At 41.5% G+C, this 287,120-nt stretch overlaps 15 protein-coding genes across 31 annotated transcripts in view; 6 read left to right on the top strand and 9 right to left on the bottom strand.

The window, feature by feature from the left end:
- Positions 1-18,732: 18,732 nt before the first annotated feature.
- On the bottom strand, positions 18,733-33,172 carry marc1 (mitochondrial amidoxime reducing component 1). 2 transcript variants are annotated; one of them, XM_060934284.1, is made up of 7 exons: positions 32,769-33,172; positions 26,388-26,558; positions 24,379-24,538; positions 20,434-20,574; positions 20,175-20,236; positions 19,549-19,620; positions 18,733-19,212 (listed from the first exon to the last, which is right to left on the bottom strand). In XM_060934284.1, the coding sequence occupies exons 1-7, from the start codon at positions 33,008-33,010 to the stop codon at positions 19,098-19,100; spliced, it is 963 nt and encodes a 320-aa protein (XP_060790267.1). In that variant the 5' UTR covers positions 33,011-33,172; the 3' UTR covers positions 18,733-19,097. The 2 variants fall into 2 exon arrangements, with proteins under 2 accessions (XP_060790267.1, XP_060790268.1); XM_060934285.1 differs by lacking the exon at positions 26,388-26,558 and having other exon boundaries at positions 32,769-33,123.
- A 23,469-nt stretch (positions 33,173-56,641) lies between these two features.
- On the bottom strand, positions 56,642-60,537 carry kcnk3b (potassium channel, subfamily K, member 3b). Its single transcript, XM_060933077.1, has 2 exons — positions 59,925-60,537; positions 56,642-57,824 (listed from the first exon to the last, which is right to left on the bottom strand). Exons 1-2 carry the CDS (start codon positions 60,208-60,210, stop codon positions 56,968-56,970), a joined length of 1,143 nt encoding a protein of 380 aa, XP_060789060.1. The 5' UTR covers positions 60,211-60,537; the 3' UTR covers positions 56,642-56,967.
- A 1,416-nt stretch (positions 60,538-61,953) lies between these two features.
- On the bottom strand, positions 61,954-75,050 carry ezra (ezrin a). 2 transcript variants are annotated; one of them, XM_060934279.1, is made up of 13 exons: positions 74,670-75,050; positions 72,059-72,142; positions 71,197-71,292; positions 67,230-67,504; positions 66,888-66,971; positions 66,627-66,773; positions 66,231-66,327; positions 65,415-65,578; positions 65,052-65,182; positions 64,775-64,935; positions 64,327-64,419; positions 63,864-64,127; positions 61,954-63,099 (listed from the first exon to the last, which is right to left on the bottom strand). In XM_060934279.1, exons 1-13 carry the CDS (start codon positions 74,679-74,681, stop codon positions 62,935-62,937), a joined length of 1,773 nt encoding a protein of 590 aa, XP_060790262.1. In that variant the 5' UTR covers positions 74,682-75,050; the 3' UTR covers positions 61,954-62,934. The 2 variants fall into 2 exon arrangements, with proteins under 2 accessions (XP_060790262.1, XP_060790263.1); XM_060934280.1 differs by lacking the exons at positions 67,230-67,504; positions 71,197-71,292; positions 74,670-75,050 and having other exon boundaries at positions 72,059-72,117.
- A 2,780-nt stretch (positions 75,051-77,830) lies between these two features.
- Positions 77,831-82,514, bottom strand: tagapa (T cell activation RhoGTPase activating protein a). 2 transcript variants are annotated; one of them, XM_060934276.1, is made up of 10 exons: positions 81,675-82,514; positions 81,180-81,256; positions 80,991-81,044; positions 80,601-80,673; positions 80,264-80,421; positions 79,962-80,123; positions 79,722-79,831; positions 79,454-79,622; positions 79,208-79,316; positions 77,831-79,094 (listed from the first exon to the last, which is right to left on the bottom strand). In XM_060934276.1, exons 2-10 carry the CDS (start codon positions 81,204-81,206, stop codon positions 77,968-77,970), a joined length of 1,989 nt encoding a protein of 662 aa, XP_060790259.1. In that variant the 5' UTR covers positions 81,207-81,256; positions 81,675-82,514; the 3' UTR covers positions 77,831-77,967. The 2 variants fall into 2 exon arrangements, with proteins under 2 accessions (XP_060790259.1, XP_060790258.1); XM_060934275.1 differs by having other exon boundaries at positions 81,180-82,514.
- Positions 82,515-82,602: 88 nt separating this feature from the next.
- Positions 82,603-88,339, bottom strand: nenf (neudesin neurotrophic factor). The gene is made up of 4 exons (XM_060934278.1): positions 88,014-88,339; positions 87,848-87,908; positions 85,464-85,567; positions 82,603-85,373 (listed from the first exon to the last, which is right to left on the bottom strand). Exons 1-4 carry the CDS (start codon positions 88,149-88,151, stop codon positions 85,197-85,199), a joined length of 480 nt encoding a protein of 159 aa, XP_060790261.1. The 5' UTR covers positions 88,152-88,339; the 3' UTR covers positions 82,603-85,196.
- Position 88,340: 1 nt separating this feature from the next.
- pacc1 (proton activated chloride channel 1) lies at positions 88,341-96,520 on the top strand. Its single transcript, XM_060934277.1, has 8 exons — positions 88,341-89,142; positions 92,557-92,653; positions 92,793-93,005; positions 93,136-93,290; positions 94,007-94,146; positions 94,261-94,402; positions 94,503-94,610; positions 94,782-96,520. The coding sequence occupies exons 1-8, from the start codon at positions 89,107-89,109 to the stop codon at positions 94,941-94,943; spliced, it is 1,053 nt and encodes a 350-aa protein (XP_060790260.1). The 5' UTR covers positions 88,341-89,106; the 3' UTR covers positions 94,944-96,520.
- Positions 96,521-96,971: 451 nt separating this feature from the next.
- Positions 96,972-144,647, top strand: znf106a (zinc finger protein 106a). Of its 5 annotated transcripts, none has more exons than XM_060934271.1 (22): positions 96,972-97,030; positions 101,654-101,756; positions 102,476-102,537; positions 122,432-122,626; positions 124,563-126,395; positions 126,491-126,932; positions 127,217-127,286; positions 127,376-127,530; positions 127,630-127,690; positions 127,773-128,087; positions 128,174-128,879; positions 129,140-129,189; positions 130,263-130,408; positions 130,569-130,703; positions 132,781-132,897; positions 136,521-136,712; positions 137,053-137,115; positions 137,233-137,352; positions 137,482-137,553; positions 137,747-137,818; positions 137,930-138,076; positions 142,522-144,647. In XM_060934271.1, the coding sequence occupies exons 2-22, from the start codon at positions 101,703-101,705 to the stop codon at positions 142,576-142,578; spliced, it is 5,064 nt and encodes a 1,687-aa protein (XP_060790254.1). In that variant the 5' UTR covers positions 96,972-97,030; positions 101,654-101,702; the 3' UTR covers positions 142,579-144,647. The 5 variants fall into 5 exon arrangements, with proteins under 5 accessions (XP_060790254.1, XP_060790257.1, XP_060790252.1 ...); XM_060934274.1 differs by lacking the exon at positions 96,972-97,030 and adding an exon at positions 97,196-97,294 and having other exon boundaries at positions 128,174-128,870; XM_060934269.1 differs by lacking the exon at positions 96,972-97,030 and adding an exon at positions 97,196-97,294.
- Positions 144,648-145,502: 855 nt separating this feature from the next.
- On the bottom strand, positions 145,503-168,796 carry capn3a (calpain 3a, (p94)). Of its 2 annotated transcripts, none has more exons than XM_060934267.1 (21): positions 168,545-168,796; positions 167,763-167,832; positions 165,867-165,985; positions 165,632-165,765; positions 165,297-165,465; positions 163,656-163,739; positions 163,414-163,508; positions 163,240-163,317; positions 162,957-163,117; positions 159,604-159,773; positions 159,366-159,377; positions 158,897-159,105; positions 157,213-157,249; positions 156,719-156,841; positions 156,172-156,226; positions 156,024-156,088; positions 153,317-153,385; positions 153,156-153,234; positions 146,785-146,901; positions 146,627-146,685; positions 145,503-145,682 (listed from the first exon to the last, which is right to left on the bottom strand). In XM_060934267.1, the coding sequence occupies exons 1-21, from the start codon at positions 168,794-168,796 to the stop codon at positions 145,656-145,658; spliced, it is 2,184 nt and encodes a 727-aa protein (XP_060790250.1). In that variant the 3' UTR covers positions 145,503-145,655. The 2 variants fall into 2 exon arrangements, with proteins under 2 accessions (XP_060790250.1, XP_060790251.1); XM_060934268.1 differs by having other exon boundaries at positions 156,172-156,229; positions 156,764-156,841.
- Positions 168,797-170,733: 1,937 nt separating this feature from the next.
- ganc (glucosidase, alpha; neutral C) lies at positions 170,734-191,167 on the bottom strand. Of its 2 annotated transcripts, none has more exons than XM_060934265.1 (24): positions 191,095-191,167; positions 190,692-190,754; positions 188,565-188,667; positions 185,890-186,017; positions 185,572-185,748; positions 185,446-185,467; positions 184,652-184,715; positions 184,464-184,560; positions 184,117-184,300; positions 183,616-183,760; positions 178,757-178,992; positions 178,540-178,666; positions 178,282-178,361; positions 178,026-178,169; positions 177,843-177,939; positions 176,274-176,375; positions 175,894-176,137; positions 175,306-175,370; positions 175,021-175,097; positions 174,858-174,932; positions 174,614-174,727; positions 173,991-174,103; positions 171,732-171,832; positions 170,734-171,491 (listed from the first exon to the last, which is right to left on the bottom strand). In XM_060934265.1, exons 1-24 carry the CDS (start codon positions 191,142-191,144, stop codon positions 171,385-171,387), a joined length of 2,715 nt encoding a protein of 904 aa, XP_060790248.1. In that variant the 5' UTR covers positions 191,145-191,167; the 3' UTR covers positions 170,734-171,384. The 2 variants fall into 2 exon arrangements, with proteins under 2 accessions (XP_060790248.1, XP_060790249.1); XM_060934266.1 differs by having other exon boundaries at positions 170,734-171,485.
- A 3,110-nt stretch (positions 191,168-194,277) lies between these two features.
- Positions 194,278-200,449, bottom strand: LOC132894442 (THAP domain-containing protein 6-like). 2 transcript variants are annotated; one of them, XM_060934264.1, is made up of 4 exons: positions 200,284-200,449; positions 195,151-195,343; positions 194,922-195,041; positions 194,278-194,833 (listed from the first exon to the last, which is right to left on the bottom strand). In XM_060934264.1, the coding sequence occupies exons 1-4, from the start codon at positions 200,361-200,363 to the stop codon at positions 194,615-194,617; spliced, it is 612 nt and encodes a 203-aa protein (XP_060790247.1). In that variant the 5' UTR covers positions 200,364-200,449; the 3' UTR covers positions 194,278-194,614. The 2 variants fall into 2 exon arrangements, with proteins under 2 accessions (XP_060790247.1, XP_060790246.1); XM_060934263.1 differs by lacking the exon at positions 200,284-200,449 and adding an exon at positions 199,383-200,253.
- A 6,133-nt stretch (positions 200,450-206,582) lies between these two features.
- On the top strand, positions 206,583-227,854 carry ttbk2a (tau tubulin kinase 2a). Of its 2 annotated transcripts, none has more exons than XM_060934262.1 (16): positions 206,583-206,752; positions 210,543-210,690; positions 212,486-212,633; positions 213,568-213,641; positions 213,820-213,960; positions 214,194-214,298; positions 214,443-214,508; positions 214,757-214,849; positions 214,928-215,053; positions 216,279-216,436; positions 216,592-216,799; positions 216,886-217,097; positions 217,178-217,697; positions 221,851-222,138; positions 223,157-224,025; positions 224,879-227,854. In XM_060934262.1, exons 2-16 carry the CDS (start codon positions 210,622-210,624, stop codon positions 225,303-225,305), a joined length of 3,504 nt encoding a protein of 1,167 aa, XP_060790245.1. In that variant the 5' UTR covers positions 206,583-206,752; positions 210,543-210,621; the 3' UTR covers positions 225,306-227,854. The 2 variants fall into 2 exon arrangements, with proteins under 2 accessions (XP_060790245.1, XP_060790243.1); XM_060934260.1 differs by having other exon boundaries at positions 206,583-206,826.
- A 3,587-nt stretch (positions 227,855-231,441) lies between these two features.
- noxred1 (NADP-dependent oxidoreductase domain containing 1) lies at positions 231,442-239,905 on the top strand. Its single transcript, XM_060933076.1, has 6 exons — positions 231,442-231,672; positions 233,733-233,896; positions 234,673-234,853; positions 238,248-238,402; positions 238,523-238,721; positions 239,453-239,905. Exons 1-6 carry the CDS (start codon positions 231,512-231,514, stop codon positions 239,577-239,579), a joined length of 987 nt encoding a protein of 328 aa, XP_060789059.1. The 5' UTR covers positions 231,442-231,511; the 3' UTR covers positions 239,580-239,905.
- Positions 239,906-243,703: 3,798 nt separating this feature from the next.
- Positions 243,704-267,066, top strand: tmed8 (transmembrane p24 trafficking protein 8). The gene is made up of 6 exons (XM_060933075.1): positions 243,704-243,887; positions 244,329-244,438; positions 256,611-256,710; positions 256,815-256,890; positions 260,809-261,099; positions 265,476-267,066. Exons 2-6 carry the CDS (start codon positions 244,329-244,331, stop codon positions 265,694-265,696), a joined length of 798 nt encoding a protein of 265 aa, XP_060789058.1. The 5' UTR covers positions 243,704-243,887; the 3' UTR covers positions 265,697-267,066.
- A 5,691-nt stretch (positions 267,067-272,757) lies between these two features.
- zgc:163014 (uncharacterized protein LOC100038766 homolog) lies at positions 272,758-285,222 on the top strand. 3 transcript variants are annotated; one of them, XM_060934251.1, is made up of 13 exons: positions 272,759-272,894; positions 272,974-273,150; positions 275,146-275,251; positions 277,658-277,768; positions 277,971-278,081; positions 278,531-278,708; positions 280,814-280,936; positions 281,951-282,138; positions 282,262-282,458; positions 282,564-282,655; positions 282,742-282,796; positions 283,024-283,121; positions 284,673-285,222. In XM_060934251.1, exons 1-13 carry the CDS (start codon positions 272,761-272,763, stop codon positions 284,936-284,938), a joined length of 1,836 nt encoding a protein of 611 aa, XP_060790234.1. In that variant the 5' UTR covers positions 272,759-272,760; the 3' UTR covers positions 284,939-285,222. The 3 variants fall into 3 exon arrangements, with proteins under 3 accessions (XP_060790233.1, XP_060790234.1, XP_060790232.1); XM_060934250.1 differs by having other exon boundaries at positions 272,758-272,894; positions 280,868-280,936; positions 282,262-282,655; XM_060934249.1 differs by having other exon boundaries at positions 282,262-282,655.
- A 187-nt stretch (positions 285,223-285,409) lies between these two features.
- gstz1 (glutathione S-transferase zeta 1) overlaps positions 285,410-287,120 on the bottom strand; it is a 22,248-nt gene continuing 20,537 nt past the window's right edge. For all 4 annotated transcript variants that reach the window (XM_060934258.1, XM_060934255.1, XM_060934256.1 and 1 more), the window contains exons 8-9: positions 285,727-285,776; positions 285,410-285,617 (exon numbers count right to left, since the gene is read on the bottom strand). In XM_060934258.1, the coding sequence (XP_060790241.1) occupies positions 285,491-285,617; positions 285,727-285,776 (177 nt within the window). In that variant the 3' untranslated portion in view covers positions 285,410-285,490. The remainder of the gene's footprint in view (positions 285,618-285,726; positions 285,777-287,120) is intronic.

The raw sequence follows: 287,120 nt of genomic DNA, 5'->3' as shown, positions 1-287,120 counted from the left end.
CTTTAGCCAAGCACAGCACCGACCTTCCCCTATTTTGTCTTTATTAAAGATAGATTGTACCGAGTGACGCAGGACGCTCAAACTAAGGAACGAATAACCCAGTTGTTAATCCCAAAGAGCCGTAGGGAACTCATACTCCATGCGGCTCACTTTAATCCCATGGCTGGACACTTGGGGCAAGACAAAACACTAGCCCGAATAATGGCCTGGATCTATTGGCCAGGGATTCGCGGGGATGTCCTTCGGTGGTGTGCAGCATGCCGTGAATGCCAATTAGTAAATCCTGCAGCCACTTCAAAAGCACCGTTGCACCCTCTTCCTCTAATCGAGACCCCATTTGAGCGAATTGGGATGGATCTTGTCAGGCCATTAGATCGGTCAGCACTGGAATATCGCTTTATTTTAGTTCTAGTGGACTATGCAACGCGATATCCGGAAGCAGTACCTCTCCGCAATATCTCAGCACACAGTATTGCAGAAGCACTCTTCCGCTTTATTTCCCGGGTCGGGATTCCGAAAGAAATCCTGACAGACCAGGGCACTTTGTTTACGTCACGCACACTGTGTGAGCTATATGGATTACTAGGGATTAAGTCTATCCACACCAGCGTCTATCACCCACAAACGGATGGCTTAGTAGAGTGATTTAACCAAACACTCAAAAACATAATCCGGAAATTTGTAAGTGAAGATGCGCGTAATTGGGATAAGTGGCTCGAGCCCCTCTTGTTCACAGTACGAGAGGTTCCGCAAGCCTCCACGGGGTTTTCTCCCTTCGAATTATTATATGGGCATAAGCCGTGTGGCATTCTGGACGTGCTACAGGAAAATTGGGAGGAGGGACCTTCACCAAGTAAAAATGAAATTCAGTATGTTCTTGACCTGCGTGCAAAACTCCACACCCTCACGCACCTAACCCAGGAGAATTTACGGCAGGCACAAGAACATCAAAGCCAGCTGTATGACAGGGGCACACACCTTAGAGAGTTCACGCCGGGAGACAAAGTGCTCGTATTATTGCCCATGTCAAGTTCTAAACTAGTCACCAAGTGGCAAGGGCCCTTTGAGGTCACATGGCGAGTCGGGGAGGTCGACTATGAGGTGAAGTGAACGGATAGGGGCGGGGCACTGCAAATCTACTACCTCAACCTTTTAAAACACTGGAATGAGGGGGTCCCCATGGCGTTGGCATCGGTAGTTCCAGAGAAGGCGGAGCTGGGGCCAGAGGTAAAAAAGATAACATCTTGGACCACTCCGGTCCCTTGTGGAGACCACCTCTCACCGGCCCAACTCACGGAGATAGCCAAGTTGCAGAAGGAATTTTCTGACATGTTCTCGCCCCTTCCTGGTCGTACCCACCTCATAGAACACCACATCGAAACGCCCCCAGGGGTGGTAGTGCGTAGAGGCCCAAGACCAAAAAGGAGGTGACACGGTTCTTGGGGCTGGCTGGCTATTATCGTAGGTTTACACCTAATTATTTGGACGTCACCAGCCTGCTAACCGATCTCACTAAAAAGGGGGCTCCAGATCCAGTCCAGTGGACGGAGCAGTGCCAACAGGCCTTCTCTGAGGTAAAAGCTGCACTGTGTGAGGGGCCACTTTTACACTCCCCTGACTTCTCTCTCCCCTTTATTTTGGAGACTGATCCATCAGACAGAGGGCTGGGGGCCATTTTGTCCCAGGAGGTGGAGGGCAAGGAGCACCTTGTGCTGTACATCAGCCGGAAACTCTCGATGTGTGAAAGCAGGTACAGCACAATTGAGAAGGAGAGTCTCGCCATCAAGTGGGCAGTCCTCGCCCTTCGATACTACCTGCTGGGGCGCCCTTTTACTCTCAGGGTGTGATATATATATATATATATATATATATATATATATATATATATATATATATATATACACACATATATACACACACACACACACACACACACACAGAGTTGTGGTCAGAAGTTTACATACAGTGACATGAATGTCATGGCAATATTTGGGCTTTCAGTAATTTCTTTGAACTGTTCTTTTTCTGTGGCAGAATGATTGTACAGCATACATCTTTAATTAAACAAAAACACTAGAATTGTGCACAAGTTTTAATTTTCTTTGGGTTTTCTGAAATCAACACCGGGTCAAAATTATACATACAGGGTCAAAAATGTACATACGCTCACTTATATTATTAATTCAGAGGTGCTGAAACTTCCAAAACATGTCTTATCTTGCCAAGGCTGAGGTTTCTTAACTTCCTGTTAGTGATCATGATTGGCTACAACTGGTAACTTCTCTGTGCCTTCATAAAAAGGGTTTGTTTACAGCACCCATTGGATTGACCAGCACACAGTAAAATGGGAAAGTCAAAGGAGCTCTGCAGATCTGAGAAAGAGGATCGCAGATGTTCGCAACTCTGGAATGTCTCTTAGAGCCATTTCTAAACAACTGCAAATTCCAAGACCAGTTCAAACAATTTTATCCAAGTTATTGTGACATGTAGTCACTTTGCCAAGCCACTTTGCTTCAAGAAAACCCAAACTGTCACCCTCAGCTGAAAGGAAATTGGTTTGGATGGTCAGGAACAACCTGGGAACCACCATGGTACAGCCCTGCCATGAACTGGAAGCTGATGGATCACTGTCTACAGTTCAGATGCCCATGGACTAAGAGGCTGCTATCCAAGAAATAACCCCCTGCTCCAAAACTGACACCTTCAAGCTTAACTAAAGTTTGAAGCTTACCACACGGACAAAGAAAAAGCCTTCTGGAGGATAGATGTATGGTCAGATGAGGCAAAGATTGAGTTGTTTGGCCACAATGACCACCATGTACAGAGGGACACTGTGGTGGTGGTAGGATCATCATGCTCTGGGGCTGTTTTGCTGCCAGTGGAACTGGTTCATTGCACAAAGTGAATGGAATAATGAAGAAGGAGGACTACCTCAGAATTCTTAAGCATAAACTATCAGAAACCTAAACACGACTTGGAACTTACAACAGGACAATGAACCCAAACACGCATCAGAGTTGGTTGTGGAGGATAAAGCAGGCTAACATCAAGTTTAAAACAAGTCCTGACTTCAACCCTATTGAAAATATATAGACCATGCTTATAAGTCGAGTTCATGCCAAGAAAAAAAAAAAAAGATTTAATTGAACTCTACCAATTCTATGTTGAAGAGTCATGAATTATCCAACCAGAATTCTGCCAGAGGCTTGTTCATGGTAAACAAAAATGTTTGGTCAAGGTGAATCTTGCAAAGAGACATTTTACCCAAATATTAGGTGTGCTGTATTTATATTTTTGACACTGTATGTGTAATTTTGACCCTGTGTTGATTTCAGAAAACCCAGAGAAAATTAAAACTTCTGCACCAAATTCTAGTTTTTTTTTAAGATGTATGCTGAACATTCTGCCACAGAAAAACAGTTCAAATAAATTACTGAAAGCCCAAATATTGCCAAGATATTCATATCCAAGATGACATTCATGTCACTGTATGTAAACTTCTGACCACAACTATATATATTATATATATCCCATACAATTCTACCTTCAAATCCAGGCCTCACACTTAAGTGATACCAAAGTATTTGCTGAGAAAGAAGGCAAGTATGGCTTTATGTGAGGAGGCCTGTATTCCTAAAAGAACTATTCTGTAATTGTGAACCACCAGTTTAATAAAAACAAACTTTGCTTCAGACACTGTGTTGATCTGCTGTTTCTCACCTTTGCTGAACTCTTTCACCAGTTTCTAAGAAGCAGTTTCCTGCCTAAACAATTACAGACTGGTTGCCTTAATCTCTTTCATGAAATATGACGTACATTGCAACAAAATGACAATCATTGCTCTCCAGGATTGACATAAAAGACTAATAGGTCTATAAACAACGCTATTAATATGGCTCTACTCTACATCCTGCAGCATCTAGAAAATCTTCACTCATATTCCTGTATACTGTTTGTAGACTTAAGCTCTACTTTTAATACCATCATGTCTGATGTCCTGGACAGCAGTGTTTCTGTTCCCATCTGCCACTGGACCAATTCATTTCCTTATTAATAGGAAATCTAAGGTCAGGGTGGTGGCCAGAATTTGGATCCTTCCTTCCTCAGAACTGGAGCCCCACATGGCAATGTGCTCTACTGACCAATGCTCTACTCATGCTATTCCAATGACTGTAGTTCTCTAAATGAATAGCTTTTGTAATTTCCTGTAAGCTTTTGTAATTCCTTAACGTCTCAACTGGTGATGTCAAATGGTAATGAGACGTCAGCCATATTGTGTAACCTGGAGATGAATGTCCAGAAAACTAAACTATGAAGATGGTAAATGATTACTGGTTAAAGCACACCCCATCCTTTCCTTTGGAAATACATAACTCAGGAGTCAATCCCTGAGCACTCATCCAACAGGACTTCAAATGGAGGAAAAAAAATAAAATACCACAATTAACAGTGCAGGCAGTTTCCAGGACAGCTCAAGAAATTTGGCTTGTCACAAGCTCTGCTAGTTCAATTTTAATCAGCCATAAAAAGAAAAAAGTCATCACATCTTCCATATGTATCTGGAACAGCTCTACATCTGCTCACTCCAAGCAAAAAGTCCCACAGATCTGGAGAGAAAATCCTTGGGTGCATGTCTCCAAGATAACTCTGCTCAAAAATCAACTAAAGGACGTAACACATAAGATATGATTAGTGTCCTTATACATTTCATTTTTCAATTATGTTCTTTTCCTTACAGGTCTTTTGATCTGTGATATGAACACGTATACCCACATAAAGAAATGCAAGTCTCATCTCATCTCATTATCTCTAGCTGCTTTATCCTGTTCTACAGGGTCGCAGGCAAGCTGGAGCCCATCTCAGCTGACTACGGGCGAAAGGCGGGGTACACCCTGGACAAGTTAGAAATGCAAGTGAATACAGTAATTTCATTTAATAGTTAATAATGATTCTAATAGTGACACCCAGAGGAGGTTTCCCCTGTACCAGAAAAACAAGAATGAAAAAAGAAAACACTGGCCTCTGTCCAAATGCTCATTTGCAATATTGAAGTTATTCTGCATTTCTTAATGTATTTACTGTACATGTTTAAAATGCATTATTTATACAAACACACTTTCTAGTGACTGAGTTTATATTTAGATTTCTGCTATGTAGATGTTAAAAGTTAGTTGTTGGTTTGTTGAAGTCTGAAATGTTGCTTCAAAATCTGAAATAAAACTTCACATTAAATTATGTTAGTACCATACAGGCTTTATCAGCTTGACAGATTTTCACTGTGCGATATTATAAACCAAGAATTTTTTTTTTAATATCTAGCCATGCTAGAACCTGTTTAGGTCACATAGTTACTAGACATCATTGAAATCACATGCTTTGCTTCATGGTGTGCAAAATATTTATTGCGATAAGGTAGGTTGTAAAAACTTGATGACTCCCAAGGACTTAAGAGACAGAGAAATGCACACCAAAAGGTCACAGTTCTTTGCAACAGTAATAAACTAATGGCACATATTTTATAAGCTTCCTGAAGACAGCTTTCCCCTCTAGGCTAGTGACCTGAATACACAGGATATACACATTATTTCAGAGATAAAGGGAAAGGAATTAAAAATCTTGCGCAACAAATCAAAATATTGTTTTTAACCATGATTCCAGGAACGGTGGGCTGGATTTACTGGTTGGTAAGAATTCACACAGCAGCACTGGCATTTGCTTGAGACAAAACTGAATGAACTCCATCTCCTAGAAACTGCATTACTTTGTAGAAAGTGCATTTACTCAGTCCAAATAAGTGAAAAACATGCCAGCTGTAGTCATCTGCCCAGAAATCAACGAATGCACCACTGTACAACAATCACTAAGGTATTTCTAAATTTATTGTGAATGCTTTGATATTTTGCAAAAATTACCACTTTTAAGGTATTTTATTCTGCATTTGTGTTTATTTTGCATTCAGTAAAGAAGAGTGAGTACAATGCAATCTAAATGAAGTGCAATTAGCCAGCATTAACAGGTTTTGTGGACCTGTTTAAAACATCACTTTATATGAATATATTTTTCAGAATGAATCAAGGTACACAACTGCTGACTGTAGTCCATCTGATAATATGCGCAGTTAGTCAACTTCCCTTAATACTGCACGCAAGTAGAAAGGGACCACCACAGGTCCACCACTGACCAGATATTATATGGAAGGTGGATCATTCTGAGTTGCAGTGACACTAATATTGTAGCATGTCTGGCATTGGGGCTTTAACAAGTACACCAACTGAATGTTGTTACTGGACTACGAACAAACAGTACCTAAAAATATCCAGTAAACAACAGTACTATGGTCAGGAAATTACATTTATGGATTAACATAAAATAATGCTGGGGGGGGATAAATAATAATAATAATAATAATAATAATAATAATAAAGGCATAGTCCAGAGGTGGGCAAACTACGGCCCGCGGGCCACATCCGGCCCGTTGACGTTTTTAATCCGGCCCACGGAAGACAATCATATACACACAACTGAGCAGATCTATAAACTATAAGCGTCAGTGTTATCACGTAGACAGGTGTTCTAGAGATTAGAGCCCTGCACTCCCGCGGGAGTCCCGTGGGACTCGCGGGACCCGCCGCAAAGCAGTGCGGCCCGGGACAAATTTTGAAAGCTCATTGCGGGCGCGGGCGGGACCGGAAGTGCACATAGGCGCGCGCGGGCGGGAGCGGGAGTGCACATATGCAGCGCGGGCGGTAGCGGTGATAAGCTGCAGTCCCGCTAACTAAAAACGTGTTTGAAATAAAATTTATAAATTATTAATTTATGTCTATCATATATAATTTGTGCTGGATATTTTATTTGGCATTAATAAAAACATTTTAAGATACCTAAATTTGCAGAGAGAGTCAGATTGCCAGATTGAGTGAGGAATGACATCTTAAATTTGCCATTGATCACCCTAATGGGAAATCCTTTGATCACTCTAATGACTCGCCGTTCACACCCACCCTCCAGTGACCCACACTAATATGATGCCTCAATGACACCTTAGATGAGCTAGTCATCAGAATTCTGATTCTGATCCAGGAGAGGATAAATATCTCTCATTTGTTTCTCGATTCCTTTCCTCTTCCGTGTTTGAGATCTCCGATCATGGCAGAAGAGCAGAGCTCCTTTACTGAAGCTCACAGTGCTTTCAAAAGTAAGTGCTGCTTTAAAAAGAGGTACATTTACCGTTAAAAAGTCAAGAGTCCTGAAATCTTAGGATGATCAATGCAAATGAAAGACAATACGTGACGGAAGCTGTGAAAGAGATGACCGAGGAGTTGGGGTTTGATGTCCAAACTGATGAAAGCGCGGAGCCACCTCCACCTAAAAAGGTCACTTTTCGTGAGTTTGAGGAATGGGAGGATGTCAGTGCTACGGGTGCTGAATCGAAGTCTTTAAACTCCGAGATTGATGATTATCTGAAAGTGAAACTCATTGGATCCGAATCACACCAATCTAAAGATATCCTGCTGTGGTGGAAAAATCACTGCTATTACTTTCCCACAGTTGCCAAACTGGCACGGCATGTACTGGCCATTCCAGGTTCCAACGCACCATCTGAGCGCGCGTTCAGCATATGTGGTCGCATACTGGAGGAAAGGCGCAGTATGTTGAAGCCCTCAACAGTGAACAATTTGCTGTTTCTCCATAGCTGTTCAAAGAACCCGATAGCCTAAGCCAGGGGTGGGCAAATTTTTTGGCTCAGGGGCCACAGTGACTTTTGAAATTTGCCAGGCGGGCCGGGCCAACACCAAATTCATACATATCGAACATAAAACGGAAAAGCTTTAGTGTTATTATAAGGCCTTCACTGACAGAGACCCAAATGCAGATCAGATTGACATATATGGCCCTTTTCCACTACCCTTTTTCAGCTCACTTCAACTCGCTTCAGCTCACTTCAGCCCGACACGGCTCGCGTTTCGACTACCAAAAACCAGCACGACTCAGCTCGCTTCAGCCCTGCTTAGCCCCTAAAACTCGCACCGTTTTGGAGTGGGGCTGAAGCGAGCCAAACCGTGCCGAGTGAGGCTGGGGGCGTGAGCAGACACTCCCCTGTGCACTGATTGGTGAGGAGGCGTGTCCTCACATGCCCACACACGCCCCGCGAGCGCGCTGGGATCTGTAAACACCGCAAACCCGGAAGGAGAAGAATTACGAGAATTTCTGAAGCCTTATGCGCCTCGCCTCATCTATACGCTCTTGCCAGTATCTGTTGGCGTTGTCGGTGACAACAAGCCACAGCACCAAGACCAGCAACACTAATGACTCCATGTCCTCCATGTTTATTGTTTACTATTCGGGTCGTGAGACTACCGCTTAAAAGCTCACTGATGTCACTGTTTGCGCTGCTTAACGACATCACCTGACGTCCACCCACTTTCGCTAACTCCACCCAATGTGTCCACCCACTTCCAGCCAGCACGGTTCAGCGCGGTTGTAGTCGAAATGCAACTCCAACAGCCCCGCTCAGCTCGACTCAGCACGGCACGGCTCAGCCCGACTCAGCCGCGTTTGTAGTGGAAAAGCGGCATTACTTTAGTTCTCAGTCAACAAAGGCAGAGCAGAAAAATGCTTGCAGTTCAATAGATTGGCACTGGATCCATCCAGAAAAGTAATACACACACACACACACACACACACACACGTGATAGTAAGAAAAGTAGCACACTTAATTCTTAAATTACATCTTTGAGCTGCCAGGATGAGTAGGATGCCAGTGTATTTGTATATTTGTATCATTTTATACATACAACTAAATTGCATATCATTAAATTGAACTTAATTACATATCAGTACATATCATTTTTGTACATTTCACTGAACTCATAGATTTACACCTGAGTGTTTTTTTTTTTAACCATCCACTTCCAGCCTGCCAGTCCAACCAACCACCATTAGTAGGAGAGGCACCACACCATTCCAAAATGTTTGCAGTTCAACAGTTTGGGTACCACACCATGCCAACATGTTTGCAGTTCAGTGGTTTGGCACTGGATCCATCCAGCCCACAAAATCAAACAAAACGGCTCAAGAAAGCAAAAAACTCCAAACTGGTTTTCAGGTTCAAAGTCACTCACTGAAATATTTCCAGTCCTCAAAAAATCAAAACACAGGTTCCAAAACAGGTTTTCTTATTCCAGATCAGAATAACCTCCACAGGCAAAAGTCCAGGAACAGATATAAGCAGAAGCAAGGTCAGCTGCTCATAATACACCTATAATAGCAGACAGGGACATAAATGAGTTAATACTCACATTCACTCCGCAACCACTGAGCTGTATTCGTCCGTTCTTGCGCTGACTGGTTGTTAGCATAATTAGCATGCTTGGAGGAAAAGTGCCGTTTGATGTTATATTCCTTTAAAACTGCAACGGTTTCTTTGCAAATAAGGCATACAGCCTTTGATCGGACTTCAGCAAAAAAATATTTAGTTGTCCATTCTTTATTGAACACCCTGCACTCACTGTCCACTTTTCTTTTTTTAGGACCACTCATTGTAAAGTTTTATCCTGTGTTCTCGAGATCACCAGTGGCACGGGCGCCAGAATGATTTCCATGGCACGCGCTGCACCACTCTGCAAATGTAATCTCACGTGAATACGACTGACTGGAAAGACGGATCTCTAGAACACCTGTCTATGTGATAACACTGACGCTTATAGTTTATAGATCTGCTCAATCGCGTTTATATGATTGTCTTCCGCGGGCCGGATTAAAAACGCCAACGGGCCAGATGTGGCCTGCGGGCCGTAGTTTGCCCACCTCTGGCCTAAGCAATAGGCTTGGTTGTTTCGTTTACCTGCGTTTGATTTTCTCGTTTTTCTTATTCATATTCAAACAAGGTCAGCTATGTTATATTGAGTTTAACACTTGCATGGAGGCTCAAGCCCAAATAGTTTTAGAAATGTGCAACCATAGCCCTATAATGGCTACAGTAGCCTATACTGCCGATTTTTTGTTGTTGTAGGCTAGGACTGTGTTTTGTTATAACATTTATATATGCTATGCTTATAGGGTATTCTATAGGATATTCTAGTTAGAAATGCTTTACAAATGTAAACTGGGTTAGCCTAATGTTTTGTATGGCTGAACAATAAATATACCAAATTTCCACTTGGAATTACGTGCTTGCCTGTTTTTTATTATTATTATTAGTGCTGTAAAAAATGTCGCGTTATCATCACGTTAACTTGACTCAATTTTAATGGCGATAATTTTTTTTATTGCGAGATTAATGCTCTGTGACATGATGTAGGTTTTTCATAAGATTTTGAAACTAGTAGAGATGGGATTTATGACTCTTTGATGGGATCCGCATCTTTGTGATCCGTTCTTTGAAAAGAGCCGTTCAAAAGACTGGCTCATTTGGCTCTTTTTAAATATTTATTCAGTTTTAAGAAGACAGCATCTGTAAACTCAATGCTATCCCAGAAATCCTTCCTGTAATATGCAAATTTGGCCGCCTCTGATTGGACAGCGCGATGCATCAACAGGCAGAAAGTGTAAAAGTACAAAATGTGTTAAGTGAGCTGAAACAGTAAAGATCAGATTCAATGCAATATTTATCAACGAACAACTTAAAGTTAATATAATAGTGTACTTTATATTATAATCAAGCATGTCAAGCCTACCGTCACTGTGTAACCTGTCTCTCTGATTAGAGTTGTAGACTAACTCAAGCAGTAAATCACTTCACTCATGGTTCTCTTGCTAGCTCTGCTTTGCAATAAAAATAAAAAAAAAACACTGGTACAAAGCAAGCCCATTCACTTTTTTATGCTGATCACAGAGTTACAATGGTTTCTCATGTGACAAAAATGTGTGATTCGCGATTAAATATTTTAATTGCTTGACAGCACTAATTATTATTATTAGACACTACATGCTGAATTCAGAAACAAGGTAAATAATAACAAACGTGAACGTGAGCTGTAGATATTTATGCTCAAATCCACTCAAAGTAGGGGGCGGGGCACCATCACGCTGTGTCAAGACAAGAATTTCCTGAGAAATAACGCGAACGTCTGCATCATGTGGGATTTGCGGGCAGGAGCGGGACAAAATATGGCAGGCGCGGGCGGGACTGAAAATCATAATTCTTTGTGGGTGCGGGCGGGAGCGGGACTGAAAATCATAATTCTTTGCAGGCGCGGGCGGGAGTCGGACTGCACAATGCGGGCGCGGGACTGAAAAATCCGACCCGCGCAGACCTCTACTAGAGATCCATCTTTCCAGTCAGTCATATTCACGTGAGATTACATTTGCAGAGTGGTGCAGCACGTGCCATGGAAATCATTCTGGCGCCCGTGCCACTGGTGATCTCGAGAACACAGGATAAAACTTTACAATGAGTGGTCCTAAAAAAAGACAAGTGGACAGTGAGTTCAGGGTGTTCAATAAAGAATGGACAACTAAATATTTTTTTGCTGAAGTCCGATCAAAGGCTGTATGCCTTATTTGCAAAGAAACCGTTGCAGTTTTAAAGGAATATAACATCAAACGGCACTTTTCCTCCAAGCATGCTAATTATGCTAACAACCAGTCAGCGCAAGAACGGACGAATACAGCTCAGCGGTTGCGGAGTGAATGGGAGTATTAACACTTTCTCTTTTTAAAACTATGTTGGAGCTGTAATAAGATGGTAGTCACATGTTTACAGACATAATATAAAAAGTATAACTCTTAGTAATTTTGGTTGTCGTGGGTGGCTGCTGTAGTGCTGGTGTTTGTTTTTAAGTACCATGTGCTTTTGGGTGTCTGCTCCGCCCCTCATTTATGTCCCTGTCTGCTATTATAGGTGTATTATGAGCAGCTGACCTTGCTTCTGCTTATATCTGTTCCTGGACTTTTGCCTGTGGAGGTTATTCTGATCTATGAGTGGCCTTTTGGAATATGAAAACCTGTTTGGAACCTGTGTTTTGATTTTTTGAGGACTGGAAATATTTCAGTGAGTGACTTTGAACCTGAAAACCAGTTTGGAGTTTTTTGCTTTCTTGAGCAGTTTTGTTTGATTTTGTGGGCTGGATGGATCCAGTGCCAAACCACTGAACTGCAAACATGTTGGCATGGTGTGGTACCCAAACTGTTGAACTGCAAACATTTTGGAATGGTGTGGTACCTCTCCTACTAATGGTGGTTGGTTGTACTGGCAGGCTGGAAGTTGACGGTTAAAAAAAAACAAAAAAAAACAAAAAAAAAAAACTCAGGTGTAAATCTACGAGTTCAGTGAAATGTACAAAAATGATATGTACTGATATGTAATTTAGTTCAATTTAATGATATGCAATTTAGTTGTATGTATAAAATGATACAAATATACAAATACACTGGCATCCTACTCATCCTGGCAGCTCAAAGATGTAATTTAAGAATTAAGTGTGCTACTTTTCTTACTGTCACGCGTGTGTGTGGATTACTTTTCTGGATGGATCCAGTGCCAATCTATTGAACTGCAAGCATTTTTCTGCTCTGCCTTTGTTGACTGAGAACTAAAATAAATGTCAATCTGATCTGCATTTGGGTCTCTGTCAGTGAAGGCCTTACAATAACACTAAAGCTTTTCCGGTTTATGTTCGATATGTATGAATTTGGTGTTGGCCCGGCCCGCCTGGCAAATTTCAAAAGTCAATGTGGCCTCTGAGCCAAAAATTTTGCCCACCCCTGGCATAGTCTCTAACTGTAGACCTAACAAGGTCTCAACAAAGAAGGAGTGCCTAATAAAGGTTCAGTAAATGTACACAGTGTAAGTATAAGGTACAGTACCAGTCAAAAGTTTGGACACACGTACTCGTTCATAGGTTTTTCGACTTTTTCCTACATCTTATAACAAAATACTGAAGACAACAAAACTATTAAATAATATATGGAATTATGTGACAAAAGTTAAAAAAAAAAAGTTTCATATTTTAGATTCTTCAGCGTAGCCAGCTTTTACCTTGATGACACTCTGCACACTATTGGCATTATCATAACCAGCTTCATGAGGTAATCACTTGGAATGCTTTTCAATTAGTAGGTGTGCCTCGTCAAAACTTAATTAGTACAAATTCTTGCCTTCTTAATACATTGGAGATCAAACATTAAATAATACTACAGTAACTAGTCCTATTCCACAACTGTAGTAACCCATATTATGTCAAGTACCACTCAACTAAGTAAAGAGAAACAGCATCCATCATTAACATGTGAAGTGTCTTAATTAATAAAGAAAAACCACTGAATTAGAAGATGTCCCCAAACATTTGAGCGGTACTGTAGGTGTAAAATTATTGTAAACTAGTGCTTACATTGATCTTATGGCACCTCCTATTGGAAGTACAACAAAATAGCATACCTAACCCCCCACCACCCCCTACACATGGGCACTCTCGCTCTCACACACGTCTTTGTTTACTACGAATTCCATAAAGTGCAAAAATTCTTCTTTATTACCAGTCACAGCACACATCAGAAGTAATATTCCTGAAATTTTATTTTGACATTTATCTAAAATTCAGTTTTTTAATTAGGAGTTGTACTGGCTTAAATAATATCACCTATAGTTAACGCAATATTTCTACAACCCTGATTAAAAAAAAAGGTGGGACAAAGTACAAATTGTAAATAAAAACAGAGTGCAATAATTTACAAATCTCAAAAACTTCTATTGTATTCACAATAGAACATAGACAACATATCAAATGTCGAAAGTGAGACATTTTGAAATTTCATGACAAATATTGGCTCATTTGAAATTTCATGACAGCAACACATCTCAAAAAAGTTGGGACAGGAGCAATAAGAGGCTGGAAAAGTTAAAGGTACAAAAAAGGAACAGCTGGAGGACCAAATTGCAACTCATTAGGTCAATTGGCAATAGGTCATTAACATGACTGGGTATAAAAAGAGCATCTTGGAGTGGCAGCGGCTCTCAGACGTAAAGATGGGAAGAGGATCACCAATCCCCCCCAATTCTGCGCCGACAAATAGTGGAGCAATATCAGAAAGGAGTTCGACAGTGTAAAATTGCAGAGTTTGAACATATCATCATCTACAGTGCATAATAGCATCAAAAGATTCAGAGAATCTGGAAGAATCTCTGTGCGTAAGGGTCAAGGCTGGAAAACCATACTGGGTGCCCATGATCGTCGGGCCCTTAGACGGCACTGCATCACATACAGGCATGCTTCTGTATTGGAAATCACAAAATGGGCTCAGGAATATTTCCAGAGAACATTATCTGTGAACACAATTCACCGTGCCATCTGCCGTTGCCAGCTAAAATGCTATAGTTCAAAGAAGAAGCCATATCTAAACATGATCCAGAAGCGCAGACGTCTTCTCTGGGCCAAGGCTCATTTAAAATGGACTGTGGCAAAGTGGAAAACTGTTCTGTGGTCAGACGAATCAAAATTTGAAGTTCTTTATGGAAATCAGGGATGCCAGGTCATTCGGACTAAAGAGAAGAAGGACGATCCAAGTTGTTATCAGCACTCAGTTCAGAAGCCTGCATCTCTGATGGTATGGGATTGCATTATTGCGTGTGGCATGGGCAGCTTACACATCTGGAAAGACACCATCAATGCTGAAAGGTATATCCAGGTTCTAGAGCAACATATGCTCCCATCCAGACGACGTCTCTTTCAGGGAAGACCTTGCATTTTCCAACATGACAATGCCAAACCACATACTGCATACTGAACCACATACTGAACTAATGGAGGCCATCCACATCGGATCTGCTTTAATATCAACAGATCTTCATTTAAGGTACGTGAATCTTTTCATCATGGCACACCTTCAGCCTGTTCAGTGTGCTGAGTGCAGGATGTTTAGTCATTCTTCCTCCGTCGCTAGCGATAGCTTTATTAGCTTTATTTGTGATAAGTGCAGATTAGTTAGCTCTCTGACGGAGAAGATTACAGTGCTAGACGCGCGTGTCCAGGCTTTAGAGCAGGTTAGTGAGCGTGAGAACAGTGTAGTTTCTGTAGGGGAAAGTCTGGATGCCCTAGGTGGAGTTAGTAATCCCCCAACTCCGGCATTAGAGCCCTTACAGCGGGGCGAATGGGTGACGACTCGGTGGCATAAGCGTAGAGCCAAAGCTACCACTGAGGCTCGCCCACGGGAGCACCACTCCTCTCCGCATCACGTGCCGAACAGGTTTGCTCTCCTTAGTGATGCACCCACTGAGAAACCTGAAAGGGCTCTGCTTATAGGGGACTCTATCATACGGCATGTGAAATTAGCTCAGCCTTTAGGGGCACCAGCAGCTTTAGTCAGGTGTATACCGGGAGCCAGGGTGCCAGACATAGCAGGTAATCTTAGGGTCCTAGGCAAGCACAGGTTCTCAAAGATAGTTATCCATGCAGGAGCTAATGATATACGCCTTCGTCAGTCTGAGGTTACTAAGAGTAACTTTGTAGAGGTGTTTAAATTAGCGAAGGCGATGTCCGATGCTGTAGTATGCTCTGGCCCCATCCCAATGTGGCGTGGCGATGTAGCTTACAGCAGGTTATGGTCGCTGAACTGCTGGTTGTCCAGGTGGTGCTCTGAAAACAGTGTGGGCTTTATAGATAATTGGGCTAATTTTGAGGGCACTGCTGGCCTGTTAGGGCGGGACGGTATCCATCCCACTCGGGAAGGTGCTGCTCTCATTTCCTGCAGCATAGGTCATAGTCTCAGAACAGGCCTAGTTAATTTCTGACAATCCAGAGCCAAGGCCAGGGAGCAGACGAACAGGCTAAACCGACTGTCTGCTAGCTGCACAGAGTCGTCACTCAGGGTCCACTACATCGAGACTGTGTCTGTTCCCCGAGCTCAACAAAAAGGTAGAAATTTTCAGAGAGTTTGTTCCAGTAACCACCTAATCAATATAAAATTAGATCATACTGACTGTACAGCTGCTGCCAGCACCTTTGATCTAAAGGTGGGGCTATTAAATATTAGATCTCTTACATCTAAAGCGCTAATGGTTAATGAACTCATTACTGATCAGGAGTTTAATGTACTTTGTTTAACTGAAACATGGATTAAGCCAAATGAATATATAGCATTAAATGAAGCGAGTCCTCCTGGATACAGTTATATACACCAGCCTCGTCTAACTGGCAGAGGAGGAGGCGTTGCGGTTATTCATAATGATTATCTAAGTGTAACACAAAAACCTGGTTATAAATTTAATACATTTGAAGTTCTTCATACTCAATGTATGTAGCCTCGAAAAATAAGTCTACCCAGTTAATTCCATTGCTTATTATTTACAGGCCCCCGGGGCCATATTCTGAGTTTCTTTCTGAATTTGCAGATTTTATCTCAGATCTGGTTATTTCCTTAGACAAAGCTTTAGTTGTCGGAGATTTTAATATTCACTTCGATAACCCAGAAGACCCTTTAAAAACAGCGTTTGTGTCCATCTTAGATTCAGTCGGGATTAAGCAGAATGTCATAGGACCGACCCATAATGGTGGTCACACCCTTGATCTAATACTAACATTCAGATTAAACGTAGACAATATAGTCACACTTCCACAGTCTGAAGTTATCTCAGATCATTATCTCATCTCATTCAAACTATGTCTGAGTAATAATATATGCTCCTCACCATGCTACTGTATTAAACGTACTTTCACGTCAACTACTGCACAGAGCTTTATAAATGATCTCCCAGAGTTGTCAACTTTGATTGGGTCACTGTCAGCCCCTGCAGAACTTGATCAGGCAACTGAATGCTTAGAGTCAACATTCCGCCATACTTTAGATAATGTAGCTCCTCTAAAAAGGAAAATGGTCAGAGACAAAAAATTAGCACTCTGGTATAATGATGACACTCGCACATTAAAACAGACCACTCGAAAATTGGAACGTAAATGGCGTCAAACAAAATTCGTAGTGTTCAAATTAGCTTGGAAGGAGAGCTTCCTGAAGTATAGAAAAGCTCTTAGTGCTGCGAGATCAACATATTTCTCCTCCCTAATAGAAGATAACAAAAATAATCCTAGATTCCTATTTAATACTGTAGCAAAATTAACCAGGAATAAGTCCACTATCGACACATGCACACCTGCAGTATGTAGTAGCAACGACTTCATGAATTTTTTTAATGACAAAATTGAGAATATCTGACAAAAAATTCAAACTACTAATTTAAGGTTAGACAGTGAAAGTAACCTTGTAGTTAACTATATAACTGTATCAGATCATCAGTTAGAATGTTTTACTCCCCTTAAAGAAACTGAATTACTTTCATTAATCTACATCAAAAGCCTCAACTTGCGTACTAGATCCCTTAACTACACATCTATTCAAACAGATAATGCCTGGAGTAATTGAACCGCTTCTAAAAATAATAAAAATTCTTCTCTTACGATTGGCCATGTACCCAAATCCTTTAAACTAGCAGTTATCAAACCCCTGATTAAAAAACCTGACCTTGATCCCTGTCAGCTGTCCAATTATCGGCCAATATCAAACCTCCCCTTTATCTCCAAGATCCTTGAAAAAGCTGTGGCACAGCAGTTATGCTCATATTTATATAGGAATAACATCCATGAAATGTATCAGTCAGGATTTAGACCTCATCATAGCACAGAGACAGCACTGGTTAAAGTAGTAAACGACCTACTGTTGGCGTCTGATCAGGGCTGTGTCTCGCTACTTGTGTTGCTTGACCTTAGTGCAGCATTTGATACCATTGATCATTCCATTCTTCTGGATAGACTAGAAAATGTTGTGGGAGTTAAGGGAATGGCCCTCTCCTGGCTCAGGTCTTCTGCCCCTCGGACCTGCTTGGTCCATCCTGGTGCCCTGTGTCTGGTCGGAGTTTTATCGCACCGCTCCTGTGAAGGACGGCCCCATGAGGACAGTTGAGGGTTATACCTGGAGGATGCTCTGGACTCTTACAGTAATGCTTTTATGGCTGAGGACTACAGTTGTCTTGCTAACTTTAGGACTGCAGTTGTCATGAACAGTTTTGCACTCAATTTTCCATCAATGAAGAGTTATAACATCAACGAAACTGTCCTCATGTTAAAACTGTTAATATTATAGTCAGGCTGTCTGTTGTTGCCCAAATGAGGATGGGTTCCCTTTTGAGTCTGGTTCCTCTCGAGGTTTCTTCCTCATGTCGTCTGAGGGAGTTTTTCCTTGCCACCGTCGCCACAGGCTTGCTCATTGGGGATAGATTAGGGATAAAATTAGCTCATGCTTTAAGTCGTTCAAATTCTGTAAAGCTGCTTTGCGACAATGTTTATTGTTAAAAGCGCTATACAAATAGACTTGACTTGCATCAATTACAGCATCATGGCTGCGTAGAAGAAGGGTCCAGGTACTGAACTGGCCAGCCTGCAGTCCAGATCTTTCACCCATAGAAAACATTTGGCGCATCATAAAACCGAAGATACGACAAAAAAGACCCAAGACAGTTGAGCAACTAGAATCCTACATTAGACAAGAATGGGTTAACATTCCTATCCCTAAACTTGAGCAACTTGTCTCCTCAGTCCCCAGACGTTTACAGACTGTTGTAAAGAGAAAAGGGGATGTCTCACAGTGGTAAACATGGCCTTGTCCCAACTTTTTTGAGATGTGCTGTTGACAAGAAATTTAAAATTACCTAATTTTTCTCTTTAAATGATGCATTTTCTCAGTTTAAACGTTTGATATGTCATCTATGTTCTATTCTGAATAAAATATGGAATTTTGAAACTTCCACATTATTGCATTCCGTTTTTATTTACAATTTGTACTTTGTCCCAACTTTTTTGGAATCGGGGTTGTAGAAAGAAAGTACTGTAATGTGTATCACAGCATTAATAGCATGTGTGAGGCCAACACTAATTATAGCTAAGTAGCTAACTGGCCAGCTAATAAATTTTATTTTTAAAAAATCTCAAACACGTTTAATTCTATTCAAAGTTTTCATTTAAACTTTTTAAGGAGCATCTATGAATATCTACACATGCACATAAAAAGTGTTGGTTGTAAGCACTAATGTCATGCAAATTTGCATATTACATCAACAAATTATACATTTGTTCTAAGATTTAAACTTCATGTTAGATTCATTGTGTTCCGCTTCAGTAACTAATTCTGTATATGGGATCACCAACGTGGAGGATCCCCATTTTCTTGATGGTGTAGTATTGGCCAAATATTGGTGCAGTTTTCTGGGCAGGGTCAGTTAGCCGATAACTAGAAAGTGATGAGACAAAAAGAAAAAAAATTGGAAACTGGAAGACTAGAATGCAAAACTCAAATATAAGGTTGATAATAGAAACAGTTGCAAATGGTGTGTACTAGGACAGAGAATAAGCAAGGCTTTTAAAAGTTTTATGGCTATGTCAATAGACAATTAAAACCAAAAGTGTCATCATGTGTCACTTATTATCACAGAGAAAATGCGCCAGCAATATCATAAAAGTTGCTCATCATCTCCAAAAATGTACGTATTAAAAAAAAATTATATAAGTGTATGTTTATATATCATGAACCTATCGTGTATGTATTGTGAATGGAGAGTTTACATACGTTTTGAGAGTGGCCAGTGGCTCTTTTCTAGTGATTATTCCAGTTTCAGGATCAACAGTGGTGAAAATACACCTGGACAAGAAATACACACCAGAGAGAGTGGTCAGAAAACATGCTGCTAGTTCAAAATACATAAGAGATGAGTGGATTGCAATGGGATCCCACAGGGCAAGGGGGGGAGGATGAGCAAGCAGATCAGATATGAACCAAGCATGAAGCTATGTCTTTGATAAAGACTACAAATCACTTCTGCAAGTCCCTTTGGTTAAGGACATCTGATAAAGGCCGTAAACATACCAAATGACTGGACAGAAAAAGGCTACAGTGATTAACATGGGAGGGTATTGGTGCTCATGTGGTGCTGCATGACATTTACTCATTTATTTCTTACAAATTGGTCTTTACTCACTCACTCAGTCACCTTCAGTAAATGTTTTATCCTGTTCAGGGCCACTGCAGTTGAAATTACCATTTTATTTTTTTTTAAATAATTGGGAAATAGATCGAGCCAAGTTGATTGGCAAATAAATCAACATGCATGTGTTAATGGACAGATTTTCTGTGCAAGCAAACAAGAGTGGGATTTTTTTTTAATAAGTTTATGCGTGTCTAACTTATATGAGTACCTTCCACAGCCCATAACTCTCTGCATCTCCACTTGACCAATCTGGACATGGTCCCACAAGTCCTATGCATAAAACAAATAATTAGTAAAGCTAGATAAACTTAGTCTCACTGTACAGTAAATCTCTTTTATAAGAAAGAGAGGGAAAGCTCTTGAAACTAACCATCCTAGAAAAGGAAAGACAATTTCTCTAATAACACTGCACTGAAAATCTGCAACACAAACCACTTTTAGTTTAAATGAAAGTACTGGCTTCATACTTCACTGAAAGGCTCACAGTCACTGGCCACAATGTTTGGCCGGAATCGACAGATAGAGACGTCACTATCTAGCTTGCTGCTCAAGTCGTTCAGAGAGGCCACCGACATCAACATGACAGGAGCAGCATCTGGATAAGCCACCTAGACAACCACAATACAACTAAAGTTCTCATAATGTGACACACTAGTTCACATAGTGTCTTGCAAAAGTATTCATCCACCTTGATGTTTGTCCTGGGTGTGTTTTTTTTTTTTGCATTATAAGTTGAAATTAAATTGGAGGGTTAGCACCATTTGATTTACACATGTTTACCACTTTAAATGTGCAAATTGCTTTTTTTGACACAAACAATAAGACAAAAAAAAAACAGAAATCTGAAGTGCGTCTAGGTATTCACCCCCAAAGTCAATACTTTGTAGAGCCACCTTTTGCTGTAATTACGGCTGCAAGTCTCTTGGGGTATGTCTCTATTAGCTTAGCACATCTAGCCAGTGGGATTTTTGCCCATTCCTCAAGGCAAAACTGTTCCAGCTCCTTCATGTTAGATGGGTTGTGTTGGTGTACAGAAATCTTCAAGTTACGCCACAGATTCTCAATTGGATTGAGGTCTGGGCTTTGATTAGACCATTCCAAGACATTTAAATGTTTCCCTTTAAACCACTCCAGTGAAACTTTAGCAGTATTTTTAGGGTTCTTGTCCTGCTGGAACGTGAACCTTTGTCCCAGTCTCAAACAGATTTTCCTGCAGAATTGCCCTGTATTTAGTTCCATCCACCTTTCCTTCAGTCCTGACCAGCTTCCTGTCCCTGCAGATGAAAAACATCCCTGCAGCATGATGCTGCCACTATCATGCTTCACTGTAGGAACGGTGTTCTCAGGGTGTTAGGTTTGTGCCACACATGGTGTGTCCCATGATGGCCAAAAAGATCAATTTTAGTCTCACTGGTCCAGAGAATATTCTTCCATGTGTTCGAGGAGTCTGCCACATGCTGTTGGGCAAACTCCAAACTTTTTTTTTTTACTTTAAGCAATGACTTTTTTCTGGCCACTCTTCCATAAAGCAGAAGAGTGGCTCCTTAGTTTTCATGTTGCTTGCTTAATAGGGTTACAGAGTCAGGGTCCTTCCAGAACAGGCTGATTTATAAAGACATCATATGACAGATCATGTGACATTTTGATTGCCTTCTCTGCGGAATGTATGGCTTAATGTGGTCCTATGGACAGATACTCCCATCTCTGCTGTGGATCTTTGCAGCTCCTTCAGTGTTCTCTTTGGTGTCTTTGTTGCATCTCTGATTAATGCCCTCCTTGCCCGGTCTGTGAGTTTTGGTGGACGGCCTTCTCTTTTCAGGTTTGTAGTGGTGCCCTATTCTTTCCATTTTGCTGTAATGGATTTAACGGTGCTCTGTGGGTTATTCAAAGTTGGAGATTTTTTTTTTTAAACAACCCAACCCTGATCTATACTTCTCCACAACTTTACAATGGTGCTTGAAAGTTTGTGAACCCTTTAGAATTATTTATATTTCTGCATAAATATGACCTAAAACATCATCAGGTTTTCACACAAGTCCTAAAAGTAGATAAAGAGAACCCAGTTAAACAAGTGAGACAAAAATATTATACTTGGTCATTTATTTATTGAGGAAAATGATCCAATATTACATATCTGTGAGTGTCAAAAATATGTGAACCTCTAGGATTAGCAGTTAATTTGAAGGTGAAATTAGAGTCAGGTGTTTTCAATCAATGGGATGACAATCAGGTGTGAGTGGGCACACTGTTTTATTTAAAGAACAGGGAGCTATCAAAGTCTGATCTTCACAACACGTTTGTGGAAGTGTATCATGGCACAAACAAAGGAGATTTCTGAGGACCTCAGAAAAAGCGTTGTTGATGCTCATCAGGCTGGAAAAGGTTACAAAACCATCTCTGAAGAGTTTGGACTCCACCAATCCACAGTCAGACAGATTGTGTACAAATGGAGGAAATTCAAGACCATTGTTACCCTCCCCAGGAGTGGCCGACCAACAAAGATCACTCCAAGAGCAAGGCATATAATAGTCAGCAAGGTCACAAAGGACCCCAAGGTAACTTCTAAGCAACTGAAGACCTCTCTCACATTGGCTAATGTTAATGTTCATGAGTCCACCATCAGGAGAACACTGAACAACAATGTTGTGCATGGCAGGGTTGCAAGGAGAAAGCCACTGCTCTCCAAAAAGAACATTGCTGCTTGTCTGCAGTTTACTAAAGATCACGTGGACAAGCCAGAAGGCTATTAGAAAAATGTTTTGTGGACGGCTGAGACCAAAATAGAACTTTTTGGTTTAAATGAGAAATGTTATGTTTGGAGAAAGGAAAACACTGCATTCCAGCATAAGAACCTTATCCCATCTGTGAAACATGGTGGTGGTAGTATCATGGCTTGGGACTGTTTTGCTGCATCTGGGCCAGGACGGCTTGCCATCATTGATGGAACAATGAATTCTGAATTATACCAGTGAATTCTAAAGGAAAATGTCAGGACATCTGTCCATGAACTGAATCTCAAGAGACAGTGGGTCATGCAGCAAGACAACGACCCTAAGGACACAAGTCATTCTACCAAAGAATGGTTAAAGAAGAATAAAGTTAATGTTTTGGAATGGACAAGTCAAAGTCCTGACCTTAATCCAATCAAAATGTTGTGGAAGGTCCTGAAGCGAGCAGTTCATGTGAGGAAACCCATCAACATCAACATCCCAGAGTTGAAGCTGTTCTGTACGGAGGAATGGGCTAAAATTCCTCCAAGCCGGTGTGCAGGACTGATCAACAGTTACCGGAAACGTTTAGTTGCAGTTATTGCTGCACAAGGGGGTCACAGCAGATACTGAAAGCAAAGGTTCACATACTTTTGCCACTCACAGATATGTAATATTGGATCATTTTCCTCAATAAATAAATGACCAAGTATAATATTTTTGTTTCATTTGTTTAACTGGGTTCTCTTTATATACTTTTAGGACTTGTGTGAAAATCTGATGATGTTTTAGGTCATATTTATGCAGAAATATAGAAAATTCTATAGGGTTCACAAACTTTCAAGCACCACTGTATCTCTGACCTGTTTGGAGCGCTCCTTAGTTTTCATGTTGCTTGCTTAATAGGGTTACAGAGTCAGGGTCCTTCCAGAACAGGTTGATTTATAAAGACATCATATAACAGATCATGGGACACTTTGCACACAGTTGGAGCTTAATCAACTAATTATGTGACTTACAAAGTGAAATGATTGGACCAGCTCTTATTTAGGGGTTTCATACAAAAGGGGGTGAATACCTATGCACACTCCAAATTTCTGTTTTTTTCCATCTTGTTTGTGTCAAAAATAAATAAATAAAAAATTTGCACCTTTCAAGTTGTAGGCATATTGTATAAATCAAATGATGCTAAACCCCAAAAATCCATTTTAATTCCAGCTTGTAATAGAAAAACCAGGACAAACACCAAGGGGGATGAATGCTTTTTGCAAGACACTGTAAATAAAGCAAGAGTAAATAAAGGCATCAATAAATTAATCAATCAATCAATCAATCAATCATTTCAAAATCAGAAGTCTGTTTTTGCGAGTCACTTTAAATCATGAAAATAAAGGAGGCTTCAAAAGTTGTGAGGTAACTTACAATTATTAATGGCTTAAAATACAAATTTAAAATGCATTTAAAGAAACAAAAAATTACATAATATACTACATTAAACATGGGCAAGAATCACATTATTAATACTGCACATAAAATAAATACTCATTCACAAATATTGCTCCTTTAATAAACTTTCTCTATGCCTATAATCCTGAGGTCAGTGGAAAAAACATTCATTAAAATTTAGTTTTACAATAACAGGTACAGGTCAATAACCATGAATAATGTCTTGCTAGCTCCAAAATATACATTTCTAGACCAAACCTTTTCATCCTGGGGAAAGCCTTTCTCAGGTGGTGTTCGGGCCTTTAAATGGGGTTCGTAGTGCACCAAGCGAAAGGTCTTGTCTGCTGCCAGATATCGAGTGAGCCAGTCAGATACTTCATTCCCACAGTCTCTGCCTTCAGTGTCTGAACTAAACACCCTACAAGCAGGAAGTTCATTGTTCTGTGATTCCTTGGAAGCAAAACACCTACATACAGTGGCATGCAAAAGTTTGGGCACCCTTACTGAAAATGTCTGTTACTGTGAATAGTTAAGTGAGCAGAAGATGAACTGATCACCAAAAGGCATAAAGGTAAAGACGACATTTATTTTCAGCGTTTTCTGCAAGATTTGTGTATTATTTTTGTTTTGTACAATTGGAGAGTGAAAAAAGAAAAGGAAAGCCATACGAAAGTTTGGGCACCCCAAAACATTTGAGTTCTCAGGTAACTTTTATCAAGGTTCCAGACCTTAATTAGCTTATTGAGCTGTGGCTTGTTCAAATTCTTCATTAGGAAAGGTCAGATGATGCAGATTTCAAAGCTGTATAAATTCTCTGACTCCTCAAACTTGTCCCTAAAATCAACAGCCATGGGCTCCTCTAAACAACTCCCTCGCATTCTGAATAATAAAATAATTGATGCTCACAAAGCAGGAGAAGGCTGCAAGAATGTAGTAAAGTGATTTCAGGTAGCTGTTTCCTCAGATCATAATGTTATTAAGAAATGGCAGTTAACAGAAACAGCAGAGATCAAGGTGAGGTCTGGAAGATGAAGAAAACTTTCTGAAAGAACTGTCCGTTGGATTGCTAGAAAAGCAAATAAAAACTCCTGTTTGACTGCAAAAGACCTTTAGAAAGATTTAGCAGACCCTGGAGTGGTGGTGCACTGTTCTACTATGCAGCGACACCTGAACAAACATGACCTTCATGGGAGAGTCATCAGAAGAAAACTTTTCCTGCATCCTAGCCACGAAATTCAGCGTCTGAAGTTTGCAAATGAACATCTAAATAAGCCTAATGCATTTTGGAAACAAGTCCTGTGGACTGATGAAATCAAAATAGAACTTTTTGACCACAATGTGCAAAGGTATGTTTGGAGAAAAAAGGGTGCCAAATTCCAGGAAAAGAACACCTCTCCAACTCTGAAGCATGGGTGTGGATCGATCATGCTTTGGGGTTGTGTTGCAACCAGTGGCACAGGGCACATTTCACTGGTCGAGGGAAGCATGGATTCGAATAAATACCAGCAAATTCTGGAAGCAAACATCACACCATCTGTAAAAAAGTTGAAGTTAAAAAGAGGATGGGTCCTACAATAAGACGATGATCCAAAACACACCTCAAAATCTACAATGGAATACCTCAAGAGGCACAAGCTGAAGGTTTTGCCCTGGCCCTCACAGTCCCCTGACCTAAACATCATTGAAAATCTGTGGATAGATCTCAAAAGAGCAGTGCATGCAAGACAGCCCAAGAAACTTGTAGAACTGGAAGCCTTTTGCAAGGACGAATGTGCGAAAATCCCCCAGGGAAGAACTGAAAGATTATTAGCTGGCTACAAAAAGTGTTTACAACCTGTGATACTTGCCAAAGGGGGTGTTACTAGGTACTAACCAAGCAGGGTGCCCAAACTTTTGCTTCAGGCCCCTTTCCTTTTTTTGCCATTTTGAAAATGTAAAAGATGAAAATAGAAAATTGTTTTTGCTAAAAATATAAAGGGAATGAGTCATCTTTAACTTCCTGCCTTTTGGAGATCATTTCATCTTCAACTTGCTTAACTGTTCACAGTAACAGCAATTTTGACCAGGGGTGCCCAAACTTTTGCATACTACTGTATATGAACACCCTCAAGATAATAAAAAAAATATAAATAAAATAATTTATGACCAAACCCATGCTTAGCGAATACAATTTGAAGTTCCTGTTTATCTCTTGAATACTGAAAATGTGTAAATTAACACAGTATATAAAATAGTTTCACTTTGCAACATCCACACTTCTAGCTAACCTGCACTGAAAGATGCGATTGGTGGACTGGTGAAGGGGAAACCTGAGCTCCTCCATCTCAGGAGCATTAAGACAAATCTGGCCTCCCTCACAAGTCAGAGACACCAGGACCAAGCGAGGCTGCTGTCTCCCCGTCACCATGTGGCCATCTTCTGTAATGACCAGCCAGTGACTGCAATGACACATACAGGATGCCAGACAGTTATGACGTGATGCAGCAACAAATCCAAATGATTTCTGATGATTGTATGAAATAAACAACACACACAATCATTTTTTGTTTTTAATTGAGGGTGCCAGTAATTCTGCAGCACATCTGTATATGGAGGAATTTACTGGTCTTTATCATTTGAATTTGTTGCTTTTTCCATATACAGTGCCCTCCAGAATTACTGGCAAGGTTTGTCTCTGAAAGATTTGTGCCAGAATTAAACAAACAATATTTTAAATGAATGCAAACGAATTCCTTGTTCTGTAAAAATTTCAGTCCCTGGCTAAACTGCAGTTTAACCATGTCCAGTTTCCCTGTGGTATAAATACTCATTATGCAAATGCCTCATTACCTGATAGTAGCCATAATTACACTGGTAGCACCTAGTGTAATGCAAACATCAAATACATGCTTTTTTCCTGCAGTTCGGTGTGTTTGAAGTGTTATTTAACCACAGCTTTGATCCACATATGATCAAAACACAATACTGATAAGCAAGCCAAGTTTGCTAGGCTATGTGGGTTTGTTGATAACATTCAGCGAGACCTTATCATTTCACTATAGTACTCTGTACACACTGATAGCACCATGATGCAACAAAGCAGCGAGAAATCATTTACACTGCCGACAAGACAAAGTCATCAGGTTAGTGATGCCATGATGATGAGCAAAGTTAACTTTATGCAGTGCTGCAACTCCACATGGAAACTAATAGTAGCCAGACTGTATTTCATGTCCAAAGTTGAGGTGAAGAGGTATACAGTACATCCAAATATCTTACCAAATCTCACCCACTAGCTCTAACTGTTTGTGCCAACTAAGCAAGGTAGGCCATGTTCACACTGCAAACCTTCACGCTCAATTCAAATTTATTGCTCATATCCAATTTTTTGTTTGGCTGCTCATATTATTTTTAAAATATGGCCAGTATCAGATTCCTGTGTGAACTAGTCACGGCCCTGAACTGACCCACATGCACAAAAGAACAATAAAGACATTGCACACCGCCGTATGGAAGTAAACATGGAGGCCAATAAAGTCAGTGGTTACGGTTTCATTTTTACGTTGATGTGTAGGGGGAGCCAGCAAATTTGCGAGAAGATAATGAAGACAATGATGAGGAGGTGAGCCGAATCTTTATGGCTTTTTGTGGAGTAATGGCTGCTACAAAGAGGGGTGTGTGTGTGTGTGTGTGTGTGTGTGTGTGTGTGTGTGCGCGTGTGCATGGTCAGTGCCAGGAGTGGTGGGATTGTGACTTGAATGGCTTTACTGAAATAGATTTCATCCAAAATTTCAGGATATCATTGGCTACTTTGAACTACAGTGGATATAAAAAAGCATACACACACACCGTTAAAATGATAGGTTTTTCTGATGTAAAAAAATGAGATCACAATAAATCATTTCAAAACTTTTCCCATCTTTAATGTGACCTATAAGAGTGGGCAAATATTGCCAAGTCTAGATGTGGCAGGCTGATAGACTCCTACCCAAAAAGACTGAATGCTGTAACTAAATCAAAACATGCTTCAACAAAGTTTAAGGGTGTGTACACTTGTGCAACCAGCTTATTGTACATTTATTCCCCCCCAACAGATTTATTTGCTTTTCAATTGAATTGTACAGGTTATAGGTCACAATAAAGGTGGGAAAAGTTTTGAAATTATTTATTGTGGTCTCATTTTTTTTTACATGAGAAAAGCCTATCATTTTAACAGCGTGTGTACACTTTTTATATTCACTGTACATCTGTCAGCACCAGTGCAGAATTGTGACGAATATCAATATAGAATTACAAGTGTCACATGAATGGTATGACTATTCAGACTGAGGGGACAATGTGAGAGAGAGAGAGAGAGAGAGAGAGAGAGAGAGAGAGAGAGAGGGAGGTATCTGATTTAGGACAACATGTGAAAGCTGACTAATTCAGAACCAAAAGGATCAGATTCCATGTGATTTGTGCTGTTCACACGGTTATGGGGGGGGGGCGGCCAGATCTGGGTCACATATGAGCACCCCCCAAAAACAAACAAATAAAATCAGATTTGGGCTACTTTTGCCTGCAGTCTGAATGCAACCTTTTTAGACCCCTTTAGGTATTTTGGACAAACTGAGTTATGAGAGTTGAGAGAGCAAACCAAGTGAACTGTTCACCTGTTGCTCATGACATCCTTAGTCCAAAAGGTCGTTCAGTTTGAAACGCTCATTGCTACACAAGATTATATAACAATATCAGAACAAGGTGAGCAAATCTGCTCTACAGTGGTGCCTGAAAGTTTGTGAACCCTTTAGAATTAGATATTTCTACATAAATATGACCTAAAACATCATCAGATTTTCACACAAGTCCTAAAAGTACAACCCGATTCCAAAAAAGTTGGGACAAAGTACAAATTGTAAATAAAAACGGAATGCAATGATGTGGAAGTTTCAAAATTCCATATTTTATTCAGAATAGAACATGGATGACATATCAAATGTTTAAACTGAGAAAATGTATCATTTAAGGAGAAAAATTAGGTGATTTTAAATTTCATGACAACAACACATCTCAAAAAAGTTGGGACAAGGCCATGTTTACCACTGTGAGACATCCCCTTTTCTCTTTACAACAGTCTGTAAACGTCTAGGGACTAAGGAGACAAGTTGCTCAAGTTTAGGGATAGGAATGTTAACCCATTCTTGTCTAATATAGGATTCTAGTTGCTCAACTGTTTTAGGTCTTTTTTGTTGCATCTTCCGTTTTATGATGCACCAAATGTTTTCTATGGGTAAAAGATCTGGACTGCAGGCTGGCCGGTTCAGTACCCAGACCCTTCTTCTATTTATTTATTTATTTAAAGGTTTAGTTATCAGGGACAATGCACATTAATAAAACATTTAAATGTAAATATGCCAGAATTAGCCAGAAGGCTATTTTGCATCTGCTGTCCCTGGATCTACGCATCTACGCAGCCATGATGCTGTAATTGATGCAGTATGTGGTTTGGCATTGTCATGTTGGAAAATGCAAGGTCTTCTCTGAAAGAGACGTCGTCTGGATGGGAGCATATGTTGATCTAGAACCTGGATATACCTTTCAGCATTGATGGTGTCTTTCCAGATGTGTAAGCTACCCATGCCACACGCACTAATGCAACCCCATACCATCAGAGATGCAGGCTTCTGAACTGAGCGCTGATAACAACTTGGGTCGTCCTTCTCCTCTTTAGTCCGAATGACACGGTGTCCCTGATTTCCATAAAGAACTTCAAATTTTGATTCGTCTGACCACAGAACAGTTTTCCACTTTGCCACAGTCCATTTTAAATGAGCCTTGGCCCAGAGAAGACGTCTGCGCTTCTGGATCATGTTTAGATACGGCTTATTCTTTGAACTATAGAGTTTTAGCTGGCAACGGCGGATGGCACGGTGAATTGTGTTCACAGATAATGTCCTCTGGAAATATTCCTGAGCCCATTTTGTGATTTCCAATAGAGAAGCATGCCTGTATGTGATGCAGTGCCGTCTAAGGGCCCAAAGATCACGGGCACCCAGTATGGTTTTCCAGCCTTGACCCTTACGCACAGAGATTCTTCCAGATTCTCTGAATCTTTTGATGATATTATGCACTGTAGATGATATGTTCAAACTCTTTGCAATTTTACACTGTCGAACTCCTTTCTAATATTGCTCCACTATTTGTCGGTGCAGAATTAGGGGGATTGGTGATCCTCTTCCCATCTTTACTTCTGAGAGCCGCTGCCACTCCAAGATGCTCTTTTTATACCCAGTCATGTTAATGACCTATTGCCAATTGACCTAATGAGTTGCAATTTGGTCCTCCAGCTGTTCCTTTTTTGTACCTTTAACTTTTCCAGCCTCTTATTGCCCCTGTCCCAACTTTTTTGAGATGTGTTGCTGTCATGAAATTTCAAATGAGCCAATATTTGGCATGAAATTTCAAAATGTCTCACTTTTGACATTTGATATGTTGTCTATGTTCTATTGTGAATACAATAGAAGTTTTTGAGATTTGTAAATTATTGCATTCTGTTTTTATTTACAATTTGTACTTTGTCCCAACTTTTTTGGAATCAGGGTTGTAGATCAAGAGAACCCAGTTAAACAAATGAGACAAAAATATTATACTTGGCCATTTATTTATTGAGGAAAATCATCCAATATTACATATCTGTGAGTGGCAAAAGTATGTGAACCTCTAAGATTAGCAGTTAATTTGGAGGTGGAATTAGAGTCAGGTGTTTTCAATCAATGGGATGACAATCAGGTGTGACTGGGCACCCTGTTTTATTTAAAGAACAGGGATCTAGCAAAGTCTGATCTTCACAACACATGTTTGTGGAAGTGTATCATGGCACGAACAAAGGAGATTTCTGAGGACCTCACAAAAAGCACTGTTGATACTCATCAGGCTGGAAAAGGTTACAAAATCATCTCTAAAGACTTTGGACTCCACCAATTAACAGTCACACAGATTGTGTACAAATGGAGGAAATTCAAGACCACTGTTGCCCTCCCCAGGAGTGGTCGACCAACAAAGATCACTCCAAGAGCAAGGCGTGTGTAATAGTCAGCGAGGTCACAAAGGACCCCAGGGTAACTTCTAAGCAACTGAAGGCCTTGCTCACATTGGCTAATGTTAATGTTCATGAGTCCACCATCAGGAGAACATTGAACAACAATGGTGTGCATGGCAGGGCTGCAAGGAGAAAGCCACTGCTCTCCAAAAAGAACGTTGCTGCTCGTCTGCAGTTTACTAAAGATTACATGGACAAGCCAGAAGGCTATTGGAAAAATGTTCTGTGGACGGATGAGACCAAAATGGAACTTTTTGGTTTAAATGAGAAGCGTTATGTTTGGAGAAAGGAAAACACTGCATTCCAGCATAAGAACCTTAGGACAGCTTGCCATCATTGATGGAACAATGAATTCTGAATTATACCAACGAATTCTAAAGGAAAACGTCAGGACATCTGTCCATGAACTGAATCTCAAGAGAAGGTGGATCATGCAGCAGGACAACGACCCTAAGCACACAAGTCGTTCTACCAAAGAATGGTTAGCGAAGAATAAAGTTAATGTTTTGGAATGGCCGAGTCAAAGTCCTGACTTTAATCCAATCGAAATGTTGTGGAAGGACCTGAAGCGAGCAGTTCATGTGAGGAAACCCACCGACATCCCAGAGTTGAAGCTGTTCTGTATGGAGGAATGGGCTAAAATTCCTCCAAGCCGGTGTGCAGGACTGATCAACAGTTACCGGAAACGTTTAGTTGCAGTTATTGCTGCACAAGGGGGTCACACCAGATACTGAAAGCAAAGGTTCATGTACTTTTGCCACTCACAGATATGTAATATTGGATCATTTTCCTCAATAAATAAAATGACCAAGTATAATATTTTTCGTCTCATTTGTTTAACTGATTTCTTTTGATCTACTTTTAGGACTTGTGTGAAAATCTGATAATGTTTTAGGTCATATTTATGCAGAAATATAGAACATTCTAAAGGGTTCACAAACTTTCAAGCACCACTGTATAATACTCTCTACTTTCCCACAGCAGCTGCATAGCTGTTTTTGCTAAACGGTCATGAAGAGGCAGCGGACTGGAATAAAGCGCCCAAAAAACAAACAAACAAACAAACAAACCCGACATTGTTTAGGAGTCTCGTTTTCTTTCGAACCTTGTCTTTTGCAGCGATCTACCTGACAAAACCGTTCACCTCAAGACATGGCATGTAACAGTAGGACAGGAAATAACAACTCTATGTGGGTTTATTTTGTTCCCCATGTTAACTACTTCCCTCAGTGATTCACAGCAGCTCAGAAACACCATCATGTCGGACAGCAGGCTGTTTTTCCTGACGCAGTCACACAGCTGGATTTATTTTTAACAAATAACGGAAATCACTGCTGAACAGGACATACGGAGATAAAACTTTAGCAAATATTTGTTGATGTGCGGAAAAAAATGACACATTGCAACAAAACAAAAACTGTTCTGGATATATTTCCAAAGAGTATTTTATTTTAATTCCTACACGTAAATGAGACCTAAAAAAATATTTAAATAAGGTGGGCAGGTTTGTTTGTTTGTTTATGCTGTCTTTTGCACACCGACATCTTTGGCATTAGTGATAACAGATGCACACTATTGCTCTAAACCTCACCGATCACGAAGATCTCCACATTTAAGGCCCATTCTCAGACACTCGGCTGCAGGGACACACACCGCTTTCCCAGACTTCATAGGATGAAGAAACAGTTGCAACACAACTCCGACTCGAGTGAACTTTTTCTGCCTGCGCGTGTATTTGTAGCTGAACGCGAGTCCGAGCAAAACCGCTGCCGCTCCTGTTATGCAAAAAGCTATTTTCCTGTTCTGGGAAAATAATTTAACCAAAAAATCCATCTTCAACTTTCAAAGTAAGCACTTAATATAAAACAGTCTACTGAAATATATTATAAATTCCGCAGCTGTGTGAGTGGAACAGCCAATGAAAACCTGCATACACTAAGCTCCGCCTACATTTAAAGACGCAGTCCGTTTATTTACTTTAACGCACCGTTTAGGGTTATTTTACAATCAGGGTACAAAGTTTGTGTCACGGGTCCAAAATTCGAATTGATTCAAACTGGTTCTTGTACCAGTTTTTAAGTGAAGGACAAGTTAAAGAACAGATTTCAGGTAATTTTTTGACAGATGTGTATGGTAGTTTTGTGTAATCTGTAGCTTTAAGCAGGGCTGGGAGAAACAAATGAAGTGATTCTCGGAGAGGACTTTTTTTTTTTTTTTTTGACAATTCAGGATCCACTACTTCCATAGTGCTTTTAAATATAAGGCTGTAAGCTTTGTGTTAGTTGTCTCTAATATTTATGTCCCAATATCTTGACCACATTTTAGGATTAAAATAATCATTTTAGATATGTTATTTTATATTGAAAAATTAGCTGTCTCGGAGAGGACATTTTTTGGACACAATTACATACTAATTTGATCAAAATAGTCTGAAAACTTACTGCCATTCAACATTAAAACTTAACTATGTTTCCAATGATATGGAACCAAATATTTGTTTTATGGTATAAAGAATGATGTAAGTGCATCCCTTTTGGAGCTACCTGGTCAAAAAAGCACTTTTTCTAAATGACACGAGTAATTTTGCTAAATATGACATATATTGCCATACATTCACCAAAAATAACGTTATCACCAATTTTTTTTGCATGGTAAATAGAGCTATCACAGGGCTACAATAAACGACCAAGTTTATTTAGTCAGGCCTTTTGATATTGAAGATAATAAGTGTTAAATGTGATTTTTAGCTTGCGTGCCCTGATTGTAAAAACAACCCTTTAGTGAAGCCTGCTTTTCTGGTTGGTCATGCAGCGACAGAGGCGTAGCCATCATTTTAGAAGTGAGGGGAACAAATTGTTCAGAGATCTGTTGAGTGATTTATCATCCTCTCACATTCAATTGCACCTCTCCTTAGCAGCTAAAGAACCACATAACCACACAGCACCAGGGAACCTGATACCATTGTCTCTGAAATCTTAGAGTTTTGTCTGCTAACTTCTGAGACACAATGGTCTTAGGACCTGGCTGATGTGGTTTTAAAGTGGTCACAGAAGATCCATCCTCTGCTGTATCTCTATCTGAAGTAGGGTTGCCACCCGTCCCGTAAAATACGGAATCGTCCTTTATTTGGCAATTAAATCTTGTGTCCCGTATTGAACCGAGACGGGACGCGATTTGTTCCGTATTTTCATAAATGTCCAATATACATGTCTGTCTCACACATATCAACACTAAATCTAACAATAATGAACAAAATAAAACAGGAAATACTCCGTTGCGGGATCTACCCAGGACACAAACCCTCCATTCTAGTGTCCCGCTCTGCGCGTCTGCGCCTGGCTGCCTGCGTCACTGCGTGTGGCGCTGTCACGGTTGCCTAGAGACAGACAACACACACCGGCGCTGCTCAAAAAACCCGGGCCTTTTAAAAATGTCTGCTGCACCCGGGACTCCACCACGTCCTCAAAAGCGTCAACGCTTACAAAAATACAGACGTGAGTGGGAAGAGGCAAAGCCCATTCTGAAGAGGCTCAAAGAAGATGCTGAGGATGAATGGAAGTCCAAAGGTGTGGCTGCCAGGTGGGTGGCTCTCTTTCAAGTAGCTGACCTGCCTCACATGCTGTCTGTCATCAGCCACATCTTGAGCATCCCAGCATCCACTGGATATGTGGAAAGGGTATTTTCAAGAATGGCCAACAAATGGAGTGACTGCAGGAACAGGTGCTTCATGGAGCTCATAAGGGGTGAGCTCCTGATCAATCTAAACTTTGAGCAGTCCTGTTCAGAGTTTTACAACAGCGCTTTGAAAGACAAAGAGTTACTCAGTGCAGCAAGGAGTAACAAGAAGTACACTTGGAAAAAGAAGTGAGGGAAATCTGTTGACTGTTTGAAACACAACAGTTCCTGATGAACTCAGGACTGTTGAGGGAAGGAGTAATGTTTTGCACTTTCTTGTTTTCTGCATTCTTGAATAAGCAGACATACATGTTTGTTGTGTTTTTGTTGTTTTTTGTTCTCTTTTTTCCTCTCTAAGTAAAAATGTCCCCAAGGTTCACAAAGAGAGTCCCTACACCAAGAACAGTTATGCACTTACATTTACAGTGATATTAAGTTCTCAATATATTTAGATTATATTTTAAAAGTTCATTATTGCCCACTTGTACATTATACATTTTTACAGCATTGGCAATAAAGCATTTCAAGCTTTAAGTATGAGTAATTGCTTTCTTGATCACCCCTTTACTAAAAACACCTACAAAATAAAACATACCACTGCTGCGGGCACCCCACCCCATGTGAGTCATGCCCGTGGTGGTCATGGCCCCAAGGAGCCGTGGTGGGCATCCCTTATTTTTATTTCTGAATGGTGGCAACCCTAATCTGAAGCCTCTCCCTGCCTGTCAATGCTGCAGCCTGGTCTCTCCCCTGACACATGACCTTCTCCCTGTGCTGCCTATTGCGACACAGACAAAAAACATTTAGTATAAATAAGACTAGTTCTGAAATAGCAGTGGAAATGCTAATATTAGACTCACTCTTATCCTATATACATTTCTTTAGCCAGTTACAATTTCTCCTACAATTTCTCCTGCAATAATATAGATAGTAAATGTGCAAAGTAAAATTTCTAAATAGAATTAAGAATAGTAGTAATGACATAGCTAGTTATATTCTCTTCTCATCTGTGACCCTGCATAATCATTCCTGTTGGCCTCTGGTCCACTGTCTCCTCGCTCACCCTGCTCTTTCTATTGTGGCAATAAAGATTAAAAAATATGTGGAAAGCAACATTTTGAAATAGAATTAGGAATACAGTAATAATAATCAGCACATTCATGTACTTTAAACTTTAACTACCACAAAAATAAATTAAATCTTTACAAAAATAACAGTCAAAGGAACACAAATACATTTATATTCTTATTTTCTACCCAGAAGTGAGTAATCTTAGGGTAGCCAAAATAGTAACGTTACTCAAGTAAGAGCCCCTCCTAGAACTGCCACCTTATTGTGGTGGAGGGGTTTGTGTGCTTGAATGATCCTAGGAGCTATGTTGTCGGGGGCATTATGCCCCTGTTAGGGTTTCCCAAGGCAGACAGGTCCTAGGTGACAGGCCAGACCAAGAGCAGTTCACCAAAAACCCCTATGGAGAAAAAATCCAGGACCGTGACGTCGCCCGGTATGACGCAGCTGGGGCCCCACCCTGGAGCCAGGCCCGGGGTTGGGGCTCGTATGCGAGCGCTTGGTGGCCAGGCCTTTGCCCATGGGGCCCGGCCGGGCTCAGCCCGAAGAGGTGACGTGGGCCCGACCTCCTGTGGGTTCACCACCCACAGAGGTAGCAGTAGGGGTTTGGTGCAGTGTGGATTGGGTGGCAGTCGAAGGCAGGGGCCTCGACGACCTGATCCCAGGACACAGCGGCTGGCTGTTGGGACATGGAATGTCACTTCTCTGGGGGGGAAAGAGCCTGAGCTTGTGCGGGAGGTTGAGAGGTACCGGCTAGAGATAGTCGGGCTCACCTCCACGCACAGCTTGGGCTCTGGAACCCAGCTCCTCGAGAGGAGCTGGACTTTCCACTTCTCTGGAGTCGCCCATGGTGAGCGGCGGCGGGCTGGTGTGGGCTTGCTTATAGCTCCCCAGCTCAGCCGCCATGTGTTGGAGTTTACCCCAGTGAACGAGAGGGTCGCCTCTCTGCGCCTTCGGATTGGAGAGAGGGCTCTTGCTGTTGTTTGTGCCTACGGGCCAAATAGCAGTATAGAGTATCCGGCCTTCTTGGAGTCCCTGGGAGAGGTACTGAGGGGTGCTCAGACTGGGGACTCCATTGTGCTACTGGGGGACTTCAATGCTCATGTGGGCGATGACAGTGACACCTGGAGGGGCGTGGTTGGGAGGAACGGCCTCCCCGATCTGAACCCGAGTGGTGTTTTGTTATTGGACTTCTGTGCTAGTCACGGTTTGTCCATAACGAACACCATGTTCGAGCATAGGGGTGTCCATAAGTGCATGTGGCACCAGGACACCTTAGGTCGGCGGTCGATGATCGACTTTGTAGTCGTTTCATCTGATCTCCGGCCCTATGTCTTGGACACTCGGGTGAAGAGAGGGGCTGAGCTGTCAACTGATCACCACCTGGTGATGAGTTGGATCCGCTGGCGGAGGAGGAAGCTGGACAGACCTGGCAGGCCCAAACGTATGGTGAGGGTCTGCTGGGAACGTCTGGCCGAGCACTCTGTTGGGGAGGTCTTTAACTCCCACCTCCGGGAGAGCTTTTCCCAGCTTCCGAGGGAGGCGGGGGACATTGAGTCTGAGTAGACCATGTTCTCTACCTCCATTGTGGACACGGCTGTTCGGAGCTGTGGCCGCAAGGTCTCCGGTGCCTGTCGTGGCGGCAATCCCCAAACCCGGTGGTGGACACCGGAAGTAAGGGATGCCGTCAAGCTGAAGAAGGAGTCCTATCGGGCCATGTTGACCTCCGGGACTCCTGAGGCAGCCGACGGGTATCGGCAGGCCAGGCGTGCTGCAGCTCGGGCAGTTGCGGAGGCAAAAACTCGGAACTGGGAGGAGTTCGGGGAGGCCATGGAGAAGGACTATCGGTCGGCCTCGAAGAAATTCTGGCAAACCATCCGGCGCCTCAGGAGGGGGAAGCAGTACTCTGCCAACACTGTTTACAGTGCGGGTGGGGAGCTGTTGACCTCGACTGGGGACACTGTCGGGCGGCGGAAGGAATACTTTGAGGATCTCCTCAATCCCACTGTCATGTCTTCCACTGAGGAGACTGAGGCTGATGACTCAGAGGTGGACTCGTCCATTACCCAAGCCGAAGTCACTGAGGTGGTTTGCAAGCTCCTCGGTGGCAAGGCACCGGGGGTGGATGAGATCCGCCCTGAGTATCTCAAGTCTCTGGATGTTGTGGGGCTGTCTTGGTTGACACGCCTCTGCAACATCGCATGGCGGTCAGGGACAGTGCCTCTGGAGTGGCAGACTGGGGTGGTGGTCCCTCTTTTTAAGAAAGGGGACCGGAGAGTGTGCTCCAATTATAGGGGAATCACACTTCTCAGCCTCCCAGGGAAAGTTTACTCCAGGGTACTGGAGAGGAGAATTCGACCAATAGTCGAACCTCGGATCCAGGAGGAACAATGCGGTTTTCGTCCTGGTCGCGGAACACTGGACCAGCTCTATACCCTTCATAGGGTGCTCGAGGGTTCATGGGAGTTTAACCAGTCCACATGTGCTTTGTGGATCTGGAGAAGGCATTCAACCATGTCCCTTGTGGTATTCTGTGGGGGGTGCTTTGGGAGTATGGGGTTCGGGGCTCTTTGCTAAGGGCTGTCCGGTCCCTGTACAAACGGAGCAGGAGTCTGGTTCGCATTGCCGGCAGTAAGTCAGACCTGTTCCCAGTGCATGTTGGACTCCGGCAGGGCTGCCCTTTGTCACCGGTTCTGTTCATAATTTTTATGGACAGAATTTCTAGGCGCAGCCAGGGGCCGGAAGGAATCCTGTTTGGGAACCACAGGATTTCATCTCTGCTTTTTGCGGATGATGTTGTCCTGTTGGCTTCTTCAAACCAGGACCTTCAGCATGCACTGGGGCGGTTTGCAGTCGAGTGTGAAGCGACTGGGATGAGAATCAGCACCTCCAAGTCCGAGGCCATGGTTCTCGACCGGAAAAGGGTGGCTTGCCCTCTCCAGGTTGGTGGAGAAGTCCTGCCTCAAGTGGAGGAATTTAAGTATCTCGGGATCTTGTTCACGAGTGAGGGAAGGATGGAGCATGAGATTGACAGGCGGATCGGTGCAGACTCCGCAGTAATGCGGTCGCTTTACCGGTCCGTCGTGGTGAAGAAGGAGCTGAGCCAAAAGGCGAAGCTCTCAATTTACCGGTCGATCTACGTTCCGACTCTCACCTATGGTCATGAGCTTTGGGTAATGACAGAAAGAACAAGATCGCGGATACAAGCGGCTGAAATGAGTTTCCTTCGCAGGGTGGCTGGGCGCTCCCTTAGAGATAGGGTGAGAAGCACAGTCACTCGGGAGGAGCTCGGAGTAGAGCCAATGCTCCTCCACATCGAGAGGAACCAGCTGAGGTGGCTCGGGCATCTTTTTCGGATGCCTCCTGGACGTCTCCCTGGGGAGATGTTCCAGGCATGTCCCCCCGGGAGGAGGCCCCGGGGAAGACCCAGGACACGCTGGAGGGACTATGTCTCTCGGCTGGCCTGGGAACGCCTCGGTGTTCTTCCCGAGGAGCTGGCCGAGGTGTCTGGGGAAAGGGAAGTTTGGGCTTCCATGCTTAGACTGCTGCCTCCGCGACCCGGTCCCGGATAAGCGGAAGAAGACGAGACGAGACGAGATGAGACTCAAGTAAGAGTATTGTTACTTTAGAATAATATTACTCAAGTAAAAGTAAAACGCATTTTGCAACAAAACAACTCTTAAGAGCACAATTTATCCAAAAGGTTACTCAAGTAAATGTAACGGAGTAAATGTAACTAGTTACTACTGTACCGCCTCTAAGTTAGCTAGCTAGCTTAACTAACTAAATTGACATCTATTTGTCATCTTTTAGCTAAACATTATCTACATTCAACAGTATTACTCAACTTACACGGTTTGGAAAAAACTGTCTAAAGTCTTTAGCCTCTTGGCTGGTTTGCTGAACATACGGAAGCGCTGCCCAGATCTGAATCATACGGAAGTGTATTGCTGCCACACTCAAAAAAAAATTGGCTTAGTGTCAAGTAATTACGTGAAAACTTTATTGTTATAACAATATCTTATCAAGTTTTTACAATATATTTATAATGTAATAACATGATATTATCACATAATTTCATGATATGAAATTATCATGCTATTTCATGATAAATTATCACGTTATTTCATTATATGAAATTATCACGTTATTTCATGATAAATTATCACGTTATTTCATGATATTTTCATGTAATAACGTGAAAACAACTTATCAAGAAATAAATTGAAAGTGTGGTTTAACATCATAACATCTAGCCAAGCCAGTCCACTGACACTCCACGCTTCCCAACAAACCAAGCTTAAAGTAGAATCGAATTAAATCATGTACACGAACCATAGCTTGTTCTCAGTAGGCTAGGCTAAGCCGTCTGCTTTTAATGGAAGTAGCCTAGCCTATGACGTTAAACCATACTTTCACGTTAGTTCTTGATAAGGTGTTTTCACGTTATTACATGAAAATATCATGAAATAATGTGATAATTTATCATGAAATAACGTGATAATTTCATGTTATAACATTGTGGCAGCGGGGGCGTTGTCTAGCATCGGTCTGTGACAGGAGGGCGGAGTCGGGGAAGTTAAGTGGCAGAATCATTTCACCTGTTGTTAATTGATGTTTGTGTGTCTTCCCAGGGACCGCGCCCTTCTTAAGGAGAGAGAGTGAGAACAGAGGGACTCTCTCGATAACCAGACAGCTAATGTGTGTGCGTGTGTCTGTGTGTGCGTATTTACAGCTGAAAAGCTGAATAAAGAGAGTTTTGTATGCTCAGTTCTGTCCTGCCGTCCTTCTGTGCTCCACCCCTTTACACGAACTGCCACAGTGGTGCCGAAACCCGGGAATGAGCACAGAAGACAACAGCCCCATGGAGTCCTCCACCTTCGCCGACCTGATCCACGCCTTCGCCACGGCCCAACAGAGCCAGCACCAGGGGCTGCTCGCCCTCCGAAAGGAGCAAGAACAACGGTTCGAGGCCCTGGTGCTGGCGCAACAGGAAGATCGTCGGGCGTTCCGGCACCTCCTCGCGTCGGCGGGGTCCACCAACTCCACCGCCGCGGGCCCTTCCCCCCTCACCCTCACGAAGATGGGCCCGCAGGACGACCCCGAGGCATTCTTCACGCTCTTTGAGCAGGTAGCAGAGACCTCGGGGTGGCCGGTGGAACAGCGCGCCGCGCGCCTCCTTCCCCTGCTAACAGGAGAGGCGCAGCTGGCCGCGCTACAGCTCCCCGCCGACCGCCGGCTGGCCTACGCGGACCTTCGCCGGGCCGTCCTCCAGCGGGTGGGACGCACCCCAGAGCAACATCATCAGCGTTTCCGCGCTCTGCGCTTGGAGGAAGTCGGCCGGCCGTTCGCGTTTGGCCAGCAACTCCGGGACGCCTGCTGGCAGTGGTTGAGGGCCGACAGCTGCGACGCCGAGGGACTCATCGACCAGGTGGTACTGGAACAGTTCGTCGCGCGTCTACCAGCGGGAACCGCAGAGTGGGTCCAGTGCCACCGCCCGGCGTTGCTGGATCAGGCAATCGAGCTGGCGGAGGATCATCTGGCGGCTGTCCCGACGGCAGGACAGCAGACGACCTCTTCTCTTCTCTCCTCTCTCTCTCTCTCTCTTCCTCCTGTGTCTTCTCCTCGCCCCATTCCCCCACCGCGGAGACGGGGGCCGGCGCCACCTCAGCCGGCCCGCCGCACCCGCGGTGCCCTTCTGTGTCTCCCTTCTGTGTCTGTCTCTCCCCCCCCTCAGGTGAGTGAGCCCCAGAGCACTAGTGCAGAGAGGAAGCCTGGGCCGGTTTGCTGGCGCTGCGGGGAACCGGGCCACCTCCAACAGCAGTGCTCGATAATGGAGGTGGGCGCGGTGGTTCGGATCCCCAACGCGCCAGGAGCCGCCCTCGATCGGGCCGGAGCGTATCGCATACCGGTGAGTATCCAAGGGGATACATATCAGGCGTTGGTGGATTCTGGCTGTAATCAGACCTCAATCCACCAAAACCTGGTGCAAGACGAGGCATTGGGGGGAGCACAATTGGTGAAGGTGTTATGTGTGCACGGGGATGTTCACAACTACCCTTTAGTGTCAGTCCACATTATTTTCAGAGGGGAAAAATTTATAGTGAAGGCGGCGGTTAATCCTCGCCTTACCCACTCTTTAATTTTGGGGACTGATTGGCCGGGATTTCGGGGTTTAATGACGCACTTGGTCAAGAGTGGGTCCTGCCATTTGACAGGGGGAGGTCCCAGTGTCGCTTTGGCGGGAGCAGCTGTCACAGAGCCGTCTACGTCATCTCCGCGCCAGAGTGAGGAGCCGCCGGCTCCTCCTCTCTCTATTGGGGAATCCCTCGCGGATTTCCCGTTAGAGCAATCGCGAGACGAGACTCTGCGGCATGCTTTTGACCAAGTGAGAGTAATCGATGGTCAAACGCTCCAGCCGAACGCCACCCCGTCCTTCCCCTACTTCGCGATTATGAAGGATAGATTATACCGAGTGACGCAGGACACTCAAACTAAAGAGCGAGTCACGCAGCTGTTAATTCCGAAGAGCCGCCGGGAATTGGTATTCCAGGCGGCTCACTTTAATCCCATGGCTGGACACTTAGGGCAGGATAAAACACTAGCCCGAATAATGGCCCGATTCTATTGGCCGGGGATTCGCGGCGATGTCCGTAGGTGGTGTACGGCATGCCGCGAATGCCAGTTAGTAAACCCAGCGGCCATTCCAAAAGCGCCTTTGCGCCCTCTACCGTTAATCGAGACCCCGTTCGAAAGAATTGGCATGGATCTCGTCGGGCCATTAGATCGGTCAACACGAGGGTACCGCTTTATATTGGTTCTGGTGGACTATGCAACGCGATACCCAGAAGCAGTGCCTCTTCGCAATATCTCAGCACGCAGTATTGCGGAGGCACTCTTCCGCGTCATCTCCCGAGTTGGAATCCCGAAGGAGATTCTGACTGATCAAGGCACCTCGTTTATGTCACGAACACTGAAGGAACTGTATGGGTTATTAGGTATTAAGCCGATCCGCACCAGCGTTTATCACCCACAAACGGACGGCTTAGTGGAACGGTTTAATCGCACCCTTAAAAACATAATTAAGAAATTTGTAAGTGAGGACGCGCGTAACTGGGATAAATGGCTCGAACCCTTGCTCTTTGCAGTGCGAGAAGTCCCCCAAGCCTCCACGGGGTTCTCCCCGTTTGAATTATTATATGGGCGTAAGCCGCGCGGCATTTTAGATGTGCTGCGAGAAAATTGGGAGGAGGGACTTTCACCAAGCAAAAATGAAATTCAGTACGTTATTGACCTGCGCGCAAAACTCCACACACTCACACAACTAACCCAGGAGAATTTGCGGCAGGCCCAAGAACGGCAAACCCGCCTGTACGACAAGGGTACGCGCCTTAGAGAGTTTGCACCGGGAGAGAAAGTACTCGTACTGTTGCCCACATCGAGCTCTAAATTAGTCGCCAAGTGGCAAGGACCCTTTGAGGTCACACGGCGAGTCGGGGACGTCGACTATGAGGTGAAACGAACGGACAGGGGTGGGGCGCTACAGATTTACCACCTCAACCTACTCAAACTCTGGAACGAGGAGGTCCCCGTGGCGTTGGTGTCGGTGGTTCCAGAGAAGGCGGAGCTGGGGCCGGAGGTTCAAAAAGGAACATTAGCATCACGTCCCTCTCCGGTCCCCTGTGGAGACCACCTCTCCCCGACCCAACTCGCGGAGGTTGCCCAGTTGCAGACCGAGTTTTCGGATGTGTTCTCACCCCTGCCCGGCCGCACTAACCTCATAGAGCACCACATTGAGACGCCCCCGGGGGTGGTAGTGCGTAGCCGCCCTTACAGGTTACCCGAACACAAGAAAAAGGTGGTTCGGGAAGAACTCGAGGCCATGCTCGAAATGGGCATCGTCGAGGAGTCCCACAGTGACTGGAGCAGCCCGGTGGTCTTGGTACCCAAGGCCGACGGGTCGGTCCGGTTCTGTGTGGACTATAGAAAAGTCAACGCGGTGTCTAAATTCGATGCGTACCCAATGCCTCGTATTGATGAGTTGCTCGATCGGCTAGGCACGGCTCGTTTTTACTCGACACTGGATTTAACAAAGGGTTATTGGCAGATCCCCTTGACTCCATTATCCCGTGAAAAAACGGCCTTTTCCACACCGTTCGGCTTACACCAATTCGTCACACTTCCTTTTGGGCTGTTTGGGGCGCCTGCTACGTTTCAGCGGCTGATGGACAGGGTCCTCCGCCCCCACGCCACCTATGCGGCCGCGTACTTGGATGATATCATTATTTATAGTAATGACTGGCCGCGGCACCTACAACACCTGAGGGCCGTCCTTAGGTCGCTGAGGCGGGCGGGTCTCACGGCCAACCCGAAGAAGTGTGCGATTGGGCGGGTGGAAGTACGGTATCTGGGCTTCCACTTGGGCAACGGGCAGGTGCGTCCCCAAATTAACAAGACTGCAGCAATTGCGGCCTGCCCGAGGCCCAAGACCAAAAAGGGGGTGAGACAGTTCCTGGGGCTGGCTGGCTATTATCATAGGTTTATACCTAATTATTCGGACGTCACCAGCCCGCTGACTGATCTGACTAAAAAGGGGGCACCAGATCCGGTCCAGTGGACGGAGCAATGCCAGCGGGCTTTTTCTAAGGTTAAGGCTGCACTGTGTGGGGGGCCACTTTTACACTCCCCTGACTTTTCTCTCCCTTTTATGTTGCAGACGGATGCGTCGGACAGAGGGCTGGGGGCCGTTTTGTCCCAGCAGGTGGAGGGGGAGGATCGCCCTGTCTTGTACATTAGCCGCAAGCTGTCGGTGCGTGAGGGGCGCTACAGTACCATCGAAAAGGAGTGCCTGGCAATCAAGTGGGCGGTCCTCACCCTCCGGTACTACCTGCTGGGACGCCCTTTCACCCTCTGTTCGGACCACGCGCCCCTCCAGTGGCTCCACCGCATGAAGGATGCCAATGCGCGGATCACCCGTTGGTATCTGGCACTCCAACCCTTTAACTTCAAGGTGATCCACAGGCCGGGGGCGCAGATGGTCGTGGCGGACTTCCTCTCCCGTCAAGGGAGGGGGGAGTCGGCTGCGGGCCGGACGGCTGCCCGGCCTGAGTCGGGCGGTGGGGGTATGTGGCAGCGGGGGCGTGGTCTAGCATCGGTCTGTGACAGGAGGGCGGAGTCGGGGAAGTTAAGTGGCAGAATCATTTCACCTGTTGTTAATTGATGTTTGTGTGTCTTCCCAGGGACCGCGCCCTTCTTAAGGAGAGAGAGTGAGAACAGAGGGACTCTCTCGATAACCAGACAGCTAATGTGTGTGCGTGTGTCTGTGTGTGCGTATTTACAGCTGAAAAGCTGAATAAAGAGAGTTTTGTATGCTCAGTTCTGTCCTGCCATCCTTCTGTGCTCCACCCCTTTACACGAACTGCCACAAACATGATAATTTCGTATCATGAAATAACATCACCCACGTGCAATGAACCGGTGCTACAGGTGCTCTAGCCCTTGCCCCTTTTCTGTTTGCTGTCCAAAGTGCCCTTTTCATAGGGACTGTTTTGTTGTTGTTTTTTTTATATTTGTAAAAGATAAGTTAGCTCCAACATCAATATTCTCTACAATTTGACAATAATATATGAAATTATAGATTTATAAAATAACGTTTTTCTATGTAAATGCGGGCATCAATCCATGACGTCATGCATTCAGTGAACCTCCGTGCAGAAAGCGCATGCAGGCGGTTGACAGTGGGAGACAGTGCGAGGAACGGCATGGTAAGGTCACACTGAAAGTCTCCTTTCATTTCTTATCTGAACATGCAATATTGTGCAGCTTAGAACACAACAGTAAATGCGTAGGGTTGTTTATCATTTAATGAAGCCGCCTAGGCTATATTTAAACCGTTTGCTCCATCCATTTCATTAACGTGGCAGAGTCGGAAACTTTAGTTTGAACGACAGCGTTAATAACATATTCTAGCAGCTTCGAAAACTTAAAGCTGAATGACATCGTCCACAACATATTCTATCAAGACACACAGAATGTTCAGTTGCAATTGAAATTTAGTTTTGAATAAAGTTAACTTGTGTGAAAAATTTGTTCCAAGTGCCCTTTTTTGAATGTTGAGCCCCTGCCCCTCCAAAGGTCTTTGCATGGCCCTGAATAACATGATAATTTCGTACCATGAAATTACGTGATAATTTCATATCATGAAATTACGTGATAATATCATGTTATTACATGATAAATTTATTGTAAAAACATGATAAGATATTGTTATAACAATAAAGTTTTCACGTAATTACTTGATACTAAGCCAATTTTTTTTGAGTGTGGCAGCAATACACTTCCGTAGAATCACACCAAAGACACTCATACAATATTTTCTAAAGCGTCTCTGATCACACACAACAGCAGTGTTTGTTTGCCGCCTTAGCTCCGCCTGCTCATGATGCATTTAGAGGCGGCTCGGAAAAATGCGTTTCCACATGTTAAAAATGAATTGAGTGGTTGTAATGGCTGTAAAAAGTGCGGGGGACAGAGGGCACAAATACGGGAAGTACAGGAATACCCCGCGTACCCCACGTCTGCTACGCCCATGTGCAGCGGTATGAATAACGTTTCTGAATAACATACCACTAAATACTGTATGTGAAATTCACAGTAGCTACTTTTACTGACCAGGTTAAAGTTTATTATTCTGTCCACATTCACTGGAGATGAGTAATCGCGCGCTCTGATTGGCTACTCTACTACTCGGCTATCAGCTCATATACCATGAGTAGAGAAAAACAAAATGGCGGAGCGTGTTGCTGAACCAACTGAGGATGAAATAAAAACTCTACTTGAAAACAAAAACCCCCAAAATACAAAAAAAGCAACAAAATATGGAATAAAAGTATTTCATGGTAAGAATGTATCTTTTTTTATTTTTTGTTATTATTATTATTATTATTATTATTATTATTATTGCATTTTTCACAAATTGCTACGGTCATTTCGCCAGTTTGTTTACATTCTAAGCAGAAATTTTGTCAGACGTTCTGTAATAAAGTTTTTATTTATCAAATTTGCAAAAAATAAAAATGCTTTTTTCTTAAAATCCAGTGAATGTGGAGAGAATAAAACAGTTAAATAAAACTCAATCTCTTTGGCTTATAGCCAATTCGGTGCTATGCGCCTCGTCAGCTATCAGCTCATGTACGACTCGATTACATGGAATAACTGTTAAATACTCAACATTAATTTGACATTCAAAGTTCAACCCTTTAAGTGGATGATGTCAAACCTACTGTGCCACGAGACCTTATATATGAAACACAGGGTTAGTCAAAATTATATTAACACTTAAACGGTAGAAACCATTTATTCACAAGACATACATCATATGTGCAAGATGATTTACAGGACGGCCTCACCCTGTTTGCCATCATGTTCAACACACAAAAAACAGTGAGCAACAGTACTATTTAATCTGTCACCCATGGTGTACGTCTAGCTGCAGGAGAAAAATAATCCATTAGTGTTAACATAATTTTGACTAACACACTCTCTCTCATTCATATATAAAATGTATGTATGTATGTTCAACCCAATTCCAAAAAAGTTGGGACAAATAAAACGGAATGCAATAATTTACAAATCTCAAAAACTGATATTGTATTCACAATAGAACATAGACAACATATCAAATGTCGAAAGTGAGACATTTTGAAATTTCATGCCAAATATTGGCTCATTTGAAATTTCATGACAGCAACACATCTCAAAAAAGTTAGGACGGGGCAATAAGAGGCTGGAAAAGTTAAAGGTACAAAAAAAGGAACAGCTGGAGGACCAAATTGCAACTCATTAGGTCAACTGGCAATAGGTCATTAACATGACTGGGTATAAAAAGAGCATCTTGGAGTGGCAGCGGCTCTCAGAAGTAAAGATGGGAAGAGGATCACCAATCCCCCTAATTCTGCGCCGACAAATAGTGGAGCAATATCAGAAAGGAGTTCGACAGTGTAAAATTGCAAAGAGTTTGAACATATCATCATCTACAGTGCATAATATCATCAAAAGATTCAGAGAATCTGGAAGAATCTCTGTGCATAAGGGTCAAGGCCGGAAAACCATACTGGGTGCCCATGATCTTCGGGCCATTAGACGGCACTGCATCACATACAGGCATGCTTCTGTATTGGAAATCACAAAATGGGATCAGGAATATTTCCAGAGAACATTATCTGTGAACACAATTCACCGTGCCATCCGCCGTTGCCAGCTAAAACTCTATAGTTCAAAGAAGAAGCCATATCTAAACATGATCCAGAAGCGCAGACGTCTTCTCTGGGCCAAGGCTCATTTAAAATGGACTGTGGCAAAGTGGAAAACTGTTCTGTGGTCAGACGAATCAAAATTTGAAGTTCTTTATGGAAATCGGGGACGCCGGGTCATTCAGACTAAAGAGGAGAAGGACGACCCAAGTTATCATCAGCGCTCAGTTCAGAAGCCTGCATCCCTGATGGTATGGGGTTGCATTAGTGCATGTGGCATGGGCAGCTTACACATCTGGAAAGACACCATCAATGCTGAAAGGTATATCCAGGTTCTAGAGCAACATATGCTCCCATCCAGACGACGTCTCTTTCAGGGAAGACCTTGCATTTTCCAACATGACAATGCCGAACCACATACTGCATCAATTACAGCATCATGGCTGCGTAGAAGAAGGGTCCGGGTACTGAACTGGCCAGCCTGCAGTCCAGATCTTTCACCCATAGAAAACATTTGGCGCATCATAAAACGGAAGATACAACAAAAAAAGACCTAAGACAGTTGAGCAACTAGAATCCTACATTAAACAAGAATGGGTTAATATTCCTATCCCTAAACTTGAGCAACTTGTCTCCTCAGTCCCCAGACATTTACAGACTGTTGTAAAGAGAAAAGGGGATGTCTCACAGTAGTAAACATGGCCTTGTCCCAACTTTTTTGAGATGTGTTGTTGTCATGAAATTTAAAATCACCTAATTTTTCTCTTTAAATGATACATTTTCACAGTTTAAACATTTGATATGTCATCTATGTTCTATTCTGAATAAAATATGGAATTTTGAAACTTCCACATCATTGCATTCCGTTTTTATTTACAATTTGTACTTTGTCCCAACTTTTTTGGAATCAGGGTTGTGTATATATATATATATATATATATATATATATATATATATATATATATATATATATATGTATGTGCACGCACCGTGGTGTAGTGGTTAGCACTGTTGCCTCACAGCAAGAAGGTTCTGGGTTTGAGCCCAGTGGCCAACAAGGGCATTTCTGTGTGGAGTTTGCATGTTCTCCCTGTGTCTGTGTGGATTTCCTCCAAGTGCTCCGGTTTCCCCTAAAGATATGCAGGTTAGGTTAATTGGTGGCTCTAAATTGACCGTGAGTGTGAATGGTTGTTTGTCTCTATGTGTCAGTCCTGCGATGACCTGGCGACTTGTCCAGGGTGTACCCCACCTCTCGCCCATAGTTAGCTGGGATAGGCTCCAGCTTGCCTGCGACCCTGAACAGGATAAGTGGCTACAGATAATGGATGGATGGACATTATCAAGTCAGTACAAAAACATTTTAGAGTTCCGAACGTTCGTTTTCCAGCACAAAATTAAATGTGACAGAAAAAAAATGTTTGTATCTGAGCAGCATATTACATTAGAGACCACTTTTCAGATTAAAAAAAGAAAACATAATGAAGGCTACTGGGTTTTGCTGCAAAATTAAGAAGCAAGTGTGCCAAAGTGTCCAGAAGAACTGTGGCTGGTTCTGCAAGATGCTTCGTAAAACCTGCAGCTCATTTCCTCATAAAACTGCACTCATTGTACCTGAGACTACTATTTTTTTTAAAGCAAAGGGTTGTCTCACACCATATATTGACATTGTTTCATTTATTCTGGCTCATTACTGTTCATAGTATTTTTTTAAATGTTGAAACATTTAATTCCATTATGTTTTAAGCCATTCTACAGCATTTCTTTACATGTGCCTCAGACTTTTGCACAGTATTGTGTGTGTGTGTGTGTGTGTGTGTGTGTGTGTGTGTGTGTGTGTGTGTGTGTGTGTGTGTGTGTGCACCAGGACATAAGGACAGTGGTAGAGAAAGGAGTATGGAGCACGGTTGGTTTCACACCATGAGGTCAACTGGTCAGGGAATATAATGGCTTTGTATTTAAAAATAAATAAATCTTTAAAAAAATTATGCCATCGGTATTTTTCAAAAACAGGCCTCGTGGCATGTGGGGGCCATTATCTGTATGTTGCACAGTAGGTTTGACATCATCCACTCAAATGGTTTGTGTGTAATAGGTTTGAATTTTGAATGTCAAATGAATGTTGAATATTAAACTAACTTTATTCCAGTCTTTTACCATTTCACTTGTCTCGTATCATTACAGAAGATCCCTTTAACTGCTAGTGTTTACTTTTATATTTAGTTTCAGAGGACTAATTAGAGGAATCCAGTAACACACAGGCCATTTTAAAGAGGAGCAGTCATACTGTTTGGATTAAAACTTTTTTTGTTTTGTTTGTTTGTTTGTTTGTTTGTTTGTTTGTTTGTTTGTTTGTTTGTTTTATCACTTTTTCTGGCCTGCCATCTTTCTTGTTTGGGCTCAGTGGTTAAGGCATGACCTCTTAAGACTCCCAAGTCATGTCTCATTTATAAGTCACTGTGGAGTAAAATTGTAAAATGAATGACAATTTAATTTAATATTTAGGTCTAGCTAATAGAACAAAAAAAAAATCTGCATTAATTCATTAGTCCCAAAGTAAAGCTTGGGAATTAATTGCATATTAATTAATATTAAAAACTCTTTAATTAGCTATCACAGCTTTTCTAATACACAAATAACATAAATAGATGGATTGTAAATCTCCCTCTTACTCCATAACCCCTCTTGGGAAAGTGATATGTCACCTACTACAGTGGTGCTTGAAAGTTTGTGAACCCTTTAGAATGTTCTATATTTCTGCACAAATATGACCTAAAACATCACCAGATTTTCACACAAGTCCTAAAATTAGATAAAGAGAACCCAGTTAAACAAATGAGACAAAAATATTATACTTGGTCATTTATTTATTGAGGAAAATGATCCAATATTACATATCTGTGAGTGGCAAAAGTATGTGAACCTTTGCTTTCAGTGTCTGGTGTGACCCCCTTGTGCAGCAATAACTGCAACTAAACGTTTCCGGTAACTGTTGATCAGTCCTGCACACCGGCTTGGAGGAATTTTAGCCCATTCCTCCGTACAGAACAGCTTCAACTCTGGGATGTTGGTGGGTTTCCTCAGATGAACTGCTCGCTTCAGGTCCTTCCACAACATTTCGATTGGATTAAGGTCAGGACTTTGACTTGGCCCTTCCAAAACATTAACTTTATTCTTCTCTAACCATTCTTTGGTAGAACGACTTGTGTGCTTAGGGTTGTTGTCTTGCTGCATGACCCACCTTCTCTTGAGATTCAGTTCATGGATAGATGTCCTAACATTTTCCTTTAGAATTCGTTGGTATAATTCAGAATTCATTGTTCCATCAATGATGGCAAGTCGCCCTGGCCCAGATGCAGCAAAACAGGCCCAAACCATGATACTACCACCACCATGTTTCACAGATGGGATAAAGTTCTTAAGCTGGAATGGAATATTTTTCTTTCTCCATATGTAACGCTTCTCATTTAAACCATAAAGTTCTATTTTGGTCTCATCTGTCCACAAAACATTTTTCCAATAGCCTTCTGGCTTGTCCACGTGGTCTTTAGTAAACTGCAGATGAGCAACAATGTTCTTTTTGGAGAGCAGTAGCTTTCTCCTTGCAACACTGCCATGCACACCATTGTTGTTCAGTGTTCTCCTGATGGTGGACTCATGAATATTAACATTAGCCAATGTGAGAGAGGCCTTCAGTTGCTTAGAAGTTACCCCGGGGTCCTTTGTGATCTTGCCGACTATTACACGCCTTGCTCTTGGAGTGATCTTTGTTGGTCGACCACTCCTGGGGAGGGTAACAATGGTCTTGAATTTCCTCCATTTGTACACAATCTGTCTGACTGTGGATTGGTGGAGTCCAAACTCTTTAGAGATGGTTTTGTAACCTTTTCCAGCCTGATGAGCATCAACAACACTTTTTCTGAGATCCTCAGAAACCTCCTTTGTTCGTGCCATGATACACTTCCACAAACATGTGTTGTGAAGATCAGACTTTGATAGATCCCTGTTCTTTAAATAAAATAGGGTGCCCACTCACACCTGATTGTCATCCCATTGATTGAAAACACCTGACTCTAATTTCACCTTCAAATTAACTGCTAATCCTAGAGGTTCACATATTTTTGCCACTCACAGATATGTAATATTGGATCATTTTCCTCAATAAATAAATGACCAAGTATAATATTTTTGTCTCACTTGTTTAACTGGGTTCTCTTTATCTACTTTTAGGACTTGTGTGAAAATCTGATCATGTTTTAGGTCATATTTATGCAAAAATATAGAAAATTCTAAAAGGTTCACAAACTTTCAAGCACCACTGTTTGTTGCAACTGGTAATAAAGAATTTAAAACTAATCGGGTCTAACCCTACATGAAGAGAAAAAAACTTGGAGTTTACTGGTTTTACATCATTTCCTACAGCTTTCACAGTAACTGGTAAACATAAAACAGTCTCTTTTAGAATTTTCTAAATAGTACACCAATGCAAGGGCAATCCTAAAATGATTAGGATAATTCACTCTACCAAGCTTTAGGACTCTCTGGATTCTTTAGTGGGATGAAGGTTAAATGCAATGAGCGGGAACTGTTAGAGGCGAAAAAAGGCTTGGGGGTAACATGCGAGAAGGGATTGTCATAATTCTAAATAGTTTTGTTTGACCTAAATCATTTTCTATATATTTATTCATATTATTAATATATCAATATATAAAATATATAAATGTAATGCAGATGGGGTTTGAAGCTAATGGGAATTTGAGTCAGTAGAAATAGCAAAAAGCATGGTGGTCAGATTTTTAGCCTTGAGTGTCAAATAAAGAACCTTAGATTTTTGTCTTATTTGCTTGGTAGCAAAACAAAAGGCACAACTGAGATGTACATCATGTTCTGCCCCCAGTGACCTACTGGTCAGAGCTATTTTTACTTTTTCCATGAATGTGAATATCTATAGCCATGATAAGGAATATTGTAACAGATGCTGCCACCATGGGGAGGCGATACAGGCATTTGTTGCAGTGGCACTCCTTCTGCCTTCTGTTGCACTGTCACGCAGACCTAATAGCTCAAGGCAAAGTCTCAAGCACAAAGCACTTTCTCCTTGGCAGCATCTGAGGATGGCACACTTGCCCGTATGGGCCAAACATAGCCTGATCAGCAAGCAGTTTATGAGTCAGAGGGGAATACACAAGGTACTATGACCAGATCAGTGAGAAAAATGAGAGACCTAATGCAAAGCAGCTGTATTTTTTTTATAACCACTGATCTAAAAAAGGTCAAATTTGCATTTTAGTCATTCTGATAAAGTACATAGATAGAAAAAGTAGTGTCTTTCATGTATGTATTATTCTGAGCTGTGAATAGGCCATGGAATGTATTAATAGGATGTGTGTGTGATTTGTGTAACTGCTATTCCTGAGGCTAACCTTATCCTACTCATCATCACTACAACAGACAGAACAGAATGCTTGTAGACATTCCTCATCTTGCGTCATCTTCAATTCTTGTAGCTCATGCCATGCAACTCTTATGAGGTTAATATACTGTAACTGTCTTCAGAGGGGGAGAATATTCTTGTCTGAGGCTGGACAGAGCCAGGCAAAGAAGAGGAGTCATGTTGGCATGCCATCTGGATCAGGGGTTGTAGGTGTTTCATTTTCATGGTCCTGGTCCAGTGTTGTGCAGTATTACAGTTTTTTTTTTTTTAAATCTGCAGTACATTTAATCTACAGTACATAAAATGTTCTTTATTTTTTAATTAGTCATACAAATTGACCCATTTTAAACAGAATGTTGGTGCAAAGTTAATTATAGCACATTGTGCAGCATAGAATTTTCAAATGAATGTGATTAAATCATGACATAAATCACACAACAGTAAGAACTTGACTGATATAATATGTGATAATGAGTAATAAAGTCTGAGGTTTGAAGAGTAATTTGAGGAGATAATAAGGTATGCTACTGGTATTGTCTTAAAGGGAAACTCTGGCATTTTTTAACCTAGGCCCTATTTTCCCATCTTTTTCGGTCCAAATTTTTACAAGGGACAAAAATGAGCAAAATTGGTCCAGTATTGAGTTAGAACACTATAACTGGCAATTGCAAAATGGCTCTACAAGCCTATGTAGCAAACATCCATGTCAAAGTAAACTGTTTGCTTTCACCACTGACAGAGTCATTTTCTATAAGTGTTAATATAAGTGTCTGGAAACATGGAAAGTATCCTTACAGAGATACACCTGTGTCTGTTTACTCAATAATTGTAAAGAAGCTACTGTATAGACAATGACTGTTTCTACAGTCATTGTTTTACCTTTCTCTTCTTCCCGTCTCTGGCGCAGCACTCTATTCAGTGCCTATTGCTGGGTTTCACATGACATCACATCCGCCTCATTAGTTATTCAAAACTTTAGCTGGTGGTCTACCAAAGCTCAGTTGACAAAGCGTTTGTAGGGAGAAGGTGCATTGCTCGCATGAAAAATGCCTACGCTTACGTTGTTTTAGGTTGTTTGAATCGATCAAACCATGAAACTGATAAAAGTTTCTTCAGGGTTCCCCATTAAGTAATTTAAAAAAGGTGAATGAACACAGGATTTCACAAAAAGGCATTAAGAAAAGTGGCTTTTGAACCCCTCACTGAAATCGAAGGGAGCCGAGTTGAAGCATGCTTGAGTTTGCAGTGATCACTTGGTGAAAGGTTTGTATATCCCTCTCAGCTATGTCCTTAGTGTTTTCCAAGTACTTTTCTTGCTATGTGTCATTATTTTACAGTACTTGTTTCAGTCACAAAGCGCTAAAGTCCCCAGCTGTTTCTTTGTTTACTTCTTACAAAGTCCATATGCATGAAGGTCGCGACAAAATTCTTACCCAGCCATACAGTTACAATGCACCGTGATCACTTTTCTGTCTTGTTTAACTAAGATCCAGGTCTTTAAAGAGGTTTCTGATGATCTTTGTGAATGAGTTACCTGAGAGAGAAGAGTCAACACAAGTAAGAATCAAGTGAACTGTTGTTGGTTTACACTTCAACTTGCAGCGCTTCGTTGTAAACATGTGAACTAAAAGCTTTTTTTTAAAAAACATACTTACACGGGCAAAAACAATACAGGATTCATTCGGCAGCAACTTGAAACCGAGGTTCTTTATCCAGCCACATACAAAAAGTTGTGGGCCTCCATACTCTTCCACGCTTTCATCTGTTTTGCGGTGTAGAAGGACGTTTGCAGCACCAGATAGTTTAAGACGTCGGGGAACTCGACTGAAGGGTAGTTTTTGAGATCGTATGACAAATCCTTCTTTCCCAGACTGTAGAGGTCTATTCCATTGCATGTAGCAATCTCCGGAATATATCTAAAGTGAGCAGTGGCTTCTAGATTACGAGCATACTCTGATAAGTTATCGCTAGTTGTTTGAACTGCAGCAGCCATTGAGAACACCAGCTATTTCATTTCCAGTAAAACCGTGAAGGAAAGTCATATGACTGAAACCCAGCAATAGTCAATTATCACACAGGGACTGTTTGCTGATGTATACAAAAGGCAAACTCCTGCAGAATTTATGAAGACATCTATTTGCAAAGTAATGCCCAAATACAGGGTGTTTCAAAAAATGTGATATTATTTGAGATGTAAATATCCCAGAAATTATATAGTCTAGGCAAAGGAAACTGAACAGACTTAATATTGAGCAATATAAGATTTATTTCTCAAAATTTGAACGAGAAATTCAAAGGTATGTGGATTCCATGAACGATTTCACAAATTTTCAATATGCGCGCCACCTGAGACACAGACACGCACAGACAGCCTTCCTCTTTGAACTTTTTGTGCCGTGTCCAAATCTGTATTGCAGTTAGTGCATTTTTAGAGAATTCTCTCATAAATGCACGCTGTACAGTCTTGTTCGACTGTGTTCGAGCGTACTCTAACACACAAAACACCTTTTCTTTTCCAGTGAATGGCATTTCTATACCTAAAAAGATAAAAGCAAAAAACATTAAACATAAAATTTTGACCTTTTTCCACATATGCTGTTAAAACTTTGAGGTCAACTGAACAAGAATTGGCAAAGTTATTAGATTGTGAAATTATATCAAATTTTTTGAAACACCCCGTATTTAGCTAATTATGACAATATGGATGAGGCATTTGAACTTGATGGCCATCCCTGTTTCTTTGAGCCAGGGTATACAGTCCCATGCAATAATCATAAACAGACACAGGTGTAGCTCTGCATGGATCCTTTCCATGTTATCAGATACTTGTAATAACTTCACGTCCTGTCAGCGGCAAAAACAAACGGTTTACTTTGATGCGTGATTACATTGTATAGCCATTTTATGGTTGCCAGTTATAGCGTTCTAACTCAATACTGGACCAATTTCGTTTATTTTTGTCCCGAGTAAAAATTTGGATTCAAAAAGATGGAAAAATAGGGCCTAGGTTTAAAAAATACTGGAGTTTCCTTTTAATAAAGCACTGCTGAAATTATGTTTTGCACATTGCATTGCACCATATCAGGGAGGATAATGTAATTATGAAGTAGCAAGAAGTCCATTATTACTTTTTTAAAGTTTATGTGGTCTCAGGAGGTCATTTCACACACACACGGCACATGTAAGAGGTACTGTGTCCTTAAGACACGATAATTCCCAACCTACTATGGCTTTCCTCTTTGTACGTACACTTCAAGAGCTGTGCTCCAGCATCTGTACTTGAATGCATGCATGTATAGCAGAAACATACAGTAGCAGTTTTTGTGAGCTTCTATCTATCATCTGTCATCACCTTTGCTACACATCTACACGGAACTGCGTCTCTTGGAGAGCAGTCTGAAGGGGGAGATGCTCCTCACATCAGTGGACACAGTGCTAATGGCTGAGCAGCGCTGGGAGCTACACACACAGCCTGTGGAGTCTGGCTCAAAGAAGTTACCCTGCTCCATGAGCGCATCACTGAAGGACAGGTCCTGTGGAAGCATCACCATCTTTTCTCGGCTCTTATACCACAAGCAGGAGCAGACAGTCTGGAAGTGAAGTACCTCAGCATAGACGCTCTTTAGTCCTTGCCTCTTAGCGTCCTGCTCCTGTGTCTGTAAGGTTTGGAGGTTGGTGTGGCAAGGAGGCTTCGCTTTCTGCTTGTCTTTGGAGAGCAGAGCCCGTTGTTCTGCATCCCTCCTCTCATCTTCTGCATTCATGGTCATAAAACGCAACACCACCAGGTTGAGGAAGGCACCAATCACCGTCAGGCCCATCAGAATATACACAAAGCTAAAGGCCACGTAACGAGGGTCGTTGTGGAGTGCATTGTCCTTCTGCAGGGCCACATAATCTCCAAAACCGATGGTTGTCAGAGTGATGAAACAGTAGTAGAAGGCATGGAAATAGCTCCAGCCCTCATAATGTGAGAAGGCACCTGCCCCAATGCAAAGGGTGCCAACACAAGAGAAAAAGCCGATAATCACCATGTTGGCCATGGAGACCTCTGGTCTTCGCAGACCTACACACTTCTTGGCTTTGTGCAACAGGAAGCGGACAAAGGTGTTAATGCGTTCGCCCAGGCTCTGGAACATCACTAGAGTGAGTGGGATGCCCAGAAGTGCATAGCCCATGCAAAATGCTTTCCCTGCATCTGTACTGGGGGCAGCATGGCCATAACCTGACAGAGGAAAAACCATCAAAGTAATTCTCATTCATTTTCATATCAATGGCAATGTATGATGTACCCATCAGAAACAAGAGAATGAAATCAAATCAAAATGTAATTCTTTAAAGTTAAATTCTTCAATTAAGCTGACATTTTATGCACCCATGCTAATCAGAAGTACATATATATTTGTTTTAGAATGATAAAAAATGAAGATGATAATGTGACAAAATATTGGATTGGGGATAAAATAATTTAATTTAGCATTTATATGTCCAAAAAATGTGACCAAAAATGCCATACAGAATTCTGGGTGTCCCAAACTAGGAGTGCAATAAAATATTTCAGACTTAAGCAGAAAAAATAGGCAAACAATTTTCACTACAGAGTTAAACATTTCTGACCCTTTTTATGAAAGTATTAACTGTTTCTTGCTGAAGTTGCTCAGGGTTTCAGAGCCTAACTTGCATTATTTAAAATAAAAGGAAATTATAAATAATAATACAACTGAAGAGCCCTGCGATGGACTGGTAACCTGCCCAGGGTGTACCCCGCTTCTCACCCGAAGTCAGCTGGGATTTGTTCCATCTTCGCCCATGACCCTGACAGATAAGTGGATAGATTATGGATAGATGGATGGATGAATTTCTGTATTACTCGTTTTCACTTTATATACAAAGCTCAGATACTTAATATTCTTTCAGGAAACCAGGCTAGAATTAGTCTAGCACATTCCCAGGACTACATACACTTTAGTTTTCTATCAAGGCAAAAGAAGTGGGCATCTAGCAAAGAGCCTTAAAATGGTAACGACGCAACACAGCAATTTAGCCATATGTTGCTGTTAATCGTCAACTTTGGCATTGAAAGTGAACGGGATAAACAGTCTAGTTAATGTTTTGAGTGTTTATGTCTGACCTGTGGCGTTATGCTTGTGTGTACCCCTGGCATATATCATCTACTCACTTTGTTTGAGCACTGAGTAAATATTAGTACAATCATCCATTACACTTAACTTTCTCAATATTATTATAGTGATGCTATAAAATTTCCACAGTGTAGTAGAGTAAACCCTTTGATTTACAATAGATGGCTGCTTTGTGCACTTTCTTCAGTGCTCTGTGCTCAGTGTCTAAACCTGAAACACCTTCGAGCAAACATCTGTAATGCAAACAATATTTTTCGACAGACTAAATCATAACTGCTGCAGAATACCTTACTTGACATCATCACGGGTATGAATTAAAGTAGGTATGTAAAACACAGTTAGTATACACCAGCAATGTCTACATTCTATAATGTTGTGTATGATACATAAATTAAATTGGTTACATTTTATATAATTAAATTTATAGAATTATAGTGGTTGTTACTAATTGTAGTGATTAAAATCGTATGAGGATAAAATGGATACAAATGCAAACTATTGCTTGTTATTACCAAACCGTGGTTTTCTGTGCAAATTCAATAATTTTGGTGACCATAGAAGTTACAGTTACTTACAATAAGTCTACAATAACCCATTAAAATAGGCGACTTTTAATATTTCTTAGTTATTCAGCCTGGTTAATGAGCACATTTTTTATTTGCTTTACCATAATAATTATGGTGAAGGATTGGAAAGGTAAAAAGCTGCTAAGTAAGTTGGGATGGATGATGTCCTTTTTACATTTTGCCAATCGTATATCGGTACGGTCTTCATTCTAGCATCTTAGTCGTGATTGTAACTTTTGTTTCAACCCCATTACCACTGCCATCGAAGATATTAAACCTTGATTTCTGAGATTTCTAACAGTTTTATTCTTAATTGTATTTACTGTAGGGCTCTGCGGGCAAGTTTTGAATGAAGACGTCAATATTTTAGAAAATTATTTGAATACAGACCTTATATTAGGGAGGAGGATAAAGAGGCAGCAGTACTATCTATCTATCTATCTATCTATCTATCTATCTATCTATCTATCTATCTATCTATCTATCTATCTATCTATCTATCTATCTATCTATCTAATATAAAGTGTGTGTGTGTGTGTGTGTGTGTGTGTGTGTGTGTGTGTGTGTGTGTGTGTAAAATATAAATAAATCTAAATCTAAATGGAGAGAGACCCTCACCTATGGTCGTTATCACAGTGATGGCGAAGTAAAAAGAACCGGCGAACTTCCATTGCACTCCGGCTTTGTGCGGCTTCAGAAGCAAGACCACTTTCTCAATCTGCTCGAAGTCTTTTTTGGACAGATTGTACCTGCTCATCAGTTGCAACTTGCGGTAGTCCAGCTTTTTCCGCTGGCTTTTTTCTTGCTTCGATTCCAGCGCGTCGAAGACTCCCGCTCCAATTAACAGATAGGACAGGGTGCAAATAATTAAAGCAAGCGTGCGCACGTTCTGCCTCTTCATCATCTTAAGTTAGCTAATCAAGTATCCTTCCGTCTTCAGAGCTAGATCCGGTTCGTGAGAAGAACTTTGGTGATTCATGTCTTTGTGGAGCCCCGCATGGCTTCACCAATGGGATGATCCCTAAGCAGACCTGACAGAGAGCAGGATGGAAACTGGGAGCTGTTCTTTCAGCACCACCCCTAAGCAACGGGAGGGGAGAGAGACCTTATTTGGTCACTGGTCATTTAGGTTAAATTAGGTAACTGCCTATAATAAAAGCACTAGGAGCTTCAGGTAGTACACTTTGTGCCTGTAGTGCAGGTGGGCAGAACTAGACTTTTCTACAGCCATATGTTTTAATTTAGATTAATTATGTTTTAATTTAGATTAATTACTTTTCTACAGCCATATGTTTTAATTTGGATTGATTGCTTTGTAGCATGTCACTAGGAGTAGTTTTAGTCATCATCAATAATTTGGCACAAGAGGGAACGATGAAGTGCAAAATATATATTCATAACATTAAAAGGCAAATATTATTATATAAGCATGTAGTACATTAAAATGTAGAAATGTATTATACAAAACTGTAAACTGTTTAAAAAAAATATTGGAGCTCCTGGTTGAAAAATCCAGCTGCCAAAACACAGACACTATCTTTACCATTTGGTAGATGGAAACAGGTTTTTTTTTCCTTCTCATCTTCTCGTCTTTCCCGTTTTTAAGAAACTATCACAAAACAACACAATGAAAAAATCTCAAACATTTATTGATCACTTTAGTCTTGTAATAAGGAAGCTGTAAAATAACTTACCAGATGGCACTGATGGTCTATTTTCACCAGCTTAGCCTGTGTTTTGGTGGTTTGGCAGCTCGTAGCTTTTCAAACCAAGCTGAGGTTGTCAGCAGGGATGATTTTGTATATGAATTTTGACATTTCTTATTGTATATAAGAATATGGAAAATGATATAGGAAATTAATTCTAGTTGGGGTTTTTTTCTAGTTTTTTTTTTAACATAAATAGCCTTAAGTAGCCTCTGGAACTTTACTTCCATGTATCTCAATACAATGCACAGTTGCAACTATTGCCCCAGTATATATTTAAACATGATATGGTTTCCAAGCATTTTAAATTGTTGTCTAGCAACACAATTAGCAGTGTGGTCAGCGAGTAAATATCTCCTCAAACAATCCACCTTTTAACTGCACTGCTCAGTTCCTCAGCTTTCAGTGGAACGAGAGGACTAATAAATTAGTCACTGATTTACAAAACAGGTGGGCGGCACGGTGGTGTAGTGGTTAGCGCTGTCGCCTCACAGCAAGAAGGTCCGGGTTCGAGCCCTGTGGCCGGCGAGGGCCTTTCTGTGTGGAGTTTGCATGTTCTCCCCATGTCCGCGTGGGTTTCCTCCAGGTGCTCCAGTTTCCCCCACAGTCCAAAGACATGCAGGTTAGGTTAACTGGTGACTCTAAATTGACCGTAGGTGTGAATGTGAGTGTGAATGATTGTCTGTGTCTATGTGTCAGCCCTGTGATGACCTGGCGACTTGTCCAGGGTGTCTTTCGCCCGTAGTCAGCTGGGATAGGCTCCAGCTTGCCTGCGACCCTGTAGAATAGGATAAAGCAGCTAGAGATAATGAGATGAGATGAGATTTACAAAACAGTTTTTTTTTTGTTCTCAAATTAAAAGCGTTTTGTTTTGCTTTTTAACAGCAAAAAAACCCATATTGGATCATGTTCAGTAGTTTCATTTTTAAAAACAGCATTGATTGGATTGTCGTTCTTTTTATTTTAGTTTATAAACTGTACTTGGCCAACATCAAACACTGAACATTAGACATTGATGTGCTAGTAATGTGTGCTAAGGCTTGTATGAATGGCATGTTGAACTCAAATTCAAACCCATACCATTATGGCATTCCAGGATTTAAAAATTAGATAAACTCCCAATTATTTAAAAAGAATCACACACAGAAATATACGCTCAACAACTTGATGTCTTGTGACTCATTATAAAGATTTATCAAAATCAAATGTACTGTAAAGAAGAACTTAAAATGGCAAGCCAAGTCCAAAAACATGAACAGAAATGACTTCTTTTACATTCAATGGTTTCTTCCATTTTGTTCCTTTCCATTCAAAGAATATATGTGGAGCTAAAACTGAAAGAATTTGGTTTCTTCAACAATCTGTCTAATCTTACAGGGTGATGGTTTCCCTATAAATCTCTGGCAATCAGCACTATTTAAAAAAAGAAAGAATAATAACAAAAAAGGATGGAAACTTTTACATTATTTTGTTTTAAAAAGCTATGGCACAGTTAGCATAAATATGTTCTTGGCTGAATGTCTCTTGCCTCATGTTTTAAACTCCATTAAAATTGTTTAACAGCTTTAGGAACAGTTGCATTTATGGTGAATATAAATTGGTAAGTATATTGTGAGATGCAGTTCAGTGGCTTAAGGCTCCAAACCGCAATGCGACCTGGTTGGAAACTAAGACCTCCTATAACCACAATCATTGTGCCTATGAGCAGGGATCTTTATCCCAAATTGGTCCACTTCATAACACTTTATCCAAGTATAGGAATCTATAAAAATACAATCCTGTCCAATAAACCTACCATGATTAAATAACAGTAAGAAAGGCTAAATAACAGGTACTTGGACACCAAATGGAAAGCGACACCACTGGTGAGTTAGCAGGATTTTTTTTTTTTGGTTGAGGTTATTCAGAGATGATATCAGTCTCTACAAAGCTTCAAACTCATCTATTCTCTGCTTGGTGTTGCCCATGCGGATCTGACGCAGGGTCTTGTACTTGTCTCTCCCAGCACGCATGTTCTCCATATGCAGAATGTCATTCTGAGTCTTCTTGGACTCATCGCGTGCGTCTGCAAGCTCAGAGCTCAGGGCCTGCACAATATTTGGGTCAGGGTTATTTATCAGACAAATTGTATTTGCTCAAGTTTGTGTAAGACAATTTGGCACTAGAAAGTTCATGCGCACATGTATAAGTGAGTGCACATACACTCTCTGATCACTAATGAACATTTCTGCACCTGCTCGTTCATGGAATTATGGAATTATGCAATCAGTAAATCATGTGTCAGCAGCACAATTCATAAAATCATCCAGATCCAAGTCAAGAGTGTCACTTAAATGTTCACATCAGACATCAGAATGGTGAAAAAAAATCAGATCTCTGTGACTTTGACTGTGGCCTGGCTGTTGATGCCAGACAAGATGTTTGATTATTTCTGCTGATCTCCTGAGATTTTTTTATGTCAAACCTTGAGACAGATGGGCTACAACAAACCACATCAGGTTCTTTGGTCAGTCAAGAACAAGAATCTACAGTGGCCACAGATTCACAGAAACACGACAGCTGAAGATTGGAAAAACATCACCTCATCTTTTTTCCAAAATCGGGAGATCAACAGATTCTTAAATACTCAAACCAGTCAATATGACACAACCAACCGTGCCATGATCAAAGTCACTGGAATCACATTTTCCTCATTCTGATCTAAACCAAAGCTCTTGACCTATATGTGCATGATTTTATTCACTACACTGCCACTTGATTGGCTGATTCCAAAACTGCACAAATGAGCAGGTGTATAGTTGTTCTTCATAAAAAGGTCACTCAGTATATAAGTATATATTGTATAGCTTACCATAAGCTGTTTCTGCACACGCTCATTTTTCTCAGCCTCAGTGAGACGGTCTTCTTCGTCGCGGTTGTTTTGAATACCTTCAACTTGGAACTCAGCACTGTAACTTCTCATGTTCTCATCATGGTCATCATGTTCAGCATCCTCCACATGGCCTTCATCTGCAATAAGCATGGGTGGTGGTGGTGGTGGTGGTATTGCTGGAACAGCCATCATCAAGTGCAGCTCCTCACGAGTCTTCACTAGGTCATCTTGTGCTTCCTTAGCCTAAGAGCCATAGGGGAATAAGAGTCAAACTACAGATAAGTTAACACAAACAGACTTTATTAAAAATTGTACCATTAAAATCAATATTTGACCATTAAAACCTGCAAATATTATCACACACGTTCATTTTACACAGTTTTTAAGTTGATTTTGTTTTAAAGAACTAAAGACGAATGCTTATAATAAAGATGTTAATCACCCTGTTCTGCCATTGGTCAGCCTCTTCTGCCTTGATTCTCTTGGCCTCCTCCAGCAGGGAGATCTTTGCAGTGTACTCAGCAAGTTCTGCAGCCTTCAGGAAGAAAATTAATATAAAGGTACTTAGTCATGTTATATCAGGTTCAGACAAGTGAGATTCCATAAGTCAGACTTGCTGGTCGTCTAAAAGAATGATAGCCAACTGAAGTTCAGTCTGAGGATCTAAGGAGGAAAAAAGTTCCATCTAGCACCATAAAGGGTTATGTGGTTTCTCTGTCTGGGGAACCCTTAACTGTCCAATGTTGAAAAGGATTTTCCTATTCAGTAGGTTTCAGCTAGCTACCCTATAAAAAGCTGGAACCATCAAAAGAACCATTTATTGTAAAATTGTACCAGGTGTTGTTATTAGGCACTGACTGATTTTAGTTTGAAGAATCTCCAGTGCTCACCAGTTGCTCCTGGTTCTTTATTTGGTCCTCAGCCTGTCTAGCTAGCTCTTCTTTAGCTAGCAGAGCCGCCTGTCTCTCAGCCTCCAGACGAGCAGCCTCTTGCTCTACCTTTCGCCTCTCCTCCTCCAGCCTCACGGCCCTGTCCAGCTGCATCTGCAGGTCTGTGCAATGTACAAAAGTCATCAACAGGGGGCAGCAGTTAACTTATAATCATCCAGTAAGCAATTTCTGGCATTAGAAATGTTTCTGTGACGGGGTGTGAAAATGAGTCCTGTACCTTTCTCGGCTTTCTTGGCCTTCTCCTCAAACTGGGAAAGCCTCAACATCATTTCTCGCTTCTCTCTCTCTATCTGCTCCTTTTCTCTCTCGATATTTTCTCTCTTCTTCTTTTCATTTTCAAGCAGGGCTCTGAAAATTGCAAGTATCCACTATTAGAATATTCATAATGCAGCAAGGTACACAAAAACACTCATCTCATGTTAAATCAGATTACTGGCACATAAAGAATTTCAGAACACCAATAATATCGTTCCACATAGCAAAACACACCCCACATCAGTCAAAGACTTCCAGTGCTGCCATGCTCGGTTATTGTACATTATTGCTGGCCTAAAGTGTTGAGAAATGTAAACAAGCAAACCTTTCCATCTGCTTCTGGTGTTTCTCCTCTCTGGCCTGTGCCTTCATCTGCTGCACCTCAATGGTGTCGGGCTTCCTGCGCTGCATGTACAGGTCATGGTTCCCCATGCACAGCAGCAGGATGCGCTTGTTAATGCGCAGGCGAGGAGCATAGAACACAAAGTCCTAAGACAACAAGAGCAGGAGGAAGCTTAGAACGACAGTGATTTATGTGCTCTCCAAAGGTCAGGGCATTTGTAGGTTCCTGTTATATCAGGAACTTGTGTATGGAAACTGTTGGCTAATTGTTTTTCTACACTCTTCTTAGCTAATAATGACTGTACTGTCATTATTAATTATTAATTGTGGATTCAGTCAGCTATAATATGTTGGGATTATATAAAGATGAAACAGTATCTGAAAGGCAGGCTACCACAGGAAAGGCCAGTCTAAGACTCTATGACGTCTGACACCACAGACAACTAGCATATAAAGAAATATGTTTGTATTGACAACAAGTAAAGGTGTGACTTTACTTATGATAAATAAATGAGTCATATTTCTATCTATAAACCATGAATATAAAATTGCATCACATAAGGTGTGTTTTGGGTCATTAACTGCGTAAAGTCTTTTCATAATAGAATTCATCTTCAAGCATTTTTTTTCCAGCAATGACTATGAATTATTTACTAATATACAGTGGAACTAAAAGCAAACAGTGTTTAGTTACAAGGGTGCAGAGTGTGAGCCCAAACTCAACCACAGGTTATATATAAGAATGTGTACAACTGAATCATCATTATACAAAAAAAAAAAGAAGGGATGTAACACTTACTGGGGCCTTTTTATCAATTGGTTTGATGATAAACTTCTTGTCATTGAATGATATGTTCCTGATTTCACTCCAAGGGAATCCAATCTTTGGTGTCAATCTATGCGACAATATAAAAGTGTGAGATCGTACTCAAGCTTCATCATAGGTGTAGTGAAGACATCAAACTTTCAGTACAATGACCTGTTAATAACTAGTCATGCGGTCATGTTTACCTGCTATATAGACCCACAGAGTTTGTCTGAGTTACTCCAGGGGTCACTGACTGAACAGACAATAACCACAGTCGCACTGACCGTAATACCTGATTTCCACTAATATCTTAATGCCAAGTGCTGTTGACCAGGTGGTCAATGGTTTTGCTGACTGAATAAAATCACATGACGGTGAAATACATACTTGTCATCCTTCTCATAGATATTAAGTCCAAGAGCATCCACACCAAGCCATAGCTCTGTTCCTTTCTTGTTCTTGATGTCGAAGTAGTTGACTCCATACATCTCCAAATCTTGGGCAATTTTTAAGTACTCCAGCATAGCATCTTCCCTGGGGATGAAAAATGGACATTTATGAATTGGATTTGTTTGTTTGTTTGTTTGTTTGTTTGTTTGTTTGTTTGTTGGGGGGGTCAATTTACACTGAGTAAACCACATGACTCACTTTAACATGCCACTGTGCTCCTCATGCCAAACCTGGATCCTCTCCTCCCACTGATCTTTGGACAGCTTGTGCTGCTCAAGCACTCTGCGGAGACATAATTATCAAGCAGCATTGTTAGAATGAACCAGTAAGTCATACGGTAAGCACATCTAAAAGTAAATACTACTCCATCTAATATTGTTCTTTAAGTTAAAAAAAAAAGGATCTGAAATCTCCAAAAGGATGAGATAAGTTTAGGATTAATTATGATCCACTCCAAGAGATAGTTACATGGATATCATTACAAAGTGAGGATGACAGCTGAGAACATAGCCTAGTTTAAGTTAGGTTGCCCTGACGGACCTTTGGGGTAGCAGGTGGTCTGATGTAAGGTAGCCAGACTTGTGGATTTCCTTGGAGAAATCTCCATGCTTGGCCTGCACAGAGTAGGAAGCCAGGAGCACGGCTGTCTCTGGGGGGCAGTAGACATTGTCACTCAAGATGTCGTCTTTCACCTGAAGGAAGAATAACTTGCGCGTGATATCCTGGATCAACTCATTGTCCACATCCTCAGGGAAGTACTTAGCCCGGAACATAAACTGTAGGGGGATCTCTCGCCTCACATCCTGAGATAACACCTGAGGCAACATAAAAGAGACAAACATAAATGTGGTATAAGATGGTGATAGTCTTTGTTGTCTATAGCAGTTTTTATGTGCATATAATGGGCCACAAATTACAGATATATTAAACTATTCTATATTAAATATCATAACAATAGAATAAGAGACAATTTGGACCTGTGCTTGTACTTGACGAGCCGGTTTCCTGGGCACACAGAGACCACAATGTATTTTCAATGAACACTTACCACTGACATTGTAATTTAGTCAAAGACTAGGCTTAATGTGTGTCTGGGAAACCAGCCAGGATAGCTGACTAGTTAAGTCACGTGATCATGTAACCGGAGATGTGAATAGATGTTGTAGTCTCAGGCTTTGTTTTGCATTTTGAAGTTTTACCTTTAGATCTGTGACAGACTAAATGTGTAATAAAGTGACAGTGCGATATACATACTCTCAGGGTGTCAAACACAGGTACAGTGATGCTTGAAAGTTTGTGAACCCTTTAGAATTTTCTCTATTTCTGCATAAATATGACCTAAAACATCATCAGATTTTCACACAAGTCCTAAAAGTAAATAAAGAGAACCCAGTTCAACAAATGAGACAAAAATATTATACTTGGTCATTTATTTATTGAGGAAAATGATCCAATATTACATATCTGTGAGTGGCAAAAGTATGTGAACATTTGCTTTCAGTATCTGGTGTGACCCCCTTGTGTAGCAATAACTGCAACTAAACGTTTCCGGTAACTGTTGATCAGTCCTGCACACCGGCTTGGAGGAATTTTAGCCCATTCCTCCATACAGAACAGCTTCAACTCTGGGATGTCGGTGGGTTTCCTCACATGAACTGCTCACTTCAGGTCCTTCCACAACATTTCGATTGGATTAAGGTCAGGACTTTGACTTGGCCATTCCAAAACATTAACTTTATTCTTCTTTAACCATTCTTTGGTACAACCCCGATTCCAAAAAAGTTGGGACAAAGTACAAATTGTAAATAAAAACGGAATGCAATGATGTGGAAGTTTCAAAATTCCATATTTTATTCAGAATAGAACATAGATGACATATCAAATGTTTAAACTGAGAAAATGTATCATTTAAAGAGAAAAATTAGGTGATTTTAAATTTCATGACAACAACACATCTCAAAAAAGTTGGGACAAGGCCATGTTTACCACTGTGAGACATCCCCTTTTCTCTTTACAACAGTCTGTAAACGTCTGGGGACTGAGGAGACAAGTTGCTCAAGTTTAGGGATAGGAATGTTAACCCACTCTTGTCTAATGTAGGATTCTAGTTGCTCAACTGTCTTAGGTCTTTTTTGTCGTATCTTCCGTTTTATGATGCGCCAAATGTTTTCTATGGGTGAAAGATCTGGACTGCCAGCTGGCCAGTTCAGTACCCGGACCCTTCTTCTACGCAGCCATGATGCTGTAATTGATGCAGAATGTGGTTTGGCATTGTCATGTTGGAAAATGCAAGGTCTTCCCTGAAAGAGACGTTGTCTGGATGGGAGCATATGTTGCTCTAGAACCTGGATATACCTTTCAGCATTGATGGTGTCTTTCCAGATGTGTAAGCTGCCCATGCCACACGCACTAATGCAATCCCATACCATCAGAGATGCAGGCTTCTGAGCTGAGCGCTGATAACAACTTGGGTCGTCCTTCTCCTCTTTAGTCCGAATGACACGGCGTCCCTGATTTCCATAAAGAACTTCAAATTTTGATTCGTCTGACCACAGAACAGTTTTCCACTTCCCACAGTCCATTTTAAATGAGCCTTGGCCCAAAGAAGACGTCTGTGCTTCTGGATCATGTTTAGATACGGCTTCTTCTTTGAACTATCGAGTTTTAGCTGGCAATGGCGGATGGCACGGTGAATTGTGTTCACAGATAATGTTCTCTGGAAATATTCCTGAGCCCATTTTGTGATTTCCAATACAGAAGCATGCCTGTATGTGATGCAGTGCCGTCTAAGGGCCCGAAAATCACGGGCACCCAGTATGGTTTTCCGGCCTTGACCCTTACGCACAGAGATTCTTCCAGATTCTCTGAATCTTTTGATGATATTATGCACTGTAGATGATGATATGTTCAAACTCTTTGCAATTTTACACTGTCAAACTCCTTTCTGATATTGCTCCACTATTTGTCGGCGCAGAATTAGGGGGATTGGTGATCCTCTTCCCATCTTTACTTCTGAGAGCCGCTGCCACTCCAAGATGCTCTTTTTATACCCAGTCATGTTAATGACCTATTGCCAATTGACCTAATGAGTTGCAATTTGGTCCTCCAGCTGTTCCTTTTTTGTACCTTTAACTTTTCCAGCCTCTTATTGCCCCTGTCCCAACTTTTTTGAGATGTGTTGCTGTCATGAAATTTCAAATGAGCCAATATTTGGCATGAAATTTCAAAATGTCTCACTTTCGACATTTGATATGTTGTCTATGTTCTATTGTGAATACAATATCAGTTTTTGAGATTTGTAAATTATTGAATTCCGTTTTTATTTACAATTTGTACTTTGTCCCAACTTTTTTGGAATCAGGGTTGTAGAATGACTTGTGTGCTTAGGGTCATTGTCTTGCTGCATGACCCACCTTCCCTTGAGATTCAGTTCATGGACAGATGTCCTGACATTTTCCTTTAGAATTTGTTGGTATAATTCAGAATTCATTGTTCCATCAATGATGGCAAGCCGTCCTGGCCCAGATGCAGCAAAACAGCCCCAAACCATGATACTACCACCACTATGTTTCACAGATGGGATAAGGTTCTTATGCCGGAATGCAGTGTTTTCTTTTCTCCAAACATAACGCTTCTCATTTAAACCAAAAAGTTCTATTTTGGTCTCATCTGTCCACAAAACATTTTTCCAATAGCCTTCTGACTTGCCACGTGATCTTTAGAAAACTGCAGACGAGCAGCAATGTTCTTTTTGGAGAGCAGTGGCTTTCTCCTTGCAACCCTGCCATGCACACCATTGTTGTTCAGTGTTCTCCTGATGATGGACTCATGAACATTAACATTAGCCAATGTGAGAGAGGCCTTCAGTTGCTTAGAAGTTACCCTGGGGTCCTTTGTGACCTCGCCAACTATTACACGCCTTGTTCTTGGAGTGATCTTTGTTGGTCGACCACTCCTGGGGAGGGTAACAATGGTCTTGAATTTCCTCCATTTGTATACAATCTGTGTGACTGTGGATTGGTGGAGTCCAAACTCTTTAGAGATGGTTTTGTAACCTTTTCCAGCCTGATGAGCATCAACAACGCTTTTTCTGAGGTCCTCAGAAATCTCCTTTGTTCGTGCCATGACACACTTCCACAAACATGTGTTGTGAAGATCAGACTTTGATAGATCCCTGTTCTTTAAATAAAACAGGGTGCCCACTCACACCTGATTGTCATCCCATTGATTGAAAACACCTGACTCTAATTTCACCTTCAAATTAACTGCTAATCCTAGAGGTTCACATACTTTTGCCACTCACAGATATGCAATATTGGATCATTTTCCTCAATAAATAAATGAGCAAGTATAATATTTTTGTCTCATTTGTTTAACCAGGTTCTCTTTATCTACTTTTAGGACTTGTGTGAAAATCTGATGATGTTTTAGGTCATATTTATGCAAAAATATAGAAAATTCTAAAGGGTTCACAAACTTTCAAGCACCACTGTACAAGTCAATATACCTTTTTCTCCAGTTTCAGCCAGGTAACATATCCTTTGTTGTCCACATACTGTAGGCCAAAGTACCACACCTCACGCAGGCCCACTGTCTTGACGACCTGAGGCAGAGAAACATTTCACACTGACTGTTAATAACCCTGCCATAATTTCATGCCAACAGCTGAATAGTGATTGCATGGAAAATTGTCTTGGATATCAATATCCTATTCTGAATGGCATGTCATGAAAAACAAGTGCAGCACTAGTCACACTGGCATCAGGTTTAAAGGGTGGAGCTCTAGTTGAAGGGTTGGTTATTGCGAAATATCTAGATGGGTGTTCTCCTCAGTGTATGACAAACTAATCAATGCCTTCTAGGTGACACATCAACAGCTATTAACAGTGGAACTACCCCTGCCCTTCATCACAGTGTCATATCAGTTGCCTGGTGTTACTGGAGTCCCCCACCTAAAGGCCCTATATCATGTGACACATCATGCCATAAACTAGGCATTGCCAGTAGTCACTGGACAATATTTATGCGAATCATTTACTCTCTATGACTGCCCCATGACATAATGCAGTCACTGGCAATGTGTAACTATGCATTATTTGTCCTGCATATTCTGCTTTTGTTAAAAGAATTCCTTTGTATTTATTCAAAATACAGACTTCTGTCTAAATTGTACTTTCACTTGAGAGACGGTTCAACTGTCATGAATATACTGACAAATAATCTCAGTAGAATTGAATTTACGGTGTAGTGTTTGAGCATGGTTGCAATCAGATATGTCGTCATTCCACACATACCTTCTGACTAATGTCAATTAGCTCACAAATACCTGCCTCTGTATTGAGCCCAGACATGAGACCAGTGAAGCTTACCTGCTCAAAGAGTTGTTTGCCTGTGGTGACTGACTGGATGGCAAATTCCAGCTCAGCATCCATTGTAGTGACGCGGACATTGACCTAAGCAAGAGCAAACACATTAGAAGAGTCCTGAGTGAAGTGTAGAGAAGGCACGCTGTGTCAGCTGAGTTGAAAGGAATGCCACTACACCAAGACATGTTTAGAAAAATGCTGCAGCTGAAGTCTTTATACCCTTGTATGTGAATTGTATCAGTTGCATAAGAGGGAATGCAGTCAGTTGGTCTAGATTTACAAATGTTACACGAACATTCGATAGAAATGATTTATAGGAAATTTTGTGTTTCTAGGAAATGTAGGGTTTATATTCAAATTACCTCCAAAATAACATGCCAGAATTATGTCAGGATCTTAAGAGTGCTCCTAGGTCAAACATAAAACCATAGCATGCATGCATAAAATTCAACAAAGAAACGCTTTGTGTGGTGTTCCATGGTAAATTGTTTTTTTCCATTTGCCTGTCATTACAATGGTAATGACTGAAAAAGCTGACACTCTAACTTGTGTTGCACAAGGGTTCAAAGGGGTCTATCTTTACAGCACTGAAGTAAGTTCATAAAGAAGTTGTGTAACCTTGGCAATGCTGCTGAACCTCTGTCAAGGTTCACTGAGCTGTTATAAATGAGCATATTTCTTCTTTAATAGTTGTGAGTGATAATAAGCACGAGGTTTTTAAATAAGTAATATTGTTTAAAATTTGTTTTAAATAAGTAATATAGCATACATGTGTCCTGTACCATGTCAGATGATTAAATGTGATTTACATGAAAAATTACTATAAACCTTAATAATGTGGATGAAGGTCACGGTCAACCATGGCAGATATATTTAGTATCTTCAAAGCATTTCCTCACTGCTGGATTTACTTATACTATGAAAGTCCTATGAGTGCCACTGTTTAATCAGCATCTCCCTGGGCAACAGTAAACTATTTATCAGAGCTGCAAATTTTTGATCTGGCCACAAGACTGGCCAAGTCTAGAGTAGGGGTCAGTACAACCACTCTGCGGTGACTTTCTGATTCTCCTGGAGCTTTGATTTCCCCCACCCACAAGGCACAAGCCACTATGTACACACTACTCCACTCAAATCATTTCCACCGTGTTTGCTACTAACACAGGGACTTTTGTTCCTGTTCATGATTGTGCTTTGGGTGACAGGGTATCATTGGAATCTGAAACCTAAACCTCTCCAGTTTTGTAGTATTGCCTCCTGAGAAAATATAGAGGAACTGAGCCTACTACAGCATTCATTTTCTTTTTCAAACAAGTTTTTGAAGTTAATAGCTAATATATTTTCGTATGTATTACAAAATTAACCAGATCACCAACCCTTAGCTAAAGTGTAATAGGAAATGAATGGCAATCTGACATCATATCTAAACATTCAAACACTGTGGTACAGGCAAGTCTGCTTAGCTAATATTTTACTTTACTGTATTCATCATTCTTGAATGTGGTGTCAAAGTCTAGTTAATCTGTAAAACTACATAAAGTGTGTATCTACTTTGGACTTAAGAGTAGGTCTAATTTCAAATCCGCACCATGCTAACTTTTCCCAGGGTGACTTTAACATTACTGAAATGCTGACAAGGAAATGTTTTAGGTTTTTTTTTTTTTTTTTATCTCACTTCCCAACTAGAAGTCACTGACAACCGTGTCACATAAAGTCAAGTCAAGTCAACTTTATTGTCAAATATGCTATACATGCTCGACATACAGCACAGATGAAATTTCAGTCCTCTCTGACCCACGGTGCAAACAGGCAAAGCAATAAATAAAAATAGAATAATTGAAATAAAAACACTCTAGATAAGAACTAGACATAGACTAAACACTCATATATATATATATATATATATATATATATATATATATATATATATATATATATACACACACACACACATATAAACTGGAGCAAATAAACAGTCAAGGGCACTTGACATATAGCAGGTAAACATGAAATAAGCAGTATAAACAATAAACACAGTCTCTCATTCTTATCGTAAAGTGTTGAATCTAACTTTACAAAGTGTACCGTCGTGTTTCGGTTTGGAACTCAATGGAATGTTTTCAATGACAACCAAAAACCTGTCAACCAGGCCGGCCATGTATGACGCATTTTTGTGTGGCAAAGTGAACTGACTTTTCACACGACAGCTAACTTACTCCATAACGTAGCCTATATAAAGCCTGCTGTCTCTCTAGAGTCTAGTGATTAGAAAATTAAACATGATGAAGTAATAGGACATTATTAAAGTAGTCATGACTGTGTAATAAGCATACACCCAGACCTGTAGGGGTAAATCAGAAACTTCCGCATAACTCAATCATTTGACACTTTTCAGCTACGAAGAGCTGATGTAAATAAATATCATTTGGTAAAAAGATATATATATATTAAAAAAAAACTTTTCATGACCTAATTCATTAGTATTATGTCATGAATAAAGTGGTCTATGATTTAGTAAGTGTTATTTGTAACAGCCAGGTAGCTTAATTAGGCTTTACCTGGATCTTTAAAAAGTAACACACATAAACAGGTTGTAGAAAAGACAATTACTTACTGGTTTAGGCATGGTCGGTCCTGGTGTGTGTGTGTGTGTGTGTGTGTGTGTGTGGTTGCAGGTTAAATAAAGGTGAGTTCACACACAGCCGGCTTTAGTTGCTCTTACTTGAGAGTGCGCGCGCGCGGAGCGAAGAGACTGAGCTCGGGTTGAGGTTCATTTCTGACTCATTGTCAATAGATGGTGTCAGAGCCTCGCCCCGATAATGCTCACGATAAAGCCTGAGCGCGGTCCAAGTTAAAGAGTGCCAACTTAACGCTCCACACAGTTAGTGAGTTCTGCAGTGCACCTTGAGAAACGCGACCTTTGTTCCCTGTTGGAGAGAAGAGAGTGGCGGCGGACCTCCTGCAAGCAACCCGCATTATAAACCTTCCTAGCCTATGGGCTTTGACCGTACTGGGCCAAATGGGCGGAGACCGACAGGTGCGCACACACAAGTGGCTAGGCTAGTTCCTGTTAAAGCATTTCTAATAAAACATGACAGAGCGCACACAGTGACAAGGCGACAAACAAATGTTTATTGTGTACAAGGCCACAAAAGTGCTATATGAACATCCATTCATGCAATTTTTTTTTCTACCATGGGTGTGTCGAAATGTGTCCATGGAAATCCACCCTTAATGACTCCTTCAGACATGTTGGGTGTGGTAGTATCGTACCAGTTTTTATAAGTATCACAGGTCACCGGGGCGTAGCTAGGATTTTCCAAAGGTGGGAGGTCACACACTGACTGAGTGCATACCCGCAGGTTAGGGTGCATCAGTTGCCCCCGAAAAATGAAAAGTTCCTCCAATCATGATGCATTTTTGTTTTTATGTTCCTTTTGGTAAGAAAACACACTGGGTGAAATCTCATCTCATCTCATTATCTCTAGCCGCTTTATCCTGTTCTACAGGGTCGCAGGCAAGCTGGAGCCTATCCCAGCTGACTACGGGCGAAAGGCGGGGTACATCCTGGACAAGTCGCCAGGTCATCACAGGGCTGACACATAGACACACAACCATTCACACTCACATTCACACATACGGTCAATTTAGAGTCACCAGTTAACTTAACCTGCATGTCTTTGGACTGTGGGGGAAACCGGAGCACCCAGAGGAAACCCACGCGGACACGGGGAGAACATGCAAACTCCGCACAGAAAGGCCCTCGCCGGCCACAGGGCTCGAACCCGGACCTTCTTGCTGTGAGGCGACAGCGCTAACCACTACACCACCGTGCCGCCCACTGGGTGAAATCTCATCTCATCTCATTATCTCTAGCCGCTTTATCCTGTTCTACAGGGTCGCAGGCAAGCTGGAGCCTATCCCAGCTGACTACGGGCGAAAGGCGGGGTACACCCTGGACAAGTCGCCAGGTCATCACGGGGCTGACACATAGACACAGACAACCATTCACACTCACATTCACACCTACGGTCAATTTAGAGTCACCAGTTAACCTAACCTGCATGTCTTTGGACTGTGGGGGAAACCGGGGCACCCGGAGGAAACCCACACGGACACGGGGAGAACATGCAAACTCCGCACAGAAAGGCCCTCGCTGGCCACAGGGCTCAAACCCGGACCTTCTTGCTGTGAGGCGACAGCGCTAACCACTACACCACCGTGCCGCCCACTGGGTGAAATATTTTGACAAAATTCAAAAGTTTAATGGTGGCACCAGGAGCTCAAAGTTATGGAAAAAGCTGCTATTTTATGACTTTTATGACAAAATTTCAATCACTTTTCATGAAACATTATGGCACCTTATAGAGTACACCAAATATCTTAGATACTGTAGTAGACAGTATGTCTAGAATGTCTAAAAATATTTGGAGGTTTATTTTAGGGTGTCACTAGCATTATCTATCAATGTTATAACCCTGGTTTTAAGCTTGCCGCCTATGCATATGCTAGCCCCTATTAAATGCAAATGTTCTTAACATGATCTCTGGGTCACAAGAAATCAATAAATGGAGTCCAACATTGTGATTCAAACCTTACGCGAAAACATAAAATAAGCGTTTTTTGGCAAAACATGAACCTCATGGTGCCACCATTAGACTTTTGAATATGGTTAAAAAATTTTACAGGATGTCTTTATTGGTGAAAAGGAACACCCAAACAAAAATGCATCAGATTTTATGAAAGTGAGGGCAACTGATGCACCCTACCGCAGGTTTGTAAATGAAAAAGTACATTTGAGAAAATAACGCATCATTCTTTCATCTCACGTTGCGATCTGTTGAGATGTTGGACAATGATTAGACCAAATCAGCTTTATCCGGCAGTGTATGGATGGCGGCTCGACACCTTACCCTAGTCAACCGATGCAGATCTGTCTATTCGTGTTGTCTTACTGCTCGTCGGCCAAAACGTTTCCAAGTAAAAGGCGTCGTGGATGACGAATGGCAAAGATGTCAACAATCTTGACAATGTCGATCGCTCTGCCATAGTGTAGTCTTCGACGTTTTCTTGATGTTGTGTTCTAGAAACGGCACGCTAAAACTTAGCTTCGAAGCCACAAAATGCAACTTTGATGGAAAATATATATATAATAAATCGCTTACTTCTCTTCACGTCGAAAGAAGGAGGAAAGTTTCACTTGTTTTGACATGGCGAATTATTAACACGAGGAAATACTCGTAATTCGCAACTAAAAAGACTGCAGCTACACTGGCAGCTCGACCATACTTTCTAGTGCGATCGTGTTGCGCTTGCACAGAACTGGATTTTCGTGCCCAAACCACAGGAAGTCCATACAAGGTTATAGAAACCCTAATGAGGCTGAGGTGACAATCTAGTTTTAAAATTAAAAAAATGTTAGAAAAATTACAGTGGCCGCTTTTCTAATATTCTTATGCGGCTATTGAAAAAATGTATGGTCCAACAAAGGTGGGGTCACGGGCACCCCAGGACCCCACCCCCACCCCTAGCTATGCCCCTGGGTCACCCTGTGGTATGCACTTTTCCTTCAGTGCATCTACTGAGACATCTAACCGATGATTCGTAATCATGACATCTCAAAATGCATTTTGGTACCACTTGGAATCACCATTGCAATTTAGCCTCAAGACAAGACATGACTGCTGTGAATGTGGACAAGGCAACGAAGTAAAGTGCACATGCAATACAATTCATAAATCACAAAGGCTCGTCAAAACTGCATTTTATATACAAAATTATATACAGTATACACACATGATTACAGACTTCTTAGAAGCTCTTATTTCACAGATACTCTTTTTTTGCTTCAAAATACAATACATCGGTAGAAAAATGTCCCACAGATTATAGATGTAACAAAACAGAACATGTCACACATCTGACTCTCTGACATCCAAAGCCTCCAACTTTTGTCGATTACAACAGTGCAACAAGCCATTCTTAGATTCTTCAAAGTTGGTCTCTGATACAATCCCCCGCCGCGACTCTGGCGGGGTAGATGACGTAGCCAGTACATCACTCCTTTCTCCACCTGAGCAACAGCTCTCTTTCGCTGAGCAGAAATTTGATGGTTCTGCAGTTGGGAATGTAGACTGACTGCATGTGTGCCTTGACAGACACCTAGCAGCGTCAACAGTCAATGGGCTGCAGAGTGAAAGTGCAGTGTGAGCGTTGTCTTGAATTGCCTGCTCATAGGATGGAGGATTACCCGAAATCCTGCTGTCCACTTGCTGGAACACCTCCTCACTAGACAAACGTTGGGGCTTTTGTGGCACGAGGAAGGACCTGTTGAGACACAGCACTTCAGGGAGAGTCTGGCTGTGACGTAAGGCCTTCTGAGCTCGTTTGTTAATGCCCCCTCGAGAAAAGCTAACTTTAGTCCGAGAATTTGGCGCTTTCATTGATTGGGAGCGTTTCTTGGTGGCCTCACCAAGCACAGTCTCACGTGCCTTTGAGTGGCTGGGGAAAGACAGTTTACGTTGGATGGCCTGTCTCTGACTGGAGGATGAAATAATAGGGGAACTAGTTTGGATGGAGCTCTCTGAGGCACTGGAGAAGGTGCTTTCCAGAGAACTAGAGGAGCAGTGTGAGCAGTGTTTAGAAGTATGCTGGAGATGCTCACCTGGAGATGAAATATAGATTTTCTTATGCACAGTTAACAACGTTTTGCCCGCCCCAAACAAAACACATTCATCTGAGATCTGTTTTGTCAAATAATGTCCATAAAAGTCCGTATCTGTCTGACTCCTGGTTAGGGCAGGCTGGTTTCGAGCACTTTTGTTGAAGACAATTGTTGGCTCAGAGCATCGGCGAATAAAAGGTTTGTTAGTTTTTTTCTCCACAGCATCAGGGGAGGAGGACACTTGAAAGCAATCCAGAGTTTTCTCTTCAGTATCAGAATGGAAGGTGTGCATTTCTGTGTAGCTCCCTTTATGCCCATCCACGTCAGGGTCATTGCTGTCATAGGCAGAGTCATGATGGAGTGAGGACAGTGAATCTGGTAGAGGAAAGAAAAAAAAAGAACATGCTATATAAACAAAACCATCTTTTTTAATATCTTAATATTATGTGAAGCAATTCAAAAAAAATTTTTCAATAAAAGTATATTACCATTTTTATCACTGAGTTCTTCCTCTTCTGGGTCCCCAAGAAGTGTCAGTGCATCCTTTCCAAATATTTCACAACAGTTGTCAATGAGGAACTGAGTCAGGTTTGAGACCTACATGGTAGCAGGGTTGGAGTTAGTAACATAACAACCGAACCTGTTAGAACTCACTGCAAAAACACACATTACTGATATCACTAATATAGACTATAAATAAGAATTACAGCATATCATGAAAGCAGCATACTCACATTTTTTAGCATTTCAATGTTGTCAGTTTGGAGCAAATTAGGTGAAACACAAACAGCTAAACTGCTGGACTCCATTTTGTTTCTATCTGTATTGGTGTGGATGTGGTACAGCAAAACGATGAGATGTTTCAGGAGTATATTATTGGGCTTCGGAAGCATATTAATCACCCTGAAAGGGAATAAGCACAGAGGTAAGATTAAACTACGGTTGTTATTTGTTACCCAAACTTAAATTTGTCTCATTAATACAGTTCAAATTCAGACTTACAATTGGAGCTCAGTGCACCTTTCATGTGAATCTTGCTTTTGCATTGCTGTCATCCAGGCCTGGTACTGATCCACCATTAGCAAACTGCCAGGAAGGTGCCTCAAGAAATCCTGCCATTCATTAAATTAGATTCAGGACATCAGCATACTGAGATATTACCACATATACTTAAACACAACATAGATATGGCGATAACATCATTCCATATTGGTAGATGCAATTTAACTCAATAAGTCTTACCTTGAGGAGATCAGCTAGCAAGATCACATGCTTATTTTGTAGATCCACTTCTACTCCATTGTTGAGTTGTTCCTTGATTTCTTTCAGAGCCTTGGCATTGCCAGCTTTCCTGAACACTCCTTCTGTGTATGGGCCCTTTCTGCACAGCACTAAGAGAATCTCCTGAAGAACAATTGCATGACAGGGGGGGAAAAGGGGGGGTTACAGTTAAAATTTTTGACACTGCATATAATAAATACATACAAAAATACAAACTTCAATTTTATATTGTATGTAATTCATCTGATGAACTAGAGACATACCATAATGGGCTTTGGGGGATCACCATTTTCTTCACAAACATCTGACAAAGCTCGTCCAAAAAGTAACTTCCTTTGAGGCGGAGTAGCACAACTAGAATCCATCTGGTTTTTTTGTACCCGCCGGAAAAGTTTCCTCCAGCGCTTTCGGTTGATATTGTCTGTCAAGGCAAATAAACAAATACAAACTTAACCTATGAATTCAAATATGCATTTAAAATGTAATAAGATCCAAGTGAATTATACATTAACTGTAGTTGTATGTCATCGCTGACATCCATTTGGTAAATTTTAAATTAAAAAAAAAAAAAAAACGTGAAGAGAAATTTTCACAACTTACCAGTGTGGGAGGAGTTTGTCAACTTGTTTTCATATGTTTGCTTAAGTTGGGGGAGTTCCATATTCATACGAACCTGAAAGGTAAAAAAAAGGGATCAGTTAAAGAAATGCACCAATATTCTCAGCTCTGTCCTACACTAAGAATGGTATTTAGTCATTTAAAACGAGGTTTTAAAGTTTTAAAGACATCCTGAAGATTTGAAGATTCATGTCAGTGCAGGTGACAGAGCAGGACTGAGATTCCAGAGTGGAATTTGCAATTTTGTGAACAAGATTTAATCTTTAAAGGTGTTTAGTAGATCAATGGAGCATAGATCGTCACCATTATTCACGTGTGCCCTGTACTGTACAAAGTGCTGTATGCGTAAGATGTGGAGTGTAAAATACTCACAGGTGAGGCTGACATGATGAGTATGTCCATGCCGTCCTCAGACTGAGATTTTGTCTAAAACAGAAGAAGTGCTTATCTTGTCAGTGAAATAGTACAGAGCAAGAGAAACCAAACATGCACTGATCAAATTCCCTGATGTCATTAGGATACAATAGGTATGTGGAGCGTGTGGCTATAGGTGAAACTTACCACAACGTGGCCACTCAACACCTTCATTAGTGCGCTATGGTGTGATGTCTACAAAATACTCTCGTCTGTCAGTTTACCTGGGAAATTAAAATTAATACATTTAAATCATTATATATCATTGGGATTAAATCCAAAACACATATTTTATTCTATACTATCTAGACCTAAAGCACTGCATAATTTAATCTAGAATAGGTTATGAGTATATGATTCTGATTCTTGTGTTATGGCGGTCACATTACACAATTAAAAAAAACAATTGTACTTATGTATACATTAATCATAAAATTAGTGTATAAAAGCATATGATTAGAATGCACTAGAATGCAACTGTGCTTAACTAAAAGCATGATCATCAGTTCCAGTATAATTCACTAAAAAGTACTACAATGCCAAACTATTTTAGCAAATCAAACATATACCTAAAACACACTGAACACATTGTCACATTATAAGTTTTAATAAATCTCAATACAAATGAGTAGTTTTTCTCACCTCTTGAAAGAATCCAGGATCTAGTTCAATTCAGAAACCGTGAAAGCAGTTGTATTGACACGAGAGCAACATGACACCAACACACGACTGAGACAGACTAACTTAGAGCAACCCACTGCATGCTACAAAACTAAAGTGGGTGGGCAGAAAGGGAAATTCTGATGTGCAATGGAGACAGGAAGTAGCATCACGGACTCCCACTGTCAACACCCCCTTAGGTATGTAGGGCAGCAACACATATACTGGTGGGTGGAAAGTGCCACATACATCACAAAACCATGAGTGTAAAGGTAACAGACAGGTGAAATGGAGCAGTGGTCTGCACCAAGTTCAATTCAAGAGCAAGTCTATAGTTAATCAGAGCCAAGTTTAATCAAAAATCAAGAGAAAGTCTAGGTAGATGAGTAGAGTTATGGCTTATCTTTCTTGAGACACTAAATTAATCACAAAGTAGAAAGCATACTCAAAAACACAACCTTCTCATTTCTAAAAAATGGACCATTTCTGTGTTTAAAAAAACCCTGCTGTCTATTTTACAGTAAAGATGCCTTTTTGGGATAATTATTTGCTGAACAAGCATTTACTGTAACAGAACTTACACAATGATTCATTATCCTAGGGCCCACTGCCATGGTGGGAATTTTTAAGAAACAGAAAATCATTGCGAGATTCAACATTTGACAGTGCTTTGTTTTCACTAGTTTACTGTCATTTCATGAAAACAATCAGCCCCCATGTTTTAACCATGAATGTTAATAAGTGAATTTGCCATTTCTGGTAATTGGCCAACAATCTGTCTGGTCTCCTACTAAATCCTGCCTCCATGCAAATTAGTTTCAGATCAGAATCTCTGTGGTTTTCAAAGTCCTGTGTGGGCAGTTCAACTTTCAGAAACTTCAGTAGACCAAAATACGAACAAAAAAGGAACTCGAGTGCAATCTGATTTATTAGTGTAAATAACATCCCCAGTTCAGAAATAATTCACAGACACACTTTTGTATCATAGTGAGAAAGTACCCATATTCCAGACCTAAAAACAGTTATAGATTTGCAGTAGCATGTCCAACAGATTTCTGTAGTGTTCAACTGTAAAATTACAAAGCACCAACTTCAGCAGTGAGTCACCAAACTTTCCCAATCATACAACACTAGGTAATGTGAAAGCAAAAGGATGCCTGTGAAAACATTTAGGTAATACACAAAATATGTAAACATTAAAAAAAACCATAAATGTACCGTGTTTTTTAATATGTTGTTTAATCATACAGGTGGGTGAACTGTTTTCAGTGACCTTCAAGGCAGCCCACTAGGGAAAACCCTAGATAGTATATGCATCATACGTTTACTTGAGTGTGGGCAGACAGACCACCAAAGTGCATACCACTATCCCCCAACGTATAGTACACTGGTGCTTGTAGGCAATAATATATTATCATTAAATAACACAAAAAGATCAGCAAATGATTAAAAGAAGTCAAATGTTAGTGAATAGATAAGCAAGCTATTGTAGATAAGAAGCTTTTCAAGTTTCCAGTCAACTCCATATAATAGTATCTTTATTAAAAATATTTATGACCACCATAACATACCAATAAATATAATTACCTAGCTCCTGTAATGGAATCCTTCTATAAAACCAAGCACGTATCAGTGCATGTTCCATTACACAAATGCAACACAAATGCCTGAATCAATTACATGTACTAGTGCATCTCAAAAAATTAGAATATTGTTAAAAAGTTCAATATTTTCCATCAGTTATTTAAGAAAGTGAAAATGTTATATATTATAGACTCATTACACATAAACTAAAATGTTTCAAGCATTTTTCTATTTTAATTTTAATCAGTATGGCATACAGTACAAAAACATAAAAAAAACCCCATCTCAAAATATTAGAATATTTCATTTCGAGTTTGAGTAAAACAGTATGAACACAGTGTATCTCTCGGTCTAGTTCAGTACACACAACCACAATCATGGGGAAGATTGCTGACTTGACTGTTGTCCAGAAGATGATCACTGATTCCCTCCACAATGAGGGTAAGCCACAAAAGGTCATTGCTGAAAAGGGTGGCTGGAAAAGGTGCACAAGCAACAGGGATGGCCGCAGTCTTGAGAGGATTGTCAAGAAAAGTTGATTCAAGAACTTGGGAGAGCTTCACAAGGAGTGGACTGAGGCTGGTGTCAGTGTATCAAGACCCATCACGAACAGACGTCTTCAAGAAAGGGGATACAACTTTCGCATTCCTAATATCAAGCTACTCCTAAGCCAGAGACAATGTCACAAGTGTCTTACCTGGGCTAAGGAGAGAAAGAAATGGACTGTTGCTCAGTGTTCCAAAGTCCTCTTTTCAGATGAAAGTACATTTTGCATTTAATTTGGAAATCATGGTTCTAGAGTCTGGAGGAAGAGTGGAGAGGCACAGAATCCAAGGTGTTTGGAGCCCAGTGTGAAGTTTCCACAGTCTGTGATGATTTGGGGTGCCATGTCATCTGCTGGTGTTGGTCCACTGTATTTTATCAAGTCCAAAGTCAACACAGCCATCTACTAGGAGATTTTAGAGCACTTCATGCTTCCATCTTCTGACGAGCTTTTTGGAGATGCTGATTTCCTTTTCCAGCAGGACTTAGCACCTACCCACAGTGCCAAAACTACTACCAAATGGTTTGCTGACCATGATATTACTGTGTTTGATTGGCCAACCAACTTGCCTGACCTGAACCCCATAGAGAATCTATGGGGTACTGTCAAGAGGAAGAGGAGAAACACCCGACCCAAAAATACAGATACGCTGAAGGCCACTATCAAAGCAACGTGGGCTTCAATAACACCTCAGCAGTGCCACAGACTGATCACCTCCATGCCACACCACATTGATACAGTAATTCATGGTAAAGGAGTCCTAACCAAGTATTGAGTGTATAAATGAATATACTTTTCAGAAGTTGGACATTTCTGTACTGTAAATCCTTTTTTTGATTGATCTTAGGGAATATTCTAATAATTTGAGATACTGGATTTCTGATTTTCATGAGCTATAAGCCATAATCATCAAAATTAAAACAAAAAAGGCTTAAATATTTCACTTTACATGTAATGAATATAGAATATATGAAAGTTTACCTTTTTGAATTAAATTATGAAAAAAAGTAACTTTTTCATGGTATTCTAATTTTTTGAGATGCACTAGTAGCTGCGAACTGGTGACAATGTTGACTGTATAGTTGTATGGTACTAGTGAATGTCCTACAATATCTTTGTATCCTGAAATGACCACAGTCACAGTAGAAATTGTAAAATTTTTGAACATAGTAGATACAATAGTTGCTAAGATATACAGAAGAGAGACTAAAGGAAACCCAAACAAACACCCAGCTAAATCAGTAGATCTAAATTAATCTTGTCAGAGAGGCCTTTCTCAGACAATAATCTTATCTCGTGAAGAGAGCTAGTATTAATCAATACAAGAGCTTTAAAAATGACTACTGTACCAACCAAAATGTTCAATTATCTAACTATTACAGCTCATTTCTGATAGTGAAATGAGGTTGATCCTCTGGTTTAAAATCTTTATTTGGGCTGCCATCTTCATTGAGAATGCGTCTGTGTGTGTAACCCACTATGGGGTACTTTGATTTGTATGTTCCAGTGAATACACTCTCAAGGGACTCCAGCTCCTCCTTCATAAGGCCTGTCTAACACGGGGAAAGGGAGTTAAAATAATTAATTAACTTGTAAATCCTAGAGCAGACCACTGCACTGAAAAGAATTCATTAACAACTCACTGTATCATGGGTCAGGTCTTCAGGATTAAGGGACATTTTAGCCACAGCTCGGGTTGAGTCTTTGCCCACAAGGGCATTGTAAGCAGCGCCCTTACCATAAAATTCTGTAAAACAACCAAAAAAATTTAACTTTATGTATTTCATTCATTTATATTGAGCATGGTTGAAGAACCTAACTAATAACTGCATGTGTCTTTGGTGCAAAAAAGAGCTCATACAATGCAAAATCTTAGCAAGTGAAAATATCTTGAATCTAGTCAAATATATTTCCTATTTCCTATTATAAGATGATAAATCAAATATGAGATTAAGGGTATTTCTGTACATCTATTGCTAATTTTAAGCTTTAAATCTTAGGCTAGGGTGGCATGGTGGTGTAGTGGTTAGCACTGTCGCCTCACAGCAAGAAGGTCCTGGGTTCGAGCTCAGGAGGGTGTGGAGTTTGCATGTTCTCCCCGTGTCTACGTGGGTTTCCCCCACAGTCCAAAGACATGCAGGTTAGGCTAATTAGTGGCTCTAAATTGACCGTAGGTGTGAATGTGAATGGTTGTCTGTCTCTGTGTCAGCCCTGCGATGACCTGGTGACTTGTCCAGGGTGTACCCCACCTCTCACCCATAGTCAGCTGGAATAGGCTCCAGCTTGCCTGTGACCCTGTAGAACAGGATAAAGCGACTGCAGATAATGGATGGATGGATGAAAATCTTAGGCTATTGGTAGATCTCATCTCATCATCTCTAGCCGCTTTATCCTGTTCTACAGGGTCGCAGGCAAGCTGGAGCCTATCCCAGCTGACTACAGGCGAAAGGCGGGGTACACCCTGGACAAGTCGCCAGGTCATCACAGGGTTGACACAAAGATACTATTCACACCTACGGTCAATTTAGAGTCAACAGTTAACCTAACCTGCATGCCTTTGGACTGTGGGGGAAACCGGAGCACCCGGAGGAAACCCACGCGGACACGGGGAGAACATGCAAACTCCGCACAGAAAGGCCCTCGCCGGCCACGGGGCTCGAACCCGGACCTTCTTTTTGTGAGGCGACAGCGCTAACCGCTACACCACCATGCCGGCTATTGGCAGATAATTTTGCTTATTTCTAGAAATGAATGCTTTCCCCCATATCTTATTCTTTTATATTTGTATACGTAAATATTTTAATTTATCTAGAAGTTTTCTCTATTTATTTTCTCTGTTTATCTGTAACGATGCTGCTGGAATCTTATGCCGCTTTTCCACTACAAACGCGGCTGAGTCGGGCTGAGCCGTGCCGTGCTGAGTCGAGCTGAGCGGGGCTGTTGGAGTTGCATTTCGACTACAACCGTGCTGAACCGTGCTGGCTGGAAGTGGGTGGACACATTGGGTGGAGTTAGCGAAAGTGGGTGGACGTCAGGTGATGTCGTTAAGCAGCGCAAACAGTGACATCAGTGATCTTTTAAGCGGTAGTCTCACGACCCGAATAGTAAACAATAAACATGGAGGACATGGAGTCATTAGTGTTGCTGGTCTTGGTGCTGTGGCTTGTTGTCACCGACAACGCCAACAGATACTGGCAAGAGCGTATAGATGAGGCGAGGCGCATAAGGCTTCATAATTCTCGTAATTCTTCTCCTTCCGGGTTTGCGGTGTTTACAGATCCCAGCGCGCTCGCGGGGCGTGTGTGGGCATGTGAGGACACTCCTCCTCACCAATCAGTGTACAGGGGAGTGTCTGCTCACGCCCCCAGCCTCACTCGGCTCGCTTTGGCTCGCTTCAGCCCCACTCCAAAACAGTGCGAGTTTTAGGGGCTAAGCAGGGCTGAAGCGAGCTGAGTCGTGCTGGTTTTTGGTAGTCGAAACGCGAGCCGTGTCGGGCTGAAGTGAGCTGAAAAAGGGTAGTGGAAAAGGGCCATTAATTTCCCTGAGGGAACCCTCCCAAAAGGATCAATAAAGTTTTATCTAATCTTATCTAATGTTGGCCAAATAATCTGACAGTTTTAAGATTTAAAAATAGTAACCCATGTCTAGATCTTAGATTAGATGTCTAATTTTTTTTTTTTTTAAAGTTGGGATATTTTCCAAAATGCAATAAAACAAAAATGTGTGATTTGTTAATTCACGTGAAGCTTTATTTAACTGAAAAGTACAAAGAAAAGAGTTTCAATAGTTTTACTGACCAACTTAATTGTATTTTGTAAATATAAATTAAGTTAGAATTTGATGAAACGCGCCTTTTGGGGGGGATGTAAGTGTACGAGGACATTTCAGGTGGTGTTTGTGAAATGACTAAGTCCTTGGCTGGGTAGGAGGCAGCACACTTCCATACTAGCCTACATAGTGTTGTACTATTAAGTAGGCTACATGAGTAGAGCGGCTGATTTGAGGCTAAATCATATGTACAACTAACTTTTGCCAGACGTAACGTCAAACACGACTCCCTTGACGGCCATGTAAATGGGCTGCCCTTCCTGAGGAACGGAAAAGAAAAGAAAATTACATGATATTTTGCATTAAGGGAAAAAAAAAACCCTTTCGACTCAAAACTCAGACGTTTTGCGACTAAAATAGTCTACCTCACTTCCATCGTATCGTCTCAATTCTTCATCCGTGAATAATCTCACAGGTTTTGAAGCGGGTTTTACTTTCAATTTAGACTCATCCGCCAAACAAAAGAGCATTAACGCAGAAAGAATAATCTCCAAATAAAGCATAATACTGGCGTTTATCCTCAATGTGTCCGTGTGAAACAAATATAAACTCTTTTAATCTCCGAATAAATCCTCGTAATGCTACAGAAATAAAGTATAAAACCGTTTTGTTTGACACAAACTATGTATTTTTCCTTCGAAGAGGTGTATGGAAAGGTTGCTTGTTTTCAGTCCAAACTTCCGCCTTCCATTAAACTTTTGTTTTGGAACTCGAGCTCGTGACCGGATGTAGCTGAATCTACGGTGGCGACGTTCGCGTTACTTTATTTATTTATTAATCTAAAAGTAGTCATATCATTGTACAAAACCGTATTCCGAATCATCGTTATTATTATTATTATTATTATTATTATTATTGATTTTATTATCTATTCCTCTATAGTGGGAACATTTACACTTTCAGTTTGTAGGCTGACATACTAAGTGCTGACTTATGTATCAGGGAGTCTTTAATTTTATTTTAAACAATTATTCTCAGGAATAATATGGATTCACGTGTACTTGATATAATACGTGGTGTGTTTTTGTTAGTTTTGGTGAATGTCAGGTGCTGTTTTAATTTATTTAATTCGTATCCATACGTGCTCATCACGGGCAGTGTTGTGTGCGAATCTGTGTCTTGTTGTTATGTATTTCTGAGACAGTAATTAAGAAGAAGAAAATGCATTTCATATATATATAATGTATGTACACTATGTACAATAACAGACCTATGTAGCACATATAGGTGCCACACTGTTTTGCCCTAAACATATAATTAGGAGTCGTTGTGTTTTGAGTCCCTGTGTCCCAGACACAGGCGCTGTGTGAGGTCAGTGCTGGCGGAGGACCAACTGAGAGACACTTCAGCACTTATCCTCATTTGAAGTTACTGAGATCTTAATTGATCCTATGAGTGGCATTGTATCGACTGCACCACTTTATCAAGTTGACAGTAATACCGAAATCCGCGCACAGCATGCTACGAAAGGAGAGATCCTGCTGTTACCAAGAGGTATGAAAACAGACTCGAGTATGAATATGAGTAGATTGTATTCCCTGAATGTATGTAATCGTACTGTATAGTGGCTTAGAAGAAATGTAACCACACATATCTCGGTTTTGATAAGCGCTTAATTCATCAATAGCTGATGAGTAATTTTATCCTGTGTAAGTCATGTGATAGCAGCTGACCATGTACAAGTGCAATGTGCATACGTTTGAGACAATGCAGTTGCGGTTAAATGTAGCTACAGCTTCAGAAAAATAGTACTGACCTCTAACATTCCTTGTCTTTCAACCGCACTATACAGTGGTGCTTGAAAGTTTGCGAACCCTTTATAATTTTCTATATTTCTGCATAAATATGACCTAAAACATGATCAGAGTTTCACACAAGTCCTAAAAGTAGATAAACAAATGAGACAAAAAATATTATACTTGGTCATTTATTTATTGAGGAAAATGATCCAATATTACGTATCTGTGAGTGGCAAAAGTATGTGAACCTCTAGGATTAGCAGATAATTTGAAGGTGAAATTAGAGTCAGGTGTTTTCAATCAATGGGATGACAATCAGGTGTGAGTGGGCACCCTGTTTTATTTAAAGAACAGGGATCTATCAAAGTCTGATCTTCACAACACATGTTTGTGGAAGTGTATCATGGCACGAACAAAGGAGATTTCTGAGGACCTCAGAAAAAGCGTTGTTGATGCTCATTAGGCTGGAAAAGGTTACAAAACCATCTCTAAAGAGTTTGGACTCCACCAATCCACAGTCAGACAGATTGTGTACAAATGGAGGAAATTCAAGACCATTGTTACCCTCCCCAGGAGTGGTCGACCAACAAAGATCACTCCAAGAGCAAGGTGTGTAATAGTCGGCAAGGTCACAAAGGATTCCAGGGTAACTTCTAAGCAACTGAAGGCCTCTCTCACATTGGCTAATGTTAATGTTCATGAGTCCATCATCAGGAGAACACTGAACAACAATGGTGTGCATGGCAGGGTTGCTAGGAGAAAGCCACTGCTCTCCAAAAAGAACATTGCTGCTCATCTGCAGTTTGCTGAAGATTATGTGGACAAGCCAGAAGGCTTTTAGAAAAATGATTTGTGGATGGATGAGACCAAAATAGAACGTTTTGGTTTAAATGAGAAGCGTTATGTTTAGAGAAAAGAAAACGCTGCATTCCAGCATAAGAACCTTATCCCATCTGTGAAACATAGTGGTGGTAGTATCATGGTTTGGGCCTGTTTTGCTGCATCTGAGCCAGGACGGCTTGCCATCATTGATGGAACAATGAATTCCGAATTATACTAGTGAATTCTAAAGGAAAATGTCAGGACATCTGTCCATGAACTGAATCTCAGGAGAAGGTGGGTCATGCAGCAAGACAACAACCCTAAGCACACAAGTTGCTCTACCAAAGAATGGTTAAAGAAGAATAAAGTTAATGTTTTGGAATGGCCAAGTCAAAGTCCTGACCTTAATCCAATCAAAATGTTGTGGAAGGACCTGAAGTGAGCAGTTCATGTGAGGAAACCCACCAACATCCCAGAGTTGAAGCTGTTCTGTATGGAGGAATGGGCTAAAATTCCTCCAAGCCAGTGTGCAGGACTGATCAACAGTTACCGGAAACATTTAGTTGCAGTTATTGCTCCACAAGGGGGTCACACCAGATACTGAAAGCAAAGGTTCATGTACTTTTGCCAGACAGATATGTAATATTGGATCATTTTCCTCAATAAATAAATGACCAAGTATAATATTTTTGTCTCATTTGTTTAACTGGGTTCTCTTTATCTACTTTTAGGAACTGTGTGAAAATCTGATGATGTTTTCGGTCATATTTATGCAGAAAATTTTAAAGGGTTCACAAACTTTCAAGCACCACTGTAGCTTTTATACTTTTCGTGTGTCTCTTTTACCTACTAATGTGAATTGAGCATATCTTTCAAATTATTTAAGGTACATAATTGCTATTTCACATTACCAGGTAAAAGATAGATAGCCGCTTTCCTGCTCTACAGGGTCGCAGGCAAGCTGGAGCCTATCCCAGCTGACTACGGGCGAAAGGTGGGGTACACCCTGGACAAGTCGCCAGGTCATCACAGGGCTGTGATATATATATGCGGCATGGTGGTGTAGTGGTTAGCGCTGTCGCCTCACAGCAAGAAGGTCCGGGTTCGAGCCCCGCGGCCGGCGAGGGCCTTTCTGTGCGGAGTTTGCATGTTCTCCCTGTGTCCGCGTGGGTTTCCTCCAGGTGCTCTGGTTTCCCCCACAGTCCAAAGACATGCAGGTTAGGTTAACTGGTGACTCTAAATTGACCGTAGGTGTGAATGTGAGTGTGAATGGTTGTCTGTGTCTATGTGTCAGCCCTGTGATGACCTGGCGACTTGTCCAGGGTGTACCCTGCCTTTCGCCCGTGGTCAGCTGGGATAGGCTCCAGCTTGCCTGTGACCCTGTAGAACAGGATAAAGCGGCTGGAGATAATGATATATATACACAAAATAGAAAGGTATAAAAGATGTAGAGTTGAGGGGACCGCCCTAAAGACAAGGAAAGTATAAGTACTACAGGTAAGTCAGCTGCTGTGACATACATAACATTACATTCCAGGCATTTAGCAGACGCTCTTATCCAGAGCGATGTACAACATACCCAGAGCAGTTGGGGATTAAGTGCCTTGCTCAAGGGTACTTCAGCCATTCCTGCTAGTCCAGGGAATCGAACTGGCGACCTTTTGGTCCCAAAGCTACTTCTCGAACCATTACACCATGGCTTCCCCCTGTGAATACACAGCGGGGCAGCCTTGATTAAATTACCCATCACATATTGATGAATTGTAACATCCATCATAACCTACACATGCATGATTAGTTTTTTGTTAACTTAGGTGACTACATTGATGATGCTACATTCACATTACCAGGTAAAAGATACACACAAAAGGTGTACAGTTCAGGGTATCACCTTAAAGACAAGGAATGTGACAGGTAGATACCATTTTTCTGAGACTGTAGCTATATTTAACAACAACTGCATTGTCTCAAATGTATGCACATTTTTAGGATCAGTGTTGTATGTTTAATTAGATTTTTAGTGTAATGTTTTAATGTACATTACATGCACCTTTCCAGGTAAATATATATCCACTAATGTTTTTTTTAAAGTACCTTAGAAGAAGAGTACAATTTATTATCCCTTTTTTTCCAGAGTGTAGCTACACAGTGTGGTGTAGCTACATTCCTCTTTTATTAATGTATGTAAATGACCTTGGCCATCAAGTTAGAGAATTGTTATATGTATACAAATAATTACCTTTATACACACAAGTATACGACAGGGTGGTGTACTTTTTATACATTTTAATACATCCATAAATTCAAAGATTGTGTACTAATTGGTAGTATAATCTGAATGTTATAGTTCAATGAGGATGGTTGTGCACGAGAGTCTGCAACCTACCAGCACAATGAAGATGCTGCCCAGGATGAAGATGAAGACACGTGTGATGTCTTACCAGGTGTGGACATAACTCTTTTTTCAACAAAATCTGACCTTAATACAACTGTAAAACTGAATGATGATGTTTTTGTCTTTGCAACATGGATATATTTAATATATAGGAATCTTCCCTAAGGTTGCGTCTGTTCTTATTACAGATGTGGATGTGATGGACAACAGTCCACACCCTACTGCCTTCAACAAAGCTTGTTTAAAAAATGTCTTCACAGTCATTCTTGTCCTCATCTACCTTATGCTAACAACAGTGGCCGCATTTTTGGCCTATCAAACCATTTCTGACTTCTTGGAGAAACTAAATCATCCTGTAATGTCTGTGTCATACAAAGAGGTTGAGGAGTTTGCTCCCCCAGGTGGGCTCCATATACACAACACTGCTTTTGTGATTCACTACCTTGGTTCTTTAATAAAGATTGGAGAGTTCAACAGCACTGTGGTATGAGGTTGCATAATATGTGTAAATGCTAATTTTTTCCTCTGCAGGAATTGCACTTTACCCAGGGAATGCTCAGTTATTAAGCTGTCGGCACCACTACCACGATCATATTCCCCCTCGCTTAATGGCGGGTCAGATGCACAACAGTGACTGTGTAATACAGGAAGTTATTTATAATGACCCATATGCAAACAATACAAAAGTAAGTTTCTTCTGTACTTATGTATGATTTGCTAGCCATTTTCTTTTATATTTATTTATTTTTTAAAAGTCATGTATGGACTGCACTGTATAGTTTTATTTGCCTAAAGCTTGATCTGAAAGAAACCAAATCTTTGTTGATGGTGTTATTCTTTTATTGAAAGAGTGATTGACATGCAGTGTGTTGCAACTCCCTTCCAAACATGTCTCATCCTGTATAATTGACACATGAGTTCTGTAACAAATGGCCAGTGATTTTTTTTTTTTTGGCATGAGTTTGTCTACATGTCCATGTAACACTGCATAAAATATTCACTCTACACAAAAAGGTTAACTCTAAAACTCTTAAGGTTTCTTTGTTGGAGCTCTTGAAGACTATACGTTTAAAGCATGCCAAGAATTCAACTCTCTTTTTTTTCCTAAGAGTGTAGATCCAGTGTTCTCAATTCTGGGGAGTCGCTATCCTCTGTCAGTGTCCCATTTTCAAAAAGCTACTTAAAGTTAACTGCTAGAAAGCCTGATCAATGTTATGCTCATTCATACCATATTTTTGTGCTATAGTCCTTTTAGGAAACTCAGCCCTGCATAATTTAAAGTTTTCTTTGCAACCTTCTCAGAAAAAGCTGGTTTACTTATCTGATGAACTAGTTGTGTACAAGGCATCATGGAAACTGTATTAATAACATGTTATGTGATATAAATGATGTGCTGCATAAGAAAGCCCTCGTGGTTGAAGGTCCAACAGACGTCAGGAACAGAGAGCTCATATTTCTACAGTTCAGTCAGAACGAAACCGAAGAGGACTTCAGTGCCATCAGTTACATGCTGTTTGCCCAGTTCGGCGATATGGTTAATAGGTAAAGATGCTTTTTGCAGTGTGCACCAATATCACCTAGTCTGATTCCTTCTGTTTTGAATAGTGTTTAGTAAAATAGTAGTAACATGTCCTGTAACTATCCACTGGCCACCAGCTCAAATAAAGCTGAATTCATGAGGGACTGTGAAAAGAACTACTCAATGTGGACTTTCTCTGGTGGCTTTCGTACCTGGGTCAAAATATCTTTGGTTCGGACATCTGGGCAAGGAAACGAAACTGTTGAATTCAGGCAAGAGGTAGGCTATGATTTTTTTTTTTTAATGTTCCTTCAGTCATAATTTGCAACATTCTAATGGCACTGTTAGATTATGCTATAATCTGTACATTATTTTCCAGTCTAGTGTGGTGAAGTACATTGACAGAAGGCCTATAGAAAAGCAAACTGATGAGCTTTTCTTTATTGTGTTTCAATGGCGAGATCCATTTATACAACAAGTCAAAGATGTAAGTAGGAGACTCATGTTTTCTACACCATAACGATAATGCTTGTTGTTCTGTTTAAAGGTGGAAGCTGTTCATATCACAACAACTAAAATGTACTAAATCACATCCCCCCCCTAAAAGGAAAGGTAGAAAGTATATATCTAATGAATTGAATCTTCCTTTTGCCAACAGATTGTTACAGCAAACCCATGGAACACCATAGCCATTCTGTGTGGAGTCTTGATGGCTCTTTTTAAAGCTGCCAACTTTGCCAAGTTGAGCATTAAGTGGATGATCAAAATTCGCAAAAGACACCTAAGAGCAAAAATTAAGGAAATGAACCAAATCAGCTGAGGGACAATTAAGAGTTGTCTGTTGTCCAACATTCACTATTCACTGTCAGTGTTTACCAAAAGGATTTTAAAGAGGTTTTTATTTTTATAACTAATTTCACCACAACAGTGAATCATTATTTTTGTACTGAATCATTATTTTATTACTTGATATTTCAGAATGACTACTGACATTATGTTGAATATTCATAGTAATGTTCTTACTACAAAGGGCTGGATGGGAATTTATCAAACTGGCTTTGACCATGTAGACAACCTTCTGCAAAATTTTTCTCTAGGGTTTTTTTTTTCTGAGAAACATTAATGGAAGATGCTGTGTCATCTTGTTTCAGTTGTTTATGCAGCAAACCTGACATGGATTTAGGGCTTGATCACTGAAAGCAAAGAACCTGTTTTGTGTGTGTGTGTGTGTGTGTGTGTGTGTTAATGTTTCAGTGCTCACTGTTATTTGTGACAGAAGCCAGCTGCAAATTAATTTGAAATGTGCTCGGTGAGCTGCTAGATTTTAAACAGTCAGAATGGAAAACCATGTATAAAGTTTTCTTGTATTATGTTTATGTTATGATTTATTATTTTTGTACCTTTGAGTGACTCAGTTTTAAAATGGGAAACATCCTTTAGCTGACATGTTTTGACAAGTCTATTGTAGTGTAATTTACAATGTATACTAGTGTTTTTGTTTTTCCTATTTCTGTCCTATTTGGTCAGTAACTTAAAGAGCACTTATGTGATTCCATGTAATAGGCCATTTGCAGGACTTGGTCATGTGTCAATTTTCCCCATAGCAACAAGCCTGTGGTGGGCAAGCTAATTTGACATTCCTTGACAACCATAAGAGTTTGACTGGCAATGCGAAGCAATCCATTTCTATAATAGCTGTTTTCACATTTTCTACTGTCTTTTTTGACCTGAATTTTCGTGTGTACTTGGAAAAAGTTTGCGGTTTTAACTTCTGTCGTAAGTTAAAGCGAATCATGATGCGAATAAATCTGCTTCTTATCGGCTAAAAACACATCTACAGATATGACTGTATTTATTTTCAAGAATCTTCACACATTAAGCGAATTATAAAGGTAGAAAAGGAGAAATTATAAGTTATAAACATACTTGGGTGGCACGGTGGTGTAGTGGTTAGCGCTGTCGCCTCACAGCAAGAAGGTCCGGGTTCGAGCCCCGTGGCCGGCGAGGGCCTTTCTGTGTGGAGTTTGCATGTTCTCCCCGTGTCCGCGTGGGTTTCCTCCGGGTGCGCCGGTTTCCCCCACAGTCCAAAGACATGCAGGTTAGGTTAACTGGTGACTCTAAATTGACCGTAGGTGTGAATGGTTGTCTGTGTCTATGTGTCAGCCCTGTGATGACCTGGCGACTTGTCCAGGGTGTACCCCGCCTTTCACCCGTAGTCAGCTGGGATAGGCTCCAGCTTGCCTGCAACCCTGTAGAAGGATAAAGTGGCTAGAGATAATGAGATGAGATAAACATACCTTAGAAATCCGCCATTTCGCACCTGAATTTCTTTCGGCTGCGACCAACTTGAGTCCAAAAAACTCTTTTACGGCCAATGATTCGCTTTAACTTACGACAGAAGTTAAAACCACAAACTTTTTCCAAGTACACACGAAAATTCGGGTCAAAAAAGACAGTAGGAAAGGTGAAAACAGCTATTATAGAAATGGATTGCTTCGCATCGCCAGTCAAACTCTTATGGTTGTCAAGGAATGTCAAGTTAGCTTGACCACCACAGGCTTGTTGCTATGGGGAAAATTGACACGTGACCAATTCCTGCAAATGGCCTATTTCATGACCATAAATAATGCTAAATTTACAAGTTGTATAAACACTATATGGATTTGTGCAGGTTTTTTCATATTCAAGAGAAACTTAACACCATTAGCTGTGCTTTATGACGGAGCTTAAGTTTCAATGAGATTCAATTTATGGTTTCACAACAAGCTATTAAAGTGATTTCATGAAACGTGTTTGTCGCGTGCGTCTTTCTTTCTTAGGGACTGTTATTTTGAAAGCTGTGTGTCTGAATCAGAGTCACTTTATTAGTTTGGTGGATATTAAAGCGAAAAAGAATCACGTCTCAGGGTAGGTGAAGGTGTTTATGATGGGGTAAAACGTTTTCAAACTAAACAAATAGGAATTCCGATGAAGTGCAAACAATTCTGCTTAAATTAAGAAGTATTAATGATAGAAAAAGTATCATCTCTTCTTCCGCCTGTTTGACGCGCGTGCACTTCCGGCTGGCTAAGCTGCATGGTGTTTGCTAAAGGAGCTAGCTGTGTTGTTAGCTAACTGAGTTCTAACCAAAACGTCGCGTATTTTACAAGTTTGATTTAACTTGCTTATATGGTATGTGTGTCTTCTGTCTTTTTATGGCGTTTTTATCTAGATAACTAGCTAACCTGGTATTTTATATCCTTTGTGTAGCATTAGCTTTACTGTTCTAGAGCTAAGAAGCATGTAGACTGAATGCCGGGTTATTGTATAGAAGTGGGCGTGTAATAAAGTCACTCTGATTTTAATATAACTTCATGAGCTCCAGCAATGAAAAAGCAGTTTTGCTGTGAGAACAATCAGAATTCATCACTTAATTATCACTCTCCAGGCGTAAATAGATATTTTTTACTAATTGTGTTTAACCATCCATTTTCTCTTCGGAGCTCTAATGTCTCAAAATTGTGAAGCTGCGGTCTTAATTTCCATCATGGTTTTTGTTTTATCATTATATATCTTTCACATCATGCTGTAGAACAGGGGGAGATGTCTGAGTCAGAACTCTAACCTCACACTTTCATTCTGTAACATTAATGCACTTTGTCTCTGAACTGCAATTTTGCACATTTCAAGGCCATGTCGTACATCTCCGTTATGTGAACCTTTTATTGCACATTCGAGCTCTCGCTATACAGCTTGGTTATTGACTTGGCCCATTACACACGTTCTCTCACGCATTCTTTCTCATGTCTCTTTTCCATCTTCATCATGTGACCTATTTTTGCACATTCCGGACATACAGTACTGTGCAGCTTGGACTTAAACAACTCATCTCATCTCATTATCTCTAGCCGCTTTATCCTGTTCTACAGGGTCGCAGGCGAGCTGGAGCCTATCCCAGCTGACTATGGGCGAAAGGCGGGGTACACCCTGGACAAGTCGCCAGGTCATTACAGGGCTGACACAGACAACCATTCACACTCACATTCACACCTACGGTCAATTTAGAGTCACCAGTTAACCTAACCTGCATGTCTTTGGACTGTGGGGGAAACCGGAGCACCCGGAGGAAACCCACGCGGACACGGGGAGAACATGCAAACTCCGCACAGAAAGGCCCTCGCCGGCCGCGGGGCTTGAACCCGGACCTTCTTGCTGTGAGGCGACAGCGCTAACCACTACACCACCGTGCCGCCCCTTAAACAACTCCTGCACATAAATATGTCCACATTTCAGATTCTTCTTTTTTTTTAATTCTGTGCATATAGCTAAATTCTTCTGTTCAAGCACCAATCACCAAAGCAAATTCCTTGTACATGAGAACGTACTTGGCAGTAAATTTGATTATGATTTTGACACCGAAACATGAGATTCCATGAAGCACATTCCCTTGATATTGAGCTTTTTCTCTTCCCTGATTCCACACCTTTACACTGAACTCCGCCCTTAGTCTCAGTGTCGCACTGAAGAGGCCATCGGGGATGGTTGCCCTTTTTACCTTTGAAAATCAATGTAGAGTAGAAGGAGTGAATGTATGCCAGAAAATCCAAAACGACCTTCACTGTGGTTAATAGGTGTGTTTGTAGAAGACTAGAAGCTCAGAACAATGCTAATGCACTTTTATAACTTTATGATGATGATTATTATTATTATTATTAACTTGCAGTAGTGATGTACAGAATGTCTCCCCTGAATCCGACCACATGAATTCCACCCGATGGGAATTTGTCAGCCAAGACAAATTACAGCATCTGGCCTGAATGTGAATGTTGAAAATGATTAAAAAGGCCTTGTACGTGTCGTCTGGGACGTTCGGTAACACCCCAGTGAAAGTTAGTGTGTCGTCATTTTTTATTTTTTGTATTTTCTTGCCTAGTTTGACATGTTCCTCGACATTCCTTCTCTAGCCTCCCTGATGACACACAAAGATGTGAATGATTGATCAGGGTCAAACTTGTGTTGCTAATCTCCTGACCAAGATGCAGGAAGAATTTGACACTAATCTGACATGGCGACCATCATGAAAGATAAAAACATTGTGTAGTCAGATCTCAATGCAAGACTCAATTTTATGATTATAAAAGTTTTCCGAAGTAAAATTGATGTTTACATATTTGTTAAACCCTTATTAGTCCAATAATGACTCCAATCAAATCCAAAAATATTGCACAAGGCATTTAATATATTGCATACAATAGACTAGATGTTATACACGCTGGGATAAAAGGGTAGGGATAATAATCATGGCTGTAAATATCTGATGCAAGCTTGACAAAACATATATCCTATGTTTCTGATTTATTACAATTTCATTTTAGGAATATACTTTATGAACTTTTTCAATTTTTTTATATAATGCTGATATCACAGCTCTGAGCATCATATGATCACTGTTATCAACTTCATTGCATTTTTTTTTTTGTGTGTGTGTGTGTGTGTGTGTGAGAGAGAGATTGCACATGAAAAACACCATATTACTGATTTGATACTGACATCCTATTAGTAATTGAGAGTCTCTCTGCAAAGGTCTGTTGATTGCTCATAGGAAACGTCAGAGATAGCATTGTCTTGCTAAAAGAAGGAAGGACTTCTCTGAAAAAGATTTTGTCTGGATGGCAGCATGTTTCTCCAAAACCTGTATATATCATTCAGCATTAATGGTGTCTTCCCAGATGGGCAAACTACCTGTGCCATGTGCACTAATTAACCCATACCATCACAGATGCTGGCTTTTGAACTGTGCGCTGCTAACAAGCCGGATGGTCCCTCTCCTCTTCCCGAGGACACGGCGTCTACGATTTACAAAAATAATTAAAAAATTTGTTTCGTCAAATCACAGGACAGTTTTCCACTTCGCCTCAGTCCATCATAAAAGAGCTTGGGCCCAGAGAAGGTGGCTGTGTTTCTGGTTACTGTTTATATATAGTTTTAACTTGCATTTGTGGATGCAGTGACCAACTGTTTTCACAGACGATGGTTTTCTGAAGTATTCCTGAGCTCATACAGTGATTTCCACTACAAGCACGTGTCTGCTTTTAATGTAGACCTGAAGATCACAGGCATCCAATGTTGCAGTTTTTAGCCTTTCCCTTTGTGTACAGAGGTTCCTCCAGATTCTCTGAATCTTTTAATATTACGGTACTATGTACCATACATGATGTGATCCCCAAATTCTTTGCAATTTTACATTGAGGAACGTTGTTCTTAAATTGTTGCACTGTTTGCCCACGCAGTCTTTCACAGAGCGGTGAGCCCCTCCCTATCTTTACTTCTGAGATAAGCCTAGGTCACAACCGGCCATATGTGCTCCTACAGCCGGTCTACATGCAAAAAACACAAGAAACGCACGGAGGGCGCGCGTGTGACATGCTGATTTTCGAGCCATAGACTGGCCGCAGAGGTTCTTTGTCATGTCAAACAAACTCTACGGGCGCTTACGTTTTTTTCAGGTTGCAAGACAAACTTACGGCCAACGTGCGTCTTTCTCCACAAACAAAAAAAAAACCGCAGCGATTTGGGAAATGCCAAAAATCGCACAGCCAAAAAATCGTACGTCCGGTTGTGACCTAGGCTATACTCAGCCACTCTGGGATGCTCTTTTTATACCCAATCATGTTACTGACCTGTTGCCAATTAACTTTTTTTTTTTTTTTAACTTTCCAGTCTTTTGTTGCCCCTGTCCAAACTTTTTTGAAACATTTTGCTGGCACTAGATTCAAAATAAGCCTATATTTTCCAGAAAACATAAGCTTTTCCAGTTTCAACCTTTTGATATTGTACTATTTTCAGTGAAGTATAGGGTTTCCATGATTTGCAAATTATTGCATTCTGTTTTTATTTACATTTTTACAGTATCCCAACTTTTTTGTAATTGGGGGTTGTATATCCTTAATAGCGCTACATTTTTAATTTGATTTCAAGACTTTCAGCCTTCTAATGATTCATGGAGAAATGAAAACTGCAGGACTAGACAAGCACTCAGCTGAGAAGTCATATGGTACATTGAAGGTTGTGTGTATTTATGCTGTAACAGGCACCGTGTGACCTGCCATTTGAGGACTTTTCCAGAACACACTCCAGGGCATCAGACTTGCCCAGACACAGTAGTGGTCTGCATTTAGTCCAGTGAGTGGCGTACACTCTCATGACCTTTACACTGGCAGTGGCGCTGGAGAAACTGGCCTCGAGGTTTTTCCAGTGTCATGCATAGTGCTGTCTGAGCTGACTCCTGATACATGTGTTGATGTATAATTAGGTAGATAAATAAGTCAGAGTATTTGTTGTGCAAGCAGATAACTGAGAAAGGACCCATTTCCTTGAATTTGTTTACGTGGAAGTTAATCCTCTACCAGTTCATTATATAATCACTATTGGTGTTACAGTCTTTCTAAATGCAAATATTTGAATGTAGTGTGACCTAACAATAACTGCAGTTGCTTACAATTTAACAGCTTGCTCAGACAGTTTTACAAGTTAACAAGTTCTTCTGTCCAGATATGGAGCACGTATCTATTATGGGCTAATAACTACCATCACCACCATCATGGGGAAAACCCAGACCTGCATCTTGTGTGAAATTGTCTACAACTCCAAACAGGTGAAGCTGGCTTCCTATTTATGCATCTTTTTTTCTGTAGATAGTGCCTACCTGTGATTTAAGTTAATGAGATGAGAAAGCTGTAATAGCCTTTCTGACTTTTGCATGGTTCAAGATCACATGTACAGATGGGTGACAAAGGAACAATCAGTGGCTGTGTTATGCCGTAGAGGCATTTTGCTGGCATGATTTTGGTCTGCTTGTCTCCTTAGAGGGAAGAGTTACTGAAAATCCATGCGAAGTTATTTGACTGATCACGTTTATGATAAAACGTTTCTGTCCTTATGGGACTTGTCTCTCTTAATCGCATGCTATGGCCTCTGCAGTCACCAGATCTTAATTCAGTTGAGCTTAATAGGAGATTTAGTGTTCCCTAACATCATTAAAAAAAAACATACTCAGAAATTATCATTTGGAAGAATTGTGTTCATCAGTCCAGTACAGTTCCACAGACATGGAGTCTATCTCAAGATGCATTGAAGCTAATCTTGTGGATTATAGTTGCCCAAAACCCTACTAAGTCTCCTTCTGTTACTTTTTCAGTTGTTTATTACCCACCTGTATGAATTACATCATCGACCAGTTTTTCCACACGTTCACATTTTAAATAAAGCACCTTTTCATGAGTATAGAATAGATCAGTTGCAGCTTTTATTAACCTTTAACTGGTTCTAACCTAGTTTTAACCTTTTATTGCTGTCTCCTGTTTTCACCAAAAGGAGGTGGATGAGCATATGAGAAGTATGCTGCATCATCGTGAGCTGGAGAAGCTTAAAGGCCGGTAAGAGACTGCATTCCGATACTCTGTCATGAGTTTTGCACAGTGATGACTATTGGGCCATTATTAAAAAATGTTCTGTTTCCGGTCCACCGGCCGGGTGAGTGCCGTTTGTGCGGTTTAAATTTTTTTTTTTTTTTAACTCCGGTTTTTAGACTTTTTTTTAAAAGATATTTTTTGGGCTTTTATCACCTTTATTGGATAGGACAGTGTAGAGACAGGAAATGAGCAGGAGAGAGAGAGACGGAGAGGGATCGGGAAATGACCTCGGGTCGGAATCGAACCCGGGTCCCCGGATTTATGCTGTGGTGCCTTATCCACCTGAGCCATGACACCCCCAGATTTTTCGACATTTTTTCAGGTTCGTAAATCTAAAATCGAACTTGACATTTACGCATTCCCAGGGCTTTCCACTAAGGCTCATACTAGCCAGCCATGACAAATAAGTAGCCAGCCGGGGCGTGTAAACACAAAATAAACTCCTGTGCACACAGTTCCCAGGATTTAAATGCATTTTCCACAGACCATTTATTTATTCACTTTACTCAAATACAAAGTAAAATGGCAGTAAATCTTTCTTTTCTTGCTTATTGCATCATGAGGCGTTCCTGGCTTGTAAATCTCTTATTTTCGGTGCATGACACATTCACGCAGCTGAGCATGCTATGAATTAACAACGACAACGGTCTGCAGTGGCGGCTACACAATTACACACTCAGCCAACATTTCTCCATTTGTGTATGAAAATACACTCCAAAGACTCAGTTTGGTTTCATTTACAACCAACGGTGTCTTTTGATGCCAGCACATAATTGAACGAGAGAAGACTGGTTTACCGGAAACAAAATAAGCGTTCTCTCTGCTTCTGTTCCCTCCGACGGCCCCAACACACTACTGCCTCCGCTGAGTGTGCGCGCCCGCACACCGCATGTTGGGGCCGCGGATGAGTTACTCTCCCTTGATCAACGAAGTCGGCGGGGAATTTGTGGTTATTATCGGTACAAACAGCGCGAATCACAACTTAAATGAGTGCGGTTCAGTTTGACATTATTGTCAGTCCGTTAGATAAACATTTAATTTTATTAAAATCGAAAATTAATATTTAGAGCCTGTAGGCTACAAAAATAGTCATTAAAGTAGCCGGCTGGACTTAATTGTGTAGTTGGGCAGCCGGCGCTTGTGGAAAGCCCTGCATTCTGCGCAGAATATAGAATTGAATCAGCTCTGCGCATGCGCCGTGTGGCACAAAAAAATGGCAGCCACCATGAAGGAAGGAGATCCGGAGTTTTCAAACATTTGCTTAAGTGTGAAATCGCAAAATGGTATTCTAGCGAACAACAAAATAGTAAAGATTCAGAAAAACAAATCATTCAGTGATCATTTTAATAGTGTAATTTCATCCGAACTAGGCCTAACGGTCGATTTAGAACTACAAAAGGTCCGTGTGTTGGACATTGTAGGTTGAATTGGGATTAATTAAATTATAAATTATGTAATAATTGATAATTAAATTAATCAATTTATAAATAAAGATCAGTCTCATAAAATCTTAAATTATTAATCTTAACACTCACCGTGAATGGTTACATTCAAGATTAATGGTAGCTCTGTATTAGATGGGAAACCCAGTTGTATACAAAAGCTAAATTCTGAAGGAAAAAGGAGTTCTAAATAGTTGACCTTGTGAATAAACAACAGGAACAAGTAAAATGCAATTCAATTTTATTAGCTTTTATTTGTCTACTACTCACTAATAATAATAATCTCAAAATACATTCAATGTCGGCAAAGGTAATAACAAGACAAAACAATGGAACAATTACACCTGGACTATAAAGTTGAGGGAAAGAGAGAGAAGAAGAGAATCCCTTGTGTGTGCGTGTGTGTGGAGGTGTGTGTGTGTGTGTGTGTGTGTGTGTGACCTAGCTTGTCGTTAGCTAAAACAAAGGAATGTTAGCTAAAACAAAGGAATGTTAGCTAAATAGAACAAAGGATTAGCTCTGTGGCTAATGTGTGCTTTGTGTAGGTATCTGTGGGCAGATGCTAATGACTAGCCACTTTGGCAATGCTTAAACAAAATGGCGGTCAGTGCCTAGGTGTCGTATCACAGGTAACTCAATGAGGGAGGTAACAAAATGGCGTCGGGAAATATGGCGCCGGCAGGCCTAGTCGAGAACACAAGCCTACGAGCTAGCGTATCACCCTGAGGTAGCTAGCAATAAGTTGCTAAGGAGAATCTGACCACGCTACAGCTGGATCCAAACACTGCACTTAACAACAATTTCCAACAGACTATCTAGGCAAAGAACTCAACGCGAGAGAGAGAGAGAGAGTGAGTGAGTGTGTATATGTGTTGGATGGAGAGAACTAGGCCTTGTAGCGGTCTAGCCTCGGAGCTTAAAATAACAAACTTGTCGCTGCGCTGCTAATCAGATAGGGAAGCTAGCAATGGAGTTAAGGAAAGATATCATGCAAGATACCCTGTCTAACAAGTTCAAAGAAAAAAAACAGAACCAAAACAAACAATAAAAACAAACAAACACCTTCCGTGTCTGAGCGGGTATGCTAAATAGCTCAAAGCTTAAACATGACCCTAACAACCATCTGAATAAGCTACAAATTAAAAATTTGCCCAAGTGCCTACTCAATGCGATGGAAGTTCTTTCTCCGATGTCCGCGCTGAGGGTCGCGGTCCGAGGAGAGGAGGTTAGCGGCGCGTTGCGTCCAACCGCGGCTAACGAAGCAGGGAGATGGAGGCCTAGCTGGCCCACGGTGCTTCAGGAGAAACCTCCGGTGATGCGTCGACGAGAAAAAGGCTGAGAGGAGCGAAGCTGTCCGCAAATGCCTCTTAGCGTGGAAAACTACTTAACTGTAGTTAAACTTTGCAAAGGTTTAGAATCAAAACCACTATATCGCTGAAACTTAGCGGGTCGTTCAAAAGTTCGGCCGAAACTAATTTGAACAGGCTGTTCTCAGACAATAGCGGTTAATCTCAACACTGTAGGCGAGCGTGCCTACAGTCCGTCCGACCACTCCAGTAGTCAGAACACGAGAGGACGAATCGAGGCGCTCTTGATACAGTTAAAGCAGTTCCACCTTACGTCACATCCGGGTGGAGCACGCAAGGAATTGTGGGATCGTTATAGGGGGCGCTGGCGAGTTACCAACATTCCCCCCTTGGCCATAGGCGCTGAAAGGAGTGATACCCTATGGGCACATGGTGTTTAGTCTGCGACCCACGGTCCCTAGTAATCCACAATGAGGTAGTTCCACAATGAGGTAGTTCCAAGGGTCCTTTCTGTGAAAAGTCTTTCAGACACAGTTCAACAGTTCAATTCATTTCATACAGTCCATAAGATGCATAGGCACTTGGGCATGAAAGCATAGGCACTTGGACATGAAAACAATTACACTATGGCTACTTAACTACCTTCTACATACAATATTTCACACAGCAAACAAAAAAAATAATCAAAACTCCATAAAGGAAAATGGAAAAGAGGGGTTAGTTAGCATGTTAGCAAGCCTACTCTTCAAGAAAGTTAGTGGAGGCCTTAGGCCTGATGGAGAATCGGACAATGCCACGATCTAATTTCTCAGGTGCGTAGATCGTTTTGTCCAGTTTGCGGTGTAGTGTCAGTATGTACCTATGTAGAGTGATGGCTATGAAGACTGTGATAACCCAACCGCTAGCTAGAAATCCCAGCGCAATTCGGCTTATTAAAGATCCTTGATCGGACGAAGGGTTTGCGCGGTTATTCAAGAAAGTGGTAGCGATGCCAGTGGGCTTAAGATCGAATTGCATGGTTTTGGTCCCTTCCAGCAGTAGTTGTGCTTGGAGGGTGGAGTTTATCTCAAGTTCGTGACCTGGGAAGGCATCGGGCATTTCTATCTCGGTCTCATACTGGTCAGCGCTAAGGTGATGGAGGGTGATGTCACCCACGTGAACAGTGGCTCCTAGTGGGACACTTAGGAGAGAGGTTTCGTTAGGGATCTTCATTCTAGTGGCAGTGTTATGTTGATCATATGATACCAGAATCTCAGTTTGGGGAGTGTTGATTAGCCACCGATTACCAGCTCTTTCTACTCTAGTTCCTATTCCTTCATCTTTAATAGACAATTTGCCTGCACACTTCTGCTCGGGGACTTTTGTCAATCCACAGAGACGGTCTGTGGTGTCTCGGATAAAGGGATTGCTGGGGCAGACCCAGTGGATATCTTTGGTAGAGGTGCACATGTCTAAGTTAGGGACGAGGTAGATAGAGGGGTTGTCATCGTGATAGGCTATGGTGGGAGGTGTCTGCAAACGTACGTGTACGTCATTGTTCCAGAAACCTACATTAAGGACAGATTTGATTCTGTATATGTTTTGCCGTTCAATAACGGGGAGATTGAGGATGAAGCCTATTTCTAGGTTTTGAGGGTTCACAAAAATGGGGATAGCACTGCCAAGACTATAAGCCAGATGAATCTGTGATGAGTAAACGTTAGTCGTGGTAGTAGATCGGAGTATGCTGTCAACCATGCTGAGGGGTATCAAATATGGTGGGATTTTACCTCCACTCAGGGTGCTGAGAGAGCTACTTACTTCTCTCATCAGGTCCTGCATTAGGTCTCGGATTACTCGGACATACTTGACTTCGCTTCTCATGATTGCTGCTAGCCTGTCTACGGCATGTACTGTGTTCTTGATTAATGTAGAATGCATGTTAACGGTTAGTATGGTTCCCTGCAGGGTTTTGCCTAGGCCCTGCAGCTCCTCCTGTTGAGTGGTAACAAGGGTGGTTACTTATAGATGCACGCTTATGGATTGAGAGGCATGCAACTAAGTTGGGCAGGCTATAACTTATTGTTTGTCCACCCCCCTATGGAGTGTGGACTGCTCAAAAAGCTTTATTTGGTTGCTATGGACCCATCTATACGAAGGCGCCTGGCTGGGCTTCGAAGTTTTGATGCGGTAGGCGACGGGGGACAGTTTACCGACGATTTCGAAAGGACCGGACCAACGGGGTAAGAATTTTCTGGCTACTCCTACCGGTTTGGTGAAATTGAAGTATAGGACTCTGTCGCCTACTTCGTACTCACGGTGTGTCGCCTTTCTGTCGTAGTAAGCTTTCTGTCCTTTCGCACTCTTTTCGAGGTGTTCCTGGGCCCACGCAAACGTGGCCTGCAAGTGGCGTTGCAAGTCGGTGACATACTGGTGTGCGGTGTACGCAGTGGCAACGCTTAGGTCCTCTGGTCGGTAGAGGAAGTGTAAGGGAAGAACCATTTCACGGCCAGTCATCATTTCGAACGGGGTGACTCCGGTGGTGCGGTGAGGAGTGGACCGAATGGCCATCAGCACCAGAGGGAGTTTGATGTCCCAATCTTTGCCATGGTGACTCACATACTTGCGAAGCATGCTCACGATGGTTTGGTTGGCGCGTTCGACCTGACCGGAAGACTGAGGATGATACGCGATGTGGAATTTTGCCTCGACTCCGAGCATCTCCCACAACACTCTCATGACCTCTGCGGTGAAATGAGTACCTCGGTCGGAATCAATGGATAGGGGCAAGCCCCAACGGCTGAACACATGGTTCATAAGAAGGAGAGCGGTGGTCTCTGCGGTTTCGTTTGGGGCGGGCAAGCATTCCACCCACTTCGTGAACGCGCAAGTGACAGTCAGGAGGTACTTATTACCTCGAGCCGATTTCGGCACCGGTCCGACCCAGTCTATCTGGAGATTAGACCAGGGGAATGAGATGCCTTTGCTTTGCAGTGGGGCGCGGTTCAACGGTTGGGCTGGTCGGAATTGGCAGCAAATCAAGCACCCTTTGACATACTCGGTAACGTCCTGAATCATGAAGGGCCAATAGACAATCTGTTGGAGTGTCTGGTAGGTCGCCTGAGCGTTCCTATGGCCCCCGCACGGGCTGTCGTGAGCGTACTGCAACATGACCCCCCTATGATCTGTGGGCACGACCCACCGGGGAGGTCCCTGGTTGCGTGGTGTGTACACCAGGAGTCCTTTCTCGAGTTTTAAGCCGTTTTTGAGATTGTGAAGGTGATTTAAGTCTCGGGACTGTTGCAACTCTTGTGGGGAAATTGGGGACGCCACGGGGTCCGCAAGGAACTTACGGATTTGGTGGATCACGGGATCCCTTTCCTGCATGGACACCAGGTCGGCATCCTGGGGCAGTCGGCCGAGTTGCACTGTTCCTGCTTGGGGTACTGCGTCAGTTTGACCTGCTCTAGCCTGTCGGCGAGTAATCGCGGTTACGTTATGGCGTGGCGTCTCGGGAAGCCATGACGGCTGGAATTCCCAAAGGGGGCCGTCTACGGCTCCCGCTTTGGCGAGGCCATCTGCCTCATCGTTACCGACTTTGTCAGGTCCTGGGACTTGAGAATGTCCCTTCACCTTCTTCCAATAGACGCACATTCCCTGTTCGGTTACGAGTCGATCGCATGCTAGGAAGAGTTCGGAGTGTTTCACTTCCTTGCCCCTTGCGTTTTTCATGTCCTGCACCTTCCAAGAGGGAAAGTGTGAGACGAAGCTATGCCTGGCATAATTTGAATCAGAGCAGAGGACTAACCGCTTGATGTTCTCACGGGCAGCTTGTTGCAGGACGATGAGCACGGCTGCTACCTCCGCATATTGGCTAGTCTTAGCCCCGAGTCGATGTTGGTATTTCCCTTGTATAGGGCCGTTCGCCCATACGATACCGACACCGGCTTGGACTTTGCATTCATGATGGAATGAGCATCCATCTATGTAAGCGGTGGGGAGGTCTTTGCAGACGTTCTCGTCATAGTAGTGGTGGTCGGAGGGGAGAGCAGGTACGGTTGTTAGTTTGGTTTGATCTGGACTATTCTCGCAGTCGCAATGCTGGCATTCCGCCAGACCTCGGCCAAGCGCCATCTTGTGGTTCTGGGCGTACTTCACCTCGACGTTGTAGCCCTGTAATGCCATCATCCAAGCTGCGATGCGACTGTTCGAAACTCTTCCCTCTCTCAGCCTCTGGCTGTTCAAGAACGAGACCGGTTGATGATTGGTCTCTATCACCACCTTCTGGCCACCAATGTAACTGCGAAAGTGTTCAACGGCCCAGACCGTGGCCAGCAGGGCTTTTTCGCAGTCTGAAAATTTAAACTCCACAGCACTGAGGGGCCGACTGGCGTATGCTACGACACGGCGATCTTTGTCATGCTGCTGTGACAGTGCAGCGCTCAGGCAGTGGGTGGAGAAACTAGCCTCCAAGAAGAACGGTTTGTCTTTGTCGGGATACGCGAGGCAGGGAGCAGAGCAGAGCTTCTGCTTCATGCTCTTGAATGCGAGTTCTTGAGGCTCACTCCACTGGAAGGGTTTATCCTTTCGGAGGAGCTCGGTGAGCGGTCGTGCTATCTCCGCGTAGTCCTCGATGAACTGTCGGGAGTAGTTGCAGACCCCTAAGAAGCTCCTGAGTTCGGGTACGTTGGATGGGGCTTTGATGTCTTGGATAGCCCGCACCCTCCCCGACTGGGGTTCAATGCCATCTGGCCCGACGCACAGTCCAACGTATTCAACTTTGGTGCGACACCACTGCCCTTTGGTGACAGAGAGCTTCGCTCCTGCTCTGGACAGCTGAGACAGAACATGGCGTATCTCTTCGAGGTGTGCATCAAAAGTCTGTGACCTAATGAGGATGTCATCGACATAGATCAAGTTGCCACGAGCTGCGGCATCGCTCATTGCCTTATGCAAGAAGATGTTGAATTCAGCGGGGGAGTTCGCGTAGCCGAACGGACATCGGTTGAAAGTTAACTGGCGGTTCCCAAAGGAAAAGGCCAGCTTGTGTTGGTCAGCTGGATCCACGCGCATGGTCCAGAATCCACTCGCCACATCGGCGGTGGAGAAGAACTTTGCACCCTTCACCTTGGCAAGTTCTTGATCCAGATGGATCATGGGCCATCTTGACAAGGGCACTTGCTTGTTCAGCTGCCTATAGTCAATGGTGAGACGCCACTTGCCGTTCGGTTTCAGCACCGGCCATAAGGGGGAGTTGTAAGTCGAGTTACACTCACGAATGATCTGCTTTTCCAGCAGAGTGTCCAGTGTTTCTTGTATTGAGTCGTATGCGGCTAACGGGATTTTGTATTGCCGCACGAACGTCGGTGGAGCGTTCGGATCTGTTGGGATTCGGACAGTGTGGATGTCCGTGACTCCGCAGTCATTAGAATCTCGCGCCCAGATCGCCTTGAAGTCGTAGAACAGTTCACGGAGCTGTCGTCTCTGGGCGTCCGTGGTCAGGCTGTCAGCTTTCACCAGCTGTTGTTGAACTTCTCGTTCGAAGCCTGGGTACGGTTCACCTAGAGCTGAATCGACGACCTCAGTTGCAGGGGTGTCGTTGCTCGATTGCGTGGCAAGAGCGTACACCAGCATGTGTTTCGGGGTGTCAGTTCTGGTCATGACTATGCGCTCGTCGCGAAGCATGTCGTGAGGTTCGACGCGGATCATGTGGAAAGGAAGAGTGATCCAGGGAGGTTCCACTGGATCGGAATGAGTGTCCGGTGTTGGCAGCTCACCGATGACTGGAATGGTGAGTTCAAAGTCATGGAATGCCTGGTCTATCAGAAGGCCTAAAGGCCGACGGGCGGGGATCGTGATGGCGTCCCGCGTGGAGTTTTGAACCAGGAGGTAAGCGGAACGATGACTCACTTCAAGCAGCGGAGTCCCACACACGGCTAAATCGAGCTCCATGAAGAATCTGAGAGGCTGGAAGAACGCCTGGGGGCTACGAAACTGTTGGTCTTTCATGATGACCAGCTTAAGAGGGGAACCAGCAGTCCTAGCGGGAATGACGATGTCAAATTCGCTAGCGACATGGCAGGCTTGGGGAATCGTTTGTCCTGACCGCATTTGTTCCGGGTCAGCTTGGAACGGGTGCTTAGCAGCGTCGGCTTGGGTCCAGATGACCCGGTTGACTAGGTCCAGTTGGGCTCCCAGTCTGACCAAGATGTCTGCCCCAATGACCAGTGGGTCAGGAAGTCCGGGGACGACACTCAAGAAATGAAGGAATTCTCTCTGACCGATGGCGAGCGACACGGTGCAGACGCCCGTGGCTTTGATGGGGCTCTGGGGTTGTTCGGCTGACAGTAGCCGGTGGCTCTTCTGCACAAAGACAGGGGAAGGAGTGCTCTGACGCACTATGTCGAACCACGTTTGGCTGATGGCTGACTTCTCTGACCAAAGCGCTAACCTGACGCCCGGTGCCGTGACGCCGTTGACAATGTTGCCAGATATCCAGGGGTACTACCTGGTTGGGGCAGATTCGCCAAGAAAGCAAAGGAAAGACGGGTGGCCATCAAGCGCGTTGCGGTTGAGAAGAGTGTCGGTTGAGTTTGGTGCGTCTTGACTCGGCTCAGGGTGGAGCGGAGTGGTCTCGAGGTTCTCGGGGACCCGCCCTGACTCAGCTATCGGTGGAGTAGCCTCCACGCTAACTTCATCGCAACAGGCTCGATCATGACGACGAGGATCTGGGGTCTGTGGGGACGCGACCTGGGCCCACAGTTGCCCACGACGACAGTCAATGAGGGGCGCTAGCCTATCTAGTAGGTCTTGGCCAATGAGGAACGGTTCTACCCCAACAGAGCAGATGTAAGTGGGGTGAGTGATGGACATGCCCTGGAAGCTGAGTTCTAACCATGCAATGGTTGTTACTGGGGCTTGATTCTGGGTGAAGCTAACCAAGTTGACGTCACAACGTTCGGTTCTGATGGGTCTACCTTGCGCGCGCCGCGCATCAGAAACCTCTGTGAAGACTTTAGAACACATCAGGGTGATTTCCGACCCGGTATCCAAGAGAGCTTGGAGGGAAACGTTGCCTTCTACCACCACTGGGGTATAGATACGCTTGGCGTTGCCTTTCCTAACCAAATCTCCAAGAAACTGCGTCAGGGGTGCATCCTGCGGGTCAGGCTTCACTAACGGAGGGGGTGGTTTCAACTCATCGCTGCCTATTGGGCAGGGGTCCTTTCCCCACCCCACGAGGTAGACACGTGGTGGTGGTGGGGATGGGTCCCGGCCTAGTCATGCTGACGGTTCGTCCCTGTCCTTGCTCGGCTTACCCTTCCTGTTCTTATTGCTCAGCAGTTGTTTAACTCGTGCTAATTCGGTCCTCAGTTCTGCCATCCCAAGCGGCTCTTGGTTGGCTTGTTTAGCGGTAGCTAGCTTAGGGCTCCGCTCCCTTCGAGAGGAGTTGCGATGGGGCCTTGACTGTCCGCTATTCTGAGATTTAGGGCCGTGACTGCCAGGTTTGCGGTTACCTTGCCCTTTGGCGTTGGGGCCCTGTTCCCCCTTGGCTCCAGCTTGTCGAACTTTCCAGTTACCTTTGGGTTGACTCGACGTCTGGTGGCCGGGGTTTGGGTTCGCCCAAGGGGGCCCGCGGTTTGGGGCTTCACCCCCTTCTAGGCCTAAGGACTGACCTTCCTGCTCATATAGGCTGAGGACTCTGGGATCGTCCTCGTGGCGGTCTGTGGGTCGGACGAACGTCTCCCACGTTAGTTGTGCGGTGCGACGCATTTCTCTCATAGTATGGGGGCGCTGGCGACACGCGAGTGTTACTTGGTTACGGATGCACGGGTGAAGGTTATGGAGGAAGAGGGACTTGAAGTTGCGATCTTCCTCTAGCCCGGGCTCGCTTCTGCCCTGAAAGTACGCTGCACGGAGCCGACGGTAGTACTCGCGAGGGTGTTCGCTTCGTTTCTGTCTGATCAGAATAGCACCCATCGTCGCAGCAGTCTCATCCTCGTACAACAAGTATTCCTCTTTCAAGTACTTACGTATTTTCTTGTAGTCGTCGAGGACTGACTGCGGTAGGGTCTCAACGAATGCTCGTACGCCACTACCTAAAGTTTTCCAGACTAGTCTGGCCTTTTCATGCGACGTAGCCTCTGGCAGGTCCAGGAGGCTACGCTCGATTTCCCGGAAATAATCATTAACGCTTCGGTGTCTATGATTTTCCGGCTCAAAACGCTCTATGTCTTTCGCAAGGACGTCGATTTGGCGGATCCTAGTTTTGCGTTCTGCGACGAGGCGTTTTGATTTTGACCCGTAGGGGTCCTCGCTGTCTTCGCTATTTGAGCTGCTCTCATATCGCCTATGTCTGCGTTTCGGCTTGTAGGCGGCCTCTCCGTCAGAGGAGTCTGAGGGTACGTAGCGCGGCGTTTTCTGCGGGCTAGAGGCTGCAGCGATATTGAAGCGCGAGGGGGTGTAGTGGGGAGTAAAGTAAAAACTCCCAGCGCCACGAGGTGGCGACCGCGCGGCTTTCACGCGAGTTGAGCTTGAGTGCGGTGTCTGATCTACCGTTCTAAGCTCAGGTTCTTCCTCCTCCAGAGCGGAACTCTGTTCTTGGGAGGGTTTGGCCGATCCCTCATCTGAGCGACGTGCTTGCGTCACTTCTTCTCTGAGGTATTCTGTTTCGCGCTTTAGTTCATCTTGTGTGGCTCTCAGGCCCACGAGGCTACTCTCCGCGCTTTCTGCTCTCCTTTGAGCTTCGGCCAGTTGTCGTTTTAGTGTTCTTTTCTCTTGTTCGAGGGTCATACACACATGTTCCATTTCCTTATAGTAGATCATGAACAATTTGGGTAGCCCTTCTGGGAGAGTCATAGTACGCTCCTTAAGTTCCCTAACGGCTATGTGTATTTCATCAAAGCGAGCCTTTTGGTCCAGATCACAGAAGTAATTTCTCCTATCCTCCGGGACTTGGCCTAAATCGCCTACAACGTCGAAGAGAGAGAGGAGGGGCCCTTCTGACTCCCTTGATGGGGAACGCGACATTTTGTTCGAAATGTATTAATTAACTTAAAGGAAATTAATACTAGGTGTTGATTAGGTTAGAATTTAATTCAATCCAAGTTGCTAAATAATTGATGTGGTTTCTTAGCTACTTTGTTTTCACTAATGTTTCACTTGTATTAATTAGCTCAATTAATAATTAGTTAACAATAATGATTATTATTAATAATATTAAGTACTTGGATTAGATATTACTCTAATGTACTAATCAATTAAACCAGTTTATCAGCTAACTGTGGTTGGCAGCTGAATTTCAGTTCTATGATTAACACACTGTTAATGATTCACCATTAAAGTCATCTGTGTTATACCTTGGCAGTTGATTTTGGGTATACAGCAGTTTACAAGTTATTGTTGAGAGATTCACAAGGTCATTAAACTAATCCTCACACGGGGCACCACTTTAATGTAGGTTGAATTGGGATTAATTAAATTATAAATTATGTAATTGATAATTAAATTAATCAATTTATAAATAAAGATCAGTCTCATAAAATCTTAAATTATTAATCTTAACACTCACCGTGAATGGTTACATTCAAGATTAATGGTAGCTCTGTATTAGATGGGAAACCCAGTTGTATACAAAAGCTAAATTCTGAAGGAAAAAGGAGTTCTAAATAGTTGACCTTGTGAATAAACAACAGGAACAAGTAAAATGCAATTCAATTTTATTAGCTTTTATTTGTCTACTACTCACTAATAATAATAATCTCAAAATACATTCAATGTCGGCAAAGGTAATAACAAGACAAAACAATGGAACAATTACACCTGGACTATAAAGTTGAGGGAAAGAGAGAGAAGAAGAGAATCCCTTGTGTGTGCGTGTGTGTGGAGGTGTGTGTGTGTGTGTGTGTGTGTGTGTGTGTGTGTGTGTGTGTGACCTAGCTTGTCGTTAGCTAAAACAAAGGAATGTTAGCTAAATAGAACAAAGGATTAGCTCTGTGGCTAATGTGTGCTTTGTGTAGGTATCTGTGGGCAGATGCTAATGACTAGCCACTTTGGCAATGCTTAAACAAAATGGCGGTCAGTGCCTAGGTGTCGTATCACAGGTAACTCAATGAGGGAGGTAACAAAATGGCGTCGGGAAATATGGCGCCGGCAGGCCTAGTCGAGAACACAAGCCTACGAGCTAGCGTATCACCCTGAGGTAGCTAGCAATAAGTTGCTAAGGAGAATCTGACCACGCTACAGCTGGATCCAAACACTGCACTTAACAACAATTTCCAACAGACTATCTAGGCAAAGAACTCAACGCGAGAGAGAGTGAGAGAGTGTGTATATGTGTTGGATGGAGAGAACTAGGCCTTGTAGCGGTCTAGCCTCGGAGCTTAAAATAACAAACTTGTCGCTGCGCTGCTAATCAGATAGGGAAGCTAGCAATGGAGTTAAGGAAAGATATCATGCAAGATACCCTGTCTAACAAGTTCAAAGAAAAAAAACAGAACCAAAACAAACAATAAAAACAAACAAACACCTTCCGTGTCTGAGCGGGTATGCTAAATAGCTCAAAGCTTAAACATGACCCTAACAACCATCTGAATAAGCTACAAATTAAAAATTTGCCCAAGTGCCTACTCAATGCGATGGAAGTTCTTTCTCCGATGTCCGCGCTGAGGGTCGCGGTCCGAGGAGAGGAGGTTAGCGGCGCGTTGCGTCCAACCGCGGCTAACGAAGCAGGGAGATGGAGGCCTAGCTGGCCCACGGTGCTTCAGGAGAAACCTCCGGTGATGCGTCGACGAGAAAAAGGCTGAGAGGAGCGAAGCTGTCCGCAAATGCCTCTTAGCGTGGAAAACTACTTAACTGTAGTTAAACTTTGCAAAGGTTTAGAATCAAAACCACTATATCGCTGAAACTTAGCGGGTCGTTCAAAAGTTCGGCCGAAACTAATTTGAACAGGCTGTTCTCAGACAATAGCGGTTAGTCTCAACACTGTAGGCGAGCGTGCCTACAGTCCGTCCGACCACTCCAGTAGTCAGAACACGAGAGAACGAATCGAGGCGCTCTCGATACAGTTAAAGCAGTTCCACTTTACATCACATCCGGGTGGAGCGCGCAAGGAATTGTGGGATCGTTATAGGGGGCGCTGGCGAGTTACCAACAACATTTTAAGTACCTTTTGTAAAAGTTTTGCAAATGTTGCAGTCAGCATTTAAAGTGCTAACTTAAAGTTTTTGTGCAAGTTTCAGTTGATTAAACTGTCATATTTTATTAAATGTGTCTGCTTTTGTAATAAAAAAGTACTGAAAGAAAAAGCAAACACAGCATTGCGAGTTCTTATCCATCCATATATATATATATATATCCCTCCCGACTGAAAATTTTTTTGCTCACCCGGTGGACAGGAAACGGATTTTTTTTTAAGGATGGCCTTGTTCATACTTCCAGATAGCCATAATGAGTAAGAGTTTGTTTTTGCGCGATATGGTTATATTACATTTACAGCCAACTCCAGGAATACTGTCAGCCTTCAAGTTGGTGTAAGTTAATGATGCAACATTTTACAATGAATTATTGCAATTAATTATTGTCAGCCTTCAAGTTAATGATTCAGCATTTTGCAATTAATTATTGCACTAAAAAAAAGCATCTCGCACACTGATTAAGTGTTCACTCGGATAATTGGAGAAACGTTCTTTTAAGAAAAATCACTCTCGTTATTTTTTTTACATTTTTTTAATTAATGGTGTTTCAAAAACATCAAAAAATGTACAGTGTTTATTCCTACAGCAAATACAGGATGTTGATATTGATGTCACTTAGAAGCCAAGAGGAGTTTTTATGCAAATAATTTTGACCTTGTTAATTTTATATTATTTTTAATAACCAGAGTGTCATTGCTTAATGCCGGGTGAATATACACTGCTGAGACAATTCTACTGCATTGTACTTGTATCCTGCATCTGCTTTGAACTGTTAACTGGACATCCATTTGATATGTCCTTTCAGTACTTTTGAAATTGCTAAAAGGAAAAAAAACAGCCTCATTTTTTTCCCCCTCTTTTTGTGTTGGATTCATATGCATATGTACAGAGTACTTAGAAATAGGGCTGCACAATATATCGAAAAAGTATCGATATCGCGATATCATAGTTTGCGATACACATACCGCAAAAATTACTTAAATTTCGATAAAAGGCACATTTTTCTGTGCCGTCCAATCACATTTGAATGTCAGCAAGCGCCGCGGGATAACTCTGCCCCCTATTGGAAAACAAGTAAAAGCCTCGTGGTGAAGGCGGGAGCAAGTGTGGTGAGACAAACTTGTGTGAGGAGGAACTGGTTTCCAAAAAAAAAAAAATGCACGTCTGCTATTTGGAAGTACTTTGGATTCAGGAGGGGTGATGTACTGCAAACTCAGGTACTTTGCAAGACATGTACCTGTAAAACAGTGGTGGGGCGGCTCACTGGGACAAACACTGCTGTACAAAAGCATAAAAACATAAAACCGCGCTCTCTCTCTCTCTCTCTCTCTCTCTCACACACACACACACACACACACACACACACACACACACTACCGCTCGCTCACTCACACACGCTACCTCTCTCTCTCCCTCTCTCTCTCTCACACACACACACACCACTGCTCTCTCACCCGCATGTGTTATTAACAGATTGTGTTTGAGTTTATGGTGAATCTGTGTCGCTCACCTTCATCTCCCGGGAGCCGCTGAAATTGCCATTTTGAATGCTTTATGTTAATGTAATGTAGTTTTCAGTTTTTTGTTTACTTCAACTTAAGACATTTTCTGCTGCGCTCACAAAAATTAAGAGATTTAAAGATGATTGATGGACACCATTGCAGGTGTAGCCATGTTTTTCCAATAAAAAATAATGTTGGAATGGAAGCGATGCATTGGGTGTTTTTTTTTTTAAATGCTAGATACAGGGCAGAACGGCGAGTAGAGGTAAGAAAAACATTATATATTTAATTATCGTGATACATATCGATATCTAGATATTCAGTCATGTTATCGAATATCGCATATTTTTCTGATATCGTGCAGCCCTACTTAGAAAGGCTTTGATTGGAAATGTAACTGGATTCAAAGGTTTATATGGCATTCAGTGTTCTATTTAGCAGTTTATTAATGCCTTACCCACCTTGTTGGATTGGATATAATAATCATTCAGATTGACTTGAGTAGGTTTACTCTATTCCATTTGATGCATATAAATAAAACTGTTTTATTCCAGTAAATTTTAATGAATTAATAAGCTTCTATCCGTAGCATAGCTATCAGTGGGCATTTTTGCCAGTAGTTGCTCTTGTAAAGAGTAATGACATCAGGAAATCTGCTAAGTATGTACAGTTAGGTCCATATATATTTGTACACTGACACACATTTTGTTTTTTTACCCATTTACTGAAACATATTCAGGTTATAGTTATATAATGGACAGGGACATAAAGTCCAGACTTTCAGCTTTCATTTGAGGGTATCCACATTAAAATTGGATGAAGGGTTTAGGAGTTTCAGCTGCTTAACATGTGCAACCCTGTTTTTAAAGGGACCAAAAGTAATTGGACAATTGACTCAAAGGCTATTTCATGGGCAGGTGTGGGCAATTCCTTCATTATGTCATTCTCAATTAAGCAGATAAAAGGCCTGGAGCTGATTTGAGGTGTGGTGCTTGCATTTGGAAGATTTTGCTGTGAAGAAAACATGCGGTCAGAGGAGCTCTCCATGCAGGTGAAACAAGCCATCCTTAAGCTGCGTAAACAGAAAAAACCCATCCGAGAAATTGCTACAATATTAGGAGTGGTAAAATCTACAGTTTGGTACATCCTGAGAAAGAAAGAAAGCACTGGTGAACTCATCAATGCAAAAAGACCTGGATGCCCACAGAAGACAACAGTGGTGGATGATTGCAGAATAATTTCCATGGTGGAGAGAAACCCCTTCACAACAGCCAACCAAGTGAACAACACTCTCCAGGAGGTAGGCGTATCAATATCCAAATCTACCATAAAGAGAAGACTGCATGAAAGTAAATACAGAGGGTTCACTGCACGGTGCAAGCCACTCATAAGCCTCAAGAATAAAAAGGCTAGATTGGACTTTGCTAAAAAACATCTAAAAAAGCCAGCACAGTTCTGGAAGAACATTCTTTGGACAGATGAAACCAAGATCAACCTCTACCAGAATGATGGAAAGAAAAAAGTATGGTGAAGGCGTGGTACAGCTCATGATCCAAAGCATACCACATCATCTGTAAAACACAGCGGAGGCAGTGTGATGGCTTGGGCATGCATGGCTGCCAGTGGCACTGGGTCACTAGTGTTTATTGATGATGTGACACAGGACAGAAGCAGCCGGATGAATTCTGAGGTATTCAGAGACATACTGTGTGCTCAAATTCAGCCAAACTGATTGGTCGGCGTTTCATAATACAGATGGACAGTGACCCAAAACATAAAGCCAAAGCAACCCAGGAGTTTATTAAAGCAAAGAAGTGGAATATTCTTGAATGGCCAAGTCAGTCACCTGATCTCAACCCAATTGAGCATGCATTTCACTTGTTAAAGACTAAACTTCAGACAGAAAGGCCCACAAACAGACAGCAACTGAAAACCGCTGCAGTAAAGGCCTGGCAGAGCATTAAAAAGGAGGAAACATAGCGTCTGGTGATGTCCGTGAGTTCAAGACTTCAGGCAGTCGTTGCCAACAAAGGGTTTTCAACCAAGTATTAGAAATGAACATTTTATTTACAATTATTTAACTTGTTCAATTACTTTTGAGCCCCTGAAATGAAGGGATTGTGTTTAAAAAATGCTTTAGTTCCTCACATTTTTATGCAATCATTTTGTTCAACCCACTGAATTAAAGCTGAAAGTCTGAACTTCAACTGCATCTGAATTGTTTTGTTCAAAATTCATTGTGGTAATGTACAGAACCAAAATTAGAAAAATGTTGTCTCTGTCCAAATATTTATGGACCTAACTGTATTTATTTTACCCCAAAGCTTAGTTGCTCATGCTAAGACAAATTTTCTCCAGGGTAGCCTTCGTCAAATGCAGCTTGTAAACATCAAGAACCTGACTACATGCACATCTACCCTGAGATTTCTCCTATAGTGCTTGATCAGATTGGAGAATGCAGAGCAAGGAGGCGACAGCTCCTCAATACAGTGTCTCTCCAGATCCTCCAGGGTCCTATGTACATTTTTGTGAACCGTCCTTTTCAGCTCACCTCACAGTTTTCAAAGGGCTTCAGGTCCGGGAATTTGGGATGGCCATGTCAAAAAGCTTAATTCTGTAGACATTGAAGCATTTTAGTTGGATTTAACTGTGTGTGTTTTGGAGCACTGTCCTGCTGGAAGATTCTTTATTACTACCCTAACAGTTTATATAGACTTTTCAGGCATGCAGCTATTTTTATTTGCATTGCTTGATTTATGAAGTTCAGTACACCTTTTGTTTAATTTCATTTGTGTATTCTATATTCTTCCCCTTGTTTATGAATGACCTAAGGGAATTTGGCTTCATGGGAACATGCTATCATTTAGATTTTGTTCATAAAAATTTCTAAGGAAGCCAATAATTTTGACAGATTGTTCGATTTGTGTGTTTACTGTGTGATTTATGCCAGTACCTTTTTTGCCATCTTTTTCTTTATCAAGGATGCCAGTAATTCTGGAGCTCTCTCTATGCTTGAAAATGCTATTTTGTTAAAATAAAATGTAATAAAGCATGATTAACCATTTTTGTTAAGGTTTAAAGATCACAAGACCATATTGCACATTATTAATTTTCCTTCATTTACATTATGGCAATATTTCTGGGGTTTCCTATACTCCTTATGCATGCTGAATATTGTACTCGGTGCTTTTGTTATTTGCATGTGGCATTTGACTAAACGCTTGTTGGAGTTGGTGGTAACTGTAGTTAGGCACGTGTCATCTCCAGCCTTCAAAAGGACAAGCTGAAGAGGCTGCCATAGCACAAGAATATATATAGGCACTTTGGAATCGACAGGCAAGGCCAGCATAGAGCAACTGTGTCTCTCATGTGACTGTTATGTAGACCACTGGAATGTGAAAAGTGAGATTAGAACAGAGGAAAAGCAAGTAACCTTGAGAACATGGCACTCTGGCTAAACCACATACACTTTTTTTTATTGTTTCTTTACAGATTTGCACGTGTCATTAAATTTTAAAATACTGTAAATGCATATATGAAATATCCTTAGAGAGCAAGGAAAACAGGCTTAAAGCAGTCATACCTAACTTGCAAATATATCTTTATAAAAAATATTACACAGTCTTTAGCCTGATAAACCTTCAGTACTGTTTAATAATAGTAATGGCACTCCACCCTGACCCAGTTTTTGGTGGGATAGGTCAATTGTCTGTCAGTAAATTTCTTTTAGCTCACAACCCTGGCATTTGGGAGTGGAGATCTGGTAGGGAGTGGGGGTTTGCTACAGGCAGCTGGCTGCAGCTCTTATTACAGCAAATGCTGGAGAGACCCACCCTGATGCTGCTCATCAGAACTAAGAAATGAGAGGGAGGGAGGGTGTGGGTGTGCAGCAACTAAAGTGGGCTGCTTGTTCGGCGTTTGTTGCAGAGTGCAGCAGACACCATCGTGACAGCGTGCAAGGGCTTGGCTGCAACAGAGAGGGTGCTGGCCTCTCGCGAGCTCCGGGCTCCATTTCTGGTGGCGAAACATCATGCCAAAGGCCCATTTCTTGCCAGAGGCACCTTCCCATTCCATGCTGCTTCAAGCAACGAAATGAAGCTTTGAAACCCCTTGACAAGATCAGGAAGATCCAGCTGTTTTTCTTTGTTTTGCTACATTAATACAGGAATAAGTCAGTTTGCCTCCTGATCATTTAAAGTGATGATTTTTTTTTGTTTCATTGGATTTTTAAAAATTTATTTTAATTATTTTTGAGTTGGAGACAGTTCTTTCCATTTCTTCAGAAGCATAAGGATATGCTTCTTTCCCAAGATTTACTGGAAACAAAAGTCAAGGCCTAAGTTGTCCTCCAGCCACCTGGCATCCACTTTTGCGAAGCCGTTAGCCATGCCTGAGGGTAGCATTCATCAGCCACTGTCCCCTCTCCTTCCCAGGGATTGCGGACATGAGTGTCGGGCATGCGGGGTGACTGTAGCAAGCTTGACAGAGTATGCAGATCACATCTCCAGCTCCATGCACAAGCAACGTGTGGAAGCCTATGAACACCAGATATCTAAAACGGACCAGGATGAGGACTACTTTGATAAAGAGGTGGTGGAGCTCATTGAAAAACGAAAAGCGTTCATCAGGTAAATTTGTTTTATATATAACTTGATACCTGCAATTAGCTGATCATTTTTTTAGGATTGTTTAGGACCATGTGTGCTGTGAGGGTATAAAGCACAGTAAATATTTTTGGCGTTTCTTTGAGGTATTCCATTAGCTCAAAATGTTATGTATCAAAATGTACTGACTGCTGTTGGACAGGATCAGTAGTCCTAATCCCAACAGGCCATCAGACTATTGAACTCTTCATAATGATAACAAGGTACACTACTGCACTTTGGACTTTAAGGACTCGTAACCACACAGTCATCACATCTCTGCCATGTTTCCACTCATTAATATAGTTTGAGGGTTTTTTTTGTTTTGTTTTTCTCCTCTTCCCCTTTATTTCTACTGTTTTTAATTTATCTTATCTATATATTTTTATACTCGCAACAACCTAAGGTATATAAGAATTTCACTGTAATTACTTGTAATTATGTGTGACAAATAAAACTTGAAAACTAATTAACTCAGAATATTCATCAGGTACTTTTAAAATAATTTTTTATATGTATTTATATCCTACATGCATTTAGCTCTGTTATAAACTGAACTACAGGCTGGAGTCATGTATCGTCAAGGTTAAAACCGTGATCAGTGCTCACTCTCACTCACTTTTTAGCACTTTCCTTTCACTCTGTCCAACTAAAACAGATTCTCTGAGCCAACAATCCATGAATAACCAAACATGTTATCCGAGACCCCATAATTCTCAAAATGCTGATCAATTTTTGTCTATTTGTCTTGCATTAGAGTATCCAAACAGTGCTGTGTAAAATTTTCTGAATGGTCAGAAAATTAATGAAAAATTTTGTTAGATAAATGTAAATGAAACTTGGTACTTTAAGCAGCAGTTGTACATTTACATTTTTGCTTTCATTGATAGCTGCATTGAACATGAACACTGTAGGCAGTAAAGCAAAAAATATTTCAGTGTTCAGTCTTTGTGGCCTTTGCCAAACAAAACACAAAGTAGAGCAGATGGGTCTTAGCACATTTAGGTGATTTTGAATTTAAAATTGATTTTGTTAAGCCAGCAAAAATTTGCTGAAGACGTACTATTTCTGGGGACATATTTGGTGTTTTAAGGGCAGTAGTTTAAAAGGTGAGTGATTTGATAGATATTCAGCTGCATGTGTTGTAGTGTTACTGGGGGAGTGGCACAAGCAGTGTGCTAGTCAAGTGACTGTTGCCTTGCGTCTGATGTCCTGTCACATGCAAAATCATAGCTCATAACTTAGCCCTCGTTAAGTTCTGCTTTTTAATGACAATGTAAAGGGGCTGGGTCATCCTTCCAGATGCCTCTGCACCAAGTAGCGTGTCACTATTTTTGTATCCATGGATATTCCACTGTTTGAAAAACAATCTACAACAATCAGGAGATCTCCTAAGGCGTAGAACATAAATTGAAGACATTTTGTCAAAGCACTTATATTTCAAATTATTTTTACTGATCTATTCTATTTTTGTTTGGTTATTGTAATGGATCAGAACCGGCCTCAGCCGTCTTGCTGGCAACCACAAAGGAAAGAAAATATCAGACACATTTTAGTTAAAACATATAGCCTAGATGAAGAAGATCTAGATAACACATTGATTTTGAAGGGATCAATAGCAGTGAATTTGCAGATGGTTTTGCTGCAAAGAAAGCTAACAGGGTAGCAGTCACATGATTCCAAAACAAAAATAACAAACTGGACTCTGGGGAGGGTGAGTCTGCCCCTTTTAAGGAGCTTTTCTTTTTACTCTGTTTGACGGGTCTTCATCAAAAAAATGTATCTGCGGAACTTGTCATGTGTGTTTACTTTGCTTACTAATGTAGTGAAAAGAAAACTCCTAGGTTGTCATGATTTTATGAATTGTTAGATTGTGCACATTTAATGTGTCTGGTTTCCTATTAATGTTGCCTTCCCTCAGACAAGAGAAAGCTGCTTTGAGGAGGGCCAGAGAGGAACAGGAAGCCATGAGACAGTGGCAAGGTATTAAAGAACAGTGGCACAATTGCAGACAGTGGCACCACCAGCAAGATGGTTCCTGGGGCCCAAGATTCTCAAATTTTCCCATGTCCTCCAGAAGTGGGTTGAATACACACACACAAGAACCATGTAGGGGCCCTGAGCATGATCATGACAACTGGAACAGATGGCAGATTAGGAGCGCCACTTGGCATGCTGAAGGGCCCCCTGACTTGCAGAGATGGGAATCCTTAGATGGACGAGGCGGTAGCTTGCACAGTAGGGGAAACTACTGGGGAGGAAGACGGGGCACCTATGTAGGTTACGCTCCACAGCAGAGAAACCAATCATCCTGGTCTAACAAAGGACACAACAGAGGGAACTTTGAAAGACAAAATGATTTGCATTGGCAACACTTCAAAGCTGATCATTGCACTGCATCATCTAGGACACATCACCACCAGAAACCACATCAGAGTACTGAGGGCCAGAAAAAGTACTACCAAAGACAGGAAGGTTGTGGAGAGAATGATCCTGGTAAGGGTAAGTCCGACAAGCCCCACCGTTGGGCACCATATCCTCCAGCTTTGCCTGGAGATATTTTAAGTGATATTCAAAGTGATATCCAGCCTGCTTCAGACAAGGTGAATTTTGACTCTTGTGAGCATGGTAAAAAAAGAAATTTGAATCCAAGCACCCAAGGCCTGGAGGGGCGGTCGCAAATGGATCTTGGGAAAAGCCATCTTGAATCCTTTAAACCGCAGCAAGAATATAAGAGAGAATCCAGAAAGCAAAGTACATATCCTAATAAGAGAAATGAAAGCAGTGAGAAAGCAGAGAGACCGAGTCACACATCTTCACCCTCTTCTTCCTTGCCCTTACCTACTCAGAGACTTGAGAGGCCCACCAAGCATTCTGAAAAAAGGGTTACTGCTAACCCTGGTTCAGCAACTAATCTCAGTCGTACATCAAGTCAAGACTCCATTAACTCTAAAGTGTCAAAGCATTCTCACTCAGGCTCTCAGTCCCCTCTATCTGGTCCCATTGGCCAGGAGCAGGAACAGCTGCTTTCTGAAATGCTTTTCAAAGCAAAGGAGAACCTTTTGAATAAACAAACCTCAGTAGGAAAGACTGCCACAGAGGACGACCTTAAAGGTGTTGAGCTGCATATCCAAGAAGATGAGTTGATAGAAGGTTCAGAGCTGAGCAGTGCAAAAGAACACTATAGAAGTAAGAGGAAATCAGATGAGCACAATGAAAAAAGGAAAGAATGGCAGTCTCTCAGAACTGAGACTCCTATGCAGTCTGGCTGCTCAACAAAAGACAGCAATCTGCGGTTTCTGCAATCGCTGCAGGTCAGCACCTCCACCATGGACCAGGAAGATGTGGAGGAGTGTGCACGAAAGGAAGAAGATCTTGTGCAAGATCAGGGAATACAAGCTATGGATGAAGGTATAATCTCTGACGGTGAGGGCAGCCGCAGCAGCCATTCTCTTCCCACAGCTGGATGCTCTGTGCCTTCCCTGAGAAAGCTGGCCCTGCCTGCAAGTTTCAAGCGGGACCTGAACCGACACATTGCTAGCAAAGGCAAAGCAGTTGCCCATGAGCCCAACCTGAACATTGCTCGGCGCTTTAGGAATGTAAGTGGCACACGTGAGAGTGAGAAGGACAATGGCCTGAAACCCACCCTGCGGCAGCTCATCAGTTCCTCTGCCTCCAGAAGAAATGTCAACTGGGACCAAGTATACCAGGAGGTCCATCGCAAGAAACAGGAGCAGGGCAAGGGTTTACCAAGGTAATTTTTTTTTCTTACAGGGATTTTCAATTACAAATAACATAACAGTGACTACCACAAAACTAATGTTATGTTAACCACATGTCTTTGGTCAGGTTTGGAATAGAGATGGTACCCAGTGAGCCTGAAGGTGCAAGCCACATGGAAGATGATGATGTTCCTCTTTGTGAGGGCTTCCAGTGGGACTCTGTAGCTAACTTTAGCCCAGTATCAGTATTTTCACGCAAACGCAGCGTGTCAGAAAGCAGTGTGGTTATCCATGGCAGCACAACATCCTCTTCACTCCTCAGAGCTGCAGAACCAGCTTCTGTCATGAATTTACAAGATGGTGCCAAGACAAGGCTTCAGGCTGTTCACTCACCAATGGAGGAGAATTGTGATAATCAAAAGGATAGTGAGGGCACAGGCCAGGCCAAAGAACACATGAAGGAAATGGAGGTACAAAAGCCTGTCCAGGACACAGAGCCTGTGGATGGGGAGAGTAGTTGCATGTCAAGCACTGAGCTGAATGGAGGGAAGAAACGCAGAGCAGTGGGGGTGAGTGAGACAGCTTTTTCTTGTAGCAGTGCTTAAAGGCTGACTGTATATAATGAGGTTCTATTTCAGTCATCAGTATTGCAGCTGAGGTCTGCCCTAAAACGTAGATCTAGATCCTTTTTTTTTTTAATAAAGTTGGTAGTGAATTTTGTAATTTTTTTTTTTAACTGAACAGATCCTTATTTTTGAACATGTAAAATTTTATGTTCATTTTTGAATATAAAAATGTTGTAACTACTGCAATGTAAATATAATGTAATCTGATGGGGGTTTTTTTTGTCCAGGATGTGCCATCCCCAGAAATTCTTAACTCGGAGAGGAAAAACAAGAGGCTGAAAATCAAGCCTAAGAAAGGCAAGTGCATGATAATTTCACAGACAAGACTTTTGAATATTTTTTTCTGTACCGTGTTATAACGTGTTGTCTTGCATTGTGCTGTGTAGAACGCTCTCAGTTGGATGAGTTGTTGGCTGTCTCCTTGCGAGAGGAGGAACTGAACAGCTCTCTGCAGGCAGTGGATGACAGTTTGATCCAGGCTCGATCAGCCCTGCAGTCTGCCTATATGGAAGTGCAGCGTCTACTAATGGTCAAACAGCAGGTTAGTTCTTGTGAATGAGCAACACCAATGTTTGTGTTGATTAGGATAAATTCTTTTTGTTTAGATAATCTAATTTATAATTATGTAACTAATCCTTAGGTAACCACAGAGATGAGTTCCCTGAGGACCAAGCGTATAGAAATCCTACAAGGATTACAAGGTACAAAATTGGAACAAGGGTCAGAATTGTGAAAAACTGTGAAAGTGGGCTGAGGAAAAATCTTTTCTGCTTTATTTTTTAGGAGGTTCTGATTCTCCACCAAGAACAAGAAATTGTGATGAGAACCTGACCATTGCTCCAGTCCTGCCATTGTCCTCTTTGGCCTTGTCTGAACATACTGTTAATCCCAGTAATCCAGCTACTGCTATTTCCATCATTTCACCATCACCTGCCTCTAGCGTACCTGTTTTAACTGTCAAACAGGAGCGTTTGTCACCTGTGACTGTCATCCCAGGACGAGAGCTTACAGACAGCCCACTCTCTGGCCCTCACAGTACCACACAAGAGCAATCCGCAGCTGTCACCACTGAGACTCGTGTGGAACCAATCAGTTTGGGTAAAGTATCACGCTTTCAGAATCAGCAAGTAACTCTTGTTAACTCTCCAGGAATTACCCATTTTCTCTCTTGCTGTTTGCCACAGATGCCACTATAATGTGCAACCTTAATATAAAACTGGGTCAGAAGAATATAGAATGTGCCCAGGATCACAACTTAGAGCTGTCTCCTGCCCCTCAAGCTCATCTTGCCTCTCCAGAGCATATGCAAGACCCTCCCTCATCCTCAAACTCAGTTAGCCCTTCACTTAACCCAGTCTCTCCCAAGTGCTCTCCAGCACACAACAGCCCAGACGCTAAGGCTGGGAAACGTGTAAGAAAGCTGAAGAAGAAGAGGGTGCTGAGGAACGCACAGGGAAGCAAGCAGCCCGATGCCAGTGACTCGGAGCTAGATGCCAGCAAGCCCTCCCGACCTGTTCGCAAGCTGCGATACCGCCGGCGCACCAGTGGCTCCTGCTCCTCTCCCCCTGCTGCTGCTGAAGAACAAGAAGAGGGCATGGAGCTAACAGGTACACCAGATCCTCCAGAATCAAAGGGACCAACACTGGCTCCTGTTGGGAAGGAGACTCAGGACTCTAACTCCTCAGAGCTAGAGATGGTGGAGCTCCCCCAATCTGTGCCCACAGAAGTGGTTAATTTGGACTCTTCTGACCCAGACGAGGAAGAAAGAAACCATCCTAAAGTGTCCAAAGAGTCTGCCACAGAGATGACACAAACCCAGAACCTTGCATGCAATGAGGTCACCTCTACCAGTGAAATTGACACCAGCAATGTAGTCACAAGGTGGGAAAGGTAGATTTTGAGGAAAACTAATTATTCATAGCTGTAGTTCTAAGTGTTATGGGTAACAAAGTCACCATTTGTAGGCTGAAGGCTGGTAAGCTATCTGCTGTACTGCAGTAAAAGGATAATTGTTTGTAACACAGTACATTTCATGGGTTTTATATTTGCCTGTGTCATGAATTGTCAGACGGCTCTTCTGCTATCCAGAGGAGTAAAAGTATAATTTTTATCACGTGCGATATGTCTCTTTTTTTGGTGTGTGTTTGTAGTGCAAAGAATGCGACTCTGCCAGTTATGAAGGAGTCCAAAGCATCTTCTGGTAGGTATTTCAAGTTTACAGGTTGATGTAAACTTAATTATAACTCATGAGCTACATGGTGTAGGTTAGGAATATACTTTTCTTGAATGACAGTTAAAGAGTTATTTTAAACACTTGTGGTCTTTGAGATTAGATTGTTTCAAAAACTACTATGTAGTAAAGAGGATGTAGTAAACCTAAATTATCCAAGACACTTAAATAAAAAAAAAAAAAACCTGAAAGTTAAAACCGGTTCAAAGGGCAACCGTGGTGTATCTCACGAAGGTCAATGGAGTCCACATGGCCTAAATTAGAATGATAATGACGAAAATAGTTCACCAGCTCCATAAATTACTTTTTAAGGGCAAGGTATTCTTGGTGCCTGGGTTAGTTTGAGGCCCCTAATTTGTTTCTGAGAGCAACCGTTGTGATAACAGCTTATGATGAACTGCAAAGTCACATTGTAGAACACATGCTGTTGAGGGGGCTGCACGGTGGTGTAGTGGTTAAGGCTGTCGCCTCACAGCAAGAAGGTCCGGGTTCGAGCCCCGTGGCCGGTGAGGGCCTTTCTGTGTGGAGTTTGCATGTTCTCCCCGTGTCCGCGTGGGTTTCCTCCGGGTGCTCCAGTTTCCCCCACAGTCCAAAGACATGCAGGTTAGGTTAACTGGTGACTCTAAATTGACCGTAGGTGTGAATGGTTGTCTGTGTCTGTGTCAGCCCTGTGATGACCTGGCGACTTGTCCAGGGTGTACCCCGCCTTTCGCCCGTAGTCAGCTGGGATAGGCTCCAGCTTGCCTGCGACCCTGTAGGACAGGATAAAGCGGCTAGAGATAATGAGATGAGATGCTGTTGAGGTTTTCAGGGACTTTTTTTTTTTTTTTTTACTTCAGGAATTCAGATAGGCAATTCCTGTTTAAAACAAACTTGGCTTGCAGTCTTGGTTAATAACGTAGGTTTTGTATTGCATTTGGGTGAAAGTCATGATTTTAAACATTTGTCAGTTTAGCTCTTGTCAGATAGCTTGTGTGTATGTTGCAAATGGGTTTCTACAGAGGAATTAGTCACTGACTCATGTTGTGTGTGTACTTTACTAGATGCATCATCAGATGCTGGTGAAGAGGAGATGCCAACTGAGGGCTCATTTGAAGGTCATCAGGAGGCAGTGAATGGAATGCAGATCCACAATGGTCTGCTGTACACCTGCTCAGGAGACCGCACCATACGAGCCTTCAACCTGATGGTGAGCCTACAACATAGCTCCACAGAAACCCTACACACTGAGGTGTCATTAGATCTGATATCGGATATGTGCTGAAATTCATTTCAGTAGTTCAGAGGTCCCATAGATTTGAATAGATTAATTGAATAGAATAGGTCATTACTGTGTTCTCTTGATATAGAGTCGTAAGTGTGTGGCAGTGTTTGATGGGCACAGCAGTAAAGTGAACTGCTTGGTCGTGTCATCTGGACCTGGCTTACCACAGCGACTCTACTCCGGATCTAGTGACCAAACCATCCGCTGCTATAACATCAAGGTGCGTCTCTCTGTACCTTTGCTCCACCAGGCCTTCACTTATTATTATTAACATTTATTTACTGGTAATGTTCAGACTTTGTGTTATTCAGTCATACTGCCTTCAAATGGTATTTACAGTGGTGCTTGAAAGTTTGTGAACCCTGTAGAATTTTCTGTATTTCTGCATAAATATGACCTAAAACATCAGATTTTCACACAAGGCCTTCTTTCATACTTTTGCCACTCACAGATATGTAATATTGGATGATTTTCCTCAATAAATAAATGACCAGGTATAATATTTTTGTCTCAGTTGTTTAACTGGGTTCTCTTTATCTACTTTTAGGACTGTTGCTTTTGGTCATATTTATGTAGAAACGGAGAAAATTCTAAAGGGTTCACAAACTTTCAAGCACCACTGTAATTATGCATTTATAGAGGTTCTACATCTATGGTGTAGTCATAGCATTTCTGCATTTTGACCCCTTGCTACAGCTGGGAGACAGCTGAAAACTAAGCTTTTCTACTTTTTCTAAACAAGCTGTCTTACCGAATTCAAATAAAATTCACCCAGTGAATATGCACTTGTATTAATTTTGTAACAGTTGTTTAAAGTAAGCATATACTCAGCTGGTTACTTAGGAATCCAATTTTATTTACATTGCAGTTTCTGCTGATTTGAATACCATTTTCAACCACTATATTTTGTGGAATATACACTCACTGAGCATTTTATTAGGAACACCATTACACCTAGTCATTCATGCAATTATCTAGTCAGTCGGTCGTGTGTCAGTAATGCATTGCATGCAGATACTGGCCAACAGAGTCAGATAATGTTCCATCAGAACAACCAGCCATCAGAATGGGGAAAAATGTGATCTCAGTGATTCTGACCATGACGTTATTGTTCATACCAGACGGGCTAGTCTGAGTATTTCTGTAACTGCTGCTTTCCTGGGAATTTCACACACAACAGTCTCTAGAGTTTACTCAGAATGGTGCAATAATGAAAAAACATCCAGTGAGCGACAGTTCCACAGATTGAAACGCCTTGAAAATGGGCGGAGGTAAACGGAGAATAGCCAGACTGGTTCAAGCTGAGAGGAAGGCTAAGTAACTCAGATAACCACTCTGTACAATTGTAGTAAGCAAAAAAGCATCTCAGAATACCTAAAACATCAAACCTTGAGGCGGCTGGGCTACAGTAGCAGAAGACCACACCAGGTTCTACTTCTGTCAGCCAAGAACAGAAAGCTGAGGCTTCAGTGAGCACAGCCTCACCAAAACTGTACAGTTGAAGTCTAGGAAAAGCGTAGTCTGGTCTGATGAAATTTGAATTTCTGCTGAGGTAGACACATGATAGGGTCAGAATTTGACACCAACAGCATGGACCCGACCAGCTTTGTGTCAACAGTCTAGGCTGGTGGAGGTGATGGTGTGTGGGAATGTTTTTCTGGCAGACTTTGGCCCTGTTAATACCAATCAATCATCGTTTGAATGCCTCAGCCTATTTGAGTATTGTTACTGACCATTGTCACAGTTTATCCATCTTCTAATGGCTACTTCCAGCATAGTAATGCACCATGTCACAAAGCAAAAGTCGTCTCAGACTGGTTAAACATGACCAGGAGTTCACTGTTCTTCAGTGGCCTTTCCAGTCACCGGATCTGAATCCAGTAGAACACCTATGGGTGTGATGGAATGGGAGATTCACAATATGAAAGTGCACCTGAAAAATCTGCAGGAATTGTGTGATGCAATCATGTCAACATGAACCAGAATCTCAAAGGAATATTTCTGTCTTGCAGAATCCATATGACAAAGAATTGAGGCTGTTTTGAAAGCAAAGAGAGGCCCTGCCCAGCATATTAGTATAGTGTTCCTTATAAAGTGTTCAGTGAAAGTGTATTTGTTTTTCTTGATTTTCATCTGCATCTTCTGTTTGCTTACATCATGTTCTCAGAGTCTACGCTCAGAGATGCTTATTTGGCTCAGTTACTATTTTGTGTCATCACTGTTTGTTGAGTCTAAGCATGTACTCAGTCATCAGATCAATCTCAGATCAAAGTCTGCACTGTTGATGTTTCTCTCAGACCAGAGAGTGTGTACAGCAGCTCAGCCTCCCTGACCGTGTGCTTTGCCTCCATAACCGTTGGAAAGTGCTCTATGTGGGGCTGGCAAATGGCTCAGTGGTCACCTTCAGCCTCAACGTAAGCCTCATTTAATGTTTCTTACCCAGGACGACACTAATCTGCACATGGTTTAACTTGCGCTATTTAACTTACTAGCTATACACCTTTGTAAATTTAGTGTATGTGAACTTTTATTTTGCAGGCAAATACAGTGGTGCTTGAAAGTTTGTGAACCCTTTAGAATTTTCTATATTTCTGCATAAATATGACCTAAAACATCATCAGATTTTCACACAAGTCCTAAAAGTAGATAAAGAGAACCCAGTTAAACAAATGAAACAAAAATATTATACTTGGTCATTTATTTATTGAAGAAAATGATCCAATATTACATATCTGTGATTCGCAAAAGTATGTAAACGTCTAGGATTAGCAGTTAGTTTGAAGGTGAAATTAGAGTCAGGTGTTTTCAATCAATGGGATGACAATCTGGTGTGAGTGGGCACCCTGTTTTATTTAAAGAACAGGGATCTATCAAAGTCTGATCTTCACAACACATGTTTGTGGAAGTGTATCATGGCACGAACAAAGGAGATTTCTGAGGACCTTAGAAAAAGCATTGTTGATGCTCATCAGGCTGGAAAAGGTTACAAAACCATCTCTAAAGAGTTTGGACTCCACCAATCCACAGTCACACAGATTGTGTACAAATGGAGGAACATCAAGACCATTGTTACCCTCCCCAGGAGTGGTTGACCAACAAAGATCACTCCAAGAGCAAGGCATGTAATAGTCAGTGAGGTCACAAAGGACCCCAGAGTAACTTCTAAGCAACTGAAGGCCTCTCTCACATTGGCTAATGTTGATGTTCATGAGTCTGTCATCAGGAGAACACTGAACAAGCCACTGCTGTCCAAAAAGAACATTGCTGCTTGTCTGCAGTTTGCTAAAGATCACGTGGACAAGCCAGAAGGCTATTGGAAAAATGTTTTGTGGACGGATGAGACCAAAATACAACTTTCTGGTTTAAATGAGAAGCGTTATGTTTAGAGAAAGGAAAACACCGCATTCCAGCACAAGAACCTTATCCCATCTGTGAAACATGGTGGTGGTAGTATCATGGTTTGGGCCTGTTTTGCTGCATCTGGGCCAGGACGGCTTGCCATCATTGATGGAACAATGAATTCTAAATTATACCAGCGAATTCTAAAGGAAAATGTCAGGACATCTGTCCATGAACTGAATCTCAAGAGAAGGTGGGTCATGCAACAAGACGATGACCGTAAGCACACAAGTCGTTCTACCAAAGAATGGTGAAAGAATAATAAAGTTAATGTTTTGGAATGGCAGAGTCAAAGTCCTGACCTTAATCCAACCGAAATGTTGTGGAAGGACCTGAAGCAAGCAGTTCATGTGAGGAAACCCACCAACATCCCAGAGTTGAAGCTGTTCTGTATGGAGGAATGGGCTAAAATTCCTCCAAGCTGGTGTGCAGGACTGATCAACAGTTACCGGAAACGTTTAGTTGCAGTTGTTGCTGCACAAGGGGGTCACACCAGATACTGAAAGCAAAGGTTCACATACTTTTGCCACTCACAGTTATGTAATATTGGCTCATTTTCCTCAATAAATAAATGACCAAGTATTATAATTTTGTCTCATTTGTTTAACTGGGTTCTCTTTTTTCTACTTTTAGGACTTGTGTGAAAATCTGATGTTTTAGGTCATTTATGCAGAAATGTAGGAAATTCTAAAAGGTTCACAAACTTTCAAGCACCGCTGTATGTAGAGTGTAATGTTTTGATTGTGTTATTGAGGATACAGTCTGTACTCTGCTCTGGCTGTTGAGCCACTGAGAGGCATCTTGTTTTGTTTGTTTTTTATATATTTATTACACAACCCCGATTCCAAAAAAGTTGGGACAAAGTACAAATTGTAAATAAAAACGGAATGGAATAATTTACAAATCTCAAACTGATATTGTATTCACAATAGAACATAGACAACATATCAAATGTCGAAAGTGAGACATTTTGAAATTTCATGCCAAATATTGGCTCATTTGAAATTTCATGACAGCAACACATCTCAAAAAAGTTGGGACAGGGGCAATAAGAGGCTGGAAAAGTTAAAGGTACAAAAAAGGAACAGCTGGAGGACCAAATTGCAACTCATTAGGTCAATTGGCAATAGGTCATTAACATGACTGGGTATAAAAAGAGCATCTTGGAGTGGCAGTGGCTCTCAGAAGTAAAGATGGGAAGAGGATCACCAATCCCCCAATTCTGCGCCGACAAATAGTGGAGCAATATCAGAAAGGAGTTCGACAGTGTAAAATTGCAAAGAGTTTGAATATATCATCTACAGTGCATAATATCAAAAGATTCAGAGAATCTGGAAGAATCTCTGTGCGTAAGGGTCAAGGCCGGAAAACCATACTGGGTGCCCATGATCTTCGGGCCCTTAGACAGCACTGCATCACATACAGGCATGCTTCTGTATTGGAAATCACAAAATGGGCTCAGGAATATTTCCAGAGAACATTATCTGTGAACACAATTCACCGTGCCATCCGCCGTTGCCAGCTAAAACTCTATAGTTCAAAGAAGAAGCCGTATCTAAACATGATCCAGAAGCGCAGACGTCTTCTCTGGGCCAAGGCTCATTTAAAATGGACTGTGGCAAAGTGGAAAACTGTTCTGTGGTCAGACGAATCAAAATTTGAAGTTCTTTATGGAAATCAGGGACACTGTGTCATTCGGACTAAAGAGGAGAAGGACGACCCAAGTTGTTATCAGCGCTCAGTTCAGAAGCCTGCATCTCTGATGGTATGGGGTTGCATTAGTGCGTGTGGCATGGGCAGCTTACACATCTGGAAAGACACCATCAATGCTGAAAGGTATATCCAGGTTCTAGAGCAACATATGCTCCCATCCAGACGACGTCTCTTTCAGGGAAGACATTGCATTTTCCAACATGACAATGCCAAACCACATACTGCATCAATTACAGCATCATGGCTGCGTAGAAGAAGGGTCCGGGTACTGAACTGGCCAGCCTGCAGTCCAGATCTTTCACCCATAGAAAACATTTGGCGCATCATAAAACGGAAGATACGACAAAAAAGACCTAAGACAGTTGAGCAACTAGAATCCTACATTGGACAAGAATGGGTTAACATTCCTATCCCTAAACTTGAGCAACTTGTCTCCTCAGTCCCCAGACGTTTACAAACTGTTGTAAAGAGAAAAGGGGATGTCTCACAGTGGTAAACATGGCCTTGTCCCAACTTTTTCGAGATGTGGTGTCATGAAATTTAAAATCACCTAATTTCTCTCTTTAAATGATACATTTTCTCAGTTTACACATTTGATGTGTCATCTATGTTCTATTCTGAATAAAATATGGAATTTTGAAACTTCCACATCATTGCATTCCGTTTTTATTTACAATTTGTACTTTGTCCCAACTTTTTTGGAATCTGGGTTTTGTGTGTGTGTGTATGTATATATGTGTGTGTGTGTGTGTATATATATATATATATATATATATATATATATATATATATATATAAATAAAATAAAAGTAGATGAAATAATTTTAGCATTATCTGCTTGAATGCGCATCTAGAGTGTGGATCTTGTCGCACTGTGTTTACTATGTACTTTTCTCTGACTGTTTTGTTTGATCTGCTTTTGCAGAACAATAAGCAGCTAGATGTGTTTGAGTGCCATGGGCCACGGGCAGTGAGCTGCTTGGCTACGGCACAGGAGGGAGCACGGCGTGTGTTACTTGTTGGATCTTATGACACCACCATTAGCGTAAGAGACGCCAAGAGTGGCCTGCTGCTACGTACCCTAGAGGGGCACACTAAAACAGTCCTCTGCATGAAGGTGTGTTTCAGCTTTTCTTTTAATGTGACACTGTATTACATTTTAATAGTGATTTGGCGTTAATGCTTGGACATTTGTTTTCTTTGGAGTGCTTATGTATCTCGCTGCTTACATACGCCTTTGTTATCTACTCCAATTAAATTGTCTGCCATTTCCTCTTGAGCCTTAATTTTCTAGGGTAGTAATGCAGTGTGCATTTGAGATATATATTATACGTCATCTATTATAACTGACCCTTTGTCCGTTGACACGTTCCCCACTGGTGGTTTAATAATTTAGTTGCATCTATTTTGCATGCACATGCAATGCAAATCTTTTCTCTGTATTTGCTTTTTCGGAGGTGGTGAATGATCTAGTCTTCAGCGGATCCAGTGACCAGTCTGTCCATGCACACAATGTACACGTGAGTGTTTCTTTACACACTTTTTTCACCATTTACATTCATCTATGTGAGGAAATTTGTAACATGTGCTGGAAAAGTATGTGCCTTTAATCACAACGGTGTTTGTGCAACTTGTAGACGGGGGAACTTGTGAGGATTTATAAGGGCCATAGTCACGCTGTCACTGTGGTAGCCATACTGGGGAAGGTGATGGTCACAGCATGCCTGGACAAGCTTGTCCGTGTGTATGAGCTACAGGTAAGAATTGTACAGTCTGTTGTGTTTAGAGTATATGATTTTGATCGGGTGGATATGTTCAATTTTATGTCTTTTTTTTTTTTTTTTTTTTTTATTTTGATGTGTTTACATTTTTGCTGTGGCTGTCAGTCTCACGACAGGTTACAGGTGTATGGAGGGCATTCAGATATGGTGATGTGTATGGTCATCCACAAGAGCATGGTCAGTATAACCAAATATTGTACACTAAGCTTGCTCCACATTTCTTCTACACACTTTATTTAGTAATGCATATTGTGTAAAGAAGTTGCTACAATCCTGGCACATCTTATGTTATATTTGGTGATGAGTGTTTCTCATTGAGCTGCTGCTGAATTTCTGGAAATTCATCCCCCCCCCCCCCCCGTTCTCTTAGATCTACACAGGTTGTTATAATGGGAGTATACAGGCTGTCCGGCTGAACCTGATCCAGAACTACCGCTGCTGGGTAAGAGACTGGTGTGGGGTCCTGGGGCGTTATAATACGCTGCTGTTGAGCTGAGGTGTAGCCTTGTTGATGTGCAATTGAGATGTGCGCTATTTTATTTTTTTCTGGTAGTGGCATGGATGCTCGCTGATCTTTGGTGTAATGGAGCACCTGCAGCAACACCTGTTGAATGAGCACACCAGCCACTCGCAGCAGACGCTCAAGTGCCGCTGGAGGAACTGTGACTCCTTCTTCAATTCCCGCAACGGCTTCAAACAGGTAACATCACAACTTTGAAAACGAACTTGTCCAAGTTTGTTTTCAAAGTTAGCTTAAAATGCATTTCTAGCTTAAAGTGCAGCTTTTTTTTGTTCCTTAAATACCAGTACTTTTGTGCTGGGCACTAACCAATTATGGGTGTCTGTGAGCTCATGGAAGGAACGAAGGAAGGATATACTACAGGTTTGTTATATGAGAGTTAAGTACAATTTCACGCAATATAAACAGCATCTTATGCACGTGTCATTTCTTACTCGCATAACGCACATCTAGACATTTTAATAGGTCTATCTATTGTAGTGATCAAGAGATTATGTAATCTATTCATGTGGCTGATTTGATCAAAGAAGTACAGAAAATAGTAGGTATAAACTGCATAGTTGGATTTGTAAACATTTATCAGATTGGACAACAGGTCTGAATTTGGGTAAGGGCCCGGTCCCACAACACCAATAACTATACCTATAACTACAACTATGACTATAACTGTGCCTGAATTTAGTTCCAGTCTGGAGCCGTCACACCACAACTATAATCCCGACTATATCAGTTGGTCCTGCCACTCCGGTAAATAAATGCATGTACAGTAACTTGGAAAAACTTCCATGACTATTCCTAAGTAGTAGCACATTATTCCAGGTCATATTGTACAGTCTGGACTTCAAAACAAACCATGTACATACTCCAGTGGTTGATATAATACGGGTAGGTCACAGACTATGGAAATATAATAAAATAGGACACAAAATATGGAGTGGTTACATATTTTAATACGGGTGCATCACAGATGCTAATAATTTACAGGTTGGTCATGGACATTTCAGTATATTATGGATTGGTTACGGATTTCATATGGATGATGCATCACAGATAAACAAATTAAGAAGTCTAAAAGACTTATGTTTGGACTGCTGAAGTTCATAATTAAAATATCTTACCTGCATTTATATGTTTACTTTATTAATTTACTATTGATCTTTAAGATCCGCGCTTTGTATTATATTTATTTTCCGTGAATCCATATTCCGTGACTTCATGATGCAGCAAGGATGTACAAAGATGCCTGGGCTAAAAATAGCATGTGCTCAGACAACGTCACATGGAAACAGTTACCTGATTGGTCAGATGTTTTATCGGATCAGGTCCAGGTCTGGAAAAATCGCTTCAGAAACTATCTCACCGATATGGATAAACCCACGCCTGGGCTATTGGTATCATTATTGGTCTGGTGTGACCACCAACCACAAACTGCAGGGGACCGGTTTATTTATCGTTGTAGTTATTGGTATTGTGAGACTGGGCCTTAAATAGGGTTGCTGCACACCTTATCTGAGGAGTTTGTAAATTCTCACAGTGAGGGGAAACCAGTATTCAGACACATTTATTTATTTATTTATTTATTTATTTATTTGGTTAGTCTAAAAGCAATACGAAGATAATGTTCAATATGAATAACTTCACTGTAGAAGTTTTTAAAGCCTGGCACTGTGAACATGGCATTTGAAACCATTTCATATGAAAATAAGTGTAATGTATTATAATAATGAGATATTGGTCTAAGAATTGGGCAGAAAGTACAATTTGCCTGTATCTGACGGTCTCAAATGTCATGTTCACAAGCCCATTATTTAAAAGAATCTGTGGTAATATTTTGAGTATTTCTACAATATATTGACAGTTTCATGTGAAAATAAGTGTAGATAATTGGGACATTTTGAGAATTAGGAGATAATGGTGTAGGAAATTGTATTTACTGAACTTTTACTTCATTTTATTATTTTATTTCTACTATTGTTTAATTCTTTTTTTTTTTTTTTTTTGCTCTCTTCTTCCCCCTTTATTTTATGTAATTTTATTTTCTATTGTTTACTGTTTTGCCTTTACCTCTGTAAAGCACATTGAACTGCCATTGTGTATGAAATGCGCTATATACAGTTCGGTCCATAAATATTTGGACAGACAACATTTTTCTAATTTTGGTTCTGTACATTACCACAGTGAATTGTGAACAAAACAATTCAGATGCAGTTGAAGTTCAGACTTTCAGCTTTAATTCAGTGGGTTGAACAAAATGATTGCATAAAAATGTGAGGAACTAAAGCATTTTTTAAACACAATCCCTTCATTTCAGGGGCTCAAAAGTAATTGGACAAATTAAATAATTGTAAATAAAATGTTCATTTCTAATACTTGGTTGAAAACCCTTTGCTGGCAATGACTGCCTGAAGTCTTGAACTCATGGGCATCACCAGACGCTGCGTTTCCTCCTTTTTAATGCTCTGCCAGGCCTTTATTGCAGCGGTTTTCAGTTGCTGTTTGTTTGTGGGCCTTTCTGTCTGAAGTTTAGTCTTTAACAAGTGAAATGCATGCTCAATTGGGTTGAGATCAGGTGACTGACTTGGCCATTCAAGAATATTCCACTTCTTTGCTTTAATAAACTCCTGGGTTGCTTTAGCTTTATGTTTTGGGTCACTGTCCATCTGTATTATGAAACGCCGACCAATCAGTTTGGCTGGATTTGAGCACACAGTACGTCTCTGAATACCTCAGAATTCATCCAGCTGCTTCTGTCCTGTGTCACATCAATAAACACTAGTGACCCAGTGCCACTGGCAGCCATGCATGCCCAAGCCATCACACTGCCTCCGCCGTGTTTTACAGATGATGTGGTATGCTTTGGATCATGAGCTGTACCACGCCTTCACCATACTTTTTTCTTTCCATCATTCTGGTAGAGGTTGAGCTTGGTTTCATCTGTCCAAAGAATGTTCTTCCAGAACTGTGCTGGCTTTTTTAGATGTTTTTTAGCAAAGTCCAGTCTAGCCTTTTTATTCTTGAGGCTTATGAGTGGCTTGCACTGTGCAGTGAACCCTCTGTATTTACTTTCATACAGTCTTCTCTTTATGGTAGATTTGGATATTGATACGCCTACCTCCTGGAGAGTGTTGTTCACTTGGTTGGCTGTTGTGAAGGGGTTTCTCTCCACCATGGAAATTATTCTGCGATCATCCACCACTGTTGTCTTCTGTGGGCGTCCAGGTCTTTTTGCATTGATGAGTTTGCAGTGCTTTCTTTCTTTCTCAGGATGTACCAAACTGTAGATTTTACCACTCCTAATATTGTAGCAATTTCTCGGATGGGTTTTTTCTGTTTTCGCAGCTTAAGGATGGCTTGTTTCACCTGCATGGAGAGCTCCTTTGACCGCATGTTTTCTTCACAGCAAAATCTTCCAAATGCAAGCACCACACCTCAAATCAACTCCAGGCCTTTTATCTGCTTAATTGAGAATGACATAACGAAGGAATTGCCCACACCTGCCCATGAAATAGCCTTTGAGTCAATTGTCCAATTACTTTTTGGTCCCTTTAAAAACGGTGGCACATGTTAAGGAGCTGAAACTCCTAAACCCTTCATCCAATTTTAATGTGGATACCCTCAAATGAAAGCTGAAAGTCTGGACTTTATGTCCCTGTCCATTATATAACTATAACTTGAATACGTTTCAGTAAACAGGTAAAAAACAAAATTTGTCAGTGTCCAAATATATATGGACCTAACTGTAAATAAACTTGCCTTGCCTTGCCTATGTGATTAGATGGTGCCATAAAGCACACGAATCCAGTGCGAGCTCATGAGACATGGACCCTTGTGTAATGGAAAAATCTGGACAAGAAATCAGCTTCAGCCTCGTCACCTAGTTAACGTTAAACTGCTCCTCCTGCATGATAAAGGCTGTAAATGCTGCCGTGCAAAGGCAAGCTGCAGTATTCTGCATATCGTATTGGTGGCAAAAGATGATCGAATAGGTGACGCTATTGGACCGTCTTTTGCTGCCAACGCAATATGCAGATATAGCAGTTTGCCTTTGCACGGCAGCATGCATCTACAAACAATTCAGAAGCTCCTCGTATTATTTTTTTGTCAGCTTTTTATATGCAACTACAATAGTTTTCCTGCCCGGTGAACACTCTGCTCCATTCGTTCCGTCAATGACCTACATATTTTATACATTTTGGTCATTAATATTTTGCTTGTGGATTTGTGGAACCCTTTGGACTAAAAATAACTCCATATGTAACCTTGGGGGTATTGAAGATGATTTGCTAAGAGGAATGGACAAAAACTGAACTACAGTGCTGCAAAAACTGAAATGCTTATAATCTCTCGGCTATAACTGCCAACAGCAGCTTTGCAACAAAGTGCTAATCATTTGTGGAGTCTGAATACTTTTTTCCTTGTCAATTTTGTTTTTAAATATCTTTTTATGCTTATTTTTTGTTCATATTTACAAATATAAAGTCTTTGTGTAAATTTGAAGTGCATCGGAAGTATATTAAATAATAAAACCAAAAGCATCTGTATACTTATTTCCTCTCACTGTATAACGAACATTTATAAAACATCCTACGTTACTTTTTAACACCGTGTTTTTCTCGTCTTTCTAGGCCGTGCAAGCTCACATGCAGAAACATGCAGAGGAGGACAGTAAATTGGAGTCTTGAAGGGGTCCTGGAAAGGTCAATCTAGACAATCCAAATAACCTCCTCTTCTCCCATATTGGGAAGATCTCATCTAAACCTCAGGATAGGAGCTCTTTCCTTGTGCATTCATTTTTCTATGTGTAATCAGATACCAACAGCTATCATCTTAGGAGGACAGGACAAGCTACTGTGACAGTTGTAGATGCCACTTCTGAATACTGGTGATTTGTAGGATTTTATGTGAAAAATCATTTGTGTATAGAAACTACAGACTGTAGTCTCTGTCAGCATATTTTGAAAGAGCAATGCTCATAGGCTTTTATCGCTGTCACTTTAGTCAATGTTTTGGAGGCTTTTGGCATCCAAAGGTTCTTCATGGGTTGTTTTTTTTTTTTTTAAAGATTGTGAAAGTCCTTCTCTTTCAGTGCAGCTGCTGGTATTCTGACTATGCCAGTTGAACCATTTTCCCTTTCCTCTTATCCATGTACCATGTACACTGTAATCATCTCTCTTTCTGTGACGATTGACTACACCTTTCTGTTCGCACACCATATAATTTTCTCATCTTTGAGGAAAAGATAGCAGATGTACAGGTAATGGATAACAGATCTCTCTTCCTACTCTTTATTCACCTGATTTATACACAGTATTATCAGCTCTGGGATATAATGACCAAATAAAGATTAAGAATTATAAAAGAACTGTGGCGGAAAAAACAAAAAAACCTTAAAAATTGTTGGACAGGCCAGAAGAGTTATTGCTGCTGCCCCCTACTGGCTAAAAATACACTTGGTCATGACTTTTTATGGCATGGGTTCAGGGATTTGTTTCGTTTGGTGTGTTTTGCGGTTTAGTAGCATGGTACTCCTGTCTTCTTGAGCAACCAGTTTATTTTTGTTTGGGTTTTTTTGTTTGGTTTTTTATATTTTTTTCTTTTTTTTTAAACTAAGTTTTCTGAAGACCCCCATTCTTTAAAATTCACTCAGCTCAGATAAGGACATTGTTTCCCAGGTATTCTATACCAAAACAGTGTAGGACAGTCAGGATTTATTGAATGTTTTTCATAACTTATTTCAAAATTTTAAACAGAGTTTTTAAAAGGTTTTTTTTTTTTTTTGGTTTTTTTTTTTCTTCAAATTTTATCTTGCAAGTGGTTTTCCTTTTTCCACTACTATTTTGAAAGATGGCTTCATATAGGCCTATATTATGTTTGTGAGGGTTTTTTTGTTTTGTTTTTTTCTTTTTCCTTTCTCTTCATGTGGTATGGTTGCTCACTGAGGTTAAGACACAGTGGAAGGCCTGATTGATTGCCGTAATTGAAAGATTGTTGTTCAAGGAAATGTATTTGCTGTGATTGTGACAGGTCCTGGAATATGACGGTCGGTGTGTGTAACCAACTGTGAGCAGAATGTGTGGGAGTGTGCTTATGCCCAAGTAATACAGTGCAGTATTGCTGGTTTGACTTGGATTTTTTTACGCAATTATTCTCACATAGTTGATAGAATTCCATATGGGCTCTGCCCTTTTGTGATTTAAAAAAAAAAGCTTATACAGACATTTAGATGGATGTGGGCGGAGGTGCATGCAGCCTAGATCTACAACACACTTTTGACTGAAGGTGTGTGCGCATGCATTGCAAGTTGTTAAAGTGGTTAATGTGATAGGTGTTTTGTGGAGTGGAGAGCGTAGTACCAGATCCCCTCTCCCATGCCGTAGCACACAGAACCACATCCAATAATAAATCACAGCTGGTTGTCTTCATTTCGGTAATAGAACTTTTCTAACCATTTTAAAATCAGGATTGTGTTCTTTCTTAAAGTCTGCCACAATAAGCTCCATTTCAACTACTCGACCCCACTCACTAAAGAGATTTGATATTCTAAAAAAGTGGAGGTTTTTTTTTTTGTTGCTGGCACGGAGTCAGGTTTTTCTCACCCTTGATCCTACTGACAGTACATCTTTCTCTTTACAAATAGTGTGTAGCGTTCGGGGCAGCTTGTCAACCTCTTATCTGGTCTTCCCAAAGTTGGTTTGTTTTTGTTTGTTTATTTCCACTGAATATCTCATAATAAAACTACATTTACAGTTTTGTCAGCGTGGCATGTTGTGTGTCCATGTTTTGAGAGATTTCTTGTATGCACACTAGTTTCATATTTTTAATCCAAAAGGGAAAAAATAATTGAGCCAAGAACTGCATTCATTTTATTTGATTAAAGAGGTTAAAAACTCAATATATTCTTCTGACCAAACCTTCAATATATTCATCACCAAAAGAAACTCAAGTTTAATCTCCACACATGCAGTGGAAATAAACCCTGAACACATTTGTGTTCTGCATTTGAGTGGGTTCTGTTTGGTATTTCCTCTTGCTATTAATGTTTTTCCACCACACAACTTTACTAACGACCCTGTGGAAACAAAGACAGAGGAATCTTCCGACAACAAATGTGAAATAGCCTGAAAGATGGCTGTTGTTAAATGCGTGTGAAAACCTATCTTTAATGTAATTCAAGTTTATGGATTTGGTTATCATAGCCAGTTGGTAAAAGATTTAAAAAAAAAAAACAGAGCAGAGGTATTTAAAGAAAAATCTGAGGTACTGTACTGTGACAGGAAGCAAGAGGTTTCCGGGGGAGGTATAGGGGTGAGAAAGAAAAGAACAAAATGAAAGGAGTATGAACAGTAGCAAAAGGTGGCCCGACAGCTTGAGCATTGCTGGAAAGGAAATAAAGTAAGTGTTTAGGTTAAAATATAATTCTAGAGATGAATGGTGCTACTGAGTACATGGAAGATAAGCCTCAGGACACTTAGGAGACTTGAGTACTATAAAACCTCTAATCTGGTTGAAAGCACATTTTAGACCTGTTGAGATAACATCATACCCATCAATACATGTGATTGCCATGGAGGCTCTGAAACTCTCTGGAATGTGGAATGGTGTTAAAGTTTAGTCGTAACTGTGAAGATTGTAAACAGTTGTGCTATATCAAGGCTAAAAATACAACGGGAGAAGTGGCGGAGGTTTGGCACACTGAATTTGAGGTAAAGGCTGGTGGTTCTGGTCCTGTTCTTTGAGTTCATCTGGATCCTGAGTGTGTTTAGGCATAAAGAGTCAACTGGAGCCACTGTGAGAAAGCAACAATTCAGAGTCAGAGCAAACATGTGAAAAGCTATATAGTCCAATTACACAACTGCTGAAAATCAGACAGAATCTCTATGAATAGTAAAGGTGTGGAAGGTCTGTGTGTCTGTTGAGCTGTACAGTATATCCTCAATCTACTTAATGCTGAGGAACATCAGTCAACAAACTCCCTTTTAAAGGAACAGTCCACCGTACTTCCATAATGAAATATGCTCTTATCTGAATTGAGACGAGCTGCTCCGTACCTGTCCGAGCTTTGCGCGACCTCCCAGTCAGACGCAGTCAGACACGCTGTCACTCCTGTTAGCAATGTAGCTAGGCTCAGTATGGCCAATGGTATTTTTTGGGGCTGTAGTTAGATACGACCAAACTCTTCCTCGTTTTTCCTGTTTACATAGGTTTATATGACCAGTGACATGAAACAAGTTCAGTTACACAAATTGAAACGTGGCGATTTTCTATGCTATGGAAAGTCCGCACTATAATGACAGGCGTACTAACACCTTCTGCGCGCTTCGGCAGCGCATTGATATGGAGCTCAGATATCAATGCGCTGCCGAAGCACGCAGAAGGTGTTAGTACGCCTGTCATTATAGTGCAGACTTTCCATAGCATAGAAAATCGCCACGTTTCAATTTGTGTAACTGAACTTGTTTCATGTCACTGGTCATATAAACCTATGTAAACAGGAAAAACGCGGAAGAGTTTGGTCGCATCTAACTACAGCCCCAAAAAATACCATTGGCCATACTGAGCCTAGCTACATTGCTAACAGGAGTGACAGCGTGCCTGACTGCATCTGACTGACTGGGAGGTCGCGCAAAGCTCGGAGAGGTACGGAGCAGCTCGGCTCAATTCAGATAAGAGCATATTTCATTATGGAAGTACGGTGGACTGTTCCTTTAAAGTGCTGTTTGAGTTCTATACCTCCAGTACAGACAGCCTGATGGTGCCGTCTCCATCCTGATCAAAGGCCTGGAAAGCTCCTGTTAAGAGACCAAGTTTGTTTTCAGTAAAGTAAAGAGGAAATATTGTCAAAGTGATCAATTTCAGTCAATATAGATGCCAACGGATAAGCCACTTACTGAACATCCCCTCCAAACGCACAAGACAGCTGACAAAGCTGTCAAAGTCGATGTTCATGTTCTCATTGGCATAACGCATTGTGATAACGTTGTACAGTGGGTTGTTGAGATGGAACCCTGAATGACACATAACACACATGACTGCACAGTGACAGGTCCATTAGAACGAATTCAGGTTTCCAAACAACTTCAACAAAAAAAAATGCACGTTGAATAAATTTAAGCAACATTATAAAGCATAGTTCCAGTTTACTCATATGATTGGATAAGCGGCATTACAAGAGTGCTTATATTTAGTGCAAGTGCGCTGGGATGTCTGTTTGTATCTCTCCACTTGTCTATGTTCGCCACATAAAATTCCAATTCTAGTGATGGTTTGTTACACTGAAAACCCTACTATAGTAGAGTAACAGCAGACATGACAAATAATACATTTTATAACTTTTATAATATATAATGTTTGACTTAAAATGCACCTTTAACAGATATGTCCAAATCAGTGCAAGCTAGCTAGCCAGCAGGCTATAAAGTGAGTGGAGCTTCTTTGGGATCTATTTCTGCTAGCGGAGCAAAAAATAAAACATCGGGCCATATGGTGTCCAAAATGTCAGTTACTCATTCATTTCTCGTTTATAGAACTATTTTCATCTCATCTCATTATCTCTAGCTGCTTTATCCTGTTCTACAGGGTTGCAGGAAAGCTGGAGCCTATCCCAGCTGACTACAGGTGAAAGGCGGGGTACACCCTGGACAAGTCGCCAGGTCATCACAGGGCTGACACATGGACACAGACAACCATTCACACTCACATTCACACCTACGGTCAATTTAGAGTCACCAGTTAACCTAACCTGCATGTCTTTGGACTGTGGGGGAAACCGGAGCACCCGGAGGAAACCCACGCGGACACGGGGAGAACATGCAAACTCCACACAGAAAGGCCCTCGCCGGCCCCGGGGCTCGAACCCAGGACCTTCTTGCTGTGAGGCGACAGCGCTAACCACTACACCACCATGCCGCCCTTAGAACTATTTTATAAAAGCAATTTCACAAGAGCAAGAGGGTGGTTATAGTGAATCTCTGCATGGCTATGATTACCTATGGCCAAGTACGGGAATATCACTGCACTCTTGCTTATGTGATATTGCTTAATTAAGAAATGTTTATCTGTAAATATTTGTATTGCTAATTGTGGAGATACATGTAAAAGGAAATTAATACTAGCACCCATGAAATGTGTATTCATACTAGAATAGTCACCTATACATTTCATCCAGTTGGCTTGGTCTTTGACGTCATTTTTGCTACATTTGAGTTATTTGAGTGCTACCTTAAAGCATATACACAGAACCATGGCCTCACTTTTTATTTATAAATGCCTGAAACCTCAAGAATGGCATAGGAATAGTTTTAAATGTTAACAATAAATCTAATGTAGTAATTTTTATGATTAAAGTGATTCATATAGGTAGCAGTCTGAGTGAATGACCTTGAGATCCGTGATATCACAGCAGGAAGTCTATCGGTCTCATCGCCATTTCCGTTATACTAAAACACAGAGCTGACTGCAACTCCGAGCCTCCATTTTAAGCTAATTTATCGCCATGCGACATAGATGTGTTTCTGGCGGGTGCAGCAACACGACAGAAGATGGATTTACGTTGCATTCATGGCCCAAGAATGTTCAAACTGCAAAGATTTGGATGTGTTTTGTGAGAAATTCACGGGCACATTGGGCGTCTACGAAGTGGTCTCTCCTCTGCTCTGCACATTTTACTGAGGACTCATACAAAACCTCTGATCTGTTGAGGAGCGTTGGCTATAAGCCTGCATTGAAAAAGGGTGCAGTACCAACAATTAAAGGAAAATAAAACTATAAGAAAAGGGAAAGTAAGTTCAGTTGCACCAGTTCTCCCGGACTGTGAGTCCAGAGTTGTTGCTAAAACCCGGGATGGAACTGGACATATTATCACTCGGGCAGTGACCTCCCCGTGGTTGTTGCTAAAACTGGTGACATCCCATCCCGGGTTTTAGCAATTGCCTGAGCCGAGCAGTAATGGCGGAGTACTCAGTATGGAGAAAATGGAGAATGAGTGGAGCAGCCGTCTGATTTCTCCGCTGGATATGCTTGCCTCAGCAGCAATATCTCGCCCTTACGTGGAAGAAGTGAATGAATGGAGAACTGAACGAACAACTGAAAGTCAAATTGTTTCAAAACAATCAGCTACAAGAAGCGGGAACACAGAGGGGTAAGCTGCGACTCTCATCTGGATAAAAAAACAACAAAAACAACAACACTCGTTGTTTACATGCATTTAGATTAATACATGTAACTTGTATTGTGTATTTAAGTTACAAGTATAAGATTATTTAATTTGCTTCAGAATGTGATTCTCAGTTCATCTGATTATTTAATTAGCCTTTTATGTTTTATCAGTGAAAATGCATGTATGTACATGTATGTTGCATAAGTTATAACACCCATCCTGTTTTAATGAGTCAACCCACAATCAATAAAGTCAAATCAGTCGTAGTTGAGCAAGTCGTTAACGGTATTTCTTACTTTCACCATAAATTTTTATTTATATGACTTTGGTCTATAGCTGTAAAAGGCCTCGGCCTTAAAACCGGTTACCACTGTGATGTCACGCACTCAGGGCTGGCTGGCTCAGCGGGGCAGCTCGAACCCCAACTTTGTGGTCGATTTTAACTCTCAAAAATATATATTTTTTTATTCCCATTTATGCAGCATACAAGAGTCAAGCTTGTCCTAGAACTGCCACCTTATTGTGGTGGAGGGGTTTGTGTGCTTGAATGATCCTAGGAGCTATGTTGTCGGGGGCATTATGCCCCTGTTAGGGTTTCCCAAGGCAGACAGGTCCTAGGTGACAGGCCAGACCAAGAGCAGTTCACCAAAAAACCCCTATGGAGAAAAAATCCAGGACCGTGACGTCGCCCGGTAGGACGCAGCCGGGGCCCCACCCTGGAGCCAGGCCCGGGGTTGGGGCTCGTATGCGAGCGCTTGGTGGCCGGGCCTTTGCCCATGGGGCCCGGCCGGGCTCAGCCCGAAGAGGTGACGTGGGCCCGACCTCCTGTGGGTTCACCACCCACAGAGGTAGCAGTAGGGGTTTGGTGCAGTGTGGATTGGGTGGCAGTCGAAGGCAGGGGCCTCGACGACCTGATCCCCGGACACAGCGGCTGGCTGTTGGGACATGGAATGTCACTTCGCTGGGGGGGAAGGAGCCTGAGCTTGTGCGGGAGGTTGAGAGGTACCGGCTAGAGATAGTCGGGCTCACCTCCACGCACAGCTTGGGCTCTGGAACCCAGCTCCTCGAGAGGGGCTGGACTTTCCACTTCTCTGGAGTCGCCCGTGGTGAGCGGCGGCGGGCTGGTGTGGGCTTCCTTATAGCTCCCCAGCTCAGCCGCCATGTGTTGGAGTTTACCCCAGTGAACGAGAGGGTCGCCTCTCTGCGCCTTCGGATTGGGGAGAGGGCTCTTGCTGTTGTTTGTGCCTACGGGCCAAATAGCAGTATAGAGTATCCGGCCTTCTTGGAGTCCCTGGGAGAGGTACTGAGGGGTGCTCAGACTGGGGACTCCATTGTGCTACTGGGGGACTTCAATGCTCACGTGGGCGATGACAGTGACACCTGGAGGGGCGTGGTTGGGAGGAACGGCCTCCCCGATCTGAACCCGAGTGGTGTTTTGTTATTGGACTTCTGTGCTAGTCACAGTTTGTCCATAACGAACACCATGTTCGAGCATAGGGGTGTCCATAAGTGCACGTGGCACCAGGACACCTTAGGTCGGAGGTCGATGATCGACTTTGTAGTCGTGTCATCTGATCTCCGACCCTATGTCTTGGACACTCGGGTGAAGAGAGGGGCTGAGTTGTCAACTGATCACCACCTGGTGGTGAGTTGGATCCGCTGGCGGAGGAGGAAGCTGGACAGACCTGGCAGGCCCAAACGTATGGTGAGGGTCTGCTGGGAACGTCTGGCCGAGCACTCTGTTGGGGAGGTCTTTAACTCCCACCTCCGGGAGAGCTTTTCCCAGCTTCCGAGGGAGGCGGGGGACATTGAGTCTGAGTGGACCATGTTCTCTACCTCCATTGTGGATGCAGCTGTTCGGAGCTGTGGCCGCAAGGTCTCCGGTGGATGCGGTGGAAGTCAAGGGATGCCGTCAAGCTGAAGAAGGAGTCCTATCGGGCCATGTTGACCTCCGGGACTCCTGAGGCAGCCGACGGGTATCGGCAGGCCAGGCGCGCTGCAGCTCGGGCAGTTGCGGAGGCAAAAACTCGGAACTGGGAGGAGTTCGGGGAGGCCATGGAGAAGGACTATCGGTCGGCTTCGAAGAAATTCTGGCAGACCGTCCGGCGCCTCAGGAGGGGGAAGCAGTACTCTGCCTACACTGTTTACAGTGCGGGTGGGGAGCTGTTGACCTCGACTGGGGACATTGTCGGGCGGTGGAAGGAATACTTTGAGGATCTCCTCAATCCCACCGTCATGTCTTCCACTGAGGAGACTGAGGCTGATGACTCAGAGGTGGACTCGTCCATTACCCAAGCCGAAGTCACTGAGGTAGTTTGCAAGCTCCTCGGTGGCAAGGCACCGGGGGTGGATGAGATCCGCCCTGAGTATCTCAAGTCTCTGGATGTTGTGGGGCTGTCTTGGTTGACACGCCTCTGCAACATCGCGTGGCGGTCGGGGACAGTGCCTCTGGAGTGGCAGACTGGGGTGGTGGTCCCTCTTTTTAAGAAAGGGGACCGGAGAGTGTGCTCCAATTACAGGGGAATCACACTTCTCAGCCTCCCAGGGAAAGTTTACTCCAGGGTACTGGAGAGGAGAATTCGACCAATAGTCGAACCTCAGATCCAGGAGGAACAATGCGGTTTTCGTCCTGGTCGCGGAACACTGGACCAGCTCTATACCCTTCATAGGGTGCTCGAGGGTTCATGGGAGTTTGCCCAACCAGTCCACATGTGCTTTGTGGATCTGGAGAAGGCATTCGACCGTGTCCCCCGTGGTATTCTGTGGGGGGTGCTTCGGGAGTATGGGGTTCGGGGCTCTTTGCTAAGGGCTGTCCGGTCCCTGTATGAACAGAGCAGGAGTCTGGTTCGCATTGCCGGCAGTAAGTCAGACCTGTTCCCAGTGCATGTTGGACTCCGTCAGGGCTGCCCGTTGTCACCGGTTCTGTTCATAATTTTTATGGACAGAATTTCTAGGCGCAGCCAGGGGCCGGAAGGAATCCTGTTTGGGAACCACAGGATTTCATCTCTGCTTTTTGCGGATGATGTTGTCCTGTTGGCTTCTTCAAACCAGGACCTTCAGCATGCACTGGGGCGGTTTGCAGTCGAGTGTGAAGCGGCTGGGATGAGAATCAGCACCTCCAAGTCCGAGGCCATGGTTCTCGACCGGAAAAGGGTGGCTTGCCCTCTCCAGGTTGGTGGAGAAGTCCTGCCTCAAGTGGAGGAGTTTAAGTATCTCGGGATCTTGTTCACGAGTGAGGGAAGGATGGAGCGTGAGATCGACAGGCGGATCGGTGCAGCCTCCGCAGTGATGCGGTCGCTTTACCGGTCCGTCGTGGTGAAGAAGGAGCTGAGCCAAAAGGCGAAGCTCTCAATTTACCAGTCGATCTACGTTCCGACTCTCACCTATGGTCATGAGCTTTGGGTAATGACAGAAAGAACAAGATCGCGGATACAAGCGGCTGAAATGAGTTTCCTTCGCAGGGTGGCTGGGCGCTCCCTTAGAGATAGGGTGAGAAGCACAGTCACTCGGGAGGAGCTCAGAGTAGAGCCGCTGCTCCTCCACATCGAGAGGAACCAGCTGAGGTGGCTCGGGCATCTTTTTCGGATGCCTCCTGGACGCCTCCCTGGGGAGGTGTTCCAGGCATGTCCCCCCGGGAGGAGGCCCCGGGGAAGACCCAGGACACGCTGGAGGGACTATGTCTCTCGGCTGGCCTGGGAACGCCTCGGTGTTCTTCCCGAGGAGCTGGCCGAGGTGTCTGGGGAAAGGGAAGTTTGGGCTTCCATGCTTAGACTGCTGCCTCCGCGACCCGGTCCTGGATAAGCGGAAGAAGACGAGACGAGACGAGACGAGACGAGACAAGAGTCAAAGATGGATATACTATCCACTCAGAAATTTATTTAAAAATAAAGGTTCTGCGTATCTCCTTTAAAGTATTGTAGTAGTTTTTCATATTCACTGCCATTTCACAATTCCTAAGAGACTTAGCAACTGAGCTAACACTGCTATTACAGAAAACCTTGCAGCACAGCAGGTCTGCATGACAGAGATTACAAACCACCAAAATGTGAAATTAAGCAGAAAGAATGGCAGTGCTAATATTTTAAATAATCATATGACTCTTACCAGCATCACTGACTGCATTCCTCATCTCATAGCTGCTGATGAAGCCAGTCTGCTCAGCGTCATAGTGCTTAAAAATTTCCTGCAGAAGAAAAGTGTCAGTCTGTGCAGTAAGTACAGTGTGTGCAATGTTTCAAAGCATGGGGAAATAGAAGACCTCAAACCTGCCACTGTTTGATTTTATTCCACAACTGTCTAAACTCTTGTAGATTAAGTCTGCCTGTTCCATCCATCTAAACATCATAGTCAAGATCAATACAAAGGACTGCATTTCACATCTTCCGAAAAGAACATAAGATTATAAGCAACTGGTAAAGAGGGTCAATTTAAACATTTCGACAGATTCTGTTCTAGTACCTTAAACTGTTCTTCAGGTTTGTCCCTCAGGGTCAGAAGCTCTTTTGATAATCAAATAAGTGTAGTTGATTATGTGTATAACAAATCTTTTAAAGTGTATGTAATGCCTTATTGTAATGCTTTAAAATGAATATATATGTATCATTAGTAACAACCAAAATGAATTAATAAAGCGGGGGGGGGGGGGGGGGATAATATTATTTGTTATTTTATTATCAAGCACAAAACTATCGATAAATTGCAGATCCTGGAAAAAGGCAGCCTTGCCCCAGGGCTAATTCTGCATGACGTCAGGTGTGGAACCCCGGTTATCTGGGTCATTTCGGTTCATCTGACTCCATGCTTGTTTACTCACTGAAATTGGATATTGTTGTTGGAATCTTACAAAAATAACGATGGGAAAGTGCTGAGTTGTGTTTGGATGTTCAAAATCATATACAACAGGACATTCAGTTCACAAATTTCCGAGAAATGACACTAATCTAACCCGACAGTGGGTGAGGTTTGTGCAAACGAAGTGGGCAGATTTCGTGTCACCTATTAATAATAAATCTGATTCATCAAGTTTTCATCACCACCAGAACGACCACATGGGAATTAATGGAGCAAAAAAGAAACCCATTTATTTAAATTAAAACTGAAGGCAAATTTTTTATTATCAAAATTCTATTTATCTCATTTTATTAAATATAGGGATGCATTTTTGATCGCTATTTTGTCACTGCTATAGCAAGTTATCAGTGTTTGAAATATGCTATGTAATATATCAGTCCATATGTCAAAACAATGGCCGTAAACGAGATTCGTTGAGACCTGTGTGAGACATTGTAGGACGGAGGTAAAACATACAGCGGAAATCAAAGTGACCAACATCTGCCAACGTTGTCAAAAGATGCGCACGCCCTCTTTCGAATGCTGATGTAATCAAGCCAGAAGTTTTGTTTGTTTTGATAGCAATCAGGAAAGTTTGAAAAAAGTAGGCAGTAATCATCATTTAAACTCATTTTTATACAATATTTCATTTGGAAAACATTCACACATTCACACATCACATTATCTCTAGCCGCTTTATCCTTCTACAGGGTCGCAGGCAAGCTGGAGCCTATCCCAGCTGACTACGGGCGAAAGGCGGGGTACACCCTGGACAAGTCGCCAGGTCATCACAGGGCTGACACATAGACACAGACAACCATTCACACTCACATTCACACCTACGGTCAATTTAGAGTCACCAGTTAACCTAACCTGCATGTCTTTGGACTGTGGGGGAAACCGGAGCACCCGGAGGAAACCCACGCGGACACGGGGAGAACATGCAAACTCCACACAGAAAGGCCCTCACCGGCCCCGGGGCTCGAACCCAGGACCTTCTTGCTGTGAGGCGACAGCGCTAACCACTACACCACCGTGCCACCCTGCCGTGGACCAAACAAACTAAATTAAACATGGCTAAAAACCGAATAGGCCAATAAGTATAATATTTAATTGCAATTAGTTGCCAATACAAGTCACGATATAAGATTACTAAAACCAAAAACGTAATTGAATAACACGTTAATTAAGAAATAAAGCAAGTTTAAAAATGACTTCAGTTCCCCTTTAATAAACTACATTTGGACAGTTCGTCGATTCCCCTAGAATTTCTCTCTCATGCACACTCTCGTTCTCACACACACACACACACACACACACACACACACACACACACACACATACAGTGCACCAGACGCAGGATTATGAGCAACATTTACATGCTCGTGACATCCAATCTTATCATATCTGATGCACTTTAACAGAAAGAAAAATGCGTGCACGCAATCATCATCATTAGCTATTAACTGAAACATGTTAAATGCTCTTAGATTGCAATATTGCAAGACTCGATTTGTTTTTAGTTTTGTTCAGGAAAACATGGTGAAAGGTAACCACCGCGTTCTGCACATATCTATCTATCTATCTATCTATCTATCTATCTATCTCACGCGCGCTACAGAGGAAGACTGTCATGAATTGAATGAACTGGCAGTTTATTGTCTTGGGGGCTCAAAAAGATAACCATTTACTCCAGAATATCCTTGATAATAATCTGCCCCTTTATCTGACATGTAAGAATCCCAATCACTATCAGAATTCTCTCCAAAACATGATTCCATATCAAGATTGCTCTAACCACTGCTGCGCATGGGAATGAAATTGATACTTGGATTGTTACACGTGTGACGTCACGCACCCCTTTGGGATCTTCCAGTTCAGTCTCGGCAGATTCTGTGAAAATCGGCTGATCTTATTGATTTTCCATCAATTTGTGGCCTTTTGGATCAGCTATGGTTCGAAAACACATGGTCAATCAACATAATGATTGTTGCTTTCTACAAGGAAAAAAGTGGGGTTTAGGGGCATTACATTCACTTTAAGTAGGAACTGCTTAATGTATGTATGTATTTAGTGGTTCAACCACCAAAAGGTGAATTCTTGAGCACACGCTACACATGCAGATTTTTTTCCAAAGGATACATCCATGAAGGCAATCATGCTACGGCAGCTCTCTAGACTGAAGCTCTCTTTCATCATGTCCCTGTCTGTGAAGGGAAGAAAGTGTAGGTGGTTTTGTAGATGAATGTATGTAACCATAATCGATTAATAATCATAGAAATATACATACGCTCAGCCAACACCCTGTTCAGGACAGTTCTCAGCTCATTGGCTGAGATCTCCATCTCCTGTATGATCAGAGAGAACTCAATGACTCGTGTAATACTGTATTATAGTGCTCAGATCAATAAAAACTTACTACAGATGTTCAGAGGCGATTCTAGAGTCTGTTGTGGCCCCAAGCAAAAATTTCCAGGGGGCCCTTCTGACCAGTGTTCATCACCAATATGTTATAAATAATCTGACACCAATGAAAAATGTATGAAACCAAAGTTTTTTAAATTCCAAATGTGAAAATACAATGGTAAAGAACAATAAAAAACAAAATAAATAAGCCCTCGGGCCCCGACTCTCGGGGGGCCCCTGGGCCAGGGGGCCCCAAGCAGTTGCCTGCCTTGCCTGTTCACAAGCTGCGTGTCTGCAGACATTTTCAAAGTGGAAATAAGAAAAGGGGATTAAGCATGCAAAATATATACATAAATTACCATGCATGTAATGTTATCACTAGTGTTTCTATTTTCTTAACCAGTTGGTTCCCACCCCAGCACCATACTCACTGTCGTCCCCCCAACCCCCGTGCTCTCTGGCTCTCTAGTACTCACATTCCCAGCTATCTGCTGAAAAATTGTGCGGAACTGCTGGTCCTCCTCAGTCTCTTCCCCTGCTGAAGCCGGAGCCGGCTGAATTAGCATAGGAGTGTAGTGGCAAAAGTAAAAATATTGTCAGAGACTGGACATTTTTAAATTATATGTTCATTACATGTGACAATAATTCTCAAATATCATTTACTGAGGATGTTAAGACAAACTCTCATACCATTTAATTGGTGAATACATAAAGCAATCTGATAAGACTCCTAACAGATGCTAATAATATAAATAAAGCAAATAACTTGTTCCAGCAGATCACACTCTAATAGACTCTGGTATACTGTGCACTGAAATGAAATGGCACACCTTCTTTCAGACTTTTTGCAGATTTTATGTTTATAAAGTTTAACTCGATGCCAAAAATCTTTCATGAAAGATGTCACATGCAACACAACACTCACCACTGGATGGTCAGCCTCGATCCTGTTCTCTATGTCACTATGGAGTGATGAACAAACAGCGGTCATTCATAAAATAAAATAAAATAAAATAAAATAAAATAAAATAATGTAATTACATTAACAAGGACAACTGGACCTGATAGCTGCTCCATCACCAACATTTTCCCTAAATTAATGTTTATCTGATTTTTTTCTCTGTTCAGACCTTCCACATTACTTGATCTCTAAAGAAGATGAAGATAATTTAATTTGGATTGTATGTTCTGGGAGGTTACATGTTCTGCCTGTGTCTGTGTGGATTTCCTCCGGGGGCTCCAGTTTTGCCCATAGTCCAAAAATATGCAGGTTAGGTTAATTGGTGGCTCTAAATTGACCATAAGTGTGAGTGTGAATGGTTGTGTGTCTCTATGTGTCAGCCCTGCGATGATCTGACGACTTGTCCAGGGTGTACCTCACCTCTCGCCCATAGTCAGTTAGGATAGGCTCCAGCTTGCCCATGACCCTGCACAGGATAAGTGGTTACGGATGATGGTTGGATGGATGGATAATATGTTGTGTCTTTATATTTAGGGGTGGAAAATACATTAGTCATTATACTTTGTTACTCTACTTAAGTATTATTTTGGGATATTTATACTTTAGTATTATTGAAATTGTTACTTGTAGTCTTACTTAATTACATTTCCAAGAATAAATCTTACTTCTTACTCCTTACATTTTTACTTTAGACCTTCAAAGTATTTATGACAAATAACAAAGGTCTATTCTTCTCTCATATAACCAATGACTATACACTATACATCAGTAGTTTAACATCCAATCATTTCAGTTTAGCATCCAATCAGGTTCATCAATGTAGCAAAACTATCAAGATGTTACACAGTGAAGTTAATATTATAGCAATTCTTGTGAGTTTGAAGATGGATAAGTCACAAAACTTCATATCAAGCATGAGGATGGGCACCCCTGGTCCTACAACATGTTTCAATACGCTTGTGTAAACAAAAAGTCATATAAAATGCGATTTCTCCTTGAACTCCCTAGAAGGCATGAACTCCATCTAATTTGTAAAAGCATGTTGAATTAAAGGCGGTCTGGTGGTGAGGTGGTTAGCACTGTTGCCTCACAACAAGAAGGTTTTGAGTTTGAACTTCACAGCCGACTGGGGCCTTTCTGTGTGGTTTTATGGGGGTTTTCTCTGGGTGTTCTGGTTTCCTCCCACAGTACAAAGACATGGATTAGGTCAACTGGCTACTCTAAGTTGCCCATAGATGTGAGTGTGAATAGTTGTTTGCCCTGCCATAAATTGGTGACCTTCCCCGGGTGTACCCCACCTTTCACCTGAAGTTGGCTGGGATTGGGGTTTATTTATTTATTTATGTAAATAATCACCTGTGTATTTATACTAAAACAATTATCCGCCTCAGGCTCAGTGAATATTGGTGAATAATAACCTTGACTTTGTCTTGGTTATTATTCACCAATATTCACTTCGCCTTCGGCAAATAATTGTTAAATATTACAAGTTAACCTGTTTTATTTGTAAGTTAATATGCTATTTACTGTAACAGACAACTGGCTTTGTAGGACAGCTTTAAAAAAAAATAAAGGTAATGGACTTTAGAGTCAAGATTCTGGTTATGCTGTACAAATCAAAATTCATACAGCCATCTATCCAACTTACTCAGAGAGGTTCTTCTTTTCAGAGAAGACACGGAGGAGAAACTCGCCTTCCTGGTGGGGCTCATAGGTGGAAGGCACAATGATATACTCCCCAGGGCTCAGCCTGAAGCGTTGAGTCACTTCCCGCAAGTTAATGTAGGCCTTGCAGCGAGCCTTGGTCGAGTTCAGGATGAAGAATTCCTTCTGCATGTGCTGCTTGTTACCATGCATCTGACAGACATACAAAGCAGTATATGTATAAACAAACAAACATGCTAGAAAATCAGTTAGAGCAGTGTAATGTGGTTAGAGACAAATTCATGGCATGATAATTGATTTGAGAGACACAAATTCATGAAAGGAATTTGTGTCTCAGGAAAAACTGGTTAGGGAACAACAACATGCACACAGTAATGTACACAATCCACACGACTCGGAGAGAGAGACAGCACTCAGGAGCCCAAGCATTTCTCTCCATCATGTTCCCATACCTCCTTTGGCACCTATGGACAAATGGGGGAAAAAACACACAAGATGACACTAAGTTGATAAATACCTATCAATCTTTTAATATTACAATCATAAATAAACCAGCATTTTCAGATAATCAAAAATGCCATTAAATAATTTAGTCTCTTCAAATTCAAGTCTTTTTAGTTCTGTTTAAGTTCTACAGAAAATAAATAATTACATAGATACTATTTACTGGCATGACCTTAAGCCAAGTACCTCATAGATAGAAAATCCAATAGTGAATAAACTGGCACCCATTTTGCGTTCTTTTCTTCTATTTTTCTGCATAAGAGCCACCACAAAGGAGCAGACCGCCTCACTGTTGTCTAGGTCGTCATCCTCCTCAAGGAGACGAAGACGATACTGTGGGTTTGTCCAAAAGGTGTCTACATAGAGTGAGAAAAGTTATGTATAATTAATATATTTACACACACACACACACACACATACAGTGGGCTTGAATGTTTGTGAACCCTTTAGAATTTTCTATATTTCTGCATAAATATGACCAAAAACATCATCAGATTTTCACGCAAGTCCTAAAAGTAGATAAAGAGAACCCAGTTAAATAAATGAGACAAAAATATTATACTTGGTCATTTATTTATTGAGGAAAATTATCCAATATTACATATCTGTGAGTGGCAAAAGTATGTGAACCTTTGCTTTCCGTATCTGGTGTGACCCCCTTGTGCAGCAATAACTGCAACTAAACATTTTCGGTAACTGTTGATCAGTCCTGTACACCGGCTTGGAGGAATTTTAGCCCATTCCTCCATACAGAACAGCTTCAACTCTGGGATGTTGGTGGGTTTCCTCACATGAACTGCTGGCTTCACGTCCTTTCACAACATTTTGATTGGATTAAGGTCAGGACTTTGACTTGGCCATTCCAAAACATTAACTTTATTCTTCTTTAACCATTCTTTGGGAGAACGATTTGTGTGCTTAGGGTCATTGACTTGCTGCATGACCCGCCTTCCCTTGAAATTCAGTTCATGGACAGAAGTCCTGAGATCTTCCTTTAGAATTCGCTGGTATAATTCAGAATTCATTGTTCCATCAATGATGGCAAGCCACCCTGGCCCAGATGCAGCAAAACAGCCCCAAACCATGATACTACCACCACCATGTTTCACAGATGGGATAAAGTTCTTATGCCGGAATGCAGTGTTTTCCTTTCTCCAAACATAACGCTTCTCATTTAAACCAAAAAGTTCTATTTTGTTCGCATCCGTCCACAAAACATTTTTCCAATAGCCTTCTGGCTTGTCCACATGATCTTTAGTAAACTGCAAATGAGCAGCAATGTTCTTTTTGGAGAGTAGTGGCTTTCTCTTTGCAACCCTGCCATGCACACCATTGTTGTTCAGTGTTCTGATGGTGGACTCATGAACCAATGTGATAGAGGCCTTCAGTTGCTTAGAAGTTACCCTGGGGTCCTTTGTGACCTTGCAGACTATTACATGCCTTGCTCTTGGAGTGATCTTTGTTGGTCGACCGCTCCTGGGGAGGGTAACAATGGTCTTGAATTTCCTCCATTTGTACACAATCTGTCTGACTGTGGATTGGTGGAGTCCAAACTCTTTAGAGATGGTTTTGTAACCTTTTCCAGCCTGATGAGCATCAACAACTCTTTTTCTGAGGCCTTCAGAAATCTCCTTGTTTTGTTGGACTGTGGGGGAAACCAGAGCACCTGGAAGAAACCCATGTAGACACAGGGAGAACATGCAAACTCCACACAGAAAGGCCCCCGTCGGCCACTGGGCTCAAACCCAGGACCTTCTTGCTGTGAGGCGACAGTGCTAACCACTACACCACCATGCCACCCATTATCAAACAAAGATGCCCAAATAGTGTTAAGAGAGTTTAATAGATTAAGGGAACAAAACAAAATCCCAGGCTTGTAGTACTCAAGTCCAGGACTCAGACTCGAGTCCAACTCATGCCCTAATTTTAAGGACTCGTGACTTCACTTGGACTTGAGCACTGAGGACTCGGACTCGTGCATTCACGCCACTCGGACTCATAAATTGGAGATGAGGACTCGGATTTTTTCTTTATTTTTTGTAACATGCCATAATAATTTGGCATCAGATATTTATATCTCATTCATTTTTATAGTAATTTCATGCAAGAGAATGCACATTCAGCTGTTCATATGTCATGTTCAGGAACAAACTAATGTTAATGGTGCTAAAATGCCTGGAGAGAAGCCCCTAGGATTGTTCGCTTTGCTTATACAGACTTCTTGTGCAGTGGGAAAAAATGCACTGCTGTGTGTTCCACATATAGAAGAACTATCAAGGAGACGACGGGGACAACCTCGAACTTCAATCATCATTTGGCAAGACTCTACCCAGAGAAGTAAGTGACAAGCTGTGTTCATTGCTCTGTTGATAGCGGGGCTTGTTTGCGGAGCGATGAACTAGTAAGTGTTAACCCTCTCTCATGTTATTTGCCCTGTTGATAGCGAGATTTGCTGAGTGATGAACAAGCTTTTTATCTGTAGCCTATTAACTAAAATGGAGCAGTCAAGCAGTAATGTTAGTCCAACACGGTAGTAGAGTCGGTTTCACATAAAGGCAGCAACAGCCACCGTTAAATAGTGCAGCTGGAGTCTTGTTCTCGGACTCAACTCAGATCAATAGTGGACTCGACTCGGACTCGAAATTTTCTTTAATGACTTGGACTTGGGGCGGCACGGTGGTGTAGTGGTTAGCGCTGTCGCCTCACAGCAAGAAGGTCCGGGTTCGAGCCCCATGGCCGGCGAGGGCCTTTCTGTGTGGAGTTTGCATGTTCTCCCCGTGTCCGCGTGGGTTTCCTCCGGGTGCTCCGGTTTCCCCCACAGTCCAAAGACATGCAGGTTAGGTTAACTGGTGACTCTAAATTGACCGTAGGTGTGAATGTGAGTGTGAATGGTTGTCTGTGTCTATGTGTCAGCCCTATGATGACCTGGCGACTTGTCCAGGGTGTACCCCGCCTTTCGCCCGTAGTCAGCTGGGATAGGCTCCAGCTTGCCTGCGACCCTGTAGAACAGGATAAAGCGGCTAGAGATAATGAGATGAGATGAGACTTGGACTTGACTCGGACTTGAACACTGGAGACTTGAGACTGGACTCAGACTCGAGGTTTAATGACTCAGCTACAACACTGCAAAATGCTATCAGTCTAACAATTCGAATATTTTAAAAGAAATATTCTGTAAAATCTTGCATGTACTTGTATCCCAGAAGCTTTCATATGCTCTTATCCTCTAATGTTCACCCCCAGTTCTTCCTGAAATGTCTAATGTCTAACTCTAATTGGCCGATCTTTAACCATACTGTTAGAAAACTCTGTTGCCAGAGGTCAAGGCAAAGTTTCTTGCAAACTTTCTTAACCTTCTGTTAATTTTTTCACAAGCCGTAGTCTGCTGCTGTAGGCTATACCCATATTTAAAGGTTTTGGAATTCTTTCATTTTCATATGGGAGGCAGACTTCTGGATTTAACTGTATGTACATATCATTACTTGAACAGAGTAAAACTTAAACTTTTCATTTACATGAGCACAGATCAAACTGCTTACCCACATAATTCCTGCAGCCTCCAGCAGAGCAGCCTTTTACCCAGCAGCCTTCATTCACAGACACCGTCCACTTGTGGAGTTTATCATTATCTAGTGCATCAGGGGTCAGGTTGCATATTTCTAGCTTGGTGTAGTTTTTCATGAAATCAGCAAAGGACATCCTATACAATATGGGGGGAAACGTTGCTGAAACATCACTGTCTTTGGCAGATGAGTATATACTCTCAGAGCTGCTTATAATGTTTGTTCAAAATTCAGAACAGAACCCTGTAGATTTACTAACCAAAACTCTCCATCTTCTGCATTCTGTTGATGCAGTTTTTCTTTCTCTTTCTTCGAGATGGTAGCCCACTCCTTTGAACTATATACAGCCACAGGGGATTACAATGTTACTAATACTGCTAGTGCACTGTTGAGAGTGATTACTTGTGAGCACTTCTTCTTAAAAGACACTTACTTATCACTCCAAGGTCCGTTCCACTCCACTTGGCCCCATGGATTACGGAGACGCACCAGACGCACATGAGATTCTTTTTGTGTGCTCTGTTTACACTAGAACCACAGTTAATGTTAATGCAAACAGATTCCAATCATGCTAGTGGTCATCAAATATTCCTAAAACAAGCCTACAAGGGCCTAAACATCCACTTGTTCAGTTGTAGAACAATTTAATTTCATACATTCTTACACTCTCTTTACCTCGTCCACAGCAGTTACAGAATAGGCATGACCTTTCACTAGCCCAGTTGCAGTGCGAGTCTCCAGGTGGGCTGGGACCAAGACCTGGGATTTTAAAACAATAATAATAATAAAACAACAATAATAATACTCATTGCTATTACCGGGCTGGTGATTACAGGTTTTCTCTGAACCTCTTGAAAAAATCCTTTGTAGTAGTATTTTTCAAAAGAAGTAAAATTAGCATTTTACCCTAGGGCTAGTAATATGACTTTAACATCAAGATTGTAATAACAATAATACACTTAATAATACACATACATAGTAATATCAATTGTGGGTGTCAGTAACAGCCCTGAAAACCTGAGTTTGGCGCAGCCTCCAAACATGGCCGCTCCAGACTACAATTCCCAAACCCCACAGTGCCCCTCATCTCCAGAGTATTAACAAGTACACCTGTCTCTCATTAGTCTGCAATCACTCCCCTATATAAGCTCAGCAGCCACAAACACACATTGCGAAGTATTGTTCTGTGTCCCAGTACTTGACCTTACCAAGCTTTCTGATGGCCTGCCTGCCTGACTGACTACTTATGTTTAGACTCTGTTTACGTTCATTTCCTGACTCCGTTTCCTCATCTACCCTCTGATATCCCGTTCGCTGATCGACTGACCCTTGCCGGTCCCTGACAACGACATCAGCTTCCTGATTTGGATTTGCTGACAGTTTGCGATGTACCCACTCTCCCCTGCGCTTGCATCTGTAAGTGCCTGCACCCTGACAGTGGGTCAGTATTTGATACTTATGATTAGAAGCAGCTGATGAGATGTTCACTGTGTACTGATTTTTAATCTTTCCTTCTTTTTCAGTATATTTCAGAGACATAAAACAAATGCATTACTCAACTCAGTTTCTCACATTTAAAAAAAAATCAACACTACTGTCTTATTGGCAGTTTGATATACACTCACTGGCCACTTTATTAGGAACACCCATACACCTGCAGTTTTATGTGGCTGTCTAATCAGCCAATCCCTTGACAGCAGCACGATGCATAAAATCATGCAGATAAAATCAAGCGCTTCAGTTAATGTTCACTTCAAACATCAGAATGGGAAAAATTGTGATCTCTGTGACTTTCACTCTGGCATGGGTGTTGGTGACAGATGGGCTGGTTTGAGTATTTCAGAAACTGCTGATCTCCTGAGGTTTTCACACACAACAGTCTCTAGAGTTTACACAGAATGGTGCGAGAAACAAAAAAAACACTGAGCGAGCAACAGTTCTGTGGGTGGAAACAAGCGCCTTGTTGATAAGAGAGGTCAGAGGAAAACGGCCAGATTAGTTTGAGCTGCCAGGAAGGATATAGTAACTCATAGCAACTCTTTACAACCGTGGTGAGCAGAAAAGCATCTCAGCATGCAACAGCAAAAGACCACATTGGGTTCCACTCCTGCAGCCAAGAACAGGAATCTTAAAATCAAGAACAAGTTCCTATTAAAGCGGCCAGTGAGTGTACAGTATATTGTGTGTAGTCAAAATGGCTTCACATTTTATGATATCTTTGTCATATTGCTCACCACTATTGCATATTTACGATGTGTGTAAATGTTTATGAATGTAAACAGGAAGAAATAGAATTGTATATTTGGTGTAACATACATCAATAGAGCAACCCATGAGGGAGCCTCGCGCCAAGGCCTTCTTCATGATTTTGTAAAGCTCTTTGGGGGCCTCCTTCAGTTCATAGAACTCAGTTACTCCTCCAGTGAAGTCTTCCATCCCCTCAGCGGTGTTTCCACCTTTCAGAGCCTCATAAGAACCATGCAGCCTGAGGAAGTATAAACACCAAAATACATTTGAAGCAATGACTTCCAAGATACACACCACACTATCATGACAGTTCATTTTTGTATGCTCATAAGACATTGATTCCACTCTGAGACACTGAGAGTACATATGAATAGCATGATAAAAGAAATCAATGAGAGTCTTACTTGGCATATGCTTTCTCAAAAAGAACACTCCAGAACTCATTCCTCTCAGCAGACTTGGTGAACACCAGCTGGTTATTGATGGTAGGGATCCGATCATCAACCACAACATCCACCCAGTCACCGTAACGCCAGAACTACGTTAATAAAAAAGAGAGAAAATATGCTAGAAATGCTATAACTATTGAGAAATTAATAAAAACATGGTATTAGACTAACTTTAATGACTAGCACAAACCTGAAAATGAAAGATTCCTGCATAATTGTCAGAAAAACTCTGCTCTTGAGGAACAACCCGATGCAGTAACTTATCGTTCAGTGTAAGACAAGCAATGGCAGCAAGCAACCAGCAGTCTCCTATACAGACCAGAAATAATGTTAAATATAATATTAATTACGTCATTTGTTTTTACTAACCACTTTATCCTGGCCAAGGTCCTGGTGTTTATCCTGATCCTGGGAAAACTGGATGTGAAGCAAAAATACACTATGCACACAATTCACACATTCATACCTTGAGGCAATTTAGAGTCACAAGCATGTTTTTTGGAGGTAGGAAGAAACAAGAGAACCCAATGGAAACCCACAAGGACCAGAAGAAAACACAAATCTCTGCTCAGGATCAAACCAAGAACTGGAGATCCTATTTGTTCAGAATAGTTTAATGCAAATGGCATAAAAATCTGCCACCACCATACCAAGCTCCAGAAAACACATCATGTAAGAACTCTGATGCAAAACTACACGCTGATCTGCCATATACTAAGATTTCCATAAACTCACAGGTTCAGACGTAGATTTCGCAGTACTAGTTTCATGGTAGTTAACCATAGTTAATTAATATGTACTAAATAGTACTGAATACAAATATGCTTGAAGACATTTAAATTAATAATAAACTGGGACGGCGGCACGGTGGTGTAGTGGTTAGCGCTGTCGCCTCACAGCAAGAAGGTCTGGGTTCGAGCCCTGTGGCCGGCGAGGGCCTTTCTGTGTGGAGTTTGCATGTTCTCCCCGTGTCCGCGTGGGTTTCCTCCGAGTGCTCCGGTTTCCCCCACAGTCCAAAGACATGCAGGTTAGGTTAACTGGTGACTCTAAATTGACCGTAGGTGTGAATGTGAGTGGGAATGGTTGTCTGTGTCTATGTGTCAGCCCTGTGATGACCTGGTGACTTGTCCAGGGTGTACCCCGCCTTTCGCCCGTAGTCAGCTGGGATAGGCTCCAGCTTGCCTGCAACCCTGTAGAACAGGACAAAGCGGCTAGAGATAATGAGATGAGATGAGATAAACTGGGACATTATGTGCAAATTATTCTGGAGGTGCTTAGCTGGACTACATAGCTATATATTGTAATATATAACTAGACTTTTCAATTTATTTGATTACAACCTCAAATATTCCACCAAATGGCTCTATTATAATTAAAAAACAATAAATAATTAACTAAATATACTAAATTGTATATTGTGGGGTCCAAGAGTCTGCGACTACTAGTGGAAATATTTCTATTATGCGTTTGTTTCTAATTCTTAAATAAAATTTTTATATATATCACTCATGCTGATACATGGATGGATAGATTGTTTTTCAAATATATTAGCATCAGTGAAAAGTAGAATCTTTACCACTCACTAATGTGCTTTCATTGATATAGTGCTAAAGTACTGAACACATTCATTGTTTTCAAGTTTTCAAAATCCTCAAAACTTTCTGCTTATTTCCTTGTTTTAATTTAAGAAAATTCTCAAAGTTTCAATGTAGCCTCAGACTTTTACACCCCACTGAATATGTAAATAATATTAGGACCAAAAACAGGGACACACAGTGCTGACCTCAGCATTTTTGGATTGCACAATGGAACATGCCATGTATCTACCCTATACACAACCTTTGTGACTTTAGTCTCTTTTTTTTGCTCGTAGAGAGCACACAATGAGAAGTGCTGCCAGCCAGATTCCCTTCCACTAGAGTAGTCACAATATCAAGGGGCCCCTGCTGGGCTGTGAGCCTATTAACTGCAGCTCAAAAAGCACTCATTAAATTATACTATGATCCAGACAGGAATGTAAAACAGACCAGGGTTGTGACAGAATTTTCTGCACTGTAATTAAGTACTTACATTTAACTAATCTTACCCAAGTCTCCCTGACAGATGTCTGTTCTGCTGGCACCTCCAACAATGAACTGTGGATTATCACAAATATCCTGCAAGGCAGTTGAGTACAATGTCAATACTAAAACAGAAGCTAAGTCATATAGCAGAATCATATGTATTGGTGTACAAATGTATATTGTTAGCAGCACAGTCTAATATCAATTTAATTTTTCCTCATTCAAACTAACTAGCAACTAATAAGAGTAACCAATACCAATATATAGTATAAATATTATTTTCTTTGTGTATTTCTACATAGATGATAAATACATCAATTTGTCCATGCAGGCAAAAGCCAGGTGATTATAGGAGGTGTTCTGCAAAACAAGTAAAAACAAATACAGTAATATTTAGGATAAAAGTGGAAAAATGGCACAACTAAAGATGCAACTTAGTCATTACCTCATTTCAGCACCAGGCATTTATAAACCTTACATTGAATGTTAAACTGTGTTCCCTGTATCCCATTCAATCGCACTATTATAAAAACGATTTTAGGCTTTTATGCTTGTTTTAACCATCTCTGCCACATAGATAAACTGTGATTAAAGAATGATTCATTTAAGCCTTATCCTACACAATAAGAATCTCATTACATACATTGCAGATATTCTGTAAGAAGAATTAAAAACCCTTCCATTTTTGTAATGTTTAATTAATTCATTTGCCATTAAATTAAACCATAACCTGCTCTTTGAAACCTGTAGTTTGACTAGTAATCCCTGTCCACATATCTCCATGATGTCCCCTTCCCAGCCCTACCTTGGGTCTTTTCCAGACAATGTTTTTGACCTTGTTGGACTTGGGGCCCAGTTCCTTGTAACCCAGGGACTCCACAGTGGCTGGGAAGGTGTCATCCTCAAATAGCACCTTTTTCTGAAGACAATTCTGTTTCAGGGTGTTAAAGTCCTGGCCACTGAATCGAAGAGGTTTTTTCACAGATCCTTCTCCATCCTTTCTCTCTCTTTCCCGGATTAGCCGGTCACAGAAAAAGCCTGATGGTGTGTAGGGCATCTTGTCTCACAAAGATGTTTATTTGGTGTTGTAAAAACAGCCGTTCGCTACCAATGTTTAGGATTTAGAAGCCTAAAATCCCTGGCATAAATCCAAAGCACTGACCTCTGATTGGCTGTCCTGCTAAATGACGCCCACTTCAACTGATCATGGAGTGCAGGTCAGGGTTTGAGGAAAAAGACATTCATGCCATATGTGTACCATTCATACACACATGCATATACACATAGCTAAAGTATTTTGGACCATTCCCATTGGCTGGAGAACGACAAGCACCGGTGCTCTCATGCCATCATAGTGGGGACATACAAAGGTGAATGGAGTGGCAAAGAGTAGCTCATGGGATGGCCTGCCTCAGCAGAAGGCATTCAAGCTCTCTAAACCTGTTCTCAATGCAGCTCAGCATTGAGCAGTCTCAGCATTACTAGAGCATGGAAGCACTGTCTACCATGCATGTCCACAATGATGTCAGAGCAAACTCATTACAAGGCTCACAAATGCAAAACAAAGTGAATATACTCTAACTGCATTCCTCAAATGCAAATCTTGTAGCAGAACCATTTTGATGTGTATTTAACAGAATCTCACGATAATGTGAGTTAATACTGGTTCAGAGAGGGTTTCAACTTGCCACAATAAGGTCTTCATTTTTATTTTTTTTTCCAGGACATTACAATAAGTACCCAAGATTTAATCCTGGCGGCATGGTGGTGTAGTGGTTAGCGCTGTCGCCTCACAGCAAGAAGGTCCTGGGTTCGAGCCCAGCGGCCAACAAAGGCCTTTCTGTGTGGAGTTTGCATGTTCTTCTCGTGTCTGCGTGGGTTTCCTCCAGGTGCTCCGGTTTCCCCCACAGTCCAAAGACATGCAGGTTAGGCTAATTGGTGGCTCTAAATTGACCGTAGGTGTGAATGTGAGTGTGAATGGTTGTGTATCTCTATGTGTCAGCCCTGCGATGACCTGGCGACTTGTCCAGGGTGTACCCCGCCTTTCGCCCGTAGTCAGCTGGGATAGGCTCCAGCTTGCCTGCGACCCTGTAGAACAGGATAAAGCGGCTAGAGATAATGAGATGAGATGAGATTTAATCCTGTTAGTAAGAAGCAATCTAAACCTTTGGTCATGATTTCAGGATCCTTGTTATAGATTTAATATGCAAAGAATTTTATGGATGCCTTTTTAGAAGACAAAACATTTGTCATGCATCCAAAATCTATAATCCAGTGCAGTCTTTAAATTTTACAACATCTATTTAAATCATGTGTTATCTCAGACAGCCGTTGGAAAAAAAAAACAACATAAGATGTCTTAAACATGTAGGGCACCACAAAGCCATTAGACAATCTTCAGTGCACCTTGACATAACTTCAGCATATCACTGGAATTTTACTGGTGTGATGAACAGTATTCTTCCAAAAGTTGTTCCCTCAGTTAGTGTTTTGATAATGATAGTGAAGAACGCTGTATAACACATGGGTCCAGTATCTCACAGCTGTGTTTAACTGGGTTTAGGTTTGCTGACTGCGAAGGTCAAGTCACATGATTTATATTATTCATACTTCTCAAAACCTTATGCACTGTGGCTGGGGACATTGTCATCCTGGAAAAGTTCACTGATCAAGATTGAAATGTTTCATTATAGAATCAAGGTGATCAGAAAGAAGAACAAAGGGACTCAAATCATGTAGGCAAAATGTCCCCACAGCATAACAGAACCACTGGTTTTCCTTTAAATTTGTCACCCATCTGTAGCTATAATACTATGTGTTAATGAATGTGTGAAAAGGCAACAGCACATGTGCAACAGTGTAACTGTGTGTGTAGGTGTGTTTGCACCACCTACAACACAAAACAGTAAAAGACTTACGTAGTACATATAAAAGGTCAGAGACACACCAGGTTGTTTGACTGTCCATGTTTTTATGTAACAAAACATTGCAAAGTTAGCATTGTTATATAAATCATGGCCATGTAGTACAGGGCTTTATAGCCAGACATTAACACAAAACAGGAAGTAAATAAATCAATTAGATTATAATGTTTCAATTTATAACTTCCCTTTTGAGTTCCGTTAAGAAATGTAATTGCTGATCTCACATATATTTGCCTTCTTCAGTCTGACAAAATTTACATACAACATTTCCCTGCTTTTAAAAATAAAACATCTAATATTGCTATAAAAACAATAAAACCCAACTTTAATTTATAGATAAATTGAACATGCACAGAAAAGGCCCTGATATTGTTTTCCTGCTAATGATATTTAAAAACAAAACTACTGTAACAATTCCCTGAGGTAGGATAATGAGGGACTGGGAACAGGCACGACAATTCAAGCTGCATTTCGTTTTTATTGCTCACTTTTCAGTGGCTAACACACAGGTACTGTATAAATACACAGATTTCAGAACACAGCTCACTCTTTCTCTTGTTACTGGCCATCTGAAAGACACAGTCACACGTTAATAGACAGCCAGTAATTAGACATAGGTGTAACTCGTCACATGTCATCTGCTGGTTCAACCTGACTCCTCGCCGTTCACAGCCGACACTCAACCACACCCTCGCTGCCACAACAACCTACTAATATATTGTTAGATTATGATTTCCCAGTCTGTGTGTATCTCCAGATCCAAACCAGTCAGCGTCAACAGAGCTTGCGTTGGTTCAAACTGAAACGTGACTGTGGTCGTCCCTGCAGCTGGGTTGAGAGAGAGTGTGTGGATTAGTAGTGGATGAAAAAAGTAACACAGTCTATGCTACATGCTTTACTGTAGGCTTTCTTCCATGTCAGAATTAATTAATATTTCCAAATTAGTACTAAAAACAATATAAACAAAGTGACTGCTACTTTAAAAAAACATTTATAAACTGGACATTATATTTCAAGGTGTCTTAAGACTGTATTTATAATAAGCACAGTGATGTACACATGTCTCACTTGATTTTAGAGTAGGACTGCTATCAACACTCTTCTGACCCAGAATCACCACTGACTCCAGTTTGCCACCAGACATGAAGAGCGCCTCTTCATCTGCACAGCTACATATAATATATACATAAGATTATGCCTAGAATTGCAGTAATTAACATTTACCAGTTTAGTGGACTGAAGTGTGTGTGTGTGTGTGTGTGTGTGTGTGTGTGTGTGTGTGTGTGTAAGTAAAATGCACAGTACCAGCCAAAAGTTTGGACACACCTTTTTATTAAATGCTTTTTCTTTATTTTTATGAACTAAAAGTCACTTCATGTCTTAAAGTAATGATGGATGTCGTTTCTCTTTACTTAGTTGAGTGGTTCTTGACATAATATGGATTACTACATTTGTGGAATAGGGCTATGTACTGTATTTTTTTTTTTACTGTTTGATCTCAAACACATTAAGAAGGCAAGAAATCCCACTAATTAACTTTTGATGAGGCACACCCGTTAAGTGAAAAGCATTCCAGGTGACTACCGCAAGCTGGCCTAGTGGTCGGATCATACCAAAGACATAAAAATGGTACCTACTGCCATCTAGTGAGGCAGGCCGTAATACAGATGTAAGAGTCAAACTCTTGCAGCTACCAGAGGACCAGCCCCCAACTGTAACCCTAGCTATGTAATAGGCAAGAGGCCGAGGGCTACTGAAATGGAGATCGGAGCCGCCCGATGTGCCTTGTAGCATGGGAAGGACTTTGATTTGATTCCAGGTGACTACCTCATGAAGCTGGTAAAGATAATGCCAATAGTGTGCAAAGCGTAATCAAGGTAAATAATGGCTACTTTGAAGAATCTAAACTATGAAACAGCTTGTTTTTAACACTTTCATTTACCGCATAATTTTATATATATATATATATATATATATATATATATATATATATATATATATATATATATTTCATAGTTTTGAGGTCTTCAGTATTGTTCTACAATGTACAAACCCCATTTCCAGAAAGGTTGGGATATTTTCCAAAATGCAATAAAAACAAAAATCTGTGATTGGCTAAATCAAGGTCAAGTCAGTTTATTTCTATAGCGCTTTTAACAACAGACGTTGTCGCAAAGAAGCTTTACAGAAAATTAAAAACTTTAAACATATGAGCTAATTTTATCCCTAATAACTGTATTTATCCCTGATGAGCAAGCCTGTGGCAATGGAGGCAAGGAAAAACTCCCTCAGACGACATGAGGAAGAAACCTTGAGAGGAACCAGACTCAAAAGGGAACCCATCCTCATTTGGGTGATAACAGACAGTGTGATTATAATTAAATTGCTTCTATAAACATGTCCTACATGGTCACAAAGTGCAACTGTTAATTCGCATGAACCTTTACTTAACTGACAAAGTACAAAGAAAAGACTTTTAATAGATTTACTGACCCACTTAATTATCTCATCTCATCTCATTATCTCTAGCCGCTTTATCCTGTTCTACAGGGTCGCAGGCAAGCTGGAGCCTATCCCAGCTGACTACGGGCGAAAGGCGGGGTACACCCTGGACAAGTCGCCAGGTCATCACAGGGCTGACACATAGATACAGACAACCATTCACACTCACGGTCAATTTAGAGTCACCAGTTAACCTAACCTGCATGTCTTTGGACTGTGGGGGAAACCGGAGCACCCCCACTTAATTATATTTTGTAAATATAAACAAAGTCAGAACTTGAAATCACAGATTTTTGCTTTTATTGTCTCATCTCATCTCATTATCTCTAGCCGCTTTATCCTGTTCTACAGGGTCGCAGGCAAGCTGGAGCCTATCCCAGCTGACTACGGGCGAAAGGCGGGGCACACCCTGGACAAGTTGCCAGGTCATCACAGGGCTGACACAAACACAGACAACCATTCACACTCACGGTCAATTTAGAGTCACCAGTTAACCTAACCTGCATGTCTTTGGACTGTGGGGGAAACCGGAGCACCCGGAGGAAACCCACGCGGACACGGGGAGAACATGCAAACTCCGCACAGAAAGGCCCTCGCCGGCTGCGGGGCTCGAACCTGGACCTTCTTGCTGTGAGGCGACAGCACTAACCACTACACCACCGTGCCGCCCCTGCTTTTATTGTATTTTGGAAAATATCCCAACTTTTCTGGAAATGGGGTTTGTAGAAAATAATCAAAATACAGAAAAACCTATGAATGAGTAGGTGTGCCCAAACTTTTGACTGGTGCTGTATGTATGTGTGTATATATGTACACACACACTACCTGCTAATGAGTCTGCCTGACTGCATAGAGAATTTACGCAAGCAGAACTGCTTTTTGTCCCTATAGCTGAAGGAGTGTCCATCATCCTCATACAGCAGACCTTCAGCATTGCCCTGTAATGCAGGTACTTATTAGCATTGAAAAAAATCACAAGTTATCGTTTTAATTCAAATATTAAGCATAAAGTAGAATGAAAGTTTCCATAGCCTTAGAACAAAATGAAGACAAAGAAATTTACGATATAACAAGACATTTAGTGTGTTAGGTTTTACAAAAGGTTTATAATCACAAGTGCAAACAAAGAAACAAAAATGGTCAGTACTGTATATTAAGATATTAATGGCAAAAATATAAAAACTATCTCAGTAAAAATAAATTGATATCTCCCTTTTTGAATGTGAAAAAAGAAACTGCTTGGTCAATTTTTTTTCAATTATTCTTGACAGCTGTCATGTGATGGGGACAGCTGGCGGGTTGGAATTGGCAGATGAGTATATTGAGGAGAAATTAGGGGAGAAAAACCTTTTTCAAACTACATTTCCCCTTTTACCCAGACTGAGAGTGAAGGTGTGCAAACATATGACCCAACTGTATATCAAGATATTGCTTAGAAGGATGATCACCTCCAAGTCCAGAGCTACAGTCAGAGTGAAGGGGTATTGCTGGAGATCATCAGTGCAGGAACCACAGCCTGTTCTCCTTGTCACGACTGTTCCTCCACGCTGGAGCACAGGCACCTGGAAAATAGACACCACACAATAAGGAAAACACAAACCATATAGGTCAGGTCAGGTTTTCTGAATAAGGTGTTTACTGTCCCCTGCGTGTGGTTTGGCTAGTGTGTGCTGTAATGGAGCATTGACTCACTGTCTCCAAAGTCACAGGAAGTGTCAGAGTCTTGCCTCCTCTGTGCATGTCACCGTTGCTGACATCATACCACAGCTACCACACAAAACCACACACACCTCCACTTAGGTACAATATGTAGATACATTGCACTGCAAATGACATTGAGGAGCATTAGACTGACCTCATCTGACCCTGGCAGGAAAATCTTGACTTCTGTGACTCCTGGGTCAGTCACAGGACAAGCCAGTAGCGCGTTGCCTGGAATCATGCACAGCAATATTGCCTAAACATTATACATTGTCATTTATTCTGTATAACAATGTTTATGGAGGATACTTTTCAGTTTAATGTGAACTTAAAGGAGGTCAATGTGATTCCCTCCCCCGTAAAGAGACCTTGGGTCTGTGAAAGGCGCTATATAAATTTAAATAAATAAATAAAAATTATTATTATTAGACATATTTACCAATCATGTACTGGTTTTCCACAGTGAAGATTTCTGTCTCCTTCGGGAACTCCACCCATAGCGGTCTGAGACAAGTATAAAAAAAAAAGTCACTGTTTTTTGAAAACTACAAACTTTTTATCTACAATGAAAAGCCCAGTCCATCACCAAATCAGCCTACAGCCACAATAACACTAAGATAGCACCAAGAAAAATTTTCCTGTGTTAATTACTCTTGTTTATGATTTCTAACACCTAACAAAGTGTCTCTTTTTTTATTGCTCCCATTTGGGGAAAAAAAAAAGTTAGCAAGGATTGCACTTAGCCTTCTGCTGTTAGACTCACAAGTACTTTAAGTTAAAGTCAGTTAAACTACATTATGTATTATGATCAACTTTATTATTTTATTAATAATTCTGAATATCTTGCATATGTATTTACTAAAATAATTGGTCTGGAACATTTATGCGTTCATTTAAACGTAGGTAGTAATTAGGTCATCAATCCAGAATGTATTCCCACCAGTTCCAGAGCTACAGCTACCCTGAGCAGGATAAAGCAGTTAGTGAAGATGAATGGCAATAAAGTAAAAAGTTGAAAGTTGCGTACCTCATTGGGGGTAATGCTGAGGTATGAGCAAGGTGATAGAGAGTGTACCAGTAAGGCAGGAGGCAGTATCTCTGTTGGATTGCTGATCGCACTGCTGAAGTGACTGTGTCCCCGAACAGCCAGGGCTCACGCCGTTTGGTCCGTTTATCTGAGTGGCCTCTATAGAAAGGCTGTAGTGCCCCTGCCTGGTACCAGCGCACCAGCAACTCAGGGTCAGGATCCCGCACAAAGCCTCCTACATCAGCTTCAGACATATAAATTACATATACAAGTTATGATACAGTTTTCCCTTGTATCATTTATCATTAAATCATGACAATGTATAATGTCAAATATCAGTTTGTGGCTTTCTTGGCACCCACTAAAGGAGGCTAACTGACCCCCACAAAACTGCATTCCAGTGATACTCAATGACAACAGCATAGGGATTGAAATTTTCAGATACTCCCAGGTAGCAACATTGTCCCCTGTCCATATAGCGCCTGTGGAAAAAAATAACAATAATAAAGACAGCATCGCTGTGTTAATTGAGTCAAATGGAAAACAACAGAATAGAAAACAATTAGTTTGTTCTCCAGTGACTTGGAAAAAAAGAGATCAGTAGTGCATTTTATCCTCTTTTGAAATTTTTTCGGTTTTTAATACAGTGCAGGGGCGTAGTTAGGATTTTTCGGGGGGGGGGGTCACACACTGACTGGCAGCCTGAGTACATTATGTAACAAAAAATAATTACCATTTCTAGTTTTAGGTAGCTTAGAAACCGGCTCTTCCATTATTGCTGTTTCTTCTACGTTTTCTTGATGTTGTGTTCTAGAAACGGCACTAAAACTTAGCTTCAAAGCCACAAAATGCAACTTTGATGGAAAAAATATATAATAAATCGCTTACCTCTCTTCACGTCGAAAGGAGGAAAGTTTTGCTTGTTTTGACATGGCGAATTATTAACACAAGAGGAAATACTCGTAATTCGCAACTAAAAAGACTGCAGCTACACTGGCAGCTTGACCATGCTTTCTAGTGCGATCGTGTTGTGCTTGCGCAGAACTGTGTCAGTCCTGTGTGCCTTGGCTCGTGCACCTGAAGGCGCGCCTCCTGCACACATGCCTAATGAGCTCCGGCACGCGCACCGTTAACAAAGAACACCTGTCTTTAATCAATGAACTATGTTTGGGCTATTTAAGGACTGCGCCCATGTAAGGATGATGGGAAGTATTACGCTGCGTCTAGTGTGCCTTACAGAGCCTTGTTTCCTGTCCTTGTTGACCTCCTGGTTTTTCGACTCCCGTTTCTCGTCCATTGATCTTGTACAGTTTTGCCTCTGATATTCTGTCCACGCCTCGATTGACCTCCTGCCTGTTTCCTTGATTACGATTTTGCCTGCTGTTTCAGACTGTTTGCCTGTTGTGTGCGTTTCACGCACATTATGCTCATATCGCACTGTGTATTATTTAACATATCTACATTTACATCCACCTCTCCCGCACACACTGACAAACTGAGTTTTCGTACCCAAACCACAGGAAGTCCATACAAGGTTATAGAAACCCTAATGAGGCTGAGGTGACAATCAAATTTTTTTTTTTTAAATGTTAGAAAAATTAGTGGGCGCTTTTCTAATATTCTTATGCAGCTATTGAAAAAATGTATGGTCTGACAAAAGGGGGGTCACGGGCACTCCAGGACCCCCCCCCCCCCCCCAGCTACGCCCCTGCAGTGTTCTTCAGTGTATGTAGAGTTACACATTACATGATGTGATATGCTTAACCAATCAGAAACAGACTGCTGACAGACCCATCCAGTGTTGATCTTGCCACTGTAAAACCATGGACTTGTATCATTTAGTACCGGACTAGTGGCCAACAGGGGGGAAAAAAAGCAGTTTCAGTTTTTTCATGCCAAATGTTCTGATACATTGTGGAATAGAAAGAAAGCCACAGTTTTTGGCTTACCCATTCTCTGAGACCCTGCAAAGAAGGAGCGTGACAGGACAAATGGTCTCTCCAAGCCACCAGAGCGAGTTATCAAACCCTCAACAGTGGCCATATGCTGTGGAGAAAATAATACTGTGATTACCTGTACTGTCTAAAGATTCATCAGTGCAAACTAAGGATGGATTTTACAGCTACTCTAACCTGGAAGAAGCCATACAGGTTGTGTAATTCCCTGTGCTCCCAGCCTGAACAATGAACCACGTCTTTAGGCATTGTTTGCTCCGGTCCAAAAAAGACAGAGGGCTCGTTCATGTCATTCCACACAAACAAGGACTCTGTAGATCCCTAATCCACAAAAACATTAGATAAAGTACAAAGAAGGGATAGTGCATGTAAGCAATACGCAGAGCTTTAAAACCGATGAGAGAAAAGTTTAAACTATACTGCTTATCCTTACTTTATACTTGTCAAGTGAAAAATGCCTGGCATACCACGACCTTGTCCTTGAGCTACTGAAGTCCAAGTAGCAGGAATCACCTAAGGATACACCACAATAACAAACTTGTCACTTTCAAGACACCAGTATGATCATTGAAAAATTATCAAGGTGTTGGGATTGTAGAAATTAACATTACAGTTTGATAAGACAAAAAAAAAAATAGTCTTGGGACAGAAATTTGGAAATGTTGAGAAACAATAAAAAAAATTACTATACCTGGCCAGCATGTTCCATGATAAATACCACCATCTCTGTCTTTCACAAAATGGCCTCCATCTCTGGCTTCACAGAAAAAAGGCCAATCAGGGTCAGCCTTGATATGGGGATCATTGATAACCACCAACTACTAAAACAGATGAAGAAGCAAACTATTATGACACTGGATATGTGCATTCAAAGCATCAACCATAACTCCTGAGTTTTCCCTGCCCACCTTCCTTTTCTTTCTCTGCAGATGGAGCTGCATGTCCACTGGGTTAGGAAACCGTTTGGAATCCCAGGTGAAGTAGCGTTTCCCTTCAGTATGCTCTATGTCCAGCCAGATTACATCATAAGGGATGGTGTGGAGGTCGAAGCCAGCATCGACAGCTTTCACATCCTTTTCGTTCTCATAGTTCCAGCGACACTGGTGATATCCCAGGGAAAACAAAGGTGGCAAGGCTTGGTATCCTGTCAACAGAGGAAGAAAGATATTCATGTGAATAGCCCTAATATTTATACTTTACTAATATCAAAAGGAACTGTGTTGGAGATTGTCAGCTACCAGAGAATTGTATGATGCTTCCAATTGAGTTTTCAGTGAAAAATACAGTGACTACTACTGTTGTATACACTCAATGTGTAAGTGACAATCTGTCTAATCCACACCACTCATATTCTATTAGCATTACCAACATGGTTCATCTCATCTCTAGCCGCTTTATCCTTCTACAGGGTCGCAGGCAAGCTGGAGCCTATCCCAACTGACCACGGGCGAAAGGCGGGGTACACCCTGGACAAGTCGCCAGGTCATCACAGGGCTGACACATAGACAACCATTCACACTCACATTCACACCTACGGTCAATTTAGAGTCACCAGTTAACCTAACCTGCATGTCTTTAGACTGTGGGGGAAACCGGAGCACCCGGAGGAAACCCACGCGGACACGGGGAGAACATGCAAACTCCACACAGAAAGGCCCTCGCCGGCCCCGGGGCTCGAATCTAGGACCTTCTTGCTGTGAGGCGACAGCGCTAACCACTACACCACCGTGCCGCCCCCAACATGGTTCAGTTTTATTAAAAAAATGCCCATATTTACAACACTGTTTCAAGTTATCACATGGGACAAGACAGTAAACAAACAGCATTGGCATCCATCCATCCATTATCTGTAGCCGCTTATCCTGTACATGGTCGCAGGCAAGCTGGAGCCTATCCCAGCTGACTACGGGAGAGAGGCGGGGTACACCCTGGGCAAGTCGCCAGGTCATGGCAGGGCTGACACATAGAGACACACAACCATTCACACTCACATTCACACCTATGGTCAATTTAGAGCCACCAATTAGCCTAACCTGCATGTCTTTGGACTGTGGGGGAAACCGGAGCACCTGGAGGAAACCCACGCAGACACGAGAAGAACATGCAAACTCCACACAGAAAGGCCTTTGTTGGCCGCTGGGCTCGAACCCAGGACCTTCTTGCTGTGAGGCAACAGTGCTAACCACTACACCACTGTGCCACCCAAACAGCATGGCATATCTGTGTTTATCTTGGTTACCCATATCAGTATATTGAGCATTATTATAGTGCAAATATTTTGTACCTGTACTCAACAGCCACAGACTACACAGTCACAACATTGTTATACATTATGATTTTGTTGTGCAGGACTCACACATGAAAATACAATAAAAAATAGATACAGCATGTAAAAAAAAAAAAATTAGCAGGATGCAAATGGTCATGGTTTTAAATTGTGTGCATCATGAAACTGAATCACTGGTTAAAGGTCCCATGGCATGAAATTTTCACTTTCTGAGGTTTTTTAACATTAAAATGAGTTCCTCTGACCTTCTTAAGTCACCCCAGTGGCTAGAAATTTCATAATGTGTAAACAAACTATGCCCAACATTTGAGAATGGCGCGTCAAAACGGCGCGTTGATAAACTCTTCCCTTGCCTACGTCAGCAAGGGAGATGATCCCCACGCCCCCCCTCTGGATTCCCACCCACTGTATGGATTGCCCACCCAGCTCAAAAGTTGCCACCAAACATGGAAGTTGCACTGTACATGGATGTGACAACACAGAAAGGAGTCTGTTTTTACTGCCGACGGGAGAGCCCCTGAAGACGCAGTGGCTTAATTTTATTTACTTCAATAATACGCCGTCGAGTCTACCTAAGACGGTGTATGTTTGTCAGAAGCATTTTCCTGATGAATGTTTCCACAACTTGGGACAGTACAGGGCAGGTTTTGCACATCAACTGTCACTGAAGCCTGGGTCCGTACCAAGCATCCCTGCGGCATCAGCCACAAACACCGAACAAGTAAGTGTATAACTGTTAAGTCGTTTTGCCGTGTTTTAAAATCGGTGCCACGCTAGCCTTGCAATGGCTACATTAGCTGTGCAGCTAACCGCTTCCTGCAGTTAGCCAGGTACTCTGCGCTACAAAACCAAAAAGCATGCAGCATGCTCTGTTAAACTGAGTTTAGTCTGGAAATTGACTGTAACTTATGAGCTTATGTTTTGCCGTGTTTTAAAATCGGTGCCACGTTAGCCTTGCAATGGCTACATTAGCTGTGCAGCTAACCGCTTCCTGCAGTTAGCCAGGTACTCTGCACTACAAAACCAAAAAGCATGCAGCATGCTCTGTTAAACTGAGTTTAGTCTGGAAATTGACTGTAACTTATGAGCTTATGTTTTGCCGTGTTTTAAAATCGGTGCCACGTTAGCCTTGCAATGGCTACATTAGCTGTGCAGCTAACCGCTTCCTGCAGCTAGCCAGGTACTCTGCGCTACAAAACCAAAAAGCATGCAGCATGCTCTGTTATAATAGCCAATCAAAACAGTTTTTACAAAGACACCCACATTCTTTTTTTTAAGTCACTCGTTCATTTTATTTGTTTGTTTGTTCAGTAAAAACCCAAACATTTGTTGAATTTATTTTATTTCCTCGCGTCGCACCTTAATGACGTCAGCGCGCGGTATTTTTCCCTTCGCGGTTTGTTCCTTCTCTCTCGCCATAGTAAGACACCCACATCCGCTTGTTCTGACCCACTGGAGGTAGCGGCACAGTGCTGTTAGCCAATCAGAGGTAACACGTTTACATGTCATGAATATTAATTATAAGACCCGCCCCCACCCTCTACCCTTCCCTGCCTCCTGCTTCTCATTAGCAAATCGACACACTGGGAAAAGCGCTGAAATGGGGCTTTCTCCCAGGAGGCTATATCTACAACCCCGATTCCAAAAAAGTTGGGACAAAGTACAAATTGTAAATAAAAATGGAATGCAATAATTTACAAATCTCAAAAACTGATATTGTATTCACAATAGAACATAGACAACATATCAAATGTCGAAAGTGAGACATTTTGAAATTTCATGCCAAATATTGGCTCATTTGAAATTTCATGACAGCAACACATCTCAAAAAAGTTGGGACAGGGGCAATAAGAGGCTGGAAAAGTTAAAAGGTACAAAAAAGGAACAGCTGGAGGACCAAATTGCAACTCATTAGGTCAATTGGCAATAGGTCATTAACATGACTGGGTATAAAAAGAGCATCTTGGAGTGGCAGCGGCTCTCAGAAGTAAAGATGGGAAGAGGATCACCAATCCCCCTAATTCTGCGCCGACAAATAGTGGAGCAATATCAGAAAGGAGTTCGACAGTGTAAAATTGCAAAGAGTTTGAACATATCATCATCTACAGTGCATAATATCATCAAAAGATTCAGAGAATCTGGAAGAATCTCTGTGCGTAAGGGTCAAGGCCGGAAAACCATACTGGGTGCCCGTGATCTTCGGGCCCTTAGACGGCACTGCATCACATACAGGCATGCTTCTGTATTGGAAATCACAAAATGGACTCAGGAATATTTCCAGAGAACATTATCTGTGAACACAATTCACCGTGCCATCTGCCGTTGCCAGCTAAAACTCTATAGTTCAAAGAAGAAGCCGTATCTAAACATGATCCAGAAGCGCAGACGTCTTCTCTGGGCCAAGGCTCATTTAAAATGGACTGTGGGAAGTGGAAAACTGTTCTGTGGTCAGATGAATCAAAATTTGAAGTTCTTTATGGAAATCAGGGACGCCGTGTCATTCGGACTAAAGAGGAGAAGGACGAACCAAGTTGTTATCAGCGCTCAGTTCAGAAGCCTGCATCTCTGATGGTATGGGGTTGCATTAGTGTGTGTGGCATGGGCAGCTTACACATCTGGAAAGACACCATCAATGCTGAAAGGTATATCCAGGTTCTAGAGCAACATATGCTCCCATTCAGACGACGTCTCTTTCAGGGAAGACCTTGCATTTTCCAACATGACAATGCCAAACCACATACTGCATCAATTACAGCATCATGGCTGCGTAGAAGAAGGGTCCGGGTACTGAACTGGCCAGCCTGAAGTCCAGATCTTTCACCCATAGAAAACATTTGGCGCATCATAAAACGGAAGATACGACAAAAAAGACCTAAGACAGTTGAGCAACTAGAATCCTACATTAGACAAGAATGGGTTAACATTCTTATCCCTAAACTTGAGCAACTTGTCTCCTCAGTCCCCAGACGTTTACAGACTGTTGTAAAGAGAAAAGGGGATGTCTCACAGTGGTAAACATGGCCTTGTCCCAACTTTTTTGAGATGTGTTGTTGCCATGAAATTTAAAATCGCCTAATTTTTCTCTTTAAATGATACATTTTCTCAGTTTAAACATTTGATATGTCATCTATGTTCTATTCTGAATAAAATATGGAATTTTGAAACTTCCACATCATTGTATTCCGTTTGTATTTACAATTTGTACTTTGTCCCAACTTTTTTGGAATCGGGGTTGTACGTGCCAAGGGTTCATTTCGAGAAAGGCTTCGGATATAACATCCGGAAACCTCCACGAGCCCGTTTAAAGCATCAACAAACCACCATGCCATGGGACCTTTAAAAGAGACAGAAAATGTAGAAACACTTTTGTGCAAATTGGCCTTAAGATCAAAGATTATTTGAGAAACTGTGATGAGCAGGAAGTTCAGTGTATTACATTATTACTGTGTATTTGCTAATATTTGACAAAAGGTAGTACACCTGTGAGTTGTGCATACTGAGAAAACACTTGGGCGGGTGACGGTCCAAGCAGTATAAAACAATCAATCTGTCCAATCTCTGACACCCAGTTCACATCAATCTGAGGATTTTTCCTGCTCTTCTTCACCGGTGGGCCATCTTCTCCCTGTTGAAAAACACACCATATACAGTACAGCGGAGTTGGCATCATCATTCAACAACCTATAAATTTCTTGCTTCATTTTAATTGACAAAATTTTAACCTCTGTTGATTGTGACTGATTGAACCATACTCTTTTGTGCTCCGGTTATGATGTCATTATCACAAGATCATCAGTTATTGAAAAAAGTTATTGTTAAGAAGGATGAATATATTCATAGTGGTTTCCAACAGGACATAATGCACACTGCAGTTTGGCCTAGCTTATTATGATTGAAAAAACATTGAGGCCCTATAAAATATAAATGTTGTCTGGCTTAGAGTAGCCCTTGACAGCAGGGTATAAATAGATGGAATGATACCTCCTGACAGCTTGAGCCATACTGCAGATCTACCAGAGTTTCAGAGGCGTTAAGCCAGAACACCCCTAGTGTTTTGTCTGGCTTGTGAGCCAATAGCAAAGGAACAGAACCATAAAGGCCCAGTCTACTGTTGATCTCATAGGCAAACACATCCAGGTTGTACAATCGATACGGCTTACTGCCACTGTAAAACACATGACAAAGTTAGTTAAACTGTATTAATATGTTTTCGGAAACTATTAATACAGAGTAAATTGTAGGATCAGTTTAAGTAACCTTAAAATGTAAAATGTCCCTTTTTAATTCGAAAGCATATGGAGGACTGACATATTAAGTTCTGACTCTACCTGGTGTCCTTCAACTGGAGAGAATCTGCATGCTCAGGAATACCATAAGCATGGCTGAAACCATGGAGCCTAAGGTCAATACCCACTGAACTGTGGCCTGTATTAAAAATAATGACACTGATATATGGCTTGGCTTTATAATATCTCAAACTGAAAACTGAATTGGGAGCAATGCTAGGGAGACATACCATTTGCTTTAATGTCTTGAAAGTGTCTGAAGGTCTCCTTCGACAGACATAAAGGATTTTCTTCCTGCAAAATGAGAGATTTAGAATTTGACTACAAGACTAATGCAGTCATACTGTTATTCAAATACATGTGGTTAGGTTAATATGGGGCAACCTTGGGCTGAAGTGCCCTTGAGCAAGGCACCTAACCCCTAACTGCTCCCCGGGCACTGTAGCATAGCTGCCCACTGCTCTGGGTATGTGTGTGCATGCATATGTTCACTGCTTAAAATGGGTTAAATGCAGAGGATGAATTTCACTGTGCTTCAGTGTGCATGTGACAAATAAAGACTTCTTCTTCTTCTTCATTATTATATTATTATTAATAAAGTACTAATAATGCAGGTGGCACGGTGGTGTAGTGGTTAGCGCTGTCGCCTCACAGCAAGAAGGTCCGGGTTCGAGCCCCGTGGCCGGCGAGGGCCTTTCTGTGCGGAGTTTGCATGTTCTCCCCGTGTCCGCGTGGGTTTCCTCCGGGTGCTCCAGTTTCCCCCACAGTCCAAAGACATGCAGGTTAGGTTAACTGGTGACTCTAAATTGACCGTAGGTGTGAATGTGAGTGTGAATGGTTGTCTGTGTCAGCCCTGCGATGACCTGGTGACTTGTCCAGGGTGTACCCCGCCTTTCGCCCGTAGTCAGCTGGGATAGGCTCCAGCTTGCCTGCGACCCTGTAGAACAGGATAAAGCGGCTACAGATAATGAGATGAGATGAGACTAATAATGCAGTATTTTATGTGTATATTTTAGATTCTTGCCTGAGCTGAACTTGAGGATGACCTGTAAAAATGCAAAAAGGATTTAGTGTAAGTAAAAGAAATTTTCATTTCCAGCAAAGATGACTTTTTACAGTGAGCACACAGACAACATATTTATCCAATTACCTGGCTAGATTAGACAGTGTCTCAAAGCAGAGTCTGCCTTCAGGATTAAATGTGACAAGTGCCTCAGCCTCATAGAGAATGTCTAGGTGGAATGGGAGAGCAAAGACCTGGACATGGTACTGCCCTGAACCCCATGTCAGAGAAACACAGTCAGCTCTCCTCCACTCAATATTCAACCTGTGATGTAAAATTCACGATGGAAGGGATTTTAAACATAAGATAGAATAGACAAAAACTGGGCACACAGTGTCTTTTGACTTGTTCTGCATTCAGTGCATATCAAAATAAAAAAACTGTCTTGTTAATTTCAGGACTTACTGCTCATATTTTGGTTCTCCAATCAGTACATCCGCAGCTTTATAGCGTGCTCTGACAGGCTGCAGTTCATCAATAGTAAATCTCAGAGTTCCATTAGGGATTACATGGATTAGCAGAAGCAAGTGTTCCTGTTCAATATAGATATTGAGAGATTGATTCATATATAAGAGACAGACAGACAGACAGACAGACAGACAGACAGACAGACAGACAGACTGACTGATAGATCCCAGAAGGGACTTCACCAACACCAGCAGCACAGAGTTAGAATTACACTAAACATAATTTAACATTATAAATGAAACAAAAATATTTATAACTGACGAAAGTACAAGGAAAAGATTTTCAATAGTTTTACTGACCAACTTAGTTGTATTTTGTAAATATAAACAAAGTTAGAATTTCATGCCTGCAACACACTCAGAAAAAAAAAAGTTGGGACAGAGGCATTATTACTGTAGTATTACATCACCTATCCTTTTCATAACACTTTTTAATCGTATGGGATCTTAGGATACTAATTGTTGCAGTTTTGCAATTGGAATTTTTATCCATTCTTACTTGATACAAGACTTCAGCTGCTCAACAGTCCATGGTCGTTGTTGTCTGAGTCTCCTCTTCATGATGCGCCATACATTCTCAATAGGAGACAGATCTGGACTGGCAGCAGGCCAGTCCAGCACACGCACTCTGTGTCTATGAAACCATGCTGTTGTAGTCCGTGCAGAATGAGGCCTGGCATTGTCCTGCTAAAATAAGTATGGACTTTCCAGGAAGAGACATTGCCTTGATGGCAACATACAGTATGTCTCTCTGAAATCCAAATATACACCTCCATGTCAATGGTACTTTCACCCCCATACCACCACAGATGCTGGCTTTTGCACCTTTCTCTGATAACAAACTGGATGGTCATGTTCACCTTTGGCATGGAGAACTCGACATCCGGTTTTCCCAAAAACAAGCTGAAATGTGGACTCATCTGACCAAAGCACACATTTCCACTGTGTTTTGGTCCATCTGAGATGAGTTCGGGACCAAAGAAATTGGCGGCATTTCTGCATAGAAATCATGAATAGCTTCCTCTTTGAGTAACACAGTTTCAGGTTGCATTTCTGGTTACAGCAGCAGACTTTGACAATGGTTTTCTGAAGTACTCCAGAGCCAGCGTGTATATATTTGTCACATTAGCATGACAGTTACTCAGGCAGTGCCACCTGAGGGTTTGAACATCAAGCACATTTAACAGTGGTTTCTGACCTTCCCTTTATGCACCGAGATGTCTCTGAATTCCCTGAATCTTTGCACTCTGAAAGACCTGAATTCTCTGCAATTTTGCATTGAAAAATATTCTTTTTAAATTGACTAACAATTCTCGCACGAATTTTGGCACAAAGCAGTGACCCATCCTTGCTTGCAAAGACTGACCCTTTGATGCATGCTCCTTTTATACCCAATCATGGTACCAATTAACCTGCTTATTGTGAATCTTCCAAAATGGTGTTACTTGAATATCCTATGAACTTATCAGTCTTATTTTGCCTCTGTCCTAAATTTTTTTTGAGTGTGTTGCAGACATCAAATTCTAACTTTGTTTATATTTATAAAATACAATTAAGTTGATTGGAAATCTTTTCTTTGTACTTTTGTCAGTTACATTACGGTTAACATAAATTAACAAATCACAGATTTTTGTTTTTATTGCATTTTGGAAAATATCCCAACATTTCTGGAAATGGGGTTTGTATATAAAGTATGAGAGTGCAATGTGGTGTAAACATTGTTGATTGCTGATATTGTTGCATTATATTAATATTAATTAATTTGTATGAATTTGTAAATTAAAATGGAGTCTGTACTGTGCAATGCTTTGTGTTCTGTGTTTAGAAGTCAATAGTGGTGCATATGCTGCTATCATCAGTCAACCGTCCCTTAGATGTAAAGAAACAGTGAAGAGCTGAGCCCATGTTTACATTAGACCGTATCAGCGGATCATCAGATTAACGTTTTTAAAACGATTAGTGTGCACACAGCAACACCAATACACAATTTGCGTGCACACAGCAATGCCAATACACGGATACGCTCGGCTCCGCAGGCATCCTGCGCTCCAAATCACTCCGCCCTGAACAGCGAGTGCCCTCTGGAGGGTGCGCACTCCGGCCTTGCGCAGCTCACAGAGCACGCGAGTAAAGTGAACAAGCTGTGATTCGGGACTGAGCCGCTGTGTGTGTGATCCCAGCGCATATCACTTACCACTTGCAAGTGGAAGGATGGCAAGCCTAAAGACAATCATAACTACACAATGGGCAGTATTTGCATCAGTATTTGCAGTATTTTCATACTTTTATACTCTTTAATGAAAGGTGATACAAGGCGGAAGTCCGCGCCGTTTTTCAGCAGTCGCGTCACATGACCAACGCCAGCGAATCAGGAAGGTGGATGTCACAGTGACGTTGTCCAATGAAACGCCAGCTAGAGCTCAGCACAGCGTATCCGCGTATTCTGAATGTTTACACAGCACCGGAGCTGACACGATCTGGATTGAATACGTGGACGCTGGCGGATTCCCGTTTCCCGGCGTTTCCAGGTGGTTTAATGTAAACGGACAGTGCATCCGCGAAGAAAACGAGACAGATACGGTCTAATGTAAACGTAGCCTGAGGTGAGTGTACCTGAGAGTCGAACTCACACAGCTCCACAGCCGCTGCTCTCTCTCGGAGAACTAAGGTGTCCAGTAGGGCGCAGTATTGAGACCCAGCTTTGGCTTTCTGTCTCCTGTGTTGGTTAATGTAATACAATTTAATGTAATATAATCCAATGCAATGTAATGTAATATAATGTAATGCAATGTAATATAAAGTAATATGTAATGCAATGTAATGTAATGCAATATAATGTAATATAATGCAATGTAATGTAATATAGTGTGATGCAATGTAATGCAATGCAATGTAATGCAGTGTAATATAATGCAATGCAATGTAATGCAATGTAATGTAATGCAATGTGATGCAATGTAAGGTAATAAAATACGGATGAATAGAGGGCTCCGAGATGATGCTAAAAATAGTAACACTGCGCGTGCGCGGCCATCTTGGAAGTCACTCGCTCCAGAGCGCGCATAGAGTACACATTCACCGATTCGTTTCCGCGTTAGAGGGCTTAGAAGCTTGGATTTTTTTAAGAATTTAGACATCTGAAGTGATGGAGCACTACTGTGAAAGTTTGCATAAGCAGGCACGGGAGCGTTATGCTGAGAAGGTATGTTTCATTGGGAATGTAGATCCATACTCTGTTAGTGAGAGGGAATGGAAAGCTGACCCCAGCTTGTTGCCACATTTAACATACATAGATCTTGTGAACTATCTACTGTTTCACCCAAGTCCATTTTGTGAACTAAAGGATTTCCAGAACTACAAGAGCATGGAAGCATACAATAGATTTGTGTCCGGTTGGGTCCGCGATGTGTCGGGGTTGACTGCTGAAGACGGAGAGACAAAAGTGATCAGAGGGAAAGTGTTACACTCGCAGAGTCTATCCCAGCCTAGTCTACACCCCTGGATAATATTTGACAAGAGACATGCTATTTTGTGTGCACATTGCAACTGCATTGCTGGACTTGGGGAATGTTGCTCCCATGTTGCTTCCCTGTTGTTTTATGTTGAAGCAGCCACGAGACTGAGGGAAAGAACGACGGTCACACAACAGCCGGCATACTGGATGCTACCGGTAACTATGAAATTAAAATAACTATTTTAGTAACTATGAAATTCAAGACAATATTAACCTACCTGTCACAAAGTGATCAGAACAAATCCGGATACAGTCAAGTTGTCCTAAATTTGATCGGTTAATGGCAGCCAGCCACTGTCGTCTCCTCCGCTCGCTTTTCTCCTGTGCTACAATTCCCTGGTTAGTCACGACTTTAGGGAGTCTGTGGAAGCTTTTGCCACCCTTTTCCCCCCGGCTACTACAGCCAACAATGACACACGTATTCGGCATTGTCACCCCTTTTTGCTTCGCTGGACAACAACAATGCACTGACACAGCGACCTTTGACTTCCAATATGGCCGCCGCCGGGTGCGCGCTGACCTCGAAGCACTCTATAAGTAGCTTTGTTCCCAAAGCGAAAGAAATACAGTTCAAAATTTTGAATAGAATTTACCCAACCAAAGAATTTCTTAAGAAGAAATTTAAATCTGAAACTGGTAAATGTGTGTTTTGTGAAACAGAGGAGGAGGATTTGGAACATCTTTTCTTTCTATGTGATTTAATACAAAGATTTTGGATTGATTTTCAGGCTTGGCTACAGTCTAGGGGGATTCAGTTTGCCCCTTTATCCATTAAAGAAATTAAATTTGGAGTGTTTTTAAATAATAACAAAATTGAATATGGTATTAATAATTTACTACTTTTAGGTAAACACTTTATTCACAAATGTCGTTTTTTTAAAACTAAACCTTATGTTACACACTGGAAGATTGACCTCAAGCTTTTTGCCAAATCTTTAAAGTTAGTTGAAAATAAGGATGTTGGTTATTTTATATCCTTTTTGGATGACTTTGATTTACTCGATTAACATATGTAAAGATAGTTAAGTAGCCCCTTTCTTGTTCATATTTTTTACTTTATTGCTATGTATGTGTTTTACTTCTTTGATGTTTTTTGGATCTGTATATATATGGTGCTCTATTTGTTTGTATTTTGAATGTTTTTGGAAATAAAAGAAAGGAAAAAAAAAAGTAGCTTTGTTCCCGAAATTCTTCTCGATTGTTTGTATACTGTATAGAAAACTTACTTGTAAAACAAGATTTGGTTGGCCCTCTCAACTTTTTCTTTACCCTCGTCGTCTGGCACGACGCTGAAAAGTAATAAAGTCCATGGATACTGTGATTTGTCCATATTGTACATTACATACACATTTTTCTTATATTACATATACATAACTAACATATACATATATTCATTCCCCTCTCTGTATCGCTGGAGAGACACCAACTGCCGGAACCAAATTCCTCGTGAGTGTCAACCAGCTTGGCCAATAAAGATGATTCTGAGTCTGATTTGTGTTACTCAGTCACATTACAATGAGCAAAAACACCGGAACGGATCAGGAAGACCACAGCAAGCGGTTATATCGTGAGTAAACACACGCTGTAATTTTGTTTTCACTGATTAGAGTTTGACAGGTCTCACATTACCTCTGGAGCTTATCTGTAGAAGCAGTCCTGTGTCCGCTCGACTCCGCCATGCTTTCTTCCGGTATAGCAGTCAGTCACTGAACTGACGGTACCTATGGAGACGCGCCACGCCCCTTTTCGACTTAAGCGACTCGGATTGGTCAGTTTTAACTGGACAAATACAGACCTAAAAGAAGAAGTGCTTATGTTTGTTGTTTTATATTTTTAGAAGTGTGATTAATGAGAATAGTATTGTGTTTTTGACTCTTATTTGTTCAGCTTATTTCACAGATTTCCTGTGCAAATCTTCTTTCATTCTTGTCCAGACAAGTATCAGTACACCAAACATAGAACGTTAGCATTTGGTTTCATCTCATCTCATCTCATTATCTGTAGCCGCTTTATCCTGTTCTACAGGGTCGCAGGCAAGCTGGAGCCTATCCCAGCTGACTATGGGCGAAAGGCGGGGTACACCCTGGACAAGTCGCCAGGTCATCACAGGGCTGACACATAGACACAGACAACCATTCACACTCACATTCACACCTACGGTCAATTTAGAGTCACCAGTTAACCTAACCTGCATGTCTTTGGACTGTGGGGGAAACCAGAGCACCCGGAGGAAACCCACGCGGACACGGGAAGAACATGCAAACTCCACACAGAAAGGCCCTCGCTGGCCCTGGGGCTCGAACCCAGGACCTTCTTGCTGTGAGGCGGCAGCGCTAACCACTACACCACCGTGCCGCCCCGCATTTGGTTTCCTTTTGGCTATTTCTGGGAACCGTTTCATAACGTTAGGGAACTTTCTGTTTAGTTTAAAGGAGATATTATGAGAAGCTCGCTTTTACAGCACATGTGCAGGTACATTTGGATATCTAGAACCTACAAACCCACAAACTGAAATAAGACAACCCAGTCAGTTTCTTTTGGGCTGCATATTTCAGAAAGCAAGCAGTTCAACAAGGCTTCCAAATTTGACTCAGCTTCTTGCGTAATTTTATATATATATATATATATATATATATATATATATATAAATTTATTTGGTTAAAATGCAGTACATACAAAGTGCAGTTTGAACATGGCATAAAAACCAGGATTACATTAAAAAAAAGTGTGAACACTTGTTTCCATTGTGGTCCCAGAGAATTATCACAGACAGCCATAGTTACCATACTAAGTAAATACCCAAAATATAATCAATAATAAAGTAATACAAGAAGTAATAATACTAATAATAACATTAATAACATTATTAATAATAGTAACAAAAAGGACATAGCACCAAAGTGAAAACTAGAATAAATTTACAAGAAGAAAACATGACTAGTGAACATTAACACAGACCACAATGGAAGCTAATAGTAAACAAAACTGTTTTGTTTACTATTATTAAAGCTTATTAGAATAATACCGCCCCTCATCTGAGTAACTCCACCCATGACTCGAGAGAACTACCTTCACTAAGGTGTGCCATTTTTCCTCACAAGCTCAGGGCCGCTAGCATTCTGTGAAGCAAACTGCCCTGTTGTTGACTGCACAGAGCTGAATGGATTGAAATTATTTTTGATTAAAAGTCCCAGGGTGGCACAGTGGTGTAGTGGTTAGCACTGTCGCCTCACATCAAGAAGGTTCTGGGTTCGAGCCCGGTGGCTGATGGGGGCCTTTCTGTGTGGAGTTTGCATGTTCTCCCCGTGTCTGCGTGGGTTTCCTCCGGGTGCTCTGGTTTCCCCCACAGTCCAAAGACATGTAGGTTAGGCGAATTGGTGGCTCTAAATTGACCGTGAGTGTGAATGGTTGTTTGTCTCTGTGTCAGCCCTGCGATGACCTGGTGACTTGTCCAGGGTGTACCCCACCTCTTGCCCATAGTCAGCTGGGATAGGCTCCAGCTTGCCTGCGACCCTGTAGAAGGATAAAGCGGCTAGAGATAATGAGATGAGATGTTATATTTCTATAAACTTTCCTGGAACTAAAAAGAAAAATTTAAAGTGTGTAAGGGTGCTGAGACTGATAGAGGCCAGACACTGCTGCATCAGCAGTGCTGTTTTGCCACTTGACATGTTGGTTAGGACCAATAAAAGAAGATGGAATTGATAAAAAGAAACATTGAAATTCCTTGTCTTGACTTTAACTTATAATTTATGTCAAAGTTATTGATACGGAATTGTGTTAAAAAAAACTTTAATAGGAACTGTACTACTTCTTTTGTGTTCTGCCTGACGGCAGGTCCATCAACATTTCAAGGGAAGAATTACAGTAGTGGTTACAGTAGTCTTGTACCATGATTATTATCAAGGTTTTCTTCTCTCAACCATTCACACACACATTCACACCTATGGGCAAGTTAGAATAGCCAATTAACCTAAGTGCATGTCTTTGGACTGTGGGGGAAACCGGAGCACCTGGAGGAAACCGACACGGACACGGGGAGAACATGCAAACTCCACACAGAAAGGCCCCCATCAGCCACTGAGCTTGAATCCAGAACCTTCTTGCTGTGAGGTGACAGTGCTAAACACTATACCACCATGCCGCCCCAGAGGAACTGTACAGACTCACCAAAAGTGAACAGTTGAATACTGGAAAAAGACCAGGTGAACTTTTTTCTAATCTTAAACTGTCCAGTTTAAGCAAGTCTGTGCCCATGATTGCCTCAGATTCCTGTTCTTGGCTGACAGCATTGGAGCCCATCCACCTCAGGTTTTGATGTTTTGTACATGCTGAGATGCTTTTTTTTCTCCCTCACCACAGGTGTAAAGAGTTATTATACATATCTTTCCTGGCAGCTCAGACCAATTTGGCCAATCTTCTCTGACCTCTCTTATCAACAATGTGTTTCCACTCACAGAATTATTGGTCACTTCATGGGCTTTTTTTTCCTTCTCCTTTTTGCAAAATTCTGTGTAAATTCTAGGGACTCTTCTGTACGAAAGTGCCAGGTGATCAGAAGTTTCTGAAATACTCAAGTCGGCCCATTTGCTACCAGCATCCATGCAATTATTAAAAAAAAAAGTCACAGAGATGACACTTTTTCTTCATTCTGATGTTTGATGTGAACATTAACTGAAGCGCTTGACATCCATCCACTTACTGTATATAGTATTAACTGTACAATACACAGTATTTGATCAATCCCTAGTAGCTGATCAGTTCCTCAGTAGCAGGTCAACTGCATTATGGGTGGAAGTAAACAAAACTACAAAATATTATACATTTATGTGCAAAAACAAGGCAATATTTACAGGCTCATGGTATTTTACATCATGATCAGGCAAAATCTTTCAGTACACTGTGGGAGAGAAAACTCTTCAGCAAAGCTGGTGAGGGATCCTGGTTCCAGTACACTAACTGGGGTAATAGTTCGACACGGAGGGCCCACAAGAGAAAATCCAAAAGGAATGGTATGCATGGAGCATTTAAACAAAAATTATTTGCCTCAAATTAACTAATTCCTTTTGTGCCACAAAACTGAAATATTTAATACCCTCTTAAAGCTGCACAGTGCAATTTTAACGAACTTAGCAAGAGTTAGTGACTTCTAAAGATTTGAATACATGTACAGTCTTTGATGAAGTTCATCAGTGATGAGATTTCTCTTTTTTAGATCATCCAGGGCACTGTTTAGTGTTGTCTTGCACCTCCTCTCTCTGTCCTTGGCATTGCGGAGTTGACGCTGGAGGCGCTCCATGTTTGTTAGGGCCTGAACCAATCTGTCTTTCACCCTGTTTGGTGAAGGATCCAGTGCATATGAATGCTCCTGCTCCCCCCCCCCCAAAAAAAAAATATCAGGCTCCATGCATATTCATTCCAGTCTTTTTTTTTTTTTTTATTAAACAAATACTCACACCACAAACCAGAGTTTCAGGTTTTAGTTTCTTGGGATTGCTGTCTGCTTTCATCACCACTACTTCATAAGGAGCTGCAGCCTTTTGTGATGTTGCAGTCTTTCTTGGTTTAATAGGTTTCTAAAATAACATTTTGTTGTTTTAGGAAATGCAACAATTATGTAAGTTATGTTAACAAACCATTTTAGAATTTATAATAATAATAATAATAACAACATCACATACATACTTTCTGAAGGTGTGCTGGGAAATTAAAAATTGATGGGACGGCTCCTTCACGCAGGCGAACAATCTGCCCAGTTCGGTCAACAGCATCCTCTGTGAAATGTTTGCTGCACAGAACTGAATGAGGAGTGGCTGAAAACCCCTCTTTTCTGAGGGCAGTCTCCCAAACTTTTCTCAGTTTAGCATCAGTAGGAAACCTTAAATACATTTACACACAAATATAACTCGGCATTAGTACTTTTAGAAACACTGACAAACCACATATGCTAGTTATATTAAAAAGGGTGATTCCACAATCAGGGTGCTATTTGTGCAGCACTGAGATTACATTTACAAATATAGCTAAACAGTCCTTCACGATAATCTACACGCATATTTCAGATAAACAATCAATAATAAAGCCTTGCTACAGAATCCACTTAAATTAATGAAAGCATGAGATGTTAAATAAATCCATTTAAAACATCTTTTTACACATATCCTACAGCTGTCAACTCTGTTTCCTGAACACATTCACTGACAGGAAGTTGCAATATTCCGATTTCCTCAAGTTCATGCAAAGTAGAAAAGCAAGTTTTCATTTTTTTCATGATATCGTGATCTCAGCTGATGAAATCGCAACCTTGTTTCCCAAATTATATACTGAAAATAAATGATTAATTCAAAAATTATAAAGTGATTAGAATGTCCGAAATGTCCTCTACATTAACCAGGTTTGTGTTTTTACTAATTATATGGAGCCACTGTCCGTAATGAAGACTTGTGTGTATATGTTTGCTAACAAACTACCAATAAAACATTAGTATTGAATTTAAAAAAAAAACTCAGAGAAACTGAGTTAAGTATTGCATTTGTCTACATAATAAATTAACTGAAAAAGAAGAAAAATTAAATCAGTATTAACATCTAAAGCTTTTATTAAAGCTAAAGTAAAACTTTTTTTTAAAAAGTTATAATAATCTTGAAATACACAATCTTAGGTTATATTTGCAAAAGTCTTAGGCATATGTAAAGGAATGCTGTAGACCAAAACCGGCTTAAAAAATAATGAAATTCCATCCATTATCTGTAGCTGATTATCCTGTCCTACAGGGTCGCAGGCAAGCTGGAGCCTATTCCAGCTGACTATGGGCAAGAGGCGGGGTACACCCTGGACAAGTCACTAGGTTATCGCAGGGCTGACACACAGAGACAAACAACCATTCACACTCACGGTCAATTTAGAGCCACCAATTAACTTAACCTGCATGTCTTTGGACTGTGGGGGAAACCGGAGCACCCGGAGGAAACCCACGCAGACACAGGGAGAACATACAAACTCCACACAGAAAGGCCCTCGCCGGCCACGGGGCTCGAACCCAGAACCTTCTTGCTGTGAGGTGACAGTGCTAACACTACACCACCGTGCCACCCTATAATGAAATTGTTTCAACATAAAAAAATATATTATAAACAGCAGTAAGCCATAATAAATGAACCAGTCAATATTTGGTGTGAGATAACTCCGCTTTTTTTTTTAAAGTAGCATGGCAGTTAGATAAGGAAATGAGCTGTAGGTTTTACTGACCATCTTACAGAACCATAATCGTTTGAGTAGGGTGCGCACATCCAAAAAACTCTTTGCAGGTGCCAGACAAAAGTATCAGATAATAAAAGAAAGTAGGTCTGCACACTGCTGGATACGCTCCAAAAAATAAACTTTATTTAATTAAAACAAGCAACGTTTCGATCACCCTGGATCTTCATCAGGCATATGCCTGATGAAGATCCAGGGTGATCGAAACGTTGCTTGTTTTAATTAAATAAAGTTTATTTTTTGGAGCGTATCCAGCAGTGTGCAGACCTACTTTCTTTTATCATCTTACAGAACCAGCCACAGTTCTTCTGGACACTTTGTCACACTCGCTTCTTAATTTTGCACCAAAACCCAGTAGCCTTCATTATGGTTTCTGTTTTAATCTAAAAAGAGTTCATTAATGTAATACGCTGCTCAGATACAAACTTGTTTAAAATTTGCAATAGCTAAAGGGTTGTTTTACAGTCAGGGTCCAAAATTCGTGTCACAGGGGTCCAAAATTCAAATTGATTCAAACTGGTTCTTGTACCAGTTTTTAAGTGAAGGACAAGTTAAAGAACAGATTTCAGGTAATTTTTTGACATACGATGAAAATAATCATTTTAGATATGTTATTTTATATTGAAAAATTAGCTGTCTCGGAGAGGACATTTTTTGGACACAATTACATACTAATTTGATCAAAATAGTCTGAAAACTTACTGGCATTCAACATTAAAACTTAACTATGTTTCCAATGATTTGGAACCAAATATTTGTTTTATGGTATAAAGAATGATTTAAGTGCATCCCTTTTGGAGCTACCTGTGGTCAAAAAAGCACTTTTTCTAAATGACACGAGTAATGTGTATGGTCGTTTTGTGTAATCTGCTACAAGATAAAGAAGATTAAGTGGAGCTTTAAGCAGGGCTGGGAGAAACAAATGAAGTGATTCTCGGAGAGGACTTTTTTTTTTGACAATTCAGAATCCACTACTTCCATAGCGCTTTTAAATATAAGGCTGTAAGCTTTGTGTTAGTTGTCTCTAATATTTATGTCCCAATATCTTGACCACATTTTAGGATGAAAATAATCATTTTAGATATGTTATTTTACATTGAAAAATTAACTGTCTCGGAGAGGACATTTTTTGGGCACAGTTACATACTAATTTGATCAAAATAGTCTTAAAACTTACTGGCATTCAACATTAAAACTTAACTATGTTTCCAGTGATATGGAACCAAATATTTGTTTTATGGTATAAAGAATGATTTAAGTGCATCCCTTTTGGAGCTACCTGTGGTCAAAAACACACTTTTTCTAAATGACACGAGTAATTTTGCTAAATATGACATATATGGCCATACATTCACCAAAAATAACATTATCACCAATTTTTTTTTTTTTTGCATGGTAAAGAGCTATCACAGGGTTACAATAAACAACCAAGTTTATTTAGTCAAGCCTTTTGATATTGAAGATAATAAGTGTTAAATGTGATTTTTAGCTTACATGCCCTGATTGTAAAACAACCCTAAAGGCTCATGGAATCACCCACCCAAAAAAAGCCTATTAGCAAAATATAGAAAGCCTAGTGCAGAAAATAATACAAAGCCTATAAACAAAAGTGGTATCACCTAGCCTGGGAAATCCCATGCTGCTTTGCACAATCGTTCCGATCTGAAAAGACAGCATGGAAACTATGGTCTAAGGCTCGCCTGAGTTAGGGAGCCAATCAGAGAGTGGGGAGGGTGGAAAGACGGTGACGCGTACTACTCGACAAACGGAAGCTTGTAGTTTATTTGGGACTGTTTACGGATCACATTTAACATGGCGGCGAGCGATACGAACCAAACTTTCGATCAAGCTTTGTCTTGCACAAACGGCGGCAATCGTTCGGTGCCATTGTTTTCCTATTTTTGTTTTGCCTTCTCTTTCTCTTTCCTTCTCTTCTTCGTCGCTCTAACTACGTCACCGGGTACAACTGCCATGATTGGCCATGGGCTACGGATACGCCAAATGATAGACATTTGCAACGTCCAATAAACGGCCGTTGACAATCGTAAACCACACCTCCCCTACGAGAAATTCAATAGGCGGATTCCAGACCATATTTCACTTGTGACATGGTCTGGTGTTAACCAGACTAGGTATCACCACACCATTGAAGTGAAACTACATTAGTCGGTAGTTTTGTAAACCTGATCCTGTGAGCAGTTTATATGAACTAACAAAAAAAAAAAAAGTTTATATGAACTAACAGAAGCAGTGGGTTTAGATCACCTCATTTAGGATGGCACGTTAACTCCGCCCCCTTCGCATTTTCAAGAACTTGGAAGTGAAGCTACTGAGGCGCCGTTTACACATACCCGGGGATTTTTAAAAACGCAGACCTTTGCCTTCGTTTGTGCCTTTCGTTTATACACAAACGGATTTTTTTTTCCTCTGAAAACGATTCTTTCTAAAAACCCCGGCAAAAGTGGAGATTTTTTGAAAACTCCGTTTTGCGTTTGTGTGTAAAGAGACCAAAACGGAGTTTTAGGCAATCTTCGCGCCACAAAAGAGCGACCATTGTACATATGACAAGCATGGAAATACTCAGAGTAGCAGCATTTCTGTTATTAAGAGCTATATTCGCCTGTTTGCTTTTGAGAATAAAGCTCATAAAGCTCATTGACCAGCAAAGACGCATTAGGGCTCGGAGGGCAGCAATTGCGGAGCTTCTGGTGACCAAAAGAGCCCGACCGTACCACCGCCAGCGATTTTGGGTTCGGCCTGGACGGTCTGCTATCTGGTGGGAGAATTTCGAGAATGGCATTGTCGTCCCGGAGGAATGGCAGGAAAATTTCAGAATGTCGCGATCCTCACTCCTGTCACTCGCAGAGTTGGTACGTCCGTACATACAGGGTGAGTGTACACGCATGCGCGCTTCTCGATGAGGCTTCTGATTGGTTTGTGTGGAACTGTCATTCTCCTAACACTGCCACCGAGTTTGACAGCTCTTGACAGCGTATTTATGCGGATCAATATAAACGTAATTAAAAAAAAAAACCGCAGCTGTGCGCACGAAGTTATTTTGGAAAACGGAGTTTAGAAAATATGCGTTTTTAAAAATACCCGGGTATGTGTAAACAGCGCCTGAGGGTTTGGTTTTTCCCCACACAACTCCAGATATATTTTAAGACTTTTCTTTAACAAATATGAGTGGGTGGAGTCTCAAAAGGAAGTGTATAGGAGCAATATATCCGGCTGGCCTTTGGGTTCCCCTGCAAATCTGTTGTTATTCTTCAGCGTTTCTACGTTACAGGTTTCCTTCAGTCAGAGCACTCAGGCTGTTACTGATGGAGTTCAAACACAGCTACAAAACACAAACACGGCGACTAAAGTTAATGTTACTCTACCACACGTCAACAAACTCCTCTTACTTAACCTTAAACTTACCATTGGTCATTACAAAACGTTAAGAAAGTAAGTCGAGGAAAATATGATCGCATTTATTCGGTAAACAACAAACTGTCAGCGGTTGACGCTAGCTCGCTAGTCTCTGTGTCAAGACACACACATGATCAGAAGTTTCACCTGTGGAAAGTGACACCATGTTTTCTTAGATATGCGTTTCGACGATTCTTACACCCATACGCTGCACATTGTACCGGCATTTTCCAAGAATATTTTAACGTAAACGAAATGGACCTATCTAAGATGGAGGCGCTGTTGACGTGTCTTTTCAGCCAGATGAGCCAAGATAATCAACCAGACGTACAGGAAGTAAAAGGAAGCGTTATGACGCGATTGTGTCAAATTAAAAGTCATCGTCTCGGCTATTTATCACAATTTATATTAAATATCTTAAAGCCATTGCAAACGTTTTGAATCCTTTATAAAGCACTATATCTAGATTAAAACTAGATTGGGGCGGCACGGTGGTGTAGTGGTTAGCACTGTCGCCAGAAGGTCCTGGGTTCGAGCCCAGCGGCTGACGAGGGCCTTTCTTTGTGGAGTTTGCATGTTCTCCCCGTGGGTTTCCTCCGGTTTCTCCCACAGTCCAAAGACATGCAGGTTAGGCTAATTGGTGGCTCTAAATTGACTGTAGGTGTGAGTGTGAATGGTTGTCTGTGTCTATGTGTCAGCCCTGTGATGACCTGGCGACTTGTCCAGGGTGTACCCCGCCTTTCGCCCGTAGTCAGCTGGGATAGGCTCCAGCTTGCCTGCGACCCTGTAGGACAGGATAAAGCAGCTACAGATAATGGATGGATCCTAAAGCCATTGCAAACTTTTTGAATCCTTTATAAAGCACTTCATCTAGGTTAAAACTAGATTGGGGCGGCACGGTGGTGTAGTGGTTAGCGCTGTCGCCTCACAGCAAGAAGGTCTGGGTTCGAGCCCCGGGGCCGGCGAGGGCCTTTCTGTGCGAAGTTTGCATGTTCTCCCCGTGTCCGCGTGGGTTTCCTCCGGGTGCTTCGGTTTCCCCCACAGTCCAAAGACATGCAGGTTAGGTTAACTGGTGACTCTAAATTGACCGTAGGTGTGAATGTGAGTGTGAATGGTTGTCTGTGTCTATGTGTCAGCCCTGTGATGACCTGGTGACTTGTCCAGGGTGTACCCCGCCTTTCACCTGTAGTCAGCTGGGATAGGCTCCAGCTTGCCTGCGATCCTGTAGAACAGGATAAAGCGGCTAGAGATAACGAGATGAGATGACTCTGCCTTGTTGGTCGAGTCCGTGGAAATCTCTTGTTTTACAGAAGGACTCGAAACACACTGAGCTTTATATCTGGAGAGCTCTAGGCTCGTCAGAGTGAAACCATCTGGCCGCCATATTACCACTCCCATCGCGTGTATTTGACTTGTGTTAAACTGTCATATCCAATCAAATTTGCTCCAAGAAAAGCATCTCCTGACTCCCCCCCCCCCTTCGTTACCTCCTCTGTTATTCTCTCAACATTACCCCCATTCCTTACATATTTTTATAGCGCTCCCCTTCACTATTATTTTTTTTCTTTTCCAGTCGTATCTGATCATTTTTTTTGAATGACTCTTACAACTATAATTATTTCAATGGAGATTATTTACACTCTTATACAGTGTATCTTTCTTTTTCATATAATTATTTTTCCTTTTCTATCCATCCATCTATCTATTATTCCAACACAAAGGCTGTACAATATCTCCTTTCTATTTAGGATAGTTGTTGAAACAGGATTATTTTCTTGTGTTATTTGCCATTTTCACTTCATTCTCACAGTCATGTCTTAACAGTATTTGTTGGTCATATTGATCGCAAGCCTATCCCAGCTGACTACGGGTGAAAGGCGGGGTACACCCTGGACAAGTCGCCAGGTCATCACAGGGCTGACACATAGACACAGACAACCATTCACACTCACATTCACACCTACGGTCAATTTAGAGTCACCAGTTAACCTAACCTGCATGTCTTTGGACTGTGGGGGAAACCGAAGCACCCGGAGGAAACCCACGCGGACACAGGGAGAACATGCAAACTCCACACAGAAAGGCCCTCGCCGGCCACGGGGCTCGAACCTGGACAGTCTTGCTGTGAGGCGACAGTGCTAACCACTACACCACCGTGCCGCCGGAATCATAAATAAATAGATAAAATAAGATAGATAAATAGATAGATAGACAAAAGAGAAAGATACACTGTGTAAGAAAAAACTGAAATAATCTCTGTTGAAATAATTATAGCAGTAAAAGAGCCGTTAAAAAAAACGATCAGAGACTGGACTGGAAAAGGAAAAAAACAATAACAGTGAAGGGGAGTGCTATAAAGACATAAGGAATGTGGATAAAGGTGAGAAAATAAGAGGAGGTAATGAAAGGGGAAAATAACTCAGGAGATACTTTTCTTGGGGCAAATTTGCTCTGATATCACGGTTTAACACACAAGCCAAATACACGCGACGGGAGTGGTAAGATGGCGGCCAGATGGCTTCACTCGTCGCTACAGCGGGGAATGGGCTATGAGCTCTCCAGATTTTATGTAAAACTGTGTCTGAACATTAGAACAGCGCCCTCTGCTGTTCAGACACGTGACGCTGCAAAAAAAAAACAAAAAAACCCTGGCTGTGCGGGAGAGGGAATTCCGGTTCTTTTCATTGAGTCGGATCATTTGGGTCATTTCACCGAGCAGACTCGACTCTGTCGGCTCCCAAACGGCTCGTTCTCGTTTTTTTAAAAACCGGATAAAGTTTGCAATACTATCAGCGACTGTTGTTTTTCTTTGCCTAACTATGACTGATATTGTTGCACGAAACTTTAATCTATCTTCAAATTATTAAAACAACATTATTTCGCATTGGAGTCACTATTTACACAATTGTTAAATCACCAAGACGCTACAGATGTCTATTGACGAAGAGCTTACAAAATGTTATTGTGCGTGCTGTATCTGTGCTTCATTAAGAAATCCGTTTCCTTTTATGACACCCTTTTATGAGACTCAGAAACACGTTTCCTAATCACCCTAACGAACAGGGGGGGTCCCAAAAGCCTCTAACACTAAGAGCATAATTAGGTGAGAGTGTGTTCATTGCGATACTCGCTCTACCGTTTAACGATCATTGATTGATTTGATTTAGTGAATTCAATATACAGTGGTGCTTGAAAGTTTGTGAACCCTGTAGAATTTTCTATATTTCTGCATAAATATGACCTACAACATCATCAGATTTTCACACAAGTCCTAAAAGTAGATAAAGAGAACCCAGTTAAACAAATGAGACAAAAATATTATACTTGATCATTTATTTATTGTGGAAAATGATCCAATATTACATATCTGTGAGTGGCAAAAGTATGTGAACCTCTAGGATTAGCAGTTAATTTGAAGGTGAAATTAGAGTCAGGTGTTTTCAATCAATGGGATGACAATCAGGTGTGAGTGGGCACCCTGTTTTATTTAAAGAACAGGGAGCTATCAAAGCCTGATCTTCACAACACGTGTTTGTGGAAGTGTGTCATGGCACGAACAAAGGAGATTTCTGAGGACCTCAGAAAAACGTTGATGCTCATCAGGCTGGAAAAGGTTACAAAACCATCTCTAAAGAGTTTGGACTTCACCAATCCACAGTCAGACAGATTGTGTACAAATGGAGGAAATTCAAAACCATTGTTACCCTCCCCAGGAGTGGTCGACCCAGGGGCGTCACTAGGCCTTTTTTACTGGGGCACGTGCCCCAGTAAGAAAATGTTGAAAGATTTTCGTAACAAACTAGTTTCTTTGTCAGATCATTTATCTACTGTAAGTTGTAGGTCAGAGTGTGTTTCAAACTTCTATCGCCTCTTCTTTCTAACTAATTTTCTGATTGGTCTGGGAGATTCTCACTGTAAACATAGCGTGTGTGCGTGCGGCGTGCCATGAGTCCATTTAGCCTACTGGAGAGATGAGTCTACTCTTTGGATGAGTCAGAGAACGGGCTCTGGATGAGTTAAGGTAGCGTGAAGTTTTTGCAACAAAACTAAGCAAACCATATTCTAACAAACCCAATAAACTACATCGAATTAAATGATATTAAATTACTTTTCCAGATGGATATCAGACAATTCTTCTCACGAAGCAGAGACAGGGGCAGGGAAACAGTGACAGATGAGGAGGAGGGTGAGAGAGGTAAGATTCAGGTTGTAGGCTATGTCCTAGTCAGTCATAACTAACCAGCTAAGTTCGTGAATCGTGAGAGTTGAGGTGACATGTTTAGCATCAGCATGCATTAAAAGCCCAAATGCCAACAATAAATTTTTTGGGGACTGGGATGTGTTTTCCGTCTTGTTGACCTATTCCTTGCATAACTTCATCCACGAGAGCATGAGAATTATCCACTTTGCATACAGTAGGTTGGGGACAGGAATGTTAAGGTGCATTGTGCAGGGGGGGGCATTTTGTGTGTGTGTGTGTCGGGGGGGCAGTGCCCCAGTAAAGCTTAATTCCTAGTGACGCCCCTGGGTCGACCAACAAAGATCATTCCAAGAGGAAGGCGTGTAATAGTCGATGAGGTCACAAAGGACCCCAGGGTAACTTCTAAGCAACTGAAGGCCTCTCTCACATTGGCTAATGCTCATGAGTCCACCATCAGGAGAACACTGAACAACAATGGTGTGCATGGCAGGGTTGCTCTCCAAAAAGAACATTGCTGCTCATCTGCAGTTTGCTAGAGATCACGTGGGCAAGCCAGAAAGCTATTGGAAAAATGTTTTGTGGACAGAATAGAATAGAATGCCTTTATTGTCACTGCACAAATGTACAACGGAATTTAGTTCGTCACAGGAGACCAAAATATAACTTTTTGGTTTAAATGAGAAGCATTATGTTTGGAGAAAGGAAAACACTGCATTCCAGTATAAGAACCTTATCCCATCTGTGAAACAGGGTGGTGGTAGCATCATGGTTTGGGCCTGTTTTGCTGCATCTGGGCCAGGACGGCTTGCCATCATTGATGGAACAATGAATTCTGAATTATACCAGCGAATTCTAAAGGAAAATGTCAGGACATCTGTCCATGAACTGAATCTCAAGAGAAGGTGGGTCATGCAGCAAGACAACAACCCAAAGCACACAAGTTGTTCTACCAAAGAATGGTTAAAGAAGAATAAAGTTAATGTTTTGGAATGGCCAAGTCAAAGTCCTGACCTTAATCCAATCAAAATGTTGTGGAAGGACCTGAAGCGAGCAGTTCATGTGAGGAAACCCACCAACATCCCAGAGTTGAAGCTGTTCTGTACGGAGGAATGGGCTAAAATTCCTCCAAGCCGGTGTGCAGGACTGATCAACAGTTACCAGAAATGTTTAGTTGCAGTTATTGCTGCACGAGGGGGTCACACCAGATACTGAAAGCAAAGGTTCACATACTTCTGCCACTCACAGATACATAATATTGGGTCATTTTCCTCAGTAAATAAATGACCAAGTATAATATTTTTTGTCTCATTTGTTTAACTGGGTTCTCTTTATCTACTTTTAGGACTTGTGTGAAAATCTGATGATGTTTTAAGTCATATTTATGCAGAAATATAGAAAATTCTAAAGGGTTCACAAACTTCCAAGCACCACTGTAAATACATACAAACAAATGTACATACATGGATGACACAAGAAAGTGAAAACACATTTCTACTGTGGTCTATAAAATCAAGTGACAAAATGAAGGGAAAATAGAATGCAAAATTAAAATAAAGAAATCTCTAGCCGCTTTATCCTGTTCTACAGGGTCGCAGGCAAGCTGGAGCCTATCCCAGCTGACTACGGGCGAAAGGCGGGGTACACCCTGGGCAAGTCGCCAGGTCATCACAGGGCTGACACAGACACAGACAACCATTCACACTCACGGTCAATTTAGAGTCACCAGTTAACCTAACCTGCCTGTCTGTCTGTCTTTGGACTGTGGCGGAAGGAGCACCCGGAGGAAACCCACGCGGACACGGGGAGAACATGCAAACTCCACACAGAAAGGCCCTCACCGGCCACGGGGCTCGAACCCGGACCTTCTTGCTGTGAGGCGACAGCGCTAACCACTACACCACCGTGCCACCCTATAAATAAATAAATAAATAAATATGATAATATAAAAAGATAATACTGTACAAAAGTAATTAGTGCAAAATCGTAGCCAAATGCTTTGCGATATGATGCTTTTAGGAAACCCAGCTCAGTGATTTCCATAGAGGGGAAAAAAAATCATATGCGAGTCGGCTAAATGAACCGGTTCAATGCTCCGACTCGTTCGGGAACGACACCGTGCTCGTGCACGAGCAAATCGGAATGCGCGTTTTTTTGTTTTTTAAACGTGTGTGCGCTGTTGCGAAGGCTTGCTGTGTCGCGCACGCGCTCACAGGCAGGCAGGCTTGCTTTACCGGAGGAGGCGGCGGCGCGCACGTCACGAATCCGCAGCGACTGAAAGATGCTGAGAGGCCGCTTAGAAGAAAGGGTCATTTAATCTCTTCGTATATACCCTTCTTTCTATACATGCTGAGAAAACAGAGGAGAATGCCCACGGATGAGCCGCCTGCAGCTGCACGGGGAACGTCAACATGATTTGTAAGCGTCTTTTAACGCTTTGAACACATCAGGCGCTTTCTGGATCACAGGGTTTACAGCAGCGCGACTCCGAGGTAACCGACATGGATTCAGATGGCCGGTGACATTACTGCGTTACTGTCCGCTACACCGACACCACTGACTGAAACAGTGTAACGAAATGTTTCCGACATTTTGCATGTCCGTATTCTGTGCATGTAGCTGTCTGGCTAGTGTGTGTGTGTGTGTGTGGTGAGCACTAATGTGCTGTGTGTAGCAGTAGCGGATTGCTATGCAACAAGCGGATTGCCTTTGTACTGCAGATCACATTTCGCTCGTGGGCCAGACACTAACCGGCCACTTCAACCAAGTCCACTCACTGACCTATTGACGGCCTGTCATAAATATCATCCTTGATGTATTTGTAATCAATATATAGACATGACTAGTTTGTGTCTTATGTCGTATACATTATTCATCTCATCTCATTATCTCTAGCCGCTTTATCCTGTTCTATAGGGTCGCAGGCGAGCTGGAGCCTATCCCAGCTGACTACGGGCAAGAGGCGGGGTACACCCTGGACAAGTCGCCAGGTCATCACAGGGCTGACACATAGACACAGACAACCATTCACACTCACGGTCAATTTAGAGTCACCAGTTAACCTAACCTGCATGTCTTTGGACTGTGGGGGAAACCGGAGCACCCGGAGGAAACCCACGCGGACACGGGGAGAACATGCAAACTCCGCACAGAAAGGCCCTCGCCGGCCACGGGGCTCGAACCCGGACCTTCTTGCTGTGAGGCAACAGTGCTAACCACTACACCACTGGGCCGCCCACATTATTCATTGAAGGGCAAATTTCTTAGAACCTGGCAACACCTCTCCTAAAACCTTAACCAAGTACTGTACACGCATGACAGCAAGTCAAGTTTATTTCTATAGCGCTTTTAACAATAGACATTGCGGTTGTACAGAATTTGAACGACTTTAAACATAAGCTAATTTTATCCCTAATCTATCCCCAATGAGCAAGCATGTGGCGACGGTGGCAAGGAAAAACTCCCTCCGACGACATGAGGAAGAAACCTCGAGAGAAACCAGACTCAAAAGGGAACCCATCCTCATTTGCGTGACAACAGACAACATGATTAACAGTTTTAACGTCAAGTCAGTTTCGTTGATGTTCTAACTCTTCAACTGATGGAAGCTTGAGTGGATCTGAGCTGTTTTGTTGTTGGGCTTTTAAGCACATATGAGTATCGAGACTGTATTGAAAACCGCTGATGAGGCTGCTTCCTGGGTATATATTGGACTACAAAGCATTAATGACCGGTGTGATACTTCTAAACCGTCTCCACACAGCACTGACTGGTAACATTCCTGGACTTAGGGTTTCCTTGAGAACTATGGCTCGATGTCATAGTCTAAAATTTAGATTCTTAAAATAGAGTCCAGGGGTCCATGATGTATAACCAAAGGGTCTTCAAGTTTTTTCATGACTTTACAATGGTGGTGAACATATTCAAACATAAAGGTATTACAATTTTTAGTGATATTCTATTTGAGTGGTTTCTTTTTCTTTTAGGTTTTAATCTAAACTGGATTAACCTGAATTAAAACTACACCCTTATAAACAAGGTTCATTCATTCATCTTCAGGACGTGCTTTCTTTGGTCAGAGTTGCAGTGGAATACAGGGCCAAGGCAAAAACACATATTTACACCTAGGGGTAATTTAGCATATCTTAGCCAATTGACCGACCAGCATGTTTTTGGGACATGGGAGGAAACCAGATAACTCTGAGGCACCATGTAGACTCCGGGGGGAAAAAATTGCAAAATCCAACACCAACAGTAAATTGAGCTCAGGATTGATTGAACCAGCAGCCCTGGAATTGTGTGGCAGCAATGCTTTCCACTGCACTACCACACCCAAACATTTTCTTCTGCTGATCTTTTTTGTGAGCATGAAATCGTACCCATGAAATAGTTTTTTTGTGTTTGTTTTTTATTCATGTGAGTTGAGTTCACATATTGATGTATTGCCTTCTGAAACAGGAAGTCAGATTGAACTGCTTGACTATCTTGCACAACAACTGCTAGTGTTCGAGATGCGCCACACAACTGAATCTAAACAAAACCTGACCGTAGCTTAGCAAGCTAGCTAAATATGAAGAACAGATGAGCTTAATGAGAGCCTTCTCTTACTCGTACATGCATTTCCGACTCAGTCTGAGGAAATTATGTATTCCGGTATTGAGCAGCTCCAAACCGTGAAGTGCTTATCATGTAACAGCGACCTCGTACAAAGTCCACCCTCGTCAGAATTAATAAACTAACCTTTTTTCCCCCCCTCAACCAAGGGATGGTTAGAAAAGTGATTAGTGTGTGTGGAAAGATGCAAGTTAAGAAGCTACTACTGTAGGGCAAGGCCCATCTCCATGGGTGGGACATATACTCTATATGGTTCTAAAGAGCATTTAATTGGATGATCACACAGTTGTGACTAGTTATGACTCATCATTCCTCTTTTGCAGAAGTGATCAACTATAATATTTTTTTTATTTGTATTTTTTGTAGTATTTTCAGATATACAAACAATTGCTGTCTAAAGCACTAAGCGAGAGGTTTAAAAAAAAAAAGAAGCTTGAAATAGATCTTTTAATTTCATTTGCACTTTAATGGGCCTGTGTCCAACTGTGCACAAGATTTCCACTTCAGCAGTAGTTCAACCCCTTTAGAAAGCTATCCAAGGAACCCCTGAGGAACCATTTTTTGTAAGCGTGTATAAATAAATGTATGAATAAATGCAAGAAAAGTGAATATGTTGCAAAACCCTAAAGCGGCCTTCAGATTGTCCCTTTAGGAAAACCCTTTATGGTTCTACAGTGAGCCTCTACAAGGTGCCAAAGTATTACTCTTTTTAATAGGAAACTAAGAACCCTTGAAGGATTATAATATGGCATTTTAAGGGTAAAAACAAATCTCTTAAATGGATATGTTTTTACACATTTGCACACAATTGTGCCAAATATTTTGTCTCATTGAATATGCTTATAAAATTTTGTATTGAATTAAATTGTGCTTGCATTTTGTGTTGCTTATTTCAGTATTTATCAGTCATGTGTTTGGTAGTTTTAGATGTATTTGAACTAATTTCTTTGGCTTTACCACAGACTTAACAGTGAATTGCTCAGCATTGTAGACTGGGGATCACAGCAGTCCCAGTTGCAGTTTACGGACTTAAAATGGATGTTACTCTTCTCTTCCTAATGTTCCTTGGGCTTCACTGTGACTTCTAAGCTTGCATTAAGAGTTGAGTGTTAAAAACTAGACCGACAGGGTGAGAAAGAGAGAGTCCTGGAAAGCATACTGAATGTCTTGAAATGATTCAGGGCTTTAACATGTGAAGCTGCACAGAACAGACGAGCCCCTCCATAACTCTCTTGGTCTCCACTGGTGCACATGGTAGTGTTCTGTGGACATTTTTTCGCATCAGCTTTTCCTTTACTTGTATGTGGGAGTATGTTTGTGTGTGCGTCAACTCCCAGGACTTTGCTTAGCTTTCAGTAATTTACAGATTTCTTGTGCACGTCATGTGTGATACGCAGCACTGAAAACATGATTAACAGTGAGCAAGTGTAAGCATGGCAAACTCAAAAGAAAGACGCCACTGTAACTGACCAGACTGCACTCGCTCAGGCCTCTTCTGTTCCTTTTGCAGCTATAATTGCTCTAGTGCTGACCTGTGTGTGTGTGTGTGTGTGTGTGTGTGTACTGATTTTATCCCTCTTGTGTTTGTGAGCAGGCAGTACACAGCCCTGATGCCAAACACAGATTCTCACTGCTGGATTTAGAGGAAGAGCTCAGGGCAGCACAGAACGAGGATGAGTGGAGGACAGGAGCAGTCTGACATCCTGTCTGCCGCTGCGCTGGTCAGGGAGCGATGGAAAGTGGTACGTGTCTTGGCCCCATCACTTACGTACATCACTTAATGTCTTTCTTCAAATACACACTAAAAAGTTTGCGCTCTGCAGGAGTTACTGAATTCATGAGACATCCCGATTTAAATTGAAAGGTTACACATTTTTCCTTTTATTTGAATATAAATTACTTGCACATAATGGTTGGTTTATAAACTTTGAGAGGTCTGTACAACGCCATCTATTATAGGTCTGTCTATTGTTCCTGGTAGCCAACTTTAACACTAGACACAGTTGTGAAGGGAGAATGTACATGTATACTCTCCTAGTGACAGGCACTGCCCTGCTCCATGCCTACCTCACGCTGTGTGTGAGTGTGTGTGCGCGAGGGAGAGAGAGAGAGACAGATAGACAGATAGAGATATAGATATGAGTGTATAGTGAATGCAGCCAGTGTGTGGTGTAAGGTCAGTACTGCTTGGTTTCCTGATGACATAGGTTATGTAAAAGTACTGCATGCTAATCCCAAGAGCTGAGCAACCACTGGGCTGAGAGGAAAAGATTGGCTAGAACATAACAGAGTCCTGATTGTATTACTAGAACACTAGGTCAATGAGAAACAAGCTAGCTCTATAGCAATACTTAAACGAGATAAAATCTAAAAAGAAGATAAAAAGCCGAATCAGTTTGGACTAGATTTACATGGGGAGGCAGAGTAATTATTACCAGAGTATCCCTGGGATTTTACTCTGTACTGAATCTGTCATTTCACTAATTTCTACAGACTGAGTGTGTCTTGCACTACACTGCATTTTACTTCATCTGTAAAAATAACCCTGTGTGTGTGTGTAAAATATAGAAATATGGAAACAAGTGTTTTACTGTGGGCGGCACAGTGGTGTAGTGGTTAGCACTGTCGCCTCACAGCAAGAAGGTCCTGGGTTCGAGCCCAGCGGCTGACGAGGGCCTTTCTGTGTGGAGTTTGCATGTTCTCCCTGTGTCTGCATGGGTTACCTCCGTGTGCTCTGGTTTCCCCTACAGTCCAAAGACATGCAGATTAGGCGAATTGGTGGCTCTAAATTGACCGTAGGCATGAATGTGAGTGTGAATGGTTGTTTGTCTCTGTGTCAGCCCTGCAATGACCTGGTGACTTGTCCAGGGTGTACCCCGCCGCTTACCCATAGTCAGCTGGGATAGGCTCCAGTTTGTCTGCAACCCTGTACAGGATAAGTGGTTACAGATAATGGATGGATATTTTACTGGGAAATACACCACTCGTAGTTTTCATACGAGCTACATCCGGGAGAACCAGTGCCATAACATAAATCTCTATATGTTACTTGTGAGGAAATCAATGAATTTTGACAAGTTTGGGTAATTTTTTGTTTGTGAATGTGTCCATATAATAAAAAGAAAATCACACATTGGCTTGAAAATATGAAGTTTATCTTCTCGTGTTGAAAAACTCCCACATGACCCTTTAATGTTCAAACACAACCACAAGTTACACAAGTTATAATTAATGCCAATGACTTTTATTTTTGTTAAAGCGAGGTGTGTGTGAATATATACTAATATGCATGGATTTGTTTGCGTGACAACCATGTGTATAATTTTTATGTAGATTGTGAATCAATCATAATTACTACAGATGCTCTCTGGAAACATTACTTAACAGACATATGTCCAGAAATCTTGTCCTGTCTGAATAGTCCTATAGTTTAAAATTTAAATGACAAAGAGCATCCCAAAAGCCACAAAGTAACTAAGTTCACTTCTCAGCAAAATATTACATTAAGTTTTAATTTTGTCAACCTTCACTTTATAGTTAAAGAAAATTGGTGGTGGGGGCTTCGGGGAGATCTACGAGGCACTGGACCTGCAAACCAAGTACAGTGTAGCGCTGAAGGTGGAGTCGGCCCAGCAGCCCAAGCAGGTGCTCAAGATGGAGGTGGCTGTGCTGAAGAAATTGCAGGGTAATTACAGGAGCTCTGTTTGATCCATTGAACGCATGCGCTCCTTGTTCTGGTGTATGTATGAAGCTGTATTTGTTTGTTAGCTCAGTATATTTTCTATACTGATATCAAAACTCTATCATCCTATATCAGTACTGATCTGCTGTCGACATCCTCACAATAACTTGAGTATGTTACTGTACAGTATGTTGTGTGTTTTATCAGTTCATATTCCAGTTGGACTGGTATTGGCACAGAGAATATGTACTGTGTGTGTTGAGTGTATATGTCCATATACATGTTTATTTAGACCCCTGACAGGCTAAAAAGACCTTCACCGTTCTTCCATTTACTTTCTTCTGCTTTTAGTGGAAAACTGATGGATATGGATCATGTTTGCTTTTTAATGGCCTTGTCTTCAGATATTGGTGTTTCTTTTTTCTTCCTCAGGGAAAAGGAGTGTAACCAGAGAGCTTCCCCTTTCCCAACCCCACATCTGAGCAAAATAGACATTAACAAAAACGAAGACTTGGAAACATCCTATGCTTATATTTAGACACATTCATTAATAACTATTTTGTTTATAAAGATGTAAAAATATGGAAGATATGGAAAGTGAATGAATTAGGATCTAAGAACTGGTGCTGAACTACACTAAAGCTTTGAGCATGTTAGTAACAGGGTGTGCCAGTTCCTGGGAAAAGGTTTTGGACATTCAGGCTTCTTGCACTGTCCAGTCCCAGACAGTTCAGCCCCTGTGAATACTCCCTGTAAACCTCTGTGAACCACTTAAAAGGGATTGGAGAATGAGTAGGAAATGTATACCGCTTGCTATTTCTGTCTCCGTGTGGTATTACTGTGCAGAGAAATGAATATTTTTGCCATTCTCTGTGTCTGAGATCACAGGCATGTGTTTGAACAATGACATGCTAATAAATCTCTTTTCCTTTCACAGGTAAGGACCATGTGTGCCGCTTTGTGGGATGTGGGCGCAATGACCGCTTCAACTATGTTGTCATGGAGTTACAGGTGAGGTTCTAGACATTTATGTCCATATAGTAAATTGTAAAGCTTTATTCTTGTGGTAGTAAACATTGGCCTGCAACCATATTTATTGCTCTAACTTATTCAACAACTATACATGAATCTGCACATTCATGAAGTGGAGTTTGTGATGATCTTAGCTTGAGATCCTTTATCATTTCAGGGTTGTAATTTGGCGGATTTGAGGAGAAGTACAAACCGTGGGACGTTCACTGTCAGCACCACGCTCAGACTTGGCCGGCAGATACTGAAGGCTATTGAGAGCATCCACTCGGTTGGCTTCCTGCACCGCGACATCAAACCGGTAAATCGTCTCAGCTCGTCACAGCCTACTGTCAGTATAAGAAAAGGAAAATTTAGTGTTTTCTTGTTCATTTTTTTTTTGTCTTGAGATGATTTAAAACTTTTTTTATAATTGCACAAATGTTTAATAAATTTAAGTTAATTGGGAATGTTTGATAAACATTCTAAAAACAGTGAAACATTTAATAAATCACTTTTTTTTTTTCTTAAAGTGTCTTGCTCCATGTGTTTCAGTCCAACTTTGCCATGGGACGCTTTCCCTGCACTCGTCGGATTTGCTACATGCTGGATTTCGGTTTGGCACGCCAGTTCACAAATTCATCCCAGGAAGTCAGACCAGTCAGTCTTCCTCCTGTCTTTTTTTTTTTTTTTTTTGTGCTGTGTATATGCTGCAGAATGAGTCACTTGTGTTCAATGTAAATAATTTGGTGAAATCTTTTATGTACATAGCTTATACTGGACTGTTCTTTTATGTTTTGTTAGCCTCGTCGTGTGGCAGGGTTCAGGGGAACGGTACGATATGCTTCAGTCAATGCTCACAAGAACAAGGTGCATACCCATCATTTGCTTTGCTACTTCTCCATTCATCCTGTTTTTTACATGCTGTCCTTAAGTGTTAATTTATTTCAGTTCACCTATACTACAAATGAACACACCTCTTCACCGTTGTTTGTTCCTTGCCTGTTATACAGCACCTGATTTAATTGATTCTTTTAAGCGTTTTCCTCCGTGTCCACTTTCATTGACGAGTGAATAATTTCTTATTGCTACGCTTAATTGGTTTATTAATATTACAGGAAATGGGCAGGCATGATGACTTGTGGTCTCTGTTCTACATGGTGGTGGAGTTCTTGGTTGGTCAGCTGCCTTGGAGGAAGATCAAGGACAAGGTGGGTGCTACAAAGCAATGAGAGCAAATGTTTTTGATTTGAAGGCAGTTGACTGTAATTCATCTATTTTCTCATTAGGAGCAAGTGGGGAAGCTGAAGGAAGCGTATGACCATCGCCTCATGCTGAAGCATTTACCCTCAGAGTTCAGCATCTTTCTGGACCACATTAGCAGCTTGGACTACTATACAAAACCCGACTATCAGGTGATGAATAATTATGAAGCAGATGTATATTCAAATATTATATTTGTTCATATAAATGTATGCATTTTTTTTGTCATGAAATACCTATTTAATTATTTGGGAATTTGTGATGTGTGTCTTTTAAGCCAATAGACACATTCTTGGTAACAGAAACATTGGACCTCATTTAGGAATCTTTTCATAAAGTTATGTGTAAATGTTTGACTAAGCCAAATGGAACTAAAATTTTCTACAGGATTTACAAAAGTTTTGGATTTTTTTTTTTCCCCTCTCATTCTGGTGTGTGTATGTTGATCACTTGGAACGTGCAAAGTGTGTTCCAGACGCAGCTTGTGTGCATGTAGTGATGCCCACAAAGCGCCATAAAAGTTGCATGGACTACAGTGAGCATGAAATGAATGAATCTGTAAAACAGAAATGAAAGTTATTTTGAATTGAATAATCAGGGTAAAACCTGGAAAGCTTTATTCACTTATTTCAAAATAAGTGGAAGTTATTTTGACTCCCCTCTATGCCAATGAAATATTTGTTAAACTAAATAATAATAATAATAATAATAAAAATAACCATGTGATATAAATAAAAACGCCATGTGTTTATATACAGTAGCATTTCTTTTGTCATAATTGTACAATTTATTTTGTCTTCATTTATGGATTTGTGTTTTGCTTGCTTTTATTTATTTTTTATATTTATTAATTAATACCAATAAGATAAAACAACTTCTTTTTCATATACTTTTCTTAAAGATGCTCTTAGTCCCTGTCCTATTGAACTAGCATGACGATGCATTTTTGATAGACTCCAAAGCACTTCTATAAATTGCTCTGGAAAAGAGCATCTGCTTAATGCTGTAAATGTAATAAAATCGAGCAATTTAAACTTGACAGTCCAATCCATATATTAATGTGCAGTAATCCATGCAAATATGATTTCCTCGTCTGCTTATGTGTAAATTTGCACATGCTCAGGAGCAGGAGTAGAATTCTGTCTCTTCCTCCCCCCAAAAAAAATTCACAGGGTTTTAATGAATACCAAATTTCTTGCGTAAACACTTATGTGAATGATCGTATGATCTGCAAAGCTGTTGACATTTGATATCTTATGTCTGTTGAAAGTCCCTGTCAAATAAAAATAAACAGAACTGTTTTCTTGTTTGGTATTTTTTCTAGTGATTTTAGTCTTTTATGATTCATCTGTGTTCTCGTGTGTTTATTTCCTGTAGCTTTTAATGACCGTTTTTGAGAACAGTATGAAAACCTATAATGTGGTGGAAAACGATCCATATGACTGGGAAAGGACGAGTACAGATGGTGCTCTTAATACACCTACAGCTGCCAACGTGCCTCAGCATCACACGCGCCTCACGCCAGCCTACATGGGGTAAGTAGTGTTATTGTGGTTAGTGCAATCAGCAGAGCTAGCAATAAATGACATTTGGAATTGGCAGGTTATGTTGGAGGTACCTCTTTTAAATGCAGGTTGTTGAAAACTTGGAGTGTGTTGTTCCAAGTGATTCATGATTTGCTCTGCTGCAGGATGGCCAATGCCTCTGTGGTGCTTGGAGACCTTCTGAAGGAGAACACTGATGAAGTCCTGCAGGACGAGCAGCTCAGTGATGGAGACAACAATGCTGGGCCAGAACGCCAGCCTGACTCTCCTGTCCTCCCCATGAGGGACCCTGAAGCTGATGGTTGGGAGGATCTGGACCGCAACAGCAACCTTATCCGCTTCCCGGGCTGGAAGGTATACTATCCAAAGTTTAGCCGATTCTTCTCTCTGTGAAAGAGTTTGGATTAATGGATCTGTACGTAATTGGTGTGCACTTTCAGGGCCCCACTGAGCAGGAACACAGTAACAAGGGCAACCCGAGCCCTCAGGCTGGCCCCAGCCTTGGTTCTCCTGTGTGCTTACGCTCTGAAGTGGTGCCCTCAGACAGAGATGCTCCTCTCCTGAGAAAACTGCGCAATATCCACAGCTTTGAGCTGGACAAGAGACGAACCTTGGAGCCCAAACCAAACACCGAGCGCTTTGTGGAAGCATGGTTAGTTCTATGTGATCACAGTAATCTCATTTGTTGTATTTCAAAAAGTGTTAACCTTTTCTTGATGTGTGTGGTAACAGTGCGGGGAAACAGACGCCTGGTTCAGCACAGGACCAGGAAGGTAATATTGTTGCTCTGCCGGCTGCTGCCTCAGTTCGTGTGTGGCACTATGATGAAGAGTTCCTCTCAGGAGATGCGTCACCTAAACTGGCCTCTCCAGGCTCTCTGGAGCTTTGTGATGGAGCAGCCAGTAGTGGTTTTGTAGCACTAAATCTGAGCACAGACCAGCAGGATGTGGACTTGCATGACTGGGTGATGGTGGAACATGTCTCTGACCAGCAGGACATCCAAGGGGCTCCTAGTAGCAGCCCAGGACCTGAGGCCAAACTGATCAGCATCCCTTCAGAGGAACCAGAGGTGGTGCAGCCAATGGATGAGTCTCCTGATAAGGAAAGGGCCACCCCAAGCCCCTCCCACGGGCACACTCTGGCCACACTCAGAGTGCAGAAGCTTGAACTGAGTATGGTGCCAACAACAGGTCTGCTCCCCATTACACCCACCAGTCCTGCTGAAGCACTGGCAGAGGGAGCACTCACACAGGTAATGGCTCATCAGTCACATCACTGACTCCACAGTGGAGATTAAGCTGAGAGCACACCACACTATTTTAGGCCTATTTTTTGTTTATCTGTTACAAAAATCTACATATTGTGTTGGTTTGTTTGGGTCATGGGTGTACATACACTGATTAGCCATAAAATTACAAACACTGACAGGTAAAGTGATTTACATTGATTATGTTCTTGTTATAGTCCTGGGTATGACATTAAACTGCAACCGGTGGTGAGTCTCCAGTCCAGGAGGACTTGAGTATTGGGGAAAGTGGAGTTACCCCTCAATCACCATTGCTCCCAGGTCCGCTCTGACCCGGAGTGGTAGCACCTGCCTGGGTTCCAGCTATGGATTAAATAGTACATCACCTATAAGGTGCTGGTAGCAGGGTGCTTTTCAGTGCAGTGTGCCAGATGAACCCAACAGGGTCAATGGTGTACCACTAGATGGTATGCAGAAGGGCCACTCAAATGGCCAATGGATGGTATCACTCAGCAAGTCACTGCGATGCAACTTCCATATCCGTCAGGTCTGTGGCACTTTTGTGCACCACTTGGCATCTGGTCTGGAGGTCCAGAGAGACAACACAATGGGGGCACGACATCAGTTGTCTTACCTTAATGTGCAAGGTGCTTTGTTTGGAGAGGAGAATAGCATACAAGAGCTCACAAGGCCAGACATTCCATGGCAGCTCGGCCAGGTCGTTCGTGCCATTGCTGCAGATGACTGTCGCTGTGGTGTGGGCCTCGCGGCCCACCTGCGGTTCTGCACATCCTAATGAAGCGGTCATCATCGTTAGTGATGGACAGCCGACAATTATAATGGCATCTGTCAAGAGGTGGGATATATTAGGCAGCAAGAGAATAGTCAGTTCTTGAAGTCAATGGTGTTGGAAGCAGGAAAAATGGGCAAGCGTAAGGATCTGAGCGACTTTGACAAGGGCCAAATTGTGATGGCTAGATGACTGGGTCTGAGCATCTCCAAAATGGCACATCTTGTGGGGTGTTCCTGGTATGCAGTGGTTAGTACCTACCAAAAGTGGTCCAAGGAAGGACAACCAGTAACAGGATCATGGGTGTCGAAGGCTCATTGATCCGCATGGGGTACGAAAGCTAGCCCATATGGTCCAATCCCACAGAAGAACTACTGTAGCACAAACTGCTGAAAAAGTTAATGTTGACACCTTTCTGTTTTAGCCAGCATGAACGTTTTCAGAAGTTTGTGCTACAGTAGCTCTTCTGTGGGGTTGGACCATATGGGCTAGCCTTCATGCCCCATACAAATCAATGAGCCTTCAACACCCATGATCCTGTTGCCAGTTCACAAAGTCACTCAGATCCTTACGCTTGCCCATTTTTCCTGCTTCTAATACATTAACTTCTAGAACTGGCTGTTCTCTTGCTGCCTAATGTATCTCACCCCTTGACAGGTACCACTGTAACAATATAATCAATGTAATTCACTTCACATGTCAGTCTGTTAAATTTATGGCTGATCGGTGTATGATAGCAACTGAAAAGTTTGTTATAGTATATGATACCAGATATTTGGGTATTTTGAAAGAAAGAAAGCACAACTTTATTCATCACACACTTGTGAAATTTCCTCTCTGCATTTAACCCATCTGAAGCAGTGAACACACACGTGTGCACACACACACACACACACACACACACACACACAGAGCAGTGGGCAGCCATGCTAACAGCGCCCAAGGAGCAGTTGGGAGTTAGGTGCCTTGCTCAAGTGCACCTCAGCCCAAGGCTGTCCCATATTAACCTAACCGCATGTCTTTGGAGTGTGGGGGAAACCGGAGCACCTGGAGAAAACCCACGCAGACACGGGAAGAACATGTAAACTCCACACAGAAAGGCCCTTGCTGGCTGCTGGGTTCGAACTCGGAACCTTCTTGCTGTGAGGCGACCGTGCTAGCCACTACACCACTGTGCCGCCCGAAGTTGTGTAGTGTGAACTTTACCTTAGTTTATGTGCACACTACATAATTACCAGAAAACCTGTGATAAAGTTGGATTGAGACCATGAGTAATATGCTAAACTTTTTTTTTTTTTTTTTCCTTTCCTGTTTTAGAGGAGACGCACCATACAGATTTGTGATTTTAATGACTAAGGGGAAAAATTTGTTTGTGTTAATACTTAACTATAACCTAGTTTCACAAGATGGAACTCCTATGTTTTGTTTTAAATATGTGGCCAAGAATTGCCTACGTTCACAAGAAGAGACAATCTGATTATTACTGGGGTCAGACAACCACAGAGCTTTAACACATTTGCATTTCTTCATTTGACTGCTGCTTTTATTCAAAGCTACTTACAAATGAGTTAGGATTTAAGTGAGCGGTTGAGGGTAAGATTGCCTTGGTCAAGAACCCAGTGGTGATAGATTGATCATGCTGGGATTGAACTCTTTACCTTGCAGTCTGAGGCCAAAAGTCTTAACCACTGAACCCCCACTTTTACTTTACCAGAACATGTGAGCAAAATTGTGACTGTACAACAATTATTCAGCACTATCTTTGAACCAAACTCTTTCAGTGACTATTCCAAAAAGCTCACTGAGTCACAGTGGTTAAAAGTTTGCTTACCTCTCGGTAGGTTACATGTCTGCTCGTACACATGCAAATCTTGATCATCAGTGACCAGACATGTACAGGGTGTGTGGTCCCCCCCCCCCCCCCCCCCCCCCAAAAAAAATGTACTCTCATTTTGACTCTTCATAATTTAGAGTGAGTACATTTTTTGGGGACACCCTGTATACAGTAAATATTAGATTCTCTGTGGGGTGGAGTGTCTGAGTCTGAGCTACTAAATATTGTTAACAAAAAATGTTTAAAAATCCATCTACAAACCCATGTTAAATACATTGCAAGCTCCCAAAATATTACAATGTCAGTTTTTAAAAATATCTTTCAGCCAAAAGCGCATGCTAGTTCCTATCCTTTAAACCTCTGGCACGCAGAAGTACTTCCTTCTTGTTGTGTCAATAGTTTCTGGCTGGCAGTGGTCCAGATTAACTTTTCTCTCAGAGTTCTAATCTGAATTCAGTGCCTAAATTTCAACTTGAAATTCTTCTGGAGCTAATCTGTTTCTCTGTGTGCCTGGTGGTGAATTTTGGATGGCAGTTGTGTTGTTGATTTTGAGCAGCTAACCACTTTTACGTCTTTCAGCTGTGTGAATTCTTTTCTGCACAGCCAAACATGATTTATTGATTAACTCGGAGACAAAGTGTGTTAATCTAGCAGAACACTGAGCTCCCCTCCAAAGCAGCAACAGTACACATGCCTTCTCCAAGTTTGGGGAGGTCACCAGGTCAGACATGGCCACGCCCCCAGCTCCGACTTCCACCAAAGGAAGTGTGTGAGATGAAGGAAGTAATCCCTTAATCTGTTATATAAAACAATCCAAGATCTCTGTGACTGTACTGCAAAACATCATGGTGTGGTGGTGTTTGTATCCTGAAAGTTTGATTAGTAGACTGGACAGTTGATCACTAGACTTTGTGAATGTTCCACTTTACTCAGGTCTTCAGATGTAACTTGCTTGTGAAACATTTTACTCCTCACTGTTTCAGCGGAGTTTGCCATCACGTAATTAAGAGCTGCTTCATTTCTGCTCTCTAAAGTGCTAAACTGTGATAAAAGGACGACATCTTGCTTCACACACATTAACCTTTCGGAGGACTGCTCATTCGTCATCTGTGTTTGTCCTCAGCCAGTGTTGCATAAGGGCTAATGCTATTGAGCTCACTTGACACTGAGTTGCTACCTGAGCCACCGTTCTCATGGACCAGGTCAAGGCTAACTGTTCAAGTGAGGAGCTATTTTAGCTGTATGCCTCTGTTTAGCATTTTGCATGCTAGGGTTATTTTTAGTCAATCTGTGGGTGTGTGTGTGTGTGTGTGTGTGTGTGTGTGTGTGTGTGTGTGTGTGTGTGTGCGCGTATGTGTGTATATAAGCAACTTTCTCCCACACACTATTCTCTTTATCCACTTTTCACCACTCATCCCTTCTTGTCTCATCATCCCTTCATCTCTGTCGTCCTCCTCTTTATGCTCCCCTGCCTCATGTCTCTCTCCCTCTTCCTCGTTCTGTTTCCACTTCTCCTCCTCCTCCTCCTCTTTCAGCTCCCCACCTCTCCTGTGTCTCTACCCGAGGAAGTGGTGGTCCGGAAGCTCCTGCGCTCTCCCAGTCCTCATGCCTTCCTGAGCACATTGTCAGATCCCCTGCACCAACGCTCTCCACCCACTATCCGCCGTAGCCAGTCTGCAGAACACCATAACCAGCACCGCTCTTCCTGCTCCTCCACCTCCCAGCCCCGCATCACTCACAGGAAGCTGCCAGCTATTCCACCAGGCGCCTCCAACACCAAGATCCCTTCAGTCATACGCATCACACGCGCTCAGCTGCAGCAGGTGAATACCCTGTTTCCCCTCCATTCCTGCTCCTAGTGTGTGCGTGCGTGCGCGCACACACCATCATTTTCTACAGTTTGCTGGTTCTACTGGACTGTTTGCTTGCTCAGAGCTCAGTCTTTGTTATGGTTTGGTTCTCATCAGTGTACATGTGGCACGTGGGTTTTGTGTGTATGAATGGGGTTTTATAAATCTGCTAATTATTGACTAACGTGTTATTTTATTATTCCAAGCTGTCTGATTAATGGTCTGGTACAGTTTAAACTTAAAGTCTAACTTTCTGTTTGGCTGCTTTGGTCATCTTAACATTGTGATTTGTGAGTTCTGTTGTAGACATATCGATTGCTTATTCTGTGTGTAATTTCATCAGGCTATTTTGTTTGTGCTTTTCCTGTGCAGTAAGTTTATATGCAGACTGAATTAAATGTCTAGTGCTGTTCTGTGGGTCTAAACTCGGGGAAATAACAGTAATAAAAATTATTGAAATGAATTTGAATTTAAAACTTTTGGACAGTAATGTGTACTGATGTGATGACAAGGTTTGACTCAGTATTTTTAGGAAGAGTGTACATTTAACTGATTTATTTGGGATTTCTAAAGGCTTTATTACCTGAAGTAGGTGTGTTTTAATTGTTAATATTTAAAAATGTAAGAGACTGGTATCAACAATGGCCAAGATGTTGTTATTATTATACAGGTACATTAGAGTAAAGTCCCATAACTGCAACCTGTGACAGAACTTTATCTTCATTTAATCTAGACAGCACTAAACATCTTTTAATGATTTGCTGGCAAAATTATTATTTTTTAACTAAAAAAAAATCACTTGCATATTTTCATAATTTTGGCCTGTATTCTGTGTCTGATTTGATTTAAGAATCAATATCTTAACTACATTTTTGTGCTTTTATTTTAAAACATATACTGTATATACTGTATTTAGCACCCTTTAAAAATAACCCAGTTTGCAAGTTGTTCATATACATTTCAAGCTAACACCTTTCTTTCTCCTTCTCAGTTGACAGCTCGGCATCCATCTGCGTTCTCTTCCCAGTCAGTGTCTGACAGTGTGCCACAGTGCCCCCTACTGGAGAATCTTAACACTGGTGAGAAAGAAACGCTGGCACAGGATCTCACAGTGGACATCCACTCTCCTCAGGAGCAGCCTCAGTCCCTGCGCTCTAGTCCCTCCAGTGCTGATGCAGAAAGTCCGATAAATAGGAATGGAAATCCACAAACGCCGAGCCCAGTGCCAAGCCCTGAAAACCAACCCCATAATGTCTGCAGTCCAGTGCTGAATACCAGCCATGCTGATGCTACAGCAGATGCTCAGAAGGTGGTACTGTCTGAGCTGAAAGACACCAAGAGAGACTCTGATGCCTCCACAGAGCCTGATCAGCACCCTCCACCGACGAACAATGGAACATCCTCTACTGAAAGTACTAATCACGCTCTGTCCTCTCCAACTCCCGTCCCGTCTCGGGATCCCAGTCACCGGCTGAGCCGCATCCCTGTCCTCGAGCCCTCCAGTTTGCTGCAGGATGTTCCTCCAGGCTCAGCTAAAGAGAAACTGCTGCAGAAACGAGGCCAGCGCCTCTCCACCTCTCCCTGCGCCTCACCGTGTGCCTCACCTTCACTTTCTTCAGTCCAGCGCGACCGCCTATCCTCCACTTCAACCTCTGAACGCTCACAGGATGAGGAGTCCATACATGGACTGAGACAGGGTGATGACGCCCCCTCGCTGTCCTCCTCCTCTAGCCCACATTCACATAAGAGCAAAATCCCCAGACCCGTAAGCCGCTCTTCTGTACAGGGGGAATTTGCAGCCCAGTTTGTGCCTCGGCCACCTCCTGGCAAACCACCCAGCCGTACGTCTGCAGATGGCAGGTAAAACTCATCCAAACAGTCGAACTGTTAAAAAAAAAATGAATTCCTTTATTGTGTGTACAGTTCACTTTGTATTTACTATAAACAATGTCAGGCTCTTTCTTCATATCATGTACTAAAAGCCATTTTAAAGCCTAGTACTTTTTATGTTCTTGAAGAAAACATAACCTTTTTTCAAATCAAAAATAAATCTAATTAAAGTCCAAAATAAAGATTTTTGATACACAGGGACTATGTATTTCTTTCAGTAGAAAAGGTCAAATGTAGCAATTATAATTTTAAACAAAATGGTTCTGTACAGACATAATTTCAGAAAAAGTATGGGATGGTAATTAGCCAATAATAATAAAAACGTCCTACTACTGCAAGTTCATTACCGTTTCATTTAATAAACAAATCTAAGAAGTTCATATAGTCATTGTCGAACTACTGTAGGTAGCTTTGTGGCAGAAGGAAGCAAATTTTATACCAAAATGACTTGCATTTGGAACGGTTAATTTTGTCTGCTGTCTTTACATGAGGCTCTGTCTCAGGAGAAGAAAAGCAGCCACTTGTTAAGATGCTGCCACAACCGTTTTTAAACATGGTGTTTTTAGGGGATCGGTTATTTTACCATTGTGTTAAACATATTCTGAAATTGAGATCAGTGTTAGTCTATATTTGGTATCAGACTGAACATTTTCCCCATGTGGTTTTAGGACATTTATAATAGATTAGCTAGATTAAGGACCTTTCTGGCACTAATCGCAATCACTGATGTCAAAAACTGGTGTCTGATGAGGGCAAGTTATATTTGTAAGTACTCCAAATTACAGTTTAACCCAATAAACATCCACTTGTCTTTGCTTTTCAGGCTGAGGCGTTATCGGATACGCGCGGGCAGCGCAGGTGACTCGGAACTGATGACGTGCCTGGCTCAACTGATGCGAGGTGGAACCAGCCGCTCCTCATCACTGCATTCCCGCAGCTCGCCTCAGCATGTGGGCACCAGGCTTGTGTGTATCAACCAGTCAGGTATCTCGCATCACCACCACCATCACCAGCGCAGCTCCAGTGCTTCCCCCCGCAGCTGCTCCTCACTGCAGCGCTCCATCAGCTCCTCACCCTCCCGTCACGAGCACCGTGTTGGATGCCTGCGCAGCCACTCACCCCCCAGCTTCTCGGGGTCTCCGCCTTTGCGCCGTGCACATTCTCATGCACAGGAGGGCAGCTGTAGCCACAAGACCCGCACCAAAGCTTGCAGTCGGGAGTCCAAGTGCTCCAGCAAGCTGAGCAGATAGTTTTCCCACTACACATATGTACACACTTTAGTACACTCGCGTAAATCACAAGCAGACCAGCAGGGGAGGAAAAGGCTTGCAAGATTCTTGTTTTTATGCTTGACTTGTAACAATATATATTCTCCATATAGTATCCAGTCTTACTACTACATCTCAACAGTATTCTCTTTCTTAATTTTGCACTTACTTCCTGCCACACATTTGAGTCCGATGATAAGAGATCGGTTCTCTGACCTACGTTCTCTCTTTATTCTCAAATTATTCTAAGGACAATGAGTGTAATGCCTGGAGGATTTTTTTTTTTTAAATGTAGCATCATTTTTGTTTTGTTTTTTGTTTTTTTTTCAGGTGAGTTGTAGGATTAGTATTTTTGATTGGTTTTGACTCAAAGGAAAATCATGCAGCTAGAGCACTGATATAATTCATCCAACACTAGATGCATGAGTTTGTGTATTTGCATCAAGATCTGTAAACCTGTAATATAGTATTTATTGAACTATGTACTTGGGCTCGAATGCATATTGCACCTTTCGAATCCGTGCAGTGGCAGGTACACTGGCAGATCGCTGATGTTATATATAGTAGCTCAATGCCATTGTTTTTATCTTTTCTGTCTGTGCTGTTTTCAGCCCTCATTCAAGCTAAGGCAGGTTGTATCTTTTGAGGCTGCAGAAACATTTGCAGTGTGTTAATGTGAGGACTAGCGTTTCCTTTCACAAGAAACGCTAAAGCAATCACTGAGATTTTTTTTTAAGCCCTTTGCTGTGTGCTGAAGGAGATGCTACTTCAAATTATTGGAGATCAAGGTACAAGCCTTCACGGCTTTTTTTTTTTTAAGCTACGGAGCTCATGCTGCTCTTTTAAAGGCACATGCTTGCACACAGACAGATATACAGCAGATATACACACTTGTGCATGGCACACTCATGTTGGTATTAAAACACTTTGGTTGATGTGTCACTCATCTGATCTTTGCTGATTGATCACTGTATCCAAAAGGTTCTCTGCTCTGCAGGCTGAATAAGCTTCAAAGAAGGTTCAAAGGGAATGTTTTATACATCATATTGTACAGAACTAAGAATACATTTATTTATTCACGTTAAGGGCAGTGTGGAAAAGAGGTTTACACACAATTCAGTGGTGTGATGAACTTATTCTAGCTAAATTGTTAGAATTACCCAAGTTGAAAACAAAACCAATGATTGACAATTAGAGATTAACAAAAACAAAACTCAATTCTGAAGGATGGCAGATTTCTGTAAGTGTGGCAGTCTGGGATAACCCGTTTGTCTTTTTTTTTTTCTGAATTCTGGTTAAAAAAAATCATTCACGCCACAATTTTTAAAAAACCAAAAATTTCAGCAAAAAAATGTACTTTTATAATTTTGCCTCGAGTATTCTTCCTGCAAAGTTTGATAAGGAGTTGGTCTACCTGAACATGTCTAAAACCTTGCTAGTTAAGTATGGTTTACTTAATATCCAGGTCAGATGGCAGAAAAACGCTGCGATCAGTCAGGTGGCGATTGCTGGCGTTTTGCATCAAATCCTTCGTTGTGGTCAGACGTATTGCAAGACAGGAGTTTTTAAGCTGAATCAACCAGTCGGAAGCAGATGCAGCTAGACGCAGGTTGATGCAGTGCACAGAAAACCTTTAAAAAAATATATAAGGCCATAAGACTGTTCGCAGGTTGTTGTAAACTATTTGCAGGTGCAGTCTGCGTCTACCTGTGATGCATCGCAGCCATCTTTAAAGACTTGTCTTCCCCTGCATCTAGATGCCACTACCTGCTTCAACCTGTGATTGGTTGCTCAAGCGTTGCACGACCGCCTGCCTCTACATGCATCAACCTGCTATTTGCACCGATTGGAAGCGAATCACAGCTGAAATGCGAACAGATCGTGATCCACCTGCATCAACCTGCCATCTGCAACACTGCCATTATCTGCGTTGTCGTGCATCGACGCAAGACCAGTCTTGCGTCTACTTGCGATAACAAAGTAGTTGAAAACTAATTGTAGCCTGCCGTCTGACCTGGGCATAAACAATGTCACAATTTGATCAAATTGTTTGATGGGTAAATTTGCCAAACTCTCATATAAAGCCAAGATACTTGAGATTCATGCAAAAGGGAAACCGTTCAGGAAAACAATGTAATAGAAAATGTCTAAATTTCACCATATGAAAGGTTTTCCCAGGCTACCATGCACTGGACATGTTCAGATTTATTTTTGTTTTTTAAACTGTGGCCTTACACCATTGGCGTCATTAAGAATTACACATTTTCTTTAGAATTAAATCTTTCTTCAGTCCTGCAGATAAATTCATGCAATTGATTTGTTCCCTATACGGGCTTCCTTGTGTTTCCTCCACGTTGTCTCTCCTTTGCTGTACTGTAATATGCTGAAAATTCCACTTCATCTACAGCTTTGCATGTACACTAAATAAAACACTACAACCAACATTTCACATAAATGTAGTTCAGATATTCAAAAATATTCTGAGTAGGATGGTGTTTTTATTTATGTATGTATATACATCAACTACAATATAGATCATTTTTAAAAATTGTTTATATTAATATACACCTAAGAATGAAATTATTCATGTCGTTTTATTGTATGTTTCAGTCTCAGACTCTCCACAGCATTTCAACCAAGCTTATTTTGACTTTGCAATTTTGAGGGAGAATCTATCATGAATATTTGTACAAATGTTCAATGCCCATATATAACTGACGTTACCATTTAGGATTGTGTATCAGAGAACCTTGTTTTAGTGTTTTGAATCGAGAGATTTTTGTGTTAAGTATATTGAAGGCAGTTTTATTTTACAGAGATTCTGCATGTATTGCGTTTTATTACTATTGTTAAACAGTTGACTTAATGTTACTTGGTATCGACATTTGAGAGCCCATTACACAATGGTTAGAATGCCATTTTTAGCTGCATAGAGTTTAAGAAAACCACTGGCAACTTGCAGACACAATCTACTACAATGTGAGATTCACAGCATTAATCTGCCTCTGCCACCCATCCTCTGGAATAAATCTTTATATGATTATGGTCATGTGTAGACATGCTCGGTGACATGCATGAAGGAAAACTGTAAGCCAAACATGACTACAACCCAGTGCTCATTTTCAAAGGTACTTTAAATGCAAGTAATCATACATTGCCCCGTGTAATAAAGTAGTACACATTACTATAAAACCCCTACATACAGTACATATTTGCTGTAATAGAATACATTGTAGCCCTTTACATTTTTGTGTGAAACAGCTCTTTGCTCTTTTCTTGCTGTCGATAGCAATGTTTTAATCGATATGAAACTTTAATACTGTATATAAGCAGCCAGTTTGCATATGGTAGTCTCTGCTCCCACTGCATTTGCTCTATTTCATCTGGATTTCTGACATCCCCCATGTCTCCTCCCCGTGTTGGACATGGACAGAATTGAAGAGTATTAAATGAAGGTTCCAGGATGCCACATGCTTCATTACTGACAAATACCAATTCAAAAGTCGTAATATCTGCTGATTTATAGTTTAGCGTATCTGAATACATCTGTTCCTATTATTTTATCAATTTCCTGTTTGTTTTATAATCTGCATTGAGTCACAGTGTTGCAGAATTGAAACATCATTGTACAGTCTAAAAAATGAATGTTAAAGGGAGAGACCACATTGTACATTATTGCAATAATTGCATTATTTTTTAATTTGTATCATATCAATGCCTTGTACAGTGTGGGGTTTTTTTCATTTAAAATTGTTTTGTATTTTATTTTTATAAACTGGTTATGAATAAAATATTTATTCAGCATGCTGGCAGAACCTCTACTCCTCGTGTCGTGCAGTTTCTCAGTCTTTGGGAGCTTGTGTGTTTTGATGTGTTGGTCACCCAGAGGAAGCCAAAGGAAACATGATGGATACTGAATAAAAATATTCATTAAATATTCCATCCATTATCCATAACTGCCTATCCTGTGTAAGGTCATGGGCAAGCTGGAGCCCATCCCAGCTGACTATGGGCGAGAGGCAGGGTACACCCTGGACAAATTGCCAAATCATCGCAGGGCTGACACATAGAGATACACAACCATTCACACTTATATTCACACCTACGGTCAATTTAGAGCCACCAATTAACCTAACCTGCATGTCTTTGGACTATGGGGGAAACCCGTGCAGACATGGGGAGAACATGCAAACTCCACACAGAAAGGCCCCCATCAGCCACTGGACTCGAACCCAGAACCATCTTGCTGTGAGGCAACAGTGCTAACCACTACACCACCATGCCATCCATTAAATATTCTTTAATGAATAATTAAATATCCCCAGAATATTGAATAGGATATTTGTAAAATGTTTGTAATCTTTAACGTTCTGACTTGATGTTTGTCCTTCGGGGTCAAAGATGATCATGACTTCAGTTTGGTGGGTGGCGGTTGTGGATCTGGAGGTGACTGATGAGGCCAGTCTGGGCTTGGAAGGTATGCCCACATGTTGGGCATGGGTGGATAGGTGCTGTAGTAGGGGTGGCGATAGTTCAAGCCTTCTGCGCGGCTCGTTTCTTCTGAGCCTTGGCAATGCATTTCATCTCTGCTGCATGTGTGCCACTGGTGAGCTTTACTCGCCATGCTAGATGATTCTGAGCAAGCGACTCCCAGGAAGTGAGATTGATTAGGGTTTTGAGGGACACTTTGAGATTGTCCTTGAAGCATTTCTTCTGCCCCCCAGATGAGCATTTGCCTTGGCACAGCTCTCCATACAACAACTGTTTGGGCAGTCGACTGTCTGGCATCCTGACAACATGGCCGGTCCATCTGGCTTGGGCTTTCTGCAGAAGAGTGTTAACGCTGGGAAGTCCAGCCCCAGTAGACTGTGCACATTGTATGTGTCAGGGTTGAGTACCGAGTACCTTCACTATCTTATTTATTTTCTTATTTGTTGTAGTTCGATCACTGAGTGGGATCCGTGGTGTGCTGACCAGGGTGAGGTGAAGCAGGCTATGTTTGCCCTTTCCTCCATGGCAGTGAGCAGAGCAAATCCTAAACAGGGCTGCTCAGACACCCAGGGGGCTGCCAAACTCCACTGCTGCTTTGTTCCAGCAGAGAACGACCCTATGCCCTGGGCCGCCTGTGTGTAGGTTCATGACTACAGCTTCCAGTGTTTCCGCACCTACTGCTTCGCCACTTGCCCATTGCCACAAGACTTGAATTTGAAGTTATGACTTGTGCGTGACTTGGATTAGTGTGAAGCAGAGTTGTGCAGCAATCAGCCTCACTCTCTTGTCCTGACCTAACTGGGTCCGGGGGCAAGACGGAATCAAGACAGCTGGCACTACATCAGGATGCAGTGGATGGCCAACAGTGTTCTATGTGTTGCACTGTGCCCTGATCGCGCTCCACAAACATTTTGCTGGGTCCGCCTTCCTGCCTGTTGAACCACCAGGTGGTGGTCCCCTCAGAGCAGTCTGCTGAGTCCAGTCTTCGGTCATAACCCTGACCAGGGGGAGCAAGGCTTGCTAGTGCTTGCTCAAGGCACCACCCCAGGCTAGTGGAGGGAAGGAGACACCTTACTACTCTGTTGCATGGCGGTCAAGGACGGCACATGTCCACGGCCCTAAAACAAATTCTACCTCTGACTTATCCTTATGCTGATTATACATTAAAATATTCTAGTTCCTTAAGGATTATAGTCTTGTTTTCATAGGGGTGATCGAGGCTCAACAGTTAAGGCGGTGGGTTAGTGATCACAAGGCCGGGAGTTTGAGCCCTGGTGCTGCTGGGCTGCCACTGTTGGGCCCTTGGGCAAGGCCCTTAACACTACCTACTCAAAATTATCCCCACTGACTTCACAAAGAGGTGGAGGAAAAGTGTAGATAACCAACCAACCAACCAAGCACGCTTGTGTTTTCCTGGATAACAAATTGTATTGTCCGTATCTACGTGGGTTTTTTTTTTTTTTTGGTCTGTTCTATGAGAACTGAATATAGTCAAGTTAGCATAATTTATACCTCAGGAAAATTGTGAATCACCCAGACTCTGAGTCACAAACACTTTTATTTTGAAATTTAAGTTCTTGTGCTTTCAAGCTTCACAAACAAGCCACACCCACTGCGTTACCAAAGAGACCACAGTGTGTTGTCAAGGCAACGCTGCTCGTGTGTCATCAGAAATCGTGTTGTCATGCAGAAACGGAATGGCTATGGATCTGACGCTTGATTTGAAGTCTCTTCAGTTTGAAAACGGACTCAGTGAAGAGGAGAAAGAGTGTGTTATTCTGCGCAGTCGCTCTTCAGGGTTAGCAGTGTGCGGTTGTGCGCATGCGCTGTTTCTCTGCAGACTCATGTCTTTAGTCAGGTAGATCACAACATACACACAGGGTCGAGTCACTGGGACAGTCTCAGTGGTTATTCAGGAAGGGTGGGTTTGGTCTGGTCCGGTCTGGACAATAGAGATTTACAATAAATCATTGGCAGTTGATTGCTGACATTCTTCTAAATATTGTTTTCATTGGAAGGTTTTGTTTAGATGGTATACAGAGAAATACTTTTAGTGAAAAATTTATTGGACTCATCTCATCTCATTATCTCTAGCCGCTTTATCCTGTTCTACAGGGTCGCAGGCAAGCTGGAGCCTATCCCAGCTGACTACGGGCGAAAGGCGGGGTACACCCTGGACAAGTCGCCAGGTCATCACAGGGCTGACACATAGACAAAGACAACCATTCACACTCACATTCACACCTACGGTCAATTTAGAGTCACCAGTTAACCTGACCTGCATGTCTTTGGACTGTGGGGGAAACCGGAGCACCCCGAGGAAACCCACGCAGACACGGGGAGAACATGCAAACTCCGCACAGAAAGGCCCTCGCCGGTCGCTGGGCTCGAACCCAGGACCTTCTTGCAGTGCTAACCACTACACCACTGTGCCGCCCCTGTTTCCACATCAGATTTAAGAATATTTCCGTACAGTACTGTGCAAAAGTCTGAGCACCCTTTTTAGTACACACTTTGCTGTAGAGTTTTATTTTATGACTTATACATTAGTAAGTCAATACAAAATCAGTTTAGATTTCCAAACATTAGTTTTTCAACACAAAAGTAAATGTTATAGAAAAATGTTTGTCAGTGAAGAAAGCAACACAGAGACACTTTTCAGACAAAAACCATAATGAAGGCTGCTGGGTTTTGCTGCTAAATGAAGAAGCAAGTGTGACAGTCAGTGTCCAGAAGAACTGTGGCTGGTTCTGCAAGATGCTCAGTAAAACCTACAGCTCATTTCCTTATAAAACCGCACTCACTGTATCCAAGATGACTATTTTTTAAAAATCAAAGGGTCATCACAGCAAATATTGAGTGTTTAATTTTATTGCTCTTTTATACTTTTTTTCTTGATTAAAAAAACAAACAAACAAAACCATCAGAGCCCTAAATACAAATCCCAAGAATTCAAATCAAGTTCTCAGATTCTTCCTCACTAACTTTACCGGATTACACTACCGTTCAAAAGTTTGGGGTCACTTTAAATGTCCTTATTTTTGAAAGAAAAGCACTGTTCTTTTCAATGAAGATCACTTTAAACTAATCAGAAATCCACTCTGTACATTGCTAATGTGGTAAATGACTATTCTAGCTGCAAATGTCTGGTTTTTGGTGCAATATCTCCATAGGTGTATAGAGGCCCATTTCCAGCAACTCTCACTCCAGTGTTCTAATGGTACAATGTGTTTGCTCATTGCCTCAGAAGGCTAATGGATGATTAGAAAACCCTTGTACAATCATGTTAGCACAGCTGAAAACAGTTGAGCTCTTTAGAGAAGCTATAAAACTGACCTTCCTTTGAGCAGATTGAGTTTCTGGAGCATCACATTTGTGGGGTCGATTAAATGCTCAAAATGGCCAGAAAAATGTCTTGACTATATTTTCTATTCATTTTACAACTTATGTTGGTAAATAAAAGTGTGACTTTTCTTGGAAAACACAAAATTGTCTGGGTGACCCCAAACTTTTGAACGGTAGTGTATGTCTTCATGGACCTTGTTTATTGCACGTGGGCATTGTCATGTAGGAACATGTTTGTGCCTCTTAGTTCCAGTAAAGGAAAATGTTAATGCTACAGCATACAAAGAAATGCCATATACAGTAATCATGTATTTTCACGTTTGTGGCAAAACTTTGGCGAGCACCCAGCTTAAAGCAGTCTTCAAAACTGCTAAGTTTCAGTTGATGCAGTGTTCAAGAGTGGACAAAAACAATGAAATGAACATTTTTCTGTTGAGTGTTGATATTTTTATTACTATAGTTAAAAAAAAAAACTATAGATGCAATTTATCAATTTTTTTGCCTATTATAATTGTTTTGATTACACTATCTGTAGTTTCTTGTCATAATAATAATAATACTTTTTATCTTTAGGGATAAATTAAACCATCTAACCAATAAATCAGACCTGCAGACAGTGAAGATTGGCATTATTGGAGGTGGACACGTGGGCAAACAGCTGGCACTTCTTTTACTGACTATACCAGGCTTTAAACCGTCGAACATTAACATATCGACTAAAAGACCAGACACACTGAGTAAGTGTTTAAATTAGGCACATTTGCAATAAACATTTAAATCTTTCCTGTTGAGAATACAATGGTATTTGCATTGTCTTTGAAATCCTAATAAAGAAAATGGCAAATTTAAAAAAAAGAAAGAAAGAAGACTTATTTTGAACTCAGGAACTCTAGTCTATCATTTGTTGTGCACAATTATCAGCCCCACACCCCCTGTGCACCAGTGATACAGGAACATAGGCTGGTGTACCACTCTTGGCACGTTGTGTCCCTAAGGTGACGAATATCAAACGGTTTTATGTTTGTGCAAAATCTATTTACATCCCAAGAAAACAGCATATGATCAAATGCAAAGTTTCTGAAGACTCAGAGCAATAAAACAATTTAATTCTGCAAAATATGTCATTTTGTTTGTTTTTATTTTAAATATTAGCGATGTCAAACAATTTACAACATAGATTTTAAAAGAAAATTAAGTATCTTATAATAATGATTTCTTTAAGTGCAAAATAGTTTCCCAGTTGTTGGAGTCCATTTCAACGATTGTGTGTAATGTTTATTATATGTCGTCTTTTTAAAGGGTGCTAATAATTGACGCCTCTATATAGTAGGATTACTTGATAAAATGACCAACGAGTGTGTATATACTAATTAGGTGGAACTAATAAAGTGGCCGTTGAGTGTATTTCTCATTGATTCCCCTGAAATCATGAAACCGCTCTGGCTGATGAGAACTCAGTGATTCTGTCATATGAGAGCAGTGAATAAGAACTAGCCATCTGTTTGCATTGTAGGCGACTTCTCAAACAGAGGTGTCAGGTGTTATTTTGATAACCGCAGACTGGCCACTTGGGCAGACGTGATCTTCCTCTGTGTGCTTCCCTCTCATCTTCGTCATGTATGTGCTGAGCTTCACTCTCAGCTGCCTGCACGCTGCCTAGTGTACAGTTTCACCTCAGCAGTGCCGTTACACAGGTACGACTTCACAAATAAACGTACATGTCATGTTCAAGATGAATCCTCACCACTGTTTGGTTATTTTCTGCTGACGTGTTGAAGCCGAATAAGAGAAACTTAGTCGGTTTTGTTGGACTCATGAGCACAGTGCTTTCAAAAAGTTTGAAAAGACTTTAAAGAAACTGACAATGTTATTTATTGGGTCACATGTTCTTTAGGAGGGTGGCACGGTGGTGTAGTGGTTAGCGCTGTCGCCTCACAGCAAGAAGGTCCTGGGTTCGAGCCCCGGGGCCGGCGAGGGCCTTTCTGTGCGGAGTTTGCATGTTCTCCCCGTGTCCGCGTGGGTTTCTTCCGGGTGCTCCGGTTTCCCCCACAGTCCAAAGACATGCAGGTTAGGTTAACTGGTGACTCTAAATTGACCGTAGGTGTGAATGTGAGTGTGAATGGTTGTCTGTGTCTATGTGTCAGCCCTGTGATGACCTGGCGACTTGTCCAGGGTGTACCCCACCTTTCGCCCGTGGTCAGCTGGGATGGGCTCCAGCTTGCCTGCGACCCTGTAGAAGGATAAAGTGGCTGGAGATAATGAGATGAGATGTTCTTTAGGAAGATATCAACAAATACATAACTGAAATAAATGTAAAAATGCTTAAACAATAATCAATCATTCTTAAATTATTTCCACACTTCCTGATTTTTTTTTAAAGTGCCAGGGATGCATATAGTATTTCTGCTCTTATTCTTCCATAAGATACGAGGGTACTTCAAAAAGTTTTCGGCCTCACCCAGAAAATGTCACGGGGAAAGATTGTTCTTGCATTATTTTTCAACATAGTCTTCTTCAACTTCAATGCACTTGGTCCACTGATGTTCAAGCTTCGCTCTCCCTTCACAGAAGAAGGTCACATCTTGAGCTTCCAGATGCTTCTCAACAGCATGGATGACTTCATCATCACTCTGAAAATGGTGACCATACAAGTGGGATTTTAGTTTGGGAAACGGATAGAGGTCAGGCGGTGCCTGGTCAGGTGAGTAAGGTGCATGGGGCAACAGTTCAAAGCCACATTTGGCTACTTCTGCAACTGCCACCTGTGCTGTGTGGACAGGTGCGTTGTCCTGAAGCAACAGCACGCCAGCTCAAAGCTTTCCTCTTCTTTCTGCTTTGATTGCTTCTTTCATTTGAGTTTTTGTGGACAGTGATCTAAAGCCTTAGAGTATACAGTTATGCCCCAAAATAGGAGTTACGCTCCTTGTTTCCGGGTGAGGCTGAGAACTTTTTGAAGTACCTTCGTATATCCCTATTTATTCTATCCACATTCACTAGATATGAGCAATTGCACGCTCTGATTGGCTACTCTACTACTAGGCTATCAGTTTCTATACCGTGAGTAGAGAAAAACAAAAATGGTGGAGCATGTTGCTGAACCAACCGAGGACAAAATTAAAACTCTACTCGAAAACAACCCCCCCCCAAAAAAAGCAACAAAATATGGAATAAAAAGTATTTGATGGTAAGACTGTATCTTTTTTTATTTTTCAAGAATTATTATTATAGCATTTTTCACAAATTGCTACTGTCATTTCGCAGGTTTGTTTACAAGCTAAGCGGAAATGATTTTGTCAGACGTTTTGTATAAAGTTTTTATTGAATTTGCAGGGCTCGAAATTCGCGGTGGTCCGGTCGCCCGAGGTGACTTAATTTGTCATTTGGCGAGTAATTCCTGTCACTAGCTAGCCCGGTTGGCTAGTTGAAAATAAAAAATATATATGAAGCAAAGATTCACACACACCATCAACTAAAGCCGCCACATATTAAGCGCGTGCCGTGTCTGTGTTAATCGATGTGTTTATCGGCAGGACGGAAAATACCGAAGAATTCCGAATCATATCGTGTACGAGTCAGGCTGTCGTTTTTTTCACTACTGCGCATGCATATAACGCATCTCGTTGAATATCGCGGTAATCACGTGTAGTATTGGACCAGGTGGGTGGAGCACAGAAGCACGGCAGGCCAGAACTGAGTTCTCAATGAACTATTTATTTCTAGCTTTTCAGCCTTTTATCACTTCCCAGCCGTGCGGCGCGCGCGCACACACACACACACACACGTGTTCTGGTTGGGGAGAGAGAGCTCCCTTTCTCTGCTCTCCTCTCCTTTTAAAGGGCGCGGTCACTGGGGAAGACACACAAATACAGGTTAATCCCCATCAGGTGCAGTGATTCCACCACTTACCTTCCCTGACTCCGCCCTCCATTCACAGACCGACGCTTGGCCACGCCCCCGCTGCCACATCACGTTATCAAATTCAATAGATGTGGCCACATTATCACCCATTTAAACACTTGTTTTTGTTGTTGTTTACATCTACATCTGCCAAAGCTACGTTGCGATGTGGAATTTTCTGAAAGGTGTACAAAAACCGCCAGAGACGGGGACAAAGTGACCTCGGTCTGAAGAGGAGAAACGACAAAGGACTTGTAAGCAAACGTGGGAGCAGGGTAGGCCTTGGCTGCGATATGATTTTTATGGAATAATTAATTTTTTTCAAGTTGATTCCTAGTCAATATGAAGCTCCTAATGCTTTCTCCCTCATAAATGGTTAAATACAGAAAGCATGTTGGACATATTTTGGGTGCTATAGTCATGATAGTAAGTATATTTGCTTTCAATACTCATACACCAAGTTGCCAAGTTTTCCAATATATTATTATTTGTTGATATTATATTATGGTGCCCTGTGTTGTTCTCATTTATGTATTTAACAACAATATCAAAATACTTGGGTCTTGAAATAAATGCACATTAGTCATGAACAATGGTAACTACTCTCTTTTGCGTTATTTTTGACAGAAGTAAAATTCATACATGAACAAATTTGGGCTAGTTGATTTTCTGTTTGGCTAGTTACTTTGGAAAGTAACTAGTCCGGCTGGCTGGTGAAAAAAAAAAAGAATTTCGAGCCCTGAATTTGCAAAAAATTAAAAGAAAAGATGTTCTGTTTCCTAAAATCCAGTGAATGTGGATAGAATAAAACAGTTATTCCACTCAATCTCTTCGTACATGGCTTATAGCCAACTCGGCATGTATCAGCTCATGTACAACGCGATTTCGTGGAATAACTGTTAAATACCTTACTGTAGTTGTATAACATTCAGGGCCATTTTATGTGTCCTACTGTTATAGTCATAAGGAACTTAAAGTGCAGGCGGTTCGTTTTCTGGTTCTAACATCAAGGGGCAGTTTCCCAAGACAGTGTTTAAATTAAACCAGATGTAGGCCTGGATATTTAATACAGAATATTTATAACCTTAAGATCTGAAACTACTCTTAATTTTAAGATTATTTGAGGCAATTACTCAATGTTTGAGCACAGTGCTCTGAAAAGGGTCATTAGTTGCTATTGTCATTTTACAGGTTGGCATTACTTCTTGGTCACACATTTATTCTCAGACCTCAGTACAGTTTTATGACCTGTGATTCGGGTCACTTGTGGCTCCGCCATAATCAAGTGGCAGCAGCTCTAAAGGATGAAGAAGTTCTGAGTGCATCATGCCCACTTTCAATGACTGGTGAGAACTTGGGAACATCCCAGAAAACTGTAATATGGCTGTCTTTCCTGTCACACCTGTTACCTGACCTTTTTGTTGTTTATTTAATTGCAGTGCTGTTGTTTGTGTTATCTCTGACAGGTGGTCTCTGTTTGGATCAGAGGTGGGTGTCTGCGGTGCTCTATATGCTCCTCAATATTTGCACTGCTGAGGGACTGAGGGCCAACCAAACTGTCCAGCTGCTCAATGAGCTGTTTCAGGCAACAATCCCATCCGTAACTCTCACCTGCCAGAGCTTTGTCAACTCATCCTGGGCATCTACACTTAATAAGTCTGAAGAGTAAGTGGTATATTAGCTGCTCTCTCTGCTGAAAATCCATTCAAATAGACTTACATTTCATATATATATATATATATATATATATATATATATATATATATATATATATATATACACACACACACACACACACTCACCGGCCACTTTAACAGGAACTTGCTCTCGGCTGCAGGAGTGGAACCCAATGTGGTCTTCTGCTGTTGTGTGCTGAGATGCTTTTCTGCTCACCACGGTTATAGAGAGTTGCTGTATGAGCTAGCATATCCTTCCAGGCACTTCAAACCAATCTGGTCACTTCCTCTGACCTCTCTTATCAACAAGGCGTTTCCACCCACAGAACTGTCGCCCGCTCAGTGTTTTTTGTTTTTTTGCACCATTCTGTGTAAACTTTAGAGACTGTTGTGTGTGAAAACCCCAGGAGATCAGCAGTTTCTGAAATACTCAAACCAGTCCATCTGGCACCAACACCCATGCCACAGTGAAAGTCACAGAGATCCAAATTTTTTCCCATTCTGATGTTTGAAATGAACATTAACTGAAGCTCTTGATTTGTATCTGCATGATTTTATGCATTGTGCTGCTGTCAAGGGATTGGCTGATTAGAGAACTGCGGTGTATGGGTGTTCCTAATAAACTGGCCTATTGATTTTATATTATATATATATATACACAGAGAGAGAGAGAGAGAGAGAGTGTGTATATATACTGATATACTGTATGCTGTTTTGCAGGCCTTTCCCGTGGATTAACTTGATTGATGTACAGACAAAACAGTCTCCTTTGACTTCTTGTCTCTCAGGATGTAAAGATTTACAAGACTGCATTTCTGTGATGTATCAAAAAATATTTTCTGGCTGAATTTAAAGATTGAAACAAAGACAAAGTGTAAGGAATCTGTTTTCTAACAACAGTTTTCCAGTTGCATAATATTTGGCTATATATACAGGTTGCCTCATTAGATCACGTGTAAACCACAATGTTAAAATAAGGTTAGGATAATTAGGCTCATGAGAACAGTAAGAGTCTCTCAGTGGCCCTGAAATAGTTCTGTAGCTCTCTGGATATTTAGTACCATTTGGGGCCTTATTACACTGATTATGAAACTGCACAATTCATTCATTTCCTAGCAAATGACACGTACTAAGAAAAAAAAAATCATGATTTCAACATGATTATGCATTTGTGACTGGCAGAATGTTATTTATAAATTTTTCATTCATTACTTATCAGGTCACTTGGTCTTTTGGAAGTTCATATGCCATAAAAAGACATACACGTACTTATATTAGTCTTATTCATAACATTTATATACTTATTTATTGAATTGTATTTAATTGATTGAAGGTGCTATGGATGACTATATTGCTATAAAATATTTGACTGCTACGTAACCACACTGTATACATCCATAGCCCTTTTTTGTTTTAGTGTCCGATAAATAGAACAAGTGAACATCTGAAATGTAATTGTTCTAATGACAGATTTGGTGACATTTCCTGTACATTTTATTTATCTTTTTTATTACATCCACCTGCCAAGGGACTACAGGCGGAAATTAGCATGAACTGCTATAACCCGGTACAGACATCTGTCCTTACTACAAGGATAATGTTTAATGTGTACACAGTCCCTTTTAAAAATAAACTCTAAACTCTAAAATAAACTGATTTTAACATGAAGGGGTGGCTTCCTGGACAGGGTTTATATTACACTAGAACTGTTCCTACTGAAGTGTCATTCAAAGCCTCCAAATTGACCTTCTGAAACAACTTTTGATTTACAGTAAGGTTAGTTACTTCCAGATAATGAAGTCTCAAACTAAATTAGGTGGGCAGCATTGTCCCCTCACAGCTCCAAGTTCAATCCTAAGTTCTCTTGTGTGATCTCTTGTGTGACTTTCTGTGGGATCTCTGGTTTCATCCCACTGTCTACATACATAGCTGTGAAAGAGTGTGTCCCCATCCAGGGTGTACAATAACCTTGTAACTTATGTTCCTGGGATAAGCTCTGGATCCACCACGACCCTGACCAGTGGTTACTGAAGATGAATGAATAAATTTAAACCACTGCCAAGCTGCCACTGTTGGGCCCTTGAGCAAGGCCTTTAACCCTCTCTGCTCCAGGGGCCATGTGTCATGGCTGACCTTGAGCTCTGCACAAGCTGGGATATCCAAAGAAAAGAATTTCATTGTCTGTAATATATGACAAATAAAATCTTCTTCTTCTGGGCTACACAAAATAGCTACTAAAACCTGTAATGGATCCAGAAAATGATTTTAAAAAATAAAAATATGGAGTTGGCAATAAAAATTCAGCAAAAATAAGATGGGAAAAAAAAAAGTTGGACCAAAACATTTTCAAAAGAAGCAAAATGATATTAGATAATAATAGAAAATAATTTAAAAGCACATCAGCTGCAAAAGTCTGGACATCCATTTGCAATTAAAGGTAGACGACCTTTCAGATTTTTCAAGTGTAGGTCATAAAAATAATTTTCTCTGACACCCAGTTATTTTTGTTTAGTGGAATGAAAGGTAGTGAATTTGAATCACAGACTTTCAATTTTACGATACGTTTTTAAACTTTTTTTGTACACGGTGGTGTAGTGGTTAGCACTGTCGCCACACAGCAAGAAGGTCCTGGGTTCGAGCCCAACGGCTGACGAGGGCCTTTCTGTGTGGAGTTTGCATGTTCTCCCCGTGTCCGCGTGGGTTTCCTCCGGGTGCTCCGGTTTCCCCCACAGTCCAAAAGCATGCAGGTTAGGCTAATTGATGGCTCCAAATTGACTGTAGGTGCGAATGTGAGTGTGAATGGTTGTCTGTGTCTATGTGTCAGCCCTGCAATGACCTGGCGACTTGTCCAGGGTGTACCCCGCCTTTCGCCCGTAGTTAGCTGGGATAGGCTCCAGCTTGCCTGCGACCCTGTAGGATAGGATAAGCAGCTACAGATAATGGACAGATGGATGAATTTAGGGCCACTTGGCCCTAAATTCTCTGCCATTTTTTCCTGCTTCAACATGACCCAATTCAAGATACTACATCATGCATCACATGGTGGGCTTTCCCCGTTCGAGCAAGGCATTGTGGGATACAAAATTGAAACAGGAGAGAAAAATGGAGGACGTGAGTGTGCGAATGAAACGTGGAAGCCTGACTACAGTAACGGAAAGTGAGAAGAAAAGACATTATGTTGTGAAAGAAAGGAAACGCAGGACTAAACATAAATATCAGCGGAGACGGTGAGATGATCGAAGGTAAACTTATGCATGCGCACATGCACTTCCTCTGTTTGGTTGACTGCAGGAACTGGGTGATCTCGTGCACATTATTTGCTATGGAATCCCTTGTAATTAGATATGTTCTCAGTCACAGAATTGCCTGATATTTTGTGAGATATTAAGGAAATAAACATACATCATTATGACCAAGTTTCAGAGAGAACTAAATTTTATTAAATTGAAAGGCAGTCTTCCTTTAATTAATTGCTAAAAGCATTATCTGAGAGTGATAGAGCTGAAGAGCCTTCATTGTTATTTCCTGTTTTGAGAAGGATTTGAATTTGAGCTGTATTGCTAAATATATATTATTTACCAGCTGGGAGGTCCGTATCATGAAATACCGTGACCGAGGTCTTGAAATAGAGGCCGAGGTCAGTATTTTCAAGGCCGAGGTCATGGTATTTCACGATACGGACTGACCTTAAGCTGGTAAATAATATATTTATTTTTTTCTTTACCAAATTCTAACAGAAAATGAGAGCGCCCGAAAGGGAGACCATATTTAGAACAAACCTGCTACAAGCTTGTTTTGAGCAATTCCAGCGTTATGGACGTGACACTTGAACTCAAAATGGCAACAAATGACCCAGTGCATGTTTTATTGTCTCCCAGTATTTAAACAGGTGTTGCATATTTTAAGGCTGTACCATACTGGAGAAGTGATAGAACAAGAACAATTCCCATAGTACATCTAGGGCATGCCAGAAAATGCCAATAAAAGATGCGTTATGGATGTGACAGAAAAAGTAGCCTATCACTTTTCTTGGGTGACTGTACATTTTTATCAAACTCTGTGAAATTGTAAACCTAATGTCGAAATGGAGATATCCGTTTGATAGAGGGGTCCAAGGTGAATATTAAAAAATCTTTGTTTAAAATATTTTGTATTTCATGCAGAGTTTCGGAAGGAAAAGTCAGCGTTATGGATGTGACGAAATTCCGTTATGGATGTGACGCGTCTGAAATAGACATGGCATACGTTTAGAAAATCAGCAATTTAACCACCATAACCCTTTGAAAAACTCTCTAAATATCAGCTAAAACTATCAAAGTTCTTAAATAATATTTAGGATGGCTATTGTTTTGCTGTTTTGTGGATTTTAGCATACATTTCTGTGGCTTGTGGCAATAATATAGAATTGTACATGATCAAAGTTGATTTTAGCTTGGGGTTTACATTATAAGAAAGAAAGACTGACAGTGACATATTAGGTTGGTTACAAATTGGTTCAACTTATTCACATCTGTAAAATACAGGCCTAGGTGATATCTCTGGGAGTGGTTTTGATGTATTACATGTTGCTTTATTTTTGCATGGTGAGGTTGACATTTACATGGAATTGCCCTTTTCGGCTTTCTCCTGAAATGGTTTCTTTTACTGGTATTTCGTCTTCCTCAGGGTAGTAAAACTTGCTTTCGCTGTGAACACTGTCGTTATCGCTATCCGTGCTGTAAAATTAATGCTGTTATACTGAGAAATGCGAAAATAAATGTTGACAAAAAAGTGCTACTATGTTTGTTGTTGTGAACGAGCGAGTCGCTAAAGGTCCGTAACCGGGGTCTGTATCGTAGGATTCTGGACCGCTCGTGAGCCAATCAGAGCGCACGATTTGATGGAAACCGGCCCGCGAAAAAAATAAATACAGATATTGTAGAAGAAATTTTAAATTAATTTATTTAATTATTTATTTATTTAGTTGGTTGGTTCAACAAACCATCTTTACGACTTTGGCAGTACTGTTATTATGAAAAGCGTTTGCATTGCTTTTTTTTTCACTGCCACCGTTTCCAGCTTCACACTTCTACTCGCCTGCGTGTTGATATTGACGTCGCTTCAGCTTTAGCTGCAGAGCTGCTCAGCCTTTCCCCGCTGCCTGTGATCGATCAAGGTAAAGCTGTTCTGATGCGCTCTGGCTGGATCCACAGCCTCATGTGCACTTTTTACATGAACTGGAAGTGAATGTCACCGCTGACATGGTTGCGTTGTTTTGTGGATTTTACACTGAAGCTAGTAACTAGCTGTATTTAGCTTTTGCAGTGTTGGAATGATGTCAGACAGACGTTTTTGTAAAATATGACCCTAACGGACCACAGTGAGGTCTTTAGACTCTTTTTGATGGTTTCTGTTTGACACCCATCTGTTGAATGTGTGAGAGCTGCGCGGTGGGTTTCCCTGCAGCCTGTGAGTGTCGGAGGGAAGAAGGAAAGCATCAGCTGATGAGGCGGTGAAAGGCTTCGGAGTTGAGAGCGCTGGTGGTTTATGCGAGCTGTGTGTGTGTGTGTGTGTGTGTGTGTGTGTGTGTGTGTGTTTTATTGTCCTGTTTATACAGATGGAGAAAGCAGAGGCCACATCGGAGCTCCAGTCCAGACTGTCGTCTCTGTCCGTTTCGTCTTTCTCCGGCATCGCGTCCAAAACCTGTGACTCCAACCCGCTGGACAGGTACCGAGTCTGTTTCACTTCCACACGTTCATTTACAGCGGAAACGCAGTGACACCCCGACCCGACTCCGACATCCCGATCCCGACCCGACTCCGACCCGACATCCCGACTCCAGGGGCTTCACTGTGTTTATGTGCGCGATTATGATTTAACAGTTTCGCAGAGTTGGATGTGAACACAGCTGCAGCCATACAGTTTAATGTACCCCATGCTGGCATGCTTTTATAGATTTAAAAAAAATAAACTGAAATAAATAGCTGTGTAAGTCTTGTTGGACTTTAGTGCATCAATTCAAACTGTTCAAATCATGAAAAGTTCAAAAAAAGTGTTCTTAGTTCCGCTGCTGCATTATCCCACTGGGTTGTCGCGGCCGGGCGGACAGTTTAAAGGGGATGATGAGTACGGAGACAGATCACACACCCACATTAATCTGTTAGAGCAATGAGTTTGGCAGCTTTTTTATAATCATGAATTTATTCTAGTAAATATTGCCATGCGTATGTAACAGTGACGTGAACTAGTAGAAAGGTATTAGCAGCATCTTTCTACATTTAGACTGAAATCTTGCTGTCTGATGAATAACTTTTCTATATTTCTGCGTAAATAGGACTTAAAACATCATCAGGTTTTCACACAAGTCCTAAAAGTAGATAAAGAGAACCCAGTTAAACAAATGAGACAGAAAATATTATACTTGGTCATTTATTTATTGAGGAAAATGATCCAATGTTACACATCTGTGAGTGGCAAAAGTATGTGAACCTTTGCGTTCAGTATCTGGTGTGACCCCCTTGTGCAGCAATAACTGCAACTAAACGTTTCCAGTAACTGTTGATCAGTCCTGCACACTGGCTTGGAGGAATTTTAGCCCATTCCTCCGTACAGAACAGCTTCACCTCTGGGATGTTGGTAGGTTTCCTCACATGAACTGCTCGCTTCAGGTCCTTCCACAACATTTCCATTGGATTAAGGTCAGGACTTTGACTTGGCCATTCCAAAACATTAACTTTATTCTTCTTTAACCATTCTTTGGTAGAACGACTTGTGTGCTTAGGGTCATTGTCTTGCTGCATGACCCACCTTCTCTTGAGATTCAGTTCATGAACAGATGTCCTGACATTTTCCTTTAGAATTCGCTGGTATAATTCAGAATTCATTGTTCCATCAATGATGGCAAGCCGTCCTGGCCCAGATGCAGCAAAACAAGCCCAAACCATGATACTACCACCACCATGTTTCACAGATGGAATAAGGTTCTCATGCTGGAATGCAGTGTTTTTTCCTTTCTCCAAACATAACGCTTCTCATTTAAACCAAAAAGTAATATTTTGGTCTCATCTGTCCACAAAACATTTTTCCAATAGCCTTCTGGCTTGTCCATGTGATCTTTAGGAAACTGCAGACGAGCAGCAATGTTCTTTTTGGAGAGCAGTGGCTTGTTCAGTGTTCTCCTGATGGTGGACTCATGAACATTAACATTAGCCAATGTGAGAGAGGCCTTCAGTTGCTTAGAAGTTACTCTGGGGTCCTTTGTGACCTCACCGACTATTACATGCCTTGCTCTTGGAGTGATCTTTGTTGGTCAACCACTCCTGGGGAGGGTAACAATGGTCTTGATGTTCCTCCATTTGTACACAATCTATCTGTCTGTGGATTGGTCGAGTCCAAACTCTTTAGATATGGTTTTGTAACCTTTTCCAGCCTGAGGAGCATCAACAACGCTTTTTCTAAGGTCCTCAGAAATCTCCTTTGTTCGTGCCATGATACACTTCCACAAACATGTGTTGTGAAGATCAGACTTTGATAGATCCCTGTTCTTTAAATAAAACAGGGTGCCCACTCACACCTGATTGTCATCCCATTGATTGAAAACACCTGACTCTAATTTCACCTTCAAATTAACTGCTAATCCTAGAGGTTCACATACTTTTGCCACTCACAAATATGTAATATTGGATTATTTTCCTCAGTAAATAAATGACCAAATATAAAAGTTTCATCTGATGATGTTTTGGGTCCTATTTATGCAGAAATATAGAAAATTCTAAAGGGTTCGCAAACTTTCAAGCACCACTGTACCTGCTGCCTACATATGAAAGCTCAGGCTTACCTGGGACTTCCCTGAAACAGATGTTTATTCATTGCAACGTTCACTGCCCTGTTCAAAGACCTGCTGTGAGATTAACATGGGGCAGCCATGGCCTGAGGTTGGGCTGAAGTGCCCTTAAGCAAGGGCATCTAACCCCCAACTGCTCCCTGGGTGCTGTAGTATAGCTGCCCACTGCTCTGGGTAGGTGTGTGTGCGCGTGCGCGCTCGTTGCTCACTGTGTGTGTTCACTGCTCCGGATGGGTTTAAATGCAGAGGTTAAATGTCACTGTGGGCTTAAAGGATATGGGACATGAAACATAAAAGCACGCTATATCAGTTTCTTTCCATTAAAAATATGAATTAATTGCATCAACAAATACAAAATCATCTATTAAATTCAGCAAAATCGTTATATTCGTGATGATTATATGGCATTTCTGCTCGACTTCCGATATGCATTTTTTGCAACCGGAAGAGCCGCTGTCACGTGATCATGCGTCACAAAAACTTTCGGGCACAGCACAAGCGGGTAGATGAATGGAGAAGTGGATGACAAGAAAATTGTTTTTATAGTCTTTAAAGTACATTGGACATCATGGTGTATTGTGCTGCTTATGGTTGCAATAATTCCAATGGGAAATGCCCTGGAGTAAGTTTTTTTTGCATTCCCCAAGGACCCGAAGCTGAGGAAAGTGTGGGCTCACCTGCGCATGCGCAGTAGGCTTGGTAGGACAACTTTACAGAACACATGTTGAAAAAAAACTTTGCACCTACTGTTTCCCACGAACTGTATTCGGACCATTTCACTGAGGATTCTTTCAACGTTAATACTCGGGTACTGAGCGATATTAATTCATGAAACAGGAAGCATAAGGATGAGGGAAAAAAAAAAAAAAAACAGTTCACATCGGGAAGCCGCACACACCTGCGCCAGGCTGCACAAATGCGCGCAGCTTCCCGACCCAAACCGCCTCTCTCTCATCCTTACACTTCATGCCTCATGCTCCATGAACAAACATCGCTATTTTTTAAATTTTTTTTTAAATCGGGTCTGCGCGATTCAGCCGTGAAAAAGGCGGCATCCGCCGAAAGGCGCGCTGTTTGCATCCCTGCACGGAGGCCAGGGGACAGGGCAGGAATATTTTTGTTGATATGAGTGATCCGGTGCGATTTCGCGACCTCCTTGTTGAAGACCTCTGCGCTAAGCGACTGAAAGCCGAGGTAAGGGTTAGTATTATAATTTTGGGTGTATCAATTACTGATTATCATAATTCTGACTCGTTTTGCCATTTTGAATGTTTTCATCTCGGACTCTGGAAGCATTGTATCTCAATCAATCTCGAAAAATATCAGCAAAAAAAAAAACTAGCTTGCAACGGACTTTAGCTAGATCTATGATGAACTTTCAATGTATGATACAAAAATAATACTTCTTTCAACAGATCATTAGCCTTTGAGCAGAATTGTTTTTAACTTACCAGGAAGTGTTATCCAGCCGACCGCTTTCAGCCCATGTTTACATTAGACCATATCAGCGGATCATCAGATTAACGTTTTTAAAACGATTAGTGTGCACACAGCAACACCAATACACGATTTGCGTGCACATAGCAACGCCAATACACGGATACGCTCGGCTCCGCAGGCATCCTGCGCTCCAAATCACTCCGCCCTGAACAGCGAGTGCCCTCTGGAGGGTGCGCACTCCGGCCCTGCGCAGCTCACACAGCGCGCGAGTGAAGTGCACAAGCCACGATTCGGGACTGAGCCGCTGTGTGTGTGATCCCAGCGCATATCACTTACTACTTGCAAGTGGAAGGATGGCAAGCCTAAAGACAATCATAACTACACAATGGGCAGTATTTGCATCAGTATTTGCAGTATTTTCATACTTTTATACTCTTTAATGAAAGGTGATACAAGGCGGAAGTCCGCGCCGTTTTTCAGCAGTCGCATCACATGACCAACGCCAGTGAATCAGGAAGGTGGATGTCACAGTGACGTTGTCCAATGAGACGCCAGCTAGAGCTCAGCACAGCGTATCCGCGTATTCTGAATGTTTACACAGCACCGGAGCTGACACGATCTGGATTGAATACGTGGACGCTGGCGGATTCCCGTTTCCCGGCGTTTCCAGGCGGTTTAATGTAAACGGACAGTGCATCCGCGAAGAAAACGAGACAGATACGGTCTAATGTAAACGTAGCCTCAGTTTCATGAGGGCTGAATGAACTCTCACTCTCAGAATCATCTGACCCGTCAGAGTAAAGACAAGATCTATGTTCATGTGAATTTCCAGCTATCGGTTCGAATTGATAGGGTCTAACTTCACATCTCTGTGAAACATCGGGAATATCACTGTCGATGGTGTCCATTTCGGTAACCTGTTTACATTAGATTCCCAAGCGCTGGCTCCTTGGAAAGTTTTTGTGACGTCACGGGTCACGTGACCACCTAGCTCATTAACGAATCCTTGTTTTACGCTGATGTATAAAAAAACTTGAATAATGTGGTGATTTTCACATTTTTGACGCCCTGCAGTGATTTAGATGGCATTTCTTATGTCCTTTATACATAATTATGCCCAGGTAAAAATCCATGTCCCATATCCTTTAAATCTGTGCTATGTGTGACACATAAAGGCTTCTTCTTGGCTTACCTGTTTTGTATTTGTCTTCAATGTTGTATTTGTGTGTGTGTGTGTGTGTGTGTGTGTGTGTGTGTGTGTGTGTGTGTGTTTGTTTTTTTAACTGCAAGCCGCACCCTAATTTCCCCTGGCGGGACAATAAATCTGACTTGACTCATCACAAGTGGAGGAATGGGGGGGGGAATTGATAAGAAGTTAACTAAGTAGAAGGTTGAAAGAATCTAGTGTGATTTACTTTTGTACGTGTGCTTGTATAATGTATTGCTTCTCACTTTCTATCAAGAAATATGAGGTGTGATGGGTAAGGCTAAAGGTGGTGAGAGACTTTGATTTATTAAAATTAATTGATTACTGTTTCCCCAAAGAAAACGCAAGGCTAATTTCTCTCCAACTGATAAACAGCACTGACTCAATCTGCACTGAAATGGAGTTCACTTTTTTCTTTTTTAAAAACTTGTTCATTTCTATTTTTCACTCCACCTAGTAAACAGTCAGTACTTATTACGCTTTCAGTCTTTCTTGTAGAGGTGTTGCCATTTTGTCAACGTCTTACCTGGTGCTTGGTTGGGCTTTTTTGTGTGTCTGTACATTTGTACCCTCTTCACCTTGATGTGTTCCAGCCATGGGTGAACGCAGCAGTGGAAACCAAGGCCTCTTGAGCCAGTCCAGGTCTGCAAGCAGGACTTTGATCTGTTCACTGAACTCTGTACAGTCACTGTGGGCAGAATGAGTAGTTGATGCACAATTGGGAAGTTGATGAGGCCCCAAGCCCCAGAAAGGTCAGGGGAAGGGGATAATGGTGGAACTGATGTTTTATACCCGTGCAGTTTAAATTGTCATTAGCATCATTGGTCTGATGAACTTGCTGCCTAATAAGCAAAGTAAAACATCTCGCTGGCAGCCCTGTCCTTCATGTGTGGGCTCAATGTACGGTTAGTGGTGAAGACTGACGTAGTTTACTAGTTTAACCAATAACAAACTTAACTAGTTAAACTATTAGACTACATCTACACTACCGTTCAAAAGTTTGGGGTCACTTTGAAATTTCCTTATTTGTGAAAGAAAAGCACTGTTCTTTTCAATGAAGATCACTTTAAACTAATCAGAAATACACTCTATACATTGCTAATGTGGTAAATGACTATTCTAGCTAAATTCTACTAAATGTCTGGTTTTTGGTGCAATATCTCCATAGGTATATAGAGGCCCATTTCCAGCAACTCTCACTCCAGTGTTCTAATGGTACAATGTGTTTGCTCATTGCCTCAGAAGGCTAATGGATGATTAGAAAACCCTTGTACAATCATGTTAGCACAGCTGAAAACAGTTTAGCTCTTTAGAGAAGCTATAAAACTGACCTTCCTTTGAGCAGATTGAGTTTCTGGAGCATCACATTTGTGGGGTCGATTAAATGCTCAAAATGGCCAGAAAAATGTCTTGACTATATTTTCTATTCATTTTGCAACTTATGGTGGTAAATAAAAGTGTGACTTTTCATGGAAAACACAAAATTGTCTGGGTGACCCCAAACTTTTGAACAGTAGTGTATCTGAACGGTGTGTGCCCGGATGATAATAAAGGAGTACAGTTATTTTAGGGTGACCTCTAAAGAGTGTAAGCCTTACCAGTACAGTATGTATACATATCAGTCTGTCTATATATATTTTTTTGTGTTAATTTTCCCACCTTGCTGAAATAACACAACTTTAGCTCGCTAGTTACATTTAATACAAAGAATTGACTAAATAATGAAAACATTAGCTAATTTACATGGTGAGCTGGATCGCCAACATCTGTTTTTGGTGTGGTTTATCTAACCTGCAGCAATGCCATAGAAAGGACCACAAGATTAAAATTAAGTGCTGCCGAATAGACAATACCAATCCAGGTATTTGGTGGCTAGCTTGCTTCTAATACGTTCATGGACCGCCACCTTTTCTGCTGCTTCTGCTAAAGTTCTTCTGCCTTGCGCTGTAGACCATGCGCAGTGACTCCATGGCAGTTGCATTGCGGCCACAGAGTTCTTGTTGCTTATAGGGATCGACCGATATGTTTTTTTTCAGGGCCGATACCGATTATTATGGAAGTGGGATGCCGATAACCGATATGTGCAACTGATAAATGTAAACATTATAATTCACATGAAATTAAACATAGCACACACTGACACAGACCTTCATATCCATGAAATGTATATTTAATTGTAAAATTGAACATGAAATTTTGTGCAGGGAGATGCCAGCAGCATTTGTACAATAAAGTCAAACATTAGAATAAAATGAGAAATAAAATAATAAAATAAATATTCACCAATAAGAAAGTAAATCACTCCCTACTATATTACAGCTCAGTATTTTCAGTGGAAAATAAATGAAAATACACTCTGGATTCTTTTACACTAAGAACTAAGTAAGCCTTACCAACTTCAAGTAGTTTTTAAATAACAAATCAAGTGTAGGGAGCTGCCTGCAGCATTTTTTTAAAAAGTAAAATCAAACATAAAGTAGGTTATCACTCCCTATTATGTAACAACTTAACAAGTAACCATCTACATTCTAATGCTTTTAATGCCCAAGCCTAATATTCCCAATTTAGGAGGATTATATTGTAGTGAAGGAAGCATTTCATGTAGTTTCAGCAAGACTAGTTGGTTGAAGGCTAATTCAAGTGCTTCCTTCCGTAAGCTAAGTTTGCCTGGCTACACAGATGCAAATGGACAATTTTAACAAGTAGTAGATGAAGAATGTAAACATATAATGATGTTGTGCTTTTGCAACTTGTGTGTTTGTGACTTATTGCAGCAAAAGCAGCATGTCCTTACCTTGAAGTGGGAGTGCCCGAGTGCCCATACGGCCGCCTTGAAACAGTTCACAGCGTTTAGCTACGCGTGTTGATTGGCTATATCTCTTGTGCCAAACAAATCAGATGTTGTGGTGGGCGGGACCGTGTTCTTGAACTCAGAGAGGCGAGTGCAGGAAAGGACGTGCAGTGACAGTCGCGTTAGAAACGAAATGGCTGCAAAAAGGCATGTTATCGGCATATCGGTGGAAATTATGGCCGATACCGATAACCCTAAATATGCAGAATATCGGCCCGATATATCGGCCAAGCCGATTATCGGTCGACCCCTAGTTGCTTATGTTTTATTTTTAAAGAGACACAAATATTTTGATCATTTTTAAAGTCCTAAAGGTGAAGCTTCTCCAGAGAAACTCCAGAGTTTATTGAAATGCTGGAGTTCGGGCTCATTTTGGCGTTCAAGCGTCTTGCAGATGATTAAAAGTTTTTCAGATTTCTGACTATAGACTGTGTTTCTGTGATGGCTTATACCATCATTCCTTTCAAGAGCCTTGTTAATTCTGTTGGACAGTGCAGGACTGCCTAACCCTGTTACATTTGATATGAAATTGCGTTTTGCTGTAGCAGTTCAGTATGAGCTGATAGGGTTCTGGAGTACAGAACACTGAGGCACATTTGTAATGACTTGCACTGCACTGCTCCCTGGGTTGCTTGTGTTTTGTAGCTCGCACCATGTGGGTCAAATTTCCTGCACCACTCGGGTGAAACCAGTCTGTTAAGTGTATTGCACAGGTAATTTGTTTGTGCTGTGTTTTTTCTGTCAGTTTTTGAGGAAATGTGCCTGTGTATATTGCATTACATTAATGGCATTTAGCAGATGCTATTATCCAGAGCAATGTACAACATACCCGGAGCAGATGGAGGTTAGTTGTCTTGCTCAAGCGCTTCAGCCATTCCTGCTGGTGCGGGGAATCAAACCAGCAACCTTTTGGTCCCAAAGCTGCTTCTCTAACCATTAGGCCATGGCTTCTCCATATTGCTTTATTATGCTTTACGGTCATTATGCTGAATCATCTTTATCATGCATGAAGTTTATACAACCCCGATTCCAAAAAAGTTGGGACAAAGTACAAATTGTAAATAAAATCAGAATGCAATGATGTGGAAGTTTCAAAATTCCATATTTTATTCATAATAGAACATGGATGACATCAAATGTTTAAACTGAGAAAATGTATCATTTAAAGAGAAAAATTAGGTGATTTTTAAATTTCATGACAACACATCTCAAAGTTGGGACAAGGCCATGTTTACCACTGTGAGACATCTCCTTTTCTCTTTACAACAGTCTGTAAATATCTGGGGACTGACGAGACAAGTTGCTCAAGTTTAGGGATAGGAATGTTAACCCATTCTTGTCTAATGTGGGATTCTAGTTGCTCAACTGACTTGGGTCTTTTTTTTTTTTTTTTGTCGTATCTTCAGTTCTATGATGCGCCAAACAGGGCTCTACACTTTTTTTTTTTTCAGGAGCACACGTGCTCCTAAGTTAAAAATTTTAGGAGCACAGGGAAAAAAATGGGGGCACAAGTAGGTTTTCATTTTAAAGGTTTATTGCAGCGCAAACCTTAGACACACCAACACCATAAAATGCAAAATTCAATTGAGAACGAACGAATGAATGAATAAACAAATGAATAATGAACAACTGAATGAATGAACAAACAGTAGCTAAACAGAGAGCAGAGCTCAGCAGAGCTAACAACATCATCAAGGACAGCTCCCACCCTGGCTCAGAGTTCTTTGACTTGCTGCCCTCAGGCAGGCGTTACAGGTGCATCAAAGCAAGGACCAACAGACTCAAAAACAGTTTTTTCCCACAGGCCATAACCACCTTGAACAATTAGCCTTTTTCACATTACGTCACTTGCAGGGGAACTCGTATCCGTTTTCATCCTTTTGAATGGAAGAAGAGGTATACGGCGGCAACATATGTTAACAAAACTGTGTCATTCACAGATAAGATTGATAATATTGCGCATTGTTGTTTATCATTACGTATTGTTAGCGACCATTCCAGTCACCTATCTGCCTTGTTTTGGAAAGGAAGTTTACTGACTTTCTATGGTTGCTACTTGTTAGCCAGCAGATTAGCATGCCGCCTCTTCTTCCATTCACAAGGCTGAGAACGGATGTGAGGTTCTTCTGCAAGTGATGTAATGTGAAAAAGGCTAATTACATGCACTGACTGATGCCACTTCTGGCAGGTGCAACAATGCACCAACAAGGACCTAAAAGGACAACATTCTCACACTTGCCTGATACACTGCAATACTTATTACAGTGCAACCTCACAGAGCAACTTATTAGTTTTTATAGCTTTTGTATATTTATATTTCTACACTTTTACATCCGTACCCAATACAATGCAATACCAAATACAGTGCAATATCCTGAGTTTTGTAGCTGAACTGAGTTTCTATAACTAATGTGCAATTAACATCTGCAACTCAACACACCCAGTTGTGTGTGTGTGTGTGTGTGTGTGTGTGTATATATATATTCTTTGTTTTTCTGCTGTGTTGTATGTTCCCATCTAAATGTTTGCACTGGGGTGTGTGCTTTCCATCTCATTATATAATTTTCCCGCACCTTCTCCCGTCGTTCTAGCTTTCTTCACTACACTTTCTTCCTCGTCCGTTCTTTTATTCTTGTTTCCACCATCATTGCTTTTCAAAAAACGCCGTTATTCTCTGCATAGCGAATATATTTCTCAGCTCGGTCCGAACCAGCTCTGTTATCTCAGTTGAATGATCTGATGAATCCCTAAAAAGCACTTTTCCCACCTAATGCCACACCCACAACATACAACCGTGGGAAAGAGGGGCAATCACAGAAAGATGAGTAGAAAACGGGAAATGTTACGGGGGACATCCCCCCCCCCCCCGGCTACCGTGGGAACCACCGCAGTGCAAGACAGAGGCAATGCACGCAAACAGACAGGGAGCAAGGCGCAGGCAGAACACACATGCACGTACACAACACTGAACACACACACTTACAACAATACAAGCCGTTACTCGTTATACTATATTAGGTAGGTTATCCAGCGCTGGATTTACATACTGTGCAGTTTAACGTTTGATACATTTTAGAATGTTAAACTCGTCGCGTCTGTGCTCAGTGCTTTCCTAAATTGTCGGCCGCAAGAAGCCCTTGCACGAATGCGCTTTTTTTTTTTTTTTTCCGTCATTCGCATGCCGAAAAATTCGCTCGCAAATGCGAGTGAAATGTGCGCACTGTAGAGCCCTGACGCCAAATGTTTTCTATGGGTGAAATCTGGACTGCAGGCTGGCCAGTTCAGTACCCGGACCCTTCTTCTACACAGCCATGATGCTGTAATTGATGCAGTATGTGGTTTGGCATTGTCATGTTGGAAAATGCAAGGTCTTCCCTGAAAGAAACGTCATCTGGATGGGAGCATATGTTGCTCTAGAACCTGGATATACCTTTCAGCTTTGGTGTCTTTCCAGATGTGTAAGCTTCCCATGCCACACACAATAATGCAACCCCATACCATCAGAGATGCAGGCTTCTGAACTGAGCGCTGATGATAACTTGGATCGTCCTTCTCCTCTTTAGTCCGAATGACACGGCGTCCCTGATTTCCATAAAGAACTTCAAATTTTGATTTGTCTGGCCACAGAACAGTTTTCCACTTTGCCACAGTCCATTTTAAATGAGCCTTGGCCCAGAGAAGACGTCTGCGCTTCTGGATCATGTTTAGATACGGCTTCTTCTTTGAACTATAGAGTTTTAGCTGGCAACGGCGGATGGCACGGTGAATTGTGTTCACAGATCATGTTCTCTGGAAATATTCCTGAGCCCATTTTGTGATTTCCAATACAGAAGCATGCCTGTATGTGATGCAGTGCCGTCTAAGGGCCCGAAGATCACGGGCACCCAGTATGGTTTTCCGACCTTGACCCTTACGCACCGAGATTCTTCCAGATTCTCTGAATCTTTTGATGATGATATGCACAGTAGATGATGATATGTTCAAACTCTTTGCAATTTTACACTGTCGAACTCCTTTCTGATATTGCTCCACTATTTCTTGGCGCAGAATTAGGGGGATTGGTGATCCTCTTCCCATCTTTACTTCTGAGAGCTGCTGCCACTCTAAGATGCTCTTTTTATACCCAGTCATGTTAATGACCTATTGCCGATTGACCTAATGAGTTGCAATTTGGTCCTCCAGCTGTTCCTTTTTTTTGTACCTTTAACTTTTCCAGCCTCTTATTGCCCCTGTCCCAACTTTTTTGAGATGTGCTGCTGTCATGAAATTTTAAATGAGCCAATATTTGGCATGAAATTTCAAAATGTCTCGTTTTCGACATTTGATATGTTGTCTATGTTCTATTGTGAATACAATATCAGTTTTTGAGATTTGTAAATTATTGCATTCCGTTTTTATTTACAATTTGTACTTTGTCCCAACTTTTTTGGAATCGGGGTTGTATATAGGAATTAAACCTCTTGTATTGTTGAGTTAAAGAGCGCTGTCAACAACTAGTCAAATTTATACAAAGAGAGAAACAATAATTGAATTTTAATTAAACATTTGCTTCCTCAAGGCTTCAAAGCACAGATCTTTCTCAGCCCATAATACACCCTGACAACCAGAGCCAAATGGATGCCAACAGCAATACCAAAGGATTACAGCAACCAACCAAGGTACGTTATCTCAGTCAGGGCACTTTAAATGATCATTTCTACCTTTTTTTTTTTTCTTTTTCAAGGATTTAATATATATGGGTTTGAATGATTGATTTTATTAGGATGAGTCAGCTGCAGAAGGAGACTCCGTGGAAAGTGGTACAGCTGAAAAATCCCCCCACCCTGGAGAGAGAAACGGTTAGTGCACCTCTTCCTAAACAGCCTCCGCCAACTGCTAGAAACCTTGCCATCATCTTTCATCATAGCCCACTGAGACCCTATTTTTAAAAGAAGTCTTGGGCATGTTCTCTCGCAGGAATTCTAGCAGAATACACGAAAGGTTTTAGATGATGATGATGATGATTTTATATACAGTGCTTAACAAATTTATTAGACCACCTGTCATAAAAGCAAGAAAACACAAATATTTTAGAAATCTCCTCAAATTTGTTTAAAACTAAAAAGTTAATGGTTATTTATTAGGAAAACAACAAAATGAGACAACTAAATAGTTTTTGTTTATAGATAATAACCAAAAAACTTGATCTTTTGTATGGCCTCCTTTGGCCTTGATAATGGCTTGCATTCTTGCTGGCATTGCTTTTACGTACTTTTCAACAGTCTCTTTTGCTGTCGTGTTCCAAATAGTTTGTAACTGTTCCCAGAGACTTGCTTTGGATGAAATTTTTGTTCGATCTATTTTTGAATCCACTAAATCCCAAATCTGTTCAATAGGATTCAAGTCGGGAATTTGACTTGGCCAATCCATCAGTTCCAGTACTCCAGATTCCCTTTTCTTGGTCAAATAGTCTCTGCACAGCTTTGCAGTGTGCTTAGGGTCATTATCTTCTTGGTATATGAACCCATGACCAATCAGTTTCAGTCCAGAAGGGATTCCATGATGCACCAAGATGTTGTGGCAGACCTTCTTGTTCATGATACCATTGATTTTTCACTAATTTGCCCATGCCGTTTCCAGAAATTGAACCCCATATCATAATGGAACCTCCACCGTGTTTCACTGTGGGTGCAATACATCTAGCATCAAAATGTTCTCCAGCTTTTCTGCGGACATAAACACGATGATGCTGACCAAAGAGTTCAAACTTGGACTCATCCATCCAGAGTACCTTCTTCCAGTCATTTGCAGTCCAGTGTTTATGCTCCCTAGCAAATCTGAGATGTTTCTGGATGTTTGCAGTCCTCAATAACGGCGGCTTAGCAGCTATTCTTCCCTGTAAGCTTTGTTCCCGCAGTCGTCTGCTTATGGTCATTCTGGAGACTTTTTCGGACTCTGATCTAGACCTATTCATCTCCGCCTGAAGATCAGCAGAGGTCTTCCTTCTGTCTCTAGTACTTAAAATCTTGAGGTGCCTGACATCTGCTTCAGTCAGCTTTCGTTTTCTGCCTCTTCCTTTGCACATTTTGTAGGTACCAGTCTCGGCAATGGAATCCAAAGCATACTTGACCACACTGTGAGAACGCTTAATGTCTTGCCCTATTTGTCTCAAAGACCATCCAGCATCACGGAGTGCTTTAATGCACACTCTTTCCTTTTCAGTCAGTTCTCTGCGTTTTGCCATTTTGAACAGAAGTGAGGAATTTCAAACTGAATTCACGGTTTTTATACCCAAATGTGAGCTGACGACCAGGACATCTTTGACAAGTTAGAAATTAATCAAGCATAATATTTGAAAATTGAAACTAATTTTTCTACTTAGGAATGCAAGTAAATAATTTGGTATTTTAATAAAAAATAACACTGTACTTTGCTATTTAAAAAAAAAAACAGTAAATTTAAAAAAATTCAGATAACACTAATTTTATTTTAGCATTAAAAATGTCATTTCAGTTCAAGAATATGCACATACTGGTGGATTAACCATTTCAGAAACATAAACTATTTTTGTGATCACCATTACTGTATATTTGTGGTTGCTGTGGCATAAACCTTAAATCAGGTGGTGGTCTAATAAATTTGTTAAGCACTGTACTTACTTGCCACTTTAGTAGGAACATCTGTACACCTGCTCATTCATTCATGCAATTATCCAATCAGCTAATCATGTGGCAGCAGTGCAATGCATAAAGTCATACAGATACAGGCTTCGGATAATAATCACATCAGACTGGACTGTTGAAAATGGGAATAAGACCAGCAAGTGTTTACTGTAGCTTCAGGTTCCTTTTCATGGCTGACAAGAGTGGAACCTCATGTAGACTTCTTGTTGATCTACCTCAAGGTTCAGCATGCTGTCTATTCTGAGAGTTTTTTTTTTGTTTTTTTTTTTAAATAAACTCAGCATGGTTGTAAAGAGTGAGTTATTATTGCCATACTGTCAGTTTGATCCCATCTTTCTATTCTCCTTTGACCTCTCTTATGAACAAGGGATTTCTTCTCTCAGAATTGCCACTGACTGACTTGATGATTTTTGTTTTTTCACTCTATTCTCTGTAAACTAGGGCTGCGTACCTAAACGTAACATCAGGTACCGGTACAGAGGTTTAGGTACAGGTCCAGACCTGTACCTGAACAGTTTGACAAATTAACATGTGTTCTTCTGAACTTCTTCAATAATGACAGAAACATTAATAAACTGTTGACAACTTAGTATCTTTATTCAAAGAAAACCGAACATAACTAGGTTTCCTACCTCAACTCAGTCACCCTCTCAGTCTCATACTTGGTTAACTTGGGACAAAAAGTCATAAGTTGTCTCACAGCGAGACAACTTGCGTTCTGGCCCCCTGAAAGCTTTGTTACGTGATCCCAGACCTTACTGGTCTTCCCACGTGGCATGACAAACAAATTCACTCCGCGCAGTCCGCGGCCTTTAACTTGCACGGCAAAATTACACAAAGCAACAAAGGCCGCCAATGCCAGCAAAGGAAAAATGGCTGACCTGCTTTTGAGTCTTTTTGACCAATCAGAACGCTGGATCAGCCAAGCTCTCGCAATGTCTCGTGAGACTGTGGCGAGAGGATCTCAAATCAAAGATGGCTCTGATTTCAAGTTTCAGCGCGGCATTTTACGTCTTTTCCAGTGCTAAATTTTCGTCTTTGTGGTAGGATTTACGCATCTTCAGTCACAAAATAAGCATATACTTGGTGTAAATTTATATCGGTACAGTACCGGTACTTCATGATCCGGTATTTTGGACCTGTACCGAATCGATTTTCACGGTACAGTACCGGTACGCAGCCCTACTGTAAACCCTAGAGACTACTGTGTGTAAAAATCCAAGGACATCAGCAGTTTATGAAATATTCAAAACCAGCCCATCTGGGAGCAACAACCCTACTGCAGTCAAAGTCACTGAAATAATATTTTTCCTCTATTCTGACCTTTGATTTGAACATTAACTGAAGCGCTTGACCTGTATCTGTATAATTTTATATACCGTCATGACTGCCTAATTGCACGAATGAGCATGGGCACAGATGTTCCTATTAAAATGGCTGAGTCTATACGTTGTTTGATGACTTGATTGTTTTCAGTATAGATATTTGTGCTGCTGTTATTACAAGTTTGCACTGTTTAATTATCACAATCTAATTCTTATCGATCTGAGAGTATTCTGAATGATCTCAAATGACACCAGATATATTTTCTATGCATGTACAATTTTTTATAAATTGTAGCTTGATTTTAAAAATACTTAACAATCATAATCACGTTTTAATGAAGGCTGAATGTTATCCATAAAGCAACAAAGCAGGCAAAGTTTTAGCAGTAAGACAATATGCTGTTTTGTCCGTACTGTCCAGCTGTATTAGAAACCCACCAACGAACATATAGCATTTCACCAGATGTGCAATTCTCTGACACAGCAACAGAGACTAGAGTCACAGGGATGTCCCTTCTCTCTTAAAGAAAGCACTACGTCAGGAATCCTGTGCATATGGCACAGGAATCCCAGTATATTATTTTCATTTTTAAAGCAAAATAAAATTTATTAACAGTCCTAACCTTTGGAATCAACACAACCCACATTGTATACATTCAGGATCATTACTTTTATATTTGAGAATCTTTTTGTATTCCTACCATTTATCAGACCTTCCTTTCGGTCTGTACATGAAACCAGTATTAACTGGAAAACAACCCTGTTGCAGCCTTACCACCTTTGCAGCCAGCCAACACATGGACCTCTGTGTCCCTGAAAGAGTTGAAGGCTAAGCTGCGTCAGGAGAAGGACAGCGTGGTCACTGTTTACCGTGGAGACATTATGACTGTTCATGTACCTACCATCCCTGAGGCCAAGCACGTGTGCTGGGAGTTTGCTACAGATGGCTACGACATCGGGTTTGGGGTTTACTTTGACTGGTCGCCCGTTACCTCCCGAGCCATAACGGTGCACATCAGTGAGTCTAGTGATGATGAGGATGAAGATGATGAGCTTGAAGGTGAGCGAACAACATCTGTCTCTTTTCATGCCTTTTTGCTTTGATTTGCTGGTAGAAAATCTGAAAACATTTTGATTTTATCCAGTCCGTTACACAACAGGACATAAGCTTTAATCACTGCTAATTGAGTGAATGTTTTGTTATGATTTACAGTAAGATATCAGAGGGCAACCCATTCAGTGCTCTCTTCAGCATCATTATTTGTTAAGCACACTACACGCACACAATTGTAATCTGTGTGCTGACTGATGTTGGCGGTTAGGTAATGAAAAGGATTACGGGATTGTGTTCACTGGTATGCATGTGTCTGATGCTGATTTAGAAACCCAAGTCATCTATCCTTATACTGTAATCTATTTGAAAAACTGCACACTGAATGCAGTTCCTTTCAATATTTCGGATGACCCCTGATACTGCTGACAATTCTGATAAGTAAAAAATAAATAAATAATGCTGTATATGCATAATATAATACTCTAAACATTCAGCATGTGCAGTTTTTTTAAGTTGCATATTTGTCATTAGGTTCCCAGGCATGAGAGCACATGATGTTCTCTGTTTAGTGGTTTGCATTAGGCACTTTTTATTTATTTATTTTTGGGTTCTGTGGCATTGCAGTATATGTGTGACGAGTATAACTGATTACCACGGACTTGCTCTGCAGTAACGTGTCAAATGGGTGACCAATGTCTGTGTGCACCAAAGTGACTAAACAGCAGTGAGATGAGCAATATTTGAACTGGGATTTTCTTAGTGCTGTGCAAATTATGTACGACATGTTAAAGCAACAATTTTTTTTGACAATTGCCTTAAATGATTCTTTGGACCCTTCATATGGCACATGTGGCTTATGGTTTATAGCATTTCTTTACTTACTCACTCAACTTTTGTTCCTACCTGCAATTTGTTCCCATTTATTGTCTGACGGTAGCCGAGTAAACTAGACCCACCCGCCTAGCGGCCAAAAATATTTTTGCCTAGCGAGTGGGTCTAGCCTCGCACCATATAAACAAAAACACCCCGGGCATCAAATCGTGCCCGCCAATCACAACGCAAGGTTTTTGTTTGGATTCTTTGGGCGGGCTTTTGCAGGAGTGACGACAAAGCTGCGCGACGCTGGAGAAAGCACAGCAGGAAAGATGGCTACGGCTAGTGAACAGCGTGCGTTTGACTCCGCTTTGGAATCAGTTTTAGAAGAATTAGACTTGGAGTTTTCGTTGAAACATGAGCAGGAAGAGGCTCTCCGCTCATTCCTTTTCAAGAAGGACGTTTTCGCTGTTTTGCCGACCGGCTATGGCAAAAGTCTGATCTACCAGCTGGCTCCGCTCGTAGCCAAAGGCTAGTTTGTGCAGTACGAAGAATTAATAAACAGCTTTGAAACATTACTTTTTGATTTGTTTCTTATTTTCCCGTTATTTTAAATTTAAGGGAAATTATTTCACCAAACACCACTAAATAAAAATAAAAACTCTCAAACAGTTTAAGCAAACCCTTGAAAAACACTTGGGGGGAAAAAAAGAGTGTATGTGGTACAGACTCCAAACTTGTGGTCATTATCTCCAAACTTCTTAATATCTAGAACCTGTTTATTAATTAATACGCATTTTGAAAAATTATTTATTTCAAGGTCTCCCCCACTGCTTTCTGTCGCTCTGACTACGTCACAGTCGCTGTTGCGCTGATTGGTCAGAGCGTTGGCCTATACGCACAGAGACAGTTTGAAAGACAGCGGGTTGTTCCTCCCATCCCCTTCGGAAATGTCTACGATCGAGGCCAGACTAAATATTCACATTTAGTCTGGCTTGCCAGGCTAGTCTGAAGGACCAAAATAGAAAAAATATATAATTTCGTGTCATATATGGCCTCTCATTAGAGATGTCCAGAAGTGCCGGTGACTGGCGGTAATCTCTGGCTACACAGACGGTTTACGCCAGCTACTCAATCCTGGGGGGAGGGGGACTTGCCTTACAATGTTCAAGCGTTTTTTTTTTTTGTTTGTTTGTTTGTTTGTTTGTTTTTTGTTTTTTTTTTCTTCTTCCTTTTCCTCCCTCCTTCCTATCGTCTCCGCTGCTCAAAATTTGCTGCAAGTCCAATTATTTTTGCCATGGAATAGTCTTCGATTTGGGTCATGACCGGAAGTGACATCATATTTGTTGATAGATTCTCATGCTCTGATTGGCTGAGCCAGACCATATGACCATGCCGTAGCATACATAGTTATGTTATACCATGTATGTAGTGATGTTACACAGCCAGGCAGCGTACTACAGACGGTAACTGAGAAAGCCAAGCACACATTCATCTGGAAGAAAATTTCATACATATTTTGCAAGTATTTTACATGGAAACAGTTAGTAATTTATTAGCTGAGAATGCACCAGAAGGCATGTAAATTTCAACATTTTCTGCAGCAGCATGCCCCCAGACCCTCTTAGCATTAGCACATTAGCATTAGCCACCTACTACTTATTTATTTTTTTTAAAGTCTGCTACTTCAGATTTTCTGGAGAATCCTGTCTCGTTAATGTGAATAGAAAGGAAATTGCAGAGTTTGTTGGTGACTCTGGTTAATGTACAAAGCTGTACTGTTAGCTCGCTTTGCTAAACTGCTATCAAAGTATAAAGCCTTGCACGTAAAATGTAAATCGAACAACTAATTTTCACACTGATTAGTGTGTGGTGGTTTTTTTTTTTTTTTTAATTTGTATTTAACTAGTTAGATATAGAAGATACAGTACCAGTCAAGTTTTGGACACTTTTTTTTTTTTTTAATTAATTAAAACGTACTTAAACGATTGTCATTTCTGTTTACTTAGTTGAGTGGTTCTTGACATAATATGGATTACTACAATTGTGGAATAGGAGTATAGAATGCCTTTGTCACTGCACAAATGTACAACGAAATTTAGTTCATCATAGGAGAGCAAAGCTGCTGCGTACGTGCACACTGCCACTCTTGGGCACTTCAGCCCAAGGCCTTCCTATGTTAACTTAACTGCATGTCTTTGGACTGTGGAGGAAACCCACGCAGACATGGGGAGAATATGCAAACTCCTGACAGAAAGGCCCCTGTCAGCCACTGGGTTTGAACCCAGAACCTTCTTGCTGTGAGGCGACAGTGCTAACCACTTAGACCACCTTGCCATATAATAATTATAATAATTTAAATGGCCCTATTTCCCATTTACTTTATTTTTTTTAAACTGTTTTGCTCTCAGACGCATTAAGAAGGCAAGACCTTGCAGTAATTAACATGTGTGCCTCATCAAAAGTTAATTGAAAAGTATTCCAGGTGACTACTTCATGAAGCTGGTTAAGATAATGCCAGTAGTGTGCAAAGCATCATCAAGGTAAACGCTGGCTATGCTGAAGAATCTAAAATATGAAATATCTTTTGTATTTTGACACTTTGGTTTAACACATTTCCATGTATGTTCTATATGATATTTCATAGATCTGATGTATTCAGTATTGTTCTACACTGTAGAAAATGGTCAAAATACAGAAAAACTAATGGAGTAGGTGCATCCAAAGTTTTGACTCTGTGTGTGAGATTAACAGGCGAGGTAGTAGGGTGGTGCAGTGGTTGGCACGGTCACCTCACAACAAGAAGGTTCTGGGTTCAAGCCCAGTGGCCAGCTGGGGCTTTTCTGTGTGGAGTTTGCATGTTCTTTCCGTGTCTGTGTGGGTTTCCTCCAGGTGCTCTGGTTTTCCCCACAGTCCAAAGACATGCAGTAAGGTTAACTAGCTATTCTAAATTGTCCATGGGGGGGGTGAGAGAGAGAGAGAGAGGTTGTTCCACAAGCCCGGAAATGGGAGGGTTCTGGCAGGAAGGGTATCTGGTGTAAAACTATGCCAATTAATATGACATCTGGATCAATAGGGTCCACATGGCAGTGACGCCTCGCACATAAGCCGGACAAGCTGGAAGAAGTGAATTAACAGAAGGGGTAGTCAACTGGGTTTTTATTTATTTATTTATTTATTTATTTATTTAAATGGTCTACCTGCAACATGAGCACTATCCTTTTGAATAGGACTGACTTTATCTATTCTCCACTTGAATAGGACTGACTAGATAAAGTCTCTGTCTCCCTAAGCTGCCAGCTTCTAAATGGGATGTCTCTCCCAATATAGTGAAATGTGAATATATTGGTATATCTATAAAACTCATTACTGAAACATGCCTGCTCCATAAATAAGGAGTAACAGTGTTTCTAATCATCTTATCGATTTGTAAATAATTAAATTATCCACTTTGTTCTTTTGTGTAAAGTATTTTGATATTGAAGAAACAAGTTCTTTGGCTTGTAAGCTGTGATTTATGTTCAACTGCTGAATTGGACCGTAAGACTATGTTTTTGGCATTTTTCTAGCTGGACCCATGGTTCCTGGAGATGTGGAGAAAGGGTCTAAAACGTCAGTCAACTCTAATTTGGGAGAGATCCTTCCTGTGTACCGTCAGGATAGTCACCTGGCTGTTCAAGGGGGTAGTCACAGTTTCCCAGGAGAAGGCACATACCTCCTAAAGTTCGACAACTCCTACTCCTTATGGCGGAATAAGACTCTGTACTACAGAGTGTACTACAGTGCCTGAGGAACCAAGAGCACATCTGCAGATGAATGTTTTTGATAATATATATTTTTGATCAATATATAGATATATATTTACAACACTGTATACATATCATTCCTGCTATTAATTCATACACTGATTTTTTTTTTTTTTCTTTTGATGCAGATTTTATTGTATAAATGCTAAGCCAAAATCAGCCAATCATATTTGTCCTAGTCTATATGAAAGGTTTTTAAACTTGAGAATTGTAGAGCTTGGTCAGTGTGCAAATATATTGTGTGTATTTTTCAAATGTGTGGAGAATTTGTGACGTGCCGATATACATGTTTTGTATTTATATTGTCTTGTTGCACCACAACATAACTGTGGTCTCAGTAATCGGGTAATACAGTGGTTCAGGGAAAGATGCTTAAGCAAATGAATTAATTGCTCAGTAGTATGTGGTGAGGAATAAAGAAGAAAAGGATGGAAGTGTGAATGTGTGATGTGGCACTGGCCGTTACTGACTCAGGTGATGAATACTAAGGGATATTTTTCATATTTATACTCCATTCACAGACAAAACAGCCAGTGCTGATCCTGCGTTGATTCACCTGGGATGCATTGACATGTTTATTGTTGTAGCCTTGAGGTGCTTTTCTGTACACTATCTAATCTTCATCTAATCCAAATACCAGTAGGGTTGCAGTGATGCAGTTGCAAACCCTCGGAGTAACACATTCAGATTTTCACTTTTTTTTTTTAAACCTGGATATTCAACTTCCATTAGCTCAGTCACTAGGGATATTGGCCACAGCCTTCCTTTTTATGACTTAAGTGCAAACTATTTCCTGTCACGAAAAGCCAAGTTGTAATATAACTAATTCAATATTTACATGACCCACCAGGTGCCATTTAGTGGATGGGGGGTTGGTGTGGTTTGGCACCTGTTTGCTTTCTGAATGGTTGTAAAGGTTGATGTGCTCTTAAACTATTATAGAAACATATGCTGCTTTATCTAGGTCAGCTAAATGAACAATGTTCTACACAAAGCTCTGTTGACAATCGTAGTGCTGTGCTGTATTTTTCTGTTAGTTTTTTTTTTGTTGTCGTTGACCAAGAGTACCAAAACAAGTGTTGACTTGAGGGAGATAACTGCTATAATGTGGGCAGTTCAGCAGCTTGAGGGAGTGTTCTGTTCATACACCTGCACTCAGTTCACGCACACGTCCCTTTTTTTTTAACTTCTGTTCGTTTGCATGTTTCCAAAGGGACCTTTCAATTGTGCTGCTGAAATACCCAATATTTTTTGTTTACCATGCTCTTGTTTGTGATGTATGAATATCATCATTGGTCTTCTGCTTTTACTCTACTGCTTCTGCTTTTTATTCAATAAATATTTGTATGTGGTAGACTCATGAGTTGTTTATTTAGGTTCCTTAACCTCTTCATTGTTTTTATTCTACTACAGTGGGCATTTGTTTTGTTAGTGGGTTTTTTTTTCCAACATATAAAACCATCTAAGATATCCATTAAAATGGACATTTATTAGCCAACTAACCAGCTTCATGTCACCTCTTCCAGTCTCAGAAATACTTCACTAAAATGAGGCATGATCTCTATTCAGCTGATGAGTAAAGGCTGTGATGCAGACTAATTTTATTCATATTTTCATTCGTTCATTCATTTATACACAAAGCCCACTTTATCCTGGGTCGGATTGCAGGAATATACCATGAACAGGACACCAGTCCAGGCTAGGGCTCTATTCACACCTGTTTTGGGGAGCAGGGTGTCTACAGGTTTGTCCAAGTTAAATTTAAGACTTTTCAAGACCATGTTCCAAAAAAAATTAAGACCAAATCTAAAGTCACGCAAAAACATACTCTTTTGAAAAAAAAAAACTATATAATTTAATGTAACTTATTGTTCTTGTAAACATTCACCAGAAAACACTATTCTAGTAGAAGTACTTCGTTTCTTTTCCTTGACAGGCATTCACACACTCAGAACACAATATAAGGATCGGATAAACTTGTAACTATGTGACACTCAGAATGCAGTCACAACGTTTGAATCCAAGGCCATCCTTAAAAAATCCGTTTCCTGTCCACCGGGTGAGCAAAAAAATTTTCAGTAGGGAGGGAGGGATTTTTTTTTTTTGATGGATAAGAAAAATCGCAATGCTGTGTTTGCTTTTTCTTTCAGTACTTTTTTATTACAAAAGCAGACACATTTAATAAAATGACAGTTTAATCAACTGAAACTTGTACAAAAACTTTAAATTAGCATTTTAAATGCTGACTGCAACATTTGCAAAACTTTTATAAAGGTACTTAAAATGTCCGACACACGGACTTTTTGTAGTTCTGAATCGACCGTTAGGCCTAGTTCGGATGAAATTACACTATTAAAATGATCACTGAATGATTTGTTTTTCTGAATCTTTACTATTTTGTTGTTCGCTAGAATACCATTTTGCGATTTCACACTTAAGCAAATGTTTGAAAACTCTGGATCTCCTTCCTTCATGGTGGCTGCCATTTTTTTGTGCCGCACGGTGCATGCGCAGAGCTGATTCGACAGGGCTTTCCACAAGCGCCGGCTGCCGGCCATACAGCCGACTACACAATTAAGTCCAGCCGGCTACTTTAATGACCATTATTTTTGTAGCCCACAGGCTCTAAATATTAATTTTCAATTTTAATAAAATTAAATGTTTATCTAACGGACTGACAATAATGTCAAACTGAACCGCACTCATTTAAGTTGTGATTCGCGCTGTTTGTACTGATAATAACCACAAATTCCCCGCCGACTTCGTTGATCAAGGGAGAGTAACTCATCCGCGGCCCCGACATGCGGTGTGCGCGCGCGCACTCGGCGGAGGGAACAGAAGCAGAGATGACGCTTATTTTGTCTCCGGTAAACCAGTCTTCTCTCGTTCAATTACGTGCTGGCATCAAAAGACACCGTTGGTTGTAAATGAACCCAAACTGAGTGGTTGGAGTGTATTTTCATACACAAATGGAGAAATGTTGGCTGAGTGTTTGTGTAGCCCCACTGCAGACCGTTGTCGTTGTTAATTCATAGCATGCTCAGCTGCGTGAATGTGTCATGCACCGAAAATAAGAGATTTACAAGCCAGGAACGCCTCATGATGCAATAAGCAAGAAAAGAACGATGATTTACTGCCATTTTACTTTGTATTTGAGTAAAGTGAATAAATAAATGGTCTGTGGAAAATACATTTAATCCTGGGAACTGCGTGCACAGGAGTTTATTATTAGTGATGCAGTGCTATGCATTGCAAACTATTGACTCCCATATAGGGAGCAAAGCACAGCAAACTCTTGTTCTTCCGTTTTTCATCTTCTGTACAAATTTCGATTTCAAATAACCCAATAACCGTACATCGCACACAGACAAACAATACATCAAAATGTGCGGCTTGATCGGACTCACTATGCTATTACTTTGTTCAGCATTCTACGATTTTTTTCGCGACATAGTCGCGAAAAAAATCACACAAAATTTCCCATTCATTTTCTATGGAATTAATCGAAAAAAATCGCACATTTTCAATGTTTTTCAAACATCCGCTGCTCTGGCATGCTTTCACCAAGAGACATGATTCAAACTTTAAAACGGAAACAAAATTCTCCTGTGTGAATCTGGCATTCAACTTTTTTGCTAGGTTCTATACTTTTTGATCAGTCACAGATCAAACACCATGAGCAAATCTGGAGAAATTCCGGCTTTATAATGGGTGTCTATGGCGTTACACACCAGCGGCGCTCAGGAGTTTAGAGTGTAGAGAGCTTGAAAAAAAAAAGCTCTAACTTTCTCATTTAAACTGTTTTCAGCCACAATTTTCACTCTACACACAATTTTCTCAAAAGTAGTAGCCACACTTGTCCTGACTCACAATGTGTCTCCCTGAGTGATAGGACTTACAGTTTTTGAATGAGAAGCCTGAAAGTAAGGAGAGGACAGCCGATCTGCCCCATAGACTCCCATTATAAACGTGGCAGCGCTTTTACTGCAAAATCAGAAAAGTCACTTGTTTTTAACTCGCTCTAGTCCACATTTTTTACACTAGGGACAAAAAAACTTACATCAATGTGTTCATAGGAGCCTTGTAGCACTCAATGTGCAAGAATTTTGTGAATATCTCCTTTCGTTTCCGTGTAAATCAGCGTTGTTCGAGGAGAGGGAACTCTGAGAAAAAGCGCTCTTTGCTTGTCATATTGTGTCTTTTCCCTGCACCCGAGCACCGTTACCAAGGCGACGAGCTGCACTCAGGGAGCAGAGAGGGGCGGGGCTGCTCTCTCTCAAACGATAGGACTTAAGATCAGACACTGAGTGGTTGTCAAGCACGCGTGTGTTTAGCAACCGGTGGATTCGGAGCCTGCGCGATATAATTGTGAGCATCAAAAACGATTAAACTTTTTCCCCATCCAAAGTGTACCACATTTTAACGATATGACTGAGTAAAATCTCCATAAATTTAAGATTGAAAATTTAAGACCACGGGGTTTGAAATTTAAGACAATTTAAGACTTTTTAATGGCCTTATTTTAGGAAAATTAAATTTAAGACTTTTTAAGGACCCGCGGCCACCCTGGGGAGGTAAGAGGAAACCCAATAGTGTATTTTATACATAAATCCTTTTGGTCCAAAAGTTAGATTTCAACCCGAAGTTTACTGTGCATTACAAAGGACACTGGTCTTACAGGTAGGGAAGGGAATTTATTTTCAAAGTAATTTTTTTTTAAAATTGCTTTTGCAAAGAATAAATCAAATGCTCTGACAATAAAAATTTGTGATCGGTGGCAACCACATGGCTGTAAAATGCCAGTCCAGTCATTTTGTTTGGCCTGAATGAAATGATTGGATGTCCTACCTGCCTACCTTCTCACACGCTGCTTGTGCACTCCTTGCATGTAACCAAGTGGATAAGTGGTATAAATAATGGTTGCATCCATAGTTGAACTAAAATATCTCATCTCATCTCATTATCTCTAGCCGCTTTATCCTTCTACAGGGTCGCAGGCAAGCTGGAGCCTATCCCAGCTGACTACGGGCGAAAGGCGGGGTACACCCTGGACAAGTCGCCAGGTCATCACAGGGCTTGAACTAAAATATGTAATACTATAAATATTGTCATACCTAATTTGCTATAAATATTAAAGAAATACATTGTCTTTACTGCATCACATGCTTAGGCAGCATCCCGTGGAATGGATTTAAAAAACGCCATCCCAGCCTCATTTTGAGGTGTTATTCCAAGTTCAAGAACTTTGTCATTGTTAAGGCGCAACAAAATTTCTTTTGTGCTGGTCCCAAAGGTGCAAAAAGTTAAGGTGCAAAATATTAAGACAAAAAACAAACAAACAAACAAACAAAAAAAAAACCCACTTCGTAGATACCTGACAGCTAAGAAAGGTGATAAGTAATAAATATAACATATACAAAATGAACATAAATACACTTAAAATCAATATGTAAAAAATCAAGCAATATGTACAGGTTATGGATTGAATAGAAAAACAATGTATTGCACATGTCATATCTCAGACTGTGGAGATATCAGAGTTCAATGAGTTTATTGCAGTTGGAAGGAAACCGTTTTTAAGTCTGTTGGTACGTGTGCGTATAGATCTGAAGTGCCTGCCTGATGGGAGGAGCTTAAACAAGAGATGTGCTGGGTGAGTGACGTCCTTTATAATATTTTTGGCCCTTCTGAAACAGCGAGTGTTGTGAAGCAGATCCAGAGATGGCAACTCAGTGCCAACAATGTCCTGTGCCATCTTTACAACACGCTGTAGTGCTTTTCTGGCAGCTTTGGTGCAGCTGCTGTACCAGGTGGTCATACAGTTTGTTAATATGCTTTTTATGGTGCACCTATAGAAATTGACCAGCAGCTTCTGGGGGAGGTTGACTCTCCTTAATCTCCTCAGAAAGTAGAGTCGTTGTTGTGCTTTGCCTACTACCACTGGGTGTTATCAGTCCAGGAGAGGTCCTCTGTGATGGTCACTCCCAGAAACTTGAAGCTGGAGACTCTCTCCACAGCCTCTGCTCTGATGCTTACTAGGCTGTGTGCTGTCTTTTTGGAGGTCCTGAAATCCACAATGATTTCTTTGGTCTTGGTGTTCAAGACCAGGTTGCTGGTGTTGCACCACGCTGCCAGGTTATAAGCCCAATGACCGTCATATCATCCGCAAACTTAACAATAATTTCATGCATTATCTGTAGTTCTACAGGGTCACAGGCAAGCTGGTTGCATATCCCAGCTGGGTACACAGAGACAAACAACCATTCACACTCACATTCACATTTAGAACCAGCAATTAGCCTAACCTGCATGCCTTTGGACTGTGGGGGAAAACCGGAGCACCTGAAGGAAACCCATGCAGACACAGGGAGAACATGCAAACTCCACACAGAAAGGCCCTCGCCAGCCACTGGGCTCAAACCCAGGACCTTCTTGCTAACCACTACACCACTGTACCCATCTCATCTCATTATCTCTAGCTGCTTTATCCTGTTGTACAGGGTCGCAGGCAAGCTGGAGCCTATCCCAGCTGACTACGGGCGAGAGGCGGGGTACACCCTGGTACAAGTCGCCAGATCATCACAGGACTGACACACAGAGACAACCAACCTTTCACACTCACGTTCACACCTACGGTCAATTTAGAGCCATCAATTAACCTAACCTGCATGTCTTTGGACTGTGGGGGAAACCGGAGCACCTGGAGGAAACCCACGCGAACACGGGGAGAACATGCAAACTCCGCACAGAAAGGCCCTCGTCGGCTGCTGGGCTTGAACCCAGGACCTGTGAGGTGACAGTGGTAATCATGACACCACCCTGAATAATTTCAGAAAATCTGTTTTCCTCACCACTGCAATATTACTGTCTGCAGCTGAAATCCAACAGTTATGGATTAACAGCAATAGTATTTCCATTCAGAATAAAGTCCACAGTTTAATTAATCTACTTTAATCCACGACGGATGAATAGTTGCCTTCTGTCATGTGGTATGAAAGGGGCGGGGCATCAACTGCTGCTTGCAGTAGTGAATGAACTCGATTTAAGGATGAACTTGAACCGGGTTCTGGTAAGTTTGTTTGGTGGCTATTTTTTTTCTTTTCTTTCTCCAGCAAAAAGCATGGGGAAAACACACTTCTATGCACTGTGGTCCTTACACGAAGCACCTCGTCAGTGTATCAGGTGGGGTTGGGTCTTTTTTTTTTTCTTGAAGTTATATTTCTAAGTAAACCCTTCAGTTTCTCCTCACTGTTTTCTTCAGTAACGTGAGCCGGACCAGCTACCAGCTCCAAATCCCGCTGCCGTTACCCAAACAGCTCGTCGTGTTCAGTCTGGGGGACTGGACCTCATTTTCTTGCGGGACAACAGTATTAGTTGAGGTGTTTGTTAGCCCGGATGTGAAACCGCAGAAAATTGGAATTCTTTCACCACGTTCAAGGTACGATTCACAGGGGCGTCGTGGGGGGGGGACTGAGTTACCAGGGCCCCAAGTGAGGGGAGGGCCATTGAGGAGTCTGTAATTTTATTTTCCTTTAAATATATCATTTAAAGATCACAATACATGTTACTAACTAATGTAGTGTTTTGGGTAAATAAATGGTTTGATTAATGGATTGAATTGTGTGTCCTAGCCTACATATAGTGTCTGGGGACAGCTTCCCCCCTTCCTTTGCACGAAATGGTTTAGTCCGCTTTCACCGGGCTTTTTAACTCGGCGCATTTAAACAGCGCATGCGCATTGTAGGCTATGCGTGCTTGGAAGATGATGCACAAGAAAACAAAATCCGGTTTTCAGAAACGAAAAGAGAGGCAGGAAAGAGACAAGAAAAGAAATGAGGGAGAGCAACTGCTCACAAATTTCTTTCCCAAGAAAGGCGAGCCCAATGTGAAAGCAAATAGCCTACATTAAACAAACACCCGCGGTTATAAATGCTTCAATACCACCGCGGTTGTCAGTGCTAAAAACTGCACAACACAAAATTAGAAATAACATGATGCCTTTTTTGTTTGCATTGCAATAGTATACTAATCTCATCTCATTATCTCTAGCCGCTTTATCCTGTTCTACAGGGTCACAGGCAAGCTGGAGCCTATCCCAGCTGACTACGGGCGAAAGGCAGGGTACACCCTGGACAAGTCGCCAGATCATCACAGGGCTAGTATACTAATCGAAAATTAAATTATTTATTATTGGGCCATAACATAATTAGGCTAATAACCTAATTTAGTCTCAATGTCATAGGTTCATAAGGGTAGGCTGTCAAATTAGTAGCAAAGCTAGCTTGTGAAACGCATGGCACTCAGTTTCAGAGACTGTCACAGAGGGGGATGCAGCAACAGACCCCTCATCCTCTCATACTGGAGAATTTGAGACAAGGTGAGCCTTTAGTTTAAAATGAAAGCACATAACTTTAGCTATTTTAACTGTAATGTGTTAAGCAACACTAAAGTCATGCTCTGTGTTTTACTGAAGCCTATGTTTGGCTATAGCCTAATTAGAATAAGAGACTAAAAGTTTACATTTTTGTCACATCATAAGAAAAATAAAAATGAGTTTTTTATGATGCAAACGAATATATGAAGTTTGAGGAAGTTTTACACAAAATATTTGTTAAGCATGTTCAATCACATCAGTTAGGCTACATTGCCTGCTAATATCATAAGCTTCATGCTTGTAGAGGGATCTGTCCAGGTGGATAGAGATGATGTGGTGGAGGATGATGCAAGTGAAGGAAGTGAAAGCAGAGAAGCTTCTGAGAAAAGTGAAAGGGATGAAGAGAGTAGTAGTAGAAGACCTTTGGTGGCATTTACTGTTACAACTTTTAATCATTCTGCAAATAAAACAAAGATTCAGTGAAGTATTGTGATTTAGGGTTTTTTATTCAGTTAAGAGTTGTTAATGTGTGGCTACATAACTGACTGGACTGGTAGTATGTCCTTGTTAGATACTTTCAGCATTGTTAACTGCTGAGTTGTGGGAGGGGGGCCCATGACCACTGCTTGTGCACAGGGCCCAGAATTTGGTGCTGCGCCCCTGGGTACGAACATAAACCAATAGAAGCCGCGATCTAATATTTATCCATCCATCCTTTATTTTACCAGGAATGTCTCATTGAGATACATTATCTCTTCTTCCAGGGAGTCCTGGCCAAGGTGGCAGCAAATAAAGTTCCAATATACGTACATAGACAACATACACACAGAACATGCAATATTAACACACATACACGCACAGGCATTCCAAAAAATGAAAAAATAAACACAGACTAACAAACTAAGCACATAGACATTCCGGATGTTATGGACAATAAAAAATGAATACCCTTCTGTTAGCATAAATGATCAATAAAATCCACTTATGGTAGAGAACCTGAATATTTGTGCCCATAAATGTCTCCCTATATACTCATTTCTTCCCTCTTTACATTGTAAGTTGTTTGGTGTGGGAAGGAGATTGGACAGTGAGCCTTTTAAGCGAATCCGCAATGAAGAGCAGGAGAGGTGGATATGCCACAGTGTTGCTCACTGTCTGTGGAGAGGTATTTTCATTTCATCTGTTTTTTTTCCCCCTCCCCTTACTGCAAGTTTGTTCTTCACATGCATGGTTTCATGGCATCAAGTCTGTTTATTGGCCTGAGGTATGCTTTTAATCTGCTTTGTAGCTTGAATAATTTGATCTTGAGCCACATGTATATAGATAATCTGCTTAGTTATTTCTGCCTGGTAATTGCTGTCATTGGGTGTTTTTATCAGGTACACCACCCTTACTGGTGCAGCTTGTAAGCTTTTTACTGATGTCGGTGATCTATTGTTGTACATAATTCCTCAGCTCTCTTCTAGTCTGGAACATTCATCATCGTCCCATAGCCGGCTGTAGGGGCACCACTGATTTGCATTTTACCAAACTTGATCAATTTAGAGTAGCCAATTAGCCTGACTGCATGTCTTTGGACTGTGGAGGAAACCCATGCAAACTCCATGCAGAAAGGCCCCTGTCGGCCACTGGACTCGAACCCAGAACCTTCTTGTTCTGAGGTGACAGTGCTAACCCTTGCACCACTGTGCCACCCAGTCTGCAACATTTACTGACTAGATATTACTTGGGTTGTGAACCATTTTCTCTCATTAGTGATACTGACCAGTAAGGTATTAGGCAGAGACCCGTCCACCCGTAAATTTGACGGGCGATTGCCGATTTCAACGGGCAAGTATACACACAGACGGATACTGAAACGGACGATAATGCCGAAAATTTTCGCACATGAATACTCCCACATGTCATCCGATAAATCCAGTTATGTTCCGCCCACACACGGACTGGCCATCGGGAGTAGCGGGAGTTTTCCCGGTGGGCTGGTGGTTCAGCGTGGGCCGGCGGAGAAAAAAAAAACAACAGTTGCGCGCTGGCCTTTAATATGATAAGCAATGTTAACAGTTTCTTTAAGAAACTGTTAACATTGCTTATTACAGTTGCGCGCTGGCCTTTAATATGATAAGCAATGTTAACAGTTTCTTTAAGAAACTGTTAACATTGCTTATTACAGTTGCGCGCTGGCCTTTAATATGATAAGCAATGTTAACAGTTTGTTAAAGAAACTGTTAACATTGCTTATCATATTAAAGGCCAGCGCGCAACTGTTTTTTTTTTTTTTTCTCCGCTGGCCCACACTGAACCACCAGCCCACTGGGAAAACTCCCGCTACTCCCGATGGCCAGTCCGTGTGTGGTTCCGCCATCATTTACAAATCGTAAGAAACACAGTTTAATACGAAAAATACTGAAAACTTGAAATGAAAAATCAGAATATTTCATCGTTTCCGCCATTTTGGCCCGCACTGAATCTTGTAACATGCGGACTGAATAAATCGCGAATTCTGATTGGTCGAAAATTGCCAAACACTCTGCGTTGTAGTTTCCTCTTTCTTGGCGGGAGAACCGCATTTTTTTTTGCTGACTCACTCTTCTGGATCAAGATGAATCCCAACAAACGCCCCAAATTGAATGTGACAAAAACTGATTCGTTTTTCCACAAAAAGACAGAAAAGGTATGTGTGATACATTGATTAACAAGGGGGTTTCATTGGGGTATGGTAAAATAGAATACTGTTGGGTTTTTTTTTTATTAAATACTGTAACTAGATCAAAAGATTATATACAATTCATTGTTGTTTATTTTCTTTTCACTTTTGTTACCAAATCAAACACCATACATACATCTGATACATTCAGGATTGAAACTGAAAAAAATACAAAGTAAAAATATGCAATATTTCTGATCAAAAATTACACGCCATTTCACCCTGAAAATGTCCTAGAATGCAGGAAATGAAGTCTAAATTTCAAAAATTTTCTGGGGGGGCATGCCCCCAGACCCCCCTAGAGGGACTTCGCGCCTGCGGCGCTCGTCTTCGCACCTGCGGCGCTTATCAGGATTATATAAAATATTATTTTTGACTGGTAAATTTCTTTTTCTGCCTAATACCCTACTGACCAGTGTCTGTGACCTCTGCTATGTTTCAGCTGGTCAGTGGTCAAAAAATGATCAGTGACAAAAATATCAAGCCTACAGTGTCTAATTCCCTGTCCCTTTTAATCAAGGGTTATGTCAACACATGGGCTCCGGTCAGTAATGATGGCTGGTAAAGTGGTCAGTGAGGGTAGGTGTTCCTAAAAAAAATTGACAGCTGAGTCTAGATGGACAGTGCAAACTGAAGTGTGTTTTTGATTTTTGGAGAAGGATTCATTTTAACTGCTGCATGTTCTGATATATAATTTGTGAGGTTACTGATGTGGTTTGGAGCAAAATTTAAATCTGGTCATGTCCATAAATATTACTGTATATGATATTTATGGTACTGTGCCTCTAGCCTGGAAGACCTCATATTATTTATTGTGTTTTACAGTATTGCATCTGTGACTCATCATATGTACATTGTATAATAAAGGTGAAAGCCGGCTTTGTTAGCAGTACGCCATTGGTGAAAAGGAGACGATCAGCCCCCAGTCAGTCCACCAGTTTATCCCAGACCCTTCTGAGCAGTGCTAGCACCAACAATGTGAGGAGTTCAGAGTTGCATTTAAGTCTAATTTAATTATCATCCAACTGATTTTTATTTGCTGCATACATCAAGACACTGCAGATAAAGCAGTTTTATCATATGTACATTTCTTTTGATTTTTAATTATTTAGGCAAACTAATAACACTTAACAAATAATAGCAAGGATTTAACTGTAATGGTGGTCCTGTCCTCCTCAAGATCACATCTCCGAGATCATCGCCTGAGGACACCGTCAGTTATGCAGAGCTCACAACAAGCAAAGAGGATATCCCGAGTATGAGACTCAGAACATCAAGAGTTTGGAGTTTGGTGAGGAATACTCAATGGCATGATTATTTATTAACTATAAATCATTTGTAAAGATTAAAAAAATTAAGCAAAAAAAAGTCCAACTCTTCATTAGGTGAAGTTCAAAAAGGAGATATAGACTTATGCTAGTATTCTAGCATATAGCATATATAGCTATACTAGATAGTATAGCTAGGATGCTAGTATATTAAATGTATGAAATCTGATTATGAATATAATAAATTTTACACACATGTAAATGTGTACTATTGGATCAATATTTTTACAGCCTTTACCATTATCATTTAAAAATAAAATTGTGGATCCTCTAACTATGCTTTATACACGCCTACATGTTCTCAGACCCAATTTTGAGCAATGAAAAATGGCAAGATTTCAAATCATTACCTTATAATGAAGCTTAGTATTATTCTAATGTTTACTTTCGCATTTCTCTACACTGCATGAAGGAAAAAAATCCAAGCTGGACAGTGATTGGAAAGAGAGGATGTAGTTTGAGCTCTGAAGGATCTGAAACGCAGCGGAGATCAAGCCAAGGTTCAAACCTCAAGAAGCGCAAACTGAGCATATATACATCGCAAAATGTGGAGAGGGAAGTTGTCAAAATGATGAGGGATTGCCGAGCAGGTGAACGTTAACACCACATTTGTTAAAAAAAAAACAATTTTGTGCATTTTGTGGTCCCTTGGCTAAGAAATCTTTTTCATTGGCCTTTTTGTCTGATTCATTATCCATTTTGATAAGTGTGGCAGTAAATCTCTGATTAAATACATCTAAAATGGTTTAAGTGGCTCTTAAAGTTTTGAAAATGTCACTGAATGTTCGTTATACTATCCCTGGCCATGTTATTAGGAACACCATATTTAATACTGGGTAGTATTAGAACAGCCTCAATTCTTCCTGGCATGGATCCGACAAGGTGAAAACGTTCCTTTTGAGATTACGGTCCATGTTGAAATGATTGCATCAGCTAATTGCTGCAGATTTGTCAGCTGCACCTTCATGTTCCCAATCTCCCATTCTACAACATCCCAAGGGTGCTGTACTGGATTCAGGTGACTGGGGAGGCCACTGAAGTGCAATGAACTCTGTCATGTTCATTCAGTTAGTTTAAGATGACTTGTTCTTTGACATGGTTCACTATCATGCTGGAAATGGTTATTATAAGATGAGGAAATTGTAGCCATAAAGGGGTGCATATGGTCAGCTAAAAATAATCTGATAGGCTCGGACATTGTCAATGCTTGGTGGTTGTTAAAGCTGCAGTAGGTGACTTGTATTTTTTTTTTTTTAATAATTAAAAAAAAAAACACCTAATAATCAGAAAAAAATAAAAAAACAGGCCTCTCTGGCTCCAATTAGTACTCCTTATGTCATTTGTAAGAATCCACTACACTTGCATCAAAACAACCAATCCAAGCCAGGAGGAGTGGCTTGATCGTGTATCAGTAACTGCTTGTGCACATGTTGTGCCCCCCCCCATGCATGCGCTCACTCTGTCAAGCTCAACATCATCAGGGAGTGACTTCAGGAGCTTTGCAAATGCAATGGTGAATAAACAATCACCAGCAATTTAAATAAATAAATTAACTTGCCAATGACAGACAAGAAAAGACCAATGAAGAAAGCAATCCAAAAAGAGAAAAGTAGACTAAGCCCAAAATAAAACAAGGGTAAACATCAGAGCAGCTTTTCAGAGGTGGAGTGAGCTACGGGACCTGAAAGGATTCAACACAGATGCCAGGTTGGCCACACTTCTTTAACCACACTTGACGGGTGATTTGCTTTTTGTTTTTGATTTGATTTTTGAAAAAAAAAAAACTCTGAAAGCTAAGATGGTAGAGTTGTGCTCCTTCAGGTCCACACTCTTCTCAGTCTTAGCAACTTCAGCTTTATGGGGCCCAATGTTTTCTTGGCACACATTCCCTGCACCATTACAGCACGTACCACCATTCTGACAAACGGGAGGCTGGGTCTGTGAATTCATGCTGCTGATGCCAAATTATGACCTTGCTCTCTATATATGGTGGCAGAAAGATGCATCAGACCAGGGAATGCTTTTCCAATCTGTTTCTTGCCACTGTTGCCTCATTCCTGCTTTTCGCTGACAGGAGTGGAACCCAGTGTTCATACTCCTCAAAATTTGACATGGTGTGCAGTCTGGGATGTTTTTCATTTCATTGATTCAGAGAGTGGTTATTTCAGTTACCCTATCCTTCCTGTCAGGTTGAACCAGTCTGTGCCGAGTTTCCCCAAAAGCATCGTAGCACAAAGATCATCGTTAAATGGTAGAGCGAGCAGCACAATGAACATTCTCTCTATCTCCTAGTTAAGATCTTAGCGTTAAGAGGCTTTTGGAAAACCCACCACTGGTCATTCTCAACCTTCATCCTGACTTCTCTTGGCAACAAGGTGTTTCCACCTGCAGAACTGCTCACTGGATGTTTTTTCATCTTCTGTACCATTCTGTGTAATCTCTAGAGGCTGTTGTGCATGAAAATCGTAGATCAGCAGTTTCTGAAATGCTCAAACCGGCCCATGTGGTACTACAACCATGCCATGATCAAAATCTGCGAGATCACATGTTGATGTGAACATAATTGCATGAATGCACAGGTGTTCCTAATAATTGGATGGTGAGTGTATGTGTATGCACTGTGTACATGGATTTTTAAAATATGTGTAGACTCTTTTTACCCTTTTTATCTCTACTGTTTACCTGTTCCAATCAGAGCACCCATCAAAGCGCTGGAACCATACCATGTGTTTATGTGATCCTGACACAGCTGTCCTGGTTGGTGGGGAGACTGCAGACCACAACTTCTGTACGGACTCCATATGGAAGCTGGAAATTGGTGTGGTGTTTTTCTTACATACCTCAGTTTCATTATGTTAACCTTTTGGGCAATGACTGAAATAAGCTTCCAGTTTTAGCAACTAAATTGCATGTAGAATAGCAGTGGATATGTTTTTCCATTACTGAGCCATTTACTCTGTGCTTTTCAGTCATGACTGCCAAAAGTCATCTTAAACTGTTTAAATGTTGCTTGACCTTTTTTTTCTTTGCTGTTTAGGTACAGACAGACACAACTTTAAACACGCTGATTAAAGCTAGATGGCTTTTCGATTTCATAAAATCGGTGAAATTTAGTTTCCTCTGAAATTTGGTCATTGTGATATGTTTAGTTCTGTAATATCTCTCAAAATATCAGGCCATTCTGTGGCTGGGAAGTTATTTAATTTGAGGGGATTCCCGAGCAAATATGTATGAAATTGCTCGCTTCGCACAAACAGGAAGTCCATGTGTGCATGCGCAGGTTTACCTTGACCGTGCACTGACAGTTGCATAAATCTGTCTCTAAACGAACAGCTGATCACACCGAGGTGCTCGCTGACCGCTGATATTTATTAGTTTGGTCCTGTGTTTCCTTTCCTTTGCAACATAATGTCTTCTCACTTTCCGTTACTGTAGTCGATCTTTCACATTTCATTCGCACACTCGCATCCTCCGTTTTTCTCTCCTGTTTCAAATTTGTATCCCACAATGCCTTGCATGAACAGGGAAAGTCCACCACATGATGCATGACATAGTATCTTGAATTGGGCCATGGTGAAGCAGGAAAATATAGCGGAGAATTTCGGGCCATCTGGCCCTGAATTCATTAATTGTTCTATTTAAAAAAAAAAAAAAAACTAATAAAATTGGAAGTCTGTGATTCAAATTCTGTAGCTTTTAGTCCACTAAACAAAAATAATTGGGTGTCCAGGAACCTTCTTTTTATGACCTACATTTATAAAATCTGAAAGTCAGTCTACCTTTAAAATGCATAGAAAAAAAATTGATGCTAACCTCTTGCTACCTCCTTCAGATGGTGATTTTTGGTTCCCCATGAATTCCTCTACGGTTGGTCCACTCCCTCCCAGCTCTCAAGGGCACTCTGCAGCCTTTGACCCTAAAAATAAGGTGGTTTATGTGTATGGTGGCCTTAGAGAAGGTCAACGCTATAGTGATGTTTATATGCTGGACACCCTGACCTGGAAGTGGAAACTTATTAAAGTGAGTTTGAGTTAATATCTTCTGTTAAATGCAGTTTTGAGTAGATCAAACTCAGCACTGTTGTGGAAGAGTGCATGTGTGTAGTTTCGGTGTTAATCGACTTTAAATATTAATTTCTCCCAGTCAAAAGGAAATGTCCCATCATTGGCGTACCACAGCTGCAGTATTTATAAGGGTGAGCTGTATGTATTTGGAGGGTTGCAGCCCAGTCGAGGTCCTGGAGGCAAAACTTGCAGTAATGCTCTTTATATCTTCAACCCTGAACATGAGCTGTGGTACCAACCAATTGTGGAAGGGCACCGTCCTCTTCCCAGGTTTGGGTCAGTGTGCCATTTTATTACTAGCCTTTCTGGTGCTTGGGCAGCAATACATTTGCATAATTGTATATTTCATGCCTCTCAGTACTTGTTGATATTTATAAACAGGCACTCCAGCACCCTACTGCATGACAAAATAGTGATATTTGGAGGCCAAAAAACTGCTGCCTACCTCAATGACCTCCACATTTTAGACCTTGGTAATGGAAATATCACTATTTGAAAACACACATGGAAAATGTGATTATTGAAAATATGTCACTAACTGCTCAAATTGTCACTAAAGGCTTTATGGAATACGCTGCAGTGAAATATGAAAACATGCCACCCCTTGCCCGTGGGTAAGAGTGTTCTCTGATTTGAAGTCACTTGTATGTTTATTTTAATGAATTACATTCCCAAATCTATTTAAATAAATGTCTACATCAGCTGAGTGAGAAACTAATGATGTCTGGTCTGCAGCCGCACACCTGGCCAGATGTAATGCTGTTCTCTAAATGTCTGTATCTGTAGCAGTGTATATTTATGTAACTCTGGTCATAAGTTCTTTCTCCTTTCACATGGTCAGGTTTCATGCTGCTCTGCCCATGTCTGACAACAGGGTTCTGATCAGCGGAGGCTGCAGTGCTTTAGGAGCACTACAAGATCTCTATCTCTTCAATATAGGTTAGTTTATAACAGGGCTTTTCAAAGTGTGGGGCGCCAGAGTTCTTCAGGGGGGGCGCAACGTGAGAGACACAATGGATCGATTTTTAGTACCTAAAGCTACAGTGAGTGAGGAGACAGAGTCTGGGCCAAGCAAAAAAACAGAGCCTCCAGGATGTTGCGATTTGCAACTTCAGCGCAAATTCAACCAATCCCCGCGAATTCAGGGCGGTGTTGCAATTATATCCAATCACCGCAACTTTCCCGCAAATTTGACCAATCGTTGGCGTCGTCTTGAGGTGACGTTGACAAACTACCTTCCGCCTTACTTCCGTGTGTTCAAGAGAAGCAGCATGCGCGTCGTGTTGCCAGATTGGGCGATTTCAAGTGCATTTTGGCGGGTTTTGAACATATTTTGGACTGGAAAACGTCAGCAGTATCTGGCAACACTGAAAGTGTGTTATGTTTACAGTGAAGGACTGTGTGCACTTTATTTTTTTTTTTACTTAATACAAGAAGTTAATGGATGCCAACATTTTTGCCAAAATGGTATTTTATTTTCCATTGTTTAGGCAGCTTCAGCATCATACTGTAAGATTCTGTTCCAATTGTATTTTTCTTCTATGAAGCCTGAGCCATTTTTTTATTAGTTTATAATTATTGTTTAATTTAGTCTTCAGGAGAGACTGCCTGCACACAGTACTAGTATTAATAGTTTTTTTTTCTTACATAAAAGCTGAGGCATTTATATTATATTTTAAGGTAACTTCATGTTGTGCTGTGAGGTTCTGTGCACTTTAACTTTTGAACCAACAGGTGCATTTGGATAAGTAAAGCCTATTTTTCTGCATTTTTGTAGTCCTGGTAATCTTTTATATTGGTAAAGTTGTTTATAGGACCATTTCTCTTTGTTTTTTTTAATCAATAGTTTTTCAGTAATAATATTTAACATATCACTCAATTTTAATCACAAAAAGAGAAAATCGCAACAATTTCTCGCAACTTTCACTTCTTCCCGCAATGTAATCGCAACAAAAATCTAAAAAACACCGCAACTTTCATCGCAATTTTTTTTGGAAAACCCCCGCAACATCAGACATTTTAGCCCACAACAATCACAAAAAAGGCCTGCGGAATCCTGGGGGACTGGAAAAAGAAGGAAGTATGACCACGATTATTTAAAGTTTGGATTTTCATGGACTGGATCTGAAGATGCTCCACTGCCACAGTGTGTTGTCTGCCAAGAGGTGCTAGCTAACGATGCTATGAGATGTTTAAAATGTGTAAAACAAGATGTTTTAAAAAGCACAGATGTTTAAAATGTGAAAAAGAAAAAAGTGTACAACAACCATTTTTTAAAAATACGAATGGAACATTAAGTATAGCAACAACAAAAATTGTAAGGGGGGCGCGGTTGTTTATTTGCTCTCCGAGGGGGGGCTGACTCTCCACACTTTGAAAACCCCTGGTTTATAATATTAAAAAAATTGGGTCTGCTAAAACGGGTTGTTACTAATAAAGTGATGTCTGGATTAAAAATGAGACTTTTGGGTGCTTTTTGTTTTGGTACAGAGACCAGCTGCTGGACATCAGTGGTGTGTCCATTGCTCTCCTCAAAGCCTCGTGCTGGACACAGTCTAATCAGTCTGACTGGCACTGCACCTTCACACACTGGTGAAAGAGACCGGGGAGATGGCCAGTACACCATCGTAGTGTTTGGGGGCTCAGATTGTATTGGCACATTTTATGATGATACAGTCCAGTGTGTCATGGAAATCCCTGATGAAGGACGGGGACTACATATAAAAGCAACTTGCAAGATCATGGTGCATTATTGAGAAACTTGACTGTTAAGTGGTGCAACTTTTATTCTAAAACTTCAACTTTTTTTCCCCCCCTTCACAGCACTTATGAGAGAAAATGGAACTTCTTGTCAAGAAGGCCTTTTTTATTTTTTTCCTTTTTACATTTTATTTTAAAGCTGATTTTACAGGTTTAAACAGCTGCTTGGCAGCTACTGTTTATTTACTACAAAGTGAAATTTCTATTTTCAGTAAAATTGTCTGGCAATTTCAGAGATTAACACACCATTTGTCATTTTGGTCCAATGAATGTTTCCATTTATTTGGAGGAACCTTTTTTAATATTTTTTCCTTTCTTGTTTCACTTTGACACCTTATGTCACATTCACAGGTGTTTTATGTAATTTACCTCTTTTTGTATCTGCACATATTTTGGACATGTGTTCTCTGAAAGAACTAAATGCTCAATTTTTACCAAAGCAAATAAACAGACAAAAGGAAACCGGATTATTGATCTGGAGTAAATTCCTTTGAAGCTTTAATCTCATTTTGGTGTTGCCGAGTCAATGAGGATGTTTAAAGTGACAGTTATACTCTCAGGTCATCAGGTGTATCAGGCTGACAGGACGGATGACTGACTTTGAAGGCCTCAAGCTTCAGTAGGGTCTGGTTTATCCGCTTGATTGTGGGATACTGGTCCAGATCTACTTTAAACCTTTTTTTGGGGGAAAAAATGCTTTAACATTGCGTTCATTTATTTTTTAAAAGGTTTGTAAGATTTTAGGATTACATTTTGAACTTGGTTTTAGTTAAGAACCATATACCTTTCAGCATTGTAGACCTGGGGTACAAGACAAACGTCTGCCATGGAGATCTAAAGCAGAGTGGTTTTACAACAGAGGAAGTCAAAACATACAGAGATGGACATTTCACAATTGTTTTAATCAGTGTAGCATCCACTACTTTTAAAATATGCTTTCATGCAACATAGTCATGTGCAAAATAATAGCAGTCTAACATCACTAATGTGTTTACTGATTTAGGGGGAATAAATAGGTGTAGCCGAATAATGGGCAACCAACAGAATTGAGTCATGACATGCACTTTGCTAATTGGGTGTAATTGACTCATTTAATGAAAGGAGTGTGTTCAAATTAATAGCAGTATGGAGTTCAATTCGTGAGGTCATTCATTCTGTGAAGAAACAGGTGTCAATTATGGCCCTTATTTAAAGAAAGAGGGCAGCAAATGTTGTACCTGCTGGTTTTAGCCCTTGCTCAGTGAGTAAAAGGGGTCGTTTCAGACATTGTACCGAAGGAGAAAGATCTTTGATCAAGAAGTTGGTTTGGAGAGGGGAAAACATATAAAGTGCAGAAAATAATTGGCTGCTCCGCTAAAATGATCTCAAATGCTTTAAAATGGCAAACAAAACCCGAAACACATGGTAGGAAAAGAAATACTACCATCCACGTAGATCATAGAATGACTGACTAGAATGGCAGAGAAGCATCCAATGATCAGCTCCAGGGAAATCAAAGCAGCTCTTCAGTTACCTGTGAGTACTGCAACAATTAGAAAACACCTATGTGAAGCCAAACTATTTGCAAGAAACCCTCGTAAAGTACCATTGCTGGGAAAAAAAAAAGACGTGTTGAAAAGGTTACAGTTTGCCAACGAACACATTGACTGGCCTAAAGAGAAGTAGTGCAACATTCTACGGACAGATGAGCGCAAGATTGTTCTTACTGGGTCTAAAGGCCACAGACAGTTTGTGAGACAACCCATAAATGCTGAATTCAAGCCACAGTACACTGTGAAGACTAAAACATGGCGGTACAAGCATAATGGTTTGGGGATGTTTCTCATACTTTGGAGTCGGGCCCATTTATCGCATACCAGGCACCATGGACCAGTTTGAATATATCAAAATACTGGAAGAGGTCATGTTGCCTTTTGCTGAAGAAGAAATGCCCTTGAAATGGGTGTTTCAGCAGGACAACGACCCCAAACACACCAGCAAAGCAGGCAACATCCTGGTTCCGGACCAACAAGATTGATGTTATGAAGCGGCCATCCCAATCTCCGGACCTCAATCTGATTGAGAATTTGTGGAGTGACATCAAAAATGCTGTTTTTGATGCAAAACCCAAGAATGCAGAACAACTGTGGAATGTAGTCCAGTCAGCTTGGGCTGAAATATCTCTTCGCAGGTGTCCGA

The sequence above is a fragment of the Neoarius graeffei genome, chromosome 11 (genome assembly GCF_027579695.1).
Source record: "Neoarius graeffei isolate fNeoGra1 chromosome 11, fNeoGra1.pri, whole genome shotgun sequence".
NCBI lineage: Eukaryota > Metazoa > Chordata > Actinopteri > Siluriformes > Ariidae > Neoarius > Neoarius graeffei.
This window is presented reverse-complemented; position numbering and strand designations above follow the sequence as displayed.

Excerpts from the sequence above, each read along its gene's own strand:
- ganc (XM_060934265.1), bottom strand. The coding sequence starts at position 191,144 with ATGGCGGAGTCGAGCGGACACAGGACTGCTTCTACAGATAAGCTCCAG. Across the intron at positions 174,728-174,857 it reads TTCCTGTGACTTTGGAGACA|GTGCCTGTGCTCCAGCGTGG; the intron begins GTGAGTCAATGC and ends TCTATTTTCCAG. Across the intron at positions 174,104-174,613 it reads CTGTAGCTCTGGACTTGGAG|GGCAATGCTGAAGGTCTGCT; the intron begins GTGATCATCCTT and ends CCTGCATTACAG.
- LOC132894442 (XM_060934263.1), bottom strand. The coding sequence starts at position 199,627 with ATGCGTGTACACTCACCCTGTATGTACGGACGTACCAACTCTGCGAGT. Across the intron at positions 195,042-195,150 it reads TCCCAGCACACCTTCAGAAA|AAACCTATTAAACCAAGAAA; the intron begins GTATGTATGTGA and ends ATGTTATTTTAG. Across the intron at positions 194,834-194,921 it reads CTGAAACTCTGGTTTGTGGT|GAGCATTCATATGCACTGGA; the intron begins GTGAGTATTTGT and ends GGGGGGGAGCAG.
- ttbk2a (XM_060934262.1), top strand. The coding sequence starts at position 210,622 with ATGAGTGGAGGACAGGAGCAGTCTGACATCCTGTCTGCCGCTGCGCTG. Across the intron at positions 213,961-214,193 it reads TGCACCGCGACATCAAACCG|TCCAACTTTGCCATGGGACG; the intron begins GTAAATCGTCTC and ends CATGTGTTTCAG. Across the intron at positions 217,698-221,850 it reads CAGAGGGAGCACTCACACAG|CTCCCCACCTCTCCTGTGTC; the intron begins GTAATGGCTCAT and ends CTCCTCTTTCAG.
- noxred1 (XM_060933076.1), top strand. The coding sequence starts at position 231,512 with ATGGCTATGGATCTGACGCTTGATTTGAAGTCTCTTCAGTTTGAAAAC. Across the intron at positions 238,403-238,522 it reads ATGCCCACTTTCAATGACTG|GTGGTCTCTGTTTGGATCAG; the intron begins GTGAGAACTTGG and ends TATCTCTGACAG. Across the intron at positions 238,722-239,452 it reads ACACTTAATAAGTCTGAAGA|GCCTTTCCCGTGGATTAACT; the intron begins GTAAGTGGTATA and ends GCTGTTTTGCAG.
- nenf (XM_060934278.1), bottom strand. The coding sequence starts at position 88,151 with ATGCTTTATTTGGAGATTATTCTTTCTGCGTTAATGCTCTTTTGTTTG. Across the intron at positions 87,909-88,013 it reads GACGATACGATGGAAGTGAG|GAAGGGCAGCCCATTTACAT; the intron begins GTAGACTATTTT and ends TCCGTTCCTCAG. Across the intron at positions 85,568-87,847 it reads TGACGTTACGTCTGGCAAAA|AATTTTATGGTAAGGGCGCT; the intron begins GTTAGTTGTACA and ends GTTGTTTTACAG.
- marc1 (XM_060934284.1), bottom strand. The coding sequence starts at position 33,010 with ATGGATTTTTTGGTTAAATTATTTTCCCAGAACAGGAAAATAGCTTTT. Across the intron at positions 24,539-26,387 it reads AATCGCATCTTTCAGTGCAG|GGTGTTTAGTTCAGACACTG; the intron begins GTTAGCTAGAAG and ends TCCTGCTTGTAG. Across the intron at positions 19,213-19,548 it reads CCACTGGCCACTCTCAAAAC|TTATCGGCTAACTGACCCTG; the intron begins GTATGTAAACTC and ends ATCACTTTCTAG.
- tagapa (XM_060934275.1), bottom strand. The coding sequence starts at position 81,206 with ATGAAGGTGTTGAGTGGCCACGTTGTG. Across the intron at positions 80,422-80,600 it reads GACAAACTCCTCCCACACTG|ACAATATCAACCGAAAGCGC; the intron begins GTAAGTTGTGAA and ends TTGCCTTGACAG. Across the intron at positions 79,832-79,961 it reads TGCTAGCTGATCTCCTCAAG|GATTTCTTGAGGCACCTTCC; the intron begins GTAAGACTTATT and ends AATGAATGGCAG.
- pacc1 (XM_060934277.1), top strand. The coding sequence starts at position 89,107 with ATGCTACGAAAGGAGAGATCCTGCTGTTACCAAGAG. Across the intron at positions 92,654-92,792 it reads CACGTGTGATGTCTTACCAG|ATGTGGATGTGATGGACAAC; the intron begins GTGTGGACATAA and ends TTCTTATTACAG. Across the intron at positions 93,291-94,006 it reads CATATGCAAACAATACAAAA|AAAGCCCTCGTGGTTGAAGG; the intron begins GTAAGTTTCTTC and ends GTGCTGCATAAG.
- zgc:163014 (XM_060934249.1), top strand. The coding sequence starts at position 272,761 with ATGAACTTGAACCGGGTTCTGGTAAGTTTGTTTGGTGGCTATTTTTTT. Across the intron at positions 282,139-282,261 it reads GGAAGTGGAAACTTATTAAA|TCAAAAGGAAATGTCCCATC; the intron begins GTGAGTTTGAGT and ends AATTTCTCCCAG. Across the intron at positions 282,656-282,741 it reads CCTCCACATTTTAGACCTTG|GCTTTATGGAATACGCTGCA; the intron begins GTAATGGAAATA and ends TTGTCACTAAAG.
- kcnk3b (XM_060933077.1), bottom strand. The coding sequence starts at position 60,210 with ATGATGAAGAGGCAGAACGTGCGCACGCTTGCTTTAATTATTTGCACC. Across the intron at positions 57,825-59,924 it reads CACTGTGATAACGACCATAG|GTTATGGCCATGCTGCCCCC; the intron begins GTGAGGGTCTCT and ends TTCCTCTGTCAG.
- capn3a (XM_060934267.1), bottom strand. The coding sequence starts at position 168,796 with ATGCCCTACACACCATCAGGCTTTTTCTGTGACCGGCTAATCCGGGAA. Across the intron at positions 157,250-158,896 it reads GAAAAGAAGAACCTCTCTGA|TGACATAGAGAACAGGATCG; the intron begins GTAAGTTGGATA and ends ATCACTCCATAG. Across the intron at positions 156,089-156,171 it reads GAACAGGGTGTTGGCTGAGC|ACAGGGACATGATGAAAGAG; the intron begins GTATGTATATTT and ends TTCCCTTCACAG.
- tmed8 (XM_060933075.1), top strand. The coding sequence starts at position 244,329 with ATGGAGAAAGCAGAGGCCACATCGGAGCTCCAGTCCAGACTGTCGTCT. Across the intron at positions 244,439-256,610 it reads GACTCCAACCCGCTGGACAG|GCTTCAAAGCACAGATCTTT; the intron begins GTACCGAGTCTG and ends TGCTTCCTCAAG. Across the intron at positions 256,711-256,814 it reads GATTACAGCAACCAACCAAG|GATGAGTCAGCTGCAGAAGG; the intron begins GTACGTTATCTC and ends TGATTTTATTAG.
- ezra (XM_060934279.1), bottom strand. Across the intron at positions 66,328-66,626 it reads ATCTATGAGAAGGATGACAA|ATTGACACCAAAGATTGGAT; the intron begins GTATGTATTTCA and ends ATTGTCGCATAG. Across the intron at positions 64,420-64,774 it reads TAAAGAACCAGGAGCAACTG|GCTGCAGAACTTGCTGAGTA; the intron begins GTGAGCACTGGA and ends TTCTTCCTGAAG.
- znf106a (XM_060934271.1), top strand. The coding sequence starts at position 101,703 with ATGGGGAAAACCCAGACCTGCATCTTGTGTGAAATTGTCTACAACTCC. Across the intron at positions 102,538-122,431 it reads CTGGAGAAGCTTAAAGGCCG|GGATTGCGGACATGAGTGTC; the intron begins GTAAGAGACTGC and ends TCTCCTTCCCAG. Across the intron at positions 122,627-124,562 it reads AAACGAAAAGCGTTCATCAG|ACAAGAGAAAGCTGCTTTGA; the intron begins GTAAATTTGTTT and ends GCCTTCCCTCAG.